Source organism: Leopardus geoffroyi, chromosome C2, assembly GCF_018350155.1.
Source record: "Leopardus geoffroyi isolate Oge1 chromosome C2, O.geoffroyi_Oge1_pat1.0, whole genome shotgun sequence".
NCBI classification, from domain to species: Eukaryota; Metazoa; Chordata; class Mammalia; order Carnivora; family Felidae; genus Leopardus; species Leopardus geoffroyi.
Genome location: NC_059333.1, coordinates 84,470,601 through 84,758,958, shown reverse-complemented (window position 1 = coordinate 84,758,958; position 288,358 = coordinate 84,470,601). Strand labels below are relative to the sequence as shown.

General features: G+C 36.8%; 1 protein-coding gene across 10 annotated transcripts; it reads left to right on the top strand.

Moving 5' to 3' along the window:
• The first annotated feature begins 150,983 nt into the window (after positions 1-150,983).
• On the top strand, positions 150,984-278,419 carry ATP11B (ATPase phospholipid transporting 11B (putative)). Of its 10 annotated transcripts, none has more exons than XM_045502856.1 (32): positions 150,984-151,332; positions 180,314-180,430; positions 185,506-185,595; positions 187,210-187,290; positions 193,505-193,612; positions 193,803-193,931; positions 195,040-195,143; positions 198,057-198,104; positions 200,295-200,359; positions 203,680-203,761; positions 216,983-217,133; positions 218,252-218,449; positions 223,265-223,507; positions 224,803-224,978; positions 225,853-225,921; positions 227,193-227,266; positions 227,340-227,443; positions 230,010-230,191; positions 231,352-231,555; positions 236,147-236,300; positions 237,501-237,603; positions 241,562-241,707; positions 243,361-243,420; positions 244,974-245,101; positions 246,158-246,296; positions 253,721-253,744; positions 256,277-256,342; positions 256,897-257,000; positions 258,532-258,697; positions 261,384-261,469; positions 272,176-272,309; positions 277,346-277,413. In XM_045502856.1, the coding sequence occupies exons 1-31, from the start codon at positions 151,306-151,308 to the stop codon at positions 272,276-272,278; spliced, it is 3,531 nt and encodes a 1,176-aa protein (XP_045358812.1). In that variant the 5' UTR covers positions 150,984-151,305; the 3' UTR covers positions 272,279-272,309; positions 277,346-277,413. The 10 variants fall into 10 exon arrangements, with proteins under 10 accessions (XP_045358812.1, XP_045358813.1, XP_045358809.1 ...); XM_045502857.1 differs by lacking the exon at positions 277,346-277,413 and adding an exon at positions 264,427-264,552 and having other exon boundaries at positions 272,176-272,286; XM_045502853.1 differs by lacking the exon at positions 261,384-261,469 and having other exon boundaries at positions 277,385-278,419.
• Positions 278,420-288,358: the final 9,939 nt, after the last annotated feature.

The window sequence follows — 288,358 nt, the reverse complement described above, 5'->3', positions numbered from 1 at the left end:
CTACAGATAAGGACCGCATTATCTTAGAGTGTGGGCCCAAGAACAAATGGGCTCCCTCACCTGTGCCTCAACTGAAGCTCAGTTCACGCTGCTTTGAAAGAGTAGGACAACATCATTTACAAAAAGATCTGGAAGGTTTGCAGTGGACTATCACATTCCATCCACTGCTACACCCATATCTCATTGCCTCTTCTATGGCACTGTGCTTTAAATCCCATCCTCGGGGCACCTGGGCAGCTCAGTTGGTTGAGCGCATCTGACTCTTGGTTTTAGTTCAGGACACAATCTCATGGTTCATGGGATCCCTCCCCTTGGGATTCTCTCTCTCCCTCTCTCTCTGCCCCTCCCCTGCTCATGTGCTCTCACTCTCTCTCTCTTTCTCTCAAAAAAAAAAAAAAAGATATAATAATAATAATGATAATAATAATAATAATGATAATAAATCCTATCCTTTCCAGGAAGTTTTGTGGCTCCACCAGGGCAGAAGTAGGTTTTCTTCTAGGTCTCTCAGAGTAAGCTTTTTCACTTCACTTATGGCACTTCATTGTGCTATATTTTAAGTATCTTTTGATGTGTCTCTCAACTCTCTCTAGTTCTAATCTGAAAGAGCACTAGCTATTGTATCCCTGCACCACACTATGGCCATTCAATAGTTACAGGTTGAAGTCTGAAATTTGAAAAGAAAGAAAGATGTTACACCTACTGGTCAAGTAGGTGCCCTCGATAGTTCCTATCCGTAGTCCGTGCCCACTCATTGCTTTCCCTGGAATGCTTCAGGTCATTCACATGGAAGGAAAATATTAGTATATGAGATTGATTACGAGCTATAATGAATGAAACATGAGCTTTGGTGTCAGGACAGATCTGGTTTTGATTTCTGGTCCTACCAACACATACAATCTGTATAAACTTGGATGATATTTTGTAACTTAACTAACTTTTTCATTTAAAAAATAGCAATAATATTAGATGGAATTCACAGAATCAATATAAAGAGCCAACGAAATCATCATGTGATAAGCAGTATGTGGAATGTCAGCCCACGCATTGCCTGCCAGTTGGCTTTCCATTCCTGTACTTTTCTCCCTGACTCTTTAAATGAGACCCTGGCCTCGACTGTACCCCAGTCTCTTCTGCAGCGTCCCACTTCTTGCCGTCTAGGGCACACGAAAGATGTAAATTCCTGATTTTATTTTTCCAAAGCCCAGCTCCTAAAAAGCAATATATTTGGGAAGACTACGGCCTGAATGGGTCTCTCTTCCAATTCTTCCACTTCTGCCTCCAAGCCCTTCAGAAACAAGAGCCATTAGCAAGCTGGGAGAAGTGAAGAGAACAAGTGAGGTGTTGATTTCGACGCCAACATCCTGCACCCTTAGGTCAAGTCCCAGTAAGGAGAGGCGCTGCTAAGGGAGGGACAGGAAAGAAAATTTGTAGCTGTGAGGATCCCTGAAGACAGGAGAGTTGAATCCCTCTTGTTGTGAGAGAGGCTATTAGTGGATCTACAAGGGATCACAAGGCCGGATTGGGGGACACTGCAGGAAGGATACAGCATGTACACTCCCTCAGGGGAGCTACTGAGAATGCAGTTATTTCTTAGGAGATTGCCAATGTGGAGAAGGACATGTCCAAAGGCCAAACCAACCAGCAAGATCTCAACAGATCAGGATCAAGAAAGATATACCATCCTTGCCTCCACATCTACAGTGACATATTTACAAATCTCTGCCACCCCAACGATCAATATCAGGATGAAAAGAAGGATGAAGAGGGAAAGTCCAGATTTGTATGGGTTAAAAATGAAATGACTAATGTAATTACCCAAGGGACTGAATTGATATAAGTGTAACTGGATTTTTACAGCAGAAAAAAAAATGAAAATTGAAGATAAAATTTAAGTTCACTTATAGAAAAAATTAAGAAAGCCATATTCTTAGTTTTTGGTGGGCCTCGAAACTCATACTCACAGTAAATATAAAGCACCTAAAATGGGATCTATTATAGAGGATGTTCTGAAGAAATTAGCTTCCCTAGCCTAAATTACCTTAACTTTTTATGCTAACACTTCTCTCTGTTTAAAGATTATGACATTTGCTGGGGCGCCTGGGTGGCTCAGTTGATCGAGCGTCCAACTTCAGCCTAGGTCATGACCTTGCGATTCCTGAGTTCAAGCTCCCCCCACCCCCTTTCGGGCTCTATGCTGACAGCTCAGAGCCTGGAACCTACTTCAGAGCCCGTGTCTCCCCTGCTCATGCTCTGTCTCTCTCTGTCTCTCAAAAATAAATAAATAAATGATAAAAAAATTTTAAGATTATGACATTTGTACCTTGGCTTAAGGAGCCAGTTGGTTTTACTTTGAGAATGCACAAAAACAAATGAACAATAATTACAACACCCAACAACTATAGAAGGGAAGTGATGCCATGGTGATTAAAACAAGATAATGTCTATCATTACCAATGGCCATTGCCCTCATGGGGGTGAAGGCAGAAAGGCAACACAGACCCATAGGCTGTATCTCCTAAGTATATGCATATTTCAACCTCTCTCATCACTTCCACAGTGCTTGATCTAGTCCCATGCTGCCTAGTCTTCCTGCTTCTGCTCTTGCCCCCTACTCTCCACACAGTGAGCCTTCCAAAGCAGAAATAGGGCTATGTCATTCCTCTGCTTAAAACACTCCAAAGAAGCTTAATTCCCATCACTCTTTCCCTGAGGGTGAGCTAGATCCCAATGAATAAAGTAAAAAAAAGAGGGGGAAAGCAGTAACTTTGTGGTGGAGAAATCTGGAAAACCTACTTTGAGTAATGAAGGTTAACATCACCAGGGAGGTCGTATTGACATCATGAAACCCTTGATATGATGTGATAAGAAGTGTGCTTCACCTGCATGGTATACTTTCCAAAAACCTATAACCCTAGTCTAATCATGAGAAAAACAACAGACAAACCCAGACTGAAGGACATTCTACAGGATACCTGACCAATAACCGCTCAAGACAGTCAAGGTCATAAAAAACAAAGAAGACTGAGAAACTGTCACAGACCAGGGGAGACTGGGAAGACATGATAACTGAATGCGATGTGGTACCAGACGGTGGATTCTGGAATAGAAAGAGGACATTAATGGAAAAACTAACAAAAGCCAAATAATATCTGGAGTTTAGTTAATAGTAATATACTAACGTTAACTTCCTAGTCTTGACAAATGTGCCATAGTGATTCAACATGTTAGCAATAGGGAAACCAGATAAAGGATATATAGTAACTTTCTATACTGTATTTGTACCTTTTCTGTAAATCTAAAATCATTCCTAAATAAAAACTTATTTTAAAAACTCATGCAGGGATGATATGCAATTTTCTTTATATTTCTGTAATCAACTTTGGTTTTTAAAACCTCGTTTCAGTAAATGATGGAAAGCTTCTTACTTAGTTTTAGCATTCTTGAGGCAAAAAAGAATAAAATTTACTCACTTTTGGTTTAAAAAAAAATAAAAGAAACAACATACTTTCCATATTCCTGATTCCAGAGTCCTCACCATGGCCTAGAATGTCCAATATGATTTAATGATTTGGCCCCTCCTTCTTCTCAAGCATCCTTGCCTCTTCCTCACCCATTCTACCACCTTGGTATTCCCGGAAGCTTCAAACATATCCTCACCTCAGGGCCTTTGCATTTGCTGTTCCCAGAAACCTACATGGTGCCATTCCTTCATTTTTCTCAGACCTCTACTCAAATATCCCTTTGTCACAGAGGCTTTCCATGATCACACTAAAATAACTCTTGCCCTCATCCCCATCACTCCCAAGCTACTTACCTTGCTTTATTTTTCTTTGCACTTCCCATTATCTAACATTATATGATTGGACTCATTTAAAGTGGGAGGTTTTTGTTCTGGGGTTTTGGGGGGGTCACATTCCTCTGTGAAAAGAGGGATTTTTTTATTTTCATCAATGCTATAACCCCAATAGTTAGCAGTTCCTGGCACATACTAAGAGTTTCATCTGTTGAATGACTAAAAATAAAATCTGTACAGTTCTTCCTTCAGTCCATGTCTCCTCAGGTGGCAGTGGTCCACTTCAACAGAAAAGTGGATATTGCTTTCTGGGCCCAAAAGATACTGATGATGGACACGTCTGATGTAAATGAAACAAAACCTCTACCTTGGACTAATTATAAGAAGTTACTATAATTAGCTCATTGTTAAATTAATCAGCAAGTTTTTGCAACCTCAGGGGTAAAGTTTTTCCCAAATGATTTTGGCACCGCTGATAAGCCAATAGCCAATGGACAATATTTAACTGCCAGCAAATGTTAAAGAAAATTACTTATTTGGTTAAGAACCTGACAAATATTTTAGTGGTACTTACCTTTTAAGGTTATTGACATGCAGATTTCTGACTGCAATCGTTTTTACAATAAAATATTTTGGGGGGACCTAGGTGACTCGGTTGGGCGTCTGACTTCGGCTCAGGTCATGTTCTCACAGTTCATGGTTCAAGCCCAGCGTTGGGCTCTGTGCTGACAGCTCAGAGCCTGGAGCTTGCTTCGGATTCTGTGCCTCCCTCTCTCTGGCCCTCCCCCGCTCATGCTCTGTCTCACTCTCTCTCTCAAAAATAAATCAACATTAAAAAAATTTTTTTAAATATTGTCTTCGTACTTCACACTCTACCCCCTACCTGAAAGAACTTTCTGGAATAATGGAAATGTTCTACACCTTGGTGGTTACCTAAGGAAATACATTTACCAAACTTCATTGAATATTATACTTAAGATGTGTATAGTTAACTGTATATAAATTTTACCTCAATTTTTTAAAATATGGCCCTAAATTGGTTATAATCCCATTGTATGCAACCAATGTTAAGAAAATGCAATTTCAGGGGTGCCCTGGTAGCTCAGTCGGTTAAGCGTCTGACTTCAGCTCAGGTCATGATCTCACAGTTTGTGGGTTCGAGCCCCACATCAGCCTCTGTGCTGACAGCTCAGAGCCTGGTGCTGCTTCAAATTCTGTGTTTCCCTCTCTCCCTGCCCCTCCCCTTCTTTCTCTCTCTCTCTCTCTCTCTCTCAAAAATAAAATACATTTAAAAAAAAGAAAATGCAATTTGAAAGAGAAATGTTTATAAATAATTATCAGTTATGGAGGGGGTGTATATGTCATAAGGACAAACCTTTGAATTGTATTTTTTGTTCAGAAGTTTCTAACTAAAAAGCCCAGCACCAATATTTCTCATGATCATCATCATCATCATCCTGTTATTTTTTTAATTTTAAATACAAATCATAATGACACTATGTCTGTTCCCCTCCTGCACAAAAATGCAAAACAAGAGGTAGTAAAAACTATCTCCCCAATCTAAATACTATCTTAGCAGCACAATCTTAAATGGAGGCAAAACTGATTTGAATACTTCCAGTTGCAGGGAGAATTTGCACGGAGAAAAGGTAAATACCTTAATTGGAATTAAGCCAGAATAAACCCCTGTTCCTTAAAAGAAGAAATAAAGACACCTGCAGGCAATTAACACGATCATTAACACAAAAGGGAATGCAAAGTCATGAGCCAGGACCGCAAACACTCAGCTCCGCTCTGGGAGTGATGCTGTGAATCTAGAATTCCAACAGAAAATTAGCATTTAAAATTATTCCTAGGCAATAACTTCAGAATATATATGTCTACGTCGAAGTTGCCAGATCATAGCCGTAAGGAATTGACATTAAATTTTCTCAAGAAGGGTACTCACATAAAAGTAGACTAAATATTTGCAAACACTTCCACCTTCAATTCCACTGAGATGTTATAATAGACTATGAATTCCAATATAAAAATGTTTTTCCATTATATTTTAGTAAGGAAGTCGTCTTCAGGTAGAGGTTGGGTGCATGAAGCTGGCATCCCTTTCCCCATCGATACTTGTTTTGACCATCAACTTTCCTAACCTTTATGTACCTCACGGCACTTCCCACCATCTGAAACGGCATCATTTAGGTGTGTTGGTTGACTTGTCTGTGGGCAGTTCTTCCGCCACCAGGTGAGCTCTGTGAGAGGAGGACTTGGATTCTCCTGTGGTTGTGTGGCGTGGCACCTGGAAGAGCAGCCAGACACATGGCAGGCACTGAACCCACCCAAATCAGCCACCCTAATGGTGCCTGTGCCAGGGGAGAGGTGACCCCGGGGTAACACTGAAGAAGCTATATTACCTTAGGCCACAAGCAGTTGGGTTGGGGCCACTCCAAAGAGACTCACATGGAGCTGGTGCAATGGCCAGAGAGCAGACAGTGTGGTGGCAAGAGGGGGAGAGGAGGCGGAGGGGGGATGATCGAGTCCCCAGCAATGAAGAGAATGCTGCAGGAAGTGAGTGTCTGGGTTGGCTGAGGCCTAAGGAATATGGTGCAGGCAGTTCTGGAATAGGAGCCTGCTCAGAGCATACAAAAGCACGGCTTGTAGGCAAATGATGTCAGCAGCACAGCAGGGTTGTGAAGCACGACCTAGAGTAGAGCAGTGGCAAAGACACAGAAGGCACTATGAGACACAGTAGACTGATTCATAGGCAAGGCCAGAGGACATTCAGGTTACACAGAAAAATTCGGGAAAAGAAGAAAAAAATTACCTATAATCCATCTGTAATGCACAATCACCATTACTGTATGGGTATTCTATTCCCAGGTTTTTTTCTAATTCACACACCACACACACACTTTACATCTCAGGGAGGCAGTATAGCTCCTTCTCATGGGCCCATGCACCACTCACACACATGTTCCCCAGACTTGGTCTCCAGACCTCAGTCTGTCTTCACTCTATTCTTTCTGCATGAAATGCCCTATCCTTTCTCCATTTCCTCGTGACTGCATTCCACCTACTTGTCAAAGGCCAGCTCAAATGTTGTACTGGAATAAATTAAATTATTTGTGTTCTTTTTTTTTTTATTTTTTTAATGTTTATTCATTTTTGAGAGAGAGAGAGAGAGAGAGAGAGAGAGAACACGCGCATGCGCACGTGAGTGGGGAGGGGTAGAGAGCAAGAGGGAGACACAGAATCCAAAGCAGGCTCCAAGCTCTGAGCTATCACCATAGAGCCAGATGCAGGGCTCAAACTCATGAACCATGAGATCATGACCTGAGCTGCAGTCAGACCCTTAACCAACTGAGCCATCCAGGTGCCCCTGTTTCTTATGTTCTTTTAGAAGATGGCTCTCTTTGAGGGTGCAAATCAGCTGTATCATCAAAAAGAGGCAACGAGGTATAGTAGAGATTTCTGGGTTTCAGAGTCCGAAACATGTGGATTTAAACCAGCAAAAATCACACCGACACAGTATCAGGTACACTATCCATTCAGTTTCATACCTGTCATTAACTCAAAGATGAAAGAGATCATCAGATTGATTGGTGGTAAGTTTAAGTTCTTCAAAGGAAGAGATCAGTTTCTGATACCTCCTTTGGATTACCATGTTCCAGTGGACTAGATAAAGCAGCTGACTCTACTATCATTGAAAGTTCAACATTTTCTATACAATACTCCTCATATCCTGTGCAAGGTTTCTGGGACAAGTCACCAGAGCCAGGTGGAAATATGGTCCTGCTGGTTCATATAATGCTCCATTTGAAGACAATGAGAGATGAGGACAAAGTCTAGTGGTCACCATCTGCCTGAAAGGCCCCAGAAGTTGTCCTCCAGCTTCTTAGTGTGTGTACAGTAGAGGAGGACCAGTCATACTTTTATTCTCAGATGATGTTGTGAAGTTCCCAGTGCTAGAGAGTGTGTCTTGGCTTTGGCAGGCCAGTAGGCATCCTGAAGATCCATAGAATATACCAGATACTGGTTAATGCAGGGCCCTGATGACACTGCAGGAATAGTGTGGAGGTGCCCAGAAGGAGCACAGGTAAATGCCATAATTGTTCCAAATTCAGATGTTCTGAGGGTTCAGTTCTTAGTTGGTGAGAATTTCCTTGTGTGTGACTTGCCCTATGGCAAGGTAGGTCTATAGAGGTATATCAAGGTGGGTCCTCTTAAAACTCCTAGTGGCAGTTTTATTCAACTGTCACTGTAGATTATACAAGATGGACAGATTGTGAGGGTCTGGACCAGTAAAAGTCATGTCACACATTAGGGCTCTGGCTGATCCATGAAGGCAGACTCATTATGATGACAATGATGATAAAATAGCTAATATTTTAGGCTTTCTATTTACCAGGCACTGTCCTATTCTCTGTAGTACCTAACGTTATTGCTGCCATTTTATAGATGTAGGAACTGAGGCATGGAAGTAAAGTGACTTGCATAATCCCACACAATGAGTAAACACTGGAGGTAGGACTTGAATCCATTCCATCTGAATCCAGAATCTGCCCTCCAAACTAGGCTGGACAGAGATGGGAGCAGGGCCTGGGCAGTGCAGGGAAATGAGTACAATCTTGGTGAGAACATCCGCTACCTCACAGGGTTCAGCCAATGTGAGAGGGGTTGGCCAGAGATTAGAGTAAGAGCAGAAGGAGAAGGACTCATTACAGTTTATCAAAAAACATTCCCCTTAGTTCTTCCTAAATCTAAGTCCTAAGACCTGATCATTCCATTCTGAAACAACATAATATGGCTGATCATTTTCCCATCCCTAGGCAAAACCATCATAGTATTGAGGCCAACTTACATGAAGCACAGCCCCAAATTTATGCTTTAATGATGCTAAAAGTTTCAGGAAGTCCTCTGATGGAGGCTAACTAATCTGGAAGAAAATTTCTATTTAACTTTCTGCTTCTTTCACCAAATACAAGACAAACCATATAATTCCCCTGGGACTATACGTCTATCTGTTCCATATGTCCTGATATAACTGAACCTACAAAATAATGTCTTTGAGTTGCATGTAAATTGCTTCCAGTGCAGCTGTTACAGGATTGGGGGAGCAGGAATGCCAGTAGGACCAAGTGTCCTAGGTTATGCCCTAGAATATGTACTCTCTCAGCTCATCATAAGCAGGAGGCAAAGGACTCACTACCAGCAGTGAATGTCCCCCTGTTGCCTCTAGAGGGTTCTGAGTCCTAGAACTGAGGCATCTGGTCAGAAAACCTAGGAACTGAGCCTTAGCTACACCTGAGTCACACCTTCTGAAGCCACTCGAGAAGAGCTCTATGCTCCCCCCACCAAATCTGCTGCTGCTGGAGGACAGAGTAAGTCCTTGAAAATATCAGGGTTTCTGGGAATAACTGTCTAACATTGCCTTCTGTGGCTTTGGGGCATTGGGTCAGTACCCAGGGGAAGATGGATCTGGAAGGCAAGGCAGATACAAAGAACCAGGTCCAGGTAAGTGGGTACAGAACAGGACAGAATCCACAATACAAAATTAACAACAAATTACAAGACTACTAAGGAAAAGTTTCAAAAGACAAAGCCAGGTGAGTCCAAAAGCTGATATAAGAACCCAAGTTGTTCATAGAATGATTTTGACTGAGCCCATGGGCAGGGAAGCCCAGGTAAGAGCAATGAGTCTATTTGGGCAAGTATTTATAAACTCTAATTCATCCTCACACTATTTCTGATAAAAATAGTATTCCATTTGCAACTACATGGATGGAACTGGAGGGTATTATGCTAAGTGAAATTAGTCAGTCAGAGAAAGACAAAAATCATATGACTTCACTCATATGAGGACTTTAAGAGACAAAACAGATGAACATAAGGGAAGGGAAACAAAAATAATATAAAAACAGGGAGGGGGACAAAACAAAAGAGATTCATAAATATGGAGAACAAACTGAGGGTTGCTGGAGGGGTTGTGGGAGGGGGATGGGGTAAATGGGTAAGGGGCATTAAGGAATCTACTGAAATCATTGCTTCACTATATACTAACTAATTTGGATATAAATTTTAAAAAATAAAAAAATAAAGTTAAAAAACTAGTATTATCTTCTCCTATAAAAGGTAAACAAAGTAATTTATGTTTGCCCATTCAATGATGGATTAAGTTGAGAGTTTCCTTTTTACTTGGGGGATATATATATCCTAAATGTTACATATTTTATGTATGTTCAGTAGTCAACCATATCTATGGGTAATATACACACAATGTTTAGGAAATATATACATAACACATCTGTATGTATAAGCATTTAGTTGACCAAAAAAAACATAAGAAGAGAGAGATAAAGACAAAGAGAAAGAGACTGACAGCAATAGAGACAGAAAAAGCATTAGAGATTGAGAAAGAGAGAGACATAGATCTAGAGTTCTATGCAGGAAGAAACCAGTCTTGTTTGTTTTTTTTTGAGAGAGCTGGTGCACTTTGGAATCGTAACGCTATGTCACAGAAACAATGTCCACATGTCTGGATTATGTTTGGGTTATCTTCAGCCTCCGATCTTAGTGCAACAGGATTTGCCAGTGGACCATGTCCCCTGGAACAAAGACGTAAAAAGGATGTACATTCCTTCACACACACACCATCACACAGTGACCTCCAGGGTCCAAGGGCACTTCTGTCTGTGGCATGTCCATCTCCTGTCATTAGTTCTCCATGCCTTCAACAATGAAGAGTTTACTAACAAGGAGAAGGATAAGAAGCTTGACACCTTCAGCAATTTAGTAAAAGCCCCCTTTACAGGTTTTCTTTAATATTGCCATTGTCCAGTTTTATTACCCAAGGCTACACTTGATTACAGGTGAGGTGGGACTACCATGATCATAGTCATTATGGTTCAGGATGTTATTGTTTGTTGATGTGTATGCAGTACTGGCTACTATCTTCCTTTGCTATATGCAATGCATTTGAGCAAAGAGTTCTATTGCTAGCTGATATCCCCACTGAATGTCAGAGTACAAGGGTATGCATGCTACTCTTTCACGTGGGTCACTTGAAATGATAAATGTTGAAGGATGTTAGAACAGATTTTCCTGAAATTCTAGCTTTCATTTGTGTAAGTAAATGTCATCTAATGCTTAGCAAAAGCATTCAACTGAAATGAATAAGAATCTTGGGTTTCAGAAAGAAATGACCAATGGAGGTAATTTGTGTCAGTGGATAAAGGTTGCTAGAGCTCTTCCATTTTGCTTTCTTTTAGAAGTCTAAGGCATGGCAAATAGTGACTATATGCCAATGTAAAAGTGACTAGTGGAAGAAAAGTCACTGCACTGCAAAAAAACTGAATTTTCATTTTAATATTTTTAAGGAAGTTAATTCCTGAGGAAATTAGTTTAAAAGACAAATGAGTTGATTTCCACAGGCTGTGCAGAATCATAAGAATCCATCACTTTTTAATTCATGAGGTCATATAAACGTAATCTGATGAAAAGTGTCTATCCTTCATCCCTATAGATATTTTCTCTCTGCCATGATTTTCTCCTCCCATTTATCTTCTCTGACTCACCAAAGTATATAATTATTCATATGGAGAGAGGATTTGTGTCCCCAAGCTGTCTTCTGAGAAATCCCATGGGAATACATAGTGCCACTGAATGTCTTTACTTTTTAAGGCTATTTCTTTAATCCAGAATCAACCTGTATATTCTTTCATTCATTCAGAAAATATTTATTAACTAACTACTGCATGCCAGGCATTATTTGTGCTGAGAATGCAATGGGGAGTAATATAAACAGGTTTCCTACCTTCATAAAATTTGTAATCTTCTGGTAGAGGAGACACTAATAAAAAAAAATCACACAAATAAATATGGGGTTACAATTATGGTAAGTGCTATGAGTGAGAATTACATAACCCAGTAAAAGTTTATAGTCAAACAGATTTGACCTAGAGATATTAGAGAATACTTCTTTAAGGAAATGACCATTGTTATCAGTATAAAGAGAACAGAAGGTAGAGTCAAGTTAAAGGTAAAAGGTTTGGGGCAAAGGGAGCTGTACATGCAAAGACCCTGTGGCAGTAGGGAATATGATGCAGTTTCAAAAATTAAAAGTAAATCAGAAACTGCATTAATCACTAGAGAAATACAAATCAAGCCCACAATGAGATACCACTTCATAACTATTAATATGGCTTTAATAAATAGATGGACAATAGCAAGTTAGCAAAAATGTGGACAAACTAGAACCTTCATATGTTGTTAGTGGGAATGTAAAGTGGTACAGTCGCTTTAAAAAAAAATTTGGCAGATCCTCAAAAATTAAACATAGAATTACCACAAGACCAAATAATTCTACCCCTAGGTACATACCCAAAAGAATACATACATACAAAACTTCTTACATAAACGTTCATGGGAGTATCATTCTTAATAGCCAAAAAGTGGAAACAACTCAAATGTCCACCAACTGATGAGTGGATAAACAAAATGTGTAATATCCATTCAATATGGCAATAAAAAGGAATAAAGTACTAGTTTGTACCACAATATGCCTGAATGCTGAAAAAAGTATGTCAAGTTTTAAAAAGCCAGACACGGGGTGTCTGGAGTAGGTGACCGACTTCAGTTCAGGTCATGATCTTGCGGTTCATGGGCTCAAGCCCTGTGTTGGGCTCTGTGCTGACAGCTCGGAGCCTGGAGCCTGCTTTGGATTCTGTGTCTCCCTCTCTCTCTGCCCCTCCCCTGCTCATGCTCTGTCTCGCTCTCTGTCTCTCAAAAAGTGAATAAAAACACTAAATTGTTTTTTAATTTAAAAAGTAAAAATAAAAAGCCAGACACAAAGACCACATTCATTTATGTGATTTCACTTGCATGAAATGTCCAGAATAGGCAAATCCATAGAGGAAGAATATAGATTAGTAGTTGCTGGTGGCTGGGGTAGACGAAAGTGAACAGTGACTACTGATTGATTTCATTTAGGGGTGATGAAAATAGTCTGAAATTTGATTTCAAGGTTGCACAACCTTGAAAAAACATGAAAATGGCTAAACTGTGCACTTTAAATGAGTAAATTTTATGGTATAATATACTATAAAAAGTGAATACCAAAAGGAGTGAATGATACCTCAATTTTTTTAAGGTAAATCAAGACCAGAGAAGCAAAGAGAGTTACAGGCAGTGTAATGCAAAATGAGACTGAAACAAGAGACAGGAGCCTGTTCTCACAGGGTTTGTGACTTAAGGGTTTGGCCTTTGTTCGAAGAGCAATTGATCTGTATTGTGGATAATGGATTAGAAAGGGCAAGAATGGGGGCACCTGGGTGGCTCAGTCGCTTAAACATCCACCTTTAGCTCAAGTCATGATCTCGTGGTTTGTGAGTTCAAGCCCCTCACTGCTCAGAACCTGGAGCCTGCTTCAGATTCTGTGTCTCCTCTCTCTGTGCCCCTCCTCTCTTCACTCTCTCTCTCTCTCTCTCTCTCTCTCTCAAAATGAATAAACATGAAAAGAAAGGAAGAAGGAAAGAAAGAAAGAAAGAAAGAAAGAAAGAAAGAAAGAAAGGAAGCGAGCAAAAGTGTATGCTACAAGCCTAGGTAATTCTTTGCAGAATCTCAGGTGTAAAAAGTTGGTAATATGAACCAAAGAAGGGGAAATGGAGTTGGGGAGAAATAGATGGATTAAGGTTCTTAGGAATTAACATCTATACAACCTGATCAGCATGATGTAGTATAGTGTCAACGATGACTCCAGTTTCCTCAATTGCATAACAGAATGCATTGTAATGCTATTTACTGAAAAGAAGGAATAGAGCAAGACTGGACAAAGTCAGAAAGACAAAGATCTTAACATTGAGTTGGCTATCCAAGTAAAGATGTCAAATGAGCTGGTAGATATATAGGACTGAGGCCCACAGAAAAGGTCTAAATTGGAGCTAGACATCTGTGAGCCATCTCCATGAAATAGTCATGAAAGCCATGGGCATGCTGAGAAAAGAGGAAAATAAGGAATGAAAAGAGAAGAAGGCTTGGGGTCAAACTTTGAGGAAATCTAATATCTTATGACCAAGCAAAGGAGACAGAGAGAGTGCTCAGAAAGATAAGAGAAAACCCAAGAGTATGATGTCATATAAGTAAAGGAAGAAAGTATTTAAGAAAGAAGATGTGTTAGTATTCTCCATATGTCAATCTTGCTTTATGAAAAACATGGCCTGTGGGAAAAAATGAGTCTATAGTCAAATCCATTGGGAAATACTAGATTAAGCAAAGTTAAATAATCATCTTTATTGTAGGACTCCTCAGATCTTCCTAGCCTGCTAATGTATATTGTGGATTTCCTGTGATGTATAACATATTCCAAATTTACTTGGCCATAGAACACTTTCTTGGGGTGGAATACCTACTAACATGGTTTGAGACACTGTTTGGGGAACCCTGTAGGGACCAATGTGTAGGTGAAGCTCAACTGTCAGCCCATCCTCCTTGAAGTAAACATCCTCCTCCTCCATAACTAATAGATTGAAATAAAGATCACTTGTCCTTTTGCTTTACCTCCCTTTGTCCTTCATAACACCAACACACAAGCCGATTCAGATACATCAGACTTAACTGAAATGGTTAACTAAAAGTAATGAAACATAGGGGGGTAGAATAGACAAAGGGTAGATTGATGGGCAGAAAATTTTATATGATTTTTCTCACATTCAAGGGTAGATCATTTGAGAAAACACTTTACGGTGGAAGGAGGACTTTCATAGTTACATGCACCCAACTCCTAACTCTGCTCCCCCATACTTACAACTGCACCTTCTCTCATGGAGCATCTGTGCTTCCATCCTTAGCAAACCCTTCTTTCCATACTTTTACTTTCTAGAGGGGATCACCTCAAGTATCTTTCCTTTTTCCCTCCAGCAATACCATTCCCTGAAACAGGTTTTCAATCTAGAGAAGAACATTCCTAGGACTCCAGGAAACAGACTAGGTAGCATTTGACACATCTGGCCCTAAAAAATAGTGTGGAGTTGAGATAGGAGTGCAGATACAGCTGTAAGTCTCAAAAATCACAAAGCAGTTCAGAGTGAGCCTGAGCAGTTCTCTTTTGATATCACATATCTAACCCATTCAGAAGATAGCTGTTAGGACACATACAAATACACACATATACACATACTTCTCCAGGACAAAAATTAATTCTCAGAGGGAGTATAACTTGCAAGGAGAAAAAAATATTTTCATAATTTCCTCCACATCTTGCAATATCAACCAATTCACAATGGAATTGGTAGTTCACATTGTAATAGTAGTTAGTTTCTTTTGCTCTTTGCACCACAGCCTATTTTAAATTGTTCCCCCAGGTCTGCCAAGAACAATAAATGGTCTCATTGTTGAGCCATACATCTTTTGATAATTACCAAAAGACTCAGCTCATAAGGGACCCATCAAGTTTTTCTTGCAATAGAAAAGGGTTTTTTTGATTCTGAGAAGAAAATATGGCTTGATTCTTCATATTCTTGCAAAAGCATTTGGCACTAGGATTTGCAATAAAAACTTTTTCAACTTTCAAGAGTTAAGATGTCAGAGTATAGGAAAACCCTATGTTTGCCTAGACCCTTGAACACTGATAAATAAATATCAAATCATTCTGAACACCCAAGAAACTGATCTGAGAACTGACAAAACAAACTGCATGACTGAAGGGAGAGAAGAGGCAACATCACGGAGAGGAGGAGGTGTGAGGACATGATTTGGGGGAGAAAAGGATCATGGGTGCTGTGGATGGGAGGGAGCCCTGATTGAAGAGAGAGGAGAGAAAGAGAGAGAGAGAGAAAGAGAGGGAGGGAGAGGTGCATAGGGGATTGAACAAAGCCATTGACTGGGAAAACAAGAGGAGCTGATTACCTTGAGTGTTTACAACAGCAGAGCTCAAAGACTGGAGTTTTAGAAGTCCGCAGCTGGTATGGAGCCTAGTGGGCATACTGGTGCTCCTGTGGAGACGGAAGGCACAGGCCCAGGAGTGGAGCGCATGATTTGAGGATCCCTGGGATGCACTGGGAGAGACATTTCTCCTTTCTTGGAATGCATCTGGAAGAGGTGGATTTGCCTCTCAGGGGACAAAAGAGCCAGCAGGCACTATTGCACTCCCCCACCCCTTAAGCATAGGAGCAAGCATCTCCTGAGGGTGGCTAACCTGGACCCAAGCATTTTGTGGTGCTTTGCTCTAAACTCCAAGCTCCTGTGCATTGGTACAACTGCCCTTATGGGACAAACCAGCACCAGCCCAAGCATGACAAGACCCTCTGGTCCCCCAGAGGACCAGCATGGGTCTGCACTGCACCAGGTTCCTAAAGTTTGGAGTTTTGCAACTCAGCTAGCATGCATGAGATAAAACAGAGGTTCACTGTGCTGCTGGCTGGCAGACAGCCTGAACAAAGACATGGTAAAGACAGGCACCATTTTTCTCCCCCACCCATCACCACAGACTGACTTTAGTGAGCAGCACAGTGCCAACAGTGGAGGCCTGAGCAGCTTACACCAAGCCCCGCCCCACTGCACTCTGCAGGTGGTTCTTTACTAGGACAAGTGTGTCAGAGTAACAGAGAGGTGGGCCCCTCCCCCTAGAAGACCAGCACAAACCCCACATGTACACACCAAGTCTACTGACCAAAGAGTGCTACAAATTTTCAGCTCTAGTGGAAATAGCATCAGGATTTTTTTTTTAATTTTTTTTAACGTTTTATTTATTTTTGAGACAGGGAGAGACAGAGCATGAACGGGGGAGGGTCAGGGAGAGAGGGAGACACAGAATTGGAAACAGGCTCCAGGCTCTGAGCCATCAGCCCAGAGCCCGACGCAGGGCTCGAACCCACGGACCGCGAGATCGTGACCTGGCTGAAGTCGGACGCTTAACCGACTGAGCCACCCAGGCGCCCCCAGGCTTTTTTTAACAAGACCAGAGCACACCTAGTTAAAAACTCATCATACTCTGGACAAGGTCCAAACACTCCCCACTGAAGGCAAGGAGAACCTCTGCAGAAGACTAACCTGAGGGAAAGAAGAGCCAAAACACAGTAGTAGCATGCACACAGCCTACAGCAGAGACACTTCCTGAAATGTCAGACCCTGGATAGTATTCCATCACTCTTGGGAACAGGAAACACATAATAGGCTTTCCTAACACACAGAGGAAGACAGAGACCTAGACAAAATTTCAAGATGGAGGAATTCATCCCAAAAGGAAGAACAAGAAAAGTCACAGCCAAAGATCTAATCAAAACAATCATAAGAAATATGCCTGATCAATGGTTTAAAGCAATAATCATGAGGATACTAGCTGTCTTGGGAAAAGCATAGAAGATGCCAGGGAATGCCTTTTCACCCAGATAAAAGCCCTGAAAACTAGTCAGGCCAAAATAAAAAATGCTATAATCAAGACTCAAAACCCACTGGATGTAATGACCACAAGGATAGAAGAAACAGAGAAATGAATAAGTGATATAGAAGATAAAATTATGGAAAATAATTAAGATGAAAAGAAAAGGGAAAGAAAAATATCAGATCACAAATGTGGACTTAGGAAACTCAGCAACTCCATAAAGCATAATAACATTCATATCATAGGAGTCCCAGAAGAAGAGAGGGAAAAGGTAGATGAAGGTTTATTTCAGCAAATTATAGTTGAAAACTTCTCTAATCTTGGGAATGAAACAGAATCCAAATCCAGGAGGTACAGAGGACTCAATAAAAGCAGACCAACACCAAGATATATTGTAGTAATATTTGCAAAATATAGAGATATGGAAAAAAAATCCTAAAAGCAGCAAGGGAAAAGAAATTCCTAACTTACAAGGGAAAACAAATAAGGTTAGCAGCAGGCCTCTCCACAGAAACTTGGCAGGCAAGAATGGAGTGGCACGATATATTCAATGTGCTGAATGGGAAAAAACATGCAGCCAAGAATATTCTATCCAACAAGGCTGACATTCAGAATACAAAGAGAGATAAAGAGTTTCCTAGACAAACAAAAACTAAAGGAGTTTGTGACCACTAAACCAGCCCTGCAAAAATTTTAAAGAGGACTCTTTGAGTGGGAAAGAAGGATGAAAAGTGACAAAGACTAGAAAGGAATAGAAAAAATCTCCAGAAGCAATGACTCAACAAGTAATACAATGGCACTAAATTCATATCTATCAATAATTACTCTGAATGTAAATGAACTAATAGCTCCAATCAAAAGAAATAGAGTAAAAAAAAAGAAAAGAATAAAAAAACCAAGATCTTTCCATATGCTGCCTACGACAGATTCATTTTAGACCTAAAGATACTTGCAGATTGAAAATGAGGGAATGGAGAACCATTTATCATGCTAATGGATGTCAAAAGAAAGTTGAGTAGCTATACTTACATCAGACAAACTAGGTTTTAAACCAAAGACTGTAACAAGAGATTAAGAAGGGCACTGTACCATAGGGGCACCTGGGTGGCTCAGTCAGTTAAGCGTCCAACTTTGGCTCAGGTCATATCTCACAGTTTGCAGATTCAAGCCCCATGTTGCGCTCTATGCTGACAGTTTAGAGCCTCGAGCTTGCTTCAGATTCCATGTCTCCCTCTCTCTCTGCCCCTCCCCCACTCACACTTTCTCTCTCTATAAAAAATAAACATTAAAAATAAACAAACAAAAAGAATTAAAAAAAAAAAAAGAAGGGCACTACATCATAATAAAGGGATCTATCCAACAAGAAGATATATCAAATGTAAATATTTATGCCCCCAACTTGAAACACCCAAATATATAAAACAATTAATAACAAACATAAAGGAATTCATTGATAATAATAAAATAATAGCAGGGAACTTTAACACCCCTGTTACATTACAACAATGGACAGATCACCTAAGCAGAAAATCAACAAAAATCAATGGCTTTGAATGATACCCTGGACCAGATGGACTTGACAGACATATTCAGAACATTTCATCCTAAAGCAGCAGAATACACATTCTTTTCAAGTGCACATGGGACATTCTCCAGAATAGATCACATACTGTGTCACAAATCAGGCCTCAACAAATACAAAAAGGTTAAGATCATACAGTGCATATTTTCTAACCACAACTCTGTGAAACTTGAAATCAACTACAAGAAAAAATTCGGAAAGGCCACAAATAATGGAGGTTAAAGAACATCCTACTAAAGAATGAATGAGTTAACCAGGAAATTAAAGAAGAAAGAAAAAATACATGGAAGCCAATGAAAATGAAAATACCACAGTTCAAAATCGTTGAGATACAACAAAGGTGGTGCTAAAAGGGAACTAGATTGCAATTCAGGCCTACCTCAAGAGCAAGAAAAGTCTCAAATACACAACCTAATCTTACACCTTGAGGAGCTAGAAAAAGAACAGCCAGTGAAGTCTAAAGCCAGCAGAAGAAGGGAAATAATAAAGATTACAGCAGAAATAAGTGACATAGAAACAACAACCAAAAAAACAAAACAAAAAAAAAAAAGCAAACAAACAAACAAAAACAGTAAAACAGATCAATGAAACCAGGAGCTGGTTCTTTGAAAGAATTAATAAAATTGATAAACTCCTAGCCAGATTTATCAAAAAGAACACAGAAAGGACCCAAATAAATAAAATCACAAATGACAGAGGAGAGATCACAATCAACACCACAGAAATACAAAAAAATTTATATATTATAAAAAAAATATAATGAAAAATTGTGTTTCAACAAATTGGGCAATCTGGAAGAAATGGATAAATTCCTAGAAACATATAAGATACAAAACCTGAAACAGGAAGAAATAAAATTTGAATAGACAACTAGCAAATAATTGAATCAGTAATCAAAAATATCCCAACAAACAGAAGCCCCAGACTAGCTGGCTTCCCAGGTGAATTCTACCAGACTTAATTTAAAGAAGAGTTAATACCTATTCTTCTCAAACTGTTTCAAAAAACAGAAATGGAAGGAAAACTTCCAAATTCATTCTATGAAGCCAGAATTACTTTGATTCCAAAACAAGACAAAGAATTATAGGCTAAACAGAATTATAGGCTAATATCCCTGATGAACATGGATGCAAAAATTCTCAACAAGATACTAACAAATTGAATCCAACAGTACATTAAAATAATTATTCACCACAATCACGTGAGATTTATTCCTGGGCTGCAGGGATGGTTCAATATTTGCAAATCAATGAATGTGATAACATTAGTTAAAGAAAGGATAACAGCGACATCATCCTCTCAGTAAATGCAGGAAAAGCATTTGACAAAATACTTTCTTGACTTTCTTGTCACCCATTCTTGACAAAAACTCTCAACAAAGTAGAGATATAGAGAACATATCTCAACATAATCAAGTCCACATATGAAAGACCCACAGCTAATATCCTCTTCAATGGGGAAAAACTGAGAGCTTTTCCTCTGATTAGGAACAACACAGGGATGTCCACTCTCACCATTGTTATTTAACATAGTATTAGAAGTCTAAGCCTCAGCAATCAGAAAACAAAAAGAAATAAAAGACATCCAAATCAGCAAGGGAAAAATCAAACTTTCACAATTCTCAAACAACATGATACTCTGTGTAGAAAACCCAAAAGACTCCACCAAAAAAAAATTGCTAGAACTAATGCACAAATTCAGTCAAGTCACAGGATAAAAAATCAATATACAGAAATCTGTTGCATTTTTATACACCAATAATGAAGCAGCAGAAAGAGAAATCAAAATATTGATCCCACTTACAACTGCAACAAAAACGTAGGAATAAACCTAACCAAAGGGGTGAAAGATCTGTACTTTGAAAACTGTAAAACACTTATGAAAGGAATTGAAGAGGACATAAAGAAATGGAAAGACATTCCATGCTCATGGTTTGGAAGAACAAGTATTGTTAAAATGTCCATACTACCCAAACCAATCTACACATTTAATGAAATCCCTATCAAAATACCACCAGTATTTTTCACAGAGCTGGAACAACCAATCCTAAAATTTGTGTGGAATCACAAAAGACCCTGTATAGCCAAAGCAATCTTGAAAAAGAAAAGCAAACCCAGAGGCATCATAATTCCAGACTTCAAGTTATATTACAAAGCTGTAGTCATCAAAACAGTATGGCACTGGCACAAAAACAGACACATAGATCAACAGAACAGAATAGGAAACCCATAAATGGACCCACAACTATATGGTCAACTAATCTTCAACAAAGTAGGAAAGAATATCCAATGGAAAAAAGAGTCTCTTCAACAAATCGTCTTGGGAAAATCAGATAGCAACATGCAGAAGAATAAAACTAACCATTTTCTTATACCACACACAAAAATAACTTCAAAATGGATGAAAGACCTAAATGTGAAACAGGAAATCATCCAAATCCTCAAAGAGAAGATAGGCAGCAACCTCTTTGACGTCAGCCATAGCAACTTACTAGACATGTCTCCAAAGGCAAGGGAAACAAAAGCAAAAATGAACTATTGGGACTTCATCAAGATAAAAACTTCTGCACAATGAAGGAAACAATCAACAAAACTAAAAGGCAGCCTTTGTAATGGGAGAAGATATTTGCAAATGACATATCAGGAAAGAGTTGGTATTTAAAATCTATAAAGAACGTCTCAAACTCAACACCCAAAAAGCAAAATATCCAGTAAAGAAATGGTCAAAAGACATGAGTAGATGCTTTTCCAAAGAAGATATCCAGATGGTTAACAGACACATGAAAAGATGTTCAACATCACTCATAATCAGGAAAAGAAATCAAAACTACAATGAGACACCACCTCACACCTGTCAAAATGGCTAAAAGTAGCAACAAAGGAAACCACAGATGTTGGTGAGGATGCGGGGAAAAGGGAACCTTCTTACACTTTTGATGGAAATATATAATGGTGTAGCCACTCTAGAAAACAGTATGGAGGTTCCTCAAAAAGTTAAAAATAGAACTACCCTGTGACCCAGCAAGTGCACTATTAGGTATTTACCCAAAGGATACAAAAATACTGATTCAAAGAGGCACATACACCCTGATGTGTATTGCAGCATTATCAACAATAGCCAAATTATGGAAAGAGCACCAAATGTCCACTGACTGATGAATGAATAAAGAGGGTGTGGTATATATATACAATAGAATATTACTCAGCCATCAAAATGAATGAAATCTTCCCATTTGCAATGATTAGATGGAACTAGAATATATTATGCTAAGCAAAATAACTCAGTTAGAGAAAGATAAATATGTATGTGGAATTTAAGAAGCAAAATAGATTAACATAGGGGAAAGAAAAAAGAGAGAGAGAGAGAGAGAGAGAAAGGCAAACCATAAAGGAGACTCAACGATAGAGAACAAACTGAAGGTTGATGGAGAGAAGTGGCAGGGGATGGGCTAGATGGGTGATGGGTATTTAGGAGGGCACTTGTTGTGACGATGTGTTATATGTAAGTGATAAATCACTAAATTCTACTCCTGAAACTAATATTACACTATATGTTAACTAGAATTTTTTTTAAAAAAATGTTTAATGTTTATTTATTTTTGAGAGAGAGAGAGAGATACAAAGTCTGAGTGGGGGAGGGGCAGAGAGAGAGGGAGACACAATGTGAAGCAGGCTCCAGGCTCGGAGCTGTCAGCACAGATTGATGTGGGTCTCGAACTCACGACCTGAGTTGAAGTCGGACGCTTAACTGACTGAGCCACCCAGGTGCCCCTACTAACTAAAATTTAAATAAAAACTTGAAACTTGAAGAAAAACTTCTTCAACTTTAAATGCATCAGACACAATTAAGTTCACACATAATTTGTATGTTCGTTGAGTTTCCTCATAAGAGATCACTGAAACTCCAGAACTTCCTAAACAGTAGCAATGGGTTTCATATGCCATTTTCAAGATTTTTAAATGTCTAAAGGAAATCACATACTTGGTTACCATATAACAGTCTAAGATATCTATAACAAATTCATTTTGGTTTGAGTGGGAATTACAGCAATTCAGTGTTGAAAATCCATTGTTTCACATTCATCGCAATAGTTAACTGGTAGCTACATTTGTCTTTGCTTCTTAAAATAGAAAAACTCATAATTACTTAATAAATACAATTGGATAGGGAAAAAGTCTTTCAAAATTTGCAGATCATGGGGCAGGTGGATAATAGGACTTTTGCTATTAACAATGTTGGAAGCCACTATTTCTATGATTTCACTTCAGTCCTGAAACAATGCATTAAGTAAAACAGCTGTTTTCTGGCTTAGTAGTCATATAAGCAGGCGGTCTTCTGCTGACAAATTTGTGTTTTGTTTTCTGTGTTTGTGTTTACATTTGAAAACATTTCTTCCCTTGCATCTACAAGGTTATAATTATTAGGTGTTCCAATTAAAGCCATGTAAGCACTCAGCTATTGTTGCATGATTTTTAAAACATGCTATCTCTTCTGATGACTATGATATTATTAATCAGCTAATTATCATCATTGGAAAAAATATGTGTCCAACTAGTTTTAAAAACACCTTCTGAAAACAAAGTAATTTAAACTCTTAAAACGTGTATGTTATTTACAGATACGATGCATTTGTGTAATTGCTCAGCTCCGAGCAATGGGAAAAATAAGTATGGAACCCCACAGGGATTGTGTCACCTTGTTGACTTCTGTTGTTTTTGTGACATTCCCTCCAAGCTCAGCACAAGGTATTTGTCTGTCAGCAATGGTCAACTAGATGATTAGCTGACACAGCTCTTCACTCTATGGGTCACTGGCAGAACAGACAGGTTCAAATATACAAGATGTTGGCTCTAGCTCTTCCTGAATGCCTTTCCTACTTCATTAAGCTTTAAGCCTAGCTGTTTGCTTAAGCATAGGAAAATAGCACACATTGGCTCTCAAAAATAGAAACCCACTCCTAAATGCAATAGATCAATCTATGTAGGAATAGTCTAACAAACTGATTCTAAAGAAAGGTTTTCTTATAAGGCTAAGATGAGAAAAGATTTCAACTGTTTTATTTTGGACTACATTTATCCATACAGCTGTATAATCATGACACAGCAGTAAGACCCAAATGAGGTCACAATATTTGTTCTCCCTCCTTAAATCACACCCATCAATGCAGGTGATATCAACCACAATTCGTCAAAACAAATTATGAACAACAAAATATATTTGGCATTGTCTCAATACACCTTAAAAGACAAGTGTTTCTTTAATTTTTTTTAATGTTTATTCACTTTATAAACAGAGCATGAGCAGGGGAAGGGCAGAGAGAGAGGGAGACACAGAATCCGAAGCAGGCTCCAGGCTCTGAGCTGTCAGCACAGAGCCTGACGTGGGGCTCGAACTCACAGACCACAAGATCATGACCTGAGCCAACATTGGACACTTAACCAACTGAGCCGCCCAGGCACCCCAAGTCAAGTGTTTGATTTAGGGCCATGGTATTGTATTCCTCTGGGAATGATTGAGGAAGACCAACAAGTAGAAAAAAGACATAAGAAGCATGACTTGAAATAAGATGGGAGCATCCAAAGGCTAATGTTAACCTAAAATCCTTATTAAATGTAATTGGCAATCTTCTTTCCAAAAACAATCTGTTAAATATGAGACTACCCCCTGAGATCTGGGATGCGGGAGACTCCATCTCCCTGGTTTATCACTTCATCCCTAGTGCCTAGAACTTAGTAAGTACTCATAAATGTTTGTTGACAAATAAGTGGAACTTGAAACAATCTTAGAAAATCTCTACACAAACACTTTATTTCACACAGGGGGAAATTGAAACCCAGAGTAGCAAAATGATTTCCCAAAATCACAAGTATCTGGTGATCTAACCACAGTGCTTCCACAACATCTTGCTGGTGTTTCTTGGAGGAAGGCCTGATTCTCCACCCTTAAAGGAAAATCTTTAATCTTTATTCCAGGATTCTAACTGCTATGGAAGCTAAAAGAGTTAAAATTGGTTACCCCTAAACTGGGACATGCTTCAATCTTATTCCGCATTCCTGTGGCACCAGAATAGTTTCTCAGAGAGACTCCTTTGTACTCAGATTATCCCAATTTATGCTCCTCTCGAAGTGATAATATTTGTTGATGAAAGCTGAGGGATGGGCTCAAGGTGATCCTGCCAACCCAAAATAAAGGAAAATGGTGTGAACATGGAAGAATTTTAAAAGCCATTGTGGTGAAATAGAAAATATACTTGAAGGCCAAGGATATATTTAGACAAAAAAGATCCTCTCCCAATGCCTAGTTTCCATGATTAAATGTAAGCTAAAATCTTTATTATATAAAGGGAGGCATTTCCTTTCTCATTTTGAATATGCTTAAGTGGTCATGGTGGCAGATTTTGTCATTAGATAGAACAGCAGAATATTACCATTTGTACAGGTGTTTGCAGTGGAATAATACGTATCCAAAATTGAATGTTAGAGACATAAACCAATGCATAAATTCCATAGACTGTAAAAAGGCAGTTGATAACCTGCTATTGTATTGGACCAAAATAGATATGCCCACAAATCTATGGGACTGGACTTCAGCCTTCTAGGACAATGCAAGTCAGACCTTAAGATAGAATGCTCTTCCTCCCATCGTTATAAAGCACCCAGCTGCATGTGGACTTAGCTGAGCAATATTCAGGCCAAGTAGAACACACATCCTGAACTCCAAGTCCTTACAATCAAAGACAACTCTAACACAACTAAGCCAGGTGGCACAGAAACAATTAGACACACATAAACCAAAGAAATTAACACATATGTCCCCATTAATTCCGTTTACACATGGCATAGTATATTTCACAAGGAAGTGGTGGAGAGGGGAGAAAAGTCATGGGGTTTATTCATACAGACAGCTTGGGGCCTGAAAGAGCCTGTGACTTGTTGCAAGTGTATTCAGGATGATATCATGCCAGTATTGGGCACTCCAGAAGACCCTGACTATGATGATTTGATGAGTAGTATAAACAGGAAACCACAGCCTAGGAGACCTCTTGAGGATGAGATTGAGATGATTTGACAGGTTGCTGGATAAATTTTCTTGAGAGGTCTGGGGGTCTGAGGCTGTAGGGAAGCAAATAAAGATGGGAAAAAGAAGAGAACGGCATACATGGAGAGGACTGAAGCCTCCAATGTAAAAAGATTAGTCCTGACCCTACAGAGAACATCTACTGGACTCCTAGTTTATGAGTAGATGTATTTGAGGATTTGAGGATATTTTGTACTTTGATAGGCTTGGTCCCCTCCTAGGTTATAAGCATTTTGGAAGTAAGAACAACAAGCTCTTGTTTCACTTGCATTTATACATATTGGAAGAAAATGGAAAATAGGAAACTTTGTCACCTGGTTAGACGTCCTGAGAACCTAGGAAAATTAAACCACTAGGCTCAGGGAGTTACAAGGTCTGAACTAGAAGGCCACTCCAGAAGCTCTAGCAGTCAGGCTTTTTTTTACATTTTTATTTAAATTCTAGTTAATTAACATACAGGGGTACTATCAGTTTCAGGTGTACAATAGAGTGATTCAACACTTCCATATAATACCCAGTGCTCATCACAGGAGTCCCTGGTCCCTTAATCTATTGTTTAGTTACAGAGTTGTAATCAAATGTATCTCCAAAGAAATTTTTACTTTCTCCAAAAATATTTGCAAAATACCAATCACAAAGACATTTGCCATCCCTGAAATGGCCAATATGCATGTTTACCTGCCTGTTCTGACTCACAGGGCTCTCCATGATTTCTCCAGTGTGTGCCTTGCCATACTGTTGGAGTAGACAGTATCATGTCTCCCTCCCCAACTCCCACCCCACCTCCCATAACTCTGTGGCTATAGAGTCCATGGTACTTCCTCTACATGTTCGGGAGTCCCCCACTGACAACCTCAAGGGCCCTATTAAGGCTCATGAGTCTATAAGTACATACTGTTAGTTATTTTTCGTTGTGTGATATTACACTATTTTACATATGAAAACTAGATTTTGACAAAAAAAAAATGTCAATGGCTGAATTATCTTCTTTCCCTTCCCTTCTTTCCCTTTTACTGCTAGTGAAAGAATATGTTTCCATTAAAAGTCCTCTGGATACCAAGCAGAACGGAGTCTCCGGAGCCAAGCGCAGACTAGAGGCCCACGGAAGAGGGTAGGAAGGGCGGCGAGGTGGTGCGCGCTCCACGGACTGGCGGGAGGGAGCCAGGGCGGAGGGGTGGCTCGCCGGCCAAGCAGAGCCCCCGAGTGTGGCTGGCAAAAGCGGAGGGGCCGGACAGACTGTGTTCCGACAGCAAGCGCGACCTAGCGTCTGGGAGGTCATAAGTTAACAGCTCTGCTCTGAAAGCGGGAAGGCTGGAGGACAGAGGGAGGGAGAGCTGCTGAGCCCCCGGACGACAGAGCTCAGCTTGGTGGGGAACAAAGGCGCTCCCCAGGGCCATCTCCCCCACCCATCCCCCAGCCAAAATCCCAAAGGAAACCAGTTCCTGCCAGGGAACTTGCTCGCTCCACGCAAACACCCAACTCTGTGCTTCTGCGGAGCCAAACCTCCGGCAGCGCATCTGACTCCCTCCCGCTGCCACAGGGCCCCTCCTGAAGTGGATCACCTAAGGAGAAGCAAGCTAAGCCTGCCCCTCCTGCCCCCGTGCACCTTGCCTACCCACCCCAGCTAATACGCCAGATCCCCAGCATCACAAGCCTGGCAGTGTGCAAGTAGCCCAGACGGGCCACGCCACCCCACAGTGAATCCCGCCCCTAGGAGAGGGGAAGAGAAGGCACACACCAGTCTGACTGTGGCCCCAGCGGTGGGCTGGGGGCAGACATCAGGTCGGACTGCGGCCCCACCCACCAACTCCAGTTATACACCACAGCACAGGGGAAGTGCCCTGCAGGTCCTCACCACTCCAGGGACTATCCAAAATGAGCAAACGGAAGAATTCCCCTCAGAAGAATCTCCAGGAAATAACAACAGCTAATGAACTGATCAAAAAGGATTTAAATAATATAACAGAAAGTGAATTTAGAATAATAGTCATAAAATTAATCGCTGGGCTTGAAAACAGTATAGAGGACAGCAGAGAATCTCTTGCTACAGAGATCAAGGGACTTAGGAACAGTCACAAGGAGCTGAAAAGCGCTTTAAACGAAATGCAAAACAAAATGGAAACGACGATGGCTCGGATTGAAGAGGCAGAGGAGAGAATAGGTGAACTAGAAGATGAAGTTATGGAAAAAGAGGAAGCTGAGAGAAAGAGAGATAAAAAAAATCCAGGAGTATGAGGGGAAAATTAGAGAACTAAGTGATACACTAAAAAGAAATAATATACGCATAATTGGTATCCCAGAGGAGGAAGAGAGAGGGAAAGGTGCTGAAGGGGTACTTGAAGAAATAATAGCTGAGAACTTCTCTGAACTGGGGAAGGAAAAAGGCATTGAAATCCAAGAGGCACAGAGAACTCCCTTCAGACGTAACTTGAATTGATCCTCTGCACGACATATCATAGTGAAACTGGTAAAATACAAGGATAAAGAGAAAATTCTGAAAGCAGCAAGGGGTAAACGTGCCCTCACATATAAAGGGAGACCTATAAGACTCGTGACTGATCTCTCTTTTGAAACTTGGCAGGCCAGAAAGGATTGGCACGAGATTTTCAGTATGCTACACAGCAAAAATATGCAGCCGAGAATCCTTTATCCAGCAAGTCTGTCATTTAGAATAGGAGAGATAAAGGTCTTCCCAAACAAACAAAAACTGAAGGAATTTGTCACCACTACACCAGCCCTACAAGAGATCCTAGATCCTGTGAGACAAAGTACCAGGGACATCACTACAAGCATAAAACATACAGACATCACAATGACTCTAAACCCGTATCTTTCTATAATAACACTGAATGTAAATGGATTAAATGCGCCAACAAAAAGACACAGGGTATCAGAATGGATAAAAAAAACAAGACCCATCTATTTGCTGTCTACAAGAGACTCATTTTAGACCTGAGGACACCTTTAGATTGAGAGTGAGGGGATGGAGAACTATTTATCATGCTACTGGAAGCCAAAAGAAAGCTGGAGTAGCCATACTTATATCAGACAAACTAGACTTTAAATTAAAGGCTGTAACAAGAGATGAAGAAGGGCATTATATAATCATTACAGGGTCTATCCATCAGGAAGAGCTAACAGTTATAAATGTCTATGCGCCGAATACTGGAGCCCCCAAATATATAAAACAATTACTCATAAACATAAGCAACCTTATTGATAAGAATGTGGTAATTTTAGGGGACTTTAACACCCCACTTACAGAAATGGATAGATCATCTAGACACACGGTCAATAAAGAAACAAGGGCCCTGAATGATACATTGGATCAGATGGACTTGACAGATATAGTTAGAACTCTGCATCCCAAAGCAACAGAATATCCTTTCTTCTCGAGTGCACATGGAACATTCTCCAAGATAGATCATATACTGGGTCACAAAACAGCCCTTCATAAGTTTACAAGAATTGAAATTATACCATGCATACTTTCAGACCACAATGCTATGAAGCTTGAAATCAACCACAGGAAAAAGTCTGGAAAACTTCCAAAAGCATGGAGGTTACAGAACACCCTACTAACGAATGAGTGGGTCAACCAGGCAATTAGAGAAGAAATTAAAAAATATATGGAAACAAACGAAAATGAAAATACAACAATCCAAACGCTTTGGGACGCAGCAAAGGCAGTCCTGAGAGGAAAATACATTGCAATCCAGGCCTATCTCAAGAAACAAGAAAAATCCCAAATACAAAATCTAACAGCACACCTAAAGGAAATAGAAGCAGAACAGCAAAAGCAGCCTAAACCCAGCAGAAGAAGAGAAATAATAAAGATCAGAGCAGAAATAAACAATATAGAATCTAAAAAAACTATAGAGCAGATCAACGAAACCAAGAGTTGGTTTTTTGAAAAAATAAACAAAATTGACAAACCTCTAGCCAGGCTTCTCAAAAAGAAAAGGGAGATGACCCAAATAGATAAAATCATGAATGAAAATGGAATTATTACAACCAATCCCTCAGAGATACAAACAATTATCAGGGAATACTATGAAAAATTATATGCCAACAAATTGGACAACCTGGAAGAAATGGACAAATTCCTAAACACCCACACTCTTCCAAAACTCAATCAGGAGGAAATAGAAAGCTTGAACAGACCCATAACCAACGAAGAAATTGAATCGGTTATCAAAAATCTCCCAACAAATAAGAGTCCGGGACCAGATGGCTTCCCAGGGGAGTTCTACCAGACGTTTAAAGCAGAGACAATACCTATCCTTCTCAAGCTATTCCAAGAAATAGAAAGGGAAGGAAAACTTCCAGACTCATTCTATGAAGCCAGTATTACTTTGATTCCTAAACCAGACAGAGACCCAGTAAAAAAAGAGAACTACAGGCCAATATCTCTGATGAATATGGATGCAAAAATTCTCAATAAGATACTAGCAAATCGAATTCAACGGCATATAAAAAGAATTATTCACCATGATCAAGTGGGATTCATTCCTGGGATGCAGGGCTGGTTCAACATTCGCAAATCAATCAACGTGATACATCACATTAACAAAAAAAAAGAGAAGAACCATATGATCCTGTCAATCGATGCAGAAAAGGCCTTTGACAAAATCCAGCACCCTTTCTTAATAAAAACCCTTGAGAAAGTCGGGATAGAAGGAACATACTTAAAGATCATAAAAGCCATTTATGAAAAGCCCACAGCTAACATCATCCTCAACGGGGAAAAACTGAGAGCTTTTTCCCTGAGATCAGGAACACGACAGGGATGCTCACTCTCACCGCTGTTGTTTAACATAGTGCTGGAAGTTCTAGCATCAGCAATCAGACAACAAAAGGAAATCAAAGGCATCAAAATTGGCAAAGATGAAGTCAAGCTTTCACTTTTTGCAGATGACATGATATTATACATGGAAAATCCGATAGACTCCACCAAAAGTCTGCTAGAACTGATAAATGAATTCAGCAAAGTTGCAGGATACAAAATCAATGTACAGAAATCAGTTGCATTCCTATACACTAACAATGAAGCAACAGAAAGACAAATAAAGAAACTGATCCCATTCACAATTGCACCAAGAAGCATAAAATACCTAGGAATAAATCTAACCAAAGATGTAAAAGATCTGTATGCTGAAAACTATAGAAAGCTTATGAAGGTAATTGAAGAAGATTTAAAGAAATGGAAAGACATTCCCTGCTCATGGATTGGAAGAATAAATATTGTCAAAATGTCAATACTACCCAAAGCTATCTACACATTCAATGCAATCCCAATCAAAATTGCACCAGCATTCTTCTCGAAACTAGAACAAGCAATCCTAAAATTCATATGGAACCACAAAAGGCCCCAAATAGCCAAAGGAATTTTGAAGAAGAAGACCAAAGCAGGAGGCATCACAATCCCAGACTTTAGCCTCTACTACAAAGCTGTCATCATCAAGACAGCATGGTATTGGCACAAAAACAGACACATAGACCAGTGGAATAGAATAGAAACCCCAGAACTAGACCCACAAACGTATGGCCAACTCATCTTTGACAAAGCAGGAAAGAGCATCCAATGGAAAAAAGACCATCTCTTTAACAAATGGTGCTGGGAGAACTGGACAGCAACATGCAGAAGGTTGAAATTAGACCACTTTCTCACACCATTCACAAAAATAAACTCAAAATGGATAAAGGACCTGAATGTGAGACAGGAAACCATCAAAACCTTAGAGGAGAAAGCAGGAAAAGACCTCTCTGACCTCAGCCGTAGCAATCTCTTACTCGACACATCCCCAAAGGCAAGGGAATTAAAAGCAAAAGTGAATTACTGGGACCTTATGAAGATAAAAAGCTTCTGCACAGCAAAGGAAACAACCAACAAAACTAAAAGGCAACCAATGGAATGGGAAAAGATATTTGCAAATGACATATCAGACAAAGGGCTAGTATCCAAAATCTATAAAGAGCTCACCAAACTCCACACCCGAAAACCAAATAACCCAGTGAAGAAATGGGCAGAAAACATGAATAGACACTTCTCTAAAGAAGACATCCGGATGGCCAACAGGCACATGAAAAGATGTTCAGCGTCGCTCCTTATCAGGGAAATACAAATCAAAACCACACTCAGGTATCACCTCACGCCAGTCAGAGTGGCCAAAATGAACAAATCAGGAGACTATAGATGCTGGAGAGGATGTGGAGAAACGGGAACCCTCTTGCACTGTTGGTGGGAATGCAAATTGGTGCAGCCGCTCTGGAAAGCAGTGTGGAGGTTCCTCAGAAAATTAAAAATAGACCTACCCTATGACCCAGCAATAGCACTGCTAGGAATTTATCCAAGGGATACAGGAGTACTGATGCATAGGGGCACTTGTACCCCAATGTTTATAGCAGCACTCTCAACGATAGCCAAATTATGGAAAGAGCCTAAACGTCCATCAACTGATGAATGGATAAAGAAATTGTGGTTTATATACACAATGGAATACTACGTGGCAATGAGAAAAAATGAAATATGGCCTTTTGTAGCAACGTGGATGGAACTGGAGAGTGTGATACTAAGTGAAATAAGCCATACAGAGAAAGACAGATACCATATGGTTTCACTCTTATGTGGATCCTGAGAAACTTAACAGAAACCCATGGGGGAGGGGAAGGAAAAAAAAAAAAAAAGAGGTTAGAGTGGGAGAGAACCAAAGCATAAGAGACTGTTAAAAGCTGAGAACAAACTGAGGGTTGATGGGGGGTGGGAGGGAGGGGAGGGTGGGTGATGGGTATTGAGGAGGGCACCTTTGGGGATGAGCACTGGGTGTTGTATGGAAACCAATTTGGCAATAAATTTCATATATTAAAAAAAATAATAAAAAAATAAAAAAATAAAATAAAATAAAAGTCCTCTGGATACCTAAAAGGTATGCTACTTTAAGCAAAGGAAAATGAATTTAGAAACTAGTAACAGGACAAAAGCCAATTTTTTTAATTAATTCAGAGATAAAACAAGTGTATGATATTTGAGATTCTAGATGTTAAACTCTATTCTTTTTTCCAGCCCCGAATTTATTTTTCTCTAGGACCAAATCTCACAAAGAGAAGGCTTTTATGTACATCTTTCCTTCATTGGGGTCTAGTTATTTCATAACACTCTATGTACTTGTGCATACCTAGCAAGTGCCCAATGAGAATAACATAAAGATAAATAAATAACAGAGTCTTGTTATTCCTATTGTGGAAACCACAGTCAGTAGAAGTAAAAATGAAAGCATTTAACTCCATATTAAATTTTAAAAGACCATGATAATTGTTTCTGTACAGGAGGGTTAGATGTGAATAATTTGGTACCAGCCCACATTTCACTTAGATAATTCACTCACAATTTTTACCTTGACCTTATCACTTGACTTCATACATATACTAGCTTTCAATTTCAAGAAAAACAGATCAACCTGAAGATTAGCCTAAATACTGGGGTAATGTCTAATGTAAGTTAAAATATAAAATTACAAAATACAGTACCACTCACTGAATAGTTTATTTTCTTTTTGAGTCTTAATTGTACCATTCTCGATTTCCTGTTAATTAACCATTTACCACTACAAAGAAAATCTTCCTGTCTTCTTAATTAAATTAAACATTGAAAACCCTCTTGAATTAGAGCTGTGCCTCTCAAACTTGACTGAGCAGCAGAATAAGCTGGCAGATTTGTTACAACACAGATTGCTGCCCCCCCCCCCGCCCCCAGTGTTTCTGATTTAAGAGTTCTAGGGTAGGACCAGAGAATGTGTATTTCTAACAAGTTCTCAGTTGATGTTGATGCTACTGGCCCAAGAATGACACATTGAAAGCCAGTGGATTAGAGGACATTATTGTTGACTATAGCTTTAATAGACAAAAGAAAATCCACCTCTCAGAACTACCATGATCTATGGTTTTATAGGGATATTCCCATAATATTCTTGGCATCTTCAGCATCAGGTTGGTAGACCAGATCTAAGCAAATGCTCAATCTGCTGTGGGGTTAGGTAGTGGCAGCTGATAATTCCAGCAGAGTAAAGAAAGGAATCTAAGAGAAATTAACAGGATCAAATCAACACTATAACTTAAGGTGTTAGAGGATCTCATAGCCAAAAGACCAGATCTAAACTATACCTAACTCTTAATGTCTGAAATACCTGACTCTGTCAAGATACAGATTGGATGTGGGTCCAGGGAGCTATAAGACAACGGGGAATGGGAATCAGGTTAGGGAGACAGTTCCTAGAGAACAGTATGGAAATACTGCAAATACCAGTCCCAGGCCAAATTGTTGCAAGAATTTCACTAGAATGAATACAGAAATGTGGCTTCTCCATGCATTGTAGGTAGTTATGATGTGATGCTCGGAGATGAATAAAACTGAATACAAAAGTATGTATCCTATACTGCCTGGATAAGTTTTCAAAAATACCACTGTCCAGGCCACACTCCAGGCCTTAAATAAAATCCCTAGTGGTGGAGCCTGAATATTAATATTTTTAAAAATCTCCCAGGCAATTCTAATTGATAGAGGATTAAAAATCACTGGGATAGAATAACAATATTGCATGCATAGTGCTATATAAGGGACCAAAACAAAAAAATAGAAACAAAAGAAAGATGGAAACAAACTCAAATATATCAATAATTAAAAAATAAAAACATCAGTAGACCAAACTTACCAACTTAAAAACAATAAAATAGATATTGATATATTGGACGAAAATACAAAAATCCAGATATACATTGTTTACAAGAGACACCCCAAAAACAAAGTAGAAATCTATTGTCCCTGGAAAACAGAAACCTGGAGTTGCTATGTTATTAACCAAAACAGAATCTGACAAACATAATTAGAGATCAGAGGTTGCTACATAGTGATACACTCAAGTGTTCAGAATAATATAACAATTTGAAACTTCTATGCACCCAATAAAATAGCTTCAAAATATACAGAAAAAATATTAATAGCACTGCATGGAGAAATTAACTATCATGGTATATTTAGAAGTACAATTGACCCTCTAACAACACAGGTTTTAAATTACACAAGTCTACATATATGAGTATTTTTTATAGTACAGTCTTATAAATGTATTTTCCATGACTTTTTTATAAGATTTTTTTAAGTAATCTCTATACTCAACATAGAGTTCAAACAAACAACCCTGAGATTGAAAGTCACATGTTTCCCTGACTGATCCAGCCAGGCACCTCCCTTATGACTTTCTCAATAACATTTTCTTTTATCTCCTTTCTTCTCTCCTTTTCTTTCTTATTGTAAGACTATAGTATATAATACGTATAACATATAAAATATGTTATAATAGTTATATATACATTATAACATATATGTTATAACAGTTAATCAACTGTTTATGCTATTGATAAGGCAACAGTAGGCTATTAGTAGTTAAATTGGGGGAAAGTCAAGTTATACATGGATTTTTGACTGTGCAGTGTACCCCTAACCCTTGTTCAAGAGTCAGCTGTAATTGCCAGTTCAAGAGATTCTGTAAAAAACAAAAATAAACAACAACAACAACAAAAACTGTCCTATACAAATGGTCAATATTATTAGTTACTCTGGAGAGGACAAGCACACTGGTTTATTATCATATAGTGGCACAGTATGTCAGAAAAGCAGTATACATTTTTCCAATATGGACACAGAATGCCAAACATATCCAAAACTGGGATGAAAATTTAAAATATAAACAACCTGGAGGAGCCAAGATGGTGGAACAGCATGGAAGTTTTTTGTGTCTCACATCCATGAAATACAGCCAGATCAACACTAAACCATCCTGTATACCCAGAAAACTGATTTTAGGATTAACACAACAATCTGTACAACCTGAACCACAGAACTCAGCAGGTACGTGGGGTGGAGAGGTGAACTGGGGGAGAGAGAAGCTGTAGAAGGCAGGGAGCTGTTTTTGTGTGCAGAGAAAGAATGGAGATGGGGGAGAGTACAGGAAAAGCACCCCCCCCCCAAAAAAAAAGGCAGGTGGAGAGAAAGTGGAAAAGTGGAAACAGCTTCAGAGACTGAACTAAAAAGGGAGAAAGGAGAAAAGAGAGGGTTTAAATTCCACTAAGACTCTATAAACAGGGGGAATGCAGAGTCTGAAACTCCACAGCTCAATACCTGGTGGTGCTCTGGTAGGAAGGGTGAATCCCCAGGAGCAGAGTGAGGTCCAGGGGTCCTTGGGGCAAACAGGGAGAGGCGGTTCCCCTGTTGGGAGGATGTTTGGTAGAGGCTGTGCAGCCACCCCACAGGCAAAGTTCCCAGTGGACCCTGGAGAACAACCACATTCACTGGTGCTGGAACAAGGTCATTAAGGGTGAAGCCTGGTGCCAGATATGTGTTGTGATTTTCCATAATCCTTGAGACACTGCTGCTACACAATCTCATGAATGCTTTCTGAGGTAGGTTGGTGCCCAGCCACAGTCTCTGGGCATCAGCAGCAGCACAGTCCCGAGAATGTTCCTGGGTGTGGCCAGCACCCAGCCATTGCTCAGTGAGAGCCTCCTGCAGAGGATCAGAACAGTTCAAAGCTGCCGTCCCTCAGGAGTGAGAGGCCAGAAAACACAGCCACATCCGAGGTAAAACTCAGCAGGGAGATGCCACCTGGCAACCTGACGGCTTGGGCACAGACAGTGTAAGTGGACGGAAGCCAGAGACACAGAATGGGTGCACAATTGCTGATCAGGGAGAACAGAGTTACAATTCTAGAGACTGGATAGCTGGGTGATGCCATTTTCACCCCTCCCACACATATGCATACACACCTACAAACGCCACAACAATCCACCCCAGTAAGCTAACCAGCACCATCTAGTGAGGAACAGAGCTGTTACACTAAGCCCGCTCAACTGAGCCAACCTCACTCTTCAGGAACACCACAAGTCTCTCTGCCTGCTTAGTCTGCAGACTATAAAGTGCTTCATAGTTTGACTTCTAGAGGAAAATGATGTAACTTCAATCGTATTTCAGTCTGTTCACTAGTCCATCTATTCAATTTCCTTTTCTTTCTTTTTCTTTTCTTTTCATTTTCTTAAATGCAGAAAAAGAAAAAATTTATTTTTATGTACAATTTTTATTAAAAATTATTTTCCTTAATTTTTTTACTATTTTTTTACTTTTTGTAAATTTTTCAAAATCTATTTTACTTCCATCATTTCACTTTATTTTATTTCATTGTATTCATTTTTTCAAATTTTCAAACCTTTTCCTTTTTTCCCCCCATTTTCTTCTCTAATGTATCAAGCTCCTTTAAATGAGACCAAAGCACACCTAGGATCTAGCATCATTTATTTGATTTGTGTGTGTGTGTGTGTGTTGTTTTTAATTTTTTAATTTTAAGATTTTTGACCTTGTTAATTCTTTCCTTCCTTCAAAATGATGAAATGAAGGAATTCACCCCAAAAGAAAGAGCAGGAAGAAATATCACCCAAGGACTTAATCAACAGAGGTACATACAAGATGTCTGAACCAGAATTTAGAATCACAATAATAAGAATACTAGCTGGGTTTGAAAATAGATGAGAATCCCTTTCTGTGGAGATAAGAGAAACAAAGATAGGATGAAATAAAAAATGCTATAACTGAGCTGCAGTCTCAAATGGTGCCATGGCGGCAAATATGGATGAGGCAGAGCAGCAAATAAGGTATATAGTGGACAAACTAAGGTACATAGAGGGAGACTAAGGCACGATTTAAGAATTAGAGAAAGCAGTGACTCATTATAAAGAAACAACATCAGAATCATAGAGGTCCCAGAAGATGAAGACAGGGAAAAAGAGGTAGAAGTGTTATGTGAGCAAATCATAGTGGAAAACTTTTCTAATCTGGGCAAAGATACAGACATCAAAATCCAGGAAGCACAGAGGACTCCCATAAGATTCAACAAAAACTGACCATCCACAAGGCATATCATAGTCAAATTCACAAAATACTCAGGCAAGGAGAAAATCATGAAAGCAGCAAGGGAAAAAAAAAGTCCTTAACCTATAAGGGAAGACAGATCAGGATTGGAGCAGACCTATCCACAGAAACTTGGCAGGCCAGAAAGGAGTGGCAGGATATATTCAAAGTGCTGAATCAGAAAACCATGCAGCCAAGAATTCTTTATCCAGCAAGGCTGTCATTCAAAATAGGAGGAAAGATTAAAAGTTTCCCAGACAAACAAAAATTAAAGGAGTTTGTGACCACTAAACCAGCTGTGTGAGAAATTTTAAGGGGGACTCTCTGAGGGGAGAAAAGATGAAAAAAAAAAAAAGACCAAAAGCAAAGACTAGAAACGACCAGAAAACACCAACAGGAACTCCAATTCTGCAAGACACATAATGGCAATAAACTCATATCTTTCAGTACTCACTCTAAACATCAATGGACTAAATGCTCTAATCAAAAGACGTAGGGTAACAGAATGGATAAGAAAACAAGATCCATCTATATGCTTTTTACAAAAGACCCTTAGGTCTTTAGACCTAAAGACACCTTCAGATTGAAAGTAAGGGGATGGAGAACAATCTATCATGCTAATGGTTGACAAAAGAAAGCCGTAGTAGCCATACTTATATCAGACAATCTAGATTTTAAAATAAAGACTGTAAAAAAATAAAAAAATTAAATAAAAAAAATTAAAAATAAATAAAATAAAGACTGTAACAAGAGATGAAAAAGGTCATTATATCATATTTAAGGGATCTATCCACCAAGAAGACCTAACAATTATAAACATTTATGTGCCAAATTTGGAAGCTCCCAAATATATAAATCAATTAATCACAAACATAAAGAAACTCACTGACAATAATACCATACTAGTAGGGGACTTCAACACCCCACTTACAACAATGGACAGATCATCTAAACAGAAAATCAACAAGGAAACAATGGCTTTGAATGACACACTGGACCAGATGGACTTAACAGATATATTCAGAACATTTCATCCTAAAGTGGTGGAATATACATTCTTCTCCAGTGCACATGGAACGTTCCCAGAATAGACCACATACTGAGACACAAATCAGCCCTCAACAAATACAAAAAGATCAAGATCATACCGTGCATATCTTCAGACCACAACACTATGAAACTCGAAATCAACCACAAGAAAAAATTTGGAAAGGTAACAAACACTTGGAGACTAAAGAACATCCTACTAAAGAATTAATGGGCTAATAAAGAAGTTAAATAGGAAATTAAAAAATACATGGGAGCCAAAGAAAATGATAACACCACAGCCAAAACCTATGGGATGCAGCAAAGGTGGTCATAAGAGGAAAGTATATAGCACTCCAGGCCTTCCTTAAAAAGGAAGAAAGGTCTCAGATACACAACCTAAACTTACACCTTAAAGAGCTGGAAAAAGAACAGCAAATAAAACTCAAAAACAGCAGAAGATGGGAAATAATAAAGATTAGAGCAGAAATTAATGCTATTGAAACCAAAAAAGCAGTGGAACAGATCAATGAAACCAGAAGGTGGTTGTTTAAAAGAATTAACAAAATTGATAAACCACTAACCAATTTGATCAAAAAGAAAAATATAAGGACCCAATAAATAAAATCAAGAATGAAAGAGGAGAGAGAGATCACAACCAATACAGCAGAAATAAAAACAATAAGAGAACATTATGAGCAATTATATGCCAATAAAATGGGCAATCTGGAAGAAATGGACAAATTCCTACAAACATATACACCACCAAAACTGAAACAGGAAGAAATAGAAAATTTGGACAGATCCATAACCAGTAAAGAAATCGAATAAGTAATCAAAAATCTGCCAAAAAACAAGAGTCCAGGGCCAGATGGCTTTCCAGGGGAATTCTACCAAACATTTAAGGAAGAGTTAACACCTATTCTCTTGAAGGTGTTCCAAAAAATAGAAATGGAAGGAAAACTTCCAAACTCTTTCTATGAGGCCAGCATTACCTTGATTCCAAAAACAGACACCCCACTAAAAAGGAGAATGATAGACCTATTTCCCTGATGAACATGGATGCAAAAATGCTGAACAAGATATTAACCAACTGTATCCAACAATACATTAAAAAATCATTCACCACAACCAAGTGGGATTTATACCTGGGATACAGGGTGGTTCAATATCCATAACAATCAGTGTGATTCATCACATCAATGCAAGAAAGGACAAGAACCATACGATCCTCTCAATAGATGCAGAGAAAGCATTTGACAAAATACAGCATTTTTTCTTGATAAAAACTCTCAAGAAAGTAGCAATAGAAGGATCATACCTCAAGCATAAAAGTCATATATGAAAGACCCAATGGTAATATCTCCTCAATAGGGAAAAACTGAGAGCTTTCTGCCTAAGGTCAGGTAAACAAGACAGGGACGTTCACTCTTGCCATTGTTATTCAACATAGTATTGGAACTCTTAGCCTCAGCAATCAGACAACACAGACATAAAAGGCATCCAAATCGGCCAGGAGGAGGTCCAACTTCCACTCTTCGCAGATGACATGATACTGCATATGGAAAACCCAAAAGATTCCAACAAAAAACTGCTAGAACTGATTCATGAATTTAGCAAAGTCGCAAAATATAAAATCAATGTACAGGAATCGGTTGCATTCCTATACACCAAGAATGAAGCAACAGAGAAAGAAATCAAGGAATCGATCCCATTTACAATTGCACCAGAAACCATAAAATACCTAGGAATAAATCTAACCAAAGAGGTGAAAAATCTATACACTGAAAACTGTAGAAAGCTTATGAAAGAAATTGAGGAAAACACAAAAAAATAGAAAAAGATTCCATGCTCCTGGATAGGAAGAACAAATGTTGTTAAAATGTCGATACTACCCAAAGCAATCTACATATTCAATGCAATTCCTATCAAAATAATACCAGCATTCTTCACAGAGCTAGAACAGACAATCCTAAAATTTGTATGGAACCACAAAAGACTCCGAATAGCCAAAGCGATCTTAAAAAAGAAAACCAAAGCAGGAGGCATCACAATCCCGGACTTCAAGCTGTATTACAAAGCTGTAATCATCAAGACAGTATGATACTGGCACAAGAACAGACACTCAGATCAATGGAACAGAATAGAGAACCCAGAAATGGACCCACAAACGTATGGCCAACTAATCTTTGACAAAGCAGGAGACAATATCCAATGGAATAAAGACAGTCTCTTCAGCAAGTGGTGCTGGGAAAACTGGACAGCAACATACAGAAGAATGAACCTGGACCACTTTCTTACACCAGACACAAAAATAAACTCAAAATGGATGAAAGACCTAATTGTAAGTCAGGAAGCCATCAAAATCCTTGAGGAGAAAACAGGTTAAAACCTCTTTGACCTTGGCCACAGCAACTTCTTACTCAACACGTCTCCAGAGGCAAGGGAAACAAAAGCAAAAATGAACTATTGGGACCTCATCAAAATAAAAATCTTCTGCACAGTGAAGGAAACAATCAGCAAAACTAAAAGGCCATCAACAGAATGGGAGAAGATATTTGCAAACAATATATCAGAAATGGTTAGTATCCAAAATCTATAAAGAACTTATCAAACTCAACACTCAAAAAACAAATAATCTAGTGAAGAAATGGGAAAAAGATATGAACGCTTCTCCAAAGAAGACATCCAGGTGGCCAACCGACACATGAAAAAATGCTCAACATCACTCATCATCAGGGAAATACAAATCAAAACCACCATGAGATACCACCTCACACCTGTCAGAATGGCTAATATTAACAACTCAGGCAACAACAGATGTTGGTGAGGATGCTGAGAAAGAGTATCTCTTTTACACTGCTGGTGGGAATGCAAACTGGTGCAGCCATTCTGGAAAACACTGTGAAGGTTCCTCAAAAAATTAAAACTAGAACTACCCTACTACCCAGCAATTGCATCACTAGAAATTTATCCAAGGGATATAGGTATGCTGTTTCGAAGGGACATATGCACCCCCATTTTTATAGCAGCACTATCAACAATAGCAAAGTATGGAAAAAGCCCAAATGTCCATCGATGGTTGAATGGATAAAGAAGATGTGGTATAAATATACATACATATATATATATATATATATATATATATGTATATATATATACATATATATACACACACACACATACATACACAATGGAGTATTACTCGGCAATCAAAAAGAATGAAATCTTGCCATTTGCAACTACGTGGATGGAACTAGAGGGTATTATGCTAAGCAAAATTAGTCAGTCAGAGAAAGACAAATATCATATGACTTCACTCATACAAGGACTTTTAAGACACAGAACAAACACAAGGGAAGGGAAGCAAGAATAATATAAAAACTTGGAGGGGGACAAATCATAAGAGACTCTTAAGTATGGAGAACTAACAGAGGGTTGCTGGAGGGGTTGAAAGATGGGGGATGAGTAAATGGGTAAGGGGCATTAAGGAATCTACTCCTGAAATCATTGTTGCACTATATGCTAACTAACTTGGATGTAAATTAAAAAATAAAAATACCAAATAAATAAATAAATAAATAAAATGTAAATAACCTACTCCATCTTGCAACAGCAGTTTAGATTACTAACCTGAAATGTTGCCATACCATCCTAACTGAACTTTCCGTGTCTCTCACTGTTGATCTATGATTCAGGGCTTTAGATTGGACCTTGTTTTCTTTCATATACTTTATATAATTGTGTATATGATTTATAGTATTCATAATTCTTTATAATTGTATGTTAATTTCTGTACCCCTTAACCTACTATCTCTCTCTCCCGTAAACTATAAGTCCATGAAGACCAGGACCAAGTCCATTTTTTTTAATGCCACATGCCTAGCCCTTAACAGAGTATCTGGCACATGGAAATCATCCAATAAATGTTTCTTAATGGATACATTCAGAGCATTCAGAGCAAGTGAGAGACAAAGAAGCTAGCCCCTACTAACTAACTAAAAGTTTACACTGCACCAGAAAACAATCATCAACTCAGACAGGTTTTGTTTCAAAACCATGAAACTAAATGACAGTACAGTCAATTTCAATAATGGACAAAGGGAAAAAAAAACTCTTTTTTTATTCTTTGCCAGATCAAAATACACTTTTGAAACACACTAGAATGAAAACACAGAGATCTCTTCAACTAGCTCAGCAGGTGAAAGCTCTGGAGAGGATAGAGATCATGTATTTCAGCGAAGCCATCACCCACTCTTTGACTCCAACTTAGTCCTTCAAAACAAACAGGTCTTAGTGAACAGGCAAATCTATTTATAAGCTTTGTCGTGGCAACCAAACAATCATAGTAACAACACAACTGTGATTCAGTAAGGTGATTCTATGAGCTATAAGATAACTAACGAGAATATTTAAAATTGTTCTTCTTTCTTTCTTCCGGAGAAAGCATTTATATTTTGTTAAAAAAAAATACAGGAGTAAAAAGAAAGAAAAAGAAAATCAAGACAGCCTTGCACAAGATGGGGTCAACTGAGTTACATGAAGGAAGAGTAAACTGAAATTTGCATTATTCCACTTGGGAAGCTTTGGAAACAGATGGACCAGTTTTGTAATTCTGTTCTTGGTTGGGAAAGGTCTTCCTAACTGGATACATTATATTAAAAAAGATACTTATTCTTCCATTCACAAACAAAAAGGGATCATCACACTAATATATGTTCCTTATGTAATGATTAAGTAATGATTGCATAAAGGAAGGGCAAAAAAATAGAATGAGTATAAAATTATAAGGGAGATGAAATCTCAACTATTTTTCTTCAATTTTTCTGCTGGGAGCTATTTACAAAAATAATGTTTCTGTGTGGAAAATATAAAATAGTACTCTGGCTATCTCTATATTGTTCTCATAATTTTGGTTAATATACTATAATAAGATACAAAATGTCAATAATGGAAATAGTTTTGTGTTCAAAAGTGAATTGTCAACTTCCCTTCAAAACCAGTTATTTGGAATTTCTATGTTGGAGTTCATTCTTGAAATTTAGAAACATAAGGACCATTTTTTATTTGTCTTAGTTGTGTGTGTGTGTGTGTGTGTGTGTGTGTGTGTGTGCGTGTGTGTGTAATGAATCCTATTACCGATCCTTGAAAATGTTTCTTTATCTAAAATGCATCTATATAATTTACTCAGTAATTCCTTTCTGCTAGAAGAAAATCAGAAATAAAGGCAACAGTATGGACAAAGACATTTATAGCAGCATTAGAAGAAGGAGCAGCATAGAGAAGAGTAAAGAAAGGGGGGTAGAGTATTGGAGATTTCTTCCTCTCTCCTCTTACTTGGACCACTGAAGTTCAGTAGCTTTCATGGCACCTCTGCATTGATACACGTCTCCAGCATCTCCTCTCCTCCCTCCGCCACCTACTATTGCCAGATTGTTCTTCTGACCAAGAACTCCACTAAGGCTAAATTTCTCTACCAAGAATGGAATGAAATTCATGCCCTCATATTCTGCTAGTGAAAATAATATACTGGCACAAGCTTTCAGTAATTTAACAATATATATCAGTAATGTAAAAATATTCATGTATGTTTTTCCAAGAAACCTCCCTTGCAGTAATTCCTCTTAAGGAGAAAAAAAAAATCAGAGTATTTTTAAAGTCATTCTCATGGCAGTATTACATATTAGCAGAGAACAAAATACAGCAACCTACAAGTCTAACAATAATCGACTGATAAAGCTACAGTAAGATCACAAAATGTGGTATTATTTGGCCATCATCAGAAATCATTCTTCAAAAAAATATGTAATGCCATGCAAAAGTGCGGATAATGTAATGTTAAAAGCAAGTTACAAAAGTTACAATAGTATTAAATGTTTTAATTACAGAAGAAAATTTTTACACAGGGAAAATTATTAGAAGGGAATATTGCAAAGTAGTTATCTCTGGGTGGTAGGATATTGTTATTTTCTCTCCCCTGGGCATGTCTATCGCCCTCTTTGAAGAAGTATATTTGCTTAGACAACCTTGTCTTTTATGACCCACACCTGCAGTCAGATGGTCTCCTCGCTGTCCCTCCAAACTACCATGATAGTTCTCTCCTCCACACCTTTGCCTATGCTGATCCTCCTACTTCAAATTTTCATCTCTTTTTCCTCCAAGAGTAAGTTTCAATCTCTCCATCTCTATAAAGGCTTCCCTGAATGTAATGTGTTGATCTTTAGCCATCACATCTTCCTCTGGTCACTTCTCAGTTAGTGGCATTCTATGCCACTTATCAAGGGTGTGAATTATCCCCTTTAATCCTCAAACCTCCCTGGGAGTCTTACATTATTATATCCACCTCATTGATGAGGATACTGTGTGATCCAGAGTGATTATGTAACTTGTACAAGAGCACTGTTTCATTACTCTTTAATTATTTCCTGTCTCTACATGCTTTGTCTCTTCACCAGGATTATAAGCACTTTGTGTTCAAGGATCTTATTTTATGCAATAGTACCTTACTTATCTGGTATCCAGGAATTAGTTTTTGCCATAATTGCATTTTCCAAACAATTGTTTGCTTTAATTATCAAAGAGTATTTTGTGTTAAACATGTTTAGTTATTTTAACAATTCCCTGCCTTTTAAAATGAAGATTATGAGCATAATTAACTTTTTCTCTAATGTGTATTATCAGTTGAATATCAGGTGTGATACAGGGCTGTAACATAGTCTTGTTCTCAGAGAATATTGCGGAATAGAAGAATTTTCCCTCAAACCCAATGTCAGCCACAGAATACTAGTGTGTCTTACACTAAGTATTACAGTGAGACTCGGGTATCTAATTTCTTTTCTGTCCTCCCCCATATTAAAATGGACAGGTGAGTTCATTTTAATGAGTATCATGTCTATGCATTTCCAGCTGTATCTGTTGTTTGATGACAGGAGCTGGGTACTGAAACCCTGCAACTGAGCTTACTATAGTTGAAACTGTAATAAAAATTTAGTAATTTAATGAATGGGTCAGATAACAAAAATATGTTCTATTTCAAGAATCCTTACATAGGATTTATACTGAAAATTTCCAGTTAAACTCTCAGGGAGGCACAGATAGATGATAGATAGATAGATAGATAGATAGATAGATAGATAGATAGATAATGCATTGCATTTTTATATACACTCAGACACATAAACTGCAAAGTTTACTGCTACTAAGAGTCTATTTACATTCATTTATTGTAAGATCAGACTCACTGAGTTTTCCAAACTTGTCTTATTTTTTTTAATGTTTATTTATTTTGAGAGGAGAGCATGCACACACATGTGCACAAGCAGGAGAGGGGAAGAGAGAGAATCCCAAGCAGGCTCCATGCTGTTAATGCGGAACCTTACGTGGGGCTCTATCTCATGACCATTAGATCACTACTCAAGCTGATATCGAGAGTTAGTCACTTAATGACTGAGCCACCCAGGTGGCCCCAAACTTGTCTTATTATAATAATTACATAAGGCCCTTCAGAAATATTTAATAGTTTGAAATATTCAGATTCCAGGTCTTTCCCCCAGGAAATAGTGATTCTGTTGATCTGGGTTGGGGCCTGAGAATCTACTTTTTTTTACTGTTATATTTATTTTATTTATTTATTTATTTTATTTATTCATTTATTTATTTATTTATTTATTTATTTATTTATTTATTTAGAGAGACAGAGAAAGAGAGCAGGGGAGAGGTAATGAGAGAGGGGAAGAGAGAGAGAATCCCAAGCAGGCTCTGTACTGTCAGCACAGGGCCTGACACAGGGCTCAAACTCACAAACCGGACAGAGATATGACCTGAGCCAAAACCAAGAGTCAGACACTTAACCAACTGAGCCACCCACATGCCCAGAGAATCTACTCTTTTTTACCAGGCATGCTAAGTGATTCCAAGGTCTCTTTCAAGAATTGGTGTTTGCTAGCAATCTGGTCCCTGAGTCCCTGCATATCAACAAATGTCTCTTTCTTCTTCATGAAGGAGAATATGTTGGCTGGGTATAGGACCCTTTCCCTTCATAACACAAATAGAGCTTATAAGGTGGCAACAGTGACATACAAATCCTCTCTCCTTGTGGTGCGCATAGTGGGAGAAAAGATACAATAAACAAATACACAGCAAAGCAGATAACGATGAGTGCTATGTAGGAAATAAAGCACAGTAAGAAAGACAGAGAATGATGGAAGGGGGGAGGGTCTATTTCATTAAAATACAGGAATCAGAGAAGGTTTCCTCAATAGGAGAATAATTGAACAAAGGCCTGAAGGAAGGGAGGGAGACATGTGGGAGTTTGGTGAAGTGAATTCCAGGCCAACTCCAAGGAGGCCATTGTGGCCAGTGAGGTGTGGGCAAGGGGAAAGGGGTCATAGATGAAATGAGAGAAGGACAGGGCTGTTACATTGGGAACCATTAAAAAGTTTGAGCACAAAAGTGATGCAGGGGCACCTGGGTGGCCCAGTCAGCTGACCTTCCGGCTCAGGTCATGATCTTGCAGTTGGTGATTTCAAGCCCTGCATCAGGCTCACTGCTGTCAGCACAGATCCTGCTTTAGATCCTCTGTCCCCCTCTCTCTCTGCCCCTCCCCTGCTCGTGCTCTCTATCAAAAAGAAATAAACATTAAAAAAAAAAAAAGTGATGCAATCTGACCAATCTTTTAAAAAGGATCATTCTGGCTGTTGTGTGGAGAGTAACTTGTTAGCAAGCTATTGGCAATAATCCAGGTGGGAGACCTGAGTGGCTGAAACCAGTTGTTTGGGACAAACTTTCACCGATTTGTTTCTTTTTTCTCTCATATAAATTAGATTACAGTAATGTAACTCAGTCTTCTGTAAATGCTATATTATACTGTCTTTTAGCTTTTGTGTTTCAAAGGGAAAGAACAAGGCCAGTGGGAGTCTGTTTACTCTTTTACATAACTTGTTCTATTTGGAAGTTTGTAAGACTTTCCTGTTTATCCTTGAACTAAGATTTCCAATGAAGCAGACAAAAGACATATTAAGTGGTGTACCAAAGGATAGAGTTGAGCTGTCAAATCAAGGTTGGAAAAACACAAAATTGAGGACAAGGAAACTATTGGTAGGCCTGGGCCTTAGCACATAGGCAAATGGGTTAAGAGCAGAAAGTCAGCTTTCAGAGAAAGTCCTCCCTGGGGCCTTCCTTACCTGGGTGCAGGGTGGAGGCCCTTCTCCCACCAGCCTCCGCTCAAACCAATTAACCTTGGATTCCTGTGGCCAAGCTGAACTAACATCCATTCCCATGCTTTTACTATCACTTTCCTTTGCCGAAAGAAAAAAACATGGTCAGAATTATATTCAGAAATATTTTGTTGGCCACATATGTTGCCAACATTTAATTTCTATATGTCTACTTTCATCTCTATTCATAAGCATCTGCTCTAGATACTTACTTAGTACTTAGATAGATCTAAGTATCTATTCACACATATCTGTGGCCTTAAAAGAACTGGGATATTTATTCAAATGTATAAGTAGAAATTCTGCTTTATTTAGATGCATTTCTTGATTTTTTTTAATTTCATATTTGGCTAAAAGCTGAGTTCATATCTATAAAAAGCTAGTCTCATTTTGGATGTAGGCAGGGAAGAGCCTTGAAGAAAGTATTTCTGCCTTGGGCTATTTGGTGGGAGGAGTGGAGCAGATGAGCAGGGAAGCCTGATTGAATACAGGGTGAGACAAGGCTCCTCCATCTACTCTGCAGGGTGAGTTCAATTTTAGGAACAATACCAAGAAATGGGAAGAAATGTACCTAAGGGGAGATCACTGCAGGGAAGCAAATAATAACATTTGATATTTGCTAATGACTCACAGAAAAATTAAAAGTGCGATAAAGACAAAGAACTTCTTAGTTTATTCTCTGTGTCCTTCCCTCCTCTGTCTCCTCAGCTATTGAGATCTGCCTTGCTCCCACTCCTTCCTTGTCACCCACAATCACCACATTTTCTCTCTCATTCGTTCTACAAACATCTTCATCTGCTATTTCTGTGTTTTCAGATGAAGAAACGCTTTGGTGCATGTGATGTGCAGCCTAGAGGATGCGTGTGCAATTGTGGATGAAGCTAACTGACCAAGAGACATCAGGAGGGACACAAAGACCTAGACAACTAAGTAGGCAAGATGCCCAGACGGTGGACAGAAGACGAAGATGAACAAAATCCAAAGAGCCACCTGGAGAACAGATGGGAACCAGGGACCAGAGTGCTCTTCCCAAATCACAGGGAAAACAGGAAGGCTGTCCAAAGATTGGGGGGGCGGGGGGGGGAGGGGCAGGGAGAGTAAACAATGCAGAGGGAATCATGATCAATGAGTTCCTTTCCTAGAGAATGTATCTAAAGCAAGTTCAGACACAAAGGGGGGTTCCCATTAAATGGTAATAGTATGCTCAACCACTTCCAGTGGGAAATCTCAAAGGAAGCCACAGTTCTCAACCTTAAAATAACCCTTTTTCTTCAATGGGTGTATTTGTTTTTAAGAAGCTAAGTATAATAAAATATTCATCATGGAGTTTGGTTTTTTTTATGGTAAAAGGGTATCCCAGGGGATATCTTCTGGTGCTGCATTGTCACTTTGTGTGGAACTTTCTCTCCCTCGCTTCATTCTTCATTAGGTTGGAATTGGGATAAAAGAGCAGAATGGGTCATAAGGTCCTGTTCCAAGTAATTAGAGAGTTTCTTCTTTTATCTAAATGTGCCTTGTTAAAGTATATCAGTGTCAGCCAGGTTAATTGGAACTTTAATACATAATTGATGTTAATTTATGGCCCTTTTTGTTCCAGGATGCTACTGCAGACCTTAAAGTCAGGATACAGTTTTCTTGTTATTAATTATATACAGAGAGCCAATATCCCCTTTGAGAAGAGACCCAATCATCTGTAGCTTATTAAAGATACAGTGTGTCAGCCATAGGTCACCTTTACTCCATAAGTCCTCCCTGAATTCCATGTCACTCCATAATAACATCATACACTAATCACAGTGAGTGAAAATTAAAGTTTTAAGCTGGGTCTCATGCATACTGTATGTTAAAATGTTTAATGTACAATGTTAAATGTATTATAGTCCCATGGAGTCACCATATTCCACAGGGCCATGGAATCCTTATTTCATTTTGGAAATCAGTGCACCATCTTGGAACCAGAAATGTCCCCCAAAATACAAAGGTGATAATACTGCCATGACTGAGGCTGCCATGAATAAAGAATGCCAAATGAAGACTATGAACTTTTTATTTTCTTGCAGTTTCCATTTCCATTCTAGTTCTTGTTAATCAGTTTTCTTTTTTCAAGAAAGAGAAGGGAAAATGGTGTGTGCTAAATCTAACAAAAAGTTCTGTGTTCTAAATATCTTCTTCTGTGAAAACTAATGCTGACTTAAGAATTTGGTAGACAAAAGTATAGGATTATTCAAGGACTGTAAACTACATAAGCCCACATGTTGTCCAAAGTGCCTTAACCAAAATCTCAAGGTAGAAATTGAGGGAAGGGCTAAGTTCAGTGTACTTACCTGATGAACAGAGCCCTAAATTGGTTGATGGTTAAAAGATGCCATTTGCCAGTTTTGCCCAGTGACTATACCATTTTGTAAGAGTGAAGACTGGATGGCTTTATATAAACTTAATGTACTGGAATTTTTTTCTAATATGTCAGCATGTTTTTTTTCAACTTATTACCACCACATGATCAGATATGACATAATGTGATTAACAGCAGTGGAGTCTCACAATGGAACATGACACAACATGATGTGTCAAGTTTCTTTTGAACTTTTCTTGGGATCCAATATCAGCCAAAAGGAGGTCATTTTAATTATCAGATGATTAATTAATTAGATAGTTAATTGTCAGAGGTAGATGAATCCAAAGACAATGAGGTTCTGTACATGCATGTTTGTATACAGAGGGAAATGTGACATTTTAAAATGTACCTACTAAATGAAAAGAAATTCAAGGATTTCAATTATTTTTTATTCGAGTAACATTCATGAATAGCTACTATGTATTATGTTGTGTGAAGCATGCTTAGAAGTAGAGAATCTTTCCTGCCCTCAAAGGTCTGACACTCAAATTGCAAACACAAAACCTTCCTAGAAACAATCTGGACATTTAGAAAATGCTTAATTTTAAGTAAACAGCGAAGGAACAAGCTCTAAGGCAATGAATAAAAAAAAATATGAACCATACTATACTATAGTACTTTGCTACTGTTTGCCTTTTACAGGAAGCCACCATATTTCAGAACAAGGGTGACTGGCATAGCAAAAGTTTTTGGATTTTTTTTTTAAAAATTTTTAGTTTTTTTTTTTTATTTTTGAGAGGTAGAGAGAGACAGAGCACATGTGGGGGAGGGGCAGAGAGAGAGGGAGACACAGAATAGGAAGCAGGCTCCAGGCTCTGAGCTGTCCGCACAGAGCCCAATGTGGGCCCAAACCCACAAACCGCGAGATCATGACCTGAGCCAAAGTTGGATGCTCAACCAACTGAGCCACCCAGGCGCCCCTTGGTTTTTTCTTTTAACATCATAATGAAATCCTTGTATTAAACACTCTTAGGTATAAACTAAAAACAAGAAACAAAAACAAAAATAAGATCCTATGTAAAACTTTAATAAATCAGTGTTTTAAAGTTCTTGCCTCCTTTTTCTGCTAAATGCAGAGATTCAGGATATGACAAATATCAGTTTCACATTTTTTAAAAAAATTTTTAATGTTTATTTATATTTGAGAAAGAGAGAGTGAGAGAGAACATGAGCAGGGAAGGGCAGAGAGGGAGGGAGACACAGAATCCAAAGCAGGCTCCAGGCTCTGAGCTGTCAGCACAGAGTCCAATGGGCAGCTCGAACCCATGAACTGTGAGATCATGACCTGAGCCAAAGTCAGATGCTTAACCGGCTGAGCCACCCAAATGCCCCTAGTTTCACATTTTTATCTAATGAAGAATATTTTATCTATAGGACCTAAGTTCCCATCTCTTGCTTCCAGAAGACCTGGAGTATCATAACCCTAATGTAAGAGGCTACTGATATTTTGAGTTCCTTTATACATATTTAGAAGGGTCTTTTAGCAATTGATGGCAATTAATGCATCATGCAGAATCATTGTCAAATTCATTTCTTAAACATTTATTTGCATGAGATTCTGTCCTAGGCCTTATACAAAACAAAATAAGGATGTAGTTAATGATCTGCAATCTTAGATGTAAAGTACTTCTCATTATTTTAAATTAACAAAGGTTTTGCTTGATATTTTTCCCCCAACATCTGTAAATACCTCCATTGACCTTTCTGGGCCTTGGTCTCATCATCTGCAAAGTGAGGATATATTACCCACTCACAGAGCCCAATGATTGCCAACAACTTCTCTAAATCACATGTGCTGATTTTTAACCATACTTTGTTAAAAATCAAAGATTACCAGAATGTCAGGACAAGTTTTTAGACAAGAAAGAAGCTCTGGTGTACTCCATTTGTGTCAGCCAAAATAGTAAGAGTTCCCAGGCCCTCATTTCCATATAGCTGAAGCCATTGTAATTTATTACCTTTTTAGGGTATTTTTCAAAACTGTATTATGTTTGATCCCTCCTCCTTTTCCCTCACACCTACTCCCAATCCATCAGCAATTTCTGCATGCCCTATCTCCAAAACATATGTAATATTTATGCTTTCTCTCCATATCTAGGATCACCTCCCTATCCAGGTTCTTGGCATCTCTTGCTGAGAATGACTGCAACAGTCTCCTCAGATAGGCATTGCCCCATCCCACCTGTCTCCCACACTGCCACAAGAATGATATGCATTAAATACACCACAGTGAGTCTGTCCAACACCCTTCATTCTCAGGGGATAAACTTCTTATTTCCCTGAGAAAATAGAAGCAAACCAAAGAGAACTTCCACAAAGTTCTGTCATCACATCTAGCCACATACCTGTGTCCACACTCACCCATTCTGGCTTTTTTTCTTGCTATTTCACATGAATTTCTTCTGTTCCTATGTAAAGCCAGCCCTCCCACTTGTCTCCCAGATTCCATTCCTTCTTACGTATTTGATGACATTGTTCCAATGACTCCTCTCCAACATCATCAGTTTTTCCTTTTCTACTGGGTCATCCCCATCAACAATACACTGTAATCTATCACACAATGAAAATAAAATTCTCTTTAAACCTCACCCATCCACTCACTATTCTCTCCACTACTCCCTCCACACTGAACTTCTCCCTGAACTTCAGATTCATGTATTTGACGCCCCATGTAACTCCTCTACATGGATGTGGAGTCTGAAAACCACCTCAAACTGAGCTCCAACTCTTTCCCCAAACCAGTGCTTTGTGGTGTCTTCTTCATCTTGGTGAATGATAACTCCATCCTTCCAGCTTCTCAGATCAAAAACCTTGATTCCTCCCTTTCTCTCATCAGCAAATCCTGTTATTGCACTGAACTTACTTTTGGACTTCTTTTCACCAACTATACTGCTGGTTTAAGCTACCATCTCTCATCTTATAAATTATTGCAATAGTCTCCTAATCAGCCTCTCCTACTCCTTCTGCCCTTGCCTCCTTTCAGTCTTCTCAACACAGAAGCTGGAGTAATCCTTTTAAACATGAGCTTAGATGATACCTCTCCTCTGCTCAAAACTTTTCATGACTCCCCATCTCATGCAGAGTGAAAGTTGAAGTCCTTACAATGGTGTAATATTCCCTACACGATCTGAGAGCATTTATCTCTCTGACCCCGTTACCTTCTGTTCTCCTTTGTATCCATCTCATTCCAGCTATACTGGTCTCCCTGGTATTTCTTAAACATGCCCAGAATGCTTCTGCCTCAGGATTTTTACACTTACTCTTCCCTCAGCATGGAAATTTCACCCCTAGATATCTTCAAGGATCACTTTCTCACCTCTTAAGTTCTGCCAAAATTCATCTTCTCAGTGGGACCTTCCATGATGCCCTATATTAAAATGTATTTCTCGAGCATGGAAATTTTTTGTGTATCTCGCATGCATGAAATACTGCCAAACCAACACTAAACCATCCTACACACCTAGAAAACTGATTGGAGGATTAACGCAAAAATCTGCACAACCTGAACCACAGAATTCAGCAGGTACGTGGCGCGGAGAGGTGAACTTGGGGAGACAGAAGCCGGCGCTGTGCAGAGAGCCACTTTTGCAGGTGGAGAGAGGACAGAGACTCGGGGTGGGGGGGGGGAGGAGAATTCTCCTGCAGAGAATACGGGAAAAGCACCCTTCCCAAAAGCAGCTGGAGAGAAAGTGGAAAATCGGAAACAGCCGCAGGGACTAAACTAAAAAGGGAGAAAGGAGAAAGGAGAGGGTTTAAATTCCATTAAGACTGTAAACAAGGGGAGCGCAGAGGCTGCAACTCTGCAGCTCCATACCTGGCGGTGCTCTGGTGGGAAGGGCGAATCCCCAGGAACAGAGTGGGGTCCAGGAGGTTCTCGGGCCACGCAGGGAAAAGCGGTTCCACTGCTGGAAGGACATTTGGTAGAGACTGTTGAAGCCACCTGGCCCAGCAGACCCCAGAAGGCGGCCACATTCGCTGGTGCTGGAACAAGGTCATTAAGGGTGAAGCCTGGTGCCAGATGTGTGTTGTGATTTTCCACAGTCCCTGAAAAGCTGCTGCTACACTATCTCGCAAACTTTTTCTGGGGTGGGCTGGCACCTGGCTGCAGTCTCGGGGCACCGGCAGCAGCAGGGTCCAGCAGGCATTCCTGGGTGCAGCCGGCATTCGGCCATTGCTCGGTGAGACCCTCCCGCAGAGGGGCAAAACGGGTCAAAGCTGCAGTCCTTCAGAAGTATGGGGCCGGGAAAAACAGCCGCATCTGAGACAAAACTCGGGAGAGAGGTACTGCCTGGGGCTTGGTCACGGACAGTGAAGAAGCGAGGAGCGGACGAAAGCTGAAGACAGAGGATGGGTGTGCGATTGCTGATCCAAGAGAAAAATTCCCATACTAGAGACTGGGTATCTGGATGACGCCATTTCACCGCTCCCGCGCATGCACATACATATCTACGAGCCCTGCAACAATCCACCCCACTAGGCTAGCAGCGCCATCTAGTGGAGAACGGAGCTGTTTCACTGAGCCCCGCCCAACTGGGCCAACCTCGCTCTTCAAGAACACAAGTCTCACCACCGGCTTAGTTTATGGACTATAAAGCGCTACATAGACTGACTTCTAGGGGAAAACAAAGTATTTTCAGTCCTATTTCAATCTGTTAGCAGGTCCATCTATTCAATTTTCTTTCTTTTTTTTTCTTTTTTCTTCTTGTCTCTTTTACACTATTCTTTTTTTTTGAATACAGAAAGAAAAAATTCATTTTTAGTTTCAATTTTAATTAAAAATATTTTTGTTTAATTTTTTTACTATATTTTTTACTTCTGTGTAAATTTTTTCAAATTCTATCTTACTTCCATTATTTTATTTTAGTCTACTTCAGTGTATTCACCTTTTCAAATTTTCAAACGATTTCCGTTTTTTCTTTTTCTTTTTTCTTTTTTGTTCCTTTTCTTTTTCTTGAATGCGGAAAGAGAAAAACTTCATTTTTACTTTCAATTACTATTAAAAATATTTTTCTTTAATTTCTTTTACTATATTTTTTGCTTTTATGTAAATTTTTTCAGATTCTATTTTACTTCCATCATCTTATTTTAGTCTACTACAGTGTATTCACTTTTTCAAATTTTCAAAAGATTTCTTTTTCTTTTTTCTCTTTTTCATTTTTTTCTTTCTCCTGAATACAGAAAGAGAAAAAACTCATTTTTATTTTTAATTTTTATTAAAAATATTTTCTTTAATTTCTTTTCTACTATATTCTTTACTTTCGTGTAATTTTTTTCAAATTCTATTTTACTCCCATAATCTCATTTTAGCCTAATTCAGTGTATTCATTTTTTCAAATTCTCCAACAATTTCCCTCCCCGCCCCTTTTTTTTCTATAATCTGTAAAACCACTTTCAACACCCAGACCAAAACACACCTAGGATCCAGCATCATTTATTAGATTGTGTGTGTGTGTGTTTAATTTTTAATTTTAATTTGTTTAATTTTAGTTTTTTTAATTTTAATTTCTCTACCTCATTAATTCATTTTCTCCCTTCAAAATGATAAAACGAAGGACTTCACCTCAAAAGAAAGAGCATGAAGAAACGACAGCCAGGGATTTAACCAACACAGATACAAGCAAGATGTCTGAACCAGAATTTAGAATCACGATAATAAGAATACTAGCTGGAGTCAAAAATAGATTAGAATCCCTTTCTGCAGAGATAAAAGAAGTAAAAAATAGTCAGAATGAAATTTAAAATGATGTAACTGACCTGCAATCACGGACGGATGCAGCGGTGGCAAGGATGGATGAGGCAGAACAGAGGATCAGCAATATAGAGGACAAACTTATAGAGAATAATGAAGCATACAAAAAGAGGCAGATTAAGGCAAAAGAGCACGATTTAAGACTTAGAGAAAGCAGTGACTTATTATAAAGGAACAAGATAAGAATCATAGGGGTCCCAGAAGAGGAAGAGAGAGAAATAGCGGTAGAAGAGTTATGTGAGCAAATCATAGCAGAAAACTCTCCTAACCTGGGGAAAGACACCGACATCAAAATCCAGGAAGCACAGAGGACCCCCATTAGATTCAACAAACACCGACCATCAACAAGGCATATCATAGTCAAATTCACAAAATACTCAGACAAGGAGAGAATCATGAAAGCAGCAAGGGAAAAAAGTCCCTAACCTACAAGGGAAGACAGATCAAGTTTGTAACAGACCTATCCACAGAAACTTGGCAAGCCAGAAAGGACTGGCAGGATATACTCAATGTGGTGAATCAGAAAAATATGCAGCCAAGAATTCTTTATCCAGCAAGGCTGTCATTGAAAATAGAAGGAGAAATAAAAAGTTTCCCAGACAAACAAAAATTAAAGGAGTTTGTGACCACTAAACCAGCCCTGCAAGAAATTTTAAGGGGGACTCTCTGAGGGGAGAAAAGATGAAAAAAAATTTATATATATATATATATATATATATATATATATATATATATATAAATATATATGTATATATATATATATTTATATATATATCTCAAAAGCAACAAAGATTAGAAATTTTAAGGGGGACTCTCTGAGGGGAGAAAAGATGAAAAAAAATTTATATATATATATATATATATATATATATATATATATATATCTCAAAAGCAACAAAGATTAGAAAGGACCAGAGAACACCACCAGAAAATCCAACTCTACAAGCATCATCATGGCTATAAATTCATATGTTTCAGTACTCACTTTAAAAGTCAATGCACTCAATGCTCCAATCAAAAGACATAGGGTAACAGAATGGATAAGAAAACAAGATGCATCTATAAGCTGTTTTCAAGAGACCCACTTTAGACCTAAAGACACCCTCAGATTGAAAAGTAAGGGGATGGAGAACAATCTATCACAAAGGAAAGCTGGAGTAGCCATACTTATATCAGACAATCTAGACTTTAAAATAAAGACTGTATCAAGAGATGAAGAAGGGCATTATATCATAAATAAGAGGTCTATCCACCAAGAAGACCTAACAATTGTAAACATTTATGCACCAAATGTGGAGCACCCAAATATATAAATCAATTAATCACAAACATAAAGAAACTCATCGATAGTAATACCATAATAGTAGGAGACTTCAACACCCCACTCACAGCAACGGACAGATCATCTAATCAAAAACTCAATAAGGAAACAATGGCTTTGAATGACACACTGGACCAGATGGACTTAACAGATATATTCAGAACATTTCATCCTAAAGCAGCAGAATATACATTCTTCTTCAGTGCACATGGAATGTTCTCCAAAATACACCATATACTGGGACACAAATCAGCACTCAACAAGTACAGAAAGATCGAGACCATACCGTGCATATTTTCAGACCACAACACTATGAAACTCGAAATCAACCACAAGAAAAAATTTGGAAAGGTAACAAATACTTGGAGACTGAAGAACATCCGACTAAAGAATGAATAAGCTGGGGCGCCTGGGTGGCGCAGTCAGTTAAGCGTCCGACTTCAGCTAGGTCATGATCTCGCGGTCCGTGAGTTCGAGCCCCGCGTCAGGCTCTGTGCTGATGGCTCAGAGCCTGGAGCCTGTTTCCGATTCTGTGTCTCCCTCTCTCTCTGCCCCTCCCCCGTTCATGCTCTGTCTCTCTCTGTCCCAAAAATAAATAAACGTTGGCAAAAAAAAAAAAAAAAAAAAGAATGAATGAGCTAACCAAGAAGTTAAAGTGGAAATTAAAAAGTATATAGAAGTCAATGAAAATGATAACACCACAACCCAAATCCTCTGGACGCAGCAAAGGTGGTCATAAGAGGAAAGTATATAGCACTCCAGGCCTTCCTTAAAAAGGAAGAAAGGTCTCAGATACACAACCTAAACTTACACCTTAAAGAGCTGGAAAAAGAACCATCAGAAGACAGGAAATAATAAAGATTAGAGCAGGAATTAATGCTGTCTAAACCAAATAAAACAGTAAAACAGATTAATGAAACCAGAAGCTGATTCTTTGAAAGAATTAACAAAATTGATAAACCACTAGCCGGTTCGATCAAAAAGAAAAAGGAAAGGACCCAAATAAATAAAATCAAGAATGAAAGAGGAAAGATCACAACCAATACAGCAGAAGTAAAAACAATAATAAGAGAATATTATGAGGAATTATATGCCAATAAAATGGGCAATCTGGAAGAAATGGACAAATTCCTACAAACATATACACCACCAAAACTAAAACAGGAAGAAACAGAAAATTTGGACAGATCCATAACCAGTAAAGAAATTGAATTAGTAATCAAAAATCTGCCAAAAAACAAGAGTCCAGGGCCAGATGGCTTTCCAGGGGAATTCTACCAAACATTTAAGGAAGAGTTAACACCTATTCTCTTGAAGGTGTTCCAAAAAATAGAAATGGAAGGAAAACTTCCAAACTCTTTCTATGAGGCCAGCATTACCTTGATTCCAAAAACAGACACCCCACTAAAAAGGAGAATGATAGACCTATTTCCCTGATGAACATGGATGCAAAAATGCTGAACAAGATATTAACCAACTGTATCCAACAATACATTAAAAAATCATTCACCACAACCAAGTGGGATTTATACCTGGGATACAGGGTGGTTCAATATCCATAACAATCAGTGTTGATTCATCACATCAATGCAAGAAAGGACAAGAACCATACGATCCTCTCAATAGATGCAGAGAAAGCATTTGACAAAGTACAGCATCCTTTCTTGACAAAAACCCTCAAGAAAGTAGCAATAGAAGGAGCATACATCGAGATCATAAAAGCCATATATGAATGACCCAACCCTAGTATCATCCTCAATCAGGAAAAACTGAGAGCTTTCCCCCTAAGGTCAGGAACAAGATGGGGATGTCCACTCTTGCCCACTGTTATTCAACGTAGTATTGCAAGTCTTAGCCTCAGCCATCAGACAACACAAAGACATAAAAGGCATCCAAATCAGCCAGAAGGAGGTCAAACTTTCACTCTTCACAGATGACATGTTACTGCATATGGAAAACCCAAAAGATTCCACCAAAACACTGCTAGAACTGATTCATGAGTCAGCAAAGTTGCAAGATATAAAATCAATGCACAGAAATCAGTTGCATTCCTATACACCAAGAATGAAGCAACAGAGAAAGAAATCAAGGAATCGATCCCATTTACAATTGCACCAGAAACCTTAAAATACCTAGGAATAAATCTTACCAAAGAGGTGAAAAATCTATACACTGAAAAGTGTAGAAAGCTTATGAAAGAAATTGAAGAAGACACAAATAAATAGAAAAAGATTCCATGCTCCTGGAAAGGAAGAACAAATGTTGTTAAAATGTCGATACTATCCAAAGCAATCTGCATATTCAGTCAATCCCTATCAAAATAACACCAGCATTCTTCACAGAGCTAGAACAAACAATCCTGAAATTTGTATGGAACCAGAAAAGACCCCAAATAGCCAAAGTGATCTTGAAAAAGAAAACCAAAGCAGGAGGCATCACAATCCCAGACTTCAAGCTATACTACAAAGTTGTAATCATCAAGACAATATGGTATTGGCATAAGAACAGACACTCAGATCAATAGAACAGAATAGAGAACCCAGAAACGTTTGGCCTACTAGTATTTGACAAAGCAGGAAAGAATATCCAATGGAATAAGGATAGTCTCTTCAGGAAGTGGTTATGGGAAAACTGGACAGCGACATGCAGAAAAATGAACTTGGACCACTTTCTTACACCATACACAAAAATAAACTCAAAATGGATGAAAGACCTAAATGTAAGACAGGAAGCCATCAAAATCCTGGAGGAGAAAGCAGGCAAAAACTTCTTTGACCTCAGCCGCAGCAACTTCTTACTCAACATATCTCCAGAGGCAAGGGAAACAAAAGCAAAATGAACTATTGGGATCTCATCAAAATAAAAAGCTTCTGCACAGTGAAGGAAACAATCAGCAAAACTAAAAGGCAACCGACAGAATGGGAAAAGGTATTTGTAAATGACCTATCAAATAAAGGGTTAGTATCCAAAATCTATAAAGAACTTATCAAACTCAACACCCAAAAAACGAAGAATCCAGCGAAGAAATGGGCAAAAGACATGAATGGACACTTCTCCAAAGAAGACATCTAGATGGCCAACTGACACATGAAAAAATGCTGAACATCACTCATCATCAGGGAAATACAAATCAAAGCCACAATGAGATACCACCTTACACAAGTCAGAATGGCTAACATTAACAACTCGCAACAACACATGTTGTTGAGGATGCGGAGAAAAAGGATCTCTTTTGCATTTTTGGTGGGAATGCAAGCTGGTTCAGCCACTCTGGAAAACAGTATGGAGGTTCCTCAAAAAATTAAAACTAGAACTGCCCTACGTCCCAGCAATTGCACTACTAGGCATTTATCCACAGGATACAGGTGTGCTGTTTCAAAGGGACACATGCACCCCCATGTTTATAGCAGCACTATCAACAATAGCCAAAGTATGGAAAGAGCCCAAATGTCCATCAATGGATGAATGGATAAAGAAGATGTGGTATATATACACAATGGAGTATTACTCGGCAATCAAAAAGAATGAAATCTTGCCATTTGCAACTACGTGGATGGAACTGGAGGGTATTATGCTAAGTGAAATTAGTCAGTCAGAGAAAGACAAAAAACATATGACCTCACTCATATAAGGACTTTAAGAGACAAAACAGATGAACATAAGCAAAGGGAAACAAAAATAATATAAAAACAGGGAGGGCGACAAAACAGAAGAGACTCATAAATATGGAGAACAAACTGAGGGTTACTGAAGGGATTGTGGGAGTGGGGGGGGTGGGCTAAATGGGTAAGGGGCACTAAGCAATCTACTCTTGAAATCATTGTTGCACTCTATGCTAACTAATTTGGATGTAAATTTTAAAAAATAAAAAATAAAACAAGTTTAAAAAAATGTACTTCTCCCTACCCCACAAACCAGACACCCTGTATCTTCCTGCCCTGCTTTATTTTCCTCCATAGCAACTGCATCATTTAGCATACTCTATTTTAGCTCTATAAGCAGGGAGATTTTTATCTGTTTTGTTTATTGTTATATCCTCATGCCTAGAATAGTGCCTGATCTACAGTATGCACTCAAAAAATTTTAGGGGAATTAGTGAAAATTTTCTTCAAAAGCTAATGTCTGGTGTCAGTGAGGGGAAAGGGGAAAGGTTACTCTCATATTCTGCTGATTAAAATACAAATGTTAACAACTTTCTGGTGGTTAATTGGTCAGTAAGTATCCAAAACTCCAAAAACATTGCTATTATTCAATCCAGTAACTATACTTTTATAACTGAGCCAAAGAAAATGTTTGTATAAAAATGTTTATTGCAGCACTCACTGCAATAGCAAAAAGTTGTAAACAATAATGTCAAACAAAAAAGGTTTGGTAGGATAATCTATAGTATAGTACACCTATACAATGGAATTACATTTATCTTGTCATGATAATATTTTAGAAGATTATATAATGATGTACAAAGCTATTAATAGATATTATATAATAAAATTAAATTTGTAAGATAAGATATGCAGAGAAAATGATTGGGAGTAGATATCTCTGTTTATCTCTGGATGAAGGAATTGTGCATGATTTTATTTCCTTTTGTTTGACTTTATTTTCTTAATTGCTTGTAAAGAATGGGTATCACTGCTATAGTAAGAAAGTGTTGCTAATGACAATAGTTAACATCTACTGAGCATTTACACTATGCCAAATGCTTTGTATGCATCATCTTATATAATTCTCAAAGAGGCACTAAGAGGTCTTAGTCAGTTTTGGTTACTATAACAAAAATACCATAGACTGGGTGGCTTATAAATGAAATTTATTTCTCACAGGTCTGGAGGTTGCAAAGTCCAAGATTAAGGTGGCAGCAGATTTTGTGTCTGTGAGAACATGCTTCCTGCTTAATAGACACCATATTCTCACTGTATTGTCACATAAATGAAGGGCAGAGGGAGCTCTCTGGGGTCCCTTTTATAAGAACATGAACCCTATTCATGAGCTGCATCCTCATGACCTAATCACCTCCCCAAGGCCCCACCTCCAAATGCCAACACATTGGAGGTCAGGTTTCAACATATGTATTTTGAGGGAACACAAACATTCAATCCATAGTAGGTATGTACTATGATTAACCCATATTTATGCTTTGGAAATTGAGGCTTAATGAGCTTAAGAATTTGTTCAAAGTCCCACAGTAAATGGCAAAGCCCTGACTGTAATCCAGTTATCTCTAAGACCAAAACCTGTGTTCTTAGTTATTATAGGTAGGATAGATAAGAGGTGAAATATTTTCCTTTCTTTTATGACCCAAAGAAGACACTCAAAGCCAACCAGAACAGGTATGAGAAATTTCTGATTCTGATTTCCATGTGACTGCTCTCCTTCAACTCTGTTAGTAGCTACTATAAGTCCCTAATCTCCCTCTTTCATCCCCTTCCAAAGCAACAGCTTCTTCCATTATCCTTGGCCTTCACTTACTATTAGCTGGGGCCAAATATCATAAGCAATTACTTTGAACATCTCAAGATCTACCCAAGCACCTCTGTGTTTGAGGCTAATGAATTAGGAGACTCCAGAATTACAACCATATAATTATAATATGCAAAAATGGAGGTTATTTATAGTGTACCAACTAAAGATACATTTTCTTTATGGAGAGCTCTGTCATCGCCCAGTAGAAACTTAACAAAAGTGTGTAATTGGTTTGAGTAAGCAAATCTACTGAAGAGTGAAGGAAAGTTCACAAAATGAAATGACTAATCTGTTTTTATATAACTACAAAAGGTCTCCAACATTTCAATTACTATATTAAGTAAGCAACAATGACTAGTTTCAAAAAGGACAAAATATCCATTGTAGTGAATTCATGTTAAGAAAACTTTGAGGGAGGAACCAAGATAGTGACATAGGAGGCTCCTGAACTTCCCTCCTCCCACAGACACCTTCAATATACAGTCATACACAGAGCACTTCTCTGAGAGAATTCCAGAAACTAATAGACTCTGACACATCATGTGAATAAAACAATTAACTACATCAAAATAAGTAAGAAATACTGAGATATACTCTTATCATAAATCTCACTCCCAGTACAGCACCATACAATCAGAAGGGAACTCACAACTCCCAGATTCTCCCTGAAGAGCAAAGGGATTGGACTGCACATCCAGCACCCTATCTTTTAAGGATCCTGCCTGAGGGATGGACCATCAAAGTGCCTAGCTCTGAAACCCAACAGGGCTTGGGTTCATGAGACCTATAGGACTATAGCAAACAAAGAAACAGTTCTTAACAAGATCACAAGCACTCACCACATGTACACCACCCCTCACCACAGCCCAGACCTCAGTGCAGAGGAAGTAGGAAAAATGCTTTTTTCTGTTTTTTTCCTGGAATTTTTCCCTTGGCTTAAATACATTTTTTCCCAGCTGCTGCTTTGGGGTCTGGCATCTAATCGGCCTGCTTCTAGGCATTGACTACAATCATCTCCTTTGGGACACTGATGGATCTTGGCACATCCTCAAATATTGGGTACCACAAAAAACAAAGATGGTGACTGGACAATCACAAAAGTTTCAGAAACAGCCAGGAGCTTAGGCTAGGCTAATTGAAAAGGCTTATCTCCTACATGAGACCAGTCTGCTAAGAATGGGAGAGGTGATGGTTTATATAATGCAGAGAAACCAACACAGAGAGTCAAGGAAAATAAAGAAACAGGGGAATGTGTTCCAAACAAAAGAACAAGATAATTCTTTAAAACTGATCTTAATGAAATGAAGGTAAGTGATTTACCCAATAGAGAGTTCAAATAATGGTCATAAATATGTTCATGGTCAGGAGAGAAATGCATGAACAAAGAGAGAATTTCAATAAAGAAATAGAAAATATTTTAAAGTGCCAAATAGAAATCACAGAGCTGAAGAAAGTAATAGCTAAACTGTAAAATTCAATCAAAGGGTTCAACAACAAACTAGATCAGTTGGAAGAAAGGATTAGTGAATTCAAAGACAGGGCAATAGAATTCATCCAATTAGAGGAACAAAAAGAAAAAGAATAAAAAACTATGGAGATAGTACAAGGGACCTATAAGACAACATCAAACAGATCTATATATCCATTATAGAAGTCTCAGAAGGAAGAGAGAGAGAGAGAAAGAGGCAGTAAGTTTATTGTGAAAAATAATAGCTGAAAATTTTTCTAATGTGAGGAAAGAAACAGAAATCCAGATTCAGGAAGCATGAAGAGTACTAAAGAAAATAAACCTATAGAGATCCACACTTACTACTTAAAAGGGACCCCCCCACATAAGACTATGAGCAGATTTTCAGCAGAAACTATGCAGGCTAGAAGGAAGTGATGATACATTTAAAGTGCTGAAATTAAAAAGCTACCAACCAAGAATACCTTAACTGGCAAAGTTGTCCTTCACCTCAGAATTAAAGGAATGATAAAGAATTTTCCAGACAAACAAAAGCTGAAGAAGTTCATCAACACTAGACCATCTTTACAAGAAATGTAAAAGGGAGCTCTTAAAGCTGAAATGAAAGCATGTTAATTAGTAACATGAAAACATGTGAAAGTATAAAACTAACTGGTAAAGGTAAATACATAGTTAAATCCAGAATACACTAACATTATCATGGTTATGGGTAAATTACTTTGTAATCAAGTATAAAAATTAAAATATAAAAGCATTAAAAGTAACTATAACTATAATAACTGGTAATGGAAACACAACACTAAAAGATGTAAATTGTAACCTTAAAAACATAAAATGGGGAGTGGGGGTGAGTGTAAAAATCTAGAGCTTTCTTATGCATTTGAAGTTAAGTTGTTATTAGTTTAAAATAGACTGTTATAACTATAAATGTTTTGTGTAAGCCTCATGGTACCCACAAAGCAAAACCTATAACAGAAATACAAAATAAAGAGAAAGGAATCAAAACATACTATTACAGAAATACATTTTTTTTCAATATATGAAACTTATTGTCAAATTGGTTTCCATACAACACCCAGTGCTCATCCCAAAAGTGCCCTCCTCAATACCCATCACCCACCCTCCCCTCCCTCCCACCCCCTGTCTACAGAAATACATTAAATCATAAAGGAAGAGAACAAGAGAGGGGGAAAATGAACAAAGAAATTACAAAATAGCCAGAAAATACTTCACCAAATGTCAATAGTAAGTCTATACTTATCAATATTTATGTTAAACGTAAATGGACTAAATTCTCCAATTAAAAGATATAGAGTAGCTAAAGTGATTTCATAAATTTTTTTTCAAAAAGTGATTTTAAAAACAACAAGAAAAAAGACCCAATTATATGTTGCCTACAAGAGACTCACTTCAGCTTTAAAGACACACACACACTGAAAATGAAGAGATAGGAAAAGATATTCTATGCAAATTGAAATTAAAAAAAGAGAAAAGGTAGCAGCTATACTTACATCACATAGAATAGATTTTAAGTCAAAAACTAACAAGAGGCAGGGCACCTGGGTGGTTCAGTCAGTTAAGCCTCCGACTTTGGCTCAGGTCATGATCTCACAGTCCGTGGGTTTGAGCTCCACATCAGGTTCTGTGCTGACAGCTCAGAGCCTGGAGCCTGCTTCGGATCTGTGTCTCCCTCTCTCTCTGCCCCTCCCCCACTTATACTTTGTTTCTCTCTCTCCTTCAAAAAAAAAATAAATATTAAAAAACAAAATTTTTTTTAAAACTATAATAAGAGGCAAAGAAGATCATTATATAATTATAAAGAAGTTGATTCTTTGAGAGGATATAACAGTTATATTTATGCCCCTAAATATATAAAGTAAATATTAACAGATCTGAAGGGAGAAATAGACAGCAATACAATAATAATAGGAAATGTCAATACCCCATTTTCATCAATGGATAGATAATCCAGACAGAAAATGAATAAGGAAACATTGGACTTAAACAGCACATAGCCAAATGGACCTAAATGACACACACAGAACATTTCATCCAACAGCAACAAAATACACATTCTTCTCCAATATACATGGAAGATTCTTCAGGATAGATGATGTGCTAAGACACAAACTAAGTCTTAATATACTTAAGTTTGAAATCACAACAAGCATCTTTTTCAACCACAGTAGTATAAAACCAGAAATCAAGAAGAAAAATTAGAAAAAGAAGAAAGATTTTCTTCTACAAGAAGAAAATTAGAAAATTCACAAATATGTGGAGATTAAACAACTTGCTCCTGAACAACTATGGGTCAAAGAAGAAATAAAAATGGAAATCAGTGGGATGCCTGGGTGACTCAGTCGGTTAAGTGTCCAACTTCCACTCAGGTCATGACCTCACAGTTTGTGGGTTCAAGCCCTGCATCAGGTTCTGTGCTGACAGCTCAGAGCCTGGAACCTGCTTCAGATTCTGTGTTTCCCTCTCTTTCTGCCCTTCGCTACTCACACTCTGTCTCTCTTTGTCTCTCAAAAATGAATAAACATTTTAAAAAAGATTTTAATGGATATCAGTAAATATCTTGGGGCATCTGGGTGGTTTGGTCGCTTAAGCGTCTGACTTCGGCTCAAGTTATACTTTCACGGTCCATGAGTCCAAGCCCTACATCGGGCTTTGTGCTGGCAACTCAGATCCTGGAGCCTGCTTCAGATTCTGTGTTTCCCTCTCTCTCTGACTATTCCCCACTCACACTCTGTCTCTGTCTCTCTCTCTCAAAATAAATAAATATTTTTTTAAAAACATTTAAAAAAAAGAAAGAAAATATCTTGAAACAAATAAAAGTGGGAACATAACATACCAAAACTCATGGCATGCAGCAAAAAAGTAGTTCTAAGAGGGACGTTTATAATGAAAAGTGCCTATATTAAGAAAAAAGAATGATCTCAAATAAACAACTTAATTTTACAGCTCAAAGAACTAGAAAAAGAACAAACTAACCCCACAGTTAGTAGAAGTAGATAATAAAAAAGATCATAGTGGAAATAAATGAAAAAGAAAATAAAAAGATAAGAGGAAAGAGTGATGCCTGGATGCTTCAATTGGTTAAGCATCCAACTCTTGATTTGGGCTTGGGTCATGATCTAATGGTTCATGAGATTGAGCTCCACATCAAGCTCTGTGCTGACAGCATGGAACCAGCTTGGGATTGTCTCTCTCCCTCTCGCTCTGCCCCTCCCCTGCTTACTCTCTCTCAAAATAAATAAACAAATATTTTTTTTGTAAAAAGAGGAAAGACAATAAAACTAAGAACTGGTTCTTTGAAAAGATAAACAAAATGGACAAACCTTTAGCTAGACTAAGCAGAAAAGGCTCAAATGGGTAAAATCAGAAATGAGAGGAAACATTACAACTGAAAACACAGAAATAGTAAGGATCATAAGAAACTACTATGAACAATCAGATGCCAAAAAATTAGATAACCTATAAAATGAATAAATTCCTACAAACATACAATTTACCAAGACTACATCATAAAGAAATAGAACATCTAAACAGACCAATTACTAGTAAGGAGATTGAATAAGTAATCAAAAATCTCCCAATACAGAAAGGTCTAAGACCAGATGGCTTCAGTGGTGAATTCCACCAAACATTTAAAGAATTACTATCAATCCTTCTCAAACTCCAAAAAATAGAAGATCAGAGAACATTCACAAACTGATTTTATGAGGCCAGAATTACCCTGAAAATAAAGCCAGAGAAGGACAGTACACAGAAAGAAAATTACAGGCCAAGGGCGCCTGGGTGGCTCAGTGGGTTAAGAATCCGACTTCATTTCAGCTCATGATCTCATAGTTTGTGAGTTCAAGCCCTGAGTAGGGCTCTGTGCTGACAGCTCAGAGCCTGGAGCCTGCTTTGGTTTCTGTGTCTCCCTCTCTTTCTGCCCCTCCTCTGCTCACACCCAGTCTGTCCTTCTTTCTCAAAAATAAATAAAAGTTTAAAAAGAAATGAAAGAAGATTACAGGCCAATAACTCTGGTGAACATAGATGCAAAATATAAGCAAAATGAATTCAATAGTACATTAAAAAGATCTTACACTATGATCAAATGGGATTTATTCTAGGGATGCAAGCATGGTTCAACATTCAAAAATCAATAAACGTGATATACCACATTAACAAAATGAAGGATAAAAATCATATGATCATCTCAACAGATGCATAAGAAGCATTTGACAAAATTAACATTTTTTATGATAAAAACTTTTAATAAACTGGGTACAGAAAAAAAGCATATCAACAAAATAAAGGCTCTATATGACAAGCCCATAGCTAACATCATACCCAATGATGAAAACTGAAAGCTTTTCCTCTAAGAGCAAGAATAAGATAAGGATGCCTACTCTTGCCATTTTTATTGAGCATAGTGTTGGAAGTCCTAGCCAGAACAATTAAGTAAGAAAAAAGAAATAAAAAGTATCCAAATCAGAAGGGAAGGAGTAAAATTGGCTCATGTCTGTAATATCATGAAGACATGATATTACATATAGAAAATTCTAAAGACTATCAAAAAACTGCTAGAACTAATAAACAAATTCAGTAAAGTTGCAGGATACAAACTCAATATACAAAAATCAGTTACATTTCTATACACTAACAACAAACTATCAGAAAGAGAAATTAAGAACGTAATCCTATTTATGATTGCATCAAAAGGAATAAAATGCCTAGGAATAAATTTAACCAAAGAGATGAAAGGCACTGAAAACTATTAAGACATTAATGAAACAGTTTGAAGACAACACAAATAAATGGAGAGATATATCATACTCATAGATTGGAAGAATTAATACTGCTAAAATGTCCATACTACCCAAAGCAATCTACAGATTTGATACAATCCCTATCAAAAGTCCAATGACAGTTTTCACAGAAATAGAATATCCTAACATTTGTATGGAACCACAAAAACCCACAAATAGCCAAAGCAATCTTAAGAAGAACAAAGTTGGATGCATCACATTTCCTATTTTCAAATGATATTACAAAGCTATAGTAATCAAAACAGTATATGCATAGATCATTAAAACAGAATAGATCAATGTAACAGAATAGGAAACCAGAAATAAATTCATGCATATATAGCCAATTAATTTTTGACAAAGGAAGCAAGAATATACAAGGGGGGAAAAGATAGTCTCTTCAATAAGTGGTGCTGAGAAAACTGAACATTCACATAAAAAATAATGAAACTGGACTCCTGTCTTATACCATATACACAAAAATCAACCAAAAATATATTAAAGACTTAAAAATAAGACCTGAAACCATAAAAGTCCTAGAAGAAAACATAGGGAATAAGATCCTTAACATCAGTCTTGGCAATGATTTCTTGGGATTTGATACCAAAAACAAAAGCAATAAAAGCGAAATAAACAAGTAGGATTACCTCAGACTAAAAAGCTTTTGCACAGCAAAGGAAGCCATCAACAAAATGAAAAAGCAACCTATGGAACGGGAGACAATATTTTCAAACTACATATCCTACACAACTACATATCATACAATATTTCTAATTGTAATACTACTACAAATTACATTTTTATTAATTTACAAAATACAGAAGGACTTCATATGACTCAATAGCAAAAAAGCAAATAACCCAATTTAAAAGTGGCCAAAAGACTTGAACAGGCATTTTTCCAAAGAAGATATACAAATGGCCCACAGGTATAGGGTAAGGTGCTCAGCACCACAATCATCAGGGAAATGTATAGCAAAACCACAGTGAGATATCACCTAACACTTGTTAGGATATCTATTATCAAAAAGACAAGATAACAAATGCCGGCAAGGATATGCAGAAAAGGAAACCTTTGTACACTGTTGGGAATGTAAACTGGTACAGCCACTATGTAAAACAATATAGAGTTTCCTCAGGAAACTAAAAATATAACTACCATACGATTCAGCAATCCTGCATCTGGGTATATAGTCAAAGGAAATGAAATCACTAGCTAGAAAAAATGTCTGCTCATTGCAGCATTATTGACAATAGCCAAGCTATGGAAACAATTTAAGTTTCCATCAACAAATGAATGGATAAAGAAAATGTGACACACACACACACACACACACACACACACATACACACAAATGGAATATTTGTTCGGCCTTTTAAAAAAGAAGGAAATTCTGCTATTTGCGACAACACAGATTAACTTAGAGGGCATTATGCTAAGTAAAATAAGCCAGACAGAGAAAGGCAAATATTGCATGGTATCACTTATATGAGGAATTAAAAATAAGTTGAATTCATAGAAACAGAGAGTAGATAGGTGCTTGCCAGGGGTTGGAAAGTGGAGGAAATAGGGAGAGGCTGGTAAAAGGGTACAAACTTTCAGAAAAGTTCTGAGAATCTAATGTATTACATGATAACTATAGTTGATAATACTGTATTGTAAAATTGAAATTTGTAAAGAGACTAGAATTTAAATGTTCTCACCAAAAAAGAAAAAAGGTAATATGTAAGGTAGGAATCCTTTCACAGTGTATACTCATATCAAATCACCATGTTGTACACTTTAAATATATTACAATTTTGGGGCGCCTGGGTGGCGCAGTCGGTTAAGCGTCCGACTTCAGCCAGGTCACGATCTCGCGGTCCGTGAGTTCGAGCCCCGCGTCGGGCTCTGGGCTGATGGCTCAGAGCCTGGAGCCTGTTTCCGATTCTGTGTCTCCCTGTCTCTCTGCCCCTCCCCCGTTCATGCTCTGTCTCTCTCTGTCCCAAAAATAAATAAATGTTGAAAAAAAATTTAAATATATTACAATTTTGTGTCAATTATACCTCAATAAAACTGAAGAAAAAGTAAAAGAAAACACCACCTCTTCATTATGGAGTAACCTTCTCCCAAGGAAGTGAAATCACTAAAAGAAGTTGATTCCATATATTCAAAGCAAATGGCAAATATGCTGGGCCAATTCTACATCCAAAAATTTGCAGAGGGTTCTCCAAGTAACTGCAAGTTTTAATTGAGCCCACTATGATGCCAACAGCGTTAGAGCCTGTAGGAGTGTAACAGAGAAAACAAAGGAAGAGAGGAAGGACAGGAGAAAGTAGAGGAGAAGACAGCACGTTCCTGTCCTAAAGGTGCTTGTAACCCAGAGCCTCAGAGCCTTAGTTTGGAAATGAGCAAGTGCCAAGGTCTTAATTGGTCCCTCTGTCTCCAGCCCTCACTGTTCTCTGTCCATTCTTCAGATAGCAATCTCAGTGATTGCTTGCAAACACAAATCAGAGCTTGTGTTGTGAAGTTTAAAATCTTCTCATGGCTTCTTGTTTCACTTACCAAGGAAAAAAAAAGCACACTCCTCGCCAAAGTTCCACAGAAGCTTAAATGTCCTAGACCCTGCCGACCTCTGAGACCCCATCTCATACCCCCCACATCTTCACTCTGATCAGCATCAGACACACTGCCAAGTTGCCACCTGCCATAGGGCCTCTGTACCGGCTAGTCCCTCCCCTGATACAGCTGATTGTTTGTTTTCAGTAGCATCTCGGGTCCTGTGTTAACTCCTGAGAAAAGTCTTCCCTAACCATCCAGCGTCAGCCAGCACCTCACCCCACCTGCAACACTCCCGAGCATGCTTTTTCTTCACAGCACTTTTCACCATCTGAAATTGTCCTATTGACTTATGCCCTTACTTATTTATCTGTTTCCTCCTACTAGAAAGTCAACTCCATGAAAGCACAAACTATGCCTGTATTGTCCACTACTCGGCTTCAATAAATAGTTATGGAATGTGTAAATGAATGAAAGGTAGGCAGAAGGAGCATGCCAGTGTTGACTAGAGTTATCTAAGAAGACTCCAGAAATTCAATGGGCCTTGAAAGACAAATAGTGGTAATCCACAGAATCTGAATGGGCTAACTCTCCTTCACTGTTTTTCTCACCGGTAACACCTACCTCCCTCAGCTTCTGCAAAAGTCAAGCAAGTAACCAGAAAGCAATGCTAAAGGCTTATTGAACTGAATGATTTTGTTTTTAAACAAGTCCATGTGATGTGTTTCACTTCTTAACAGAAGCAGTAAGGGCCGGTGTAGAGTTCACAGAGGCTTTTCTAGTTCAGACCATCAGTGTCCCAGTTAGAGGCTGTTCTATGTCTAGAGTAAAGACAAAATGAAGCAGGGCTGCAGGTAACCCAAACTGGTGTTGAGGTAAGAAGAAAAAAATAAGCTACTCCACACAGGCTCCTTTTCCATCTCTGAGCCTCAAGCCTAACCTAACAAAAGTACATGGAATGTGGCATCTTTTCAGCTTTCGGGACTTAAAACGCTCTAGTGTTTGCCTCAGACAAGTTTTTGGCTTCTGTATCATGCTTTTATTTCTGGGAATACTTACACAAAGAAAAGAAATTTAAGGCTTACTCTCTCTCTCCATTAGATATCCATGCTCCCAAACTTTTAAAGCATTACTAGTTGAAATAATGGCACTCCATTTCCATCCCATGGTCCCTAACACCATGTCATTTCAACCAGGTGGGATACTAAAAGGGGATTATATGTTCAGTGGGGATGAGATACCTGTGGAAAACCCTTTAAGAAGCAAAGATCCTTCTTCTATTCATGTCTTTAATAATAATGAACAAGAAAAGAAAAAGACAAATAAAAGAGCAGCAAGAAGCATTTACTGGATAGTTGTTTGGGAACTAAGGAGTTGACAGATCTTTCCCTAGTATGACAACACGTCTTGAGCCTGGTGTTTGTCAGGCTAAGACTAAGATTGTGATACCTTTTTACCTGGCACATTATGTCCTGAAAAAAAACTTCAAGGCCAAGAAAAAAACGTGGTGAATAGGAAGGAAAATGAGCTGTCTAAAATATGTAAAACTACCTCAAATCTTATATTGCATAGTAATTAGCTATAGCAAATTAATTTGTGTGTGTGATAGAGTCACAAATGCATACTTATGAAATGATTTTTTTAACTTCTGGAAATCAAAAAGTACTCACACACACATCAACACACACACTTATACGTAAAGGGGGGTTTGCCACATGTGACAAAAAGTTTAAGTCCTTATTATGTAAAGCAGTTTACAAATTAATAGGAAAGACAACTGTCACAATAATAGATAAATGAACAGTGCAAAAAACCAACTGGTGAAACAAGAAATTCAAATATCTTACTAACATTTATTCATTCTTTTATTCATTCAATCAGCAAATATATATTGAGGGCCTGGCGTTATACAAAAGGTATAGATGGTGATGAGCTAAAAATGGCCCTGCTCTGGAAGAGCTCTTAGTGTAATGTTAAACACAGCTCATAATCAAAGAAATTCAAGTGAAAATAATGTTTTACCTATTGAATGCCTTCAATTTACATTCTATAAATTTGGCAAGATACACTAAGAACCTTAAAATTTTTCACAGGCTTTGTCCTGGCAATTCCACACCTGGGAATTTTGTATCAGAAACATGTAAAAAGGTTTTTGCACAAGGATGTTAAGTATGCTTTTCATAATAGTGGAAGCTGAAAATCACCTCAATCCTCCACAACTGAAAACTTTTTCTGAAAATATTTAATACCATTGGAAAATGTTCACCAAAAAAGTGTGATTGAAAAAAAAAATCATGATACAGAACTGGAGATAGTGAGAGCATGATATGGGTGTGTAGATATATACATATTCTACATTTTCTACAGTAAACTGTCTAATGATTAAGAAAAAAGCTTTTTCAATAACCAACGTTAATGCTTTTGACAACCATGCCATCATGTAATTTAACTGCCCAATAACCCGTCTCAATATGCTCCTTGGAAGGCTCACAATTTGGATACATTTTGGAGCATACTCAGGCTAAGAAAATCTTCCTGAAGTTCCAAGCAACACGAATCAGTCCTCTTTATTACTTGAGAAATAAAATGCTACGTTATTGTTTAAAATCTTTTTAAAGTCAGGTTCAAAGTTTAGCGTGACGTTCACCTCGGCCTTCGCAAGGGAAACACAGCCTATAAAATCACTTAAAACCCCAGACCACGGAGTCTGACTCAGGCCTGGGATGTTCTCGGTTTTGCCCAGATTCACAAAGGTCCCCAGCCGACCTGCTGTCTGCAGAAGGCAGCCTCCGGCGGGAAGCCCCGCAACTCCACTTCCTGCCTGGGGGAGGCACTTCGGGCCCTCGCCGGGATTTCAGAAACCTGTTCGAGCCATTTCTTTATGGCTGAACGTTCTTATTTAGTAAATATTTATTTAGTTCTCTGAGGATTCAGAACTAATCACAGCCACTTCTCTTTAATAATAAATGGTGAACTTCAAGTGCGGCACAAGTCAACCGACTAATCAGTGCTCGCCTGGAGGTGCAAAACCAACATGAAAGACCGAACATTTCCTGTTCCAGCTCGCAGCGGCCGGGAATAAACTTGAACCAGGTGGGAAGATGTTGCTGCGGCCGCCCCCCGCGAGCCGGCTGCGGGAGCCCGCATCCATCTGTCCACCGCCGGCCGGGCGGCCCTTTCCCCTCTCGCCCCGGGGACCCTCAAAGCTCTGCCTGCTCCACAATCTGGGCTGTGATCCCTTGGGCTTTCCGTGCTTCCTTTTAAACTCGCTGCTCAGTTGCAAAGCAATTAGCCCTTTCCGTACACCCGGGCGACTGGTGGAGAGCGGCAAGCCGCCCGCGCGCCCCTCGCCCGCGGAAGCGCTTGGGCCCCCAGCGCTGCGCTCCCCGCCGCCGCGCCTCTGCTAGGCGGACGGGGGGGCCAGAGCGCTTGGCGGCACCTGCGCCGGCGTTCCCGGCTTTGGTCTTCAAAGTCTTTCTTTTTCTTACTAGGAAAGGTAAGCGTCGCCCCTTTGAAGGTTCCATTTAAGAAAGTGAAAAACAAATATAAGGGCCACCCCCATCCACTTGTATCTGCATCATCAGAGCCACCAGTCCCACCCTCATCCACTGCTGATTTGGAAATGCTACGGGCCTTTGGAAATGTTAAAAGATTTTTGTCCCAGACACAGGGTTAAAGGTATTGAATATGTGTTGGGACTTAAGTTATATCTAAAATTCGGTTTATTCAAGATGTGATTTGAATTCTGTGTTGCCCATTCTGATGAAGGGTGAGCATTTGAGGTAGAGTTGCCTAGAGTTTTCTGATAAGCCATGCTGTAGCTTTAACTGAGAATTCTATTGCCCCCCAAATGATACCATCTTTTGTATAATTATTTCATCTGTGTATAGTGGAGACCAAAACAGATCTTAAATGAAATTTAGCACACTTCTGTTCCATTTTTCATTGTGACTCAATTTAGAGTAGGTTAGGTTCCTAACACCATAAGGATTGAAACTCAAATAGCTTTGCCTCATTCACACAGCTCTGCCACTGCATTTTTAATTCCACTCACTAGTAATCCCTAGGTGTGGAGAAAAGCTCGCCAGCGCTGGTTCTCCAACCGCTCTCTGAAACAGCGCAGCGGGCGTTTTCAGTGATGAGCTTGGAGTGCCCCTCTGTGGAAGAAGATGAATGCTACAGTTGCTTCCTTACAGGTGAGTACGTGCTTGCTGCTGCTTGCTGTCTCGGGAACCTCGTGGTCCTTTACCTCTCTCTGCACACCATGAGGTCTGATGCTACTTTGCCATTAACAAACATCCGTGAGATGAATCTCATCCCTTTTCTTCCATGGAAACAAATATTTATTGAAAATAATGAATGAATGAATTAATGAATGAATGAATTCTTTTGTCTCCTCACAAAGCTTTCCAGCTGATAAAACTCGAGATCATTTGTTTTCTCGCAAAACCCATAGCTGTATTAGTCCCCACTCTGACATTCAGGAGCAGATAGAATGACGTGACAAGCACAAATAAGTGTTATCTCATGTGCCAGCTCTCACAGTTGGCAGCGGCTGCCACAGAAGGATATGGGGCCAGGTTGGGGTTCAGAAGGTGAGGTTGATGTGACGAGTGAGCAAGATGCAGAAAGGAAGCTAATCACTCAGTACCGGAGGAGCAGAAACCTGTATTATTGATATATAACAGCACTAGCCATTGGCTAGTTGTCACTGAGTTTGTTTAATTTATTTCAGTCTTTGTTTTCATCTCAAAAGTCAAAACAGTGTACTCATCCTATCCCATTCACTGGGCCTAACAATAAATCCCATTCTTATCTATGTGATAATAAATTATTGCTGTAGCCTCTGCCCTGTTTCTCTAAATGCTGACCCATTCCATCCTTAGGCTGTCCTATTCCTCAAACTTCCTTTTGATCTGTGTACCTCTATCTGCTCGTGCTCCCCCAATATGCAGCTTATAAGTAGAAACTAACAAAGGGGGGTGTTAATAATTATGGTGGCATAAACTGGGGTTCTCCTGAGCCAACTGGGACATGTGGTCACCCTACTTGTAAACCCTAAAGTTTAAGGGCAGGGTCACTGTGCACTCCTAGAATATAATGAGCAACTGAGTAACCACATACCTGCTAAACTCACATCTCCCTGAATTCCCCTCAACAAACGTTCTTCACAAACAGTGTGTGTTCAATTCACTCTTGTTTGCTTGACAACAGATATGTCTAACTACAAATCCCAGACTGTGCAAGCTTCCCACTAACTCCTGGAGGAAACTTAGATAACTGCTACATTAGGTTGCCTACCACTGGACCCTCTGAAGTTGAGCACAGAGGGACATTTAAGTACCCAGGAGCCCAGAATAGGTGTGCTTCCATTTTATGTAAATGATATGTCCCTGAAAAAGTATATATATCTCATGAGCCACATTTTGGATTCATTGGAGAAACTGGCTAAATAATGAAACCTTGTAGTAAAACCTCCATAAAATTTTTTAAACTCCTTTTAAGATGCAAGTAATATACTGTTTCATAAATCTGGGTTTTTGTAGAATTGGTTTTCTTAAAGCAGGAAGTGTGACCTAGAACATTGGTTTCCCTCAAGTTATACTCTAAATGGAGGTATTTTCATTGGGATACCTCTAACTGCTAGTAACCAAAATCTGTTATCTGTCTTATACAGACAGTCCCCAGCTTATGATGGCTCAAAATGACTTTTCAACTTTATGATGGTGTGAAAGTGATATATGTTCAATAGGAACAAAACTTAAGATTTTGAATTTTGATTTTGATCTTTTCCTGGACTAGCAACAGTTGGTATGATACTCTCACGATGCTAAACGATGGCAGCAAACCACAGTTTTGAGGGCCAGCCACACTGTCATGACGGTGAACTGATATGCTCACACCCATTCTGTACCCTTACAGCCTTCCTGTTTTTCAACCCGCGGCACAGTATTCAATAAATTACATGAGATATTCAACACTTTATTACAAAATAGGCTTTGTGTTGCCGAACTGTAAGCTAATGTAACTGTTCTGGGCACATTTAAGGTAGGCTAGGCTAATCTATGATATTTGGTAGGTTAGGTGTATTAAATGCATTATCAAGTTATGATATTTTCAACTTTCATTGGGTTTATCAGGACGTAACATCATCGTAAATCAAGGAAGGCTATACAATGAAGATACTGCAGTGCCTTATATAACTGAAGATTCCGACTAAAGCTTCAAGCAGAGGTTGATCTAGAGGCTCCAATAGAGTTACCAAAAGTGTTAGTTTCTTCCCATTTCTCTACTCTATCTTTCCAGGCATTGGCTTCACCCTAGGGGTGAATGAATAAAATCACCAAGACTATCTTAGCTCTATGAAGAAGCTGTATGAACTGAATGTTCTCTAAGAAGGAATAACAGATGAAAGTGACTGAGTCATTTGAATCAAGATATTTCTTCATGAAATCATCTGTAGATTAAGCAGTCTTTAAAGAAAAAAATACTTTCCTTATTGGGAGCCTGTTGAGGTTCACAGTGGAGGGACCTGTTTTCTCTTTTGGTTTGTTACAGTAATTAGCGTGGTAGTAAGAAGAGGCCGTGGTGAATGCCAACACATCGCCCAGGACTCACATATTGCACAAGACTAATGTGTTCAGAGAAACCTTAAAGACGAGTTGATCCTGCCTCTGTGGGGTACTGAGAAGTAACCAAGGCCAAAGATGGGAGTGAACATAAACTTCATTTCTTGAGAACCAAAGAGACACTTTAAAATGTGAAGGGGACTCAAGACTCTGCCTGCACAGACTTGTTTATTTGTCAAAAAACAATACCTGCCAATCAGCGTCTTGCACAGAACTTCAATCACTCCAGACCAGCCAGGCCCCCCAGTAAGGACTCTGTGGTGCAATTTCAGAAAGTAAGCTCACTTTGTTCTGATACCCACAGCTTCCCCTTGCCTGAATATGGTATTTTCTGAACTGAGATACACTATGGCAAAGGATACATGGAATATTGTAGGAAAAAATAACTAGTATATCAAGCTTATGGTTTCACAAAGATTATTGTTTAGGATGAGACTACAGCTGATGTATCCATGCTATTCCACCTTATACTATCCGTTTTTAACTTTAAGTATAGGATTCAGAAATGCCTATGAATCTTCTACAGTCAACCTTACACTTGAAAACAAATTTACACATTGCTGCATTCACAGAAAATCTTTGAATACACAGGATATGTATGATGGTTTAGGAGAAAATTTTTATAAATTAAAAAAAAAATGTAGTGCTTGTTTTTGGAGAAAGAGAGAGAGAGCAAACAGGTAGGGGCAGAGAGAGAGGAGACAGAGAATCTGAAGCAGGCTCCACGCTCAGAGCTCTCAGCACAGAGCCTGACGCAGGGCTCTAACTCATGAACCACAAGATCATGACCTGAGCTGAAGTCGGACGCTTAAGCGACTGAGCCACCCAGGCACCCCGAAAATTTTTATAAATTTTTAAAGACTGTCAATCTCATTAATGTCAAGCTAATGAATTGTAAAAATAAATAAATAAATAAAAAGTTTTATTTAACTTTTCAAAGAGATGGAACTCATTGACTTTCACTTAATGTTCTCACTCCTCTATTTGTTTTGAAAGAAACTTCAAGTCTCTTCTGTATGTAATCTTCAATCTGCCAAATTGTATGCATGACTGGTGTTGGTGTTAAAAGATAATTGCTCATTTGAACATTCTAAATCTAGCCTTCTGTGGCAAGTTTACATTCCACATGCAAGATAAAGTAAGTGGGAAGATCATAAAACTGGAACTCTGAGGAACACGGCTTGATCGTGATGAGTAAGATAGGTTTTGTTGTCTGACACCTTTTTAAAACTCAGCTGAAGAACTAGTTGTAAATATTTTAAACCTTATTAAAGAGGCACTTGAACAAAAAAGGCCTCAGAGTTCCACTTCTGGCAGCAAAAAGAACTAAATATTCTGTGATGTCTTCTGACAATAAATAAATTAGACCCTAGACAAACCATCCTGTATTGCACTTCTGTATTTGTAAACAAGAGGAAAAATCTTCGAGATACCCTCTCCAAAAGTAATTTTTTTTTCCAAAAATAAATTTTAAAAATGCAGGGTGGTAAGCAGTAGTAGAAAGAGAAAGGCAGACTGTCCTGAAGGCAAAAGCCAGTATTGAAGCTTTTAGAAAGAAGACACTGCTATTACAAATTGTCAGTAGTTACAGATTCAAGTCCCCAAGGAACTCATACTTTGGAATTGTCAGATACAGAATATAAAATTGCTGTGTATACACTTTTTAAATAAAGATATTCAAAAATCGAATAAGGGACTGTCAAAACTATTCTGCAGATTTGAAAAATAAAAACAAAAACCTCTTGGTAATAAAAATGTATGACTATTGAGAAAGAAAACGGATACTTTAAATTGAAGATTAGAAAAAAATGATTGCAGGTTAGATGTTAATAAAGGAAGAATTGGTGAATTGGACAATATATCTGAAAGATATAACTGAAAGAAATAGCTAGGATCCAGTATAAAGAAAAAAAAAAAGATGGACATTAAGATAGATATTGAAAAATGTGGAAAATAAAATAAAAGACTTTAATATACACCCAGAGTCCTAGAGAAGAGAATAGAGAGAATGGAGGAACTGCAGTATTTGAGGACAAAAGGACCAAGAACTTTCCAGGATTGACAAGATACATAAAATCACAGGTGAAGGAAGTCAATATATAATAAGAAAGATAAAAAGAAATCCACAAAGACACACATTGCCATGAAATTGCAGGCCACAAAAGACACAAAAATATTTTAAAAGCAACGTAAGAGAAAAGGAATGATGTTTAGACTCTCAACAGTGAAAATAGAGAGCAAAAGAAGGGCAATAATAACTTCCAAATGTTGAGAGAAATTAACTATCAAAATTATATATTTATCAAAACTATCTTTTCAAAAATAATAAAAATATAAAGACATTTTTAGTTGAGCAAAAGCCTAGAGAGTTTGCCACCAACAGATCTTCACCATAGGAACTTCTAAAGAATGTGCTTCAGTAAAAAAAAGAATGATTGCTAAGGGAAAATTTGAAATGCAAAAAGAGTAGTGAATGAATTGGTTAAGATATAGATAAATTTAAAATGATATCATATGTATGAAAAAAAGAATGAAAAGCACAAGAAGAGGAAAAGGAGAAAGAAAGGGAGGAGAGGAGATCTAATTTACAGTGTTTAGAAAATAGAGCATAAAACCAAAATTCTAGGTTCCAGTAATATCTAAATCAGAAGTGAGTAGCTGATGGAAAGTGTTCTAAGATCCTTGTATTTTTCAGGAGCACATTTAATATATTAGTTTCAAGTAAGCTTACTTAAATTTAATATATATGATAGAATTTCAGTGTTAGTTACTAAAAGAAAGTAATGTGTTATTTTAACTAGTAGAGGAGGAAGTTTGGTTTTTAAAAAACTAAAAAACTGAATTAACTTTAGACAGGCAAGGGGAGCGGAGGGCTTCTGGGTGGCTCAGTCAGTTAAGCATCCAATCTTCGTTTCTGCTCAGATCCTGATCTCACAGTTCATGGGTTTGAGCCCTGCATCTGACTCTGCATTGGCTGTGCAGAGCTGACTTGGGATTCTCTCTCTCTCTCTCTCTCTCTCTCTCTCTCTCTCTCTCTGCCCCTCCCCTGCTCATGCACGCTCACACACTTTCTGTCAACATAAATAAGCATTTTTTAAAAATAAACAAAAATTAAGAAGGCAAGGGAAGGAAATAAGCAAGAGTGAAGTGGGAAATTTCACATTGATAGAAACAAGTTCAAATATAACAATAATAACAGTAAATATAAATGAATTAAGCACAAGTTAAAAGAAAAATATTGTTTATACTATTTATAATAGTCACATCTAAAATACAAAGATATAGAATGTATAAAAATATAAAGATTAAAAATAAATACCAGACAAATACCTAAATAATGCAGAGATCACTATGTTAATATTAGTTAAATAGAATGTAATACAAAAAACCATTACTGGGAATAGAAAAAGTCACTACATAATGATAAAAGTTTTCAATTCAAAAAAAAAAAGTTTTCAATTCACTATGTGATTATAACAACTTTAAACTTGGAGGCACGTAATAAAATTGCCTCAGAATCATCATAGGATATTTTAGCACACCTCCAGTAGTTATTGATGTTCTAAAAGAAAACAAAATTAATATAGATAAAGAATATTTAAAGAATATATGTCACAAAATTGCAATAATTAACATATTTAAAATTACATACCTAACAACTCATCTCAAGCCCACAAGCAACATTTTTAAAACTCAACCACTTAGCCATAAATCAAGTATCAACACATCTCAAAGAATCAGTATCATAAAGACTGTATTCTTTGGCGACAGTACAGTGGAGAAGTCAAGGGACAATGATAGAAACTTGATGGAAGACTTCAAGCCACACATTTAAGGAGTCCTATGACTCCTAATCAGGATAAATACAAAGAAAAGCATAACCAGCACATCAGAGTAAAAGAGCTGAAAACCAAAGACAAGGGGCAAATTTTAAAAGCAGCCAGAAAGAAAAGATATCTTCAAAGGGACAAGAGTAAGATGAATAGCCATCTTCTCAACAGGAATTTATGAACGTCAGAAGATAATGTGCTGAAAGAGAATAATTGGAATCCAAAGTATCATATCCATCAAAAATATTCTCCAAAGATATAAGCAAAATAACAATAGATTCAGACAAAAAAAGTGGGTGAATTCATCCCTAGCAGACCTGCATTAAAGGAAATACTGAAGGATGTTCTTCAGGCAGAAAGGCAGATAATCCCAGACAAAAGCTCAAAGGTGCAAGAAAAAATGAGGAACAATAGAGAGGATAATATGGGGGTAAATATAAATGAATATTTATTATATAAACAAGAAGACTATTGCCTTACGGGGTGTTAAATATATACATTATAGTGATGACCCAGAAGTCAAGAGAGAAATAAGTAGATCAAAGTGTCCCAAAACCAAGACAGTGACTCTCCAGGTGTCGTCCCCAGGTCAGCATCATTAGCATCACTTAATAAATTGTTAGAAATGCAAATTCTCAGGCCTGGCCTCAAAACTCCTAAGTAAAAACCTAGGACCTAACAATCTGTGTTTTGACAAACCCTCAAGGTAATTCTTATGTATGCTTAAATTTGAGAATCAATTTTAAATAGGAAATAGCAAAAATCCTAATTTACATAGAAACTTAATGATTCAAGTAACACACTGTTACCTCTTGAGTAAGCACTGTGAGCTTGGTAGTTATATTCCCTTTTCACCCCTGACGTTGGTAACTTATGTCTTGTCTCTTCTCTTCTTGGTCTAACTGGAGGTGTATCAATTTTACAAATCTCTCCAAATAGCCAGTTTTTTTTTTATTTCATTGACTTTTCTCTATTGTTTTCTGTTTCCTACTTCACTGATTTCTGCTATCTTTATTTTCCCCCCTATTCTGCTCACTTTCGGCTTGACTCTTTTTCTTCTTTTTCTAGTTTCTTAAGGTAGAAATCAATAAAGGACATCTACGACAAAACTTACGTTTAAGGGGCGCCTGGGTGGCTCAGTCAGTTGGGTGTCCGACTTCAGCTCAGGTCATGATCTCGCAGTCTGTGAATTCGAGCCCCGCGTCCGCTCTGTGCTGACAGCTCAGACCCTGGAGCCTGCTTTGGATTCTGTGTCTCCCCTCTCTCTGCCCCTTCCCTGCTCAGGCTCTGTGTCTCTCTGTCTCTCAATAATAAATAAATGTTAAAAAAAAAAAAAACAAAAAACTTACATTTAATATCATACTTAATAATAAAAGACTAAATGCTTTCCGCCTAAGATTAGGAACACGACAAAGATGTCCATTCTCAGTGCTATTCTACATCATCATGGAGATCCAACAGAATCAAATAAGAAAAAAAAATAAAAGGAATACATATTGGAAATAGAGAAATAAGCCTGCTTCTATTTGTAGAAGACCTAATTTTCTATGTAGAAAATCCCAAAGAATATCTTTTTAAAAAGACTAACCTGTAAGTTTAGCAAGATTGCAGAATGTAAGATCAATATAAAAATATCAGTTGTAATTCTATATAGTATTAGTGAATAATTAGAAATTGAAATTGAAAAGCAGACTTATTTACAATAGCATCAAAAAACATGAAAGGCTCAGGGATAAGTCTAACAAAATAATGCAAAAAGCTGTACACTGAAAAGTATAAAGCAGTGCTAAGAAAAACTAAAGAATTAAATAAATGTACTGAATTCCAAAGAGTCAGAATATTCAATATCGTGAGATATCAGTTCTTGCCAAAGAGAGCTACAGATTCAATACGTTCCCAATCAATATCTCAGCATACTTTTTTATAGGAATAATCAAGCTGATTCCAAAATTTATATGGAAAAGAAAAAGACCTAGAAAAACCTATTTCCCCTTTTTTCCCACCATCAGAGTTCCTATACCCATCTTATGGGTTAGAGTTTTTCCCTAGCCAAATCTGTTTGTCCTATATACCGAGTGCTATGTCTGTTGCATGTTGAATGGCTGTCCATTCCTTAAACCATATACAATCACATTTTATTAGGAGCAATGGTCAACATAAATGCATTCTATTAAAATAAGTTTCCCATTTTGATTGACTTTTTGGAAAGAATCAAGAAATTCATATATCAATGTGTGAATTTACCATATAACCCTTTTTCTAGAAAATCAAAGGATGCATCTATACTTTCTCACTCATAAGCAATGGAAGTAATGAGTGTATTCTTTTCTATATTTTTCCCAGCAGTTTCTATCACTGACATTTGCTGCTTGTCATATGATGTTTCCATGAAGATAGATACATCAGTTATTGTAAGCTCTATCAAAAAGGAAGATAGGTGTGAAAAAAACCTTAAAGTATGAATAGCAAGATGTTTTAAAAGCACTGTCTATGTCATTTTCTGTTATGGACTGAACTGCATTCCCCCAAAATTCACATATTGAAACCTCAGTGTGACTATTCTGAAAGATAGATAGGTAAGGTTAAATTTAACTGAGGTCATAAGGTGGGGTTGAAATTTAATATGACTGGTGTCATAAGAAGAAGAAAAGACACCAAGGGGTCTGGTGAGAAAAGTCCATGTAAGGACAGAGTGAGGAGGTGTCCATCTGTGAGCCGAGGAGAGAGGTTGACCTGCTGAAACCAAGCCTGGTGACACCTTGATCTTGGACTTCCAACCTCCAGAACTGTGAGGTAATAAACTTCTGTTGTTTAAGTCCAGCGGGTCTGTGGTATTTTGTTATGGCAGCACTGGTGGACTGAGACATGATCCATCAAGCATTTGCCTCTAGTTCTTGCTTACCCTATTTCTTTAAAAAAAAATTTTTTTTAATGTTTATTTATTTTTGAGAGAGAGAGACAGAGCGTGAGCAGAGAAGCGGCAGAGAGAGAGGGAGACGCATAATCCGAAGCAGGTTCCAGGCTCTGAGCTGTCAGCACAGAGCCTGTCGCAGGGCTCAAACCCACAAACTGCAAGATCTTGACCTGAGCTGAAGCCAGACACTTAACCCACTGAACCACCCAGGTGCCCGTTGCTTACCCTATTTCTATGAATGTTTCTGTAAAATAATTAACCAAAATTCCTGTTGGTTGGCCTCCTCATCCCTTACATGTCTACCACCATTTATTTGACACAATATTATCTCCATCTCCTATGTATGGCACCTGTCCGAAGCATCCTAGAAATTCAGGGTTGGTTTCTGCTGCCCCTATTTGATTAGCTCATTTTGCAAGTTTCTGGGTCGGTGCAGACTATCACACAGCCCGCTTGGCCAAGGGACAGAAATCAATAAGGAGGGAGACAGCAGGAACAACAGGGGTTGGGTTCAGAAACCTCGCCACACAGTGCGCTGGCTTTGTTGAGCTTCATGGCACAGGCCCATGTGCTGTAAACTTTTCATCTGCGCACAAATTGCATTTCACAGCAATCCTAAAAGGGTGGGCTACTGATGCTGCATGTGGGAGGTATGTGCACAAATCCTGTTATCAGATAATAGGATTACCATGCATGCCTCCTGAGCATGCTTTGAAAGTTTACTCCTAACTCTACATATACAGCCACAGGCCAGCCATTTTATTGCACAACAAATAAAATTGCTGCCAAATCATTTTTAAAGCCACTCTTATTTTCCTCATGATTTCTATCACTTTTTCTGAGTTGAGCTGCGGCAACATCCGTGTCAAGGCGAGCACTTTCTTCTTTGCTTTCACGTCTACACCATCCACCACCATCCACCCACCCAGGTAACACCAAATTATTTCTTACTGTCCTTTTGAGGCCCACAGCAAAGTATAGACCTTGAGGAAACTAAGGAGAAAAATCATCAGAAAACAAAATGCCAGGCGTTTTAGCAACACTGATGAGGTGTCCTCCACAAAACTTACAACCAAAAGGTTCTTTGAGATGGTCATTTACCATACATGTCATTGGTTTTAGGTTTAACCCTTTCACTTAATCTTAGGTTATAAACAGCACAGTTGCAGGTTCCAAAATTTCGTGTGCATGAACTTCCGCCCCTTTGCGGCTGTGAAGATCTGACTTACCCCAGCTTCACCACCCATGCTGAGGAAATTGCTCTGTATGAGGAGACCAGAGTCTTGATACTCAGGGCTGTGGTGACAGTTAATCAAAGTCCCTGCACCATCAGATTCCTGGTCTCTGAAAAAAAAACTTCCTCGGGGGGCACCTGGGTGGCTCAGTCGGTTAAGCGTCTGGCTCTCAGTTTCAGCTCAGGCCATGATCTCACAGGTTTGTGAGTTTGAGCCCCGCATCAGGCTCTGTGCTGACAGTGCGGAGCCTGTTTGGCATTCTCTCTCTTCTCCCTGTCTCTCTCCCACTCCCCGCTCATGCTGTCTCTGTCTCTCTGTAAATAAATGAATAAACTTAAAAAAAAATTTCCTCTCAAGTGCAAATTGATTTATTTGGAAACTATTTAAAAGATACACATAAATCTCATTTATGTACACATTTCATGAATCATTTTTTATTATACATCGTATGAAGACAAATACAAAATATGTATAAACAAAATAAATACAGTTAAACCTTGAGCAACAGGGCATTAGGGGTGCCAAACTGCTACCCACTAGTGCAATCGAAAATTCCCATGTAACTTTTGACTCTTCAAAAATTTAGCCTACTGTTGACCAGAGGCCTCACCATTAACACAAACCGTTGATTAATACGTTTTGTATGCTATCTGTATTATATAATGTACTCTTACAATAAAGCAAGCAAGAGAAGAAAATGCAATTAGGAAAATCCTAAGAGAAAATATACTTACTGCACTGTACTATATTTATCGGTAAAAAAAAATCCATGTATAAGTGGACCCCCACAGTTCAAACCCACGTTGTCGAGGGTCACGTGTACATAATTCAGTGAGCAATATATCTGTTACGGGTAACACATGAGCATTTGGAATGTAGAGTATCCTGAAATATCTAGGTTGTACAACTAACTCCTGTGCAAGATGAGTCTGAGAACAAATTGTGAAATGTTTTACTCAGTACCAACACAGTAACCCCCATTCTTGTTATCCGTTCAAGACCCTCATGGGATTCTTTGATTGGACAGGGCCTCTTCAGCTGCCCTCTGCCCTTCCAAGAGGAATCCTGCCTGTGCCACATTATTCCTATTCATCCTTCTTGCCTCACCTGTCCGGAATCTCATTGCCTCAGAGTTTTACTTCAAATCTACATAGCAAAAGAGAATTCCATCCCACACCATTTAGAGATGTTGAATTGTTTGGATTCAGCTCACTACCCTCTTGACCTGGGACAAACCCTAAGAATGCCCCCAGCCCTCCCCAAACAATTCGCTGCCTGCTTTACTTTATAGTTTACTACCTAAGTACAGTTTCCTAACCAATATAATTTAGTTTTGACCACTTCTGAACCTTGTTTAAATAGAATATTTATGAAGTATGTATTGTTTCCCATCTAGCTTCTTTTACTCAAAATTGTGTGCATAAAATTCATCCAGGTGCTTGTGTGTTGTTGTTCCTTCATGTTTTTCTTACTGTATGGTATTTCATTTTGTGATACTATGATTTATTTAACCCTTCTGTTGTTAATGGGTTTTGAGTTGTTTCCAGTTTAAAGCTATTTCAATGAATGCTGCTATGATTAGGGAAAGGTAGAATAAATAGGCAGAGAGGGAAAGATTAGGACATGAGGTCTCTGGGCGGGGAAACACATATTTTAAAACAATGCTGAGAGCATCTGACCAGGAGCAAACTCCCTCAGGCATAAGGCTCCTTTCAAGAATGTAACAGACAACTAAATAAACTTTTTTTTTTTTTTTTTTTTAATGTGGCTCAGTTGGTTCAGCATCTGACTTCAGCTCAGGTCATGTTCTCTTGGTTTGTGAGTTGGAGCCCCTGTCAGGCTATGTCAGGCTCAGTGCCTGGAGCCTGCTTTGGATTCTGTGTCTCCTCTCTCTGCCCCTCACCTGCTCATGCTCTGTTTCTCTCTCTCTCAAAAATAGACATTAAAAAGAAAAAAAAAATTGTAATGTAACAGACACAGATGAGGTTTTGGGATGATGGGGGGGGGGGGGGTTGTGGGGTCTGGAACGGACCGCCAAGAAAGAATTCTTGAAGATGTCTTTGGTGCAAAAAAGTGGTTTTATTAAAGCACAGGGACAGGACCCGTGGGCAGAAATTGCTGCAGTGTGGTTGTGAAGAATGGCTGGTTTTATACTATGGAGTTGAGGGAGGTAGAGTCATAAGGGAGGCCTCCAGAAGGACTTTGATATGCTAAAGAGGACTCCTAAGATGCCTGAGACCTTGCTATTGTCAAGCTAAGGTTGTTTTCCCTCTAGTAAGGCATTAACATTAGGAAGGTAGGGAGTTCCTGGAGAAATGTTATACTCTATATTTGCCTCAAGTATTTGTCGCTGGGCTGCAGGTTAGGAGGAAATTTAATTTTACCTGCCATTTCCTTCTTGCCTTTGTTCCCCATATCATTGTGGAGGAGTGATGTTGGGGCTCCAGGAAATGGAGTCTTTTGGTTTCTGGAGATTAGGCTATTGATAAGATTGCCTTTTTCTTGTAATTTACTAAGATATTTGTAAACTGAAGGAGACCCAAGTCCTGTATTACTGTGATCTCTATCAGTTGGCCATTTGTGTTCTTTCCTTTCCTTTGTCCTTGGGCAGCCAGGAGTGCCTGAGGAATATCACACACATCCCCCCTGGGGAGGGGGGTGGTGCGCTAGCTTGCACTTTGTTCACAGCCCACCCCAAGCTCCCCCAGACACCACCTCCTCTCACCACCTCAGGTTCCCCTCAGGAATTTGACAATCAAGATACCTAACTAAAACAAGTAAGTCATAAAACTCATGTCATATGAGGGAGAGTATGACATAGTCTGACTCCAACTGAGCCAATCAAGAATGAACAACCCAACACCTAGAGTTATCAAGCCAATAAGGGTAGAATCTAAGAAGGACCGAGGGGGAAAAGATAGGGCCTGACCAAACCCTATAAAACAAAGTCCCTCCTATAGTCATGGGCATTCACTTTTAAATGCCCCCTCTCTCTTTAGAGAGCTTTCATACTATTCTTACTTTCTGATCTTACACTAGTAAACTTTGCCTGCTGCTCATTTGATTCCGTGTCCACCTCTTCATTCTTCGAAGCGGTGAGACAACAAACCCCAGGCGTTGAGGTAAAAAATCCTGCAACACTGCTGCGCTGCTATAAACATTCATGGGCATGTATCCTGATGAACATCAGCACACATTTCTTTAGCATATATACTTAGGAGAGGAATTTTTGGGTTATAAGCTATGCAAATCTACAACTTTACAGAATGGTGTCTAATAGTTTTCCGGAATGGTTGAGTCAGTTTACTACCCTCCATAATACCAACAGGGTCTGAAAGTTGCTATTGTTCCACATCTTTGCCAACATTTCTTAGGGTTAGAATTTTAATTTCACGTAATCTGATGGGTATGTAGTTGCACCTCACTGTAGTTTTAACTTGCATGATCTCATTTGTGAGTCTCAATGCCTTTACATAATATTTATTGGCCATTTGGACATCCTCTTTTGCGAATTGTCTGTTCAAGTCTTTTATATTTTTCTGTTGGGCTGTTTGGGTTTTTTCCTTAGAAGGAAATTGAAGGAATTGTAGATGATTTTTATGGATACATGTGAACCCTCTGTCTGTTAGGTGTGTTGCAAGTGTTTTCTCTTCTCAGTGACTTTCCTTTTCCTTCTCTTAATGTGTCTTCTGACACATGTAGTAAAATTTAGTAATCCTTTTCCATGCCTTATTTAAAAATATCTTTTCCGGGGCGCCTGGGTGGCGCAGTCGGTTAAGTGTCCGACTTCAGCCAGGTCACGATCTCGCGGTCCGTGAGTTCGAGCCCCGCGTCAGGCTCTGGGCTGATGGCTCAGAGCCTGGAGCCTGCTTCCGATTCTGTGTCTCCCTCTCTCTGCCCCTCCCCCATTCATGCTCTGTCTCTCTGTCTCAAAAATAAATAAAACATTAAAAAAATAATAATAATAAATTAAAAAAAAATAAAAGTATCTTTTCCTAGCCCATTAAGCATGAACATATTCTCCTAGATTACCTTCAAAACACTTTGTTTTGCATTTGACATTGAGATCTACTGTCCACCTAAAAGTTACTTTTGTTGCGGTGTTAATTATGAGTCCAGTTTCTTTCTTTTCTCATTCTTTTTGCATTTATGGCTCATTTGTCCCAGCACCTTTTGTTGACAAGATATTCCTTTCTCTACTATTCTGTATTGCCTTCCTTGAAATAAATAATGTAACCAATCCATAAACATATGTATGGGTTTTAAATTATTATGTTTATTCTATCATTTGTCTATTTGTCTATCCTTGAACCAAAATGATGCTTCTTAATTACTAATGGTTTTAAGTCTTACTATCAGGTAAAGCAAGTTTACTCATGTTGGTTTTCTTCTTCTAGATTTTCCTATTTTTTACCGTCTGCATTTCCATATAAATTTTGGAATTAGCCTATCAAGTTTTACACACACACACACACACACACACACGCGCGCGCGCACACGAGAACAATGTTGATTGGGATGATACTAAATCTGTAAATTAATTTGAAAAACTTAACATTTTTTAAAATTTGAGTCATCAAATTTGTAAACATGGTACATTTATTTAAGTTGCATTTATTTTCTTTTCTTAAGTTTTGTAGTTTTCTTCACAAAAGTCTTGCACACTTTTTTTCAGAGTTATACCTAGGTACACAACCACTTATGCTATTTTGAATGGCATTTTTTATTTCCTCTCTATCGATTACTGGTATATAGAAATGCAATTAATTTTTATAATGATTGTATACACACTGCTCAATTTGGTAATAAATTTAATAATGTATATTTATTATTAATAATAAATCATAGTTTTGCAATAAGTATAATTTTAATAATGTATTCATAGGTCCTTTTGGATTTTCTATGTCATAATCATATCATCTTTGAATAATGACGATTTGTTTCTTCCTTTCCAATCCGTATAATTCTTATTCCCTTTTCTCATCTACCTGCTCTAACTGGGACTGAGCTAAAATTCTAAATGGAAATAGTAATAGCAGGAGTCCTTTTACTTTTCCTACCTGCAGGATATGAATTTATGGAGGTACCAAGTGATGACACAAAGAGGTTAATGCCATCGAAAAAAGAACTTAGTACAGTAAACCTTGGATTGTGAGTAACTTGTTCTGCGAGTGTTCCACAAGATGAGCAAACATTTCTTTGACTTGATAAACGAGCTATGTCGTGCAAAACAAGGCCAAACGTCACAGTGATCACAACTGAGCCAATGGTTCTTCTCTCTCTCGTCTCTGCGGGATTGTGGGTGATCATCTCCCATTGCTCAGATACTCAGTCTCAGGCCATGGTGTTTGGCAGAAATGTGTGATTTTTCAGAACAGTGAAAGGTCCCCACAACTGACATCTGACTGTTGCGTCGCAAGCAAAGACAAGAGGTTATGGAGGAGATCTTGGCTGCAGAGGAGGAGGAGAAAAAGGCAGAGGAATCCCTCACTTCAAATGAGATTAGGGAGATGTGTAAAATGTGGGAAACAGTGCAAAATTTTGTAGAAAAGCACCACCCCAATAAGGCTTGTAGCGAGCAATGAATCTATTTAATGACAATGCAATGTCACATTTCTGTGAAATCCTCAAAAGAAGGCAAAAGCAAGCATCATTGGATAAGTTCCTTGTTAAAGCTGCAGGAAAAGAAAAGGATTCCACTGAGCCAATAGATATCAGTGATTCCATTGGTGATACTGAAAGTGGTCCTGCACAGTAACCCTCCTCTCTCGTCTCTCTCACACCAGCCATAAAGGTTTTCAAAGGTAAGTGCAGGTTAATTTGTTTATTTTTCTTTATATTTTGAATTTTCTTTATTATTTTGTATTATGTCGCAATATTGTAATATTTTTATATGAATATTTTTGGAATGAATCATCTGAGTTTCCATTATTTCTTATGGAGAAATTTGCTTTGATATACAAGTGCTTTGGATTACAAGCATGTTTCTGGAACAAATTATATTCACAAATCAAGGTTTTACCATACTTACACTTCCTACATGGGGACCACAAGGGACCCCATGGGGACCACCAGGTATGGTCAGGAGGCAGATAGAAAGGAGGGAAAAGCCTAGGCTCAGAACCTTTATTGGAGTTCCCGGTGAAAAAGACAGGGCAGAAAAAACAGTTTAGGATTGGCTAGTTTGAATACTAAACAGTGGGCTTTGGGATCCAGGGGTAGTCTCTAGCTTCCTGGTACTTGGCCCAGGGATGGTTTCAGCCAGGAGGAATATTGGCTTAGTGTTAGGTAAAGGAGGTGGTTAGCTTGCATGTAAATTATTTACTAATTTTAGGAATCAGCTGGCTCTGGGAGGCCAGCCTCTCTTTGACCAGAAAGATGTCAAAACATCATAAGATATAGAAAATTTTAAACATGATCAATACACTGGTCTTAAAGAGAAAAATCCCAACATTTGACTAGTTCTGTCTTTGTTTTGTTTTAGATATTCTTTATCCTTTATACTTAAAAAGTTCTTTTCTATTCCTGGTTTGCCAACACGACTTTTTCCTAATTGTAAATAGACATTGAATTTTATCAAATGTTTTTCTTAAATCAATTGAGATGGTTGTATGACTTCCCTCGTATAATCTGCCAATATAAACATTTACATTTATTGAACTTTTGATGTTAAGCTACATTGTATTTCCTAGAATAAACCCAATTTGGTCATGATGTATTCTTTTTTATGCATTTTTGGATTTGGTGTTTTAACACTTGGCTAAAATTTTTGCAACTATATTCATAAGTGAAATTGGTCTATATTTTGTTCTTTTTGTGTGTGCAGGCTCTATTAGATATTAGCATAGGATTATGTTAGCTAGCTTCCTGAAATTAGCTGAAAAGTATAACTTTTTCTTCTATACCAAGAAACTATCCATGGAATGTTGACATTTTTCCCTTTGTTAGGTAGAACTCTCCAGTTAAGCCAATCAGACATAGGATCTTCTTTGCAGGATGAACTTTAATTAGAGACTTTATTTCCTTACTAATTATAGAAGTATTTCAGTTTTCTATGTTTTCTTGTGTCAGTTTTAGTAAGTTGGTAAGCTTATGTCAGTTTTGTTAAGTTTGCTGCTTTTCTAGGAATCAACATTTTAATCTGAATTTTCTTTTTTTTGGCATAAGGTTGTTCATACCCTCATATAATCTTTTTATATATTAATCATTGATGGATTTATTCCTTCTCTCTTTCTTTCTTGATCAGTTCCACCAGAAGTTAATAGATTTTATTAGTCTTTTCAATATTTCAATATTTCAATATTTGTTTTCTATTTCATTAGTTCATATTCTCATCTGTTTTATTTCCTACCTTCTAATTCCTGTGGATTTACTTTTCTGTTATTTTCTAACTTCTTGAGATTGATGTATGGCTAAGTAGTTTTCAGCCCTTTTTTATCCTTCTTAGTATATACATTTAAGGCCATAAGTTTTCTGCTGAGTACTGATCTAACCCTATCTTAAAATATTGAACATGTACAGGCACCTGGGTGGCTTGGATCATGATCTCATGATTTCATGCCTCGTGAGTTTGAACCCCTCATCAGTCTCTGCCTGGGATTCTCTCTCCCTCTCTCTGCCCCTTTTCTACTTGTGTACACGTCCACTCTCTCTCTAAATATAAAAATAAGTAAACTTGAAAAAATATTGAATTTGTAGCACCTTCACTATTATTCAGGTAAAAAATATGTTCTAATCTCCTTTGTGATTTCTTTTCAGACCTGTGGGTTGTTTAGATGCACAATGATGGAATTCTGAACATATGAGGATTTTTATTTCTATTTGTTATTGATTTCTAGCATAAATACACTGTGTTAGAGAACATGTTTTGCATGATTTCAGTTATTTTGTTTCATTTTATTAGTGTTTATTGATTTTTGAGAGGGAGAGAGAGAGCACAAGAGCGAGCACAAGCAGGGTAGGGGCAGGGGGGACACAGAATTCAAAGCAGGCTCCAGACTCTGATCTGTCAGTACAGACCCTGACGTGGCGTTCAAACCTATGAACTGTGAGATCCTGACCTGAGCTGAAGTCAGACACTTAACTGACTGAGTCACCCAGGTGCCCCCAGATTTCAGCTCTTTTAACTATGGTAAGACTTTCTTTACAGCTCAGTATAGTGTCAGTTTTTGTAAATATCCTGTTATGACTTTGGAAAGTGTGCAGCATGCAGTTATTGTTGCAATGCTCTCGGAATATATTTGGTCAAATGTGTTTATCATATTGTTCAAGTCATTTATATCCTTCCTGATTTTTTTTATCTCCCTGCTTTATCAATAAGTGAAAAAGATAATCTTCAAATCTTTGCTGTGATGGTGAATTTGTTTCTCCTTGTAGTTATACCTGGATTTGCTCCAAATATGTTGATGTTATCATATTCAGAGCATGCAAATATAGAATTGCTGTATCTCCCTCACGAGGTGGAACTTTCATCATTATGAAGCAATGCCCTTTAATTCTAGTAATGCTTTTTCCCTAACTTCAACCTCGGTTTTGTCTGATATTTATGTAGTTGTTTCCGTTTTGAAATAAACTGGGCAAGGGGGTTGACTATTTGACTTCCTGTCTTACTTTATCTTTATCATCTTTATCATTGAGTTATATCGTTTGAAAAAAAGTTTGTCATACACATAATTCTTTAACTGGAGCATTTAGTTGATTTACATTCAGCGTAATTCCTGTTGTCTTTGGGGTCATATTTACTGTCTCACTGTGTGTGTTCTGTTTGTCTACCAGCAATATGTTCCTTTTTCTTTCTCTCCTCTCTTACCTTCTTGTGTAGTGGTTTTTCTGTGTGTGCTATTTTCCCTATTAGTTTCAATTTTGCTTTGTTTTTTACTTTGTTTTTTAGTCATTTTATAGTCATTTTACTTTGTTTTTTAGTGAGTCCCCTAGAACTTACAAAGATTAAACTTATAAAGATAGGTGTACTTTGAAAAATCATCTGTAGAAATAATTTTAAGGCCAAAAGTAAGATTATAATCTTCCAGGTTGTGGGAAATAAGTTTAAGAATTCTTTACGCCTGCACCAATGGGTTAACAAGGCTTAGGGCGGAAAACTGCCACAGGGTGAAAGCACCCAAGGTTAGTCATTAAGTAAAACAAGTCTTTGGGCAGAAAGCCACCTCCACAGGAGGAAAGCATCTGAGAACAGTTAGAGGCAGAAAGCCGCTACAGGGCAAAAGCGCCCAAGGTTAGCTAGTGAAAAGGGTGCCTTGTTAGCCTTGAGGCAGCATGCTCCAGCAATCTTAGACTTTGGAGATAACAGCTACTTGGCTGTATCCCCCACAGAGAAACACTGTCCACCTGGCATCTGGTGCCAATATATCACTGTGCTTCAATCTCAACTTCTAAAGCCCCTCATCCCCCAAACCTTTTGCTTCTTACACACACAAATTAATGGTCACTATATTATTGTATTATTCTGCACGTTCACCACATATGTAAAACCTTGAGAGCTCAATAAATAGACAAAACCCCTGTTTGGGGCTCTTGTCTCCTCCCAGACATTAGCCTCTGTCATATTCAATTCTACATCCACTCTCTTGCTGGACAAGAAAGAACTCCAGACTCAAAGTCTGCTATAGCAGGTGTTGTTTTTATTCGCTTCATTCACATACCTGGAGGCAGTAGCAGTTAGGATCACCTTGCCGGGGGTCATCTGGGCTGCCTATGTGACTGGAGGGGTGTAGACCATACAAGATCTGACTTATTCCAGTTCATTTTTACTGTTATCTTCCCAGTCCAAGGAGAGAGGGGAGGGTGTTATTTATCAGGACACACACTCTGCATGCCCTGGATTATAGTTCCACAAGTCCTGGCTCAGTGAGACCTTGGCTCAGCCCCATGGCTGCCTCTTCTGAATCAGCAGCAAAAGTGATCAAGTAATGTATTCACATTCTGAGCTCCCAACTTCTGCTATACTGCATTACTCAGTCAAGTAGTGGTTCACACTATATTGTTTGCTCCTCAATGCTTTTTAGAAAAAAGTTTAGTGTATTCCATTCAGTTCTTTCATTCCTGTGCCTCAGAGATTACCCCTTCAATTCTTGCCACAGAGGGTCCTAGAGCTATTTACAACCTGGTTACCCATTTAACCAGTACTTATTGAGAGCCTCCTATGTGACTGAAAATTCAAGAGTAAAGCCTTGCTCTGGAAATTTAGCAGTAAAGACTTGTTCTCATAGAGTTGACATTCTAATTGGGGAAAGAAACAATAAACAAGTAAATATAATTGAATACAGTGAAGAGGTGAAATATATAAAATCCTGGGGAAGTTTCTTCAGCAGTTGAAACAAGTTCAAAGGCCCTGAAGCAGAAGAGAGCTTGATACTCAGAACAGCAGGGGGTGGGGTGGGGGGGATACCTAGAGCAAACTGAGTAACATGAGGGTAGCAGAGATGATGTCAGGGTAGCCAAAGCAAGATGGCATAGGGCCTGGTAAGGTTTTATTCTAGATGTCATGAAAAGCTCTTGGTGTGTTTTGAGTAAGAGAGAAACTTGAAATGACTTGTATTTGTATTAAATTGCTCTGGAAGCTTTATGGAAAAGCCATAGATCTTTTTCTCTGATTCTGATTTAACACACTCCAATAAATTCCTTTTCCCTCTGAAATTTGCTACAGTCATAAAACAAAACCAAACCTAAGTAACATAACTAGAGAGGGACTGCAGAGCAACGTGAGCTATTTCATTAGACTTAGCAAAAGATGGGGGAAGACCCGTATTCAGTTCCAGGCTAGGAATCTAACTATGCTTGGTAGGTAGGACTCAAGTCCAGCTCTCCCGGGTCTGGCCTCCCCAGGGGACTGCTTCTTCCATGATACAGCCACACCTACTGCAAGAGAGCTGAGAAAAGTGCTGCAGCCCCAGCCCCATGCTGTTCTAGGAACCACCCCCTCCCCTGAAACAATCAAGGTCCTGTTTTCAATCTAGATCACCAATCCTGATTTCTCCCTGCTTCATCCTCTTAGGGGGAGGCCACCCACTGCTTCACTTGAGGTCACCTCTGTCACTCGAGGTGTTCACAGAATGGAAAGGGATCAAGCAACGATAAAACAGTTACAGATCGCACAAAATAGGTAACCACTGGATAGTAGCTGGATACCTGGTCAATCCTTCTGCCATGGAGACAGCAAACTAATAGATGGCACAAATCTCACAGAGAAGTTTTCTGGCCACTTTTGAAAAATGAAGTAGGAGGAAAGCAACTATGGCATAGATAGGTAGGAAAGCAAATGCTCACGGTAACAATTCTAAAGAAAATGGTTTCCCATTCCCAGATTATGTGCATGAACAAGTATTAAATATAGCATATCCAAATGGACCATGAAGTCAAACTAGCCATTTTATTCTCATGTCGGGTAACATTTCATCTCTTCAGATTCCAGCTATCTAGCTACATCAGCTATCCAGCATGCAGATAAGAAAGGTAGTAGACCAAAATGACCCAAAGAACTCAAATAGATTTGGGGAGCCTGGGTGGCTCAGTCGGCTAAGCATCTGACTTCAGCTCAGGTCATGATCTCACGGTTCTTAACTTTCAGCCCTGCGTCGGGCTGTGTGCTGACAGCTCAGAGCCTGGAGGCTGCTTCAGATTCTGTGTCTCCCTCTCTCTTTGCCCCTCCCCTGCTCACACTTTTTCTGTCTCTCAAAAATAAGTAAACATTAAAACAAAATTAAAAAAAAAAGAACTCAAATAGATTTAACAGGGTCTTTTCACTAAGAGCCACATCTTTTCTTCATGGGCAAGCCCCAGCACCCTCTATTAGTGTTTCTTTTCTCCTAGTTTGTTCATATTTCTCTTGATTCTCTTTTCTCTTTATTCTTTTTATTTCATAGTTACATACAACATACTGACATTAGGAGTGAAAAATGGACTACCATATGAAATACATAGGAAATAACCAGAAACAACAGTCTGACATCAAGAGACCAGAGTGGGGCGCCTGGGTGGCGCAGTCGGTTAAGCGTCCGACTTCAGCCAGGTCACGATCTCGCGGTCCGTGAGTTCGAGCCCCGTGTCAGGCTCTGGGCTGATGGCTCAGAGCCTGCAGCCTGTTTCCGATTCTGTGTCTCCCTCTCTCTCTGCGCCTCCCCCGTTCATGCTGTGTCTCTCTCTGTCCCAAAAATAAATAAACGTTGAAAAAAAAAAAATTAAAAAAAAAAAAAGAGACCAGAGTAAAAATTTGAAAATACAGATGTAATATCTCAAAAAAATATGGCAGCTTGGTTTCATGTTGTTTATGGGCAAATGGCACTACGGTTTTCAATTATGCCATGACCACGATATACAACAGCTGAAGTGCATAATGGTTTCCCTTAAAGATGAAGAAAAATTAAATTGTTTTCTTAAAAAGGGCAGGAAACGTGTAGCACACTATAAAAAGAGTCCCACTAAAATATAGTCAAGATTCATGTTGAAAACTGAGGGCATGAGGGAGTGTATCTCACCTCTTCCAAACCACTATTTTATTGTAGTAATTTTTTTCATCTCTGCACATTGTGATTAGATAGCTAGCACTCTAAGAAGCCATGTGGTTGTGTAGTTAAGAACTGGAGCTCTAAATCAGATGGATTTGGACTCATTTAAGAGCTGGATGACTTTGGACGAGTTACTTAGCTAGGCCAGGCTTAGGTCCCAAATCTCTAAAATGAGATGAGAAGTACCTCATAGGGTTAGCACAAGGATGAAATAAGTTTAAGCAGGTGGGGCACTTAGCCACACAGTAATTGTTCAGTAAATAGAAACTGTTACTTCTGCTATCTTAATGCTGGAGGCAGTATTGCTTAATGACTATGGACTCTGGAGCCAAAATGCATAGGTTCAAACTTCAAATCTTGGTTTGGCTACTTACTGTCTGAGTTACCTTGAGTAAATTACTAAATCTCCCTGTGCCTCCATTTCCAGGTCTTTAAAATGGAGATAGTGATTGTTATCTCCTTCATAGTGTTGTTGAGAGGATTAAATACATTAGTGCATAAAAAGTGCTTAGATCAGGCCTGGCACATAATAAGCACCATATAAATGTCAACTGTCGTTGTTATTAATGACTGGTCATACCATTATTATAAAGCACTTTCCGGGGCTCCTTGGTGGCTCATTTGGTTGATTGCCTGACTCTTGGTTTCTGCTTAGGTCATGATTCCAGCATCAGACTCCACACCCCGCTTCAGGCGCCACACTAAGCATGGGCCTGCTTAAGATTCTGTCTCTCTCTCCCTCTGCCCCTCTCCTCCACTCACTCTTTCTTTCTCTAAAATACATAGAATGAAAAAATTTCTTAACAAATAAAAATAAAGCACTTTCTTCCTTCAATTTGGCCATGACTCCCTAGCTCTGTCTTCTGGCGATCATGCCATATTCAAAGTGTTGTCATGTACATCATCCCAAGCAAGTCTTTAGGACATCCTTGTGGCACAAGAACAACAACAACAAAAAAAACCTGATACAAATATATATGAATTCCACACAAATGTTTGTCCAAACAAGTGTTTAACTGAATCATGATTCTCTATAATCAAACAATTCAAGTATAACATTATGTAATAGTAAATTTTTTAAAAGGAAAGAAATTAACAGTGTATAATTACAAACATATGTTCCTTACCTCTCTAATCCATGGAGAATTATAACTAAATCTAACTGGAATGAAACCACACGACGTAGGTGCAATTCATTTGATTAGCATAAGGTGGCGCCAAAGGATATTTTAATCTGTGGTTCTACACATGGGACATGGTGTTCCAGACCAGCTAGAAAGTCGAGCTATATAGCTGTATAGCTAGTCTAGTATATAGAAAGAGCTTCCAAGTTAATTTGGGCATCCCCCAAAGGAAACTCAGCTTTCAGCAGCTTCCTTGAATTTTCTGTGCCCAAAGTTCTGAAATTGCTTAATCTTGGGTGAGACCAGGAAAGTTCCTCTACAAGTTTGCCTAAAAGCAACCTTTGGTTGTACTGATAGTATTAAACTAGGGCACACATGTTTGACACCTGCTAGGAAGCTGTGCTGTTTTCCCTTTGTTTCTTTGGTTTCATTTCTAGTAAACAAAAATAGTACATACACAGTGTAGGGAAGCCATCAAATTTTAAATACTAAAAGAAGATGATCATGCATAATACCACAACCCAGAGATAACCATTAACCCCTCCCAATACGTCAATCTCCCAAATTCCCTCTTTCTGTCAGAAGTACCAATATTGTACCAATATTGGCAGAAGTACCAATGTTGGCAACATTCACAGCATTTGGGTATTTTATTCTTCTCTAACAAAACAATGATATCCACCAGAGCTTCATTTTTTCAACAGTGTTTAGCTATTGGAGATATGTTGCATAACAATGTGAATATACTTAACAGTACTAAACTATACATTTAAAAAATGGTTAAAATGGTAAATTTTATGTTTTGTGTATTTTTTTAATATGAAATTTATTGTCAAATTGGTTGCCATACAACACCCAAGGCTCACCCAACAGGTGCCCTCCTCAAAGCCCATCACCCACTTTCCCCTCCCTCCCACCACCCCATCAACCCTCAGTTTATTCTCAGTTTTTAAAAGTCTCTCATGGCTTGCCTCCTTCCCTCTCTATAAATACTCTTTTTTCCCCCTTCCCCTCCCCCATGGTCTTCGGTTAAGTTTCTCGGGATCCACATAAGAGTGAAAACATATGGTATCTGTCTTTCTCTGTATGACTTATTTCACTTAGCATAACACTCTCCAGTTCCATCCACGTTGCTACAAAAGGCCATATTGCATTCTTTCTCATTGCCACATAGTATTACATTGTGTATATAAACCACAATTTCTTTATCCATTCATCAGTTGATGGACATTTAGGCTCTTTCCATAATTTGGCTATTGTTGAGAGTGCTGCTATTAACATTGGGGTACAAGTGCCCCTATGCATCAGCACTCCTGTATCCCTTGGGTAAATTCCTAGCAGTGCTATTGCTGAGTCATAGGGTAAATCTATTTTTAATTTTTTGAGGAACCTCCACACTGTTTTCCAGAGCGGCTGCACCAGTTTGCATTCCCACCAACAGTGCAAGAGGGTTCCCATTTCTCCACATCCTCGCCAGCATCTGTAGTCTCCTGATTTGTTCATTTTAGCCACCCTGACTGGCGTGAGGTGATATCTGAGTGTGGTTTTGATTTGTATTTCTCCGATGAGGAGTGACATTGAGCATCTTTTCATGTGTCTGTTGGTCATCTGGATGTCTTCTTCATAGAAGTGTCTATTCATGTCTCCTGCCCATTTCTTCACTGGATTATTTGTTTTTCAGGTGTGGGGTTTGGTGAGTTCTTTACAAATTTTGGATACTAGCCCTTTGTCCAATATGTCATTTGCAAAAATCTTTTCCCATTCCTTCGGTTGCCTTATAGTTTTGTTGATTGTTTCCTTTGCAGTGCAGAAGCTTTTTATCTTCATGAGGTCCCAATAGTTCATTTTTTCTTTTATTCCCTTGTCTTTGGAGATGTGTCAAGTAATAAATTGCTGCAGCCGAGGTCAGAGAGGTCTTTTCCTGCTTTCTCCTCTAGGGTTTTGATAGTTTCCTGTCTCACATTCAGATCCTTCATCCATTTTGAGTTTATTTTTGTGAATGGTGTAAGAAAGTGGTCCAGTTTCATTCTTCTGCATGTTGCTGTCCAGTTCTCCCAGCACCATTTGCTAAAGAGACTGTCTTTTTTCCATTGGATATTCTTTCCTGCTTTGTCAAAGATTAGTTGGTCATACTTTTGTGGGTTCAATTCTGGAGTCTCTATTCTATTCCATTGGTCTATGTGTCTGTTTTTGTGCCAATACCAAGCTGTCTTGATGATGACAGCTTTGTAGTAGAGGCTAAAGTCTGGGATTGTGATGCCTCCCGCTTTGGTCTTCTTCAATATTAGTTTGGCTATTCGGGGTCTTTTGTGGTTCCATACAAATTTTAGGATTGCTTATTCTAGCTTTGAGAAGAATGCTGGTGCAATTTTGATTGGGATTGCAAGGAATGTGTAGATAGTTTTCGGTAGTATTGACATTTTAACAATATTTATTCTTCCAGTCCTTGAGCATGGAATGTTTTTCCATTTCTTTATATCTTCTTCAATTTCCTTCATAAGCTTTCTATAGTTTTCAGCATACAGATCTTTTGCATCTTTGGCTAGGTTTATTCCTAGGTATTTTATAATCCTTAATGCAATTGTGAATGGGATCAGTTTCTTTATTTGTCTTTTTGTTGCTTCATTATTAGTGTATAAGGATGCAACTGATTTCTGTACATTAAATTTGTATCCCGCGACTTTGCTGAATTCATGTATCAGTTCTAGCAGACTTTTGGTGGATTCTGTTGGGTTTTCTATGTATAATATCATGTCATCTGCAAAAAGTGAAAGCTTAACTTCATCTTTGCCTATTTTGATGCCTTTGATTTCCTTTTGTTGTCTGATTGCTGATGCTAGCACTTCCAACACTATGTTAAACAACAACGGTGAGAGTGGACATCCCTGTCGTGTTCCTGATCTCAGGGGGAAAGCTCTCAGTTTTTCCCCATTGAGGATGATATTAGCTGTGGGCTTTTCATAAATGGCTTTTATGATGTTTAAGTATGTTCCTTCTATCCCTACTTTCTCGAGGTCTTTTATTAAGAAAGGATGCTGAATTTTGTCAAATGCTTTTTCTGCATCGATTGACAGGATCATATGGTTCTTATCTTTTCTTTTATTAATGTGATGTATCACATTGATTGATTTGTGAATATTGAACCAGCCCTGCAGCCCAGGAATGAATCCCACTCAATCATGGTGAATCATTCTTTTTATATGCTGTTGAATTCGATTTGCTAGAATCTTGTTGAGAATTTTTGCATCCATATTCATCAGAGATATTGGCCTGTAGTTCTCTTTTTTTTTTTTGCTGGGTTTCTGTCTGGTTTGGGAATCAAAGTAATGCTTGCTTCATAGAATGAGTCTGGAAGTTTTCCTTCCCTTTCTATGTTTTGGAACAGCTTGAGAAGGGTAGGTATTATCTCTGCTCTAAATACCTGGTAGAATTCCCCAGGGAAGCCATCTGGTCCTGGACTCTTATTTGTTGGGAGATTTTTGATAACTGATTCAATTTCTTCGCTGGTTATGGGTGTGTTCAAATTTTCTATTTCTTCCTGTTTGAGTTTGAGAAGTGTGTGGGTGCTTAGGAATTTGTCCATTTCTTCCAGGTTGTCCAGTTTGTTGGCAAATAATTTTTCATAGTATTTCCTGATAATTGCTTGTATTTCTGAGGGATTGGTTGTAATAATTCCATTGTCATTCATGATTTTATCTCTTTGTGTCCTCTCCCTTTTCTTTTTGAGAAGCCTAGCTAAAGGTTTATCAATTTTGTTTATTTTTTCAAAAAACCAACTCTTGGTTTCATTGATCTGCTCTACTGTTTTTTTAGATTCTATATTGTTTATTTCTGCTCTGATCTTTATTATTTCTCTTCTGCTGGCCTTAGGGTGTCTTTGCTGTTCTGCTTCTATTTCCTTTAGGTCTGCTGTTAGATTTCATATTTGGGATTTTTCTTGTTTCTTGAGATAGGCCTGGATTGCAATGTATTTTCCTCTCAGGACTGCCTTTGCTGCATCCCAAAGCGTTTGGATGGTTGTATTTTCATTTTCATTTGTTTCCATATATTTTTTAATTTCTTCTCTGATTGCCTGGTTGACCCATTCATTCTTTAGTAGGGTGTTCTTTAACCTCCATGCTTTTGGAGGTTTTCCAGACTTTTTTCTGTGGGTGATTTTAAGTTTCATAGCATTGTGGTCTGAAAGTGTGCATGGTTTTATCTCAATTCTTTTATACTTATTAAAGGCTGTTTTGTGACCCAGTATGTGATCTATCCTGGAGAATGTTCCATGTGCACTCGAGAAGAAAGTATATTCTGTTGCTTTGGGATGCAGAGTTCTAACTATATCTGTCAAGTCCATCTGATCCAATGTATCATTCAGGGCCCTTGTTTCTTTATTGATTCTGTGTCTAGATGATCTATCTATTGTTGTAAATGGAGTATTAAAGTCCCCTGCAATTACCACATTCTTATCAACAAGATTGCTTATGTTTGTGATTGTTTTATATATTTGGGGGCTTCCGTATTCAGTGCATAGACATTTATAATTGTTAGCTCTTCCAGATGGATAGACCCTGTAATTATTATATAATGCCCTTCTTCATCTCTTGTTACAATCTTTAAAGTCTAGTTTGTCTGATGTAAGTATGGCTACTCCAGCTTTCTTTTGACTTCCAGTAGCATGACAGATATTTCTTCATCCCCTCACTTTCAATCTGAAGGTGTCCTCAGGTCTAAAATGAGTCTCATGTAGACAGCAAATAGATGGGTCTTGTTTTTTTGTTTTTTGTTTTTTTTTTTTATCTATTCTGATACCCTATGCCTTTTGGTTGGCACATTTAGTCCATTTACGTTCAGTGTTATTATTGAAAGATATGGGTTTGGAGTCATTGTGATATCTATAGGTTTCATGCTTGTAGTGATGTCTCTGGTACTTTGTGGTCCTTGCAACATTTCACTCACAGAGTCCCCTTAGGATCTCTTGCAGGCCTGGTTTAGTGGTGATGAATTCCTTCAGTTTTTGTTTGTTTGGGAAAACCTTTATCTCTCTTTCTATTCTGAATGACCGACTTGCTGGATAAAGGATTCTTGACTGCACATTTTTTCTGTTCATCACATTGAAGATTTCCTGTCATTCCTTTCTAGCCTGCCAAGTTTCAATAGATAGGTCTGCTACTACCCTTATGTGTCTACCTTTGTTTGTTATGGCCCGTTTATCCCTAGCTGCTTTCAGAATTTTTTCTTTATCCTTGTATTTTGCCAGTTTCACTATGATATGTCGTGCAGATCAATTCAAGTTACATTTGAAGGGAGTTCTGTGCCTCTTGGATTTCAATGCCTGTTTCCTTCCCCAGATCAGGGAAGTTCTCAGCTATGATTTGTTCAAGTACACCTTCAGCCCCTTTCTCTCTCTCTTCTTTTTCTGGAATTCCTATGATACGGCTATTGTTCCATTTGATTGCATCACTTAGTTCTCTAATTCTCCCCTCATACTCCTGGATTTCTTTTATCTCTCTTTTTCTCAGCTTCCTTTTTCCATAATTTTATCTTCTAATTCACCTATTCTCTCCTCTGCCTCTTCAATCCATGCTATGGCCACCTCCATTTTGTTTTGCACCTCATCTATAGCATTTTTTAAGTCCTCATGACTATTTTTTAGTCCCTTGATCTCTGTAGCAATACATTCTCTGCTGTCCTCTAAGCTTTTTTCAAGCCCAGCAATTAATTTTATGACTATTATTCTAAACTCTTGTTCCATTATATTGCTTAAGTTGGTTTTGATCAATCCATTAGCTGTTGCTACTTCCTGGAGTTTCTCTTGAGGAGAATTCTTCCGTTTCATCGTTTTGGCTAATCTCTGCAGTAGCTCCAAACTGCAGGACACTTCCCCTGTGCTGTCTGGAGTAACTTGTGTTGGTGGGCAGGGCCACAGTCAGACTTGATGTCTGCCCCCAGCCCACCCCTGGGGCCATAGTCAGACTGGTGTGTACCTTATCTTCCCCTCTCCCAGGGGCAGGACTCACTGTGGAGTGGTGTGGCCCATCTGGGCTGCTTGCACACTGCCAGGCTTGTGGTGCTGCTTCGATGGGATCTGGCCAAGGGCGTATTAGCCGGGTTGGATCCACAAGGTGCACAGGGGTGGGAGGGGTAGGCTTAGCTCGCTTTGCCATTGGTGATCCCCTGCAGGAGGGACCCTGCAGCACTGGGAGGGAGGCAGACCCGTCAGAGGGATGGATCCACAGGAGCACAGTGCTGGGCGTTTGCATGGTGCAAGCAAGTTCAGTGACAGGAACTTGTTCCCTTTGGAATTTCACCTGGGGGATGGGAGAGAGAGATGGCACTTGCCAGCACCTTTGTTCCCCCAATGAGCTGAGCCCTGTCTTCCCAGGTTCAACAACTCTCCCTCCCAGCATCCTCTCACCCAACAGATGTGAGCAGAGCTGTTGACTTTTAACATTCCAGGTGTTAAGTCCCACTGGCTGTCAGAACTCACGCAGTCTGGCCCCTCCACTTTTGCAAGCCAGACTCGGGGGCTCTCCCTTGCCCAGCAGGCTGCCCCTCCACTGCCCAGCTCCCTCCCACCAGTCCGCAGAGCATGCACCGCCTCTCCACCCTTCCTACCCTCTTCCATGGGCCTCTTGTCTACACTTGGCTCTGGAGAATCCATTCTGCTAGTCTTCCGGCAGTTTTATGGGTTATTTAGGCTGATGTGAGTGGAATCTAAGTGATCAGCAGGATGTGGTGAGCCCTGCGTCCTCCTACACCGCCATCTTCTTTGGCTATTCTGTTATGTGTAATTTTATTGTTAGGGAAAAATCTGTTATATGATGGCCAACTGGACTGAGAAGGGAATTTCAGTCCCTGCCTGAAGACTTCCCTTCCAAATTTTTGTTCCCACCCTGCTTGCCTCAGGCGCCAAATTACTACTGTTGGGAAAATAAGTAAAGTTCTGCACCATAAGATGGCCAACGGGACTAAAACAAGCTCTAGTTCCCAGCGTAGAGACTCCTCTTCCAGGTTCTTCCTGCCCTTTTTGCCATGCACGCGAAAGCTGTCACGAATGCGGAAGATGACGCTATAAATTACCCCTCCCACCTGCATTCGGCACTCAGATCTCTGGAGAATGATCTCCTCTGAGCCCACCAGTGTAAAACAAACCTCCTTCCTTCCAAGATCTCTGAGTGCTGCTTGGTTCTTCTGGCAGGTGATCCAGACCAGTTTTCGTAATATTATCACAATTTAAAGTTTTTTAATTTTTAAAAACGAAAAGAAAAGAAACCCTCCAAAATTTAACCATTAGCATTTTGTTGCATTTAGTTCAAGTTAATTTAAGAAGTCTTGTCCATTGTGTAGAAAGGCAGTACAGAATAGGCCAATAAGCAAGCTCATGCTAAGGAAATAAATAAAAGCCTTGTGACTTGGGGACTCACTGGGCATGTGTTCCAAGGAGAATATACCGTGCCTTGTACCATGGGTAACAACAGGGCAAGAGAGATGTGGAGACTAGGAGTAGACCTTCAGCTTCAATGTCAACTTCTCCAGTGACTTGGCCACAAGGTCTAAGTGATCCTAAGCACTTCTTTAGGAGGCCAGATGGTGAGAAAAAAACTGAAAATGTCCTACATTTGTCTTTGGCACACACACAAATTATTGGATGTCTAAGATGTAGGCAAGTAATGAGAGAAAAACCAAGCTAGTTGCTTCTTTGTGATTCCATCTGGATTTTAGGATGGGGTGGAGATGGTGGTGGGTGTTGTATGATGGATTTTAACAGGTAGAGTCATACCAACATGAGATTATGGAACCTGCAAAGTTCCAGAGGCAGACTGCATGGGTTCACACCCTGGCTCTGCCACTCACTAGGTATGTGGCTAGCTTTGCATCTGTTCCCCTTTATAAAGTGGGACTGATCACAGTAATAGTAGTGTGTATAGAGTTGGTAAGTATATTAAATGAATTAATAGGTATAAAGCTCTTGCTATGGCACTTGACAAACAGAAAGTACCTGCTAAACTGTAGCTGTTAGTATAGATTTTGGAGGGTTTGAAAGTCATTCCAAAAAGTTTAAGTAGTTAGCAGCAAGGAGACATAGTCTGGAAGGTAGGATGAAACAAAAGCATGATTGAAGATCAATGTGTGGACTGGAGTAAAACAGGAGAAACAGACACGCTCAGCAAATTGGGCTTAAGGTTTCAAATGTTTGGCCTTCAGTGGTGTGGCAGGGAGCAATGTGTGTGAGAAATTAATTTTTTATCATGAGGAACAGATGTTAGAGGGTTTAGAAGTGGAAAGAGCACTCTATTAGGAGCTGAGTGACAGGTATTGGCTGTGGATCTCCAAAAGAGGTTTTAATGTTTTCTTTCCATATTCAGATGGGTCAGTTTGCAATTATTGCATCATTGTAGGAACTCAAGTACACCTAGAAAACTACTGTCATGCACATTACTATTGAGATACAAAGCCACTGCTATAGACCAAGACTTATTCATTGACATCTAAGAAACCACAGCAATGGTTAGAAATGCCTTAAGGTAGTTAAAGATTACTACTTCTGTAGCTAGGAATCTCAGGTGACTCTATAAAATCTTCCAGGTGGCTAAACGGAACCCTCCCAGATCCCATGCCCATGCCACTCCCTGGTCCCAGGGCACATTTGCCTAGCTCCTTCCTAAATGTTATGATTTCCATAGTTAATATGTGTTTAAAAAGATCCTGAACTGAGGAATAAACTATAGAATAAACTTTGGTCATGAAGAACATGCCCTGAAGCTGGGATGGGGATTAGGTCAAATCTTTATTTCTATATTGTATAGAATTATTCAGTCACAAAATAGCATCCACTGTCTACCCTCATTGAGTTTAATTGATGTTTTCTGTCAGGAACAAGCAGCTCCTGGGTTTGTCTGGCTTTTGGGATGTCCCAAGCCCTCCTCCCTGAGTGAGAAGGTTCTCTGTAATGTCTTTGCAAGTTACCCCTTCTCCACGGCTTGTCTGAGCTAAAGAGAGAAGCTGGTTCTCACAGCATGACCCCACTAACAAGATTATTTTTTCTCCTGGACCACAAATGGGTCAGAAGTTGTAACAACCAAGAAAATTTAAAGACTTGAAAACAAAACAAGAAGCATTGAGTTGATAGTGAACACACTATTTGATTTAACTGCGCACATGACCATGATATTGGCATTCCTTCCCACCCAATGCCCCTGTATTTTGTGGTAGTTATTATTGAGATATTTGTTTGGCTATTTATATGTGTTGTGACTCCTTTATAGAAGTTTATTGAAATGTGTGTTATGTTGTTATTTGCTTTGTGCCCATTTTTATTGAAATATTTAATCTGTATAAACTATGCAGGAAGTTATTATAATGTATTTTGTATCGTAATTCTCTTTTTAGTACTAGGATTTACTAAATTTAATAAAATATAGCCTCATTATTTGCTTTTACAATACGACACATGGGGTAGGGGACTTAATTTACTAGTTTGTGATGTTTTATTCACTTCTAGGTACCAATATTCAATGATAATTAATATATTTATTTAGAACTGTGTATTTTACATTTTTACAAGTTTATCAGAATATTATATATTGTACATTGTCTTATATTTAAAAAGCATATTTCCCCTATATTTCATATTTACAAAAGCTACTTTAGATTTTTTTTTAATGTTTATTTATTTTTGAGAGAGACAGACAGAAAGACAAACAGAGTACGAATAGGGGAGAGGCAGAGAGAGAGGGAGACACAGAATCCAAAGCAGGCTCCAGGCTCTGAGCTGTCAGCACAGAGCCTGACACGGGGCTGGAACTCACAAACTGTGAGATCATGACCTGAGCCAAAGTTGGACGCTTAACCTTCTGAGCCGCCCAGGTGCCCCTTACAAAAGCCACTTTAAAACCACTTTTTGGGGAGCACCTGGATGGCTCAGTTCGTTAAGCAACTGACTTTGGCTCAGGTCATGATCTCAGGGTTCATGAGTTCGAGCCCCAGATCAGACTCTGCTGACAGCTCAGAGCCTGGAGCCTGCTTCAGATTCTGTGTCTCCCTCTCTCTCTGCCCCTCCCCTGATCGCACTCTGTCTCTCTTAGAAATAAATAAACGTTAAAAAGGGGCGCCTGGGTGGCTCAATTGGTTAAGCATCAGACTTTAGCCTAGGTCATGATCTCGTTCCCGAGTTGGGCCCCCACATTGGGCCTTGTGCTGACAGCTCAGAGCCTGGAACCTGTTTCAGATTCTGTCTGTCTGTCTGTCTCTCTCTCTCTGCCCCTCCCCCACTCATGCTCTGTCTCTGTCTCTCTCTCAAAAATAAATGAAACATTAAAAAAAATTTTTAAAGAGATTTTTATTCACTTTTTTAATGTTTGAGTGTACTTGACACAAAATGTTACATTTGTTTCAGGTGTAAGACATAGTGATTTGATAAGTTTGTATATTATGCTATGCTACTATTTGTCACCATACAATGTAGCTACCATTTGTCACCATACAATGCTATCATAATATCATTGACCATATTCTTTATGTTTGCCTTTTACTCCCATGACTTATTCATTCCATCATTGGAAACATGTATCTTTCACTCCCCTTCAACCATTTTGCCCATCCTCCCACCTCCTTCCCCTCTGAAAACCACCAGTTTGTTCTCTATTTATATGTCTGGTTCTGTGTTTTGACTCCACCCTGGCTCCACCACTGATGTGACCTTGGCAAGTACAGATACTCTGTAAAATATACTCGTAAAATAAGATTGAGAATATTTTCTTTGCCTGTCTCACAGAACTGTTAGGAAAATCAAATTTATTCATCCATTTGTTTTACCATTGAACAAATACTTGTGGAATGTCTAATGTGTGAAAAGGAATGTTCTGAATGCCAGTAATAAAATGGTGAACAAAATAGGTAAGACCCTGCCTTCACAAAGCTTATATTCTAATGGAAGAAAACAAACAACAAAAATGTGAACAAATAAACAGGATAATTTCAGGTTGAGATAAGTATTGTGTCTGCAGTAAACAAGAGTAAGCGACTCAAGGAAGGAGGCTATTTTAGATGAGAGTGGGGGGCGGGAGGACCAGGAAGGAATCTGGAAAAGGTGACATTCAATCAGAGACTTAAAGTATGAGAAGCAGGCATCCATTTAAGCATTCCAGGAAAAGGGAACAGTAAGTGCAAAGGTCCCAAGGTAGAAACGAGCTGAGCATGTCCAAGGAAGCAAAGGAAGGTCAGTGTGGCTGGAGAACAGTGAGCAAGCGTCAAGAGATAGAAATGAGGAAGGAGTGATGCATGTAAAGTGGAGGGGGGTATTAGAGGGTTTCAAGCTAAGGTTGACATGATCTGAATAATTTTTAAAAGTCTTTATGGCTGGTTTGTGGAGAATGGATCAGGGTGGAGGAAAGAGGCAGCAGGAACCCAGGAGACTAGACTGAAGGCTCTTGCTGACTTCAACAGAGAGATAATGATGGCTGAGCCTTGGCTGAGGCTGGATGGTGAAGGACAGGTCATGCACGAAGGGAAGGGAGGAATCAAAGATGATGAATGAGACAGTAGAAGTGCAAAGGATTGCTCTGCTATAACACACTGTACCAGACTAAGAATTATGACAGAGAAGATTCCTCCTGGTAAAGAGGCTGATGCTCAGGACCCTAAATACAAACTTCTCCTACTCCTTGACTTGCCTGCATCTCACCCTTCTAGATGGAAGTTTTGTCTCAAAGGTTTAAAATGGGGGGTCTGAGAAATTCCCAAGCCATTTATATCTTTTTCCTTACTATTTTGCTGATGTTCTTTTTTATGGTAAAAAAATAATAACATTAAATTTACCATCTTAACCTTTTTTAAGTTCAGTAGTGCTAAGTATATTCATGCTGTTATGCCACAGGTCTCTAGAACTTTTTATCTTACAAAATTGAACTCTATACCCAATTAACACTAATTCCCCACCCCTTGCTCCATTTATAGCTTATTTTGAAGATGCAAACAACTTTATTCATTCTCCATCAACTGAGGGTCCATCCCTTGGTACCCATCCTTTATATTTGAAAATGCCATTGAAATTAATCAATGTCTAAAACACCCAACTTAATTGGGTTCTGTTTTCAAAGAACTGATCCATTAAATTAAAAGCCGTGAAGTCTAATGCCATGAATGAGCATTCTCTGGTATCTATGACTCAGTGTTTCAACAGGGTGATATCAGAATGTTTGGTGAGATCATTTTTTGTGCTTTGCGATCTGTATAGTCAGTACAGGACATCGGTATCCCTGCCCCCTACCCCCACTAAACACCAGGGGAACCCCCAATAATTGTGACAACCAAAAACACCCCCTCACATTTTCAAACACCCATTTGAAAATGTTGTCTCATCCTACCAAAGAGCCACAAGTTGTACACTTATTAGGTTCCCTTGACTCTGGGGAATCTCATCTGTCATAGTCATATAATCTAACTCCATTATGTCATCAATAGTCTATAATACTGACATGGTTCCAGCTACTTATTTTGCAAGAAAAAAATGTGTTCCCACACCCTTTTGCCCTACAAGCATCGGCTTGGACTTTCTAGCCAATTTCCTTGGGCTCACACTTCTTTGAATTAAGTGTCATTAAGTAAGCAAGTCTTAATAAGAGAGTCCTGTCCCACTTCACTCACCTGCCCTCCCAGTTCTGCCACCAACTTGTGCTTTTTATATTCTTACATAGCCAGAAGAAGGGATGTGTCCAGGAGCACAGTGCCAGGAAGGGAGAGGGTTAGAGGGGTTTGTATGACAAATGATTGGTTCTAAAAAAGGAGAATTTGGGTAGGGGCTATCACCACCATTACATTATCGGCACAAGCTACTTTTTCAGGGCAGAGGGCGTTGGCTTGAAGAAAAGCCTGGTTTTGTCAGGGAGAGATGGGGTGGGGGTGGGGGGTATGGGAATGCAGTAACTTTTATCAGACAAGGCATGATGACTGGCTCCTGCCCAGCAGGTTTCACCAGCTCTTCTGGTGTTGGGTAGTTTGATCTGATAGTAAGAACCAAGGATGGATTACCTCCTGGCTCTGCCTCTGATTCATAGCAAGTCTTCCGTCTTGTTGTCATGAATTATTACTCACCGAAGTAAGCCATAGCCACCAAACTTGATAATTGGCTTCTCTGGGATCCTCCCAGAAAAAGGAGTCCATATTTCACAGCACACAGTTATGAAATGTATGTCACCTCCAATTACATCTGTGCTTTTGCTTTACATAAGTGACGACAAGTGGTTATGTATCATGGCATGATGAGATTGCATTGTCTGCTTCTTGTCATGACAAGACAGACAATTGCCCCATTTTCACTGAAAGCTACAAAGCTAAAGTATGTGGCAGACTGTGTTTCCTTTTTTTTTTTTTTTTTTTTCCTAGCTCAAACATCGGTTTACAGTAACATAATCTTCTGTGAAGTCTCATGGGGAGAGAAACAATTTGGACATCCCCACTGTAACTCGACTCACAGCCCCTGTTGAATGCAGCAGACACCTCATGTTACTGTCTTATCGATCCTGGAAACACAGGATAGATGCCTCGTCTCCTCTCCATTCTGCCTGCAAGCATCTCTCTTTACACCCTTTCTTTCATCCTCTCCACCAGGCTCAGATGGGGGACATCTTGCTTCCTTTCCCATTTGTTCTTTCTGCCACTGTCATTCTTGACTCCTTCTTATTCAGCAGAACCCTCTCTCTCTGGCATCTTCACTCCCCTCCAATTCCCTGGCCCTTCACTTCCATCTACCCTCTGAAACAAGCCTCCTCTGTCCTAGTCATAAAACAAAGCAAACAAAAGACCTTGACTAAACTGCTCCATTAGTAAACTACCCTGTTCCTGATCTTCCTTTCTCTGCCAAACTTCTGGTTTCCAGCTGCTGTTTCCACTTGGGTATCAACCACTCAATTTAATCTAGTTCCACCTCCGGAGTTCCGTGAATCTACATTCTCCAGTGATGTTCACCTTGTCTCTGCCATTCTCCACTGCTAACTATCCCCTTTTTCAAAGGTTCTCTTTGAATTCCAAGACAGTTTTCTAATCAGTGCTCTTGTCTCTGTTTTCCTTGTACTCACCATTTTCTTACCCCACCCCCAGAAATCTCCTCCATAACCTCAGGTCTTCAACTGCTTGATTCTAGCCTTGCGGGGCACTCGTAAGCAGCTGTGCCTACCCAAGTGGCATGTCCCTGTTTCACAAACCTCACTTCTTCAACAGCTGCAGGTGGAGACTAGATGTCCAGCAGGGAGAAAAGGCATCATTTGTTCCTAGGGCTGTTGCCCTTGACATCGCTGTCCATCAGCCCATCGCTGATTCCACTGTTTCAGACTTCCCTATCCCTGCAGCTCGTCACATGGTTCCACTTTAGCAGCACATTCACTTTTTATACCGTGGATCCTGAGGTTTCTCCCTAGGTTTAATTCTACATTTTAACTATCTCCTAAATATTTCCACTTGATTTTCCTATCATCAGCTCAAACTTAAAGCTAAGAATAAGTGTATTTACCCCTGAGGGAATATGGTATTCTTTCTGACTCACAAATTTTTGCCCATGGTACCCTTATTCACTTAGTCTCAAATTTCCAGTCATTTTTGCTTCCTCTTCCTGTCCTAGTTATCAAGCCCTCTTCTTATTTATTTATTTATTTATTTATGTATTTATTTTAAGAGAAAGAGAGTGCGTGCAAGCAGGGGAGAGGCACAGAGAGAGGGAGAAAGAGAATCCCAGGAAACTCCACACTGTGAGCACAGAGCCTGACACAGGGCTCAATCCCACAAACCAGGAGATCTCATAACCTGAGCCAAAACCAAGAGTCAGATGTTTAAATGACTGAGCCACCTTTTATTCCTCCATACTTTTCTTTTCTTCCCTTTCTATTTCTACTGCCAGCATCTTTGATTTCTGTACCCTGTCTGCTACTAATCTTCATAAACCCTGCTCACAAACATTTGTTGCCTTTCAATTGCAAGTTAAAAACTCAGTTCAAACTGACAAATTAAAAAGAAATGTATTGGAAAAAAGAAAAAAGAAATGTATTGTCACACATCCAACCAAAAAAGGCCAAGGGTGCCTACTTTCAAACATGCTTGGATCTAAGATACTCAAGCATCGTCATTAGGAATCTTTCTACCTCCATGTCTTGGCTATAGGTTGGCTGTGTTGTCAAGCACACTCTTCCTAAGTTGGACAAAATAGCCACCTTCTGCAGGTTTCTACTGAAGAAATGTAGAATGACTAGCAGAAAGGGAATATGCTTTCTCAGTTCTTCAACAGAAGTCCTAACACTGAGAGCAACCTTAGAGCCCAGGGTGTTGTCAATCCAGCCAGCCTCCATAGATTCAGAACGGGAAAAGCATGGTTCCTTTAGAAAATAAGGTACTATGCACGATGAGGGGGTGGGCAAAGGCAACAGATGTGCAATACACTCTCTCATGACTGTAATACGGTAAAATTCCCTTAGTCTGACATTCTAGACTCTTGTCCCCTAATGTGGTCTAAAACTTCCTTTCCTATTTTTTCATCTCTTATTCAGTACAAGGCTTTCCCTTGAGCCAATCTTTTTTCCCAGCTTTACTGAGATATAATTGACATATAATAAATACTGTTTAAGTTTAAGATGTACAGCATAGTGATTTTATACAGGTATGTAGTGCAAAATGATTACCGCAAAAGGTTAGTTAACATATCTGTTACCTCATATAGTTATGATTTTTTGAACCTATCTTAGGTATTTGTTATCCTCTGATAACTCCATAGTCTTCCTGTGTCTCCATTTTTGCTAATGCCACTACCCCATCACTCTTTCACATTCTATCTGTCTTCCAAAACCAAGATTAGCCCAACCTTTTTTTGATCCACTTAACCATCCAGATTGCAGCCATTTATTATTTTATTCACTTAATTAACACTTATTGACTATAAGCCTGACCAAATAGATAGCACTCAAAAATCAGAGGTAGGAGATAATGTCTATTGTCAGATTATGGGCATTACCCAAAAGATTGGTGAAGACAGAAAAACTAGGTACAAATATAAATATATATTTAGAATGAGAAGATAAATTACAACTAATTACAAATTTTGGAAAGTTGACATGTTGCAACATCACAAGATCCAATAAATTACGACTAATTACAAATTTTGAAAAGTTGACATGTCACAAAATCACAAGATCCAAAAAGCAACAATATTTTAATTAATTAACTGCCTGGAACCTCTCTATAATACCTGCGTGGTACATTTTGGGCCGTGTACTCTTTGGTCAGCTCTTCATTTGATGATTATTTTGTAGTACTTTTACTAAAAAACAGAAAGATAATGTAGTATTTCTTCTATCCTGAGGCTTTTTGCTTTTTATCACGGATACATTACAAGACTTATTTCAGCTTCACAGCTTATATTTGGTAATGTCATATAAATATTTCAGATGCTGCCAAATTTGGGGAAAGCCCTATCATCAAACGTTTTTCTATTTATGACGTATAGTATTTAGAAATTTTTTTCCACAGACTAGCTTCTGGCTTTTTATATTTTAAAACTTGTTGGTCCTCCACAACACACAGCCTATGGTACTGTTGTCTGTGGAGCACACACATCTCATGATAAGAATCTGGCCTTGGACTTCTGGGTGGAGAGTTCAGGGAGTGAGTCATCACAGAGGTTGATAGGAATATTCTTAGAAGCTACTTCATTTCCTAAACTGGTATGGCTAGCAATAACTTTACCCATGGAAGTGACAGTGAACCATCTAAATACATCTTATATCTTCACTAAATACATTTCCAGCTCTGCTTCTGGCTCTGACATTTTGTGAACAGAGGTAAACTTGTGTGCCTTGGAAGGCAGCTGAATGCACTCTATGTCAGGCTGAAGTTTTAAGGTGGAAGCCAAAGAGAAAAGCAGGAGTTGGGGAACTGACACGGTCATATTCAGGGTAAGAAAACTTCCAACTCCTCTTGAGATTGGGGTGGGGCAGGCAGTGTGACACCCAGAAACCAAATCCTACATCTCCTTCTAGCTGGTTTCTTCTTATACTCCCTAAATCTGCCCAGGCACTCTTCACTGCAGAGCACCTCCCTTCCCAAAGGGGAGAATTCCAGATCAGCAGCCACAGGTGTCCCAACTGCCAAGGTTTGTCTAACCACCTACACCAGTTCCATGAGCCCTTCCCAGTTCAAAGAAGTGCGAATCCAAGGAGATTGGCCAGAATATCCGAGCTGTTGCTTGTAGAGCAAAAGAGTAATGGTGTGTTAAAATATAGTATCCTATGCTTACATTAACCAGTTCTCAGGCTATGATGACAGCTGACACCAGCCACCCCACACCTGATCACCAAGGGCATCAACTCCCCTTCTGGTTCACTGAGCTGAAAAAAGGAGGGGGGGGCTTTTTTCCCAAAATGAATTTTAATATATGAAAAGGAAACACAGCTATGTTTCTAGTGTTCTCCTATGAGAGCTGAAACTCAACTTTTAGGTGCCTTTCTCCTTGTGTGTGAGAGTGTGCTCCTCCTACAGAAGAAACAGAACTCAATTGTGTAAATGAAATCCTGGCCCAGAATAACCTGAAGTTTTTGAAAACTGCAGACTTCCATCCTTGATCCTTGATCATCCTTTTGAACAACTTTAAGAACCAAACTATGTGGTTAATACAAAGCTGGGAGAAATAGTGAACTAATAAAAGGAGCCAAAATGCTTCCTCAGGTTGATTCTTTCAGGTTTAAATGCAAAAAAAAAAAAAAAAAAAAGGAAAAAAGATAAATGTAGAACACTGTAGTTGAGTCAAAAGTTCTCCAGATGCTTGCAGAAGTACAAGAAGATAAAAACAGGTAACATTTATAGAATGTTACTATGTGTCAACCACTATTATAAGGGCTTGTGTCTATCATACCTAGATGAGTTGATGATAAAGGCTGTGTGAGTATTAGCTATCATTAACTCACCTGACAAGGTTGTAAGGATTAGAAATGTGTTGTACCTGGCACATAGTAGGCACTCAATAAATTTTAGCTAAAATTGGCTTCTAAAGAATGCTTGAAGGGATCTATCCACTTTAATATAAAGAATTATATTAAATTAAATTAATTTAATTATATTAATTAAATTCTTTAATTTGGGTGGAGGGATGTGAATAAAGGTAATCATTGCCTCTAGTTAGTTGTATGACTATCGGTCTGAGGGGATGGATTTGTTTTGAGTGTCCCTGAAGGAAGAATAAAAAAACAGTGGATATGGGGCACCTGGGTGGCTCAGTCCATTAAGCATCCAACTCTTGATCTCTGCTCAGGTCATGACCTCATGGTTTTTGAGATGGAGCCCCATGGGATTCTCTCTCCCTCTCTCTGCTCCTCCCCTGCTCAAGAGCTCACTCACTCTCTCTCTCTCTCTCCCCCCCCTTCAAAATAAAAACAACAACAACAACAACAACAACAATGGGTGGACATTATAAGGCACTAGTAAAAAGAAAGAGGGAAGAAATGAGGAGGAAAGGGAGAAAGAGAAGAACAGAGGAAGGATTTAGGGGCTGCCTTGAGAAGCAATGAGCATCCACGTGTCAGTGGAGCTATTCTAGAAAGGACAGGACAGGAGTACAGATCTCTGATAAGGATAATTGAAAGAGGAATTCAAGCATCAAAGAAAGAGATGTTTTAACCATTTTGAGTCTACATAGATGGCTTGAGATATCAAAGTGAGCACCTTAAAGACTTTTCAACAGGGCTCAGCTTCACAGGACAAAGTTTTCCACCAAATGGAGCTCTGATTAATGAAACAAAGGATAAGACTAATCCCAGTAAGTAACACCTACACCATTGGTTTTTAAAAACTCCTTGAAATTAACAAGAGAATAAACTCTTCCCTATCAGCCCACCATTCCTGAAGCCAGTAACAGTGACATATTTTTTTCCCCTTTTACTGCTAGAGGAGAGTGCATAGTATTTGTGAAACTTTTGGGAATTCATTAGTTAAATGAATGTGATAATGTAATTCTTAGAAAATGCTGGATCTTTTTGCAAAGTAAAGAATTGCTCCTCCTATAATAGCAAATCCAACACCTATGAACATTTTAAAAATAAAACACTAGACAAATATAAAGTGCCATTTTTATTATTTTCACAGTCTCATTCAGCACATTCCTTGACAAAGTAAACTTCATTATAGAACCTTTTTTTTTTTTCATTTTAAATAAGCAACTTAGAACTTAAAGAACAAAATCTATGCTAACTGGATAAGGTATATTGCTATATAAAATATTCTGTTAAAATGTTATAAAAGTTCATTATAACATCGTCTCAGAGTAACATTTACGATTTTCACTTGATTTAAAGTCAACCCCATGGCAAATGCAAACCCTACTCCAGCATTTTGTAGAATGTTATACATTTAATTCGCAAATACATACCTTAGTGTGTTTACAGTATGGGATAGCGGTAAAGTGTGTTGGTGCTAGAGCCAACTGTATGGTTCAAGTCCTGGCTCCCCCACTTGCTAGCTGTTAACTTTATGCAAGTTAGTTACTCAAACTTTTGTGCCTCATCTCTAAAATAGGAATGATGAGGGGGCACCTGGGTGGCTCAGTTGGTTAAGCGGTGGACTCTTGGTTTTGGCTCAGGTCATAATCTCACAGTTCATGAGTTCAAGCCCCTCAGTGGGCTCTGTGCTTCCAGGGCAGAGCCTGCTTGGGATTCTCTCTCTCTCTGCCCCTCCCTCACTCATTTTCTCTCCCTCTCAAAATAAATAAACTTAAAAAATAGGAATAACGAGTATCCAGCTCATCGGGTTGTTGCCGGTTAAAACAAAGAAAGCACAGGCATGTGGTAGTCAGTCAAATAGTACTTAATTAGCAGTTAGGTACCATTGTTACTAGTACAAATATTAAAGAAGGAAGAAAATACATCACAAAGATTGATGCAGAGTTAAAATATAGTACCTTCAGTAACCAATTGTAAAATTCTAATGCCTGCTTACCAAATGATGTTCCCCAAAACAGTAAGTACCTATATTGGCATAAAAAGTTAACATTTTATTGTAGAGACACAGATTTCTTGTTCTTGCATGCAATCATTTGGGCAAGTAGTAACTTTGCCACGTATATGTGAGTGTGTACGTGTTTAGGAGGTAGATGTGTGTCAGAAAGTCTCGTAGCGGAGTTCCATGTGATTTGTAGTAAAGCTTTTCCACTCTGATGACGGAGATCACACTTAATAGCTCTTCAAGGCAATCACATTGGATAACACGTGGGGAATTTTACAAGAAACAAAGATGTCAACTATATCATATACAATACTTTTTTAACTAAAGAATAAGTAACAGTGACCCATCAGTAATTGGTGGGATTGATTACATACCATAATCATTTACAGTGGTACCTCCTCATTCTATATAAAATAGTAATAATAGCTAATGTTTACAAAGTACTAAATATGGCAGGCATAGTTCTAAGTACTTTACTTGTATTTTTTCACTTTTTCATTCTTAACCCTGTTAAGTAGATACTATTATTACTGACTTTTTATGGAGGTTCATGGAGGTTCTGAGAGATTGAGTAATTTGCTCAACTCCCCATAGAAGTTGTGAAGGCAGGATACAAAACACTGCAGTATGATTTCTGATCCCATATTATTAACCATCTCAGCATGGTGCAAAGAGATAAATTCTCAGTCAACTCTTCACTCCAAAATGAGTTTCCAAGGATGGTTTTACCAACATATCCTAATATTTTTAAAATAAGATATAACTTATAAAATCCTTTATCACACATCTCAGGAGCACATAATTTGCATAAAATTGTTATTTATTTGTTCACTCTGGAAAAATAACATATTATTCTCCTTTTAAAACGATTTTTACCTTTAAGTTATCTAGTTAAATACCTTTAAATCAATCTATATGTTGATATTTAGTTAATATACCTGAAACACAAAACTAAAATATAATTTAAAATATAATCACCTATTTGGAGATGCATATATGTAAAACATAGTTTCCTGTGCTAGAGAATGCTACAGGGTAAAAATAAATTTCAAAAAGACTACGATTTGTACCTTCAAAGGAAAAAGATAAACTATTGACTCCATGAAACAAAAAACAAGATGACATATGTATGTGTACATATAAAGTTTGAAATGCCTCCATGAGATGAAGTAAAAGAGAAATGCCACAAAGGAACACATAGCAGACCTAAATCCGGTCTACAAATAGCTCCAGGAGGCACTGGAAATCTATACCAGAATTGTATATTATCTTTAATGGACTTTACGATAAAGTATATAGAGTTTTCATTCCAGAGTAGATTTAATCAAACATAAATACCTTTATTGTCTTCATGGAATCACCAAGGTAAAAACATCTTTGAGGGACTGGTATAGATCTGTGTCATGATAATTTTGTTTTTCTAGTTTTCCCCATTGCTCCTGTTTTCTCTTCTTCCAGTCTCACGTAAGAAGGAAAATCCTTTGTAACTTGCTGCTCAGGAATTTTTACCAGGCTGAAAACACGTACATAGAGAGTCAGAAGGTCTTCTGGTCTTTTGAAAAAAACCTAAGTCCACAGAAGACATATCCCTGGATGTCTTGGAGGGGAAGAAGAGAGAGGAAAGCATTTTTAAAATCAGAAAAGAGAGTGAGCTGAGATTCTGGGAGATTAGATAGGGGACAGAAGTCAGTGGTTTCTGTGGAGCTCCTGAGACCTGTGGCACAGCTTGATAGCTGGGTCCACAGGACTAGGCAAGACCTCCGAAGGAAAGATTTATAGTGCTCCTAAGGAGGACAGGCCCTGTGCCCAGAGGAAAAGACTCCCCCAAGATTCTGCTTCTCCGGGAATGGTCCAGAAGCAGCTAAGCCCTCAGACCAGGCTGATGGGACACAGGCATGCCAACAGAAACCAGGGTGGGCCATTATCACTGATCAGACCAGTCAGTATCTCCCCAGAACCTTTGCACAGTCCTGTAGCCAGAGACAATCAAGACAGTGAGTGAATTCTCTGCCTGTTCTACAGGATGTGGGCTAAGAGTCAGATTTCAGTTGGTTGAGGGAAAATAAAGAAATGTGATATTTCCTGCATAGCTGTTTGTGACTTGAAATTCATTCTCACAATAGATAAGTATCTGGAGTGGATGGATAGCATCACCTGACTTTCACAGACACAGTTTTGGTGACCAAAGGAAATAAATTCAGATAATCATTCCCTCTTACAGAATTATATTTCAACAAGTTTAAATAAATAAGTGGAGTGGAGAGGTTTTTTAAAATTACTGGGAGCAGTTATCATCCCACTTCTGAATGGTTAGGGAATGCTCTCTAGTGAATTAAAATTCAAAGTATGGAAAAATTGGTAATTTGATACAGTTTAGATAGCTCAAATATGGAATATGTCTATATTTACAGTATGTATCATGGGCTCTTCAAGAGACTTGTTTAAGAACGTTATAAAGGTAAAATATTGGCTTCTAAGAAAGATCCTTCCAAAAGATTAAAAATCCAGTTTGTGTTTTCACCATACCTCTTATTGCTAAATAACATTACAAAGGAATGTAAGGTATAGGCTACATCAGTCAAGTTTTATTTTTTTATTTTATTTTTTTAATTTTTTTTAATGTTTATTTACTCTTCAGAGAGAGGGAGAGACAGAGGCATGAGCAGGGGAGGGGCAGGGAGAGGGAGACACAGAACCTGAAGCAGGCTCCAGGCTCTGAGCTGTCAGCACAGAGCCTGAAACAGGGCTTGAACTCACAAACAGTGAGATCATGACCTGAGCCAAAGCCAGACGCTTAACCGACTGAGCCACCCAGGCGCCCCTATTTTTTTATTTTTGTTGAGAGAAGGGGGGAGAAGGGGCAGAAGGAGAGAGAGAGAATCTCAAGTGGCTCCGTGCTCAATGCAGAGCCTGATGCAGAGCTCGATCCCACAACCCTGGGATGATGACCTGAGCTGTAAGCAAGAGTCAGACACTCAACCAACTGAGCCATCAGGCACCTTCATGGGTCAATTTTTATATTTTATTTATTTTGATCCATATGGATTCATTGGTGTAATTATTAAAATCTATATTGGAAAATAAAATATTTCAATTAGTTAATTTTTTCATGCCTTTTTATTTTCAGAAATCATAGTAAGGGAGTTTATTACCATAACAAGAAATTTAAGATATTGAGATTAGTGCAAAAGACAAGACATGAGATACCATCTCTTGGTCTAAAATGATACTGATCAGCATGGATTCCTTGCTCAAATCAGGAGAATCATTAATAATAACATGTAATCTGTTAATTGCAGATGAACTAAAATTATTTAAACACCTGAAATTGAATTTCATCTCACATTCTGGAAACATAAATACTATGGTATTTTCTCCATTAAGAATAAAGAAAGAAAGGAAAGAAGGAAAGATGGAAGAGAGGGAGGGAAGGGTAAAAGGAGGGAAGGGTAAAAAGAGGGAAGGGAGGGAGAAAGGAAGGAAGGGGCAGCTTGTCTTACCTTCACAATCTTATAATCTATTTGAGATAAAAAAACACACCTGAAAATAAAAATCAGGAACAAAGCAACACAGTCACATGCCACAATTAGCTGATATGTTATTTCACTAAACAGGCTGAAAAGTAAATAACCACTTCGTGTTTGTGGAATAGTTTATCAGCTCTTATCAGGTGCCAAAATGTATGTCAATATCAAATAAAGAGCAAGGAACCTGGAGAAAGAATTGAGGACAGCTGGAACCAGTCATCAGAAAGTGGTTCTCTACTGATTTCAATGAAACTCAAGGTTATCTTTAATGTCTTCAGGTCTCTCTTTTTGTTTTGTTTTGTTTTGTGTACCTTTTCTACTTTTTTCCCACTTTTGTCTTCTTCTCCAGCAATAAAATCCAGTAGGCCTGTGTGGTTTTGATGTAGCACAAAGAAAGACAAAAAAATTTGAGTTTGAATCTCACCTGTGCCATTCCTAGTTGCTCTTGGGCTGGACAGTTAACTTCCTTTCATCTCCATTTCCTCACAGGTCAGAGGACATGACAGTGCCAACCTCACAGAGTGACAATGAGGGAAACAGCAGTCAAGAAACCAGCACCGGACACAGGGTAGGCACGAAACCAGTGGTGCCCACTGTTCTTTCCCTTTACAAAAAGGATAAAGACAGCAGCCTTTGCTTTAAAGCAGTGCTGCTCAAACTTTGACATGTATACAAAGCATCTAAGGATGTTGTTAAAATGCAGATTCTGATTCAGTATGTCTGGGGTGGGGCCTGAGATTTGGCATTTCCAATATTGCTGGTCCTGGGACTGCGTTTTTGAGAAGTAAAGTTTTAGAGGTAAAAACATGGTCACGGTCAAAGGAGAAAGATTAATGTGTAACCAACATTTACAAAATCCCTACCATATGCTTAGAAATGTATCCAGTAGTGGGGCACCTGGGTGGCTCAGTCGGTCAAGCATCTGACTTTGGCTCAGGTCCTGATCTCCTGGTTTGTGAGTTTGAGCCCCGCATCGAGCTCTCTGCTGTCAGTGCAGAGCCCACCTCAGATCCTCTGTCTCTCTCTTTCTGCCTCTCCCAAACTCCCTCTCTGTCTCTCTCTCTCTCTCTCTCTCTCTCTCTCTCTCTCTCTCAAAAATAAATAAATAAACTTAAAAAAAACTAAAAAAAAAGAAATATATGCAGTGGATATATATGTTTAATCCTCAAAATAACTCTGAGAAGTAGGTTTTATTACTATTTGACAGAGCCGGAAGTTGAGGATCAGGTACACTAGCTCATAGGAGATCTTTGTAATTCTAAAGCTCACATTGACTATACACTTTGAGAGAGGACAGAAGATCAGACAGATCAACAGAAGGAGGTAAGGACACATGAGTCTAAGTGGGAGAGAACAGCCAAACAGGGGTGGGCAGCAGTGACCTGTAGAGGGAAAAATGAAGGGACTTCTGGGATTTGTGAGTGTATTTAATGGTGAGAGCAGAGATCAGAGTGCAAGTTCAGTACCCTTTACTGTCCCTCTGTCTCCCATACTCCTTCAAAAGCCAGGGGCGCCTGGGTGGCGCAGTCGGTTAAGCGTCCGACTTCAGCCAGGTCACGATCTCGCGGTCCGTGAGTTCGAGCCCCGCGTCGGGCTCTGGGCTGATGGCTCAGAGCCTGGAGCCTGCTTCCGATTCTGTGTCTCCCTCTCTCTCTGACCCCCCCCCCCCCCGTTCATGCTCTGTCTCTCTCTGTCTCAAAAATAAATTAAAAAAAAAAACATTAAAAAAAAAAAAAAAGCCAGCATAGCTGCTGTTCAAGATTCAACCCTTCACCTTTTCTGTCAAATCATCATTGACAAAACACTAGTGCAACGATCACCTTCCACGTGGTGCAGGGGTGGATCTGGACCAACTTCACCTCTCCTAGTTCTTTCTTTCTTTTTTTTTTTTTTTTAACACTTTTTTTCTTTTTAAAATATTTATTTTTGGGTAAAGCACAAGTGGGGGAGGGGCAGAGAGGGGGGAAAGAGGATCTGAAGCGGGCTTTGCGCTGACAGGCTGACAGCAGCGAGCCTGGTGTGGGGCTGGAACTCAAGAACAGTGAGATCATGACGGGAGCTGAAGTCGGAAGTTCAACCGACTGGGCCACCCAGGTGCCCCTCTCCTAGTTATTTCTATGGTTACCAAGATAAGAAAGAAAATTCAAAGAGAAGGTCAAAAGGAGGACAATCAAGTACTGCACTTCTGAAGGGACCTTTCCAACCACCAAGTTTAGCGAACAGTTCATATCTAATCTAAAGTTCAACATTGCCCTAGCAAACACAAGCTGGAGCCAGAGGAATGAGTCTATGAATATTGCGAGGTCTAGCAGGTGACATTCATATGACAAGAAAAACGTACTGCCATAAATGTCTTATTGTAAGGCAGCAAGTGTTGAAGTGTTTAGGTTCCATAAACTGTGGACTCTATCTAGGGCAGACCCCCAAAATAGAACTATTTCAATAAACTCTAACCTAAACTGACCCAAACTGGTAAATTTCTTTAAAAGTTTTCATGACACCTATAATCATTAAATGCCAAGAACTAAAATGTGTTTTAGTATAGTACCAGCTCCTTTCATTGAGGGTGTTGGACTGGAGAGGAATTGCATTGGATGAGTCTGCAGCCTTGTCTTCAATAGATAAGATCTGGGTAAATGATCCCCAGGCCAATCTTGATCAAGAGACCGAAATAATACCAGGAAAATGGTAAAAGGAAATGGTCGAGAGAAAAGCAGAACCAGCTTTCTGACAAGGGAAACTAACATGTATTTAGTACCATCTACATATGTTAACTTTATTTCATCTTCACAAACCTGTGAACTAGGTAGTGATATGCCCATTTTATAGATACTAGGATTGAGATGGAGATAAATTCACTAACTTGCTCTTGGTCATACTACTGGCAAGTGGTATAGTCCAGATTTTAAAAGAAAAAAGACAGTGCTCTCACAGAGGGTATGGAGATTGTGGTAGAAAGTGGTGATTTGCCTCCCTATATCAATTCTCTTCTCCCTTCACAGAATCCCAATTTTTACCTGAGAGCACTGTTACTTGGAATAAAAGACTGTTTCCGAACCTTTTGCAGCTAATTGTGGCTGTATGTCTAAATTCTGGACAGTGAGAGGTAAGTGGAAAGGTTACATGGGACTTTGGGAAGTATTAACAGCCATCTCTCCAGTGTGGTCAGCCTGACTCATTGGCCTCCCTTCCGAGTCCCTGATTCATAGTGGTCAGGACACTCCCAGTTGGACTGAACTCCAGCTGTGAACTCCATCATCACTAGCTGAAACCTTTACCCTTCCACAGCCCCAACTTAATTCTTGCCTGCCCACCCCTCCCACCACCACCCACCCTGCTGGGGATAATGCTCATCTGCTCCTCTGAGCTCCCCACTGTGAAAAGCCAGTAGTGGATGCCACATGCATACCAAGGACCCTTATTCCTATCTAGCTTCACTGAAACTCACCAGGGTTCACAGCTGGTCCTTGATGCCTGATCACACCTCCCTCCTAAACCTCTATAGGATTGGAGCCCAGCTCTGGATCCCAATGAGCTGGCTTGGGTGTTCATTGTCTCCTGGCTGCTGCGGGCTCTGTTTCCAGGGCCAGCCCATGGTATGCCTCACCTCATCACAAACACACCTCTCTGCTTTACAGTCTTAGGCCTGAGAACATCTAGAACTAGTGATTCCTGCTTTTCCCCTTCAAATCAGATCCCCTTTAGCCACTGATGCTTGCATGAAATAAACTGAACTTTGTTTCATGCCACCAATCCACCCTCAACAAGATATTATCAAGCCATATGCCTTCCACTGAGCAAAACACCACATATGCTTCCTAGTTGGTATATTCCCGGCCAGGAAGTCAAAATCCGTCTCAGCTCAAAATGTTTCCTCGTTTCTTAGTATTATCATTCAGAATGCCATTCTGTGAGGGAAGGAGAGGGAGCAGGGGCAGAAACCCTTCTATGATAATTAAATATACCTAGCCTCTCTATATTTTATATTATATATATGTATGTAATATATACTTACAACTGACTTAATTATGTAATAACTATTATATTATATAATTATGTTAATATATAATATATTACAATTAATTACATATAATTATATCTATAATTAACATATGTAATAATAATACTAAAGTCAGTTTTAAATAATAGAAGTATGCCTAAAATCTGACCATTATTTTCTAGTCTCTTGTCAATGGATGTGAAAATGTATTCTAATGTCAAGATTCCAATTAGATCAAGAAAGTCACTAGGAGACACAAGCTGGCAAAAGATCTAATTTAAGAGCATTGTCTAAGTTGCAGCATGCAATGCCATACTTAAATTTGTTTTCGATTAAACAAGGAGACATAAAGGGCGGCTTGAAAGGTAATCTTTGTCTCATCACCGTCAATGAAGATCTGGCTCTCAAGTACAAGTTTCCAGGGATGGCTCACAAGGAAGACTAATGCAGGGAAGGAAGGATATTAGTAGAGTTTACTGTTAATTATTTTAAACAATTTCAAAATCCTTAATTGCATTTGAGAGTAGAAAACCAATGGGGAAATGAATCTTTCTTTCCACTGGTCTGCTAGTGGAGTCAAAGAGTGACATTATTGATCTGGAGTATACAAGAGAAAAAGGGTTGCAACTCCATTTTGGACATGCATAATTTCATTTAGCATAATGTTGCTCTGAAACTCATCTTCCAGGACTCTCTAGAAGACAGAAAGAGAAAAAAATGAAATTGACTAGGGACACATAACTCCCCTGTGGATATTTTTTTTTTTAAGATTTTTTTTTCAACGTTTATTATTTATTTTTGGGACAGAGAGAGACAGAGCATGAACGGGGGAGAGGCAGAGAGACAGGGAGACACAGAATCGGAAACAGGCTCCAGGATCTGAGCCATCAGCCCAGAGCCTGACGCGGGGCTCGAACTCACGGACCGCGAGATCGTGACCTGGCTGAAGTCGGACACTTAACCGACTGCGCCACCCAGGCGCCCCTCCCCTGTGGATATTAAGGTAGACCCTTATTAACTGTAGAACTAGGTACAGAAGGACATTCTGTAAGAAATTTTCAGCAAGAAAAAAGCAGGACCAGGATTTCTTTTATGTTGATATAATACAGATCTTGCCTTAAATGAGGATCTTAAAGGAGAATCAGTCTGTGATGACCTAACAAAATACATTTTTTAGTTACTAAAATGATTTCTCTGGGATATTTTCTTGAGTCTCTTGAACATTTAGGCACTGCTTCATTGCAGCCATTGCTGTTGGGACGCACCTCTGATACAGCAGGTTTCTTCACAGTGTAATGATTTTAGCTTATCTGGCTCCTAACTAAGATTATAAACTACTTGGGATCAGGGACTATTTTATCTTTGGATTTTCAGTATGTGGAATGGGGCCTGCCAGTGTGTATTGAATTAATTAGTAAGTTTATTCCATAAATTAGTAGTACAAGACAAATATAAGGTCAACACTTCTACCAATGGGATGATTTGGAAAGAAATGGTGATGAGAAAACTAAAACCTGTCTCCTTTAGTATTTTCTCTAAGAGAGAATCAAACATAGCAAGTGGGATCATCTGTTCATGACTTTTAAAGGCACATTTTCAGGAACATAATTCACTGGAAGAAAAGACCACTTTCATATATAATCATGGTGTCAGTTTTGCAAAGTCTGTTGGTAATTTAAACACTGCTTCTTGCTATTTGGGTTTTTTGAAATACATTGGTAATAGGACTCTCCAGAGAGAAAGAGACTTATAAGGAAATGGCTCATGTGATTATGGAGACTGGCAAGTCCAAATCTGCAGTGTGGACTGACAGGCAGAGAAACCTAGGAGGACTTTCTGTGCAGATAAAGTCCAAAGACAGTCTGCTGAAGAATTCCCTCTTATTTGGGGAAGGGTCAGTCTTTTTGCTCTATTCAGGTCTTCAACAAATTGGATGAGGCCCACTCACATTACAAAGAACAATCTTCTTTACTGATTAAAAATATTAATCTCATCCAAAAACACCTTCAAGAAACACCCAGAATAATGTTTGACCAAGTATCTGGTCATCCCACAGCCCAGTCAATTTGACAGAGAAGATTTACCATCATAACAGGAATGTGGCAGTGTTCACTGTTTATTAGTCTGCATATTGTAGGTTTAGCGTAAATGTCAACTGAATAGACTATTGCTAGTTTTGTGTAATTGTGCATAGCATAGGCTTTTGCTTCATAGAGACCTGAGTTTCAGCCCCTTTTACGCTAATCTATCTGGGTGACACTTAGTATGTTATCTCAAGATTGCACACTTCAATTTCCTCGTTTGTATTTTAGAAATAAAAAAAGAAATAATAATAGTAATAATTAGTACCTACTTCATGAAGTCATTATAAGGATTAAAATTAAATGCATGTAAAGCACTTAGTTCAGTACTAAGCATAGAGTAAGAAGTCAATAAATGTTCACTATTGTTCCAGTTATTTCCACATGATTTTCTCCCCTAATTGAATGATCAATTTCTCTAGACAGAGAATTTAGTTTTAATCTCTCTCAATCACCCTCCATGCTTAATCCATCATATACATCTGATAAGTATTAATGGGTTTAATTGGTCTCAGATTCTATGACTTGTCTTTTATGAAGAGAATGCTAGGGGCAACACTACATTTTAATAACAGAATTTGTGTTCCTGTTTTTTTAAAGAAACAAATGTGGAAAATATTTCATATGCTATTGAAGTAGCAGGGGAAGCTAGACAAAATCCATGAAGCAGAAATAAGCTCTCAACAGGCTCTGGTGAAAAAAGATAAGGTCCTTCAAAGGAATAAATGTATTTATAAATGGAAAGTTCTGGAGCACACGTGTAGCATTCCACAGGCTTCAGGCACATAACTAAATTGGTGTGAGTTCTATTTGAAAAAACTCCAGATTATTTTGAAGCAAATTCAAGATATCATATCATTTCTTCTACATATATTTCAATATACATCTTTGGGGGGAAAAAAAGGACTTCCTGTTTAAAATCACCTAAGTACTATCAGTCCCTCCCAAATCAGGAAAAATTCCCTAATACTATAAATACTTAGTGCTCACATTTTCCTTTTTTAAAACATTTTAAAAAATGGTTTGTTCACATCTAGATGCAGACAAGGTCCATATATTGTTATTAATTGCATTTTATTGGGTTTTTTTTCTTTTATTTTATGTTGAAGAAAAATGTCACAGTCCCACAAACGGCCTCACTGTCTCAATTTTGCTGATTGAATATCCATGGACTCATTGAACACATTCCTTTAGCCTGTGTATTTTCTGTAAATTAAAGTAAGATGATCATTTTTTAAGATTTTTTTCATCTTTCTTTCTTTCTTCTTTCTTTCTTTCTTTCTTTCTTTCTTTCTTTCTTTCTTTCTTTCTTTCTTTCTTTTTGCTAGGGGATAAACTACCTCCTAGATACTAGTATACTTCCATCAGAATGTATACATCTGGTTGTCTCCCTGGGATGCGAGCGGGCATTATTGAGGTATGCCTCTATAATGATATTCTCATTCTATCATTTCTTCCTAACTTTTTGGCTATAATATTATAAAAGAGAAACCTTCCTTCATTACTATTAAGTCATTGTGAGGTACAGGTCATAATTGGGCCATCAATGATTGAAACTATAGTTTCATTACAATTTTAATAATTAAATGTTATAAGTTTGACATTATATTGCAGAATCAATCATTTCTCACCACTGTCAGCTGCTGGATTGTGTCTGTAGTCTGTGTAGTACACATTTATATCATGAAATAAACATTTATATCATAATTTTCAATTAAGGTTGATGAAAAAATGTGGTACCTCGTTTTTAAAGATGATCCACAAAATTTAATCTATACCCCTAAAATTGATTATTTACTTTATAATAATGTTTTACTGTGAATAAAGACATAATGAATGTACTCATCTTTTTATTTCTCAAAGGAACAAAGGACTTGATTATGTCTATTGTTCTTTATTGCCACATTCCTTTCTAAAGATTGTAGTAACTTACAGTGCCATTAAGAATGAGTTCATAATTTCACTTCAATGTTGACAATTGTAATAATAAAAAGTTAAACTTTTTGGGGGTGTTAACTTTATAATAAAATTAACTTTATAATAAAAAGTTAAACTTTCTGGGTAGCTCAGTCCATTAAGCGTCAGACCCTTGATTTTAGCTCAAGTCATGATCTCAGTTTGTGAATTCAAGCCCCGCATCCAGCTCCGTACTGGCATTGCAGAGCCTGCTGGGATTGCCTCTCTCTCCCTCTCTCTCTGATCCTCCCCCACTCATGCTCCTGCTCTCTCTCTCTCCCTCTCTCTCTCAAAAATAAATAAATAAGCTTAAAAAATGTTTTAAGTTAAACTTTTTTGCTATATTAGTTGATATAAAATGCTATCTTAAAGTTGCTTTCACTGGCATTTTCTTTTATTACTATCAAGGATGAATGTTAGTTCCCATGTGTTTGTTTACTAACTATAGTTCCTCTTAGGTAGAAGGGATATTTTTCTCGAATTTTTAAAAGACATGTCTGAATAACATAACTATACAATAGGAGCAGGGAATTGCAGAATCTGGTGAATTCTTTTCACAATTTGGCTTCCTAGGAATAGATATAAATATTTCTGATTTTTACTTTTTTGGAAAGTTGAGCTGATTATACTTTAACTGCAAAAGAAGGTTGTTCAGTGAGTTTATATACTTCAAATGTTATGAAAAAGAGAGTATCGGGGTGCCTGGGTGGCTCAGTCAGTAAAGCGTCCAACTTCGGCTCAGGTCATGATCTCACGGTTTGTGATTTCAAGCCCCGCATTGGGCTCTGTGGTGACAGCTCAGAGCCTGAAGCCTGCTTTGGATTCTGTATCTTCTCCTCTCTCTGCCCCTCCCATGCTCCTGCTCTGTGTCTGTCTCTCAATAATAAATAAACGTTAAAAAAATTTTTTTTAAAGTAGAGTATCCAGTCATTATTTTAAATATTTTTTAAAGTATGACTTTAAAATATAAAGGTAGCATTACAAAAAGAAACGTTACTCCAAAAGCAATCCTGAATCTTATTACACTCAGTTATATCACTGAACTTGGGATCAGGAATTGTCTCTGAATAACAGAACTATTTGCCTCTTATATTCCTATTGGCGCAGGGGGTGGGGGGGGGTGGAAGAGAATAGATATAAGTTAAAAGTTCCTTAAAAACCAGTTCTTATGAAAAAAATCTATTTATTTAGCAAATAGTAATTAGTATATTGGGTTTCTTGAGGATGGAAGCAGGGAGTACTGTTTTGAGAAAGAAGCTTCCCTGAGGGTTTGAATAAATGATGACATATTCTCCTGTTTTTTTGTTTTTTGTTTTGTTTTTTTGTTTTGTTTCTTTGTTATTGTTGTTTGATTTTTGTTTGTTTGTTTGTTTTTTCCATCAGAAAACCCAGAGGATTTAACAACCAATCGTGTGAACACCCAGATACAAGTCAGCGTGGTGTCTGCTTTCCTGAGAAACTGACTTTCCAAGCTGGACCCTGGTCCCGGCCTAATTCAGAGAAGCAAGAAGAGGAGAAGGCTCTGAAGAAGACGTGCACAGAGTAGCTGGCTGGACTTGGCTGCAGGTTAGATAGACCTCGTGTACTCAAATTAACTATTTAAATTATTTAACTTAACTATTAAATTATATTAAATATTAAATTAAACTATAAATTATAAACTTAACTAATTTAAATTATTTAAATTAACTATTAAATTATTTAAAACTGACAGGGATTTTTGCGTAAACATTTTGGTTTCGCAATCTTCTTGAACCGGAGACAAAATCACAGTGAGAGAATGCCCAGGTGACAATGATTTTGCAGAATATTTTATATCTCTAATGGATTTTACTTCTAGGAAATTTACGTCAATTGTTTTCCCTAGTTTACGGTGGACTTTTCTTCTTTTAATTGGCACCTTAGTGCCCGATTAAATAATGAGCAATTAGAATAGCAATAACATATAATTAACTTTTGAAAACTAGTGAATGTAGCAAAGGGTTAGGCATTAGGAAATCCTAATTTTAAACCTAGCTTGTCAATGATGCGCTCTGTCTCCATGCTTACTCTTTCTTCCATTTCTGAAACTAATGTAAACCTGGAAATTATGTCAAAATAAATAGTAGCCAGAAGTTCCATAATCACTCTTTTAAGTAGCACATGGATAAGCAGATATTCTCAAAGAATGGGAAATAAATTTGTCCTCTGGGTGTTAAACCGAAAATTAACCCTGAGATGCACCTTTCAGAAACGAAATAGCCTGCCACATAATCAACATAGTAAAGGTAAGAAAGGTAGAGAAACATGGTCTGCCACAAAATACAGGAAAACGAGATTCACCGTGTAATGTTTGCAGAGCCCAGTTAATTTGTCTTGAAAAAAAGAAACCAAGCCAGCTTCTAAGTATCGGGTCTGCCTGGTAGGTTTTTCCTTAGAGCAGAGATGCGTGCTTGGGCTCTCTTAACGTAATGCCATTAAATTTAAGTCTCTCACAAGTACCTCATCTTCTAAGCTTATGCCCCTCAAGGTATAAGCTAATAGTTTAGATTCTTCTGGGGTTTCAGTTCAGAGAATAAACGGAAAAAAAATTAAACAGTAGGTTCCCTGATCCCTAAAGGTTTGATTTCTCATTGTAAATTAATAAAGTACCTTTCTGGTTTCATATGTCAGTCCTCTGGGAGGTTTGCAAAATTGAGCATCCCCATTTTGATCAATTTCAAAATTAAAACTGTATATATTTCTTTCTTTTTGAGAGGGTACAAGCGGGAGAAGGGCAGAAGGAGAGGGGGACAGAAGATCCCAAGGGGGCTCTGCCCTGATAGCAGTCAGCCTGACTGGGGCTTGAACTCATGAACTGTGAGATCATGACCTGAGCTGAAACCAAGAGTCGGTCACCTAACCCACTGAGCCACCCAGGCTGATCAATTTCAACTATTGATGAAACATTTTCCAATCTGTGGTATTTGGAGCAGGCTCTATAGTAAGTTAGTTCTCTAAGTCTTCACCAAGTAATCCCCTCCACATCGATGAATATCAAGCAAACCTTTTCTTTTCCAAAATGTCTACACCCCTGCTAGTGAGCATGGTGCACTCCAGGTCACACTTCAGCTACAGAATGTAAACATAATGGCGGATGCACAGGGATGACATCCAGAAGTTAGCTTTTCTTTCTCCTTCAGGTGAAACAGATCTCACTTGCTCCATCTCCTTTGAACTATACAGTGGCAAATAGAGCTCCTTCCACATCTGAGGACCTCCATAACAGGTGTTAAAATGATGGCTACTCTTGTGCATGGTTGATTCTCTCACAAAGGATAAGAGAAAGCTTGCCATTCTTGGAGTATTTTCATGACTATGTGTGCATGGAACATTTAGTCTCAGAGTATGGCCCTAAAGATAGTAGAACTGCCCACAACTTGGGTGACTTGTTTCTTAATAGACACTCCTCAGATTCCGGCGGGGGTGGGGTGGGGGAATCAAAGCAAAGAAATGAAGATAACACCATCATCACCAGTTAAGGCCCTCTCCAGGGTACCCACTAGAGATTCGGCCCTCCCCTTCCAGGTCCCTTCTGTCTTCCATCAGGGTCCCAGGGGATCCCCACGGCCTCCTTTCTCTGGCCCTCGGCAACCACGATAGCTCCTCCCTTAGCTGCTCCCCACCAATCCCAATCTCCCTGCGTAGCGAAGAATAACTCCAGGTTTAGGTGTGTTCCTACAACTCCTGAGCTCAGATTCTGCCCACAGCCACCTTAAACCTGTGGAAAGGAGACCATGTGGTCGGCTGCATCCCTTCCTAAATGCTACTGAAAGTCCCAGAATTAACCATCACTGTAGAGCTGTGTGTCCACAGCCTTAAGGCTCCAGGTGTTGCTCAGTGCCCAGGAGAGATAATATCTTATTCCTGCTGCTGCTTTGGGGTGAGGTTGTTTGGTGCTGCTACAGGATACTTCTCTATTGGTCCCAGGGGTTTCAAATAGAGCCAGAGCCCCACTGTGAACTTGAACGTTACAGCAAGAGATAGGCACAGGCTGCTGTCCCAAAAAGCCAGAGTGAGACCTCCATTGAGAAAACTTCTTGGCCCTGCCCCTGGTGCCGAACATACCTGCCAGAGTTCTTCCTGCTTATTCCCTGAGTGCCACATAGGGATGAAATGTACTATTTCTCCACGTCATTTCTGCTTTCCTCTAGTCAGATTTTCTTGTTTGGGTGTGTGGATGTGGCATATCCAATTCTGCAAGGCTTGTCACGTTTTGTTAAATAAAAGTGAACTTTGTAGTTGGCAGATTTGTTGATTCATGTGTCGGTGCTGAGTAACTGCCTTTAAAAGATACATAGCGCTGTTATAACAGCATTCAACTTTTCTTTAATACTAAGGATGGGGGTTGTATAAGTGACATGGACATTTTTGTATGCTAAATTGGAGGCTACATTTTTATCAGAAATGGAGAAAGACACATGACACAGAAGTAGAGAAGCAGAGTCTAACGCCAGTGGTTTTCAGCCTTTGGTATTAGGACTTTAGACACTAAAATAATATCAGAATAAAGTATACAGTTTAAAAGTTTATAAAAATGTTACTTTTGTAACTTTCAATTTTTGGTTATGCTGAATACCAAGGTTGCTATAATTGGGAAGCCAGTAATAAAATGAATAAAATAACTTTTACCTATAGAGAGATGACTGCAAATACAACATTGGCTAAATCAGTGAATATATTCACTTGTTTGCAGAATGATGCAAAGTAATACCCATCATCCTGGTACTTACATGCTTATTATTATTGCTGGGACTCAGGAGAACAATATTCTCACAGCTTCAAGGTAAATATTAAAAATATTGTGAAATTTAAAATTCACCATACAAGTTGTCAGACACAGGGCACAGAATTCCAAAGCTATTCACACTGGAAAGTTAACATCAAAAGTCAGCTGGAGGGGCACTTGGGTGGCTCAGTTGGTTAAACTGACTTAAAGTGTCCAACTCTTGATTTTGTCTCAGGTCAGGATCTTGCAGTTTGTGGGATCAAGCCCCGTGTTGGGCTGTGTGCTCACAGCACAGAGTCTGCTTGGGATTCTCTCTCTCTCTCTCTCTCTCTCTCTCTCTCTTTCTCTCTCTGCCCTCACCCTGCTCACACTCTCTGTCTTTCAAAATAAATAAATAAACTTAAAAAAATCAGCTGGATTTCTCCATTTGTGTGTGTGTGTACACTGTAGAAATTAAGAACAGGGCTTTTAGCTTGAGGGGGACCTGGGTTTGAATCCTGACTCTGATACTCCCTAGGTGGGTGATTTTGGGCCAGTTGCTTAACTTTCATGGACTTATGTGAATTTTCCAACCTACAAAATGAGAACGATAATACATACATGCCTGCTAAGAGTCAAAATATTTAACTAACTGGTACAGCTTGGGAACAACTGGTACAGCTTGAGCACCAACTGGTCAGATAGACTTTGGCCTTGGCCCTGGAGCAAGGTCCTGAAGAGTTCCTACTGTGCCCAGTGTTACCTCTTCAGTTTCTACATTTAAAAAGGGCAAGGCTGAGTGACCCCAGAAGAGCTGGGCAACCACAGAAACATGGTTGAGAGGGCATTTGGGGAATTTAGGGCACAGCTCTTCACAGTCTACTATGGAAGTGTTTCATATGTCTGTATGAAATATGTTTTAAGGACCAGTTAAAGGACAAGTTTGGCCATCTGGCTGTATATCCTCATTATGCAGAATTAATGTGAGGATTAAATGATATAATATAGGTAAAGTACTCAGCATGTATTAAGTTCAATAAATGGTAGCTATAAAATAATAATAATAATAATAATAATAATAATAATGATGATGATAATAATAGTGCCATAATGGGAATAAAATAATACCAAACTCAGGATTACAGTGAGAATTAAATAAGAAAACATGTTATTTAGTTCAAGGCTTGGCTGTTAGTAAGTTCTTAACATATAGTAGGCATTGTTACTGTTGTTCTTATTTCTTTTACTATTAGTGTTATTATGTAATGTGTGGTGTGGGGGCTAAATTGGGTGCAGTGGATTAAAAGACCCATAGGATCAAGCAAATATTGCACATATCAAAGCTTTAAATGATGACTGCACTCAGGTTATAAGGTTGTGGGAAATAATATGAAAAAACTGGTGAGTAATTTTAGGAAAAAAAAAGAGTAACTCTTACAAAACGTCTTCTGAAAATATATGTAGTTTGTCAAACAGGACAAAAGAAAATTAAATTCATAAACATAATTGCATTTGACAAATTGTTTACTATAAACCCAGACACAGCAACATGTAAAAGGAAGTGACAAAATGATTGAATCAATTCTAACATACTAGAAGCAACTTAAATTTTAATTTTTATTGGTAATTTAAAATTTGATGGTATATTGTTTCCATTTCTGGAAGTTTATATCAAACATAAATCATATTTTTGGCTAAATTAGCAAAGAGGTAATGATTTTTTCCTTAAATACACCAGCTCAAATCTTGAGAGCCTTCCGAAAGCTTTCTCAGACTATGTGATTTAACAGTTTCTCAGACGGTGGTTATGCAAAATGAAATAGCTACTTTAAAATCATCTGCCTGTTCTTCCTAAAATCGACATTCAAAACAGGATAATTTAATAGATTTTGGGTTTGTGGGTTTTGAGCCTCAATTGTGTCTTGGCACTCAATAGTAAATCAATTAATTACCAAATTGCTATCTCATTTTACAATGATCTTAAAGACTCCAGTGAACAGTTAGTGGTCTAGCGGTTTGGAAAATGTGGGTGAGATGAAGTGAAACTCTATTGAACTTACTGACAACTGAAATTAACAGTATTTTCTTCTTAGTGACTTTATTTCAGGATGATATAAAGGTCAACCAAATTATTTTTTGTTACTCCATAAGGTAACAATATTCACCATTGTTCTACAGGAGGTTTGTCTGAGAACATCAACCACCTAGTGAAGCCCAGAGCCGAACTGAGGGTCTTACTCTCAATTGTGATTCAAAGTTATGTTTTTCTCATTTTGATGGTAAGCTCAAAGCTAATTATTATTAGTCAATATCATACCACAAGTTCTGCTACAGCCTTAAAGGGATTTTTCCACTCAAACAATCTTTTTAAAAAAAGCTTTTTAATGTTTATTTATTTTTATAAAGAGACAGAGTGTGAGTGGGGGAGGGGCAGAGAGAGGGAGACACAGAATCTGAAACAGGCTCCAGGCTCTGAGCTGTCAGCATAGAGCCCGAGGCAGGGCTCGAACTCATGAACCGTGAGATCATGACCTGAGCCAAAGTCAGACGATTGACTGACCCACCCAGGCACCCCTCAAGCAATCTTGAGAGAACAGAGGTTGCTACCACCTAAACTCTGTTTAAACAGAATTTTTTTTTTAATTGTACTCGCAGTAATCAGACTGTACTTCATTATTAAACAAACAGTGTACATATGTAATTTTCTGGCTTCTGCTGATTCACTAGCTTTCAAAAGGTTCACTCTATCTGGAGGATGAAATAAAGGCAATTGCTTGCAGAGAAGGATGCTGAAACCAATTGGGGCTATAGAGAAAAAAAGGTAAGAGCAAGATATTGAAGACCTACTCATCCACAGAGATGATATTGTTGAAGACAAAAGTATAGAGAAGTAACACTGACTTTGAACACTCCCCCACACACACTGTGTATCCACAAAGGATATATCTTTTACGCCATAATTATTTTCTCTGCTTGTTGGGGGGAAAACCTGCTATTTATTAATAATTAATTGGTTATGAAGAAAACTTCTATATTAGTTGCAAGAATGTATAATGTTTAATAGTGTGATTATTGCATCACAGGTAAATTGCATATTTCTGTAAATAGCCAAATGTAATTTAATTAAATATACTTTAACTCTTCGTCTAACATTTAATCAATAGAAATTCAAGCCAGGTAAATAAAGAGGAATTAAAGAGCAGGCTATACTTGCTCAGCTCTGATAATTATTCTTAATAATGTTAAATAAAATATTAATATTTAAAAATCATCCAAGTTATATTAGAACAGGTGACTGATAGCAGCAAATGCCCCACTTTGAAGAATGCAAGTACTTTTTGACATTCTCCCAGGTTGGATTCAATGATGCATCTCCTTCGACTCTGATCTGAGGGCCAGGGAGAAGTTGGGAACTAGGTTTCTGAGGAAGGGCTGAGGGACAAGAGGAAGAATGGAAATCCAGGAAGAAGAGAATTCCAGGTTTCAACTGGAGACAAATCCCATCTATATGTTCTACAAAGAGCCCCAATGAGAACTGTTAAGATTCTGAGACACTCGTATGTCCATGATCTGGCCTCAAATAAGAACAGGTTCTTTTTGGTACTGACCCAGTGCACCTACTCTGCTGCTGAGAAGCATAAGATCTTGTTTAGGAGTTGGTAACAGAGTAATCATTTTAGGGAAGCTATAGGACAATATTAAAACTACAACCTAAGTACCGCATCAGAGTTTAAATAGCAACTTGATAAAACCCAAGAGATGGAGCAAAATTGAATGCAACCTAAAAACTGGCATTTCTCCCAGTATACCATTTAATTAATTAACATGGAGAAAATTTTGCATTTTCTTGTCTGACATATCAAAACAACTCAATAAAGTAAAAACAAGATGCTATTCAGAATTCTAATGCAATTTTGTGGAGCTCTCACGTTCATTAATTACGGAGTTGGATGAAGGCCCATTAATTAGAATTCAGATTCACATTTTCAAGGTTAAGTTGTATTTGCATCTTCCTATACAGGTACATAAATAAAAACAACATATAAAAAATAATAATGAGGGGTGCCTGGGTGGCTCAGTCAGTTAAGCCTCTGACTTTGGCTCAGGTCATGATCTCACAGATGGTGGGTTTGAGCCCTGCATTGGGCTCTGTGCTGACAGCTCAGAGCCTGGAGCCTGCTTCAGATTCTGTGTTTCCCTCTCTCTCTGCACCTCCCCTGCTCATACTCTGTCTCTCTCTCAAAAACAAATAAACATTAAAAATAAAATAAAAAATTAATAATACTGAGTAGGGGCACCTGGGTGGCTCAGTCAGTTGAGCATCTGACTTCGGCTCAGATCATGATCTCACAGTTCATGGGTTCGAACCCAATGTCAGGCTTTTCACTGACAGCTCAGAGCCTGGAGCCTGCCTCGGATCCTCTGTCCCCCTCTCTCTCTGCCCATTAGTTCATGCTCTCTCTCCCTCTTTCTCTGCCCCTCCCCTGCACATGCTTGCCCACTCTTAAAAATAAATAAACATTTAAAAAATAATATAAGTAAAATCTGCACATATATGTATGTGTTTGAAAAGTTGTTCATCTTCCCTGTTTTGATTGTGAGGGTTTTTTTCCTCTTTTTTCCCACACTACAGTGGAAAGTCACAGACTGGTGTATTTAACAGTAATCTCCTCTTTGTTTACAGTGATAATATTGACCCACCATTAGATGTGTGAATTGAATTTCTGGTCATTTCATGCTCATGATTCCACTGAGTTACCTGCTCTTTCTTGTCCTACTTTGGAGCTGAAAGTGCAAGCTATGGTCATGGGACAAGTTTTCCTGTGTGTAAAGCTAACAACCACTTCTGAGGGTTGAGACTACAATTTTACATTCATTAATAATTCTGGATAAAAATCAAGTGAGCTAGTAGAACATACACACATCACCTTCCCATGTCTTCATATGCATGCATAAATACACACACACACACACACACACACACACACACGGACAACAACATTACTCCTGCTTTGTACAGATAAACTGCAATCTTCTTTTCTGCAGACAGGATGTTTCTTCATGCAAGGTCACTAAGTGTACATATGTTGATTGGCAAGAAATATTGCTCCATCTAGAAAAGTGACCACTGACTCAGAGGATCTGGTCAGTGAACAAGCAGGTCTTAAGTTGGAGGTGACAGAACTAAGAAATTTCTAAACTTTAACTTCCTATGGACCTTCTTTACTCTATTTACCTGTAATGTCCTACATAGGTACAGTCAGTAAATCTCTGAATACTCTCAACATATATTATTTTCATATTATATTCAAGATGACAAATATATAAGTGTGCCACTTTTAACAACTTAATTCTAAGACAGTACCCCGGGTCTTAAACTATGAACTCCTTGAGGGCGAGTATGTGGAACTGTTAGCCCACAGGCACCTTGTGCAACAGCTAACATTCCCTGAATGCTCAACAAGTATTTGTTGAATAACTGAATGGTGACAGAAGAGGTGAGGGTAGAGGAAGAGAGCCAGAATCTAGCCTCTGGATCAGAATAGCAAAGCCATTGGTATAATTTTGTGAATGGACCTTCTAAAACTGTCAACAGACTGATTGTAATGACAGATTTACAATATCTTAGTCTAGGAATTCTCTAGAGGAAATCAATTTATTTCACTGGAATAGCAACAATAGTCTGTGAAGTCTTTGATTAAATCAATATTGTGCAGGATAACACCACTTAATTCATTTGTCCTTCTCTCCTAGTGAGTCATCTTAGTTTATCTCCCTTGAACTCATAAAAGTTCAATTTACTATTCTAGAACATTCCCTGATTTCTTCACTGGTCACTTAAAAGTTAACATTTTACAGGTTAGGTGGTCAGGAAAATGAATATTTGAGTTCTTCAACTTCACAAACTGAGTCCCTGCCCTACAGAAGAATACTGTGTCACAGGGAGGACAGACATTAAGCAGATTGCAGTAAAAACTTACATGGTTACCAGCGTGCAAAGTATTTGCACAGGTATGGGACACTGTGGGAATATTTAATGAGGACTGTGCAGAATTAGCTGGACAGCTGACTCGGCACTTGTTTGAGGCACCAGCAAAGGCTCAAGAAAGAGAGAGGGAGAGAGAGAAAGAGAGGGAGCACAAGCACATATAAGGCCGCATGTGTGAGGGAAAGAGGGAGATAATCTGAATCAGAAGAAAATCTAGAAAGAAGTTATTCTGAATATGTATACATTGTGTTGTATGTCATTTCAAAAAAAATACATGTTTCACACTTTTATTTTGTGTTTGAATTCATATTTAGGTGTTTTGGGGGAGGAGTCAACAAAATTTTTTAAGTGCTTAGCGTTTATAAATGTCCCCGCTCTGCAAGGGGACCTAACCTCTGAAGGATAACTTTTAAGCTGAGACTTAAACAATGAAGAATTAGCCAAGTAAGAAGAAAGTAGAGGATATCAGAAGAGATTTCCAAATAGAAGGTACGTGCAGAATGTGAAATGATCCAGGGTGCCTGAGACCACAGTCTTGGCTGCATTCATCTATCTCCTCTCTTCTGTAGGGAGCCATTGGAAGGCCTCCTTGCCATGAGAGCCATGTTGGGACATTAACCACAGGTAAATGTGCAATCACAGTAACATAGATACAGGGTTTAATTTGTCCAGCTTTATTTATATGACAAAACATTTTTTTAATGTTTATTTATTTATTTTGAGAGAGAGAGAGAGAGAATGCACGCACAAGCAGGGGAGGGGCAGAGAGACAGGAAGAGAGAGAATCCCAAGCGGGCTCTGAGCTGAGCATGAAGCTCGATCTGGGCCCGATTTCACAACCATCAGATTATGACCTGAGCCAAAACCAAGAGTTGGACGCTCAACTGACTGAGCCACCCAGGTGCCCCTACAAAAAAAAAATTTGAATACGTATTATGTCCCAGGCCTTAGGTTAAATGCTGGGGACACCCAAGGATTTCTGCTGCTCTAGGTTATTGTGGATCCATTGCCAGACTTCAGTTATTTCCAGCTGAGATCTTCCTCTCACCTGACTCCCTGAGAAGTGTGGCTTCTGCTGGTTATGTTTTGTTTCTGCCCCAGCAGCCTATCTTCTATAATCCCAAACCAACGCAGCCCCTGTCTTAGTTCATCCCAGAGTCCTTCTCCACTAAGGAAGCAAGAGGCTTTTTGCCTTTGTGTGAATCTCTTATACCCTTCCTTAGTGGTAAGCTATTACCAAAATCAGATGGTCAAGCTAGCCCCTCAACAAGTAGCTACTCTCATCCTGTTTCCCATACAGATGTCTCTTTGAACTAGCATTTCTCAATACTCAACTTCCAACCCATTCTAGTTGTTGCAATCTTAACAAACATTGTTCTTAATTTCTCTTTGACTCAAAATGTTTTATTCTCGCTCACATTTTTTTTTCTCCTTTCATATATTGCCTTACCTAGCTTCAGCTTTTACTCACTGAATGTTTACTCATTGCTTCCAGTCAACCTGCTACACACACAAGTTAGCATTGATAGTCACTTGTAAAGTAGTGAAAATACATATGTAATTGCTGTAGAGGTAAAGGAAATCACATAATCTTCAGATTAGATTACAGTAAAACCTTGGATTTTGAGTAATTTGTTCTGCAAGTGTTCTGCAAGACAAGAAAACATTTCTAATAAATTTTAACGTAATAAATAAGTGATGTCTTGCAATAGGAGTAGTATGTGATGCTGAACATCACATGATCACACCTGAGCCAATGGTTCTCTCTTACTCAGTGCAGGATTGTGGGTGATCGTCTCCCATGTTCAGATGCTAAGTCTCAGGCCATGGTATTTGGCAGAAATCAGTGATTTTTCAGAAGGCTGGAAGGTGCCCACAAATGACACTAGTGTATTTTTTTGTCACTTCAAAGCACCTACGGACAGTCCTTTGCTTTTCCATATGAGAGTAAGCTTAGGAATGCTTTGCTTCATTCTAGGTCAGGCTGACTGCAGACATAGACCCCTTCTTCTGCTTCCTTATTTCCAGTTACATTAAATACAGTATATGACAAGAGCTTATTAATACTATAGTGAACATCCGTGCAAATGTATACAATGACTCCTGTGCAGAAAAAGATTCCATTGAGCCAATAGACAGCAGTAATTCTGTTGGTGATAGTGAAAGTCATCCTACACAATAATCCTCCTCTCTCTCTTGTCTCCCTCACACCAACCATGAAGATTTTCAAAGGTAAGTGCAGGTTAATTTGTTTATTTTTCTTTATATTTTGTATTTTCTTTATTATTTTGTATTATAGTACTGTAATCATTTTTATATGAGTATTTTGGGGCTGTGGAATGAATCATCTAAGTTTCCATTATTTCTTTTTTTTTTTTTTTAACATTTATTTATTTTTGAGACAGAGAGAGCATGAACAGGGGATGGTCAGAGAAAGAGGGAGACACAGAATCTGAAACAGGCTCCAGGCTCTGAGCTGTCAGCACAGAGCCTGACGTGGGGCTCGAACCCACAGACCGCGAGATCATGACCTGAGCCGAAGTCGGACGCTCAACCGACTGAGCCACCCAGGCGCCCCTCCATTATTTCTTATGGAGAAATTTGCTTTGATATACAAGTGCTTTGGATTACAAGCACGTTTCTGGAAAGAAATTTGCTTGCAAATAAAGGTTTTACTGTATCTGGGATTCATTGTCTCATCTTAAAACTAATCTTTATGAAAACAAAAAGCAAAAAAACAATCTAATCTTTATAATGAATGGTTATGTCATACTTTCCTTTATTCCTTTTATTCAGAAAAGATTGAAATTACAATCTTTTGTCTTATGAAATACATGTATTACAGTAAGATGTTAGGGAAGTGAACTAACCAACCAACGGGAAACTAAGAGTAGACAAGTAAAAACTCTGGATAAAAGTAATTCACAAAATGTATAGTGTAGTCTGGGTACTTGCCATAAGGAAGCCTCTGAATTTTTAAAGTATGAATACATGATGGAAGGAAACACATTCATTACATAAATGCCCAGAAGATTATAAAACAAACTGTTGCTCAAGAGAAGCACAGTCATTTGTGTAATGAATTTCTGCTGGTTCTTGTTAAGAGAACATGATGAACAGCATTCTCACCTGCACCTCCACAGTAAAAACAGTTGTGGGATTCCTCAGGCTGCTTCTCCATGGTCCCCAGACTCCAGCTGTTCATATCTCCCTAAACTTCAGTTCAGTAAAAATAATCACTGGACAAGCTAAAACAAGACTTTCCAAACACTTTTCTTTAATCTAAAGATAAAATTTAGATCACCCAAATAGAGTGAATGGTCTTCAGGAAATCTTGCATTAACACTATTGCTCCCAACTGAGCATTTCTGATATCCGCAAAGCAGACAGATATGTTGGCAATTTAGGGCATATTCATTTCCATTAGTGCTCAGCAGAACTGGGGCTAGGGCTAATATTGTTTTATAAAAGTTTAAGGAAACAGAGGGGACCTAAGGAAATATTTGTGAACTAAGCCAAGACTTTCCTCAGAAAACAATTGTGGATCCATTCTAATACAGATAATGCAGTCACTTACCCCCATTTTTCAATTGTGGTAAAACAGACATAAAATTTATGGTCTTAACCATTTTTAAGTGTATATTTCAGTGGTAGTAAATATATTCATAATGTTGGGCAACCATCACCAACATCCATCTCCATAACTCTTTTCACCTCTTTGAAAATTTATTTTATTATTATTATTTTTTTTTACTCCTTTCATCTTGTAACAGTAAAACTCTGTACCCATTAAGCTCCCTATTTCCCCCTCTCTCCAGCCCCTGGCAACCACCATTCTATCTTCTCTGAATTCAACCTAATGCAGTCATTTAAAAATAATTTTTTAAAAATATTTGTTTTTGAGAGAGAGAGAGATACAGAGACAGAGACAGAGCCGCGGAAGGGCAGAGAAAGAGGGAGATGCAGAATTCGAAGCAGGCTCCAACTCTGAGCTGTCAGCACAGAGCCCAACACAGGACTCGAACTCAGGTACCATGAGATGGTCACCTGAGCTGAAGTTAGAAGCTTAACCAACTGAGCCACCCAGGTGCCCCTAATGCAGTCATCTTAATCAGAAAGAAAAACACTCATAAAATATCTTACATCAAGCAGTGAAATTTCCTCATGAAGCTCACAACTTAAAATATGACAAAACTAATGCCTCTAGATGGCTAAATAATTTAATCTATTGTGTAGCGCAACTAACCAAAACTTGGCTAGGTTTAGAGACTGTCAATTAACAACAGTGGCTTTGGTTTTGCTGCAGCTGATCTGAGGCTATCACTCTTTCTGTTGGTAATTCAATCACAGACTCTTGTCTATTTGAGTGTCTCCCCTCTTATGACAAGTAAAACTAAGTGAAAAAAAGTATACAGGTTCATTTTTCTATGTTTTACAAGAGAGGTGATAGAATGCTGCATGTGGTTCATGCAAAAGTAGTATTGAGTTATTAAAGGGCAACTTAAAAATAAGCAAGAAGGAAGGTGCTGACCATATTTATGTTCGCATACTTTAGCTCTTCAAGAAAGAGGTCAATTTTTTTTTAAATTTTAGAGAGAGAATGGAGGAGAGCAGCAGAGAGGGAGGGTAGAGAGGGAGAGAGAGAGAGAGAGAGAGAGAGAGGGAGAGAGAGAATCTTAAGCAGGTCTCACACTCAGCACAGAGGCCCACACAGAGCTCCATCCCACAATTCTGGGATCATGACCTGAGCCAAAATCAAGAGTAAAACACTCAACTGACCGAGTCACCCAGGTGCCCCAAGAAAGAGTTGTTTTTCTGTATTCTAACCTTCATAGTGGTTTTAAGTTTCAGTTCTATGTAAGCATAAATAGCCAAAAATTAAAACTGTTTATGTAACTTAGTCCACAATTGATACTTGTTTGGGAAATTTTCAAGAAAATCTGCAAATATGTAATGTGATATTGTTCTTAATGAATTTCTTCACAAGGTGATAAATATATAATCCTGGTCAGTGCTGGAAAAGGTTGCTTGAAGTCTGTTTTCTCTCTGCCTGAAAGCTGATCTAGAAATTCTGGAATGATAATTAATCAGAAAATTACCAGAAGTGATAATTAATCACTTTTTAAGTGGAATAATGTATAATCTACTAGATTTATGATTTTGAGAAGGTAGAAAGTTGTCCTTTTAAAAAATGAAAAAGAGCAGATTCTAGGGAGCATCTAATGGCTCCCATTGCTGAAGAAATAATTAAGTCATTAAGGCAAAAGACTGGTAAGACTCTGTGTCCTCCAATCAGACTGACCCTTGAAGAGTTCTAAGAGGCACACAACAGAGAGTGGCCTGAGTCCAATGGATGATGCCCACTGGTCTTACTGCATAGCCTGGGATCTACTGAAATCATTCAGTATGCTTTGCTTTATATTACTTTGATATTCCTGCACTAGGTATTTTTTCCTTAACTACTCATTTATATATAAGTAAACTGATATGTAAGTGATATCAGAATAACTGATTTATTTAACGAACATTTATTGAGTACCCTATAGACATTATGGGTACCAAAATGAATGAGCCAGAAATTTTGACCTTGACAAGCACATAGCCTGTACTTTCTGTTGATCGTCCAAGACAATCAAGAAAAATATCCTTCTTCATTTTGTTCTTTGTTATACCTGTCACACTAAACCAAGAGATGTATTTTTTTCCCCTGGGATTAAACACACCTCACAAGTGTAACTAGCACAGAATTATATTAACAAGTTTACTCAAGAAAAAGAACCATTTCTCATGAATTCAGAGGCTGTTATGATGCTGGTAAACTTATTCTCTTGGAAGGTCTGTCACCTCACTAGGAATGGCTTAAGTTTCAGGTTTCCTTGTCTGTCACCAAACACAGCTTTCTACAACATGCTTTATTTACTTCTGGCCCTTTGCCAGTCTAGCACTTTTGAACTCAGTGCTTCACTCTAGCAGTAATTTCATATCTGCCCTTTCTTCTCTCTCCTACTTATCACGTATAGTGTCTATGGAATAGCATTCTGATTTCATCCCATCATTTCCTTGTTCAGAAAATTCCAGGGATTGCCCATCTCCTGTAAACTCTTGTGACTAGCTGGAAACTCCCCCAGCGCTATGCTTATCCTTACCCAACCCCACCTCTTATTACTATTTATTACTCTTATTAGTTGTAACTCAAACACCTTGAGCTTTCTCCACTCTTTGAGTATTTGTGCCTGCAGTTATTTAACTGATACCTCTCTGTAACTTCTCTTTCCAACTAGGTTGTGAACTCCACCCTGAAAGAAGGGGTCACCTTAAAAGTTGCATTTGTGTCTTCTCCTAGTTTTAGGCCATTGTTATGCATACATTTGGTGCTCACTACTTAAGAAATAGCTGTGAAATGAATAAATTACTACTGACTCCAAACAAATTTTTGATTTTTTTTTTTTTTTTATTTTTGGGAAAGAGAGAGAGACAGACAGAGCATGAGTGGGGGAGGTGCAGAGAGAGAGGGAGAAAGAATCTGAAGCAGGCTCCAGGCTCCAAGCTGTCAGCACACAGCCCTACTCGAGGCTCAAACTCATGAACCATAAGATCATGACCTGAGCCCAAGTCGGACGCTTAACCAACTGAGCCACCCAGGCGCCCCTCTTTCTTTTACAGTTGGTTCCTGCCTTACGTCCTGTGTATTCCCCTGTCACTGCTTTTTAAACCTTTCCAACTAAACCAATGGGAAGAAATTCTTTTTATATTGTGGCCTTAGTATTATGCATGTGTCTACAAGCACACACACAGACCTGAAACAAAAGTTTCACAAAACAATACATATTACACTAGGCAATATATTCTGATTTTTCTGTTTCTATTTTTTTTAATGCCGATCATGACATATTAAATTGATTTCATTACCACTAATGGGTTATACTCTACAGTATAAAAATACTCTATGCTTTTTCGATTAATATGAGGTATATAATATTGCTCTTGAAAAGTGCTTTGAGAACAAAATACTGCTTTGAGGGTTCATTCTATTCCTGACAGTCTGAGCTACAATTATGATCTTTATAGTTATCTTAAGATCACTCCTCACCACATCCCACCATAGCATTTAGAATCAAGTCCTCTTCCCACTTCTACCTTTTGAAATTTAGGACACTGTTAAATAATGCACAAAGTATCCTCTAGATTTCTACTTCTAACATAAGAAGAATCAATACAACATTGTCTTGATCAATGTTAGTGGCATATATATAAAAATTTCCAGGCCTAATTTTAATCAGACCACTTGCAGGTTTTGAAAAGTAGGTATGCTAAGTAGGTATGGTCATATTTTTGTTTCTCTACATATCTTTAGCGCACAAGTTTTGTTGCTTGACCATTCAGAGTCTGAATCCCAGCTTTGCCAAGTTCCTTACTCTGAGCAAATTTTTAACCTGAGCCTCCATTTCTGCATCCATACAATGGAAATAATAATATCAACTTCAAAGGATAGAGGGGTGTTAAATTAGACCATGCAAGTAAAGAGCATAGTATAGGGCCTGTGACACACAAGTGCACCATGCATGGTAGTAATATTTTATTACTATAACAACAAGTAAATGTATCTCAAACTTCCTTTTAGGGTCAAAAAGCAAGGTTCAATCATAAGAACAAAAGTGAGATTATTTTTTCCTTTAAATATCTAGCTAATTTCTATAGTTGGATTACTTATAATATTCCGCTGCTGGTTTTATAGGTCATAAACATCCCTAAGGAAAGGCTCTATCTGTGGCACGGGATACTCATTATATAGTAAGGAATGTTTATAGAAAGGAAAATATTATGTACATACGCAATAGCTTGCCTAGTCATTTACTCTCATTTCTGTTTTCTCTCAAAAAGAAAAGGAAAGAATTGTTTTAACCGCAAACACCTGTACGTTCGTGAAGTGTGCTTTAATTCAGCAAAAATACTGCACACAATAAATGTATATAACACTCAAGATGTATATGTGGCTACTTTTGAAGAAAACGAGACCTGGCGCTTCATTTCAGTCTTCCAAGTCAAAGCCTTGGCTTTTCCAGTGGCTTTTATATTCTTCCTTACCTTTATTTATCCATACCCTTATCTTACCTGGGTCTTGCTACTTCTGAGTGTTTTTGATTACAGGAGTTATAGGAAAAAAACTACCTTCCCATAGAAAATATTCTTCCCCTAACCTGTTCAATTTAGTAAGGCAAAACAGAGTCTCTCTTCCATTCTCCCGGAAACAGTGGTCTAGAGTGGACCAGGCACAGGGGAGTTGCAACTCTTCTCAACATTACTTAAAGGCAGTGATCAAGATTCCCCTAGCCCAGCTCAGTCATTTGTTTAAGAAGGGAGCTGCGTTATGCATTAAGACAAAGACTTTGACAATTTAATTAAACCTAAACTTGAGACCTCTGGAAATTAACCTTCAGTTGTTACACCCGAGATTGTGCGTATGCGTTTTGGGGGACGGGGGTACCAGAGAAGGCAGACAGCCACAGGAGGTAGAAAGAGGAGTCGGCAAGAAACTGCAGACTCTGGGGAGAGACAAGCGAGATTTAATCCTACCCCTGGGATGGGGGCCAGGGAGACAGAGGGCAGAAGCTGCACCTGGCCACACTCGCGGCTGGCCCCGCCCACCGGCTGACTCTGGTTCCCGAACGCTGCCGGGCGCGCCGGGCCCCAGGGTCCGCACAGCCGCTTTCGTCACGTCCGGGGGCGGGCCCGGGAGCCGGGGGCGGGCCCGGGTGCGGCTGAGGGGCCGGGCAGGGAGGGTGGGGTGGTGGTGGTGCTCCGGGTGACAGCGGTCAATAATGAAGGTGGCTGCGGCGTGGCGGCCGGCTCAGCTGCGCCGGGCGGGGGCGGCGCCGGGGCCGCGCCTGTAGGACCTCAGGGCCGGCGCGGCGAGATGGGGACCCGGCGCGGGGAGTGAGGTGGCGGCGGCGGCGAGCGGAACTTCAGCCAGAGGGGCACTCCCGCTTCCCCCTCTGGCTCGTCAGCTTCCACCTGCAGCCCCTCGGCCCCCGCGTGCCGCGGGACCGGGACGGCGACGGCGGGGGCATGTGGCGCTGGGTTCGGCAGCAGCTGGTAAGTGCCTCTTCCCCTCCCGGACGTCCGCCGCCGCGCGGCCTCTTGGGCCCTGATGGCGGGGTAGGGCTGGCGGCGCGGAGCCGCGAGGCCGGGGCTCGGGCGCCGGGCTAGGCCGCGACGGAGACGCGCGCGGGGCCGGAGCCGGAAAGCCCCTCACGGCCCCCGCACGCGTCTCGCCTCCGAGCCCCGGACTTCGCGGCCGGCCGGAGGCGGCTGCTTCCTCCCCGTGCTTCTGATTTCCTCCCTTCTCGCCGCTCCTGGCGCCGCGGCCGCGAGCCGGGGTCCGGAGCGGGTTCTGCGTTCCCCCTGAGGAAACGGGGCGAGGGTACGGAAAGAGACTGAGTGTTGGGGAGAGCCAAGAGGCTTGTGTTTCCTGCCCTTAACGATTTGGGACACATTTGAGCGAAGGGGAGGGGAAGGACTTAATCGCCCCGTCTTGTCACTGTTTGCAGTTGGGGTGTCACGATTCAGTGTTGGAGTTGGTTATCGAGGAGGGTACCGTATCTCATGTAACCACTCGCCTCGAAAGAAATTTTACTCAAGGCCTGGGTGAGGGAAAGAAAATATTCCAACACCCCGTCTACTTTCGGAAAAGATTTGGACGAAAGTTAAGAACTATGTTTTCCTTCTTACTCAAGTCAAACTTTTGGAATGTGAACCTTACTTTTTTCCATTCTGTCAAGGCAGTTTGAACGAGACAGGTTTGGAACCAATGGTTAACTTTGCAGTTTTACTGCAACATCTGGAGAAAAAAAAAAAAAATCTTAGAAAAGGGTGATTTAAAGCATATAAAAAGCGCCACCTTTCTCAGAATTAATTCAGAGAGAAAAATCTTTCCTGCCTCTTGGCAACTACAGCCCAGAAAATACAGCACTAAGGCAACAGTGACAATGAGGACAGAAATTGGTCCTGGCTGAAGAAGTCTAATCTTATCTCTATGATGAGGCCTTTTGCTGGCTGCTGCCTAATTTCTAAATCGCATTAATTAATGCTGCTACAACTCAGTATTTTCATTTACTACTTCAAAAGGCAGTGCAGCAAAAACGATTTTTGTGGCACTATAAAGATTTTGTGGGACTAAAGCATTGATACCTCTTTTTCCCTGCTCTAGAACAGCATTTTAATATTAAATCTGTTTTCAGAGCCAGCCTTCTCTTAATTCATTTTGCAAAAGGCATCGTGAAATATATTACTAGAAAAATATCTTATAAATTAACTGGAACTGCCAGCCACTTAAGTGTTGGCTTCCTATTTTTAGCTAATTGTAGATTCATATATATGCCTTGTTAGGAAACTAAGCTAATGATGTCATTATAACACGGTATTGTTGTAATACCCTGGCTTTATTGCAATAAGCCATAGCACAACTTGACTCTGGAAGTTAATGATTACAGATCTGATCTCATGCTTTTGATTTGCCAATCTTTATATTTAGAAGATTTATTTAGCTGATGCTGTTTTTGTGTGGTAGGAAGATCATTATAAAGTGGTTTTCTTAAAGCTTTTCTAATAGATTAAGACACTGCACCTAAGTGTTAGGTATTTCTGTTAACCCGAATAAAATCTTGGTTGTATAACCACTCTCATCTTCAAGATAGGCAATCTGGTAATGTTTTTTAAAATGGCTTCAAAGGAACACAACTAGAAGGAAGGACAGGAAGTTGTGTAGCTAATCTACAAGACAACTGCCTTACTGGGTAGTTAACAAGTTGAACAAGTTGCTGTGCATAAAAAATGCTATCTCTGACATCTAGTTGCACACCTCACTGGTTTTACTCTTAAGTTATCAGATCTAAGTTTGTAATCAGATCTGTTCCAGTGTGGGAGTTTATGTCTCTGATTAAGTGTGTACGGTCACTTAAATTATACATAATGGATAGTAGATGCACAGAGTCATGAAAGTTCATTTTACTATCCCAGGCCTAAACAGCTATTTTAGTTATTATGCCAGAAATTATTCAACTCAAAGTCTAGTTTAGATTATACTTCCATTCACTCTGTGGATTGAATGTCTTTTAGCAGTAGGTTCACTTTAAAAATTCAGGTAAGTGGGACAAACTTGGGGACATTAATAAGCAAATCACAAGAATGGGTTTTTTTGAGTTATAAACAATTCATTATATGAATCCTGATCTTAACAACTTACGTTGTCTTGCCAAAAAAGTTTCTTGTTATTTCATTACAAAAATAATTCCTTTGCTCTAATAATTCCTAATTTAAGAAATATTTGACTCTTTGTCTCCACACAGTATTTTCACTACTTGACACAATGAGAAAACTCAAGTTGATGTTTTCCCCTTGAGGAAGTAGAGTGAAAAGAAAAAATTGGCATATCTTTTTTCTTTTTCTTTTGTTCTTTTCTGGCTCACAGTGCTGAAGTTATTTTATACAAAGAGAATTCTAAGTAGAATTTCTTATGATATTTTTCTGATACAATTAGTATTATAGTATACTCATTTCTAACAGCATATTATGTGTATTAACCCTTTAGAGATGACAGCACCTTGATTACAATGGTGAAAATGCCATTAGCTATTCACTGTATTCTAATATTTGGATTTGGATGGTAGCCATTAACCACATACGCTATTAAAATTAAAATCCAATTAATTAAATTAAAAACTCATGTGCTTATTAGCTACCATATTGGACATTTCGGAGTAGAACATTTCATTATCACAGAAAATTCTATTGAACAGCGCTTCCTTAGACTTTTAAGTTAAAGTCTTTGCTAATACATATTTTAGTTGACATGTAATATTTCTTTACAGAACAATATAATGCCATGTTTTTAAAGCACTTACTGTGTGCAGACATTATAATCTAAATATTGGGGATGCAAATGTAAGTCTTATTCATCTTTGTATGTTCAGTGACTCACTGTACTTGACATGAAGTAGACATTGGGTACATGTATGCTGAGTAATGAATAGGTAAGGAAAGAATGAGTCCAGAGTTATTGCTTCCGTGTTTAGAAATAAAATGACAAAATTCAAGATTGACCACTCCAGAAGAAAACTAGAAAACTGTAATTTTACAAAAATCCAACTTAATCTTGTCATGCCAGGATACTATTTCTTAAATTGTTCTGCCTTCAGATTTTGGCTGTAGTAAAAGGCCTGGTGAGATGGTCTTCTGATTTGCTGAGAAAAATGGGAAGCTAAACTAAACTCTTTCAACTTTCTGTTCTCTCACACTTACCAAACTTGTTTATACCTGTATTTAATTCTTCCCTTTCCACCTGTCACAAAGAAAGGTGTGACTGTCCTCCTTTCCAAACTAACTGATCTACTTGTGCTCTAGATCCTGTCTTTGATCTTGCTCTCCACATGCCCTATCAATTATCTATACTATGTTTAGTCTTCTTTTCCTTTAACCTGTAAACATGTTGAAGTCTCCCTCTATTTTACTTTGTCGTGTACTTGTGGCTGTCAAATTATTTCCAATTTTCTAGAAAATAGATCTATATAATTGTGCTGTCCAGTACACTTGAAATGTAGCTAGACTTGAGATATTCTTAAGTATAAATACAGGATTTTGAAAACAGTAAAAAAAAAAAAAAAGGTAAAATGTCCCAATTTTTTATGTTTGTTACATGTTGAAATGATGGTATTTTTGATATATTGGGTGAAGTAAAATATATTATTTCAGTTAATTTTACCTGTTTCTTTTTATTTATTTTTCTAATGTGGTTACTAGAAATTTAAAAATTGTATATGTAGCTTGCATTTGTGGCTTATGTTATAGTGTTTCTGTTAGTGTTGCTGTATAACATGAAAAGTGTGTTTGTGTTTCTGTATAGCACATGATATAAGCCTGGATAACTCACTAGACTGTAAATATCTTAGGGTAGGGGCATATCTTATTCATCTTTATATCCCTTGTACTCAAGACAGCAGCTGGTCCATTCATAATAGATACTCACCAACCAAATGTTGGTTGAATAAATGATTATCAAATTTATTTCAGCATCAGTTTAGAAGTAGCTGTGTTCTTTGCCTTTCTCTTAAGAGTAGAAAAGGAGGCACAGGCCTATGGTAGTATCATTTTGGTATGGCTAAGTAAGTTTTATTTTTTTTTTTTTTAATTTTTTTTTTTCAACGTTTATTTATTTTTGGGACAGAGAGAGACAGAGCATGAACGGGGGAGGGGCAGAGAGAGAGGGAGACACAGAATCGGAAACAGGCTCCAGGCTCTGAGCCATCAGCCCAGAGCCCGACGCGGGGCTCGAACTCACGGACGGCGAGATCGTGACCTGGCTGAAGTCGGACGCTTAACCGACTGCGCCACCCAGGCGCCCCCTAAGTAAGTTTTAATCTCAGGAATTAGTGTTTAAGAACCTAGATCTTTGAATATTTGCTTCTTCTTTTTTTTTTTTTTTTAATTTTTTTTTTTCAACGTTTATTTATTTTTGGAACAGAGAGAGACAGAGCATGAACGGGGGAGGGGCAGAGAGAGAGGGAGACACAGAATCGGAAACAGGCTCCAGGCTCTGAGCCATCAGCCCAGAGCCCGACGCGGGGCTCGAACTCACGGACGGCGAGATCTTGACCTGGCTGAAGTCGGACGCTTAACCGACTGCGCCACCCAGGCGCCCCCTTTTTTTTTTTTTTTTGAATATTTGCTTCTTTTATCTCTGTGTTTAGACATATATTCTTAGACACCCAGCTTTTCATTTGATTAGGGAGGTCAAGCATTAGAGGAATACGAAATATCCCAGCAGCACTGAAGTAGGGACCTTGTTTAGATCCTCCAAAAGAACGTTATGATTGCCGTTATTGTCATTAAATATCCCTTCAATCCCTGCAGTCTGTTTTCAACCTAGCAGCCGGAATGATTTTATTAAAACACACATTAGATCATGTAATTCAGTGTTTAAACCCTTATAAGGACTTGCTTTCTTATAAGGACTTACAAGGTCCTTATAAGGTTTAAAACCATATAAGGACTGCTTGATCTGTATCCCTCTGTGCAACCTCCCTCTTCTTTGACCCCCCCCAAACTGCTTCTCAAATCCCATGTCACTTTTCCCTCACTTTGCTTTATCCACACTGGCTGCCTTGCAATTTATCGGAAGGGTCAGACATACTTCAATCTCAAGATCATTGTCCTGGCTATTACCTCTTCTAGGAATGTCAATCCCCCACATTGCCATCCGCTGGCTCCCTTATTCCCTTCAAGTCTTTATTCAATTGTTACTTATCAGTGAGGCTTTTTCTGGACATTGACTATAAAACTGTAAACCTTCCCAATACTTCCCTATTCCCCAGCCCTTTTTTTATTTCTCTAAGCACTTAACACTATTTAACATACTCTGTAATTTATTTATTTGTCTCATTTATCTCATGAAGGCAAGGATTTTTGTCTATTTTTAGTTCTCCATATAGCAAAAATTTTCTCAACTCTTTATCTACTTTTCAGTAACACCATTTCTTTCTCATTTAGTTATTTATTCACTTGAACATTTTCTGAACACCTAATCTGTGATAGCATGTTGCTAGGCTCTCATAATACAAAATAAAGCAACCTTGGCCCTACCCAGTCTTTTAGGAGGCTTTTCTTCTGAAATGGATATTTGGATTGTTGTCATTTTTTCCTATTACAAAAATGTTGCATTGATCATATTTATGTTTTTGTGGTTTTTTTTTTAATTGGAATACTTAGAACTGGAATTGTTGGGTAATGGGGTGTATACATTATAACTATTAGCATGTATTGCCAAATTATTTTCCAAAACATGTGAGTTCCTCTTTCCCTATATCTTCATCAACACTTTGTACTGTCAGACCTGAAAAAATTTACCAATTTGATGGATGTGAATTGTATTTTATTTTGTTCTAATTTGCATTTCCCTGATTGCTAGTGAGATTCAAGTGTCCTGTATTTCATTCATATGAATATATTTCTTGTTTTTCTATTGGATAGTTTGTCTTTTCCTTATTAGTTCTTTCAATAATCTGTATTCTAATTCTTTGTTGTGTTTTTTGTAAATATTTTCTTCCAGTTCATCCTCCCTTGTATGTATTTAACTTTGTCGATGGTGTCTTTTTTTTGACACAAATTTTAAAGCTATTTGTAGGTAAATGTATTAGGACTAATGATTTTATTTATAATAAACAAGTTTATTACTTGTTTAGATATTCCTTTCATACACCAGGATCATAAAGCTGTTTTTCTAGTGTTTTCTTCAAATTGTCTTAAAATTTAGTTTTTCAACATTTAGGAATTGATTTTTGTGTATGAAATAGAGAATTTATTTTCTCCCGTATGGAATTATTTGTCCCAGTACTTTTTATTGAATGAGCCATCTTTTCCCCCACTAATCAGTGTTGTTTGACTTCTCTGTCATATACTAGCATTCTCTTTCATGCATCTTGTTCTCTTCCTAAGTTCTGTCTTCAGTTTAATTCATCTGTTGATCTGGTGCGCCAGAAATGCACTTTTTTATTGTTTTTCATTTAATTCCAGTGTAGTTAACATGCAGTGTTATATTAGTTTCAGGTGTACAATCTAGTGAGTCAGTGATTCTATACATTACTCAGTGCTCATCATTATAAGTGTACTCTTAATCCCCTTTACTTATTTCACCCATCCCCACTCTGGTAACCATCAGTTTGTTGTCTATAGATAAGAGTCTGTTTCTTGGTTAATTTTTCTCTCCTCTTTTTCCCTTTGCTTATTTGTTTTGTTTCTTAAATTCCACACATAAGTGAAATCATATGGTATTTGTCTTTCTGTGACTGGCTTATTTTGCTTAGCATTATATGCGCTAATACTATATTTTCATTATACTTGTGAATGGCAAGATTTCATTCCTTTTTATGGCTGAGTAACATTCCATATATACATTTTCCTATCCATTTATCTATTGATAAAATGAGTTGCTTCCATAATTTGGCTATTGTAAATAATGCTGCTCTAAACATGAGGGTGTATGTATCCCTTTGAATTAGTGTTTTTGTATTTTTGGAATAAGTACCCAGTAGTGTGATTACTGAATCATAGGTTAGTTCCATTTTTAACTTTTTGAACCGCTTTTATCCACAGCGGCTACACCAGTTTGCTCTCCCACCAGCAGGACACAAAGGTTCCTACTTTTCCACATCCTAACACCTTTTGTTTCTTGTGTTTTTTAAAAAAAAATTTTTTAACGTTTATTTATTATTAAGAGACAGAGCATGAGCGTGGGAGGGGCAGAGAGAGGGGGAGACACAGAATCTAAAGCAGGCTCCAGGCTCTCAGCTGTCAGCACAGAGCCTGATGCGGGGCTCAAACTCATGAACTGCGAGATCATGGCCGGAGCCAAAGTCGGATGCTTAACTGACAGAGCCACCCAGGTATCCCTCTTGTGTTTTTTATTTTAGCCATTCTGATAGGTGTGGGGTAATGTCTCATTGTAGTTTTGATTTGCAGTTCTTTGATGATGAATTATGTTGAGCATCTGTAATTCTTCTTTGGAGAAATGTCTACTCATGTCTTCTGCCCATTTTTAATTGGATCATTTGTTTTACGGGTGTTGAGACGTATAAGTTCTTTATTTTGGATACTAACCTTTTATGGATATGTCACTTGCAAGTATCTTCTCCCATTCAGCAGGTTGTCTTTTAGTTTTGTCAATTGTTTCCTTCACTGTGCAGAAGCTTTATATTTTGATGTAGTCCCAATAGTTTATTTTTGCTTTTATTTCCCTTGCCTTCAGAGACATACCTAGAAAAAAGTTGCTATGTCCAAAGTCAGAGAAATACTGCCTGTGCTCTCCTCTAGGATTTTTATAGTTTCAGGGGTCACATTTAGGTCCTTAATCCTTTTGACTTTATCTTTTTGTATGGTGTAAGCCAGCGGTCCAGTTTCATTCTTTTGCATGTAGCCATCCAGTTCTCACAGCACCATTTGTTGAAGAAGCTATCTTTTCCTTATTACATATTCTTTCCTCCTTTGTCAAAGATTGACCATATAAATGTGGGTTTATTTCTGGGCTTCTGTTCCATTGAACAATGGGCCTATTTTTGTGCCAATATGATAGATAGCATTTTGATTACTGCAGCTTTGTAGTGCAACTTGAAGTCTGGGATTGTTATACCTCCAGCTTTGTTTTTCTTTTCCAGATTGTTTTGGGTATTTGGGGTCTTCTGTGGTTCCATACAAATTTTAGGATTGCTTGTTCTAGTTCTGTGAAAAATGTTGGTATTTTGATGGGAGTGCATTAAATCTGTAGATTTATATATGGCCTTTATTATGTTGAGGTATGTTCCTTCTGATCCTACTTTGTTGAGGGCTTTTATCATGAATGGATGTCGTACTGTGTCAAATGCTTTTTCTGCATCTATTGAAATGATCATATGGTTTTTATCTCTTTTATTGATGTGATGTATCACATTGATTGACTTGCAAATATTGAGCCACGCTTGCATCTTAGGGATAAATCCCACTGATCATGATGAATGGTTTTTTTTTAATGTATCATTAGATTCAGTTTGCTAATATTTTGTTGAGGATTTTTGCATCGGTGTTCATCAGAGATATGGCCTGTAGTTTTCTTTTTTTCTTTCTTTCTATCTTTTTTTTTTTTTTTTTTTTTTTTTGTAGTTTCTTTATCTGGTTTTGGTATCAAGGTAATGCTGGCTTCATAGAATGAATCAGGAAGTTTTCCATCCTCTTCTATTTGTTGGAATAGTTTGAGAAGAATGGATATCATGTCTTCTTTAATGTTTATTTATTTATTTATTTTGAGAGAGAGAGAGAAGGAGGGCAAGAGGATGTGTGAAGGGGAGGGACAGAGAGAAAACACAGAGGATCCCTGGCAGGCTGTGTTGTCAGCGTGGAACTGGACATGGGGCTCGATCTCACAAACCATGAGATCATGACCTGAGCCAAAACCAAAAGGTGGATGCTTAACTGACTGATTCACCAAGGTGCCCCTTTATCTTCTTTAGGTCATTTTGTTCAGTAGAATTTACCTATGAAGCCATCTGGTCCTGGACTTGTTTGTTAAGAGTTTTTTGATTATTGATTCAGTTTCATCACTGGTAATCAGTCTGTTCAAATTTTGTATTTCTTCCAGATTCAGTTTCGGGAGGTTGTGTGTTTCTATGAATTTATCTATTTCTTCTAGGTTATCCCAATTTGTTGGCATATAATTTTTCATAATATTCTGTTACAATCTTTTGTAGTTTGTGGTGTCAGTTGTTATTTCTCTCCTTTCCTTTTTCTTTCTGATTTTATTTGAGTGTGTTCCCTCCCTCCCTCTCCCTTTAATGAGTCTGGCTAAAGGTTTATCAATTTTGTTGATATTTTCAAAGAACCAACTCCTGGTTTTATTATCTGTTCTATTTTTTAGTTTCTATTTTATTTATTTCCGCTGTAATCTTTATTATTTCCTTCTACTAGTTTTGGGTTTCATTTGTTTTTCTTTTTCCGGATGCTTTAGGTAGAAGGTTAGGCTGTTTATTTGGGTTTTTTCTTCTTTAGGTAGGCCTGTATTGCTATAAACTTCCCTCTTAGAACAACTTTTGCTGTATCCTAAAGATTTTGGACTGATGTGTTTTCATTTTCATTTGTCTCTGTGTATTTTTTTTTATTTTGTCTTTGATTTCTTGGTTGACCCGTTCATTGTCTGGTAGCATTTATTTAACCTCCATGTATTTGTGAGCTTTCCAGGCTTTTTCTTGTGGTTGATTTCTAGTTTCATAGCATGTGGTCAGAAAAGATGGTATGACTTTGATCTTTTTGAATTTGTTGAGACTTATTTTGTGGCCTGATATGTGATTGTTGATTTTCTGTTTAGATCATCTATTCATTAATGTAACTGGGGTGTTATGCACTGTCTTAATTATAGTATTTTTTATAAAGTCTTGATGTCTGGCTGAACAGAACCCCCAATCCTTTTTTTCTTTCAGAATTGCATTGATCTTTACCCTTACATATGCTGTTTTTAATCAGTTTACCTACTTCTGTGGAGAATCATTCTAGGATTTTGATTGACTTTGCATTTAATTTGTTAAGTTTCTTTTCATATTTTTCTCTTTGATGAGGTAGACGCTATGGATTGTATTTTATTATTTTCTAGCTATACCTATATATTGAGTATCTCTATCTGCCTACAAATAATATAGGGATTTACATTTTATCTCAAGTATTTCCACTCTCACTTTTCACATTACTATTACATAATAGTTTAGCTCTACTTTTTTCCCTTTTACCAGCTTTATTGAGATTTAACTCACATACCATACAATTTACCCATTTAAAGTTTCAATTTTTTTAGTATATTCATAGAATTGTGCAGCCAACACCATACTCCAATGTTAGGACATTTTTATACCCCTAAAAGAGACTATGTTCCCAGTAATTCTCACTTTCCATTCCTCCAAACCTGTAGCCCCCAGCCCTAATCAGTCACTAATCTACTTTCTGTCTCTATCGATTTGCCTGCTGTGGACATTTCATATAAATAGCATCATACAGTATTTGGTATTTTGTGACTGTTTTCTTTCACCTGGCATAATATTTTCAAGGTTCATTGATGTCATAGCACATATCAGTAATTCATTCCTTTCTTTGTCAAATAATATTTCATTGTATGGATATAGTACATTTTGTTTATTCATCAGTTGGTGGATATTTAGTTTGTTTCCACCTTTTGGCTAGAAATAACACTACTTTGACCTCTAATGGACAGGTCTTTGCATCCATATATATTTTCATTTCTCTTGGGTATATACCTAAAGTGTGGAGTTACTGGATCATATGGTAACTCTATTTTTAACTTTGTGAGGAATTGCCAAACTATTTTCCAAAGTGGCTGCACCATTTTACATTCCCACCAGCAGTTTTTAAGTGTTCTGGTGTCTTCATATCCTTGTCAACTCTTGGTTTTGTCTTTTTAATTATAGCCATCATGGTGGGAATGATACCTCATTGTGGTTTTGATTTACATTTTGCTAATAACTAATGATTTCAAACATCTTCTCATGTCCCTATTAGCCATTTGCACCTTTTCTGGAGAAATGCCTATTCAAATCTTTTTGTCCATTAAAAAATTTTTGAAGGGGGCACCTGGGTAGCTCAGTTGGTTGATCATCTGACCCTTGACTTCAGCCCAGGTCATAATCCTAGGGTCATAAGATCGAGCCCCACATTGGGCTCTGTACTGAGTTGAGCCTACTTAAAATTCTTTCTCTCTCTGCCTCTCTCCCCCATTTGTGAGTGCGCTCTCTCTCTCTCTCTCTCTCTCTCTCTCTCGTTCTCTCTCTCGAATAAAATTAGAATACTTTTAATTGAGTTCTAAGAGTTTTTTTTACTCTAGATACAAGACCCTTAGCAAATAAATAATTTGCAAATATTTTCCCCCATAATGTGTGTTCTAGTTCTGCTTGTTTTTAAACTCAAACATTTTCCAACTTTTTAGCAGTTACTCATTTTTATTTTCTACTAAAATTTAATGATTTCTTTTACTTACCATTGTTTCTTGCGTACCACCTCTTCCCTTTGGATTTACTTTTATTTTTAATGAAATACATTCTTTTGTAGGGGTGATCTGTTTCAGTTTTTATGTCTTTATTTCATAATTATTATTGAACACTAATTTAGGTACAGAATTCTAGATTAACATTTACTTTCACTCAATATTGAAGATACTACTTATTCCATTGCTTTCTGACATTTATAATTGCTGGTATAAAATATGTTTTTAATCTAATTGCCATTACTTTGTTAGTAATCTGTGTTACATGGATTTTAGGGTTATCTCTTTGTCCTTGATATTTTGTAATTTTGTGCTGTATCTATAATATTTTTTCATGTTTTTCCTACTCTGCACTTGTGTGTGCTTTCAGGCTGAAGGCTCTTATTAATATGGTTCAGAAAAATTTTCAGCTATTTTTTTTCTTTAAATATTGCTTCTCAAAGAATAAAATCATTCCATTTGCAGTAACATGGATGGAACTGGAGGGTATTATGCTAAGTGAAATAAGTCAGTCAGAGAAAGATAGATATCATATGTTTTCACTCATATGTAGATCTTGAGAAACTTAACGGAAGACCATGGGAGAAGGGAAGGGGAAAAATAGTTACAGAGAGGGAGGCAAACCATAAGAGACTCTTAAATACAGAGAACAGAGGGTTGATGAGGGGTGGGGGAGAGGGGAAAGTGGGTGATGGGCATCGAGGAGGGCACTTGTTGGGATGAGTACTGGGTGTTGTGTGTAAGCCAATTTGACAATAAATTATATTAAAAATACATATATACACACATACATACATACATACATACATACATACTGCTTCTCAGCCTCTAATATTCTCAGTCTAGAACTCTTGCTTGATACTACTCTGTCTTCTATGGCTTTTAAACTTCTTTTTCATATTTCTCATGTATTTTCTCTCTGTGTTGCTTTCACTGTGAATACCTTAGTTCTAGCTTCCAGTTCACTAATTCTCACACCTGTGTCCAATCTAGAGTTCATGCTGTCTTCTGAATATTTAAGTGATTTTTTTATTTCCATATTTATTGGACCTCTTTCAGTTTTGTCTGTTTTTGATGCATATCTGTGTGGTTTTTCTCATAATATTTTCTTTTAAAAAAAGAGATATTATTGTTATCTCTTTGGAGGTTTTATACATATTTAAAGGTACACAAATTTTTTTCAGCTTCCTTTAAGTTGAACCTGACTCTAGGACCCAGATACAAAGGGATGCTATTAATCCTTATCGTGTCAAAGGATTTGAACTTCAGACTGCCTGTTTCTAGACATGGAGTCCCAAAGGCTCAACCCCTGATTACAGAAATGATTATCTTATTTTAAACTTAGCTAAGTCTTTTCTTTTTAATTTTTAAATGTTTTTATTTTCGAGAGAGACCGAGCACAAGTAGGGGAGGGGCAGAGAGAGAGAGGGAGACAGAATTGGAAGCAGGCTTCAAGCTCAGAGCTGTCAGCACAGAGCCTGATGCAGGACTTGAACCCGTGAACCTGGAGATCATGACCTGAGCTGAAGTTGGATGCTTGACTGACTGAATCACCTGGGCAGCCCAAATCTTCTTAATTAAAGAAAAACAGGTATTTTATACATCTTTGCTTTTGTGAAGCAAAGGGAAGAGCTCACAGTATGGACTTTTCCAAGGCCAATAACTAATATCAGCAGCAAGACTTGAACCTAGAGAGTTTTTCCAGAGAGTTTAGCAGTGTAGGAGAGAATTAGCAGTAGCAGCAGTTTTCCCTGTATCTCTCTTTCCCAATCCTGCCACCTTAAATCTGCTCAAGAGTGAGGCAACACTAGGGAATGAGTTAGGAGAAGAAATTTCTAGGCAACAGTTGTACTCTGGAGACACAAGTGACAGGTTTGTAGAGGAAGAGGAGAGAAGTGGTGGAGAGTTCCTGTAGTTATTCAGCTATAGCCATTCTCAAGTTGACACAATATTTTAGGTACCAGAAGTTGTTAGAACTTGCTTGTACCTTAGTGTATACCCTCTTGAAAATGTTATCTACTATAAAATGCAATATATGTAAATTGATTTTGAACAGCATGGCAAGTTTTTTTGTTTTTTTTTTTTTGTTTGTTTTTGTTTTTTTTACAGTTTTCATGTTTTTAGTTTCCTTTTTGTCTTGAACCGTGGGAGATCAAAAATTTATTTTGAAGTTTGACAAGTTTGTGATGTTGAAATAGATATTAGAAATGATGAAAAGAGATAGGATGGTTGTCCATTTTAATTAATAACTCTTATTACACCTGTAATGGAATTATGTCACATTTAACTCTATTAAGAAGGATGTATTTGATAATCTTCTAAAGGGAAAAAAGTGAGTCATCTAAGGAGTTACTGCTATTTCAGTTAAAATTTTACTCATTTTACTTGATATTTTGTTTCTTTTTTTGTGTGTTTAAGAGGCCTTATTTTTTCTAAATGAAGTTTTATATAGAACAGAGGCCCTTGGGGTGTCTGGGTGGCTCAGTCAGTTGGGTGTCTGACTTCGGCTCAGGTCATGATATCACAGCTCGTGAGTTCAAGCCCCGCATCGGGCTCTGTGCTGACAGCTCAGAGCCCGGAGACTGCTTGGGATTCTGTGTCTCCCTCTCTGCCCCTCCCCTGCTCATACTCTGTCTCTCTCTCTCTCTCTCTCAAAAGTAAATAAACATTAAAAAAATAAATAAATAAAAAGAACAGAGGCCCTGACTTCTCATTTTGGTATTTCCACAGTACCAAGCATACTACCTAGTATATAGTCAGTGCTCATAATATTTATAAATTTTATTTTTTAAAAATTAATAGGATAATTTAATAAAGGACATACTAAGTAGTTTGATATTTCAGAATGCTCAGATGTCTTTACTCACATTTGGTACACTGCGTCACATTGTATCAAGCACATCTTTTCCAATAAATACTTGTGTTACTTATTGGTATTCTAAGATTTTGCTTTGAAGAAAGAGTCCTTTGCAATGAGTGCAGTTGGCAGATAAAGCGTAAGTAGTTGTAGTCAGTTCATCTTAATCATATGTACATAGGAAATTGTTTCTTCAGTCTTATATCTCCTGAGTTACAAAGGGAATATAGATATATTTGCTTATCTCAGTTCTCCACTGTGCTCTTTAATATACAAGTTTGAAAAATGCTAACAAAGGTATAAGGGTGGACTTGATTCTTTACTATTGAAAAACTGGCAAATGGTTCTCCAATGTGTGTTTTCCTGTTGAAATTTAAATGTGAAGGCACAGGCCTCTAACTTAGATATGCAGGAGACTCCTTCCCTCCCGCCCTTTGTGGTTCCAATTCTTTATGCAACTTTAAAGGAAATTGGTACATTGCTTACCTGCTAGTGCTGTCAACCTTTTTTCCAGCATATATTTGCAGAATTTGAAAACAAAACAAAAAAATTTAAAAACTTAGGTATTTATTAGGGGACAGTGAAAGTCAAAATTCTTAAAAATTTTTTTAATGTTTATTCTATTTTTTTTAATGTTTCTTTTTTTTTTTTTTAATTTTTTTTTTTTTTCAACGTTTATTTTATTTTTGGGACAGAGAGAGACAGAGCATGAACGGGGGAGGGGCAGAGAGAGAGGGAGACACAGAATCGGAAACAGGCTCCAGGCTCTGAGCCATCAGCCCAGAGCCTGACGCGGGGCTCGAACTCACGGACCGCGAGATCGTGACCTGGCTGAAGTCGGACGCTTAACCGACTGCGCCACCCAGGCGCCCCTAATGTTTCTTTTTTGAGAGAGAGAGAGAGAATGAGCTGGGGAAGGGCAGAGAGAGAGGGAGACAGAATCTGAAGCAAGCACCAGGCTCTGAGCTGTCAGCACAGAGCCCAACATGGGACTCGAACTCATGAACTGTGAGATCATGACCTGAGCTGAAGTTGGAGGCTTAACTGACCGAGCTACCCAGATGCCCCTAAAATGTTTATTCTTAGAGGGGTGGGTGCAGACAGACAGAGAGAGAGAGAGAGAGAGAGAGAGAGAGACAGAACCTGAAGCAGGCTCCACACTTCAAGCTGTCAGCATAGAGCCCAATGCAGGGCTTGAACTCATGAACCCCGAGATCATGACCTGAGCTGAAGTCGGACACTTAACTGACTGAGTCACCCAGGTGCCCCTGAAAGTCAAAATTCTTAAGTAATCATAGATGGTTTTGATAATCTTTATACTGTCTCCTATACCATGAGTTCGCTAATGATGATGTTTCCCATAGATTGAGATAAAGTTTTCAGTTACTCTATGCAAAATAAGAAAAACTAGGTCAATGTAATGCCCGTGTGTGTGTGTGTGTGTGTGTGTGTGTGTGTGTGTGTGTTTGCTTCAGTTTGTAGATGTGCTTGTTTTTAAGGACTATTTTTTTAACTTTTAAAAAATAAACTTTTTATCTTAGAATAGTTTCAGATTTACAGAGAAGTTGGAAAGATAATACAAAGAATTTGTGTATATTCCCTTCACCCAGTTTCTCTTACTAATATTTTACATTACTAGGTTAAACTTGTTACACTGTGAACTAATATTAATACATTATTATTAGTTAAACACTATACTTTATTCAGATGTTAGTTTTTCACCAGTGTTCTTTCTTCTGCTTCAAAACTCCATCTGGCATAACACATTACATTTAATGATTCCTTGATCCTTCAATAATTTTGTCTTTCTCATAACTTGATTTTTCTCCCTGTTTACCAGGTGCTTCATTTCAAACCTAAAAATATTTGCTTACACTAAAAAATACATATATTTTATTTGATTCAGCTGTAATTACTATCCCTACTTCCCCACTCTCTTCTTTACCCCTATTTAATCAATCCATTATAGCCTTTTTAATTTTATTCAAACTGTGTTGATCAAAGTCACCAGTGATTTCCTAATTATTAAATTGGGTACTCTTTTTTTCAGTTTTCATCTTTCTCTACAGCATATGAAATAATTCTTTTTTGCAACTTCTTCCTGTGTTTCTGCCACACCTCTCCTCTCTTTTCCTTCTCTCTGGTGATCTTTCTCCTTTGCTTATTCCTTTTCTCCCACGTGTATCTTAAATGATAGCCTTGAGAATTCCATCTCTTGCCCTTTTTCTCTTCTTCCACTGTGCACTCATAACAGGCAGTTTCATACATTCTTTGATTTTAACTATCATCTTTATGCTTGCTGGGTTCCTATCCCAAGTCCAACCCTCTTTCCTAACATCTAAACAAAAATATCCAGTTGCTTTCTAAATATCTATGCTGGGTGTCCCACATTGAAATGAGAAAATAATTGTAGTTTGATCTTAAATATGTGAGTAGAAATAGGAAATTAGGTGATATGTAAGGTAAATAAGGCCTAAATCACTGAAGTTTTATCAACTCCAGGTGGGCAGGGATTAAGTCATCTATTTCTTTATATCACCACTAGTCCTTAGCTTATTACAAAGCACGTAGAAAGTACTCAGTAAATACCCTTTGATTGATTGCTAAAGGAAATTCTTTTCATTACATGTAGAAGTCAAGAACTAGATCAGCAGTACAATTTTAATAGTCATTATGCAGTGTAAATGAACTACTTGCTTCCTGGAAGAAGTGAAAATAGTCGTCTGTGTCTTTTAAAAATACATTTTTAGAATTATGTCAGTTTGACCCAATGTTGCTAAATAATAATTTTTCTGCTTGAGGTTTAATTTTCAATTTTTTGTACCAGTAGTTTAGGATTTGCTGGGTCCTATTTGTTTAACCTTGTACATATATGTTTTATTTTCTTCCGAAGCATGTTTTTTAGGTTCCCAGTGCATAAAATTTATAAGACAATTATCATTTATCCACCCTGCTGTTTTCTACTTTTTGTTTCAGTTCTTGCCTAAATAACTAAATAGGATTCACTCAGCATGTCTGTTCTTTAATTTCAATATATTTTTATGTTGTTTTTATAATTTTTTACCTAATACATTAGCTTGTTTAAATCTATACTTGAAAATATTTGTTGTGGTTTCCTGGTTTGAATACTGGCAGTACTGCTTATGGTAAAAGCAGCAGCTTCTTCCTTGAGGGATTCTGTTATAGACCCAAGACAGTGAGTATTTGTAACTTATATTTTGGTCTTCCAGGTATCTAGTTGCTTTTCAACCCTGTCAGACCCTAACAAATATTTTATGAATGCTACATCCCTTCTTATCCAGTGATAAAATTTAAATCTGTAACCTGCCTACACTAATAACTTCTTTAAAAAAATCAACATCAAAACTGAAGTTGTTACATGAAGAATAGAGAAATACAGTTATATTAAGTAATTTCTATTTCAGAAGGTAAGTGTGCAGTCATAACTTCAGTAGACATAAAGATCAGATATTATAATCATTGTGAATCCATGGCCACTAATGCAGACTGCTGAAAGTATAGTGTATACTTCCAAGGCATACCTTGGAAATATTGTGGGTTCAGTTCCAGAGTGCTGCATGCAATAAAGTGAGTAACACAACAAAGCAAGTCAAATGAATTTTTTGATTTCCTAGGGCATATAAAATTTATGTTTACACTATATTAAATGTGCAACATTATTATGTCTAAAAAAGCAATGTACATACCTCAGTTTAAAAACACTTTATTGCTAAAAAATGCTGACCATACTGTCAGCTTTCAGCAAGTCATAATCTTTTCCTGGTGGAGGGTCTTGCCTGGATATTGATGGCTGCTTACTGATCAGGGTGATGGTTACTAAAAGTTAGGGTGGCTGTGCCAGTTTCTTAAAATAAGGCATCAATGAACTTTGCTCCATCAGTTGACTCTTTCTTTCATGAAGGTATAGTTTCTCTGTAGCACGTGATACTGCTTGATGACATTTTACTCATACTAAAACTTCTTTCAAAATTGGAGTCAATCCTCTCAAACTCTGCCACTGCTTTATCAACTACGTTTATGTAATAGTCTAAATCCTTTGTTGTCATTTCAACAGTCTCCACAGCATCTTCACTAGGAGTAGATTCTCTTTCAAGAAACCACTTTCTTTGTTCATCCTTAAGAAGCAACTCCTCATCCATTAGAGTTTTATCATAAGATTGCAGCAATCCAGCCACATCTTCAGGCTTCACTTTCTAATTCTATCTAGTTTTCTTGCTATTTCCACCTCGTCTGCAGTTGTTTTCTCCACTGAAATCTTAAACCCCTCAAAGTCATCCAGGAGTGTTGGAATCAGTGTCTTCCAAACTCCTGCAAATACTGAGATTTTGACCTCTTCCCATGGATCACAGATGTTCTTAATGGTATCTAGAATAGTGAATTCTTTCCAGAAGGTTTTCAGTTTACTTTTCTCAGATGCATCAGAGGAATCCCTCTCTATGGCAGCAATAGCTTTATGAAAAGTTTTTTTTTTTTTCTTCTCACTGATTCAAGTTTTTATTTAAAGTTTAGTTAACATATGGTAAAATTGGTTTCAGGTGTAGAATTTAGTGATTCATCACTTACATATAACACCAAGTGCTCATCACGACAAGTACCCTCCTTAATGCCCACCACCCATTTAGCCCATCCCCTGCCCACCTCTCTCCATCAACCCTATTTGTTCTCTATAGTTAAGAGTCTCTTATGGTTTGTTTCCCTGTCTCTTTTTCCCCTTCCCTATGTTCATCCACTTTGTTTCTTAAATTCCACATATGAGTGAAATCATATGGTATTTGTCTTTCTGTGATTTATTTTGCTCTAACTCCATCCATGCCATTGCAATAGCACAATTTCATTCTTTTTGATGGCTTGAGTAATACTCTATTGTATATATATACCACATCTTCTTTATCCACTCATCAATTGAAGCACTCTTTCCGTAGTTTGGTTGTTTGTTGTTGGTGCTGCTATAAACACCGGGGTGCATGTGCTGCATTGAATCAGTAGTTTTGTATCCTTTGGGTAAATACCTCATAGTGCAATTGCTAGGTCATAGAGTAGTACACTTTTTAACTTTTTGAGGAATGTCCATACTGTTTTCTAGAGTAGCTATACCAGTTGCATTCCTACCAACAGTGTAATAGCATTCCCCTTTTTCCACACCGTCACCAATATCTGTTGTTTCCTGTGTTGTTAATTTTAGCCATTCTGACAGGTGTGAGGTGGTATATCATTGTGGTTTTGATTTGTATTTCCCTGATGATGAGTCATGTTGAGCATCTTTTCATGTGTCTGTTGGCCATCTGGATGTCTTCTTTGGAAAAATGTCTATTCGTGTCTTCTGCCCATTTCTTAACTGGATTATTTATTTTGGGAGTGGTGAGTTTGAGAAGTTCTTTATAGTTTATGGATACTAACCCTTTATAAGATACATCACTTGCAAATATCATCTCCCATTCCAAAGATTGTCTTTTAGTTTTGTTGATTGTTTGCTGTACAGAAGCTTTTTATCCTGATCAAGTCCCAGGGTTCATTTTTGCTTTTGTTTCCCTTGCCTCTAATGACATGTCTAGAAAGAAGTTGCTATGGCCAATATCAAAGAGGTTGTTGCCTGTGTTCTCCTCTAGGATTTTGATGGTTTTCTGTTTCACATTTAGGTCTTGAATCCATTTGGAATTTTGTGTGTGTGTGTGTATGGTGTAAGAAAGTGGTCCAGTTTCATTCTTCTGCATGTTGCTGTCTAGTTTTCCCAACAGCATTTGTCTTGAAGGTCAAAATTACTCCTTTATCTGTGGGCTACAGAATGGATGTTGTGTTAGCAGACATGAAAATAACATTAATCTTGTTGTACATCTCCATCAGAGCTCTAGTTGCATTGTCAATAAGCAGCAGTATTTTATAAGAAAGCTTTTTGTCTGAACAGTAAAGTTTCAACAGTGGGCTTTAAAAAAATTCAATAAACCATTTTTGTAAACAGATGTGCCATCATCCAGGCCTTGTTTTATTTCTAGAGCACAGGCAGAGTAGATTTAGCATAATTCTTAAAGGACTTAGGGTTTTTGGAATGGTAAATTAGCATATTGGCTTCAACTTAAAGCGGCTACAGCTGCATTAGCCCCCTACTAACAAGAGAGCCAGCCTGTCCTTTGAAACTTTGAAGCCAGGTATTGACTTCTCCTCTCTAGCTATGAAAGTCCTAGATGGCATTTTCTTCTAATACAAGACTGTTTAGTCTATATGGAAGATCTGTTGTTTAGTGTGGCCACCATGATTAATTATCCTAGCTCTGTCTTCTGGATAATTTGCTGCAGCTTGTACATCAGTACTTGCTGCTTCATCTTGAACACTTGTGTTATGGAGGTGGCTTTTTTTCCCCCTAAACCTCATGAACCAATCTGCTCTAGGTTCAGACTATTCTTTTGCAGCTTCCTTTCCTCTCAGTCTTCATGGATTAAAGAGGGTGAGGACCTTGTTCTGGCTAAGGCTTTGGTTGAAGGGAATGTTATAACTGGTTTGATTTTCTGTCTAAGCCATTCTAAAACTTTCTCTATGTAAGAAATAAGGCTGTTTTGTTTTCTTATCATTGGTGTGTTCACTGGAGCAACACTTTTAATTTCCTTCAAGAAAAAAGGAAAAAAAAATTTTTTTTCATTCACAGCTTGAATAACTGGTACAAGAGGCCTAGCTGTTGGCCCATATCAGCTTTTGACATGCCTTCACTAAGCTTAACCATTTCTAGATTTGATTTAAAGTAAGAGACACGTGACCCTTTCTTTCACTTGAACACTTAGAGGTCCTTGTGGGGTTATTAATTTCAATATTGTTGTGTCTCAGGGAATAGGGAGGCCTAAGGAGAGAAAGAGATGGGGAATGAAGCAGTCAGAGCACACATAGCATTTATTGATGAAGTTCGCCATCTTTAGGTAGAGTTCATGGTGCCCCGTAAAATTACACTAGTAACATCAAAGATCACTGATCACAGATCATTATAACAAATACAACAATAATGAAGATGTTTGAAATAGTGCAAGAATTACCAAAATGTGACACAGAGATGTGAAGTAAGCAAGTGCTGTTGGAAGAATGGTACCAACAGACTTATTGACACAGGGTTGCCACAAACTCCATTTGTGAAGAACACAGTATCTACAAAATGCAATAAAATAGGTATGCCTGTATTGGTGACTCAAATTCAAGTGACATTTCCTTTGGTGATGTAATTTCCTGAAACAGTGAACCAACTGTTTACAAAGTTCTGACAAATCAAACTATTATCTTTCTTCAGTATATGTGGTAGTTGCATTCTTGAAAAATTAATAAATCCATGCAAGGTATTTTATAAATAGAGATTCATATTATCCTAAAGAGATTTTCTATCAGTGCAGATATCAGGCAGGGCATTTGAAAGTTGTCTCACGGGACATTCCTTTGTTAGCAGGACTCTATAATGGGCTGTAGAATGTCTGATATCTCTGCCCCACCCACTCATCCGTCCATCCACCTACTAATTGTCAGTAGACCCTCCCCCAATCATTGTGAAAATCAATACCAATACTTACTTCTGAAATGCTTCCTAGAAGTCTTCCTTCCTTTTCTTAGGCTCATTCCCCAAGAGGAGTTTTGACTTTGAGTCATATAATCTTTTAGCAGTAATAGAGAGCTACTACATATAGTTCTTTGAGTAAGAATAAGAAGCACACTTAAACAGTCAATCAGAAAAAAATAGATGAGTATGGTCATTCAGAAACATTATTTCAGTAACAGTATTATTTTGGTTGATTTACTAAATGTTAATGCTTGGTATTACATTGTATCTATCTGATAACAGGGACAGCATATGCTTTCATTCTGTGTAAGAGCAAGAGTGTTACAGATTTTGAGCAATATTAAAATTTTTTGTAATTATGGCAAGTGAAAGGTAAATTATCTAGATTAAGGAAAGTGGGACTGGTAGGAAGTACAGGATTGTTGGGTTTTCTTATTGTTGCTTCTGCTCTTGTTGTTTATTTGGTAGCAGTTTCTTGGTTCTGGCATTCCTGAAATCAGGTTTCTATATATAAAATTAATGAGGCAATTGTGTATCTTTCGTCCACGCTACTTTTTTTTCCGACTTTTTGTGTCAGTTTTTGCCAAAGTAACTAAATAGGATTCACCCTCTGTCTCTGTCCTTTGACTTGAAGATGCTTTTTCATGCTATTATTTAGAATTTTGTGGTTGTGTCTTTGTTCTTGGTATTTTTAAATATTAAACCTTGTATATACTGTGTAAAAGATATGGTTTTTGATTGACTACATGTCTCTAGCCTTTCTCAGAGTTGTAATCCATTGCTTCTGTTATTCTAATTACGACCTACAAAACCATCTTCATTGCCATTGCTGTGTACGATTGTGAGGGGAGAAGGTAAAGGTTCAAAAGTATTTGAAAAACTGGGTAGAAAATTTTTACTTAGTTACCTCTAATTTGGATACCACAGTTAGAAGATTTACCAGTTTCACTTCTTGTCCAGCCAGTGTTCAACCTGATAGGCAGAACAACAGCAAAAAATAAATAAATAAATAAATAAATAAATAAATAAATAAATAAATTTAAAAAAAAATCAAATTTAGCGTTCTTTGTGATTTTTAAATTTGATCTAAACTAAAACAGCCTCACACATTTATTTTTTTATCATAAATGTCTCTGTTGCCATACATGGAAAACACCAGCGTGACAAACAAAAGAAATTAAATATTATGGTTGAATTGTGATCGAATAGGACTCTTCTAATCCAGAAAACCCATGGGAAATTTTCAAATGGCTAAAATTGATATTTTTAATTGTGGTAAAATATATGTAACATAAAATTTACCATTTTAACCATTTTCAAGTTTACTGTTCTGTGGCATTAAGTACATTCACATTGTTGTGCATATCACCACCGTCCATCTCCTGAACTTTTTCATCTTCCAAAACTGAAACTTTGTACCCATTAAACACAAACTCCCTGTTCCCCTGTTCACTAAACATCTGGCAAACTGAATTTGGCTATCTCTTACATAAAGAATCATACAGCATTTGTTCTTGGCATAATGTCTTCCGGGTATATCCATATTGTAGCATGTGTTAGAATTTCCTTTTTTAAGGCTGAGTAATAGCTCATTGTGTGTATATACCATATTTTGCTTATCCATTCATCTGTCGATGAACATTTGTGTTGCTTCCACCTTTTGGCTATTGTGAATAATACTCGTATTATTCGATATATCTGTGTACAAATATCTGTTCAAGTCTCTGCTTTTACATTTTTTGTATGTACCCAGAGGTGGAATTGATGGATCATATGATCATTGTGTTTACTTCTTTTGAAGAGTCTCCATAATGTTTCCACAGAGGCTGTACCACTTTACATTTCCACTGGCAGTATACAAGGATTCCAGTTTCTCCATATCCTTGCCAATACTAATTACTTTGTTTTGGTTTGTTTTGATAGTAGCCATCCCAGTGGGTGGCTAAGTGGTACCTCATGGTTTTGATTTGCATATCCCTAATAGAACTTGGTTTCTTTGACATCCAGAAATGAACCCCAACCAACTGTAAAGTTATAATAAATGGTTTTGATGAGAATAAGATAAATCTAAGAATAGCAGAATGAAAAGCTTCTTATTAGCCTCTCTTTCATTAGTAACAATGGGTTTCACTCTACAGGATCACTTTTAAAGTTTTTCCTTTTTCTTTTAAATATCATTGAATTTAAACTCAATTTGGTAGAAAAGTTATTGTTAAAAATATTTAAAAACTAAACTTAGAACCTCAAAACTACATAATTTATTGTATCCAGTAAATCATTAATTTCAGTAATTATTAGATAATTAGCACATACTATCTTTAAGGATCTTGTAGTCTGGGGACACCTGGGTGGCTCAGTTAATTAAGCATCTGACTTTTGATTTTGGCTCGGGTCATGATCTCACTGGTTCCTGAGTTTAAGCCCCACATCGGGCTCCATGCTGACAGTGCAGAGCCTGCTTGGGATTCTCTCTCCCCCTCCCCTGCTTGCACAATCTTTCTCTCAAAATAAATAAATAAACTTAAAAAAAAAATCTTATAGTCTGGAGGGGGAGCTGGATATACAGACAAGTAATTACTAATCTGTGTAATAAAATCTATAATGAGAGTATATAAAAGGTTTGTTGGGCATAATAACAAATGCCTTCCTTTGTTTCTGGGGAAAAAGAAGTGTCAGGGAAAGCTCCATTGAGAAGGAACCTCTTAAGCTGAAACTTGAAGGATGAAGAGGCTTTTGCTGGAGGTAAATGTTGGCACAGAAAAATCAAGTTTGGGAAGTAATATAATCTATCAGACATGAGCTTCCTGTAATAAAGCATTGACAGATGATTTAAGAATTTTGGAGTCAAAGGTCACTCTAAATTTTATATCCTGTAGTTAGTCAGTCCTAACCTACCCCTGCATTTAAGCCAACTTCCTGGAAGCCCAGACTGGTTTGATAGATGGAGAACAACCTTAAGTCCTAAAATGAAAATTATGTAAGAGGAAACAAAAATGTTTAATTATTGTGTTTGTTTACATCACAAGTATTTTAAGTTATTCTCTATCACCTTCCTTTGTTAACAGTGTAAAATTATCTTGCCCTTACAGTACCTTCATATAGGTATATTTTATTTAAAGTCTATGTCCAGGAAATAATAATTCACAATTAAGTTTATAGATTTGGTAAAATACACTAAATCATTCTTCCCCAGAATCATCATATTTTTACTAGGCCATTTTCATGTGCCTGTGTACATTGGAGCATACAGCCAACAAAAATTACTTTCTGTCATATAAAGCATATGATTAAAGCTTTTGTTTATTTATTTTAATAACAGTGGTATTGCAGTGTTGACTCTGCAGCTTTTTGGGTTTTTTTGAGTTTGGATGGGTTTTTTGGTGTATGGTTTGTCTTGAAGCTTTTTCTTTATATTTTAGAGGGAATAGATCACATATAAGAATAAGAAGCACAGATTTACTTTGATCACTGTGAACTCTAAAGATGATATTTTCTTAGTTATTGTAAAGAAGCATAACAGTTTTAATTATAGGACTACAGTTTTAGCCATTGTTAGCGTTTTATTTGTAATATTTGTAATTTTCCTAAAATCTTTGAGATTTTAAGATTACGGAGAGGCTGGTATATTTGGTATGAAAATGTAAAACGTAGTGATTCATTTCCAAGTACTGCTGTGTGCCAGAGACCAACTTCTAAAAATTATAAAGCTATTTAGTGGTTTGGTTTCCCTAGATCTCATCAATTTTTGGTTACAAAAGGAATCTCTTTTAAAACCATTCCTATGTGTTGTCAGTTTGTTCCCAAGATGCTGTCATGAGATTTTTTCTACCTTACCTGCTTTTTCTTTTTAAATACCTATGAATTTAACGTATGCTCACAAATCCAGACTGAAAAGAGGTTTTGAATTTCATACTTTTATAGAATATGAGAGTTTTTTATTTTTAAATTATTTACAGTTGTGTGTTTCCAAAGCTTGTATCCTACTTTTTAGCAGGAATTAAAATAAAATTAGGGTGGCTAGAATAGTATTAATCTATCTAAATTCCTTTCCCTAGGGCAAGGTGAATCAGAGGAAAAAGGAGCAGGCTAGCATCAAGGGGTTGAAGGTGTGAATGGGTAGTTTGAGATGACAGCAGAAAATGTGATGTGTGCCAACCTTGGCATGTAGCCTTGACCAAGTGATTAGGAAGTTCAGACTGTATTTCTTTCTTAGTGCCATGACTTGCTATTAATGCTTGCTAGAAAAGTGTGAAACTGTACTTGAACTTCACACTAACAGTATAGTTATACACTTAATTTTGGTCACATGTTTGTTTTGGCTCCTGTTAAAGAGTAGAGGTGTTATTGAAACATAAAGATTCTCTTGTGTTGTTTTTAAAATCTGCAATATTGAGATGGAGAACTGATTACAAAAGCAAGACTTTAGATAAGTGGTTTTAAGCTTCTTTACATCATGAGAAACCGATGAAACCTATGCTCACTCTCATTGGAAAAATACACATGTTAAGTGAATCAGCATACAGTTTCAGAGATTCACAGACCTGAAGTCCATTTATGGATCCTGCCCTAAGTCATTTCTTTATTTTTAGACAGTGTTATTCTTTTTTTTAGTTGTGGCTGGCTTAATTTGTTGCAGAGAAGGCGATGCTAATGAACTGAAGTTAGAGGTTTGATTTCGATAAGGGACAGCTAGGTGTACTTATACTGCAGTCACAAATATAAAATTTAACCGTTTTTGTGGAAAAAATAACATCCACACATATATACATGCCATTGATTATAAAATGATTGAATGAGATCATGTGAATTAATTACAACTGAAAAAAACTCAAAATACGTAGGTGGATTTTGTAGCATCTTTGGGAATTAAGGAAAAACTCCTCAATCTCCTTTTGGAATTATCTAATGTTAAATTACTATGTTTTGGAATATACTGATTTTGCACTTAAAATTCAGTTTAAAATTGGTTTTATTTTTGGAACATTTCAATATATCCCCTTGAAATAATTGTAGGAATCTAAGGAGTTTCAAACTTTAGTATGTGATTACTGGTACAGTCAGTAGAGATGAATGGAGAAGGATGTTTGCATCCTGGGAAGTCATGAATGAGATGTTGCAAGAGTAACATATATAAATAACATACATATTTTAGGGGAGTCTTTGTTTTGCACTTTGTTTCTTAACTTTAGATGTACTTAGTAATAAATTCCAGTCTTGGTGGAATTTAGTGAAAAATAAAATTCTGTATCAGTGGTTCTTAGTCTCAATTGTCTTGACATCTTCCTAAAGATTTATATATTCTTTCAGACCCACAAATGTACTTTGTTTTTTCTTTAATTTATTCCAGAAGCTTACATACGTGGTATGTAATTTACTGTTATTTTTACATGGTTTCAAAGTGGATGTGGAATAAATATGCTTCATGTAGTCTAATGTTTCAGTTACCAGTGTGTCCCTCTTATATAACTTTATGAACTTTATTGGCAAACTTCCTGTGAACCCCCTTTGAGAAATACAGGCATGGACTATAGCAGTAGCATGCAAACTCTTTATTCATTTATTTGTTGAGTTAGGGCATATTATGATTTGCTTGAGTAATTAACAAATCACTTAATCCTACATGGATTAGCATAGTACTTAACCTCAATACATATTTGTTGAATGAATAAATAGCACATATCTTTAAGGTGATTGCAGTATTCTAGATAGAGCAGTAAGTTCCAACTCTGATTATGAGGCCTGCCTTTCCCCCCCTCCATAAGTTATTATAGGGAAGAATTGTGAAATGTTTAAAGGAAAATTTAGGAAGAAGATAAATATGCATGCCATATTTTATCCTTGAAGAAACTGATTTTGAAATCAGACACATAATGGCACATTCACATCCACAAAATGTGGTCATCACTATAAATAGCATAAGCAAATAAAATGAAACTTCATGGTTTTTTTATGGAGCATACAAATGCATTTAATTTTCACAGTCTTGTAGTAGCTGTTTCTAAGATCACAGAATAAAAATTTTTAAACCAAGAATGACAGCAGTTGAAATCTATACATAGCACTGTTAATATTCTGATGTGCTAAACAAAATATACCTCTAGGTAATATGGGAATTTCCACTATCTGTGTATGTATGTACTTAATGGAAATTTTACAAGGATGCCAAGCATCAAATGGCAGCCACATTACTTACTTAGTAGATTACTAAATTAGAGTCCTTAATGGCTACAAGTAGATCATTGTAATTACAAATACCAGCTTTAGTTAACTTTTTCATAACTTAGTAGCAATAGTAGAGCCACAAACAAAGGTCTTGCTTTTGTTGGTTGCTTTCATCCTGTCATAGGATCGCCAAGATCTGCCATAAGAGCATTGAAGACTCACTTGCCACCTAGGAAAATAGTAAAATACTGTGGGAATGAAGTATCAGCATTCTTGTCCCAGTGAAAACTTTTACATTGGAGATCATTGATAAATGTACCTTGAGAAATGGTTTCCTAAATTTGAGGCCAGAATTACATCTCCACATTTCAGGGATTCAATTGATAATATGACCACCACAAAGAGATGATTATGTGGAGTGAATCTGGGCAGGACCGTACCCAGTGCACTGTGAGTCTCGTGGGATCAAAGTTCTTTGAAACCAAGTTGATCTGGGTGTGGAAGAAGTAAAATATAAACCTCTGTCATCAGATGTAGTAGGTGCTGATTAGGCTATAGGTACACAGAATTTCCACATCACTGAGTAGGATTCCATCTTAAGAGAAAGGCAAGGAACCCCTAGGAATGAAAGGGAAGGAAAGAAATACTGTCCTCAAATGCTTCTGTAGATCTTCTACATGATTTTCCCCCCTTACAGTAGCATTTCTAACAGTATGGATTATTTTTCATTACCAGAGGTATTACCTAAGTGTTTATTTGAAGATAATATGTTAGTTTACCTGGGAAAGAAAAATATATATGCCTTAACTCTGCTAGTAATTAGATTGAGCCTATATGCAGTTCAAGGCCAGTAATAATATGTGCAATCTGGTCAGTTAAATAAAACCAGCAATAAAGAATCATAACAACTAACCTTCTTAGTCATTATTTTTCTTTTGCTTGGTCTTAGGGTTTTGACCCACCACATCAAAGTGACACAAGGACTATTTACATAGCCAACAGGTTTCCTCAGAATGGCCTTTACACACCTCAGAAATTTATAGATAACCGGATCATTTCATCTAAGGTAAGGATTAACACTTATTAAAACTATAAATATGTTCCATTTTGTTTTGAAAAGTAATTTATTTATTCCAGTATACATTTATATCCTTAAAAATTCAAGGAAATGGTGTTTGGTAAATATATCTTACCCAAAATTGTGAACTGTAAAATAAAAGGAGTTGCCAGTTGCTAATACCAGGTAACTAACATGCCAAAAATTATCCCTAGTTGGAATTAAACTGAGGAACTAAATATTTATACAGTGTGCCAGGTACTATGTTAGGTACATCTCATATCATTTAATTCATACAGCAACTCTGAGATCGCTTTTACAAAGTGTTATACTCATTTTATATTTGTGTCTTTAATTAAAGTGTTGGGAAATAATTTACCCAGGGTTGCACACTAAATGACAAGATTGGAGTTTGAACTCAGTTCTGTGTGACTTTAAAGCCTGACTTCCTCTAATTTTATCACTCTTCTGTAAACAAGAAATTTACATATATAGTACCAAGGTACTGCTTCACTCACGTATTCTTCCTTGTTTCATTTTTTTCTATAACATTTTTAAGATGTCTTTGTTTATTTTGAAACTGAAGATTATAGGTTAATGCTGTCCCAGTAAACTTTTCTCATGATGAAGGAAACGTTTTCTGTGCTACTATGATAACCAGTAGCTGTTTAGGGCTAATTAGGCCTTATAATATGGCTAATGCCACTGAAAAACATAATTTTTAATTAAATCTTAATTTATTTTCGATTAAGTGTCAGGAGCCATATGCAATTACTGGTTACCTATTGGAAAGTGCAGTTAGGATGTGAATCAGACTAAGAGTAAAGTTTTCCTTAGATCATTGCTATTGTTTGATAGACTACTTTAAGAAGCATCTTTGTACTGCTCCTTCTCTGCCTTCCAGAGTAACTAATTGTATCTCTGTCATCCTGATCTCCTCTTTCCCAAGAGTATTGTCTTAGGTCAGTGGTTTCTTTGTTCTGCCCCTTTTCTCATCCTTCACATTATTTACAGATGCAACATACCCATTAGTGAGATCTGTCATTTTGGACAGTGGTTCTAAAGCAGGGGGCAGGAAGGGAAAATGTTAGAATCTAGGGTAATAGAAGAGCTTTAGATTAATGACACAGTTCTTAGTAAATCATGCAAGAAATAAAAGTCCTTGAAAATTTTAAGTTTTTTTTTAACTTTGTGTATAATTTATATATAGTAAAATTTCACCAATTTTAAGTGTGCAATTTGATGAGTTTTGACAAATGTATAGCATCATGGGACCACCACAATGAAGATAAAGAGTATATCCAGAAGTAAAAAGTTAGCAGCCAGTCCCCCTCCTCCTCATCTCTAGCACTAGCAACCACTGATCTGTGTTCTATAACTATAGTTTCACCTTTTCTAGAATATCACATAAATATAGTCATGTAATATGAGTCTTCTCTGTCTGACTTCATTTCATGTAACAGTAATCTTGAGATTGATCTTTGTTGTTGCATATATCAGTAGTTCACTCCTTTTTGTGTAGAGTTTAGCTATCATCCTGGGTTTGGATAGTTTACATTCTGAATTTGGGTCATTTTCCTTGCCTGGTTCTTTCACTACCAGTATTTTCTTCCCCTTAAATTTCCATCTAGTTTTCCAGCCCTGAATTCAAATCTATCATATTTTGTGATAAGGGTATAATTTTTCTCCCTACTGTTTGCTGCCATAGCTGTGAGAGTTTGATAGTGTCTCCAGGTTAAGAAGCCATAGTTTATAATTCATATTCATATTCCTTTCATTTGCACTTTTTAAAAATTAAACTCTCTTCTAGTTTCTATCTATATTTTGGATACTTTCCAGGATCCATTTTAAAATCTAGTTTTTATAATCTCATCTGCTGTAACAGGACCACTTTAGTCCTCTGCCAGTATTGAAAGCTGAGTGTCCTGGAAAATTTGAGAGATTAAATATCTTTATATGATCGTATTCACATGCAGCAGTGTTACGGTTCATGTTTTTGACCACAGTTCTAAAAATACAGATATTTAAATAAACATTGCTTTTTTAAAAGCATATAAGGACTGTCTCTCTCATTATTCCCTTATTTATTCTACTAGTAATTTCTCACATCCCTTCCAAACCAGATTACCTGCTATTCCATAAACCCATGTTGAACTTCCCTACTACTGTGCCTTTGCTGTGATTTCATGTGATTAACCACTTCTTTTTAAATGTAGATTATATTTTTTGCAGAGGTTATAAATTTCATGTTTTTATGGAAATAGAAAATTCATGTTCTTGACCACAGATTCAGGAATGTGGGTATTTATATACAATGTCCATTTTTTTCTTGACCATAAATGAGGCTTTTAAAAAAATTCCCTTTGTACTACCTTTCTGCTCCCTTTTTATTCCCTGAAACTCTTCTGGACTGTATTATTTTCTGTCCCACAAAGTCATGATGAACTTTGCTCTTCTCTGCCTGTGTTCATGCTGTCCTTTTTTCCTGAAATGGTCTCCCTCTCTTTGCCCCCTACTTTCAGCCTGTTGAATGTTGCCCTATTAAAGCCCATGTTGAATATGACCTTCCTCATTAAATTTTTCTCTCACTGATTGCTTTTCATTTTAATTCTTTGTATATTCCTTCATTTACTTTACCTTTCAATATAGCTATTGATATTTATTCTGAATTTCTTCTAATATGAAAGCTTCTTTGTTCCTCTTACAGCACAAGAGTCTCACACATTGTAGGTGCATGATGCATCTTTGTTTAATTTACCATAGTAACTACCTTATTTAAACTTTACGAAAGATGTAGTTTCATAATTATGTTTTGGTTTCTTACTAATATCAGAACTTGAAGAAAAAAGATCAGTTGTATAGTCATATACATAGCTAAAAAAGAAGTTATACTTCTAATTTAATTTTATTGACCATTATTACATAATAATAAAATAACTTTAAAGCATAATTATTATTTTTCTTAAAATATTTTTATATTATTTAACATTTATCCTATAGTTTCTCTTCTACATATGATAGGATAAGCACAGACTATAGACTTGTTCAGTCTATTAATGTATTTTGTATTTTAGAAAACCTGGAAAAAACAATTCCTAATATTTGTAAGCTGGTTGTCATAAGAAATTTTTATTCTGAGTTTTTTTTTTTTTTTTTTCCCAACGTTTATTTATTTTTGGGACAGAGAGAGACAGAGCATGAACGGGGGAGGGGCAGAGAGAGAGGGAGACACAGAATCGGAAACAGGCTCCAGGCTCTGAGCCATCAGCCCAGAGCCTGACGCAGGGCTCGAACTCACGGACCGCGAGATCGTGACCTGGCTGAAGTCAGACGCTTAACCGACTGCGCCACCCAGGCGCCCCTATTCTGAGTTTTTCCATGTATTATTGAACTAGCCAAAGAAAATATCCTGAAACCAGTTACCTTATTGCCAATTTATGTAATTGTTCTTTTCAAGATTTTGGAAGACAAAAATACATTCTGTTATGATTTTAAAAGATTGATGTGAAGTTAGGACATTGCCAACTTGATTCTTAAAAAGTTTTACACATTTGATTTGGTAACTAAGGGACTCCAGTTAAGATCACCTGAGGATGATATGACCCAAAGTTACCATCTCAGAGATACACATTGAGCAGTGACTGGAAAGCATCTACCTCTCTTCTCTCCAGAGCCCTGAACATAGTCCCCAGTCCCAGATTCTGGAGCCACTAGTGCTACCACTACCACAAGAAAATGTGTTTCAGGTATCAGATTAGAACTGAAATTATAATTTGACCTGAAAGAAATGTTGTTAGGTATTGTACTATTTATATATCCTTGGGTCATAGAGACTGTTGTGGACTTTCCTGGGAACTTAACCCTAATTGTTTATGTGGGGAAGGACATTTCAGATCTCAGCTGATTAAGAAGTGAATTTTTGAAGTAAGAAAATTCAGAAATTAGAACCATCTTACATTGACCAGAGAAAATTAAGTAAACTGCCTCTTTAGAAATTTTGAATAGGATCAGTAACCACTAAGGCTTCATTTGCCTGACATCCGAATAGTCATCTGAAAAAAATTCATTTCTACCTAATGTATGTATGTATGTATGTATTTCTGTATTTATTCATCTATTCTTCTAAAGTTTTGATCTCCACCTATGTGCTGAGTAGTAGTGGTAAGTGCTGGAGATTGAGCAGTAAATAAAACAATGTCCCTAGCCTTAGGGATCTTACATTCTACTGAGAAGTATATAGGGTGAAGTAACAGTGCTATAATGTTTGGCATATTATTACCCTTATAGCATTATAGGCTTATATGCTGATTAATAATATAACAGACACATGGCAATTAGTATGAGCCAGTTTCTGTCCTAAGCGCATCATAAATATATTAGCTTATTTAAGCCTTATAACAACCCTGTAAAACAGGGCTATTATTGTCTTCATTTTATAGAGGCACAAAGTAGGGTGCAGAGAGATTAGTCCAAGGTCATTTAGTGACGGTCTTACTTTAAAAATTGACATTGTGACAGATTTTCGTGTCCTTTATGAGATTGTCTTGGTGGTTATACCACCACTTATGTAAAGTGTCTTTTAATCTTTTTCACATTCTTGGTTATTTTTCCATATTTTGTACTTAACAAAGAATAATAAAATAGTTATACCATTTCCTTTGTTTCTGATACTGAGCTAAATAAAATGGAAAATAAATTGTATCTGGAATCAGCATTTTTATCACCTCTTGTTTATTTTTACACTTAGTTTTGTGTAACCAAAGACCAAAATAAATTATTAAATGTTGTTTTAGATTTGCCTTCTCCAGCTTCTAAAAAATCAAGAATTTAATAGCAAAATTGGTAGATTCCAATTTATCTCATCTTTTTAAATTACACTAAAATTGCCAATAAATAGTATAAGAAAAAAAAGAATAGAATAAAAGTTCTGAAACTCTTAAAAACGAGATAGTTTTTATAGCATCAAGAGTTACATAAATTTGTCTAAGGACTTCATAAATCTTATTTTGCTTTCCTTATTATTACATTGATATCGTATATATTATTTTAAATGTTAATTTATCCTTCTCTCTCTGTTTTTTTAGTATACTGTGTGGAATTTTGTTCCAAAAAATTTATTTGAACAATTCAGAAGAGTGGCAAACTTTTATTTTCTTATTATATTTTTGGTTCAGGTAAGCTTTATCACTCAATGGATTAAGTTTATATAATGACTTCTATCTTTAGGGAAAAGTTATATTGCATTCTAAATCATTTGACTATGGGATCAGTTTTTTCCTGCATAGCTTCCCCATTGTAATCAGTAAATGTAGTTATTTAAACCACATGCAGATTTCTAAAAAATAGCTTGTGAATTTTAAGATTAATTTTATATTGTTTCATTACTGATGTGCTATGGTGCTGATAATTGTAATCAAAGCCAATTTTACATTTCACTTGCTCTGCATCAGAACATAAATATTTTGACCTATATAGCACATGTTTTTGGCACATTTCTGCCTACGGAATGATCTTTGTCCAAGTAAATCTTTCTTTGACTTTTCCTTTGTTTTGAATTTAAATTTTACTTTTATTTAAAAATTTTTTCTAATTTTAAGAATCCCCATGAATATAGATTTTTATTATGGGAACCATTTTCTTAAGTCTGTTCATGATAAACTCTTTGATAGTTTCTTAATTTTCACATTGTGCTTTTTTTTTCTCTAATATCAAAGTATCAAGAGAATAGCTTATAAAATTTGAGTATAAGTCAAGATTTAAAAATAGTGACTGCCATTTTCTTTTAAAGGGGTTATCTTCTTCTGATAATACACGAGCAGTATCTTTCAGTGTGGCATTGGGTTTTTGTATAAACTCTGAACTTTACTCTCATAGAACCGGGAATTCCAGTGAAAAAAAAACTTATTAAGTAGTCACTTTAAAGCTTGAAGAAACACTTATATTTTAAAGAAATTGCTTTCTTTCATGAACAGAGAAGAAACTTCTGAGTTTTTATCAATAGAACATCAGCTTGGTTTTCTTGGAAAAGTGAGAAATTTATACTAACCATGTCCACATCACATGCATTTGTGAAATTACTAGCTAAGGTCAGGAATTCAGCTGGTCTGTGGAATAAAACAAATTTAATTGGCCTATCCAGGGTAAAGGAACATTAATAAACCATTGGGTCCATGTTTTAACTAACCAAACATAATTACTGCAAAAATTACTTCCCCAATTTGTTGAAACCTCAGTTGTATGATTTAGATCATAATTACAGCATCGTTTTCTAAGCTGTACCCCTCTGGCTCTGTAGATGTAACAAAATCCCTGTAGAAAAAAAAATCCTTTTCCTAGCCCTATTCCTTATTCTCTTTTCTTAAGTGATGAAATTATTCCGAATTCTAGGGTTAAAATTGCTGACAGACTTTTCAGCATTTACCAGGATGGGCAAAGAAATGTAAAATGAGATTCTGAGCAGCTGTAGGTCTGCTTCTAACAAATACTGAGGAGGAAGACCTTATGTACGCTGTGTTAAAAAGGTGAAGTGACTGAGTTCACTCCAGCAATATTTGTGGATATGCAATAGATTTAGATATTCTACTCACTTCATATAATGGCCAACAAAATGAACTTGGTGAAACTGTGAACTAAACTACATGCATGATTATTTTTTACTCTGGACAATCATATGCACTTTATATAGTGTTCTCAGAATTCCCAATAAATATGAGATTTTAGATGTTAATAGTGTGACGTGTACAATATAAAAATATAATACTCTGTTCTTTTTGTTGTTGTAAATCTAGCTTATGATTGATACACCTACCAGTCCAATTACCAGTGGACTTCCATTATTCTTTGTGATAACAGTAACCGCCATAAAGCAGGTATGAAAATACTTTCTATTGTTTTCTCCCCAGGTCATTTAGAAGTTGCTAAATATTTACACTTCACACTAACATTTATTGTTGTGAAAGTAATTTCCATAAGAAATCAGCAAATTTGTTTGATACTGCATATGGTAAAATTAAACTGAGTTAAGTCACTCTATTATATTTCAGGTACCTAGGGACTCACAGAATATAGTTAAAATATGTTGTTCTCTTGACACTCCTAGGAAGCATCCAAAAACAAGCATTTTAGATCTACAAACTAATTTATGTATGAAGTACATTATTATAATCATCTTTGTAGGTTTGACAATATTTAAAGGAAATATAATTCAAAAGGGGTATATTTATAGGGAGTGGAACACATACTTCTGACATTACCATTTTGAATAAGAATTGTATGGTCTTTTCTTACTTTCTACAACTTTCTCTGGTGATGTTGATTTTTATATAAAGTAATACCATAGGGGAAATAGCTTCAACCAAATCTTGAATTGATATTAAAATGTAGGTATAGAAAAGTAAGATTATTACTAGATACACATGCTGGGTAAGAAATAAAAGAAATTCATAGAAATGTCATGTCTGTATAGCTATCATTTCTCAAAAAATCTTGCCAGGGGCCCAGTTAAATAGATAATTCCTTCTACCTGAAAGAGAGTTAATTGAATTTTCTTGTGTAAATATGATAAATTTCCACTTTATAAGATTTAGGGATAAGATTCAAATTGACATGGAAATAAAATTGACAAATGTTCTGTAATTCTGAGATGTAGTATATTATTTATTACAGAGAAGGATAAGAGGAAACTATAGTAGTTACATTATATATCTAGGGTGTCAGAATATCATGGTGCTACTTTCACTATGTGTGAGTTCCTTTCACTGTTCTATTGGAGGCTAGAATTTGTGCAACTCATTAAGCATCCAAATCACTTCATACAGTTACATATTTACTTGGTTTTGCAGATGCCATTTATTTCATCAAAGTAACATGTATTTGTCCCTAGGACATCTTTTCTATATATATTTTCCTTTTAGGTGATTTCTTTTGGTCTAGTGGTTTATAGTACCATTTATATGTTGATGGTTCTCAAATTGATACGTATCCTGAAACTATTCCCTGAAGTCCAGCTACACATATACAAATGCTCATGCAACATTTCCACTTGGATATCTTAGGCTTTTCATGACCACCATGTCACTCTCTCATTTTCTGGTCTGGTCTTTTTTCTTCATATCATTTGTTGCTACCTGTTGTTCTGTTGAATAAATATTTATTACTTTATCTGTTGGCCCTCATTTGAATGTTTAGCTCTGTGAGTGCATAGACTTTGTTTTATATACCAGATTATTTCCAAAGACCAGAACAAAGTCATGTACATATTAGACCTTCAAAAAGCGTTTGTTTGATAGATGAATAAATGAATGAATAAACCTATTGAATTTTTTTAATGTTTATTTTGAGAGAGAGAGAGAGAGAGCACGCATGTGTACACACACAAGCTGGTGGAGGGACAGTGAGAATCCTAAGCAGGCTCCATGCTAACAGCATGGAGCCTGACACGAGGCTCAATCTCTTGAGCCAAAATCAAGAGTCAGATGCCTAACAGACTGAGCCATCCAGACTCCCCCCCACTCATTGAACATTTTTTAAAGCAGTGTAAAATGTTGTGATACTTATTGCCCTGATTTTCCAAGATATGTGACCAAATAGAGACTGGGTTTAATTGAAATGTGATACCACTAACTGAGTTGAGAATGCTGGTGAATTTATATCTGCAAATTAAGAGAGTTTACTATAATAATAACAATTGACAACCAGCCTTCTTCCAAAAATGAGTTAACTAAAAACACATGAAATCTAAAGATCGAAAGTAGGAAGACTACCTCAAACCTGTGTGAGTATGGTTATTGCAGTTAAGTTCTTGACACATCTTGACAACTAAGGCAAAAGAAGAAATATGAAAGGTCATAATTTTCAAAGAGAAAATTTGATCTGTAAAGATTTTCTCCGTTTTTCAGAAACGATTTCAGAACTCAAGAGTTTTTTCTGTTCCTAAGTTTTGTTCATTTAAGAAACACACTCATACCAGAGTGTATCGTTCAGGTTTATATATCCATCACTATAGATTAGTAGAACAAATTTTGGAAAAATTATAAAAGTGAAAGCTACTATGTTCTTACCTTCCTTACTTCTCCCCCTTTTAGTCTGCGTTTGTACTTTTATCAAAATAGGAAAAGCTTTATCAGTTATTTACACTTTAATATGAATTAAATTGTTACTTTGTTTTTTTAACTTCTTCCAAACATATTTACATATTAAGTCTTCTCTCTAGTTGTATAATGCAAGATATAGTGCTATGGTAGGTGTCATAGTCTTTGCCCTCTATGAACTTAAAATCTATGAAGTAGGGAAGGCAGGACCAAACACAACAACAATTACAGTTTAATAAGGTACTAGTAAGAGCTAATGAGCGGTAGGTGTTCAGAGAAAGGATGGAACCCTTCATTTAGATAATCAAGGAAAGTTTTGTGGAATAAATAATAGAAATGAGACTTGGAATATTAGTAAAATAACAGTTGGTGAAGGAGGTGAAATAGAAACAAACAATTTAAACAAAGGCCCAAATGGAAGAAAAGCCAAGACCTATTTTGGGGAATGACGTGTCTGAATAAATGTTTGACCCTGTAGAGGAAAGTATTAAAAGATAATACTGGAAATGTAGGCTGGAAGATTCTTTCCTGTAAGCATTGAGAGTTATTGAGGGGGTTTTGAACAAGGTAGTGAATTAAAATGATGTTTTGGAAACAATCTGGCTGTAATATGTGGGATGAATTAGAATTTGTGAACTTGTGTTTTAAAAGATAATGTTTTTATCATTGTTGCCCAGCTATTAATGTCATCTGACTGTAAAAGGAATTTTGCTTTTTGACAGTTTCAGAAAAGATATTTTGACCCTCAGTTAAATTTCCCTGTAATTGACATACCACATCTTAACTGGGGTCAGTGTAATTTGAGTAGCTTAAAAATGCTTTTCCAAAAGGTTTCTTCCTGGGAAAAAAAATAGACCTTCAAAGCAATCTTTAATTTGCTTTATATTTTATACTGTTATAATATTTTTAGGTAATAGATGTGTATATATTTTTAAAAAATGGAAACAGTACAAAATAGCATATAGTAAAAGCCTCTTATATTCCTAACCCCCCACCCTCCTAGTTTTCCTCCCTTGATGTATTTGTACATTAGTCCCAATATCCATGCAGAGTGTTCACATAGGCATTTTTTAAAACAAATAATAGCATAGAACACAACACATTCTATATCTTATTTTGATCACTTAATCCTATCTCTTGGATATCATTCCATTATCTGTACTTATGCTACACCGTTGAGTTCTTAAATTTTCTCCAAAATAGCACAAGAAGTCTTTTCCACTTAAAAAAAAAAATTACCACTCCTGGCACAAAAAATGGACACTCAGATCAATGGAGTAGAATAGAGAACCCAGAAATGGACCCACAAATGTATGGCCAACTAATCTTTAACAAAGCAGGAGACAATATCCAATGGAATAAAGACAGTCTCTTCAGCAAGTAGTGCTGGGAAAACTGGACAACAACATGCAGAAAAATGAACCTGGGCCACTTCCTTTTACCATACACAAAAATAAACTCAAAATGGATGAAAGACCTAAATGTAAGACAGGAAGCCATCAAAGTCCTTGAGGAGAAAGCAGGCAAAAACCTCTTTGATCTTGGCCACAGCAGCTTCTTACTCAACATGTCTCCAGAGGCAAGGGAAACAAAAGCAAAAATGAACTATTAGGACCTCATCAAAATAAAAAGCTTCTGCACAGCAAAGGAAACAATCAGCAAAAGTAAAAGGCAACCAACGGAATGGGAGAAGACATTTGCAAATGACCTATCAGATAAAGGGTTAGTATCCAAAATCTATAAAGAACTTATCAGACTCAACACCCAAAAAACAAATAACCAATGAAGAAATGGGCAAAAGACCTAAATAGATACTTCTCCAAAGAAGACATCCAGATGGCCAACGAACACATGAAAACATGCTCCACATCAGTTGTCACCAGGGAAATACAAATCAAAACCACAATGAGATACGACCTCACACCTGTCAGAATGGCTAACATTAACAACTCAGGCAACAACAGATGTTGGTGAGGATGCGAAGAAAGAGGATATCTTTGGCACTGCTGGTGGGAATGCAAACTGGTGCAGCCACTCTGGAAAACAGTATGGAGGTTCCTTAAAAAATTAAAACTAGAACTACCCTACAACCCAGCAATTGCACTACTAGGTATTTATCCAAGGGATACAGGTATGCTGTTTTGAAGGGGCACACACCCCCAATGTTTATAGCAGTACTATCAACAATAGCCAGAGTATGGAGAGAGCCCAAATGTCCATCGATGGATGAATAGATAAAGAAGATGTGTGTGTAAAATACACACACACACACACACACACACACACACACACACACACAATGGAGTATTACTTGGCAATCTAAAAGAGTGAAATCTTGCCATTTGCAACTACGTGGATGGAACTAGAGGGCATTATGCTAAGTGAAATTAGAGAAAGACAAATACCATATGACTTCACTCATATGAGGACTTTAAGACACAGATCAGATGACCCAACGGAAGGGAAGCAATAATAATATAAAAACAGGGAGGGGGACAAAACATTAGAGACTCTTAAATATGGAGAACAAACAGAGGGTTACTGGAGGGGCTGTGGGAGAGGGGATGGGCTAAATGGGTAAGGGGCATTAAGGAATCTACTCCTGAAATCATTGTTGCACTATTTGCTAAGTAACTTGGATATAAATTAAAAAAATAAAGTAAAAAAAAAAATACCACTCCTTAAATATTTAATCAAAGGATTCTTTCTGAAATGCTTATGTCTGTGTCCCTTTTTAATGATGATGCATGTAGCCTACCATATTTTTTTTTGAGAGAGAGCAAGCACATGAGCATGCACATGTTTCTGTGGGAGAGGGGAGAGAGGGAGAGAGAGAGAGAGAGAGAGTCTTAATCAGGCTCCAAACCCAGCACAAAGCCCACAGGGCTCAATCTCACAACAGTGAGATCACAACCTTGAGTAAAAATCAAGAGTTGGACGCTCTACCAACTGAGCCACCCAGGTACCCCTAGCCTACCATATTTTTTTTGAAATACATATTATAATTCTGTTGGCTTGTTGGTTAAGAAGGTGAAAGAACTCAACCTCAGTTTCAAAATCTATTCATTTTTTTTTTTGCTGTTGTATATAGTAATGCTCTGTGAATTTATATTTTATGATTTAAAAATATCATTTTTAGGGGTGCCTGGGTGGCTCAGTCAGTTAAGTGACTCTTGATTTCGGCTCAGGTCATTATCTCATGGTTTATGGGTTTGAGCCCCATGTCGGGCTCCATGCTGACATCGCAGAACCTGCCTGGGATTCTCTCTCTTGCTCTCTCTCCCTGCCCTTTCCCCGCTTACACCCACACTTTCTTTCCCCAAATAAATAAATAAATAAATAAATAAATAAATAAATAAATAAATTTTAAAATATCATTTTTACATAGAAGCCATGGAACCTCTAAACTGAATAGGTGTTAGGAAAAGGTAAGAATCAAGAATTACTCCTCAGATTTCTTCTAAGAGCAACTTGGTAGATGGTGATGCCATTTATCAAGATTGGAAACATTGGAAATGCAACAGATTTGGGGGATAACATCAATTTAGTTTCGAAATGCTTATTATGACATCAAAATGGAGATACTAGGAATGCAGATATTCAAGTTTAGAGTCCAGAAAAGAGATATAGGCTAGACAGACAAATTTCAGGATTTTTTGGAAGACACAGAGATAGAAGAAATCTTGTAGTAGAAAGAGAAGGGTGAAAAAGGGATCCATAAAGGTGACATAGAAGGAGCCTCCTGTAAGGAAATTGAGGAGTAACTAGAGAGGTACTATGAAAACCAGGAATATGTGTAATGGCACCAAGGAAAAAGAATGTTTCTAGTAAGAATGAGTGTCAAATACCTATGAGTATATGCATCAGATTAGCCTAATATAATTCTGGTGAATAAAATGTTTTGGATAAGTTTTTATGTTTTGTTTTCTCATTTGATAAAATATCTTCTAATTATATTAAAAAGGGTATTTTTTTGTTCTTTAATATTTAATAGGGATATGAAGATTGGTTACGACATAACTCAGATAATGAAGTAAATGGAGCTCCTGTTTATGTTGTTCGAAGTGGTGGCCTTGTAAAAACTAGATCAAAAAACATTCGGGTATGCCTTTAGTAAATAATAGAAATCAATTATATATATTGGTATCACACATTCTAATCTATTATATTTTAGTTAAAAGCTTGCTTTCCTGTATTAAAATATTGATAGGCCATCTGTTTAGAAATCAGTAAAAATAAGTCTTTGCCTTTTAAAATCTATATATTCACTTTTCCCCCATAATTCCTTATAGGTGGGTGATATTGTTCGAATAGCCAAAGATGAAATTTTCCCTGCAGATTTGGTGCTTCTGTCCTCAGATCGGCTTGATGGTTCTTGTCACGTTACAACTGCTAGTTTGGATGGAGAAACTAACCTGAAGGTTTGTACATGCATATGTTTGAGTGTTGCCCTGGGTGAACAGAATGTTTTTGGGTTATAGTGATATTTTCCTTTGTTTAACCTGCTAAGGGAAAAATTTTTTAAATCACTGAAACTTTGGGGCGCCTGGGTGGCGCAGTCGGTTAAGCGTCCGACTTCAGCCAGGTCACGATCTTGCGGTCCGTGAGTTCGAGCCCCGCGTCAGGCTCTGGGCTGATGGCTCAGAGCCTGGAGCCTGTTTCCGATTCTGTGTCTCCCTCTCTCTCTGCCCCTCCCCCGTTCATGCTCTGTCTCTCTCTGTCCCAAAAAAATAAATAAACGTTGAAAAAAAAATTAAAAAAAAAAATAAAATAAATAAATCACTGAAACTTTAAAAATGGTAACTTTTTAAAAAAGAAATAATAGTATGTATTTATTTCAAGGGTAGCCTCATTTGGTTTTAGGCAAGTTAAAGAAAAGTGGAAAGTGTTTTTAGGAAAAATGTAATCCTTTAATATTCTGGTACTTTTTTAGATAAGGGATGTGCTCACTTTGGCAGCACATATACTAAAATTAGATAAGGGACACATTTCAACTTTTCTGTTTTCAGAGTATAAAAGTGAAAATTCCCATTTTTCCCTATTAAATTGCTTCATAATAAACTTTGAGTGATAGTGACTTAACACATTTAATTTTTTTTTAATTTTTTTAAAATGTTTATTCATTTTTAAGAGCAAGAGAGAGAGCGTAAGCAGGGGAGGGGCAGAGAAGGAGGGAGACAGAGGATCCAAAGCAGGCTCTGTCTGTGCTGACAGTAGAGATCCCAACGCAGGGCTCAAACCCATGAACCATGAGATCATGGCCCAAGCTGCAGTTGTATGCTTAACCAACTGAGCCACCCAGGCACCCCCACACTTAATTTTTTTATATCCAAATGGCTTCTGTAGATAGGTAATCTCAGTAGCTCCTTTTGCTACTTACTATTTTACAATCCTCTTTCTCCTAAGTGATCTCAAGTACAGTATGCTACAATTTCATCTGAAAAGAGATTTGACATAGATGATATCTAAGTTCCCATTTGGATCCTGAAACTGCAATGTAATCCTTTTTGGTTTTTTTTATTTTCCCAGACACACGTGGCAGTTCCAGAAACAGCAGTATTACAAACAGTTGCCAGTTTGGACACTCTTGTAGCTGTGATAGAATGTCAGCAACCAGAAGCAGACTTGTACAGGTATGGCATAGTACTGGATTATTCCCTAAGAAAAGACAGAGCTGCAAAAGTAGAATTATTGGATTAAAGCCCTAATAGGATTTGGCCTTTCAGACATTACAAAAGCATTGGACTAATTTTTATTGTCATGAGCAAAGTAGACATTTATGACTGGACCACTGTTATACCATACACAAAAATAAACTCAAAATGGATTAAAGACCTAACTGTGAGACTTGAAGCCATAAAACTCCTAAAAGAATACTTAAGCAGTAATCTCTTGGACATCCTCTCTATCAACATATTTATGGATATGTCTCCTCAGGCAAGGGAAATAAAAAGGCAAGGATAAACTATTGGGACTACACCAAAATAAAGAGCTTTTGCACAACAAAGGAAGCCATCAACAAAACAAAAAGGCAGTCTAATGAATGGGAGAAGATATTTGCAAATAATATATACAGTAAGCAGTTGTGTATAAATATGCACAATATATCCAAATATATAAAGAACTTAAAAAATGGGCAGAGGACCTGAATAGACCTTTTTCCAGAGAAGACCTATAGATGGTCAACAGGCACATGAAAAAAATGTTCAGCATCACTGATCATTAGGGAAATGCAAACCAAAACCATAATGAGGTATCACCTCACACCAGGCAGAATGGCTAGTATCAAAAAGGCAAGAAGTAACAAATGTTGGGAAGGATATAAAGAGAAGAGAACCCCTTCATGTACTGTTGGTAGGAATGGATATTGGTACAACCACTGTGGAAAGACAGTATAGAAATTCCTCAGAAAGTTAAAAATATAAATACTGTATGATCCAGTAATTCCACTCCTGGGTATTTAAAGAAAATGAAAACACTAATTTGGAAAAATGTATGCACCCCTATGTTTATGGCAGCATTATTTACAGTGGCCAAGACATGGAAGCAACCCAAGTATCTGTTGATAGATCAATGAATAAATAAGATGTGGTGTGTATACACACACACACACACACGGGAATATTACTCAGCTATCAGAAAGATTGAAATCTTGCCGTTTGCAATGACATGAATGGAACTAGAGTGTATTATGCTAAGCAAAATAAGTCAGTCAGAGAAAGACAAATACCATATGATTTCACTCATATGTGGGATTTCAGAAACAAAACAGGTGAACATATGAGGAGGGCAAAAAAAAGAAAGGGAAGCAAACCATAAGAGACTCTTAATGATAGAGAACAAACTGAGAGTTGATGGATGGAAGATGAGCTAAATGGGTGATGAGTGTTAAGGAGGGTACTTGTTACAATGAGCACTGGGTATTGTGTGTAAGTGATGAATCACTAAATTCTACTCCTGAAACCAATATTACATTATATGTTAACTAACTACAATTTAAATACAAAATTGGAAGAAATGAAAATCATAATGTAGATCTATGTTTTTGACAGGACGTATTAAGTGGTAGGAAATGTTACCAGCAGTACTTATGGCATGATACCATTTTGTTTTTAAAATATATATGTGTCTATATACGGATGAAAAAAAAGTGGAAAACATACTCCAAAACATTAACAGTGTTTATATTTGAGTAGTGGGATTACCAGTCATTGTTGTTTCCCTATTGATGTCTTTTTAAATTGTCTGAATCATTTTATAAAATGTGTGTGTTTCAATGTATGTAGTCTTTATAATCAGAAAAGAGAGTAATGCAGCTATTTCTGTGTTGAATCAAATTTAAGGGTGGGTTTGGAGAAATGGCTAAGGAAAGTGCAAAATGAGTTAATCCAGTATGTAACTGGCATAAATAGATAGGAGTACCTTAGAATCAAGGATAACAGGACAAATGAAATCAAGGAAAATAGGTCTGTTGTTGGAATTTAACGCAGCAAAATTGAGCTGATCACACATCATCTCTGAAAGATGCCCAGGGAAATGGCAGCTGAATTGATTCTTTGAATCTAAACCCAAAATTAAGGCTGAAATCAGGACTACATAAAATTCCAGTAAGTGGAGATTAAAAAAAAAAAAAAAACAAAAAAAACAAAACTCCCTGATACAGGGTGCTGAAGGAAGTAGATAGAAGTAGGAGATTAGCAAGAAACAATAAAGCCAAAGTCTGCAAGCATCTGTGACTTGGAAACAGGTGTGGGGGGGGGGGGGTGGAGGCAGTAATAATAGGGACATTTAGAAAGGACTGCCAATTTCTTTGTTTAAACGATTAACATGAAAGCTCTGTCTACAGTTTGTTTCAACTTAGAATTTGCCTCACTATAGTAGAAAGTGATTGCATCCTTGAATTGACTATGCTGTGGAGCTTTTCTGGTTGTGGAAGTTGGAACTGAAAAGCCAAGCTGTGAAAATCCATTATGATAACAGACCAGGCCACTCACTCTAGATTTCAGGCAACCAAAAGTTAAAGAAGGTCTGGAGTTTACGGATAGGTTTTTGCTTACTACTCTATCCCCACCACTTAACTCACACAGTGTCATTGTTCAGTGACTATTCAGTGATGCATGAGTCAGTGAGTGAGTGAATGAATGATTCTAGTCACAGTAGACTTTATTTAATAAACTGTGATAAAATGTGTGAGCATTCATTGTGGGCTAGATAATACATTCATCTTTGTATAGAAATTATAAATTCTCATGATGACTAAACTAGTAATATGTGAAATTTGCATTATCATTTTGAAAACAGTTTTTCATTTACCTTATTCATAGCTGGAGTAGAGATGGCAAGATATTCAGTTTTTTAAAGCTTGATGACTGATAAGTATTTACTTATGTAATCTCTAACAGAAATAATGGACCATTCCTATATACAAAAGGTTAGTTTTGTTTTACGTGTAAGAATAGTGCCAAAACTGTCAAAAACGCTTCACCCATTGGTGTCATAGGTAATATATCATTGGCTTTTTTGTAACATGTTGAATTCTTTGATAGATTCATGGGAAGAATGATAATAACTCAGCAAATGGAAGAAATTGTAAGGTAAGAATACATTTGCATTATCCAGTTACTTTTATGTGACAGTGTGTTGGGAGGGACTAAAATCAAATTAAAAGGAGAATAGGTAATTGAGCAGCATATCATGGAAAAGGATTAATTTAGAAGCCTGACTGGCTCAGTCCGAACAGCGCGCAACTCGTGTTCTCAGCTTCATGAATTCAAACCTCACATTAGGTGTAGAGATTACTTAAATAAATTTTTTTTAATTAAAAATAAAAATAAATAAAAACATTTAGCATTTCATCTAATAATTTGTAGCAGAAGAAGCAAGGATAAAACAAATCCCATGAAATGATATAAAAATAGTTTAGCAAGATTATTTGTGTACTTGTATTTCTTTTTCTTACAGTGTTAGGTAGTAACATAAAAGGAAATAGCCGTTCTTATTCAAATTTTTACACCTTTAAACCCACCACACTGGAAGTCTAGAGTACAAAAAATGTTTTATATGATGTTTCACAAGTATAAATATTATTGTCTTCTCCACTTCAGAATTATTCAGCAAGAACTACAGTATTTAGTGGCCAATATAAATCCTCTTATTTACTCTTTTGATTGGTATTTTTTTTAGTTGGTTGTGTTGGTGTGTTTGCCCTCAATATTCAGGTTAATTTCTGGCCCCTACATGAAAGGCTTTTAAGTTATTTCAGAAATGTGCTGATACATTGAGATTACATTGTTACTCATGACCACAAAGCCAAATTTAGAATAAATCTTGGAATCAGCCCTTGAACTTCTAATCCAATTAGCATTGTACCTCTTTTCTAAAGACATGTTCAGTTAATACTGGCTGCATGAAATAAGTTGCTGACATGAAAAGGTAAGCATTTTTTAAATGAAATCCTCAAGACAAGCCACCAAAAAATATCTTGATGCCTCGGCACCAGTTCACATTTTAATAAACATTAACATAGTAGCACATTCAGTAAACTCCTTAACAAGGTCTTTGTAAATGTAGGATCCCCTGCTGGATAACTATAACTAGCTTTTATTTTGATTTATAGAGTGACATAGTGGGATATATATGTGGATACATATCTGAATTGCATTAAGATATTGTGGCTGGTAAAGCAAAAGATCAGTTATATTACCCAGCCCTTAAAATGGTTAAAAAGATTAGCCATGTTCTTTGCTGAAGCAGCCTGAGTGAGCTGATGGAATTATCTTTTAATTTGAAGCTTTTTATCATTATATACCAATTTTATATGCCAGTGTGAGCTCAAAGTTTTTCTGTTCATTGTTGGAACCAGTACCAAGTGGGAAAAGGCTATTTTATGCCTCCTTAATAATTGATTTTGGAATATCCATGGAGTGTGCTCCAAATATGACTATCTAATAAAATCATGCTTGTTAACCATGTCCCAAAATGTGAGTCTCTTTGGTTCATTAGATTTTTTAGAGTGTTTGGATTTGCAGACATCTTCAGAATTGGTTCAGATTCTGTTTGATTTGGGTAACTGGATATGTATGTTTCAGAAAAACATAAGGAATATCAACGAAATTAAGGCTTTTTTACTTATCCATAACAGTCTTATCATTTTTCTATCACTAAGAAAATACAATTTCCTTTCTAGTTATTCCTTCTCGTTTTATTTCTCCTTTATGGAGAGAAATTCAAACAGCAAGAAGACCTGTGCTCCAAGAAGTATGCAATGCAAGTAGTCAAGTTATAGTTGATCTTGCCTAGAAAAAGTACTAACTCACTTACTACTTTGTTTTATAATCCAGTATAATTTTAATTATGCAGAATTGATGCATTTATACACAAATCATACTATAATTCATGTTTATATTGCCTTTTAGAACCTTTAATTTTGTTCATAAATTTAAAATTTCATCATGTTAAACATTTTTAATCATTGGTTAATCTTTTGCTGTGTTTTATGTTTAAAAATCTTGAAACTGATGGCTTTGTGAGTTTATTTACAGGGGTAATCTTATTTCTGAGCCACTGATCTTAAAGTGACTGAAATGCTAAAGCAGGTATTTGTTGTTATGGTCACTAACATCATAATTGACCTAAACTGCTTTATAGTAACTGAGATTTTGGTTTTATATGAAAGCAGAGTTATAACTATGTTCAGGTATTTTCTGCTAAAGATGGCCATTTTAGAATGTAATTGAATTTTTAATATATTCAACTTTTTTTTTTTTTTTTTTAATCCCCCTTAGGCCTCTGGGGCCAGAGAGTCTCTTGCTTCGTGGAGCCAGGTTAAAAAATACAAAGGAAATTTTTGGTTTGTATATATTGAAAATTTGTAATTATGGATTCGTGTTGATGCTTTATATAAAATATTTTTTAAAACATAGCTTTTGTGGTCTTTTGGTTGGATAATTTACTTAATCAAATATTGTCTATGATAATTTTCTTACAAAGATTGTGTAAAAATAATTTTGTATATTTTTGTTGTTGATTCCTATTTTTGAATAATAGACTAGAACCTGTTTCTGTTGTTTGTGGATACTTGTGAAACACTGCTAAGAAGATAATTCTGGCAGTTCTGTTAATGGTGGTTGAGAACCAATGTAATCTGACATCATGGTTCAGTAAACCACCTGTATAATTCCATTATTATTCTTAGATTGTATTCAACTGCTGACTCATTCTTTCATCCATTCAACAAATTTTTATTGACCTGTGACCATATGGCAGGTATTATTGGAATGTATACTGACTGAATCAAAAGGCCGAATAAATAGTGCTCTGGTGTTGGAGATCTAAATTAATTCACATGTTCTGAGTCAACTCTAGGCAAATCGTGAAGTCTTGATAATCTTTAGCTGTCAACTATCTCTTCCCATTTTGGGAATGGCCCTTCATATACTGCCCAGCCTGTGTTATTCACTGAGTGTTTACAGCTTTTGAGGTTCTCTTCTTCACTCCCTTCTTTCCTATTAACTGTGTTATATCGTATCACTCAGTATGAGGCTCTCTGATAAAGAAATGCATATGCTTATGAAAACAGAAAATAGGGGCCCCTGGGTGGCTCAGTCGGTTAAGCATCCAACTCTTGATTTCAGCTCAGGTCATGATTTCACAGTTCAAGAGTTCAAACTGCACGTTGGGCTCTGTGCTGACAGTGCAGAGCCTGCTTGGGATTCTTTCCCTCTTCCTCTCTCTCTGTCCCTCTCTGCCTGTCTCTCTAAAATAAGTAAGCTTTAAAAATTAAAAAGAAAAGAAAAGAAAACAGAAAATAGAAAGTGTTGGTGAGGATGTAGAATACTTGGAACTCTCATTTGAGTGCTGGTGGGAATATAAAATGTCACAGCCAGTGAACAACAGTGTGGCAGTTCCTCAGTAAACTGTTAAACTTAGAATTATCATATGACCCAGCAATTCTACATATAACCCAGCAGTTCTACTCCTAGATATGTATCCAAAAGAATTGAAAGTAATTGTTCAGACAAAGACTTGTCCAAGATATTCATAGCAGCAATATTCAATAGCCAAAGGGTAGAAACCGCACAAATATCCATCAACTAATGAATGGATAAACAAAGTGTAGGATACTCCTATAATGAAATATTATTCACTCATAAAAAATGAATTCTACTGATGAATGCTATAATATGGATAAACCTTGAAAACATGCTTAGTAAAAGTAGCCAGACACAAAAGGCGTGTATGATTCCATTTACTTGAAATAATCAGAATAGGCAAATTCACAGACACAGAGAATAGATTTGTGGTTCCCAGGGGCTGAGGAGTGGAGGGGAATGGGGCATGATTGCTTAATGGGTACAGGGTTTTCTTTGAGGGTAATAAAAGTGTTTTCAAGTTAGGGTTGCACAACATTGTGATTGTACTGAGTGCCACCGAATGGTACACTTTAAGATGATTAAAACGGTAAACTGTATGTTATGTATATTTTTAGCACAGTTAAAAACAAACAAACAAACACCATAATGATGTTCTGATGGCCAAAGCCAGAGAAAACCTTCAGGGCTTTTAGACCCTCTCATGTAATGCTGTATTTTAACACATCTCCCTGGCAGGAACGCCTTTCACATTCTTAAAATGTGTGTTTGCCTTTAGTTGGGTCTACTGGTATCTGCTGCAGCACCACCTCTCTCTCTTACATCATTCTGGCTGATTTCTCACATTTCTGTAATTTCAGTACCCTTTGCCATCTGCGTTATAATCCCTGCCTTTAAAGAATGGTGAAAATTCCAGGACAAATTTTTAGGAAAAAGGCATGATGAATCCTATACTACTTCTCAGCTTTCACTATATAAGGATGGGTGTGAATATTTATTGATCATCTCTCTGCTTCTAGGCATTTTCCTATTTTGTCATACAAATATCACAACAATTCTGTGGGGTATATTTTCCTATTTAAAGATGGGGAGGGAAACAGACTCAGATTAAATAACTTGCCCAAGGACACAGAGCTAGTAAGTGGCAGAGGCAGCACTCAAATCAAGGTCTAACTACAAAGTTTGTTATAAAGCTGGTCTTACCTAATTTCATCTACTTCCCAATTTTTGCCTGTTAATACAATCATTTTTGCTCATCCCAGTCATTCACATAGGCACACATTTTTATTTTATTTTATTTTATTTTAAACATTTATTTATTTTTGAGAGACACAGAGTGCGAGTGGGGCAAGGCAGAGAGAGAGGGAGACACAGAATCCAAAATAGGCTCCAGGCTCTGAGCTGTCATTACAGAGCCCGACGTGGGGCTCGAACTCGGTAACCGTGAGATCGTGACCTGAGCCAACGTCAGCTGCTTAACCGACCAAGCCACCCAGGTGCCCCAGTAGGCACACGTTTTTAAAATAGTACTTTCCTTTTGTTTACTTAATTTCTTCTGACAGATTTCCATATTATTTCTCTAGTGGTAGAAAATTATGTCTAGACTTCACAGATTCCGGCATTCAGAGCCTTTCGAACTCTGACCTCATTCCATTGTTCATGAAAACCTAACAGAAAGCGCTTTTCCATTTTTGTCTTTGTTAACACTTTTTGCTCTATCTATAATGGCCTTTCCTGCCATCTTTACGTTTTCAAATCCTTTTCTTCCATCAGTTCCAGCTCTAATAATATCTCTCATTCAGATATATTAATTATAACTCAGAAACGGAATCCCCGTGCCTTCCCCTTCCAGCAGGTTAAGTGACTGGAGTTCTTCAAAATTGGACTTGGAAAGCCTTTTTTTTTTTTTTTTTTTAATTTTTTTTTTAATTTTTTTTTTTTAATTTTTTTTTTTCAACGTTTATTTATTTTTGGGACAGAGAGAGACAGAGCATGAATGGGGGAGGGGCAGAGACAGAGGGAGACACAGAATCGGAAACAGGCTCTAGGCTCTGAGCCATCAGCCCAGAGCCTGACGCGGGGCTCGAACTCACGGACTGCGAGATCGTGACCTGGCTGAAGTCGGACGCTTAACCGACTGCGCCACCCAGGCGCCCCTTGGAAAGCCTTTTAAAAACTCCAGAAAGACTTAAAGAAAGCCAAATTGTAACAACAATCAGTACACTCCCTTTCATGCTAGTGAGTACATCTGTTTGGTGAAATATGCTAGTTTATTTTTAAAGAGTGTTTTGTTTTGCAGGTGTTGCTATATACACTGGAATGGAAACAAAGATGGCATTAAATTACAAGAGCAAGTCACAGAAACGATCTGCAGTAGAAAAGTAAGAAAGTTGTCTATTTTCATTTATTTACACATGAATATGTCTATGTATTCATATATGTATAAAATACTATGTATATAAAAATACATGTCAGTCAACAAAAGATGGTATTCTTGAGGATAGGGATGTATACATGTAGCATTTTGCACAATGTTTGGCATATAGTAGGTGCTAGATTATGACTTTAAATTAACAGCTTTAAAATAATACTATTGGATAATAATGGAATCACTTGATCAGACTAATCCTCCTGCAGATAGCAATTATGAAATCTGGACAAAAATTTTTTTTACATAAACAAGTATCTGAAAATACAGGAGAGTATTTTCGTAACTTCTTGCCTGAAGGCACTCCCTAATTCATGTGCTGCATGGGGCATCAGAGAGCCTGAACTTTACAAGATTTAAGTGTTGGAGGACAAGGTTTAAAGCTAGAAAAATAACTAGACAGAGGTAAAACTGTGTAGGGGAGGGAGCCACAGAAGGGAATGAACTCTGTACATAAATTATGCCCAAATCTTTGACTATTAGACCTATACATGTGCAAGAGAGACCCTGGTGGGCTTAGCAGAAAAACAGTATCAGGAGGCGGGAAGAACAGAACATAGAATTTTGCTGTTGTCTATTGCAGTGGAAACAGAGTTTGATATTTGAGCCTAGCCAAGTTAACTTCCTGCTGGAATGAAAATCAGCACTCTTGTGAAGAACATAAAAGAGTACAGTCTTTACAACCTGTTATTTATAAAATTTAGTATGTAATCAAAAATAAGTAGACATATGAAGAAAATGTAATTTGTATTCAAGAGAAGAAGCATTCAATAGAAATTGTCTCCATAATGTTCTGTATCTTGCAGTTAACAGACAAGGTCTTTAGAGCAGATATTATAAGTATTTTTAAGGGCCTAAAAAAAGATGTGACTAAACACATGTAAAATATCAGCAAAGAAATGGAAACTACAGAAAACAGTATGGAGGTTCCTCAAAAAGTTAAAAGTAGAACTGTCCTGTGATTCAGCAATTACACTACTAGGTGTTTACCCAAATGATACAAAAACACTGATTTGAAGGGATACATGCCCCCTGATATTTATACCGGCACTAACACCAATAACCAAATTATGGAAAGAGCCCAAATGTGCACCAACTGATGATTGGATAAAGATATGGAGTGTGTATGTATGTATGTGTGGTATATATACACACTGGAATATTACTCAGCCATCAAAAAGAATGAACCTTGCCATTTGTAACATGGATGGAGCTATGGAGTATTATGCTAAGTGAAATAAGTCAGAGAAAGACAAATACCATATCATATTATTTCACTCACGTGTAGAATTTAAGAAACAAGTGAACATAGGGGGGAACAAAAAGAGGCAGACCAAGAAACAGATTCTTAACTATGGAGAACAAACTGATGGTTGTCAGAGGGGAAGTGAGGTGGGGGATGGGTTAAAAGGCGATGGTTATTAAAGAGAGCACTTGTGAAGAGCACCAGGTGTTGTATGTGATTGATGAATCACTAAATTCTATACCTGAAACTAGTGTGGCACTGTATGTTAACTAACTGGAATTTAAATAAAAATTTGAGGGGAAAAAAAAAGAAATGGAAACTATAAAGAGAATTCAGCAGATATTCTTGAGTTGAAAATCTAATTACTGAAATGTAAATGTCATTAGATGGGCTCAATACCAGATTGAGGAAGGCAGCAGAAATTGTCGGTGAATTTTAAAAAGCAATAGAAATTATTCAGTCTGAAGAACAGGGAGAAAAAAGATTGAAGAAAAAATGAACAGAATTTCAGAACCATGTGAATACACAATATTAAGCTGTTTAGCATAATTCTACTTGAGTCCTTCCCCAAAGAGGAGAGAACAGTAGGGGCAGAATAAAAATATCTGAAAAAATAATAATGGCAAATTTCTTGAATTTGAAAAAACACAGAGTGGTAATTTAAATCCAGCAAATCAAAATTTGTGGACTCAAGGCAAAGCCTAAATTAAAGAGAAATTTCGAGCTATAAGTGTTTACATAAGAGAGGAAGAAAAGCTTAAAATAGTCATCTAAGTTTCTACCTTAGGAAGCAAGATAAAGAGAGTAATTATACCCAATCAGAGAAGAAAGAGAACAGATATTAAAGATGTGAGCTGGGGCGCCTGGGTGGCTCAGTTGGTTAAGCGTCCGACTTTAGCTCAGGTCACGATCTCGCGGTCTGTGAGTTTGAGCCCTGTGTCGGGCTCTGGGCTGATGGCTCAGAGCCTGGTGCCTGCTTCCAATTCTGTGTCTCCCTCTGTCTCTGACCCTCCCCCGTTCATGCTCTGTCTCTCTCTGTCCCAAAAATAAATAAAAACGTTAAAAAAATTTTTTTTTTTAAATTTTTTTTTTTTTCAACGTTTATTTATTTTTGGGACAGAGAGAGACAGAGCATGAACGGGGGAGGGGCAGAGAGAGAGGGAGACACAGAATCAGAAACAGGCTCCAGGCTCTGAGCCATCAGCCCAGAGCCTGATGCGGGGCTCGAACTCACCGCGAGATTGTGACCTGGCTGAAGTCGGACGCTTAACCGACTGCGCCACCCAGGCGCCCCAAAAAAATTTTTTTTTTTTAAAAGATATGAGCTAAAACCAATAGAAGAGAAAACAAATAATAGACAAAATTAACAAAGCTGAAACTGGTTCTTTGGAAATAATAACAAAATTAATAAATCTCTACTTTCTCAATCTAGATTGAGGGATTAAAGGGGAAAAAAAGAGAAGTATTAGGAGAGAGAAAACTAAAAAATTACCAACATCAAAAATGAAAAACAAGATAGTACAGATCCTACCTACTGTGGTCACTTTATCCACAGATAAAGAAATATGATGAAACACTTTATTTAACTACATTTTTTTAACTTAAATGAAGTGGACAAATTCTTTGAAAACACAACATATAAAAATTAACACAGGAAGAGACAGAAAATCTAAATAACCCTATCAAAGAGATTTAATTTATTATATATAAAATATATATTTTTATATAAATATATATTATATATATTATATATTATATATAAAATATTATATAAAAATATAAAAAAATTAAAAAAAATATGTCCACACAAAGGGATAGTCTTTTCAACACACAATGCTGGAACAGTTAGACATCCATATGCCAGAAACCAAATTTTCACGCTTCTCTTCACCACATACAAAAACTAACTCAAAATAAAACCTATACATAAGAACTTAATCTGTAAAACATGGGAGAAAATACTTGTGACTTTGGGTTAAGGAAACATTTGTTTGATGGGAAACATACAAAAAAGGAACCAAAAACCAAACCAAAAATTGATAAATTTCATCAAAATTAAAAACTTCAGCATACCTGAAGCTGATATGACATTGTATGTCAATGTTAAAAGAAATTAATGCTTGTATTTCAAAAGACACTGCTGAAAAAATGAAAACACAAGCCACAGACTAGGAAAAATACTTACAAAGCACATATTTTGTAAAGGACTCCTATCCAAAATATGCATTTTCACAACTTCTTTTCAACATTATTCTAGAAGCCTTATTCAGTGTCACCAGACAAAGAAATAAAAGGCATAAGTATTAGAAAGTAAGAACTAAAATTGTCCTTACTGGAGGACACATGATTTGTCACATAGCTGTACACATTCAAAATTAAAACTATTGGAACTAATAAGTGAGTTTTAGCAAGGTCAAAACATGGTGAGAGATATTAAAGATTTATCCATTAAATAAATGATGAAATCACACTAATAGATTGGCAGGCTGAGTATTGTTAAGCTGTCAGGTGATGTTTTGATTGTTTCAATCCTAGTTAAAATCCCTGCAAACTTTTTTGTGGTAATTGACAAGATGATTCTAAAATGAATATTGAAATGCACTGGCTAAAATGCATACATAGAATACATAAAGAAAATAGTCGCTTGAAAGAAAGCTGTAGGGGATGCCTAGGTGCCTCAGTCAGTTGAATGTCTGGCTCTTGACTTTGTCTCAGGTCATGGTCTCAAAGTTGGTGAATTCAAGTCCCATATTGTGCTCTGTGCTGACAGCATGGAGCCTGCTTGGGATTCCCTCTCTCCCCCTCTCTCTCTGCCCCTGCCCTGCTCGTGTGCTCTATTTCTCTCTCTCTCTCAAAATAAATAAACTTTAAAAATTGAAAAGAAAAGAAAGCTGTAGGATTCATATTCCCTGACTTTAAGACTTATTATAAAGCTGGTGAAGGGACCAGGGTTGAAGGGGTGGAAGGCAGATGGGATATGGAAAATGAGTTCAGATTAAGGGAACTAATACCTTACCGGAAGACAGGCACAGTAGATGTCTATCTGTCTGGAGTGAGAGCTCAATGGGAATTAGAGGATGTCGAGAAGGAGGATCCAGGTTTTAGTAAAGAAGATTTTGGCGTTTAGTCTGAAAAACTGTTGATTGAAAGTATACAGTAGAGGGGGATATCCAACATGGCAGAGAAGTAGGGGAACCTGAAGTTCCCTCTCAAACACAGCAGTGTTGAGGGCAAGGGACTTTGAATTCCAAGAGTCTGGGCTGTAGAGTGACAGAGACATGTCCATGGGGACAACCTGGCAGGCCATACGTGCGTGATTGCAAACTGGGAGAGATAAAATGTGCAGTGTAGGCACGGAGGGGAGAGATCCCCTTCTGCAGACAAAGGGAAGAAAAAGAGAGGCTGTGGAAGTGCAGGACTGTATTTGGACAAGAGAAAAAAACAATGGACTGGGGACGGAGAAAGAGCCAGTCTCTAACTGTGGGGCTTTCTTTGGACTGGGGCTGGCTGCCCAGTTCACACACCTGGGGAGGAAGGGAGCTAGCCCCAGGCTCAGTAACTAGTTCAGAGGCGCAGTCTGCAGTGGGAGAAAGCGATTCCCTCCCTCGAGTGCTGTGGGAAGAAGGTATATAACCATTCAAAGGACAAGAGACCCTGCCTGTGCTCACCAGCCAGAGGCCATTTATCAGCGGTGTGGAGCGGCACTTCCCTGGAACCAGGACACACGGAGTGGGACCCTTTAAGACATTGGGGTTTAAATCCCAGCTGAGCACCAGGGAGGTGCAGGAGTTGGCAGAGCAGGACACACCACCTAGTTCATGCCAGTGCGTCACTGGGAGGAGGCCCTCCAACCATGGAGTGGAGTGGCACTTCCCTGGAACTGGGGTGTGCAGAGCGGGACCCTTTAAGACATCTGGGTTTGAATCCCAGACAAGCCCCAGGGAGGCGTGGGAGACTGTGGAGTGGAAAAAAAACAAGGCCCACTTGCGCCAGCACAGTACTGTGAGGCACTCTGAACAGAGTGGTTTGAGACACCCAGTTTTTGCATTTTCTGATTTAATTCATGGGCAATTTTCTTCCTTTTCTCCTTCTTATTTTGTCCCTCCTCTAGTCTGGTTGTTCTGGTTGTTGGTTTGTTTAAGCAGACATATTTACTCTATTCTACTTATACCTGTTCTATATCTCTTTCTTTATTTTCCTTTCTCTCTCTAGATTAAGCCATATAGTTTTTCTGCCTGGTCAATTTTTTTTCCCTGCCCGTCATTTTTCTCTTTGTATGGGATAAGGCCTTCCACCAACACTGCCCTATCCCCCAACACTGTTGTTTGTTGTTGTGATGGTGGTAGGTTTGTTTTTTGTTTTTCTTTCCCAGAGCTACTTCAACGAACAAATCAAAGCGCATCTGGTGGAGGGTCCAAAACATCACTACGAGTAGGGAGGTAAAACAACCAGAGTCACAACAACAGAGAGCAAGTAACACACTCCAAAAAACACTTCCTGAAGGGCCAGGTCCTGGACAGTGCTCACAGGTGCAGGACACATAATAGCTTTTAAAACACATAAGAGACAGAAAACTAGCCAAAATGATGAAACAGAAGAATTCTTCTCAAAAAAAAAAATTCCAGGAAGAAATGACAACTAAAGACTTGATCAAAACGGATATAAACAATATATCTGATCAAGAATTTAGAATAATAGTCATAAGATTAATCGCTCGGCTTGACAAAAGCATAGAAGACAGCAGAGAATCTATTGCTGCGAGATCAAGGAATAAAAAATAGTCATGACAAATTTAAAAAATGCTGTAAATGAGGTGCAAAATAAACTGGATGTGCTGACAGGATTGAAGAGGCAAAGGGGAGAATAAGTGAAATAGAAGATAAAATTATGGAAAAAGATGAAGCTGAGAAAAAGAAAAAAAATTCTAGACCACGAGGGGAGAATTTGAGAACTAAATGATGAAATGAAATGTAATAATATCCATATCATAGGAGGTCCAGAAGAAGAAGAGAGAGAGAGAGAAAGAGAGAAGGTGTACTTGGACAGCTGAGAACTTCACAATTTGGGGAAGGAAACAGATATTGAAATCCAGGAGGCACACAACTCTCTTCAGACGTAATAGGAATCTATCTTCTACATGATATATCATAGTGAAACTGGCAAAACACAAAGATGAAAAGAGAATTCTGAAAGCAGGTAGGGACAAACGGGCCTTAACCTACAAGGGTAGACACATAAGAGTAGTAGCAGACCTATCTACTGAAACATGGCAGGACAGAAGGAAGTGGCAGGAAATATCAATGTGCTGAATGGGAAAAATATGCAACCAAGAATCCTTTATCCAACAAGGCTGCTGTTGTTCAGAATAGAAGGAGGGATAAAGGTTTTCCCAGCCAAACAAAAACTGAAGGAATTCATCACCACTAAACCAGCCTTCTAAGAGATCCTAAGGGAGACTGTTGGAATGTTGCAAAGGACCAGAGACATCATTATAAGCATGAAACCTACAGATAATACAATGACACTAAGTCCATATCTTTCAATAATAACACTGAATGTAAATGGACTAAATGCTCCAATCAAAAGACATACGGTATCAGAATGGATTAAAAAACAGAAGACCCATCTATTTGCTGTCTACAAGAGACCCGTTTTAAACCTGAGGACACCTTCAGATTGAAAGTGAGGGGATGGAGAACCATCTATCATGCTACTGGAAGTCAAAACAAAGCTGGAGTACCCATACTTACATCAGATAAACTAGATTTTAAACTAAAGGTTGTAATGAGATGAAGGGCTTTATATATCATAATTGTGGGGTCTATCCATCAAGAAGAGCTAACAATTACAAATGTTTATGCACCCAGTTTGGAAGCACCCAAATATATAAAATAATTCACAAACATTAGCAACCTTATTGATAAAAATGTGGTAATTGCAGGAGACTTTAATACTCCACTTACAGCAGAGGACAGATTTTGTAGACAGAAAATCAATAAAGAAACAATGGCCCTGAATGATACACTGGACCAGATGGACTTGACAGATGTATTCAGAACTTTTCATCCAAAAGCAGCAGAATACACATTCTTCTCAAATGCACATGGAATATTCTCCAAGATCACATACTAGGTCACAAAACAGCTCTCAATAAATATAAAAGAATTGAGATCATACTGTACACATTTTCAGATCACAATGCTATGAAACTTGAAATCAACCACAGGAAAAAGTTTGGAAAACCTCCAAATGCATGGAAGTTAAAGAACATCCTACTAAATAATGAATGGGTCAACCAGGCAATTAAAGAAGAAATTTAAAAATATATGGAAACAAATGAAAATGAAAACATGACAGTCCAAACCTTTTGGGATGCAGCAAAGGCAGTCCTAAGAGGAAAATACATTGCAATCCAGACCTATCTCAAGAAATAAGAAAAATCCCAAATACAAAATCTAACAGCACACCTAAAGGAACTAGAAGCAGAACAGCAAAGAAACCCCAAGGCCAGGAGAAGAAGAGAAATAATAAAGATTAGAGCAGAAATAAACAATATAGAATCCAAAAAAAAAAAAAAGAGTAGAACAGATCAATGAAACTAAGAGTTGTTTTTTTGAAAAAATAAAATTGATAAACCCCTAGCCAGACTTCTCAAAAAGAAAAGATATTGTACCCAAATAGATAAAATCACGAATCAAATTGGACGTATCACAACCAACCCCTCAGAAATACAAACAATTATCTGAGAATACTATGAAAAATTATGTAACAGCAAACTGGACAACCTGGAAGAAATGGACAAATTCCTAGACACCCACACACTACCAAAACTCAAATTGGAAGAGATAGAAAATTTGAACAGACCCATAACTAGTGAAGAAATTGAATCAGTTATCAAAAATCTCCCAACAAATTAGAGTCCTGGGCTGGATGGCTTCCCAGGGGAATTCTACCAGCCATTTAAAGCAGAGTTCATACCTATCTTTCTCAAGCTGTTCCAAAAAACAGAAACGAAAGCGGACTCATTTTATGAAACCAGCATTACCTTTGTTCCCAAACCAGACAGAAACCCAGCAAAAAAAAAGAATTATAGGCCAATGTCCCTGATGAACATGGATACAAAAATTCTCAACAAGATACTAGCAAATTGAATTCAACAGCATATAAAAAGAATTATTCACTATGATCAAGTGGGATTCATTCCTGGGCTGCAGGGCTGGTTCAGTATTCACAAATCAATCAATGTGATACATCACATTAATAAAAGAAAAGATAAAAACCACATGATCCTGTCAATAGATGCAGAAAAAGCATTTGACAAAATAACAGCATCCTTTCTTAATAAAACCCTCAAGAAAGTCGGGATAGAAGGAACATACCTAAACATCATAAAAGCAATATATGAAAAGCCCACAGCTAATATCCTCAATGGGGAAAAACTGAGAGCTTTCCCCCTGAGATCAGGAACACAACAGGAATGTCCACTGTCATGACTGTTGTTTAACATAGTGTTGGAAGACCTAGCATCAGCAGTCAGACAGCAAAATGAAATAAAAGGCATCAAAATTGGCAAAGAAGAAGTCAGACTTTCACTTTTTGCAGATGACATGATACTCTACATGAAAAACCTGAAAGACTCTACCAAAAAGCTGCTAGAACTGAAACGTTAATCCAGCAAAGTCACAGGATACAAAATCAATGTACAGAAGTTGGTTGCACTTCTATACACCAATAATGAAGCAACAGAAAGAGAAAAAAAAAGACGTCGATCCCAATTACAGTTGCACCAAGAACCATAAAATACCTAGGAATAAACCTAACCAAAGATGTAAAAGACCTGTATGCTGAAAACTACAGAAAACTTACGAAGGAAATTGAAGAAGACACAAAGAAATGGAAAAACATTCCATGCTCATGGATTGGAAGAATAATATTGTTAAAATGTCATTACTACCCAAAGCAATCTACATATTCAATGCAATCCCAAGCAAAATTGCACTAGCATTCTTCTCAAAGCTAGAAAAAACAATCCTAAAATTTGTATGGAACCACAAAAGACCCGGAATAACGAAAGTAATGTTGAAAAAGGAAACTAAAGCAGGAGGCATCACAATCCCAGACTGTAGCCTCTATTACAAAGCTTAATCATCAAGACAGTATGGTATTGGCCCCAAAACAGACACACAGACCAATGAAATAGAATACATAACCCAGAATTGGACCCACAAATGCATGGCCAACTAATCTTTGACAAAGCTAGAAAGAGTATCCAATGGAAAAACAGTCTCTTTAGCAAATGGTGCTGGGAGAACTGGACAGCAACATGCAGAAGAATGAAACTAGATACCTTTGTTACACCATGAACAAAAATAAACCTCAAATGGATGAAAGACCTGCATGTGAGACAGGACACCATCAAAGCCCTAGAGGAGAAAACAGGAAACAACCTCTTTGACCTCAGCCACAGCAATTTCTTGGTCAACACGTCTCTAAAGGCAATGGAATTAAAAGCAAAAATGAATTATTGGGACCTCATCAAGATAAAAAGCTTCTGCACTACAAAGGAAACAGTCAATAAAACTAAAAGGCAACTGACGGAATGGGAAAAGATATTTGCAAATGACAGATAAAGGGTTAGCATCCAAAATCTATAAAGAACTTATCAAACTCAACACCCAAAAAACAAATAATCCAGTGAAGAAATGGGCAGAAGACATGAATAGACAGTATTCCAAAGAAGACATCCAGATGGCCAACAGACACATGAAAAGATGCTCAACGTAACTCATCATCAGGGAAAGACAAATCAAAACCAAACTGAGATACCACCTCATACCTGTCAGAGTGGCTAAAATTAACAAATCAGGAAACCACAGATGCTGGTGCGGATGTGGAGAAACGGGAGCCCTCTTGCACTGTTGGTGGGATGCAAACTGGTGCAGCTGCTCTGGAAAACAGTGTGGAGGTTCCTCAAAAAATTAAAAATAGAATTACCCTATAGCCCAGCAATAGCACTACTAGGAACTTATCCAAGGGATACAGGAGTGCTGATTCATGGGGGCACATGTACCCCAATGTTTATAGCAGCGCTTTCAAGAATAGCTAAATTATGGAAAGAACCTAAATGTCTGTCAACTGATGAATGGATAAAGGTGTGGTTTATATATACAATGGAATACTACGTGGCAATGAGAAAGAATGAAATCCTGCCATTTGCAGCAACGTGGATGGAACGTTTATGCTAAGTGAAATAAGTCAGAGAAAGGCAGAGATCATATGTTTTCATTCATATGTGAATCTTGAGAAAATTAACAGAAGACCATGGAGGAAGAGAAGGGTAAAAAAAATAGTTACAAACAGAGAGGGAGGGAGGCAAACCATAAGAGACTCTTAAATACAAAGAACAAACTGAGGGTTGATGGGGGGGGGTAGAGGGGAAAATGAGTGATGGGCATTGAGGAGGGCAGTTGGAATGAGCACTGGATGTTGTATGTAAGTGATGAATCACGGGAATCTGCCCACAAAAGCAAGAGCACACTGTACACACTGTATGTTAGCCAATTTGACAACAAATTATATTTAAAAAATAATAATAATAAAGAATTTCAGGTTGTAAAAAAAAAAGTATACAATAGAGAGTGGGTGCAAAGCTGTAGTAAATATAATATGGTAGTAGCAAAAAAAGACATTTCATTGGAATAAACTAGAGTTGAGAAATAGACCCATTCATATATGGTCAATTGATTTTCAACCAAAGCATCAAGTAAATTCAGTGAGGAAAATGATAGTCTTTTCATTAAAAGATGCCACAATAATTGGATATCCATATGGGAAAAAAATAATAAACCTCAATTCCTATATTACCTCATACTCCAAAAAGTTTTTGAAGGTGGGTCATATACCTAAATGGAAAGGCTAAAACTATAAAACTTTTAATTTTTTTTAATGTTTGTTTATTTTTGAGAGAGAGACAGCTCAAGCCGGGGAGGGACAGAAAGAGAGGGAGACAGAATCCAAAGCAGGCTCCAGGCTCCAAGCTGTCCGAACAGAGCCCTATGCAGGGCTCGAACTTGCAAACTGTGAGATCATGATCTGAGCCAAAATCGGATGCTTAGTGACTAAGCCACCCTGGCACCCGAACTATAAAACTTTTAGAAGAAAACTTAGGAAGATTTCTTCACAACCTGGGGATAGGTAAATATTTTGTAGGATAAATAAACAATAACCACAAAAGAAAAAATTGGCTAGCTCTACTTCCGCAAAATTAAAAACTTCTTAGACTACACAATTAAGGAAATGATCAAGGAAGCCACAAACTGGGTGATGGTATCATAAAACATTTATCTGACAAAGGATTTGTATCCAGAATATATAATGATACATTAAAAGCTCCTCTAAGTCTATAATAAAAACAATGCAATGAAAAAAAATGGATGTAAGACTGGAGCAGAGAAATTTTTACAAAGAAATGTACAAAAGGCTAGTAAACATACAAAAAAGCGTACAATGTTATTAGTCATGAGAAAGATGCAAATTAAAACTGTAAAGAGATACATACCAATATACGCTTAGAGGAATGACAAAAATTAAAAATCTAAAGGCTCCAAATATTGGCTAGGACATGGAGCAGCTAGAATTCTTACTTTTAAATATTCTATGAGTCACAGAGAAAATTTGAAAGAACATTTTTTTTTTAATATCCAGAAGTTAATGAAAATACAGTGTATCAAATTTTGAAGGATGAAGCTAAAGCAGTGCTGAGAGAGAAATTTATAGCACTTGTATTAGTGTTCTCCGGAGAAACAGAACCAGTAGGAATATACATAGATGTATGTAAGAGATTTATTATAGGAGTTGGCTCATGTGGTTGTGAAGGCCACAAAATCCCACAGTCTGCAGTCTGCAAACTGGAGAAACAGGAAAGCCGATGGTATGATGCAGTCAGTATCCAAAGGCCTGAGGATGGCCCCTGATACGAACCTGGAGCTCTGACATCCCAACTTAAGAAAAGAAAAAAATTCGTCCTTTGCCTTTTTTATTTCATTTGGGCCCTCAGTTATGATACCCACCTACGTTGGTAAGGGCATATTTCTGTACTAAGACTGTTTTATCAAATACTAATCTCTGGAAGATATATTATTTATAGTATCAAATGGTAGTATCAAATACTAATCTCTGGAAGAGATAGAGAAATACCCTCACAGACACACCCCAAAGTAATGTTTTACCAGCTGTCATCTCTTAGCCCAGTCAAGTTTAGATTAACCATCGCAGCACTAGATAGTTAACATTAGTAAAGAAACACCGACAGAAACTGAAATTAGTGCTGATTGAAGAATCAAAGATGTGATATTAAGCTTGCTTTGTGAAATATTGTAATGTCAATCTTGCCTGGAGAAAAGGACAGGGATTCTAAAGTTAATTCCTGACTTATGTGATTTTTGTAAATTCACAGGATAATTTTTATTTAGGCTTTGGTCTTAATCCTTAAAAAGGGTGTGATCTCCTCCCAGAGGTTTTACGAAGATTTGACAAGCTAGTGGATGTGACAAAGTTTTATAAAACTTTTAATGCTATATAAATGTTAGTTATATTTATACTTAACACTAGATGCTAAAAATGTAAAAAAAAACTTAGAACAGCTACTTATGGTGAGAGTAATTGGCCAAAACTGTCATTTACTGTAAGCATTTTGAACAGTAATATAACCAATTCAAATAGGCTTATAATCTTCTGTATTAGCTATTTTATCCCTTGGTAAACAGATTCTATTGAATGGTCATTTCTTAAAATACAAAGATTGTTTCCTTTAAATAGCTACATGATATCTTATATATTTTTATATTTAATACCAGTATAAAATTTTCAGGCATTTGAATATAGTAACACATAATTGATATGTTTCATATGCTTTTTTTCTCATTCCAGGTCAATGAATACATTTTTGATAATTTATCTAATAATCCTTATTTCTGAAGCCATCATCAGTACTATCTTGAAATATACATGGCAAGCTGAAGAAAAATGGGATGAACCTTGGTATAACCAAAAAACAGAACATCAAAGAAATAGTAGTAAGGTATTTTATGGTGTTCTTGACTCTGCTATAAAGGAAACTATTCTTTGGCACAGTTGATGATTTGGTAGTGACTTCTGATAGTAGTGACCACTGTGATCTCCTAAAACCATTACTATTGAAGGGTGACAGAAAGACGCTGCAAGTCAGAGTGGCCATTATGTTTATACTGGTATACTTTTTGCATTTTAAGGCATAAGCAATTGTATTTCCTAAGACATGACTTGAATAATTATAAGAGATCACAAAAATTTAAATCATCTGTGTTGGCATTCCCCTTCACTACTACAAATTCAGTTTTTTTTATTTTATTTACTGTATGCTGTAAGTGAATTAAAGAGTTAGTTGACTTATTTTCAATTCTGTCAGAATAATTCAAGGAGTCTTACTGTCAGTCCATTGATAAGATGAAGTATTGACACAAAATTTGTCATATAATGTTTTAAACAATAAATATGGACTACCAAGACAATTTAATCTGCAATTTTGGTAACTTTGTCTCCAGATTTCACATTAGATTAAAATACAACTATTGCAAGACAGATGTGGATCTCAAGAAACCACAAAGCAGATCACAGGAACATATTTTCCATGTCATTCATAATTAGTATTTCACCTTTCACAGAATGCATGTCAAAATGTGATACTGCTGTGCCATTGAAGTAGGCTATTACTATATCATCTGTAAGTAAGAGTTTTAATTTACAGCAGTTCTAGTCTACCAATTTTTAAATAAATTTTAAATTATAGTCAATTTTTAGTTATCTTTGATTTTGAAAGGTAGAAGTAGAAGAGTAAGTATACTGCAGGGATTATTAATTAAATATTTTGCTAAAGGTTATTTGAGTCACATCAGGCCTTTTGGTAGCTTCTAAAAAGTAACAAGTAGTTTGAATTTAACCTTTTCTTTTTTCGTTTTGTTCAAGATTCTAATAAGCAATAAAACAACCAAAAGAAATGTATTAAAAAAATGATTCAACAAATGAATTTCAATTCATGAAACTTCTGCTTTAGAATATAGTTGATGGTCTGTTTAGACATGAAACGTTCTGATAATTTTTCTCCGGTCATACTGAGGAAATTCTCATATGTATTCTTGTATCAATCATTTTTTTGCCTAGATTCTGAGATTCATTTCAGACTTCCTTGCCTTTTTGGTACTCTACAATTTCATCATTCCAATTTCATTATATGTGACAGTCGAAATGCAAAAATTTCTTGGATCATTTTTTATTGGCTGGGATCTTGATCTCTATCATGAAGAATCAGGCCAGAAAGCTCAAGTCAATACTTCTGATCTGAATGAAGAGCTTGGACAGGTAAAAAAGATCATTTTATTTTGTTTTGCTAATTTTTTATTTTTATCAAAACAATACATATACAAAGAAAAATACTATGAGGCTTATACCAAAAAATAGCCCTACTTTGCTCCACACCTAACTCTTGTTTCTCATTTTTAAATCTGAAATCGTTTTTCCCATTATTTAGCACTACTGTATATAGTGTTCTTTCTTGATTTTTAAATTTTAGACATTATTTATTACGGAATATAAAGATATACTCTTATGCTGCTGTTTATACACACATACTCAGATACATACCCACTTTGCCTCCCTATAGCCCTCTAATATTGTTATATCACAATTAGGGATTCAGTAAATGTTATTGACATTATGTTGACTCTTAGTATTGCTCACTAATTCCTAGTTCTTTATGTGTATCCTATGATACTATAATTACACTTTCTTTTTTATGTTATTTTCCCTAGAGTTCATTGCTCTGTTTTTTCATTTGCTTAATTTCTGTATGCCACAAACAAGTCTCTGATTAATATTTGAAATATCTCTCTACATACTCAAACATATCAAGTAATCTAGGATTTCCTTTCTCTTTCTTTTTATGCCTGCTTCAAAAAAGCAGGCAGCTTTTTTGAAGACTTTTGTCTTTCTGCTTCAATTTGGACTTATTTCTGGGCCTGCTTCTTAGCTGTCACCTAGGACTTCCCTTTACCATTACTCTAGAAATTCCTTTGCCTCTCTCCTGTTTTGGATCTCCTGTCTCCTGGATCCCGTGTCACCCCACGTGTGTCTTTTTCTCTCATTTTGGTAGAACACATCTTCTAATAACTTCCTGAAAAAGGATGCATGAGAGGAGAATATTTTGAGACTTTGGATGTGTGAAAATTCTTTATTCCTTTTTTACACTTGATTAGTAATTTAGTTGTATAATGGCATCCCAGGTTGGAAATTATCATTCTTCCATATTTTAAAAGCATTTCTCCATTTTTTTCTGGCTTCCAATGTTGCTGTTAAGAAATGCAGTGCCATTCTGATTCCGAGTTCTTTGTGTGTGATCTGTTATTTTATCTCTGGAAGTCTTTAGGTTCTTCTCTTAATGTGATGATTCTGAAATTTCATGATGAGGTACCTTGGTGTCAGTCTTTTTTTTTTTTTTTTTTTATGCTTTCATTGGACAGTGAGTTCTGTGAGCCCTTTCAGTCTGGAAATACATGTACTTCAATTCTAGAATTTTTCTTACATAATTTCTTTGATAACATGTCTTTTTTAATTTAGTATTTAGATATCAGACCATTTATCTTGATTCTCTAATTCTCTTTCTTTGACTTTCAGTTTTCCTTTACTTGTTTGTTTTTATAATTCTGGAAGAATTTGTCAACTTTATCTTTCTACCTATCTTTTAATTTCTTTTATTTCTGTTATAATATTTTTAATTTCTAATATTCTAGTATATTTGAATAATCTTTTTTAATTGCATCATATTCCTTTTCTTGAATATAATCTATTCTTTTAGCTCTCTGAAGATATTAATGATGGCTATTTAGTCTTGTGCTCCTTGCATTTTCTCTTTGCCCCTAGCTCCTTTCTCAGTAGTCTGTTCTACTACAATATGGCATATGCATTCCTAAAACTTATTGTGCTACTTAAAATTACTTAGTAAAAGCCACAGGACTAATGGGATTAGGAGTACAACAAAAACTTTGTCAATGACACATTTAAAATAAATTGTTAAGAAATGCATAAGTACTGTAATATATGTGGCATTTTATCTTGAAATAGACCAGAAGGTTTCTTGTAGAAGTGACCATCATTGAAGTATTGCTACCTGTGTGTCATTGTAAAGTATAGAAAGGAAGGTTATCTGAAAACAGAAGCGGATGGGTGTGGCTTATAACACCCATGGTGACCTGAGGTAACTGGTACCTGTTTGAGGCTTGCACATTTCACGTGTTCCTTCTGGGCTTGGCAGTTTGCTGGTGTTTCTCACCAAGGAAATTGTGCATAACCAAATGCAAAGTGCACGTTATGTTCAAATTGTTCCCTTATATATCAGCCATATTGTTATAAGTTCATGTTTTCATGACCTTGTTGTAGCAAACTGTCTAATTTGTCTTAGACTCTACCTTTCTTTTAAGGAGTGATCCTCAAATGAATGCTAATCTTTGGTTTTCTTTACAAGCTTAAAAGTTTTCCATAGAAAACCCTAGCAGCCCAGCTATTTTTTGGCACATCCCCAGACTTCAGTGTTGGTCTTTTCTCAGTTTCCCCAGAGAGAATTACTCCAGTTAGTATTTCTGCTGCTTGTGATTGTTAGGGCCATCCAGTAGAAATCTCCGTTTTTAGTGTACTGCCGCACTCCTGTTTTTAGCTGCCTCACACCTGTTTTCAGCTTTCCACAGGGTTCAGATTCTCTCTGGTTAAAGCTCCTCCTTAGACAATAAACCTTCCAGCTGTTGCTCGGATAGATGTAAGGCAATCTCAGGTTTGCAAATTATGAGGTGATTTCAGGTTCCAGACTGTTCCTGATACCTCCATTTTCTGCGAGTTTCTGGGAAAGGATTGCCCCCATTGCTTAGGTTTCATATTCTATGTTCTCTTAAGTCACTTGCCACTCATTCAGCTCCTTTCCATCTTCCAAACTTGTTATATCTCCCTTCTCATGTTGTCTCAATTACCATTATTTTTGTTCTTTTTTTATTCCTCTATTCTTACTTAAGTGAAGTTTCAAGAGGAGCAGAGATAATTGTACTTGCTCAGCCTGCCATTTTTAACCAGAAGTTGATCCATTTATTTTTAACATTTAGGAGGCTGTAGTAACTTATGCTAAATATTAATTCATGTCACATTTCTTTAATTATGTATCACATATTCAGGACCTAAAAACAGAGCCTGCTTTTACTTCTCCAACCACATTTTTTCCCATTTTTTCTTTCCTTTGACCTTTTCTATCCCAATTTTCTTCTCTTCCTCTTTCCTTCATGTTAGAATGTTGTTTTTCTGAAACTTCACACTGTGCATATCCATATCTGTTTTCTTTTTAATAAACTTTAAGTGATAACTTTGTAAAATTTCTAATTCATCTCAGCCTTTCTTTTTACTTTTAAGCCTGCAAGTATTTCATAATATGTTTATTCCCTATATTCCTTTACCTATTTTTATACCAGTGAAATCTACTTTATTTCACACTCTCCTATGTCCTTAAATTTCCATACTGTTAAAGAAACTACTCTTAGGGTGGTGTACAGTGCCCTCTTTATCACTAAAGTTAAAACTTCTTGATTTTAAACAAATTTTTAAAAATCGAAATTGATTTCTTTTATTCATCTCTATCTAATCTTTTAATTCTAAAAAGTCCTCCATGACTGACAGATCTCTGTCTATTCTAATCACTTTTGGAGTATTAGTTCTGTTTGCTGATATATTTTGTATCATAAAATAAAAGTGGCAAGAACAGACATTTTTGCTTTATTCCTGAACTTAGTTTAAGGGAAAGCATTCAGTCTTTCTTCATCAAATGCTAATTATGGGGTTTTGTAGACGTATTTTATCAGGTTGAGGAAATAGCCTGTCCCTAATTTGTTGAATGTTTTTATCATGAAAGGGTATTGGATTCTGTCAAATGCTTTTTCTGCATCTGTTGAGATGATCATTTTAATAATAGAATAAAGAACAAGTGCCAACTTATTATTATGGTGGGTTTCATTGATTAATTGATGTTGAACCAGTTTTGCATTCCAGGGATGAATCCCACATGTTCATGGTGTGTATTTTTTATATTGTTCTAGATTTGGTTTGTGTTTATGTTCATAAGGGATACTGGTCTGTGGTTATTGTTTTTCCTTATGATGTCTACCTCGCTTTTTAAATGATGACTTTCTCAAATCATCATTGCATTAATTAAATCCTCACCGTGATCCTAGTTTGTATCAAGACTTAACTATTTCAATCTTCTCTTTTTGGACCTACCTTCTTTTAGGGTTAATTTTCCAAAATTAGTCTCCAAGAGTAATACAACTATTTGTCTTACCTTTTTAAAATATTTTCATTTAGGGGCACCTGGGTGGCTCAGTCGGTTGAGCGTCCGGCTTCGGCTCAGGTCATGATCTCGCGGTTTGTGAGTTTGAGCCCCGCATCGGACCCTGTGCTGACAGCTGAGAGCCTGGAGCCTGTTTCGGATTCTGTGTCTCCCTCTCTCTCTGTTCCTTCCCAGCTCTGTCTCTCTCTCTCAAAAATAAACATTAAAAATTTTTTTTGAAATAAATAAAAATTAAAAAATAAAAAAATAAAATATTTTCACTTAAACATTTTCCTTTTCCCTGAGTTTGTCTCCTACCCTTGGTTTCAATTTCCCCCATCTATCTATTTTAGATAACTTTCTATCTCTGACTTCTTGTGTTGCTATGACTTTGTGTTCCTGTTCCCAGCTCTGTACCATTTCTTCTGGACCACATACCCTTTCACATTCTAGGTTATTAAGCATCCCTTCCACCCTTGCTCAAAGATCATTCTTAATCCTACTACTTCAAAATACCTTATCCAGGAGAGGAAAAAGAACTATTAATACCACATTATCAGTCAGCTCTACAGATGAACATGCATGTAAAAATGCCACAAACTTCAAAGTGTATGTGTATATAGACTGAAATTATTTTATGTTACCCTGTTTTGTTTCTGGGTATCTTTAATTATTGTGCTTGGATTAAAGGAATCTCAGCATCAGTATGCCAATGTTAATAGGTAAGCTTGACTTTAGGAGGTGGGCGACAAGGTTTTTTTGCTTAACATAGGACCATAAACACAAAAGTTTTTTTTTTTTCTTTTATCTTTCATCTCTAGGTGGAATATGTGTTTACAGATAAAACTGGCACATTGACAGAAAATGAGATGCAGTTTCGGGAGTGTTCAATTAATGGCATAAAATACCAAGAAATCAATGGTAGACTTGTCTCTGAAGGACCAACACCAGACTCTTCAGACGGAAACTTATCTTATCTTAATAGTTTATCCCATCTTAACAACTTATCCCATCTTACAACTAGTTCTTCTTTTAGGACCAGTCCTGAAAATGAAACTGAGCTAGTAAGTAACTTTTAAATTAATAAATTGGAATTTCGTTTGAAATAATTCTCTCTGGTAGTTGCTCGATTGATTGAAGGAGAAAAAGTTTAAGTGTTAGTGGGACAAAAAATATGTATTTGAAATGTATATCCTTTGATTCAACACTGAGAATTTGTGGTGATAACCCAGTTTAACTTGTCAATTAATGTGTGTCTGCCTTAGTTCTCTGGGTAAATGAGACTAAGTTAAGAAGAACCCTATGCCTTGAAGTAAAGAAGTAAAGAGACTTTGCTAAGAAATAGAGCTTACATTTACTTAATGCTTCTTGAGACCTCACTTTTTAAGAGGTCTTACAATTTGGCGGTGCCTCCCAAAAGATACTCTTATGTTGAAAGGTCATAAGCAAATGTAATATTTTCCTTTTTGGAGTCAGAAGCAACCAGCTAGTATTCAGGCAGTTCAAGATTATAGCACTCTTCCTAAATGTCCATCAACTGATGAATGGATAAAGAAATTGTGGTTTATATACACAATGGAATACTACGTGGCAATGAGAAAAAATGAAATATGGCCTTTTGTAGCAACGTGGATGGAACTGGAGAGTGTGATGCTAAGTGAAATAAGCCATACAGAGAAAGACAGATACCATATGGTTTCACTCTTATGTGGATCCTGAGAAACTTAACAGAAACCCATGGGGGAGGGGAAGGAAAAAAAAAAAAAAAAAAAAGAGGTTAGAGTGGGAGAGAGCCAAAGCATAAGAGACTGTTAAAAACTGAGAACAGGGGCGCCTGGGTGGCGCAGTCGGTTAAGCGTCCGACTTCAGCCAGGTCACGATCTCGCGCTCCGTGAGTTCGAGCCCCGCATCAGGCTCTGGGCTGATGGCTCAGAGCCTGGAGCCTGTTTCCGAGAGCCTGTTTCCGATTCTGTGTCTTCCTCTCTCTCTGCCCCTCCCCCGTTCATGCTCTGTCTCTCTCTGTCCCAAAAATAAATAAAAAAGTTGGAAAAAAAAATTAAAAAAAAAAACAAAAAACAAAAAACTGAGAACAAACTGAGGGTTGATGGGGGGTGGGAGGGAGGGGAGGGTGGGTGATGGGTATTGAGGAGGGCACCTTTTGGGATGAGCACTGGATGTTGTATGGAAACCAATTTGACAATAAATTTCATATATAAAAAAAAAAAGATTATAGCACTCTTGTTGTAAATCTAAGATAACCAATTATTAACAGTATTTATTGACATTTTTTAGAATTCTGCTTATGGTTTTCTAAATGTTTGGGGATGGTATTTTTATTGTGAATATTATTTTTCTACAGATTAAAGAACATGATCTCTTCTTTAAAGCAGTCAGTCTCTGTCACACTGTACAGATTAGCAACGTTCAGACTGATGGCATTGGTGATGGTCCCTGGCAATCCAACCTTGCACCCTCCCAGTTGGAGTACTATGCATCTTCACCAGATGAAAAAGCTCTAGTGGAAGCTGCTGCAAGGTATAGTTTAGTCTAATTTTCAAATCTTCAGAAAAACATCTTTTAAATAAACAACTACAAATACTAGAAAATTATTTTAAATTGTCAGACAAAATTCATAAATGCATAAAGGTAGAATTCATAAACACATAAAGGAGAATTTTATATGTGTCATTAATTTTGCTGACAAGCTTGCATTGAATCATATTTTGAAGAGATTTTTAAAAATCTGGTTGCTGTGAAATATGAATAATATAATTTGTGAGAAATACTTGTGAATGTATTGTTTTGGACCTACTCTGATCCTTCAAGTTCTTAAAAATAATGCCATATTCAAATTAACTTTTTTTATTTATTTTTCGGAGAGAAAGAGAGCACATGCAAGCAGGGAAGGGGCAGAGAGAGGAAGAGAGAGAATCCCAAGCAGGCTCCATGCTGTCAGTGCAGAGCCCAACTGGGGCTCCATCTCACAAAGAACCATGAGATCATGACCTGAGCCGAAATCAAGAGTTAGACACTTAACTGAGCCACCCAGGTGCCCCTCAAAGAAATATTTTTAAATGCATCTTAAATGTGTATTTTAAATGTTTTTATTCAGGCTAAGTTATAATGACATATTGTGAAACATGAAATAGCGTCTTTAAATCTTACATTTCTTAGGGTTCCTGGGTGGCTCAGTCAGTTAAGCATCTGACTTAGGCTCAGGTTATGGTCTCATGGTTCATGAATTCAAGCCCCCCACATTGGGCTCTGCTGTCAGCACAGAGCCCACTTCAGATATTCTGTCCCCCTCTCTCTGCCCCCACCCTGCTCTCATGTGCTCTTTCACTCAAAAATAAATAAACATTTGAAAAAAATTTTTTTAATCCTATATTTCTTCTCTTTTAATCCCTAGAATTGGCATTGTATTTATTGGCAATTCTGAAGAAACTATGGAAGTTAAAACACTTGGAAAACTGGAACGGTAATTTTTTTCTGTATTGTAATCTTCTGTGTGTTTAGTATAGAATAGGAATCTGTAAACTGTGGCCCATAGGCCATATCTGGTCTATGGCTTGGTTTGTACAGTCCACAAGCTATATTACACTTTTAAAGGATTGTTGTTTTTAAAAAAAAAAATGCAACAGAAACCATATATAGCCTGCAAAGCCTAAAATATGTACTGTCTGGACCTTTACAGAAAAAGTTTACTGACCCCTGCTCTAGAATGATGTTAATACTCCATTGTACTTTTTCACAGTAATAATAACATTCTACTGTGAATCTTTCATTTGTATTTTAGCTTAATGGTTCTTGAATTTACTCATATGTTTATTTTTATACACTCCTGGGGTAATGAGTTCCATAAGTTCTTACTGAATAAAGAAAACCTTCCTTATATTTACACTGTTTTATAAATTAGTCCATTCCTGTTCTAGTCATATCTTTCATTGTTTTATCAATTCCAGTTATATCTCAACTGTAGCTGTCCCTTGCCAAACTATGGTTTTCCAAACTAAAATAGAGCCATTTTTTGGCTAATTACATGTAGAAGCCTATGTAGCTCATTTCATCAACTTACAAACCATCATCCCACTCAGTGTTTTTCTTTGAGATGTACAAAACATTTCACATAAACATCATTATATAAACCCATCCCAAAAACTTCAAGCCACACCTGACCCATCCACACAAATTCTTTTACTGCTCCCTATAAAGGCATTTGTTTCCCTACCTGTACACACGTACACTGTTCTAGGTTCAGAATCACTGCTGTAATGATCCTCTGTTACTAATGTCAGTGTGTTGTATTTCTCAGGTGTGTTTGGGCAGAGAAAAGGGTTGAGAATCAATTACCTTTTTTAGAAAAACGTGGAGCTGGGCAGATCTGGATTCCAATCCTTGCTGTGCCACTCACAAACTTATTTGACTTTAGGAAAATTACTTAATCTTTCTGAGTTTAATAGTCCTCATCTGTAAAATGAGATAAGACCTACCTTCTTTGGTTCTCATGGGTATTAAATGACATAAGGTAGGTAAAGTACATGGCATTTGGTAAGTACTCAATAAATGTCAGTTCCTTCTATTTCTATCTTGTGTTATTATTAGTGATTTATAACCCATCATCTTGAAAATGTACTTGAGATTAATTTCTTATTCTAAATCAACCATTTTATCTTTTATAGGGGTTCTTGTCAAAGATTCACTTACTATTCAAAAAAAGTAGACTTTTTATCTTATTTTTTTTTTCCTTAGGTACAAACTGCTTCATATTCTCGAATTTGACTCAGATCGTAGGAGAATGAGTGTGATTGTTCAGGCACCTTCAGGTAACCTGTCTAAATTTTTATGAATTTTTATTTATCTAATATTAAGAGTTTGATAACTGATTTTTCTCTTTAGGTGAGAAGTTTTTATTTGCTAAAGGAGCTGAATCATCAATTCTTCCTAATTGTGTAGGTGGAGAAATAGAAAAAACCAGAATTCATGTAGATGAATTTGCTTTGGTGAGTGGAGATTTCTAAAATATATAAAACTAGAAGATATACATATGAAAGATTTAAGGCTTCATTTTTGCATTAGTAATTTATAAAAAAAAATTATAGACATTCTGCAGTTCTGTTACAGTATGTGTTATCTTCCACATTCTTTGGTTATAAAATGACTTTTAACCTGCTAAAATTCAAGTCTTCTCTTTGAACCTATTACAATCAGGGTATTTCTGGCTACAAAGACCATTCAAATTAATACATTAAAAAGAGGAGTTTACTAAAAGAATATAGGGGAATCCCAAGGATGTGGAGAAACTGGCACCTTCATTGCTGGTGAGAATATAAATGGTACAAACACTTTAGAAAATAGTTTGACAGTTTCTCACAGAACATAGAGTAATAAAGGTAACTGTATAACCCATTCACTGCTAGTTATACACCCAAGAGAACTGAACACATGTTCACACAAAAACTTAGTAGCATTTTTGCTAAATAGCCAAAAGGTGGAAACATTCAAATTCCATCAGCTGATGCATGGATTAAACAATGCGTCATCTCCATATAATGGAATGTTATTTGGCCATTAAAAGGAATAAAATACTTATATGCTACAACATGGATGAATCTTGGAAAGGTTATGCCTAGTAAAAGAAGCTAGTCATAAATGGTCACATGTTCCATTTATATGAAATATCCAGATTAATGGAATTCATAGAGACAAAAAGCACATTAGTGGTTGCCAGGGTCTGGAAGAAGGGGTAAAAAGGAAGTGTCTGCTAATGAATATGGGATTCCTTTTAGGGATGATGAAAACGTTCTGTAATTAGATAGTAGTCATGATTGTACAACTCTGTGAATACACTAAAAACCACTAAATTGTACTCTTTAAAGGAATGAATTTTTTGGTTTGTGAATTAGGTCTCTTTTACTAGAAGAATGTAGGAGAATCTTACAAAAACAAAGTGCCGCACTTCATCTGAAGAGGAAGATTTTTAAGCAGCTCACTTTCAGTCTTAGGAACTCATGATCTCTTATTTCTGCATTTCTGTAAATGTATGCTCCATACTCATCTCTGCTCACCTGCCTCCCTTTTATGGTTTATTTTCTCCCATTGCTTGTTTCCTAATTGTTTATGATGTAGTTCACCTACCACACTGTAACATCCATGAGAACAAAGACATTCTTCTACTTAACATTCATTTTAATATCCAGAACAATGCTGGCACATAGTTAGCATTTCAATAAGTATTTGTTGTAAAGTGAATTACTTTCATATACTAGTAACTCTCATGGCCTCTTAACTATTATTTAAGAAAAACATTTATAGGTGTGGGTCATTTGGTTTTTTGGTTGTTGTCTTTTTTAATGCTTGTTTATTTTTGAGAGAGAGAGAGAGAGGAAATCCCAAGCAGGCTCTGCACTGTCAGCACAGAGCCTTGATGCAGGGCTTGAACTCACAAACCATGAGATCATGACCTGAGCCGAAATCAAGAGTTGGATGACTGAGCCACCCAGGCACCCCTAAGTGTTGGTCATTTGTAAATCAAGAACATCAATATTTAGAAATCTAAATAATGTCATATAGTATTTTAAAATGTACCCTTTCCAAGTTCTGTTATTAGAATATTTGGGTTTTTCTGAGGAAAATGTACAGCAAGAACTTTTATAAGCTTTTGGATATAGGTACCAACTTTTAAATAGTAACACCATAGGAAAAATTTGTGCCCAGGAGAATCGGATAATCAAATATATATTCCTAAGTATTGTGTAACTCCGTTTCACCAATGAAGATGTATAATGATTCAGTTTAAAATCATTCGGTGGCTCTAGAAAGAATTGTTTATTGGATGAGGGCCACCTTACCGACTTCGTTATTTGAACTGTAAATTAGTTCTGTGCACCTTCAGGAAATTATGGTCTTCTTTGCTTAAAAAGAATTCTTATAAAATGGATTTGTAATGGTTAAAACAGGAGAATAGAACCTGGGCTGCCTGTCTCTTGACAGCCTGAAGATACCCTTATAGAAGTGTCTGGCTTTCCAGGTAAAACAGTTTTAAAACCACAGTAAGATCATCTTTATGATCCTGTCTAGGCTCTGATATTAAAAACCTTAAGTATTTTGAGCAACTTTTTAAGAACTCATCAAAAATTATAAAAGCTCTGGGGCGCCTGGGTGGCGCAGTCGGTTGAGCGTCCGACTTCAGCCAGGTCACGATCTCGCGGTCCGTGAGTTCGAGCCCCGCGTCGGGCTCTGGGCTGATGGCTCAGAGTCTGGAGCCTGTTTCCGATTCTGTGTCTCCCTCTCTCTCTGCCCCTCCCCCGTTCATGCTCTGTCTCTCTCTGTCCCAAAAATAAATAAACGTTGAAAAAAAAAAATTATAAAAGCTCTGATAATGTGTGTCCCATAACTCAGATCACGAGGGCTTTGTGACACTTCATGTATATCCTGTTACTAGATGATAGTACTTTTAAGTTGTTTGTAATTGACTTTTGGTAAGGCATCCTCAGTTTATTTCAATGACTTCTTGATTTCCCATTAGTTATTTTGGTTCAATTTTTGTCTTTAATTTTTCTGTTTTAGAAAGGGCTAAGAACCCTGTGTATGGCCTATAAACAGTTGACATCTAAAGAGTATGAGGAAATAGATAGACGTCTCTTTGAAGCCAGAACTGCCTTGCAACAACGGGAAGAGAAATTGGCAGATGTCTTCCAATTCATAGAGAAAAATCTGATATTACTTGGAGCTACAGCAGTGGAAGACAGGTAAATATCAGACAAATAGGCAATATCCGTTTTTTCTCATAAGAATTTTCCTAGCCAATTGTTTCTAATTTATGACATAAATTCCATTTATTAACATCCTATAATAATATATTTAAAATCAAAATAAATGGGTAATTTTTCCCATTCAGCGGATACAACACTTATTCTAGTCAGATACCTTAAATAGATGAATGAACTCAGCTATGTAGCTTTCCCTGTAGGCTTGAATTTGTAGAGTACTACTCAGTATGGCGTACAAAAGCTTTAAGCACCTGTTTAATGCTCCAGCTTCACTTCCCACCACTGCCTGCTTCCACATTATGCTTCAACAGTACCAAACTGTCTGTAGTTCTCTGAACAACAGCTCTAGTTAAAACTATTCTATTTTGTGCCTTTGTTCTGTGGCAAGGCTGTACGTTGTGCCTGGATAATTTCCCCCTTACCCATTTGTGAATATCTTTATAAAATATAGCTCAGATAGTACCCCCACTCCAGTAAGACCTTTCTTTACCCCTAACTGGATTAAAAACCTCTCCTTTGTGAAGTATCCATGTTTTATAGGTAGTTCTGTGTTGTTCTTGTGGCAGTATAATTATTTCTTTAAAGACTTTCTCCTCTATTAGTTTGTGAATTCCTTGAGGCCTATTTAGTTTGGCCTTGAGTTTGTTCCTCATCACTTGTCTCTGTAAGTGTTTGCATTTTTTTTAATTTAGGTTTTCATTTACTTTTCAGTTGTCCTCATGAGATTTCTAAGACTCACCTGCGGTTATGTCATCCTTTGTTGTCCACAATTTGATTTTTGAACTACTGATGTGAGAAATTTTCTTATAAAAAAGAGAAAAATCTTCTAATTTCAAATTTAATATTTTCTAATAAAATAGGAGTTTATGAAGACTGTATACTTAGTTTAGTTCTATAAAAATCAACTTTGAAGATATACTCGTAAGATATAAAGTTGTGGATGTTATGTTAACCAGATGATGGCTAATTTGGTTATTCCTGTTTCTTCCCAAATGGGGGAAAAAATCAATTATATCACTGTACTATAACATTTTTAAGTCAGGGAGTCTAGAATTTACCTTATATGTACTAGGTGGTTTATAATTGAAATAGTCAAAAAGTATTCTTCTCACTACTAATGTTGTTTCTTTTATTTTCAGGCTACAAGATAGAGTTCGAGAAACTATTGAGGGATTAAGAATGGCTGGTATCAAAGTATGGGTACTAACCGGAGATAAACATGAAACAGCTGTTAGTGTGAGTTTATCATGTGGACATTTTCACAGAACCATGAACATCCTTGAACTTATAAACCAGAAATCAGACAGTCAATGTGCTGAACAATTGAGGCAGCTTGCCCGAAGGTAAGAATGTAATTATCTGGATCATGAGTTCAGGGGTCAGCAAACTATGGCTTCTGGGTCCAAGATGGCCCACTGCCTGTTTTTTATAGCCTGTGAGCTCAAAATAATTTTTATATTTTTAATGGGTGAAAAAGAATCCAAAGAAGAGAAATATTTTGATGTAAAAATTTATGAAATTCAAATTTAAATCCTATAAATAAAGTTTTATTGTAACAGTTCCACAGTCATTCATTTACATATCATCAATAAAAAGTTTTTGCACTTCAGGACAGTTGGGTAGTTGCGACAGAGCCATTAGGAAACACTTTTATCATTTCTCACTGCTGCTTGATTTACTACAGATCACAGTGACACCATTGTAACTCAGTAGTGTTTTGAGTGCCACACATACTGCCCTATGATATTTTACTATATTTTTATTAGTAGTATTTATCCATCGTGTCCAAACAAGAAAAGAAAAATGGACTTTTAATATCAAACTTTTCATGCACAATGTAGTGTTGATTATTTTATTACCAAATTAGGAGTCACAGCACTGTGTTTATTACTCAGTGACACTTTAATATGCTACCTGTTTGAAAAGACATATTCAAAGATAAAATATAAAATCTCAATACAGATAGTTCTGTTGTGTTAAAATATAAAATCTCATTGCAGATCAGCATTAAAAGGTAGACTTTTGCAATTGATTTTGATGACGGGGAACATTAAACCTGAATTAAGCAAAATGTTATCTCCCCTGCCTCCTCCCCCGAAAGAAAAGATTTCCATTTCTTCTCACTGGTAGACTTGTATTACTTGAAAAATTATACTCAATTACTATTATCAAGTTTTTTTACTTAGTCCATAAAAATTTTTGTCAAAATCTGTCTCCTCTATTTTAATAAAGTACCTGCATTATATTCTCAGTTTAGCCTCTTGGCCCACAAAATCTAAAATCTAAAATTGAAGTATTTACTTCTGTCTCTTTACAGAAAACACTTGCCAAATCCAGATCTAGTTCATATGACTAAACCAGGAAATTAATATACGTTTTATTGTTCAGAGATAATTTCATAAGTATTTATACTCTAAATTCATTCTTTTTTTTTCTAAATCTGTTTTTTATAGACAGATCAACTTTATTTAGGAGCCCCTTTAACAATCTCATTTTTCACAGTGATTTAAGGATTGCTTCAGTGTAAGCATTAGGGTTGTTCTGGTCTCCCACAGGTACCTGTCATTTGCAGCCTTCTGCTAATACAGAAAAACAGATGTGAAAAGATAGTGCCACAGTTTTCAGTGTACTTTCAGAGCTTTATTCATATTTGTTATACAGGCATTGATATAGTACTGAACTCTGGATTTCATCAAAGAAAAACTTAAGGGATGTTTTAAAGAGACAGTGCAACTCTCAGAAGGTTCTTTGCTTGAGTTCAAAAAAGCAATTGATCTAGGTAATTATACTATAATTTGGGAGTAGTGACAACACCATTGTGGCTGCTTAAACATTTAAGTACCATAATATCAACGAGAACTCCTTAACACGTAGAAATTAATTATTCAGAATCGTTTACTTTATATATACTTTCTAAAATATTAATCCTGTATAAAAGTAACAAGTGTCCATTTAAAAAATACTGAAAATGATGAATATATAATAGAATATACCATAATACAGCCATCTAAAGATAATTATTATTTGTATTTTATTCTTCAAGTCTTCTATATATGTGCTCTTAGTGAATCTGTTAAGATTATGGATATTGTTTATCTTCCTTTTGTACAAAAGCTGTATTACAAAGTGAACATTCTGGTCTTTTTCAAGGCTTGCTATGTGAAATTTATATTTTATTTTAGAGATACCATCTTTTTGGTAGAATATGTTTTCTGAGATAACCATATAAGTCAATAGGGTTTCGATTTACAGACTTCCAGTTCATGTCTATTCTAAAAATTTTTGGTGGAGCAAAGAATTCCATTCCTTTGAAAGCTTTACTTTGTATACCCATTCCTTCACAAACCTACCATTCCTTCACATATTGGTGGTCTGCTATCTAGAATTTGGAACACAAGTAATGTAAGGTGTATTGTTTACTCTCAGAATACTTTATTTTCTATGGGAAAAACAGAAATAAATATATTGTGATAGACCTATCACAACTGGATTGTAACAGGTAAGAACAGAAAGTTGTCGGTGGACACAAGAGGGAAGCTTAGCCTAGCCAACAGAGCTCTGTAGAAAAACTCAAGATTGTTGTCTCCTAAAAGAAATGTTAACTGGTCAGAGAGTAACCCCAGCAAACAAAAGGGGCAACATATGCAAATTTCCACAACTGAGAGATGGATTCATTCAAGGAGTTGACAGTAGTGAAGTATGGCCATAGAATGCAGTAGATGGGAAGAGGGTATAGGCGGTATTAAGACATGAGGCTACAGAGATGAGCAGATGTTATGTGCCAGATCTGTGAGGCGCTTTCCCATATTCCATAAATATTATCTCATGGATTGTGAGATAATATGGTGACTTATAAAGAGGAAACTTAATTTAGTGTGCTTAAGAAGTTTCCAGAGGAAAACTGATCTCTCCCACTCTTGGCTGCTACCCTTTGTTCTGAGTCATGGGCTCAGGCGGTACTTAGACTGAACACATTGGAAGCCGCAAAGGTTGCTAAATAAAGTTTGGCCAATAGGGAGGAAAAACAGTCAGTGTGGTGTTGTTTTCAGGTACATGACAATTAATAAAGAAAAATACATTTTTGAAAAGTTTATGTTGTAAAAGATAATTGTTTACCACTTATTAGTTACAATGCAACACAGTAGTGATTAGGCATACTGTGAAAGACATCATTTTGACTTATAAAAGCTTTTTTTGTAAGACTAAAATCTATCAATATATATTTAGTTTTTATAGTTTACTGCTCATTTGATAGTTTTCTCACTTCTCACTTAAAAAGGGAGAGTACAGGGGCACCTGGGTGGCTCAGTCAGTTAAGCATCTGACTTCTGATCTCAGCTCAGGTGATGATATCACAGTTAGTGAGCTCTAGCCCCGTGTCCCTTGTGATAGTGTCTGCACTGATAGTGAGGAGCCTGCTTGGGATTTTCTCCCTGCCCCTCCCCCACTTGCACTTGTGTGCCCACTCTCTCTCAAAATAAATGAACTAAAAAAAAAAAAAAAAGAGGTAAAAATGGAGGGTTCAGTTACTGTGGAAAACAATATGGAGGTTCCTCAAAAACTAAAAATAGAACTACTGTGTGATCCAGCAATCCCACTTCTGGATATATTCAAGGAAAATGCAGTCACTATCTGAAATTTGCACCGCCCCCCCCCCATGTTCATTGCAGCATTATTCACAATAGCCAAGAATGGAAACAACCTAAATGTCTGTTGTCGGATGAATGGATAAAGAAAATGTGTGTCTATATAAACTCATGTAAATACACACACAGGAATATTATTCAGCTATAAAAAAGAAGGAAATATTTTTGTGACACATGGATGGACCTTGAGAGCAGTATGCTAAGTGAAATAAGTCAGACAGAGACAGACAAATACAAATGGAATCTAAAAAAGGTGAACTCATAGAAACAGAGTAGAATGGTGGTTTCCAAAACTAGGGTGTAGGGAAAATGGGTAGATGATGGTCAAAGGGTACAAACTTCTAGCTTACATATAAGATGAATGAGTTCTGGAATTCTAATATAAGGCATGGTGACTATAATTAACAGTACTGTATTATATACTTAAGAATTGTTAAGAGAGTAGATCTTAAATTTGTCACCACACAAAAAGATGATAATTAGGGGCGCCTGGGTGGCTCAGTCGGTTAAGCGGCCGACTCCGGCTCAGGTCATGATCTCGCGGTCTGTGAGTTCGAGCCCGCGTCGGGCTCTGTGCTGACAGCTCAGAGCCTGGAGCCTGTTTCAGATTCTGTGTCTCCCTCTCTCTGACCCTCCCCCGTTCATGCTCTGTCTCTCTCTGTCTCAAAAATAAATAAACGTTAAAAAAAATTTTTTTTAACAAAAAAACAAAAAGATGATAATTACATGAGGGGATGGAGATGTACTCATACAGCATATGCTCACAGGGCGATGCTATCCATGTTCCACCATAGTACTATCTGGCATTACATAGAATCCAATGTAGGGGTTAATATCAAAAGACAGTTATGATTCCTTTATTCCTTCTTGCTCACATGGTAAATCTATCCCATGAATTTTCCTGAACATTGTTGATTTCATTTACTTTTTTAAATTAGGACTTCCTAAATATATAACTAATAATTTTATGTTTTTGTAAGATTTTTCTACACTTCAGGAAAATATCCTAAGAATTATATGCTTTATAATTCCCATTTTAGAAAATATACTCTATCAGGTCATTGTAAAATTGAGTATCATATGTTTTATTCATCATATCAGTCACTCTCAGTTTTGCTTAATCTCAGCTTTCAGGTAACATAACTCCATTTCTTCCCTGACATATCAGTTTTGTAACAAGTCTGCGGGTAAATGGTCCATCTTTTCGTAAGAATTTTTTGTTTACTAGATGTGTATAAATAATATGGTTTCAAAGTATTTTACAGAGAATATAATTATTTTCTCGTAGAATTAAAGAGGATCATGTGATTCAGCATGGGCTGGTGGTAGATGGGACTAGCCTGTCTCTTGCACTCAGGGAGCATGAAAAACTATTTATGGAAGTTTGCAGAAATTGTTCAGCTGTACTGTGCTGTCGTATGGCACCACTGCAAAAAGCAAAGGTATGTTTGTATGATAAAACGTTCCATAAAGATACTGAGATCTAAAAGTACTCTTTAAGGTTAATGCCTTATCTAGTCCTATTTGGTAGTATGCAGCATATGACTCTTAGTCACTTCTCACATTATGAATTTTAACCATGTACATTAGACCTTTGAAATTTTCAAAATGCATATTAGTTTCAGCTATTCATAATGACCTACAAAGTCTTCTATGGGTGGCAGTTTGTGATTTTGCTGAGACACAAACTGAACTTTGATAACTACAGTTTCATAAGTTAGTTACTTAACTGGTGAGGAGGTCTGGAAGACTTCTGTTCTTCTGCAACTTCAGGTTGTTCTATGGAGCGCGGCTTATTTTTGCACTCTCCCAAAGTGATAATTTTCTGTTCAAAGTGGCTATTAAGTGATAAAACTTTAGTGAAAAGTTTAAAAGCCAATTATCTTATGATTTGAAGCTATATACAGGAAATATTAAAATGTTAGCTAACAAATGAAAGGCTATACAAATATTTTTTATAACTTGATTCAAAATTTGGGTCTTATACTATATCTTTCACAAATATCTTTTGAATTGCACACCTACACACTGATTGTTTCTCATATGGGTCTAATGACATCCAGCATTGTTTTACTTCATGGAATTTTATTAAAATGCCTATATTATTGTAATTCACGTACACAGTCTGTGGAGACTACGGTTGGAGACCAAATAGAGCTAATGCCTAGGTTCTTTATAAATGTGTGTTCAAGAATTCCAAAGAAACCTTTCTTTTAATTTTATTGAATTTAATCTTGATTGCTTTTTTAAATTTCTTAAATTTTATGACAAGAGAAAATAATTACCTTCCCTCTATCAAATAAAAAGAATAGTTACTTGAGAAAGAGAAAATTTTGCCTGACAAAGTTCAATTAAGTGTAATTATTTTTTAACACAAGTTTTTTACACTTTTAAGCTGTATTTAAAAGAGACTTGCTTCCCATCAAAAAATCCAAAGATAATATTCTCTTTTGCTATGTAATTTCTAAAAGACATTCCTAACATCTCCTCAAAAAATGAACTCCATTGAAAATTACTGTCTAATACAAAATTGACTTTTTTCATTATTCAACTGTTCTTGTAACAGTCATTTCAGATAAATGACTATATAAATACAAGAAAATTGAAATTTTATAATAACTAATTAGTTATATGTCTTCCAGGTAATAAGACTGATAAAAATCTCACCTGAGAAACCTATAACATTGGCTGTTGGTGATGGTGCTAATGATGTAAGCATGATACAAGAAGCACATGTTGGCATAGGTGATTGATTTTTTTTTCCTGAATTTTTAAAATTGGTATAATTATTTGGTGATTTTGAATTTTCCTTTTGTAGGCTAAAATGCAGTATCAAATATATGAATGCAATGTGGTAATATATCACTGTATCTGCATCAGAAGAAGCCCATTATAATTAAGCCCAATATTTAGGATATTTTAATTACAAAGTTTCAAGGACATAAATACCACGTTGGTGAATTTTATCTTTGCCAGTTCTCCTTCATAATAAAGTAGCTTTATTTTGCCGTGTTGCACCTTTTAAAGTACTTTCTCACATTATTCTATAATTTTTAAACTCTAAATTTGTAATTTATGTAGTTGCCCTCATGGTTGCAATTCTTTTAGAGTGTTGTTATTATTTCCTGTCTCTTTCAGTCTAAAGATTCTGTAACTCATTCTAATGACAATTTTAGAAATAATAAATTATATCAAACCATTATAATATATATTTTCAAGTAGTTTTCCTTTTTGTTTAAATGTTTATTTATTTTTGAGAGAGAGGACGGGTAAGGGAGGGACAGAGAGAGGGAGACAGGATCCAAAGCAGGCTCCGCACTGACAGCAGAGAGGCCCATGTGGGGCTCAAATTCACAAACTGTGAGATCATGACCTGAGCCAAAGTTGGACCTTAACTGACTGAGCCACCTAGGCACCCCTCAAATAATTTTCTAAATTAATAAACTTTGTTCTAATTTCTTTTCTATTTTTGCCTAAAATTTTTGTTTTATTTAGACTAATACCATTTTGTTATATTTAAATTATCAGTCATTTACTGTTTAAACCATATTCTGAGCTGCCTTCCTAAATAACTTTATTATGCAAATACAGAAGCAAAGGAGAAAAGTATGGAGGTTTTTTTAATGAAGGATAAAATTTTAGAGTTAGAAAAAAGGCTAATTCCTCTTCTGGAATAACCTCTGTAATGTCCTGTGATAGGTAGTTCTCAGGTCTAATATTTCCAGTGTAGCTCTCAAATCAATTCTTCACTTTTCATTTTGAAAACTTAATTTTCTTTCTAGTTTGTGTACTGTTGTTTACCATAAATTTCCATAACAATTTGATGATAACTTCCTATACCTTCCTATTAAAGGCATAAAAAGCTACAGTAGTTACAACAATTTGATTCTAGTATGATAACAGAAAGACCAGTGAGTAGGATAGATGCAAACATCTGGAAATTTAGTTTTTAAAAAAAGGAGATGTTTCAAATAAGTAGGGAAACAAGTTATTTGATAAATAAAATACTAATATAACTGATTTGGTTATTTGGGAGGAAAAAAAAGTTGGGTCTCTTTCTGTTGCTTAGAGCCAAACAAATACCAGAATGATTATATATTTAAAAAATTTTAAAGACCACAAAAAGGAATGGAAGAAAAAAATTTAACGAATAATCTTGTAATTTGAGGTATGGAAGGATCTAATTTTTAGAAAAGAAAGAAAGAAAGAAAACAAAAGAGAAAGAAAGAAAGAAAGAAAACAAAAGAGAAAGAAAGAAAGAAAAGAAAGTGAGAAAGAAAAGAAAGAAAGAAAAAGAAAGAAGGATCTAATTGTTAGGAAAGAAAGAAAAAGAAAGAAAGAACAAAAAAAAGAAAGAAAGAAAGAAAAAGAAAAAAAAAGAAAGGCATCGTAAAGGGAATGATCAGTATGTCTGGCAGAAGTAAATATACCCAAATTCAAATTTTAAACATGAAACTAATAAAGAACATTTGCATGGGTGCCTGGGTAGCTCAGTCAGTTAAGCTTCTGACTCTTGATTTCGACTCAGGTTACGATCCCATGGTTTGTGGGATCTAGACCTGCATCAGACCTTGTGCTAACAGTGCAGAGCCTGCTTGGGATTTGATTTCTCTCTCTCTCCTTCTTTCTCTCTCTCTCTCTCTCTCTCTCTCTTTCTTTCTCTCCCTCCCCAACTCTCATGCACACGTGCTCTCTCTCTCTCAAAATAAAATAAACATTTTTTTTAAAATTAAGATGAGTATTAAATGCATGAAAAAAAGTGTTCAGCTCACTCAAAAAAAAATCCAAGTTTTAAAATTACCTATCAGATTGGCAAAATTACAGAGTTGGGTAAAACTTGGAATTGGCAAAGGTTAGAATTAGCAAATCCTCATGTACAGTTTTAGGGGGAGTGTAAATTGGTATACCCTGCATTATTATGTATAATAGAATTTTAAATGTGTGCCTGTTGACCTAGCAGTTATGCATCTAGGAATTTCTTTTAAGAAAATGAATAAAGGGACGCCTGGGTGGCTCAATTGGTTAAGCGTCCAACTCTTGATTTCAGTTCAGGTCATGATCTTGAGGTTCTTGAGATCAAAGCCCCACGTGGGGCTCCACACTGTGTGGAGCCTGCTTGGTTTTCTCTCTGCCCTTCACCCACACACACATAAACTCTCTCTCTCAAAATAAGTTAAAAACATTTTTAACAAATGAATAGTTAACATAGTTAGATGTTTTAAAAACAATGTCCATAATGTATTAAGTGACAATAACAGATTATAAAACAAATAATCTCGTTTTGTACATTTGTTTGTGTATATATTACATACACGCAAAAAATGCAGAAAGAAAAATTCTTAAAGGATATAGACCAAAAATAGTAGTCTTCTCTAGATGTTATAAATGTGATTATCTATACCTAGCCATTTTGGAAATTTTTTTTTATTACAAAAATAAAAAATTATAATTTTGAAAAATGATTTTTCAAAGCTGTTTCCAGATTGAAAAAACAAACTTGGCAAGAACTCTTTTGAAACCTAAAGGATTACTGTAACCTTAAAAATGTACTCATATTTATCAGATAAAATTATGTACTGATTTCAAGTGATATTGTGGACACTTATTTTAAAAAGCATATTTTATCCAGCCTAGATTTGATAAATTAACAAAGGGAGCAAGATTGTCACATTAAACATTTAAAATATTTATATACTTGGCATTTGTTCAAAATGTGCACATAGATAATCTGGCGAATTGCTATTTCATGTGTAACTTTTATCTAGATGCAGTTGTAGAAAGGTAAGAAGTTGTGAGTGTGCTAGCTTTTCTCACTATTAATTACCTTTGCAAGAATTTTCAGCAAACAGTGCATACAGTTTGTTTTTTTTTTAAGTTTATTTTGAGAGAGAGAGAAAGACAGCGTGTATGTGGGGAAGGGGCAGAGAGAGGGAAAGAAAGAATCCCAAGTAGGCTGTGTTGTATCAGCATGGAGCCTGACAAGGGGCTTGATTCCAGGAACTGGGAGATCATGACCTGAGCCAAAATCAGGAGTCTGATGCTTACTCACTGAGCCTACCAGATGCCCTCAATGCATACAACTTTTTTAAGTCTTCATTTGCTCTGTGTAATGTATGTTAGTTATATTTATTGAAATATTTCATGCCATTTGAATCCAGTAATAAAATCAGGGCTTCCATTTTAAATAATCAACTTCAATCAATAAGTAAAGAGCACATTTTGTTTGACTTATGTGCAAAAGTTTTAAAACCATTAAACTTAATGCTCATTTTTGCTAGGTTCTAATCATTCAATTTGGATTTTTTTTATGTTCATTGGAAATTAACAAAGTTAAAGCTGTTTTATAGCACTTTCTCCATTAGAAATCTGTTAACTAGTACTTTGTGTCTATTAGTGTAAAACTTGATGTTCTTATTAGATCCTTAACTTTTAATATTATTTTTATATTCATTGTATTTTATTATATTTTGAGTCTTTGACACTTGATGTTACATACCTGGTATGTATTGTAGATTTGTTTTAATTATGTATTTGATTTAAGTGGAGCAACCTTTAGGGAATCTTCTATCCACTCTATATTGGGAAATAGTGCTCCCAAGCCCAGGTTCAACTGCTATAGATAATTAAGATATTTGTAGTTAAATTATCAAAATCACACTTCTCAGTTATCAATGAACTTGCCTTTTTGTCTTCTTTATTACAGGAATCATGGGTAAAGAAGGAAGACAAGCTGCAAGAAACAGTGACTATGCAATAGCTAGATTTAAATTCCTCTCCAAATTGCTTTTTGTTCATGGTCATTTTTATTATATTAGAATAGCTACCCTTGTACAGTATTTTTTTTATAAGGTGAGTTTCATGGAGATATATATAACCATTTACTGACAGTAATTTGAGGTTTTAATTTAAGGTATGTGATTGCCATTCAAATTATTCTTAAAAATTGTTTCTATAAGTAGAAATAACAGTTTATGGGATATACTTTGATTATTTTGTCATAAGTCTAATGTGTACTACAGAAAGAAAATCAGCGGTTGCCTGAGGCCAGGGGTGCAGGTGACAGCACTGACTGGAAAGGGATATAAGAGAACTTTGCATGATAGAAAAAGCTCTCTAATTTGATTGTGGTGGTGGTTACTTGGGTGCGTAAATTTGTTAGCATCAAAATTCACACTTAAAATTGATACATTTTATCCTATGCAAATTAAAACATACTTAATTTGATTTCTTTCATGTTATTTTTTCCTGAGCAAGTAATAAGTTTTAATTTAGGTCCAGTACAGTGGTTTCAAGCAGAGGTTCTTCATCCTTTTTGTGGCAAGAATGACCTTTTGGTAGTCTAATAAGATGTATAAACTACTCATTAGAGGGGTTTTATATGCATAAAATAAGATACATTTTAGGATTACAAGGAAACTAATTATGTTGAAATACCATTCTCTCTCTTAACCCTTTTTGGGAAGGTATACTTCAAGGGAACCCATGTTAGGAGCTCCTGAATACCAAGATATTTAATACAATATATAGTGTTCTATATTGCATATGTTCTATAAATAATATCTATAAGCCAATGAAAGAACACACATAGGTTGCATATTGCTAATAAATGATGGCTACCTTATTATAGCTTTTCTATCTTATAGCTTTTGCTATGATATAAGTACAATAAAACCTTGGTTTGTGAGCATAATTCATTCCAGAAACAGGCTTGTAATCCAGAGCACTTTATCAAAGCAAATTTCAAAAACCATTGGCAGAGTTGTGATCATATGACATTCAGTATCTCATACTACTCATATTGCAAGACATTGCTCATTTATCAAGTTAAAATTTATTAGAAATGTTTGCTCATCTTGCAGAACACTCGCAGACCAAGTACTCACAATCCAAGGTTTTATACTGTATATTGACATGGAAAGATGTTTTCATAATTCCATTTATTATTTCAAATATTTTTATTTTAAAGCTATTAAGCCCTAAGGTTTAAATGTTTATTTTATTTATTTTTGAGAGAGAGTGTGTGAGCAGGGAAGGGGCAGAGAGAGAGAGAGGGAGAGAGAATCCGAAGCAGGCTCCGTGCTGTCAGCGCAGAGCCTGATATGGGGTTGGAACTCCCAAACCGTTGAGATCATGACCTGGGACGAAATCAAGAGTCACATGCTTAACTGACTGAGCCACCAAGGTGCCCCATAACCCTATAGTTTAAATAAACTGTACTTATTGTATTATATATGAAAAGTATTGAATAATAGCTGGAAGTCTGTAAATTCAAAATTATGGCATTGTTTAGCAATAAGAGCCCAAGGGATTTTCATTCTGACATTTGAAGTACTGCTTAGAATTCTTTTAGAAATTTTAAATAAGGGAACAAGTTCCTATGAGTAGATCTTCTACTTACCATATCAGAAATTGTGTTCTGGACTCTTTAATAACCATTCTTAGAAATCATTTCCCTTTTAGACCCAAATATTTTAATTATTTCCATTTAATCTTGTGTTTCAGAATGTGTGCTTTATCACACCCCAATTTTTATATCAGTTCTACTGTTTGTTTTCTCAACAAGTAAGTAAATCGAAGCTTTTGATTTATCCTTTTAGAATAAGGTGTGTGTATTCAGTTTTTGATAGTTGGAGGGACTTTTTACATTTTTCCTAGTCCTACAAATAAATAGACAAAACTTCCCTAATTAGTGTATTTGATCAGTATAAAATTGATATTTATTCTGATTTTCAGTTTGAAGTGAATGTTAATACCAAAATATATTTTAATTCTAGATGTTTTCTAAAAAATAAGTATTAACTCTTAACAGCTTATGAGAGAATTTTGGTAACTTTTTCAACTTACATGTAATATTTCTGTAAGCTCTATATTAGGCCATGTTAGAGTAACTATTGGGGGATTACCTCATTATTTATTTTTTGACTCACAGAGTTTTTTTGGATTGGGAAGGAAGTTTAGTGATTGAGTCCAGGAATAACATATAGACTTTATCTCAGTAATGAACTGTAAATAATTGATAGAGCCACCAGGAATGCTACTTTGAAAAGTGTTCTGAAGCTATAGGCTCAGAGAGAAACCCTGTAATCAGGTAGTAGTAGCTATAATGAGCACATGTGGGTCTTTGGTTGTACACACATCACATATTTGCCATCTACTCTGTTTTATTTTATGGAAATGAAATTGAAATCCACAGAAATTAAGTAACTTGCCATGATCACATAGCTATGAAGTTAATAACTAAACCATACTAGGATCTACTGCTTTTGACTAATTGAGCACCCTTTTTACATACCACATTATACATCTCTAATTAAGATATTTGTTCTAATTTATTGAAATAATAAGAGCCTGATTATCTTAGGTTTTTCTTTAGCTGTCTCTATCCTTAATCCTGTTTTTGCTTCCATTTACAACCTGTAGCTCTAAATTTCAAATATCTGCTTGGGCATCGATTGCCAGTAATAATGTTTGCTTACTTGAATAAATTAGAGAATGCTATAAGAGCATATGATAAGTAGACCTAATCTATTTTGATTAGGTTTTCAGGGAATTTACAGTATAACTTGAGACAGTATTAATAACAATAAAAACAATAAATGAAGTGTAGGCAAAGTGCGAGGCATTTAGTACCAATAGTAGCACAGACAGCTGTTTAGAAGAGGACATTTGATCATCAAGAACTTGAGCCAATGTTTAAAGTTTCATGGATCATACCTTAAAGGAAATGTAGGACTTAGATGGGAAGACAGAGTCATAAAAGCAAAACTGTATGTTTTCCCTACCAAAGGAATAGTAAAAAGCCTAAGATGCATGCAGGAGAATTAACATCTCAATGACCAAGTTGTGGAGAATCTTGAAGTGTAGCTCCAATTCACTGTAATTCCAGATCACTTGACATAACAAAATGTTCCAATTCCCACAAAGAATATAAATCTAGGAATATTATGTGTTTGTGTCTATATAAGAAACAAATTGGAATTACTAAATTGGATTTTTGTGTAAATTGAGAAAGCTATATAATTTTTATGCTTATTTCTAGTAGGCTTCTTTGTGATCATGTACATAACTAATACACAGTTTAGAATCTCAAAATTCCCACCAATTTCTCTTTCTAGACACTGTATGACAGCGTGTACCTGACTTTATACAATATTTGTTTTACTTCCCTACCTATACTGGTATATAGTCTGTTGGAACAGCATATAGACCCTCACGTACTACAGAGCAAGCCTACCCTCTATCGGTAAGTATTTTCCGGTATTAAATGTCCATAACACTTCTGAGTATAAAAAGTGTGTTACATAGTTACCAATTTTTGAAAGCATCCTATAAATTAGCAAATATATTAGGCAGTATCTCGGTGATTAATATTTTACTAAGGAAGTATTTTAGTTTATGGTTTATAGTTATTGGATATCAAAGAAAAATTTAATAACTTTTCCAGTGTTTTTAGAAATGAACACTTTTGTACTAGGAATGCGTTGGGCAGTTGTTTAATTTGCATTTACTGTTGCAAACCAGTAATACTCCATTTTATGTGCACAAAAGAAGTTATTTAGTAATTGGTTGTCTCCAGAGTTTCTAAAAAATTAGTTTATTTTCTAGCATTGACAAATTAATAAGTCATAATCGATGCAAAATGCAGGGTTGAGGACATTAATTCCTATTCCAGATCTTCTGGGTTATCCCTGTTTCTCCAGAACCAAGTAAGTAATCACAGAGATGTGGAACTATTCCTGAAGACCAGTTTATGGTTCCCAAGTTAACCTGATGTCCACTCTTACAGAGGTATTCAGTCATCCAGAAATGGCAATAACTCACTTTGATTTCTCAGGATATCTAGGACTGGGCTTTACCTAAGATTACCACAAACTGCTCTTCCTTCCAGCCTTTGGTGGATATGAAATCGATTAGGAGCCTCAATGGTGAACCAAACTCAAATGACTCCACTAAAAACAGATAGTCATAGCAGAGTGACTGTTCACAACAGAATATACTGCAGATAGATCAACTTTTAACAATTAAGCTGAATTATTATGCCTATATCATGTTTTTTTTTCTAAATGAGAAAATGTTTTTAAATATATTACATGAACTATAAGCTGCTACACAGATGTGTATTATAAACCGTGATCTGTAAATTCAGGTGTATACTTTCTGCTAATATTTTTAAGCAATTTTAAATTAAATATCCATCTTGTTTTTTCATTGTGAATTTGTAACAATAATTTAGTATGGAAATAATAAACATGACTCCTACCATGTTCCTTTTTCTCTCTTTTTTTTTTTTAATATACAGAGACATTAGTAAAAACCGTCAACTAAGCATTAAAACATTTCTTTATTGGACCATCCTGGGTTTCAGTCATGCCTTTATTTTCTTTTTTGGATCCTATTTTCTAATTGGAAAAGATATATCTCTGCTTGGAAATGGCCAGGTAAAATATATCATTTTTTAAAGAATATTTGTTAATAATTTCATTTAGTCTGATCTCTGATAACTTTCTCTCATAAAAAATAAAAGTAAAATTGAATTCAAATTATAAAATTGTAGGTATTAAGTTAAAATGCAATTGTATAAAGATTTCAAAAGTTAAAAGCATTACACTATAGTCTTAATATGAAACTCAAGTTACTAGGCAGTTTTGCTATTAAATTAATTCACACAAGGGGATATATCCTTGCATGCTGTTCACTTTAGGATTGTGTCTTAATAATAATTGCTGTCTATTTAGTGCTTACTATTTTGCTAAGAGTTTAACATGTTCCATCTCCATTAATTGTCACGATAATCCTATTGGAGAGATACTGTGACCTGCATTTTCATATGAGAAATGAGGACTTGGTGTTTAGTTTTTTGCTTTTAATCATGTAAATTTTTCTTTTTCTTTTTTTTCTTTTTCTTTTTTTTTTTTTTTTTTTTTTTTTTTGGTATGCTTAGAAAGTGGCCATTGTTACTGTGTCCTAATTGGAGAGCTTATTTGACTTCTGGCTGAATTAGGCCTCTCTTTCTAGGCTTAACTAAATGAGTTACGAGGAAAGGAAGTGACAGCAGTGGTACTGTGGTAAATTGGAAATGCTTGTCGCCTTAGTTTCCCTTTCCCACTGGCAGTACTTAAGCATTGCAGAATATATTTTGAGACACAGAAATACAAGATTCGCAGTTGGGAGAATATGAAGTTTTATCTGTTTGGCAAATATTTATTAAGGACCAAGCATACTGTGTACTATACTAGGTTCTGGATATGTGAGATTAACTAAACATGCTTGGTCATGGAGCATAGAGTCGTGTGAGATACAAAAAATAAGCAAATAAAATATCCAAGTGCAATGAAGGAAATGGATTTCAATTGTAGAGAGGTTTTTTAGCCATTCCTTTAAGATGTAGTGCAGGAACATACATACGTTCACTTTTGAGGACATGTTTAGCCTGATTTGGACAAAAATATGATCTTATTTTGTACAGTATAAAGATTACAGCACTTCCCAAATACTACCTTTTGTTGAGTTATTTCTTTGTGCCAACTGTGTGTGGTAGCTTATTAAATTATAATAACTCTGTGAGGAAAATATCATTACTTTTTGCATATTAGAAAATTAACCTTGGAGAGGTTAAGAAATTTGCCTCAGGTCACACCATAGATAAATTACAAGAACAGAATTCAGACTCAGATCTCTGTGACTTCAAAGCCTGTGTGCTTAGCCATGATCCTAAGTTCCTTTGAGAAACAAGTTATTAGCCCAGTGCCTTTGTGCACAATAGTGCCACCTGTGCAAGGACCATCAAACTTACAGATAGTATGCCCATTGCTACCTGAAATATTAGGGTGAAAACTGGACAGAAGGTTTGAAAAATAGAAGGAACATGTCATCCATAAAAGGAAATTAATTTTTTTGTTGCTGGTTAGTACTTTGTTCCTGATTTTAAAAGTTGTATGTGTCCATTAAATTTGAAATACATAGGAAAAAATATAAAGAAAATAAATCACCAGGGCCCCTGGCTGAGTCTGTCAGAGGATGTGCTAGTCTTGATATTGGGGTTGTAAGTTTGAGCCCCACAGTAGGTGTAGAGGTTACTAAAATAATTGTTTTAATTTAAAAAAAAAAAAAGAAATCACCTGTTGTCCTTTTACCTAAGTATAATTACTTCAATGATTTTAACATGTTTTCACCCATTCCTTTTTATTTTTTGCTATTTTCCATTAACCTCATAATTTATATCCCCCTATGTCTCAATGATAGCTTTTTTTTTTTAACGTTTATTTATTTTTGAGACAGAGAGAGACAGAGCATGAACAGGGGAGGGGCAGAGAGAGAGGGAGACACAGAATCGGAAACAGGCTCCAGGCTCTGAGCTGTCAGCACAGAGCCCGACGCGGGGCTCGAACTCACGGACCGTGAGATCATGACCTGAGCCGAAGTCGGACGCTTAACCGACCAAGCCACCCAGGCGCCCCAATGATAGCTTTATTATAGTTCTCCCCTTATTATAGCCTAAGTGATTTTCCATGTTATTAAAAATGCTTCAAAAATATTTTTTCGTGACTACATAGTATTTTATTATATGTCAGAATTTAAGTATTCCCTTGATAATTTAAATTTGTTTCTTATGTTTAGTGACTTTTAAAATTAAATTTTAAGCATGCTGTATACAAAGATAAAATCTTAATGAAGATTTTTTTTCATTACCATGTATGAATTGTTGGTTTCCCTTTTTTTGGTAATTCAATTTGTAAATCATTAACTTCTTTCCCCTTTTAGCCTAATTGTTCTAGATATATACCATTAGAAACTAATCTACTACTCCCTGCCACCAATACTAGGTATAGTGGGAAAGAAACACACATTGGGATCAGGTGAAATGACTCCACAACCTGACACCTGAAGTTACCATTTGAGTGATTTGGGATGAGTTAGTTAATCTCTGTAAGACTCAGTTTCCTCACCCACAAAATTATATATAGGAGCAGAATCCCTGCCTTCTAGGTTTGCAGTGAGGATTATTATATATAAAGAGCATTAGGCATAGTGGCTAGCATGTACAAGTACTCAATCAGTCTTAGCAGAGTTAGTTGTTATTTTTACCATCCAATAAGTATTTTGAAGACCCTGCCTTCCCAATCCCATCTGATCAACTTCTCCTGGAATCTCTCTCCTCTTTAAATGTGTATGTTAAACTGTCCTTGCTGACTCTCTCAGAATGTGCTCATTTTAGTTCCAAGCCATTGTTATATTTCATCTCTTGACTCTTTTTTCCCCAAAGTCTTAGAACCATCTGTTCCTTAGGGTTAAGCCCACAGACCTCTGTCCTTTTGCTCCAGCCCTCTCTTACGTCTTCCTATACTGAAAATCTTTTTAGACATCTAGGTCATGTCCCATTGTTCAACACTGGATATGTTGAATGGTTTCTGTTTTCCAGTTAGTTATTCTTGTGTGCCCAACAAATCTACCAACAGTTGAAAGCCTGAAGTAGAAAACATTATTAGGGGAAAGTACTGGGAAGAGGAATAGCTGGAGATAAAGATGAAGTTGATGCAAATCAGTGACCCTGAGAGAGGAGCAGGAGAAAGAGTTGAAATAGTTTGGGGTCCAGGTAGAGCAGAACAGTTCAGGAGAAGTTAAGATTCCACTCCCATTTTTTGTATAAGGGTCTAGCAGTATCATGAATATTGTAAGTATGAATTTTTGACAAATATTTTTGAAGTATTCACTCATTCTTAATTTCTCTTTAACTTAGGAAAGAATTACGCATTTTTCATATATTCTCAGATCTTTTTAACAGGACTTCCTTTCTTTAGTAAAATACAAGCACCCTGATAAAATATTCTCTGAGATTTGGAAAGAGTAAAGTATATAACATGGCTGAATGCTTGTTTGTGTGTGTGTGTCTAAAAACTGCTTTCCTGTGGGCAGATCTTTACCTTCACAGCACCATTTAAAAATGACATAGTGACTAATTTTTAATTATTTTTCTCCAAAATAGTAGAAGAATTAAATTCATGTAAAATTTGCCTAGCCTTATGCAGGCTTAAGATACTCCTAGTGCTTGGAGTTACAACCTGGAGCTTATCTTACAGTGCAGTGGTATCATCACAAACATTTGTCCAGAAGTCACAGATTAGTAATTTGGTGGCTGTATTGCATGGGTAATCTTTTCATTTTATTTTCAAAGCTAAAAAATGAGCTTAACATAAAACTTTAATATTTTTTTTTTTTTTTTTTTTTGGGACAGAGAGAGACAGAGCATGAACGGGGGAGGGGCAGAGAGAGAGGGAGACACAGAATCTAAAACTTTAAAGTATTTCTGTAATCCAACAGAATCAACTTTTTTGGTGTTTTTAAACATGCTTCATGGAAAAGCACAATCACCATTTCTTTTATGTTTAAAGAGTTTTGACAAAAGTTAAAATGGTTATAGAATGTTTGTTAGAGATCTTGATGTAACTTTATGTTTGACAAAAACTTTAGTTTTATTTAAGATTTTGTTTTGATTCCAGTTAGTTAACATGCAGTGTTATATTAGTTTCTAGTGTACAATATAGTGATTCACCAATTCCATACATCACCCAGTACTCGTCACAACAAGTGCCCTCCTTAATCCCCATCATCTATTCAGCCCATCTCCCCACTCCCCTCTCTTCTGGTAATCATCAGTTTGTCCTCTATAGAGTTAAGCATCCATTTCTTAATTTGTCTCCCTCTCTTTTTCCCTTTGCTTGTTTGTTTTCTTTCTTAAATTACATGTATGAGTGAAATTACAATGCTAAGCAAAATAAGTCAGTCAGATCTTAATATAACTTAAAATTTTTTTAAGCCCTCCAGGGGAACCTGGCTGGCTTATTAGTCAGTAAAGCATGCAACTCTGGATCTCAGTGTTGTGAGTCTGAGCCTCACGTTGGGTGTACAGGTTACTTAGAAATATAAAAAAATGAATTAAAAAAATTTTTAAGTCCTCCAAAAATAATGAAAACTGATTTCCATTAAATCATTTTTTAAAAACACCTTGAGTTGTATTTGATATACAGTAAACTGCACATATTTAAAAATAGGTAATTTGATACTTTTTAGAAAGTCTTTTTTTAATTCCAGTTAGTTGACATACAGTGTTCTATTAGTTTCAGGTGTGCCATACAGTGATTCAATTCCTTATGTCACCCAGTGCTCATCACAAGTGTATTCCTTAATCTTCATCACCTATTTAACCCATCCTTCCACCCACCTCCCCTCTGGTAATCATCACTTTGTTCTCTGTAATTAAGAGTCTGTTTCTTGGTTTCTCTCTCTCTCTCTCTCTCTCTCTCTCTCTCCCCTTTGCTGGTTTGTTTTGTTTCTTAAATTCCCCATGAGTGAAATCATATGGTATTTGTCTTTCCCTAACTTATTTCACTTAGCATTATACTCTCTAGCTCCATCTGTATCGTTGCAAATGACAAAATTTCATTCTCTTTTAATGGCTGACTAATATTTCATTGTGTATATATACCACCTCTTGTTTATTTTTCAATCAGTGGACATTCGGGCTGCTTCCATACTTTGTAAGTAATGCTGCTGTAAACATAGAGATACATGTATCCATTTGAATTAGTGTTTTTGTACTCTTTGTAAATATCCAGTAGTGCAAATTGCTGGATTATAGGGTGGTTCTGTTTTTAACCTTTTGAGGAACCTCCATACTGTTTTTCACGGTGGCTGCACCAGTTTACATTCCCACCAACAGTGCTCAAGTGTTCTCTTCTGCACATACCCGCCAACACCTGTTGTTTCTTGTGTTGTTGATTTTAGCCATTCTGATAGGTGTGAGGTGATACTTTACTGTAGTTTTGATTTGCATTTCCCTGATGGTAAGTGATGGTGAGCATCTTTTCTTGAGTCAGCCCTCAGGATGTCTTCTTTGGAGAAATGTCTGTCCATGTCTTCTGCCCAATTTTTAATTGGATTATTTGTTTTTGGGGTGTTGAGTTTTACAAGTTCTTTATATGTTTTGGATACTGACCGTTTATTGGCTTTGTCATTTGCAAATATTTTCTCCCATACCATAGATTGCCTTTTTGTTTTGTTGATTGTTTCCTTCATTGTGCAGAAGTTTTATTTTGATGCAGCCCCAGTAGTTTATTTTTGCATTTGTTTTCCCTTGCCTCAGGAGACACATGTAGAAAAAAAGCTCCTGAGGCTGTTGTCAAAGAAGTTCTTGACTGTGTTCTCTTCTAGGATTTTTATGGTTTCAGGTTTCACATTTAGGTCTTAATCCATTTTGAATTTATTTTTGTGTATGGTGTAAGAAAGCGGTCCAGTTTCTTTTGCATGTTGCTGTCCATTTTTCCCAACACCATTTGTTGAAGAGATAGTCTTTTTCCCATTGGATATTCTTTCCTGCTTTGTAAAAGAATGTGATACTTTTTTTTTAACCACCTTAACATTTTTAAGAGTGCAGTTCAGTATATTCATATTGTTGTACAATAAAATCGTCAGAACTTTTTCAACTTGGAAAACCAAAACTCTATAAACTACTACCCATTTCTCCCTCTTCTCAGCCCTTGGAAATCAATTCTGCTTTCTGTTTCTAAGAACATGACTATCTATGAAATCATTTTTTTTTTTTTTGAAAAGCTAAATAATTGGGAGGTAAACACCAATGAAGAATGTTTATTTCAGTAAAGTAAGAGGTACTAAAAACAAATGACTGTCTTTTTAAAAAAAGAAGAATTTATCTCCCCCTCTCTTGATCTCTGCAGAGTAAGTAATCTCATCTTAGAACACACTTATTCTGACAATGTTGCTGTTTGGAATATTTTTGGAAATAGCTTGTATTGTCTTCCTATGATCTCAGCAAGGTAACTTTCTCAGGGAAAAAGCTATTTAAAATCATAGATGGGGAAGATGCTACTTAAGGTTATAGATAAGAAAGAAGGTAGAAAAGCAATTCAGATTCAAAGAGTTCACCTCCAATAAAGTGGACTTCTGTAGGATGCAAAGGCAAAGGCATGTCAGCTTGGGTAAGAGTACATTAGAAGACTAAAACACTACAATGAAGGAAACAGAAAGGAGGGAATTTTAGTCATATGGTGAGAATGGAAAACCAAGATGATATAGGGAGGAAAATAATCAGGAGAAGAGTTTTAGAGGTAGCTGAGTTCCCATCATAAGCCTACATGACATTTTGCTTGTTGGGTGGTTTCAGCCAAAGGCTTCATAAGAAAGAAGATAAAAGAAAAACAGCTCCTGTTAACTCAGGAATTCAAATACTAATACCTACTCCACTCATTCTCAGTGGTCTGATATGAAAATGACAAACTAGGCAACTACTATTTAAAATGAGATCTGGCCCAAATAAGGGTTTTTTTAAATTTGCTTGTTTTGGTTTTGTTCTATTGAAGTGTGCAAGAACTAAAAGGAAAATGTCTACCATTAATGATTTGTGTCCTTATGAAATTGTACCCAGTTTTAAAAACTAAAATAACTGAAATTACAAAAATATATATAGGATTGGGAGAAAAAGGGAAGTTTTTAGAGTATTCTAATTCTAGTTAGTTAGTTACAGTGGAGATGTTGGAATTATCAGAGCCACAGTACCATTCTAAAATACATTTTGTACACTATTCCACCACATTAAAAATTTAATGAGATATAACATATTAAGGAAGAAAAAGTAATTCACCCTCATCAAACCTTCTAGGTCTGGACCATTTGCCAGATTAATTAGCAACTCAAGGTAGACTAAAGAGATGAAATTTCAGGTTGTAATTCTGAAAGAGAAAAATAAACTTTTTTATACTGTTCACTATTTTTTCTTGAAATTATAATGATTTCTCCCCTTATTTCCTATCCTTAATTAATTTCTCTTTCATGCTATACATGTCATCAGCTGTTGAAACCTAACCACCAAATGGTAAGAGCTCTGTGTTAAGACTAGAAATATGTCATTTTGTATCTGTATTCCACAGTGAATACAGTATCTTTTATTTCAATTTAAATGATTTAACCACTGTAATTACCAGTCAGGTCATTCAAGAACACATATGCAATTAATTCCTATAAGTAGATACAGATTTCTTTGAATAAAGCATTTTATGATTAATACAACTTTGATTATCTAGTTCATTAAAGAATTTCCCTGTATGTTCACTTATTCATGAGACAAATATTTAAAGCACTGGTAATACTCCAGGCAATTGATAGCAAATGAAATTTAGTGTACATTAGAAGAGAACAGAAAAATACACTTTGCAGGGCACCTGGGTGACTCAGTCAGTTAAGCATCCGACTTCAGCTCAGGTCATGATCTCACAGTTCATGTGTTAGAGCCCTGCATCGGACTGTGTGGGTTCAAACCCCAGGACGGGGTCTGTGCTGACAGCTCAGAGCCTGGAGCCTGCTTCAGATTCTGTGTCTCCCTCTCTCTCTCTGACGCTCTGCTGCTTGCACTCTGTCTCTCAAAGATAAATAAACATTAAAAAAAATTTTTTTTAAGAAAAATATACTTCGCTTCTTATCGTATCACCCAACAATTGATCAAATGTTTAAAATTTATAATAAAGAGAGTTTGTATTGGAGAACTAAACAACTGATTAGGGAAGGTAATTCATTTATAGATCTCTGTATAGTTAAGTTAAACCTAATACAAAAAGTTTTCATCTTTTGTTTATTCTTAAACCCCTTCTTGCCTAACCTGGGACTTTACTCCTGCAATTATCTTTTCACCTTCCTTCTCATCAATCTGTCATCCTCTATTAGATCATACTAGTCACCATACAAACATGTTCTAATATTTCCCATCTTCTAATGAAAACCACAGTTCCTTGAGCTACAGATTGCGTTTGCTGTATTTTTTGTGTATTTTCAGAGCAAAATTTGAAGAAGTTATCTTTTTTTGCTGTTTCTACTTCCTGTTTCCTCTTCTCCCTTGAACATACTCCTGTGGGGCTTTTGCTCCCAGCACTCTGTCAAAACCATGTTCTTTATGGTCACCAGCCACCCCTACATTGTTAAATCCAAGAGCATTTCCCAGCCCTTATGAACTCAACCACTGGGCACAATTTACAAAGCCTTCCTACCTGCCGTTATCTTCTCTCAGCTTCTATAACTTACTTTGGCTTCTTTACTGACTATTCCTCTTCAGTCTTCTCTTCCTACCCTCAGAATCAGGGCTTCCCACCTTCTGTACTAATGATATTTTGAGCCAGATAATTTTAATTGTAGGGGTTCATCCTAGGAGTTGTAGGATGTTAAGCAGCATGCCTAGCCTCTACCCACTAGATACCAGTAGCATACTGGTAACATATCTAGCATACTAGATCCCTTTCTTACACCACACACAAAAATAAACCCAAAATGGATGAAAGACCTAAATGTGAGACAGGAAACCATCAAAACCCTAGAGGAGAAAACAGGAAACAACCTCTTTGACCTCAGCCACTGCAATTTCTTGTTCAATGCGTCTCTAAAGGCAATGGGATTAAAAGCAAAAATGAACTATTGGGACCTCATCAAGATAAAAAGCTACTGCACCACAAAGGAAACAATCAACAAAACTAAAAGGCAACTGACGGAATGGGAGAAGATATTTGTAAATGACATATCGGATAAAGAGTGTCCAAAAACTGTAAAGAACTTGCCAAACTCAATACCCAAAAAACAAATAATCCAATGAAGAAATGGGCAGAAGACATAAATAGACACTTTTCCAAAGACATACAGATGGCTAAAAGACACATGAAAAGATGTTCAACATTGCTCATCATCAGGGAAAGACAAATCAAAACCCCATTGAGATACCACCTCACACCAGTCAGAGTGGCTAAAATTAACAACCCCGGAAACTACAGATGTGCGGATGTGGAGAAACGGGAACCCTCTTGCACTGTTAGTGGGAAGGCAAACTGGTGCAGCCACTCTGGAAAACAATGTGGAGTTTCCTCAAAAACTTAAAATTAGAATTACCCTATGAGCCTGCTCACCTACGCTGTGTCCAGAAATACAGTGTCAAGTGATCTGCCATAACCTCTGGTTGGAATGGTTTCAGAAGACAGTTGTGATTGAAGAGTTATCATTTTTATTGTGTGACATGAATAAAGTAGTCACTAATAACTATCATTCTAACTAAAAACATCCTGTGTCACACAATCTCAAAGCCATCTTTGGGTTTCTAATCTGATAATGTTATCCAAAGGATCATTTTTACATGACGGTAATAAACATAATGCTTTATGTTTTTTTCATAACCTTTAACCTTTCATAACCTGCTTTAACCGTACAAATGTAGTCACAGATTTCAAATGTACCTGGCCTTCATAATGCAAGTGATTTTTAGTAAAGAACGAAGTTATGTGGCTTTTTTCTTTTTCCTTATATCTGATTTAGCATCCTATTAATACTTAATGGAGTAATGGTTCTGGTTTTTGTTTTTTTGTTTTCTGTTTAGATGTTTGGAAACTGGACATTTGGCACCTTGGTTTTCACAGTCATGGTTATTACAGTCACAGTCAAGGTATGGTGCAGAAATTAGAAACATGGACACATTTTGTATCTGTATAATTCAAAGTTAATTTTCTTTGTTTTTTTTTTTTAGCTGTAGGTTGATATGTTTCCCTTTTAACTTCTCCTTTTTTTAGTCATGAATAATTTCACTGATTGCTATTTTAATATTTCATTTTAATTTTTATTAAAAAACATTTAAGTTTGTTATTTTGGAAAGCCTCAGCTGATTTTTATGGTCAAATAAAGGTTAACCTCACAATATTCATCTCTGAAATTTCACTTCCCTATATATAATGTTAAATAACCCAGGTTGTTTTAGTCCATGGAGTAGAGAATAAAGTATTCAATAAATTTCAGTGCTACTTCCTCATAGAAGGAAAACATTATAAACTTGAAATTATTCAATTTCATATGGACCCTTTCATTAATATTTATCTTCTGAGGGACTTGCCATAGGAACCTTAGGCACTTAAAATTACTACATTTTATTCTTGAATTTCATCTATGAGGCTTAACTTAAGTAAGTATTATTTTGTATTAAAGATTTAAAAAAATTTTTTTTAGATGGCTTTGGAAACTCATTTTTGGACCTGGATCAACCATCTTGTTACCTGGGGATCTATTATATTCTATTTTGTATTTTCTTTGTTTTATGGAGGGATTCTCTGGTAAGTAACTATATTATATTTTAATTATATTGCTTCAACTCTATTTATTATGATAGGTTATATTATGAACAAATTCTGCTCAGAATAATTTTGAGACCCTATTCGGTAATAAATTTGCTTCTTTCAGTTGATCTTACTGATAGGGAGAAGCAAAATTAACAATTACTGAATATATACTATGTTCTAGTGGTTTTAACTTAAGATATTATTATCTCTATTCTTTCAATATGGAAACTGAAAACCAAGATAACAAAGGTTAAGAAGTAGCAAAGCTAGGGTTTAAACCACAGTTGTTTTACTGTACACTTAGTGTTCAAATTACACTAACCATATTACCTCTAAATTATCAGTGTACATAATATAAGTCACATAGAACCATTATTTTTATGAATGAGTTAACTTCTTTTTCAAAAGTAAATAATATGCTTCGTCTTTATTGGTAAAATCAGATATTCTGTCACTCTGATAGATTGAAAATTAATGCCTCTCCCAAGATTCTTTAGTGAGTGAGAATCTAAAATCTCTCCTTTGGAGAAAATTAATGCCTCTCCTAAGACTCTTTAGTGAGTGAGAATCTAAAATCTCTCCTTTGGAGAATTACATTTGCCCACTGTGTCTTTGATGCCAGTGTCAGGCAGAAAACTACACAAAGTAGCCAAAACATCTTGGATTAAATATTAACCTCCATTTAGGATCATACAAGGATACCCTTATTATCATCTAGAATGTTTAATTTTAATCCTCTTTATTTTTACATTTCTTTCTGTATTTCCCCATATTCTTTTGAAGTGATCTATACAAAAATTCCAAAAAGAGTATGTTGACTATACCTGTTACTATGTAGAATTTGTAATTGTGAGTGTATTTATTGTAAAATACATTTTTAGAGAAGAACTTCTAAGAAGAGCTTTTCAGCCTAGGATTTGAGTAATCAGTATTTAGTTGCTTAGTGGAAAGTATTTTGTTACATACTTTTCCTTGCTATTCTTGGTCTCATAAGTCTGTATTACTGCATAATTCTTTTGATATCCTACTGCTCAGGTAGAGTTACCTAGTCAGCTACTTGTCACCCTCCTAATAATAAAAACTATAGTTGTCATTGAAAGTAATTAAATTGGATTTCATTTTTAACAATTTAAGTCTCTCGTTTTATTAGATATGCAGTTAATTATACTAATTCCAAATTTTGACCATTTTCCTGGAGTAATCTTAAAATTATGATGTTCACATATAGCGGATTTACATGATGCTTTGATTTAAGAAATTGTCTTACCAGTTTTCTACTTAAATGTTTATGTTTATTTTTGAAAGAGAGAGAGAGGCAGAGTACGAACAGGGGAGGGGCAGAGAGAGAGACACACAGAATCTGAAGCAGGCTCCAGGGTCTGAGCTGTCAGAACAGAGCCTGACACAGCGTATGAACTCATGAACTATGAGATCATGACCTGAACTGAAGTTGGATGCTTAACCAACTGAGCCACCCAGGTACCCAGTTTTCTATTTCTATTAAGCCTACCTTCTTTCTTTGCAGGCCATTTTTGGGCTCCCAGAATATGTACTTTGTATTTATTCAGCTCCTATCAAGTGGTTCTGCTTGGTTTGCCATAATACTTATGGTTGTTACATGTCTACTACTTGATATTGTGAAGAAAGTATTTGAACGACAGCTCCATCCTACAAATACTGAAAAGGCACAGGTAACCACTTTTTATATACAATACCTTTTTAATTAGAGGTCTGTAATGATGAATAGCTGTCATTATAATTTGCTTATATCACAGAATAGGAAATTATCCATTCTTGTGTCAAGTATTTCGCAAAATAAATATTATTATATGTGATATTTTTTAGTTGTTTCTTATTTCTATTAATTTTGACTCCTGGCAAATTAAAATTTTCTTAAATTATACTGTTTATTAACAGAGCTCTAGATTTTTTTTTTTTTTTAATTTTTTTTTTTTTTCAATGTTTATTTATTTTTGGGACAGAGAGAGACAGAGCATGAACGGGGGAGGGGCAGAGAGAGAGGGAGACACAGAATCGGAAACAGGCTCCAGGCTCTGAGCCATCAGCCCAGAGCCCGACGCGGGGCTCGAACTCACAGACCGCGAGATCGTGACCTGGCTGAAGTCGGACGCTTAACCGACTGCGCCACCCAGGCGCCCCAACAGAGCTCTAGATTTAAATAGAAGACTATCAAGTTATGTCCAGATAAACATAATAAATATGTTTTAAATAACATTACGGCATTCTATCAGAGATCTGTAATTGGGATAAATCCATGTCTTTAGATACACATTAGAATTCTAGTATCAGTTTTTCACATTGTTTTCAACAAGAGTCTGAAATAAGTTCTTTAACCTAAATAATTTTTACAGAATGGATTTTTATAAAATATATTTTCTTACTAAATGCATATTAATAAATATTAACAATGTGTTACATGGTGTTTAAGAATATAGTCTTTAGAGCCTGATAATTCTCAGTTCAGAACCCAGTTCTACCACTTGGTAGCTCCGTAACTTTAAGTCTCCCTTTCCTCATGAGTAGTAAAATTATGATAGAACTATCTATTTCATTACCTTTATAATGAGGATTAAGTGAAATAATGTTCAATAACATAGTAGATGCTCAGGAAATAATAGCTATTTAGTTGAATGTGCCATTTTGTATATTTGACTTGTACATGGTTGAGACTTTTTCTGCATATTTGCTACACACTAAGCAAATTTTGTTTAAATTTTGAAAATTTAGTTGTGTATTCAAAAATAGAATAATTGCTCCCTAAGTATGTAGTGATCTGAGGTGGGTTCCTAAATGATGTATTAGCTTTAATTTCAGTTGATCATATCAACATTTCTTTAGCATTTCTTTGCTTTGGTAACTAAGTCGTAGCCAATATACATTTTAACTCCATTGAAACAGCATAGGCCTCTGAAGCCTGACAGACTTAATTCAAATACCATCTTAACCATTTATAAAATGTGTGTCCCTAATCAAGTCACATCCCTAAGCCTCAATTTCCTCCTCTGTAAAATCAGAATAATAATTACTACCTTACATGATTGTCGAGATAATGAATATAAAACACCTAACCCTGGGCCTGTACATAGTGAGTCCTCAGTAAAAGCATCACAATTATCAGGACAGTGAGGATGTTGCTCTGTGATACTAATTTCCAAATGGGGCTGGAGAAATTTGCATAATTGATTACTCTGTGCTCACATAGTTACATCAGCATGGAGAAACTTTTCTATTCTGCAGTATATTCCTTAAATATATATCAAAAAGGTTTGTGTATCTTTTTTCTAATCTTCAAACATAAATATTTATAGTAAGGAAGTATTAAATGTATTAAGTGTATTAAATACATTGTCTATTACACTTTTTCTAGACCTTTATGGATAACACATTTGTCTTCCTCTCTTGGCCTGTATAAAGTTATATTTCACCAAAATATATTAACGACACCACTTTTAAAACTTAATTCTTTATAAAAGTAATCAGATTTATTTACATTTATCTTTAGATACATGAGAATATGTGTATTTATAGAGATTTCTTATGATAATAAAAAGTGATATTAGTTCTTGCTACCTTTTCTATGGCCTCTTTTCAAAGGATTACATAGGAAATATTTGTCACCTAAAAGTAGACCTTTACACCAGAAAAAGCTAGAAGTATTTTATATATATTTTGGTTCTTTTACCATAGGTTAAAATCGATTAAAAATGGAATGTAGGGTAAACTAAACTTATTTTAAATGGGTGTGTAATCTAGTACAATCTCCCTTTTGCACCGCTAAACTTAATTTTAAATGACTTGACCCGATGTTCTATTGTGGTCCAACCCAAAGAGGAAATGTTTACTTCCATTCAGAGATCTTCTAACCTGCTGGGGGTTTTTGTGTTTTTTTTGTTTTGTTTTGTTTTTGCTGAAACAGTATATGGTTATTCACATCCTATGTGTGACATTATTCCTTTGCTACAAGCAGTAATCTTTATTATTTCAGACTTATACCATTACCACTGATTTCAAATGATGAAGAAATGGTTAGAAAATTGTCAGACACTTCATTGTTTGCCAAAAGTAGCAAGAAGAAAAAAACCTTAAAAAAAAAAAAAAAAAAAAAGAGTTGTCAGCATTTATTTTGAGCTTTGTTTTTCTCCAGAATAACCATGTGGTATTAAGAATGAAGAATAAATTCTCTTGATTGCAGAGCCAACAGCCCTACAAATGTCAGTCATGTATGTGTACCATGTATATTTCCTATTCTTGGAGGAACAGATGTCTTTACAAAGTTTGTCCTGTGTCTGTCTCTTAGGTGATGATTACAGCTCACTGACTTGTTGTATGTACCATCCCTTTTCTGTCCACTTATAGATGTACTCCAACACAGTTGCTTTAAGTGACGAGTTCATCGCACTGCAGCCATTGTCGAGGGCCAGGAATCAGCTGAGCAAACTTAGGTAGAGTAGGAGGAGTAGAACCTTGTTAACTCTTCTGCATGCTAAAGGTCAATTAAACAATATTCAAAAGATGGGCAGAGGCATGAAATAAGAGTGGGGCATTTTTGTTAGCACAGCTCTGTCTCTAATTTGACCTTTATTAATATGTATATTAAAACTTAAAATATATATCCATTTCTTCTTTGAACTGAAAATTCAGATGAAAATTCAGCATAACAGGACAGAGATCTGTACCTTGTTATCTATTGTACACCTTAACTACCTTTTATAGTACAATTCTGATGCTTCTGCTTGTCATATTATTTTCATAATTAAGGATGCTCCTGCATGTTGAGTAATTTAAGCTACAGAAATTCATCATAAAGTTTAAAGTTTTTTTAAGTTTCAGTTACTTGGAACTGAGAGTTGCCCATTTTTTATCTTGCCTTAATTTGTGCTGTAAATACATGTGTGTGTTTGTCTTTGTACACTGTAATGGCTGCTGAAACATTTCATATCCTTGCTACTGTTTAGTGCATCTATAAATTGCACAATATATTTTGTATCTCATATATATATATGAGATACATATATTTATCTCCACAGACAGATCCATTCTGTCCGTTACCACAAAAATAATAATATAGATGTCTTTTTATAGAAGAGAAGGAAAGTTTTAAATCCTGAAACTTTTGATAATTAAGTCACCAGAACTGTTTATTAACTTTAACTCCAGTCTGATTTGAAGAGAAAAAGTAATATAACTAATAACTAAAACAAAAATTTTTTTTTTACTTTTGGCACTTTTCAGTTTCTCGCCGTCAGTATCTTGTGTATTCTTAATATGTTTTTTTAATTGTTTCTTATTCTCAAAGTTTCTAATCTATGTTCATTTGATCAAGCAAATGGCTTTGACAAAGCAATGCTTAAGTAATGGCTTTTATAACTCTTGAGTTCATAATTTTGAGCTGTTCTAAAGTTTTATCAAACTTTTTGATTTTATTTTTATTATCTTCCAGATTTTTGATATATTCTACTTTGAATTACAAAGGTGTAATAATTGTACATGAATATAAAAATGGGTGTTTAAGTGGTAGTCACCTAAATTTTATGTTTAAAACAAGAACTAAAATCAAAACAAACTTGAAGATTTGCCTTCACCTTTGGTTGAGTCAAATATGTATAACACATGTTATCCATATGTGCCTTTCTGAAAACAGTGGGTATTTATCACATTTTTGAACATCTAATTATTTAACTCTAAGGCAGTAGGAGAGCTTGTTACTTAAAAGAACACTCTGACAAACTCTTTTGTTAAGTAAAGATAAGTTTTGTTTTGTAAATAATCTTGCCATTTTTATGAAATCGTATTTTCACATATCATGTTGGCTTAAATCAAGCCATGTTTTTTTTGTTTGTTTGTTTTTGAGCAATAATAGACTTAAAAACAATTGGGTAAGGATATCATAAATTAGAGAGATCCCAGGTTCTGTAACAATGTGCTAGGGCAGTCAACTTAACATTCATCTATGAAAAGAACACAGTGAGAGCAGGTATATGATCAGGTAGCCTTTGCTGCAAGCCACTCTCCAGTCAGATGGTGTAGCAAAAGGAAGAGCCCTGTTGGGAAGACAGCAGCCCTTGGATGTTAGTGATGCCCTTGGCACTGCGGCTTATGTGTCCTAACCTAATTAGTTCATCTCTGAGTCTCCAGGTCCTTTACCTGTCAGATGATCATTTTATGTACTGTGGTCTGTTTACTTATTGTCAGCATCAGAAAACAAAAAGAAATACTATGCTCAACCAAAGGCCAGGCAGAAATACCAGGTGTTTAAATGAGCAGTGAGTGACCACTACGTGGGCATTTGCTCCTAGCTGCATGAAGAACAAGTGTTCATATACATCTTTCTGCTGCTGCATCCTGTGAATTTTGAATACATCTTGTTCTTGAACTGCATTAAATAGTTTTCCTGGGTGTGATCCATGGTAGCTTGTTTACTGTTGTGACAGAAAAGTTGTGCAGATATAAAATATCTTTAAGAGCCTTCAAATCTTTAATCAAGTTAGTACTTCTTAAGAACCATTAAAACGAAACTATTAACTTTTTTAATGAAAGAAAACTCATTTTGAGTATTTTCCCATCCCTTATATTATAGCCAAAGCTATAATAATAATAATAATAAGCCGTCTTTACATAAGCTTATTGTACTCTTGAAACCAAGGACTTCTACTTCATTGTTTATATATGTAAGACATTCACCATAGCATTTTTTTTTTCACAGAAATAATTATTGGTCAGTCCTAAGACTGAGAAAACACATAGAAATAAGGAAAATTTTGTTTTTTATTCATTGAGGACATCTTCTTGTAATTTAAAAAAGATTAAAATTAGCGTGGCTATAGGCACATACTCCTGAGAAGAATATAGAAACAGCAAAGAATAAAAATTTGTGTAAATTAGTTAGCACTCACTAAAAAATATATATTTCAAATTAAAGATTAAATTAATTTTGTTAAAAAATTAAATCAAGCCCCCTGCCCCTTACCCACATGTCTGACATTTGAAGGCCATGTGAATGAGCCTTCTACTCTGCTGACGTTCACTTGGAGTAGAAAAGTCTTTTAAGAAGGGAGCATAAAGGTTGTGAAAGTGGGCATACATACCTTTGCAATAAGAACCCTAAATCTTGGTGACAAGGAATTTAATAGACGGAGTTGAATTTCAGTGAAGGAAATCTGGTTTTAAATTAATTTTGTGCACTGGAAAATCATGGCTTAATTTTGTGTGCTTTGTTGTATTCCCCTAAAGAAGCTGCCATTAGCTCTCTTTTGTGACGATAAATGAATGCGGTGTTGTATGAACATTCATTTGTGCCTCGCAGATTGCAGACCCCAACTTGCTGTTTTGATTCTAAACCTATTATACAGTGAGAGTATTGTTCTGTAATATGAGACTTGTTGCTTTTCTGTCCTTCCAGATGGAAGAAGATAAGGGTTCAGTCAGCTCAGCATATGAATTTGCTGAAAGCAAGCACAGAGGGGAGGACAGTAGGCACCTGCTAGCTGAGGCTTGCAGCCAGCAGGACAGTTCTTGCGTGCACTAGGTAGTACTGCGCTGGACCTGCCTGGGGACATATCCGCTAAGTTCTCATGCTTGGGGCATGCTGTGGGAGAACTAGCCTGACTCCTAGTTTTTATTTCACTAATCCTTCATTGTTCCTCATGTGTTTACTGTTTTTGTTGACTTGTCTTCCTTTTTTGTGATCTTTACATTTTTTTATGTCCATCTCTGAATATTTTACTAGTCTCTCTTTGGAGTTACAGTGTTAAATCCTACTTCACCTCAGATTCTAACCTAGTAAGGTATTCTCACAACCTATTCAATAAACTATTCCTTTTTACTTCTTTTGAAAGTATGTCATGCTATTTCTGTTATTTCTGAAATCAGTTTTCCCATTTGAAGTGGTAGTTGTGCACCATTTTATGCATCTTAATATAGTTAGACACCAGATTACTTGTCTAGGTCTGGAGTTAAATGATCAGATGAGTGAGTGCTTAGAGGTACTGAATAATTTTCTGTTGACCGATAGTCCTCAGATTCTCACTTCTTTTCATAAACTTTCCTGGTTATATCTTTGTCCTAAAAAAGTATGAATTGATGAGGACTTGATTCATTCACCTCTTGAGGAGTAAATCCTGACAACCACTTCTAGACCTAATTAGGGTATGCAGAATATTTTGATTGGTAGTAATTATGGAGGATAAAAATTCTCACTACTAATAATTATATTTTTACTTGGGTTATTTGCCTTTTATATATTATAATTATTGGTCAAGAAGGTACTATTGTCTCATTTGGGATAAAACCTCATAAATGGTGAAACTTTAAAACAAAGCTACTTGAAAATTATAAATCTTAACTGTACCATGGAATCAGACCATAGAACAAGTACGTAATTTCAAAAATCTGAATTATTCTGGGAGACATATTTTTAAAGTTAGATTACTTTAGTGAACTGCTCTAAATGAAAAATGTTGATTAATTATTTCATTGTTATTATTACTATTAATTGAAAAGAAATTCAAAACAATTCTCAACTTTTGTTTTGGGACGCTCTATATAATCTGGTATTCTGCTTTGATAAATATAGAAAAATTCTTAACTTTTAAAATATGCCCTGATTGAGCCACAAGGAAAACTCAGCTGACGAGGTCTCTGGGTAAAAAGGGAGAGCTGGCCTGGATTTATATTATGTCCTAGATAATCTACAAAACAGATAATCCACGTGGGACCTGATTAGACTAAAACTATAAAATTATTCCTGTCCTTTGTGATAAAAGTTCCCCAAAGGTTCAAGTTCAAGTGGATATTTCATGAGACATGGATCTAGTCTGCTTTGCTTTCATATGTCCATTAAAATGTATGATACAGTTGAGAGTTGAGTTCTTAGAATGCCCTAATAACAGGGGCCTTGTTATGATTTCTTTTACAAAGGGGTGATAAGTGAGTTTTCTCATCATCCTGTGATAGTTGGTCTTTCTTCCTGTAAACAAGATGATAGAAGAACCCTGAAACTGTGAATATGATTTTAGTAAAATTGCTGGGGGTATTACCCTGATCTGCAATTTTTTTTTTTTTTTTGCATATCACTTTCATTGTTGAGTAAAATATACCTTGAATATTTTTCTTATATAGTTTTCTGCCTTTGGCATGTATTTTGAGATAAAAATCACTTCAAAAAAATAAGTATTATATAATATCCCTCTTCTGTTTTTTCTGCCTTGAAATAGCAGTTGTTTTCCTCTAATCAAAATTTGGTCAGCTTTGTCAGATCAGGCAGAGGATGATGCTGAGCCCTAAATGTTGTCATGGGCTAGGGCTTTCTAATCATCTCCCTCCCTTCCACTGTCACCTGCCTCCTTGGCTTCCATTGTTTTGTCATTTCTCTGTCACTGGATTCCTGGCCTGTTCTGGATGCTCTCTTTCCAGCTGTGCTGTAAGGATGTCAACAGGATGTTAGGACTATTGACCTTTCTCATTGTGCACCTGGATGCTTAAGCCCCTGCCTGAAACCTGCCACCACCCCAAACAAAAAAACATTTTAAATAGTTTCAGCCAACAAGTCACCTTCCTCTTCTGTGACAAAGATGCTTCTAGCACTGTCTCATTTAATTAACAAAGAAGTGAACTACAAAGGAACAGAAAACCTTAATGGCCTGTATTCAGTTGTTTGCCACTAAAAGCTACACTTTTCTGAGTAAAATTTCTGTGAGGAAATAGAATTGAACATTTTAAAAAACAAATAATACTAAGGCTGCCATGAGTAGCAGGACCTGGCTGCATACCTGATAAGTACAACACTTTACAAAATTAATGTTATTTTCAAATCTGTGCTGACTTATTTGAGCAACTTTTTCATCTGGAGGTTGAAATGAAGAAAAATATTAGCGTTGACGTTATTTCTACCAAACAGTTATCCTCTGACATTCTCTGGATGATTGATACTTAGAAAACTGAATCCTTAACATCAGCTGTACCATGGCTTAGTTCATTAATTAGTGCTATTCTGATTTACCCTTTCCATGAAAATTGGTGATTTTTCCATTTTTTACAGATACGGATACTCTTCTTCCCTTAAATTTCAAATTCCTAGTCAGATACTGTTATTTATGTTGCAGCCACCTCATTAAAATAAAGGGGACTCAGTCTTTTTGAAACTAGAATAAACCAAATTATTAAAATAAGCATACCTGATAGATGTAATTCTTACCGTATGCTTATTTTAATAGTTAAATTTAGGCAATACATACATACAGATGTAAATCTCCTTTCTGGAGATACCTAAAGGACAGTATGGAGGTATTTAAATTTATAACCACCCAAAGCTGTTTGTTTTACTTGAGGAAAACGAAAAGAGGGAAGGGAGCATAGAGGAGTGAACGGGAGCTTGAGGCATGTTATGGAGAAATAGGCCTTGAGTAAGAGACAGCAGTCTTCCAAGTGCCATCACCAAACAGCTCTTGCAATTCTGAATAATGAGATGAAGCCATTATTTGTTTTAGGGGTTTTATTATTCTTAACCAAATTTGGAAATTAGTAATATTGGATGATTTTTGATTTCACATTAAAAAGAAAAACATTTCCTTGAACACAACCTTTTTTCTTTTCATAGTTAGTTTCCAAGTATCTCCTTTAAGACTTTACAAGATTCTCACTTTGATTATATATTTATTATAAAACTGTTTTAAAGGCAACAGAACATATACGGTTAATAGTTTACTAATTCTTATTTAAACTTTAAAAAACTATTTGACTTGATAGGTAAGATAGCATAGAAATGACTAATTTAGAGATGTATGACAATTTTCTAACATTTAGAAGAGTCCAGAAAGAAAGAAGATATATAGAAACAGAAGCACTAAGAGAAACTTTTAAATGTTTACTATCACTGACATGAAAATAATGGAATAAGAGCAGTGAGTCAGAATTTATCTCAAAAGGCAAGTTCTGTAAAGATGAAAATTTTTCTTAATCATACATAGTCATATTGAATGCCCATAGTTTTTTGCTGGGCAGCCCTTCTAGCTCTAAGGTATGTGGCCATTCCTGGGAAGCAAGTGCAATAGAGAGTGTCTTACCAATAAATCAAAATTTCTGGTAAAATAAAATGCCACCAGGTAGAGTCTCACTCCCATTACTTTGCTTTTTTTTCTTTTCTTGTATTTATAAGCCGTCCGAAAAAAGAAATAATTGCCTATCCTTACTTTGAATGAAATGAGATTTAAATGCTCCATCCTTTTCCTACCCCCCGTTAGTTATACTGGCAGCTGTGGCTGCATGTACTCTGGCTGGGCTCCCAGATTCTGAATATGAGATCAAAGATATATATATATATATGGGAAAGTGGTAGAGCTTGGGAGTTTGCTAGAGAACAGTGTAGTTTTTTTATATAGATAGCAGCTTTACACAACTGACCAGCATTCAGCATTTTTAAAGCAGCCAGGGTTTGTATATATTATACATATTATAATATATATTATATATGTAATGTATATAAAATATATATATTTTAGCTTAGTTCAAAAGGTGATCTGAAGACGTCATTTCTTTATAACATTTTTGATATTTCAAGATGTTTACTCTCTCTGGGGTTGTCCATGTATTAATACCTTTTCTTAGATTTTAAAGTGAAAGGTTATGAGTACAAAATAAGATTATTACCTAAAGTTAGATCCGGGCTTAAGCAGTGTTCTACACATATGGAGCACTCAAATGCTGCTGACATTATGGATGTCCTCTTCAGTGAATCCTTGTCAGTTGAATATCAGCTATATAAGCAAAACACAAGTTGTTATATTAAGAAATACCAGGCAGACTCCTCGTTTCTCTCTAGTTTCTAGTCTAGTTTGGTGTTCCCTAGCCAAATGTGAAAGACCGGTTTGTTTTCTTGCTTTGTTGTTTTTAATTTCCAGTCTATCACGGACCAATACTTTCGTAAAATGCAATAAAAATTAGTTACAGTTGACCATTGAATAATGTGAGGGTTAGAGGCTTACTGACCCCTCATGCAGTAAAAAATCCACATATAACTTTTGACTCCTCAAAAACCTAACTAATAGCAAACTGTTGACTGGAAGTCTTATCAACAACATGAAGTGCCAATTAACATATATTGTATGTTGTAGATATTATGTATCACAATAATGTTTTCACAGTAAAGTAAGCTAGAGAAAAAAATCACAAGGAAGAGAAAATAACATTTGCAGTACTGTACATGTACTTATTGAAAAAAAATTTATGTGTAAGTGGACCATGCAGTTCTAACCCATGTCGTTCAAGGTCAACTGTACTAGGAAATGAAATTTAAAAGATAAATAAAATAAGCCTTGATTTTAAAATTATTATTAGATTCAGCAGTTATAAAAGTATTCTGTCAAATTGCCATAAAAATTTTTAACCTCTTATTCTTACAGATCTGAAACACTTACCTCCTCATAGGCCAGTAAAAAATGTTTTCCCCAATCAACACTGATCCATGGATCACACTTTGAGTGGCACTGGTCTCTTTGCAAGGAAGCAGGCATAACAGCTACTTTCTTACACTGAGACTAAACATGTGCTGAATACACATCATACTTTTCTACCCACACATAGTTACTCATTCTCTTCACCTAACAGCTACTGAAATCCCGCCCAGTTTTCAAAATGTGTTCCAGATGCTATCTTTTCCATCAAATCTTTCATGCCCTCCCACCAATACCAGCAATGACAGCTTTCCTCCTCTTTTTTAGTATTTGTAGTTTGCCTCATACCATAATTATAAGAAGGCAGCATAAGAGCATGATAAAGAGTTGTGGGCTGTGGAATTAAAGAAACCAAGACTCAAGCCTCAGCAGGGTGGTCTTGAACAAATTCTTAGCTTCTCTGTTTCCTCATCTGTAAAATGTTTCTGAATATGGTGCTTATCCAAAGTTTCTTACAAGTTTTAAATGAGAATAATCCATGAGAAGCATCTTAATAGTGATTGGCACATGCACAGTAAGTATTCCATTAATGGAACTGCCATTATTATTTTTTCCTGACTTATCTCCCACCTTTTTCCCTTATTAACTTATTAACTCACTAGATTGCTGTCTCCTATAAGAACCAGTACAGTGCCTTGTTCAATAAGTAAAAGTTTAATTTAAGTGCTTATACTATTTAAATTACACAAGCAAGCAGTGGAATAGAATCCAGAAAGAGACTACTGATAGCTGGAGAGGTGAGGGAGGTTTCATGGAGATGATAATATTTAAACTGAACTGGGTGTAGGAGTCAGCATTCTGACTCTTTGGTGACCAGCCCTGACATACGCCCAGAGGCAAGGAACACTGCATGGGTTGGCTGTGTGAAGACTGTACAGGAGCATTGGCAAGTTGAGCAGGAAAGGTAGCCTGAGGTCAGGTTACAAAGGGCCTTAAGGCCTCCTTCTTGTATTGTAATTTTTTGAGCATGTGGGGGCTTTAGAATCATGTTTCCTGTAGAGGGTGATTTTGAGATGGAGGAAAACAGAGCCCAAGGAGGAAACTGAGAGACTAATGAAATCTTATTACTTAAACCAACATTTCCTAAACTGTTCCTCTGAATATTAATATTCTTCCTAGTGTTGACTGATTCCCAGGGGCGGTGGGTGTGGGGGAAAGGTTTTACTTAAAAAAAAACAAGTTTGAGAATTCGCGCTATGTCTGCCTCTCCCCCTGGAGATTGACCACACATCCTGACTTATTGACAACGCTTTGCTCAATAAGTCTATTTAGACCATCACTGAACTGTTTCCCAAACTTAATTAATAGGCCATGGAACTTTTTTTTCATGAAACATTTGTAAAACATCTCTCAAAACACAGGTTAAGAAACAATACCATAAACAGTCCTAAACCAAGGGTATTGTGATGAAAGAACAAGTAAAACTTGGCTACTTCTCAGTGCTTAGCAGATCCTAGGACATTGGTGCAATCAGGTAATTGCCAAACAGGAACTGTGTTGTCTCACAATGCCTGCTATCTGGCAGGATTACTCTGAGCAGCGAGTTTGCAGACCTCACCCACTGCTTATGGTCAGAGTGCCAGGTTATTTATGTTCCATCATATTTGTCTTCTGTCCATCGTGAGTGTCTGTCCCCTGTCTGTCCCCTGTTGCCATGCCTACCCTCAACACTTGGTGATTCCCAACCTTTGTGAATTGCAACACTCTAATAAATGTATTTTCATTGTTCTCCCTCCTCTATACTTTCCAAAGATTTGTTGTACAGTATGTTATATATGTAAAGGAAAGTGAATGAAAATAAGTTTGTTTAAAATAATAACCCCTGAGAAATTTAGGAGTGTCCTTGTCTGTGTCAAAACCAGGGTTGGGATTCATTGGGCTATGTGGTCATACCATTTTTTCCCCTCATTTTAACAGGATTAAAATTAGTAGTAGTAATGGCTTTAAGTTATTTTGCTGGGTTATTTATGCCTGAATCAGTATAAATCTTGCATACCTTCAGAAATTAATAAAAGTCCTAGTAGTAGTAAGTCACTTGTTTAAGAGATTTTAGTACATCTACCATTAATTTTTTTAAAGCAAGATAAGCTGATTAGGGGCATGATTGGCTCTTATTAGTTGCTTAGCAAATTTAAGGTAAATGATGCTTTTTTCAAGGATAATTATGGAGTGCATATATATAGAGTGCTTAGAATTTGGCACATAGTAAACACTACGTATTTTCTACTATTGTTGTTGTTGAAGATTGGGGTTAGGTCCTGCCTGGTTGTTATTTCCCAGTCTTCAAAATGATTCACACTCCACTTTTCTCAATTGGTAGACATTTGTAATTGAAATTACAGGAGCATTTCACATAAACAAAAACTCAAAGAAGAATTCGAATTCATTCAATTTGAATGAGTGATGTAAATCATTTTGACTAAAATAAATAAGATATAAAATCCAAAATCTTTGCATATTTAAATAATATCCAGCCACTTATTTTTATATAATTATTTTGTTTGACTTCTAATTTAGATCACAGTGCCTTTTAAGCATTTTTGAATATTACTCTTAGAGCCCTTCATCCATTTCCATGTTATAGAAAACATATATGTATATACATTACATTTGGTTTTAAAGTGCTTGTTGTAATTTTTTAATGCTTTTTGGAAATCCAAATCTGTATATAACTTAATTTTTTTCTGCTTCAACTCCTCCAGCTTATTAAAGCAAATTCAAGTATCAAGTGCTTGGACTCCATGTGCTGTTTCTCAGAAGGAGAAACAGCGTGCGCATCTGTTGGAAGAATGCTGGAACGAGTAGTAGGAAGATGTAGTCCGACCCATGTCAGCAGGTGTGAAATTTCTTTAAGTAGCCTTTGCTGCAGATGAGTATCCCATAAACTGGAACAGGATGAACCTGCATCTCTAGATACCTAATAAATCAGCCGCTGGTTTTACCAGCTGAAGCGGGGAAGTGTGCTATTTATTAGCATTCTTTGATGGTAGATTTCACTTTGTGGCCTTGGGGTAGGGGGCTCTTTCGCTAACAAAGGAAGAGAAAGCACCTTTGAAGAGACTTCATCTAATGAACGAAACATTTTGCTTTACAATCTTTTTAAAATGTGCTGAATAGGTATGGTACTCTTATTTGGTTTTTATAACTTTCTTTTTTTGATTATACCTTATATTACTGTTTTATTTCCTGTATTTGTTTTTTGTTTGTTTTTTGTATTTACAAAATAGTCTACATATAATAGTGAAATCGAAGGATTTTGCTTCTCTTACTCTTCATGTATATTTTCTGGTCAGTCATTTGAGACTTTGAGGTGTTTATAAACACAAAGGCTGTATTACTGCTCTCCTATACCATTCTATTTCTGTGATGAGGTTTTTTAAATGAGCTGTATTTTGTTTTTGCTTTTTTTTTTTTTTTTTTTTTGCTTGGTATTCATGGTCTAACTAAAAGTTTAGGTAAGTTAGGGATGCCGGGTAGCTCAGTTGGTTAAGCATCTGACTCTTAGTTTTGGCTCCGCTCATGATCTCACAGTTTATGCAATTGAGCCTTCAGCACAGAGCCTGCTTAGAATTCTCTCATTCACTCTCTCTCTCTCTGCCCCTCTCCCACTCATGCTCGCTCTCTCACATGCTTTCTCTCTCTCTCAAAATAAATAAATAAATGTTAAAGAAAATTTTTTTAAGTTGATAAGTTAGACACTTTAAATTATGGTGTAGAAGAATCTTAGCATTTCTGTCCCCTCCCAAATCTGTTTCTTCAATTAGATTTATCAGTGCTCGCTTTTGTGGATCATAACAAAAAATGCCATTTTTTTGGTAAATGCCACTTAAATTTATTTAAAAGTGAAATGGATTCATAAATTTTCTTCATAAATTTTCCTGAGAGACACACTATTTAGGTGATATTAAAAAGTAGAAGTGGGGCGCCTGGGTGGCGCAGTCGGTTAAGCGTCCGACTTCAGCCAGGTCATGATCTCGCGGTCCGTGAGTTCGAGCCCCGCGTCGGGCTCTGGGCTGATGGCTCAGAGCCTGGAGCCTGTTTCCGATTCTGTGTCTCCCTCTCTCTCTGCCCCTCCCCCGTTCATGTTGTGTCTCTCTCTGTCCCCAAAATAAATAAACGTTGAAAAAAAAAAAAAATTAAAAAAAAAAAAAAGTAGAAGTAACTTTTTTCACACTTAGGTATTCTTAATGTGAATTATATCATAGTCCTAAAATGAGAGTAGTAATGCACTTGTACGCATGAAGAGTTATAGATGGGCAGGGGTAGACAGACGGTGATTTCCATTGTCCAGCGTGTACCACACGAATAATCACTTTCTACATGTGCCATGGCATGGAAAAGGTTGGAAAGTACCGCAGGAGCAGGGAATAAAGGATGGAGGAGGCCCTATAATCTAATAAAATAATTTTTCATATTTGCTTAGCTTTGTGTTTTAAAAATGAATAAATACCATTCATATATCATAAAATTCAGGTAACATTTACTAGTGAACTTATTAGTTCCCATTTTGCCTTTAGTTATGGCCATGTCTTTATGGTAGAGTTGCATTTATAAATAGCATTCTTATGTTAATATAATGTCTGTGGTTTCAGTCTCCATTTATTGATTATAACATGTGATCAAAAATATTTCCACAATGCTGTGGTATCATTCTGTAGTAATTTTATTCCACATAAAAGAATTACTACGAAGAGTTAAATTTACTGGCACTTCTGTATTATGACTTCCACAATTGTATTGTAAAGTGCATTACAAGAAAGAAGCTCTGTTATGTACCCAAGCCACCAAGTTTTCCAAAAGAAGTTCCCGAAAGACCCACTTTACAATATTATTTTACTTATTAAGACAGCTTTACTATACAGAACTAAGGTGGGAGTTAGACTAAGAGACAACTATAGAACTTCCACATAATTTTTTAAATTTCTATTTCAGCAGGAAGTTCTCTTTAATGACAGTATACATCTTCACTATTGAAAAACTAAAATCAGGGGTGCCTGGATGGCTCAGTCAGTTAAGTGTCTGACTTTGGCTCAGGTCATGATCTCACAGTTTGTTGGGAGCCCCGCATCAGACTCTGTGCTGATGGCTCAGAGCCTGGAGCCTGCTTCAGATTCTGTGTTTCCCTCTCTCTCTCTCTCTGCCCCTCCTCCACTTGTGCTATCTGTCAGAAATAAATACATATTTTAAAACTATAATTCATTTTAAATAAGCCAAAAATATTTTTTTGCTCTATGTACTGACTTTTTTGTATGCCAATAATTCAGGTAATATGCCCCCATTTTTCTTTACGTAGCCATTTTTATACTGCATTATCCCTTTGAACCTGCCCTTGGAATTATGGGACTTATTGTGGCACATGAAGGTGACTGTTATCATCTGTACTTTTTCTCACTTAAAATTGTATCTTAATATTTTCTTTTGTAAGACTAGTTTTTTTACTTTCCTAATAAAATGTTTAACAGTAATATCTTATTTGACAAGACTATAAATACTTTTCCAAATACTTCCAAAATACTTTTGTCTAACATCTCAGGTTATGTTATTGGTTAGTACTGTCATTATCCCCCTTTTTTCTTCAAACAAATAATCTAAAAAGTCTTTTGAAATCTGTTTGTATTTTCTAGTGGATAAAAATCGATACAATATGAGAAAACCACTTGGTGCTTTTCAAAGGACTATATGAAAATTGCCTTAGATCCATTAACATTAGATTTAAACTTTGAAAGTCATTTTGATATGTAGAGTTTTGTTTTTGTTTTACATAATTGTGTTAGTGAAGTATGTTCGACATTTCTGTTTTGATTTTGGAATAGCCTCTATTCTACATTTCTATTTCATGTCTAACTTAAAAGGTAAAGCAAGGCTGATACTTCTGTTACAAATTGTAGAATCCCTTGGATATTTGTTCCATTAACCTATTAAACATAAAAGGTAATGAGCATCACTTAAGAAATACAACTAGTGCTTTCATATGACATGTTATTCAGCTGATTAAACTTCTACCATCCAGGCACAGAAATTCTTACATCTTATTAGTTAATGTTTTCAAAGGAATATGCCATATTGCAAGCTTGGTTTCAAATGTAGCATCATGGTGCTCTACAAAGGATATACCATCTTGTACACTAAAGGGCTGTACTTCAGCAATAAATGATTTTCTGTATGCATTTTACCAAGTTACTTTATCCTAATCAAAACTATTTTCGGGGCGCCTGGGTGGCTCAGTCAGTTGAGCGTCCAACTTTGGCTCAGGTCATGATCTCACAGTCCGTGAGTTTGAGCTCCGTGTTGGGCTCTGTGCTGACAGCCTGGAGCCTGCTTTGGATTCTGTCTCCCTCTCTCTCTGCCCCTCCCCTGCTCATGCTCTGTCTCTCTCTGTCTCAAAAATAAATAAAAACATTTTAAAAAATAATTTTTAAACTATTTTCTGAATAGAAAGGAGTTAATATGTAGCTCCAGTATTTAATGTTCTGTCAAATAGGATATTTAACATCTGAATGCACATGTGTGCTTTGAAAAGATCAAACAAAGGAAGCCTTACCTAATAAAATTCTTCTATGTAAGCAATGGTTGGGAAAGAGGAAAGCCTGATATAAAGTACTGGCAATTTGGGAATGGAATCTTGACTCCCGATAATTAGGGTGTTGGCAGTTATGTTTTGTCTTGTGTGTCTAAGTGTGCCTTTTCTTGGATAAATACTTACTCTAAGAAATGTTAATAATCTCATTTCATTCATTTATTTTACAAATACTGAGTGTCTACTATGTGCCAGGTGCAGTTTAGGTACTAGACAGAGGGTGGTGAACAAGCCCTTCCTTAAACTAAGGTGTTTAAGGTTTTCTGGAAACTAATAAAATTAGAGAACCTGTAAATTACCAGTATGGTTTTGTTGCTTATTTGTGTTCCTCTTTGGCAACTTTGTAAAATTTCTAGGTTCCAAACTTCATTATGACTGTACTTGCTTAATTGATTTAAATAACAGAATCTGTAGGAAACAGTGGATATTTGACAAGAGTGAGTTTAAGAGCCACTTTAAATGTTGGTCTCTTCCTCTAACATATTTTTTTAAGGAAAGTGGGAACCCTGAAAAAAGTTACATAAAATGTATTGATTTATTGTTTAGTGCTTTTAGTCTTCTAAGAAGAGCCACCTTTGGCTTGGTAATCCTGATACTGAACTTGAAATATAGGTTAGGCTATTTTAAGCCTAGAAGGCTAGTTTGGGTCTAGAGTTATTTTAGCTTAAATTAATAGAGCTGCAAATAAAGTATTAGGTAATTAATTGCTTTTAGGTTTTATCATTCAGACAGTAGTTAACTTTTCCAGACCACTACAGGTTTATTCTCAGTTAAGTGAAAACCCTACTGAGTTACAGCTGTCTTTGATATCTATTGAATAAACCATTTACTGCGTTCAAGCTAATTACACTAAAATCTTTAGAATAGAATTTATAGCTGAAAAGAAATTATGTAATATGAACATATTACTATTTCATTCCAAAGCTTTTGGTAAGTGGGATGTTTGTTTGCTTCTGTAATGTCAAAATATAACCTAGTTGCTTTTTAGTAAAACTGAATGTGCATAACTCTTAGTAACATACTTATTTCTTATTGAATTGTGAAGATTTTAAGAGCATCTCATGCTTTACTACCTGTAGGAATTGTTTTAAGGCTAATGAATGTCTGAATTTTGGCTAATATTTTATATAATGACTAGAGCATTATTTTTTCCAAGTTTTTGTACAATATAAATAGACTGATTCGGTGCTAGTATGAATAATTTCTCTTTAACATTTAAAAACAAATCAATAAGTGATTATTTTAATATTCAAATTGCATTTTAGAGTAAATTTTTTTTCTCACTTAAAACATAGGTCCTGGTGAGCCAAACTTTTCTCTTATTGTTACTTTAGATCATGGAGTGCATCGGATCCTTTCTATACCAACGACAGGAGCATCTTGACTCTCTCCACAATGGACTCCTCTACTTGTTAAAGGGGCAGTATTACTTTGTGGGAACCATTTCAACTCCTTTCCTAAAATTCAGTGTGATCACCGTGATAATGGCCACACTAGTTCTGCAGAATTACTTTCTGAAATTTCAAATATTTCATACTCATTCAGAGTTATAATGGCAAACAAAAAGCATTAACACAAACCCCTTTCAGCTCCCCTAACTTAAATCTGAACATGTCACAATTCGTGAAACAGATATTTTCCATCTCTTTGGGTTGTTCCTCGTGCTTATGGGACTCCTAATGGCATTTCAGCCTCTTGCTAAGGCCACTATATTTTAATATCAAGGTAGAAAAGGGAGGTAATTCCTAGTCAATTGTATTTTTTAGTATTAGCTTGGTTATTGAGTCTTCTATTCAGATCTGCTTCTGTAAATTATGCTGAAAAGTTTGCCTTGAAAACTCTATTTTTTTATTAGAGTTATATTTGAAGCTTTTCATGCGAAAAGTTAATGTGAATAGAAAGGAATTTTGGTCGCTCAGTGACCCATGTTGTTAATTCATTAGTGCTTTCTAAGTTCACAGAGCAAATTAGGAGAATGCATTTCCCACCATTATTTACTGCATTATGGGTAGTAACTATATACCAGTACCAAACTTCTCTAAATACTGTAACACAACCAGTAAAATTAACCACATACATGCAAAGGGTATATTATATATATATAAATCAGGAATCAAGTCCATTCACCAAATTTCAAATTGATGTTTACTATATTTTTGTGACAGAATACGAAGAACCTGTAGTGGGTAAATTACATACCATTAGCATATTATTTAATGTGTTTATCATTGGATCTTTTGCATGCTTTAATCTGGTTAATATATTTAAATTTGCTTTTTTTCCCCTCTCTGAAGAAGGCTCTGTTTATAGTATTTTCTGACACTGTTGTAAAGTTCAACTATATCAATAAAAAACAAGTTTGGACAGTATTTAAATATTGCAACTATTTTTAATTATATAAATAAAAATATTAGGGTAATTAAATCAACAAAAAGATAAGAGCCTCTTTCTATGGCTAATTTAAAATTGCTCTTGACTTTCAGTAAGCTAGATTATAGAATAAAGGATTTCAGATAAGAATCCTGTTATTTGTAGGATAGTATACGTTATCTAAGTTACGGTAGACTACCATGTAAAGTGAAATCTGTCCAGTGCCCCATTACAAGGCAAATTTTCAGGCATGGCTACAGAATGTAAGTAAAACAAAGTTTAAAATGCTAAATCTTAGGATGTAATGGCAGCGATAAATTAAAATACTAAGAATGGTTAATCAGGTACATACTGCTGAATTAACTCACTGTACTTCAGTACTTAATTTCCATCCAAGTTTATCATATGATCAGTGTTGTCATTTGTTTTGATAAAAAGTAATGTCATTTTAAAATTTGGAAATGATTATTGGTTAAAGAACTTAGCTGTGAGCGCATGATGTGTACATACACATTTAAAATTGTATGGAAATGGCTAAATAAGGTTTTCCAAAATTTTCTTTTGAGAATATAATAATTCCTTTTTGTAGATTTATTCTGCAACCTTCCACCACTTTCCCATTTCATGAATATCAGATTTCTGGAATTGGGCTGGTAGGGAAAGAATGGTAGAGTCAAGAATTAAGACTTTACCATGTTTGCTGGTGAACTATTTTTTTTTGAGTTTTTATTTTCTTGCTAATATAATGTTTGTTTCAGTAGTGCAAGATACTAGGTTATGAATTTCAGCTTAAATATTAATTTTCATAAATAGCCATTCTTTAAGTCAGATATTCCAAAACCGAGTTTAGCAATATACCGTTATTCCAAAAATACATTAAAGGGATAATACAGTGTACAGTATATACACTTTCCAATTCATGTTCCAGAAGAGGAAATATTAAGAAATATTCAGTGAGGGTAGTTTAGTGGAAGATAACACAGAATTTGCTTTTTCTTAGAATGCCTTATAAAATATTTATATAACAAAATGACATTTAATAGTCCTGCATCGCATCTACCTTACAGTTTACAGTGTCTGTTTGCCGTCAGCCAAACTGCCGACACTAAACTGCCGACACTCGAGGACTACAAAGCCATCAAGCAGTCTGACCAACTGCAGCAATGCTGGAGGTCAGCTAGCCTATGTGGTGCTTAAGGTGTGAGTGAAGTAACTGTCTGCATTCCCCATTTGAAGTTACTTAAGAACTGTACATCAAAGAAACATAAATGGTATCCACTGATATGTTCATCCTACTCTGTTCAAAACCTCTGTTTAAAAGAAAATTATCTTGCAATTGTAAGAAAAGTTTTCTTTAAGAAAGTAACAGTGTTGGGGCGCCTGGGTGGCGCAGTCTGTTAAGCGTCCGACTTCAGCCAGGCCACGATCTCGCGGTCTGTGAGTTCGAGCCCCGCATCGGGCTCTGGGCTGATGGCTCAGAGCCTGGAGCCTGTTTCCGATTCTGTGTCTCCCTCTCTCTCTGCCCCTCCCCCGTTCATGCTCTGTCTCTCTCTGTCCCAAAAATAAATAAACGTTGAAAAAAAAAAAAAGAAAGTAACAGTGTTGCCTACAAGCTTTAAATAGTTTTCTAGTGCTATTACTCATATTTTAAAACAGTACATAGCTGGTAATCACAAAAAATTCCCCTTTGCATATTTCTTTAAAATTGTTTGGAAAGTACGATGTTGGCAATTAACTTCCTCTTAAACCTGCCAAAACCAGAATAAGATTCTGTGCGTGTTTTTGCTACTTGATGATCTCAGATCTGTTTGCCTCACTTTCTTACCTTTGCCTACCTAGTCTGAAGGCCATATCCCTAAAGATAGTAGCAGGCACCAAGACAGTTTTCAGAATTGCCCACCAGCTGCTCTAAAAGGTGACTCAGCACCCTGCTTCAGCTTTAGCAAGCGGTAGGTTCGTGGTAGGAATAGAGAATGGGCCAGGAGAACTACAGCTACCAAGCTTGCCGTGGAGTTGAGAAGAAAGAAGGGGAGAATTTACAGTCTGAATTTCTCTTAACTACCCTCCTCCTTGCGTCTCAGTCTCCATGATACCCAAAGGCTTCCCAGACGTAATCGAAACTGGCACTGTCCTGAATAGGAGATTAAACTTAGGCAAATCACCATGTTAGGAAACTGCTTTGCTCTAACCAGATTTTTTCTGCTGTAAGATTGTGAAATTGGGCTTCTCAGAAAAACTTAAGATTCCTATTTGATAGGCAGGAGTCAAGGCTTCTAAAAAAATGTACAGTTAATACCAAAAAAAATTTAAATATGCTACTCTGAAAAGTTATCAGGAGCAGGGGAAATGGGAAAATCATCCATGTTTGTATTTTCCTGTAAAGATCATTTTGGGGGATGATATAAGCAGGTATTAATAAAACAAACACACCAAAGAGTTGTGTAAAACATGTTTCGTTAATTTTGGTCCCCCTTCAGAGACATTTTTATTTCTACCTTGAAATGAGTCATCTATTTTCATAAAAATAGAACATTATTAAAGTGCTGTTTATGTGAGAACACTTGAATGATTTTCCTACAAAAAAAATAGATCACAACTAATGATACGTTTGTAGTAATGGCGATTGTTAGATTTTTATGGGGAATTAGTAGCTGGAAATACTGTAGCCACACTTTAGTTTAAAATTGAGGACCTCAGACACTGGCTGTCTAATAAAATCCTTTAAAATTTCTCTGCATTGCTAGGAAATGTAGTTACTTATTGTATAAGCTCTCAGTAATTTTTTAAAGTTCATGAAATTATATTTATTGAATAAAATTTTCCTACATAATTAAAAGTTTTTCCATTATTTGTGCATTTTAAGCCTCTCTCTGCTTATTACAACCAGCCAAAAATTTTTTCGATGAAATTTTATTACATTTACCCTCCATTATAGTACAGTAATGCTTTTATGCCTTTCACTGACTCCAGTTTTCAAAAATCCAGAAGTTTTTGGTTATACCCAGATTTTATAGATCATCACTACAGCTCCTGAAAAGTGGTGTGATAGAAATGTACCAGCTGTAAAGACCAACACACTTCGAACTAGAAATTGCACCACTCATGAAAAGCCAGCCAATATGAATTTGGAAATGAAATATGTGTTTTTTAAAAATATATAACTGATGTAATGTGTATATATATATACATATATATATGTATGTATATATATTATATATGTGTATGTATATTGTATATGTATGTATGTATATTATATATGTATATATATTATATATGTATGTGTATGTGTATATATATATATATATAATCTAACCTAATGACAATAATTATTCCTTATGCTTTCTCAGTTGCCAGTTAAAGCACATGTAAAGGTTTAATCTACATTTATTAAAAAGGTATGCTGTTGTATTTGCCCAAGTGTTAGCATGTGCAGAGAGTGACAATGTGTGATCTATGTATTTTTATTTCTGAAATGAAATGAGAATACGACCCAGGACAAGTCAAGTTATCTAGGCATGCATCTGTTTTTATTTAAAAAGTAGTTGAGGGTTTGGACTATCTTTAGGGTAACTTCAGACTGTAACTTCTGTGGTACAATATGAGTAATGTTCTTACTGAACTGGAAATTTTGGATAAAAAAATAAATGAGCAGCATTTCACCAAAAAAATTAGTGAATCCAGAAACAATTCAAGTTTTCTTCTGAAGAGCTGACTCAAAGGACAAAGCTATTCTAAATGGAGATAAGTAAACATGTCTCTGTGGTGGATGGCCCTCTGATGAGTCCGATTTTTTACTCTAAATTTTAAGGGAAAATGATTTGTCTTCAAGTAAAATTTGTGGACAGTGAAGTGCATAGATTTTAGAGTTAACATGCTGTCACCTTTGACAAATCTATACATGTGTAATCCTTACCCCAACCCAGATAAAGAACATTTCCACCATCTTAGAAAGTTCCCTCGTGCCACTTTCCAATGAATTTATTCCTCCCTTTCTGCCCTTGTAACCATTTTTCTATTTTCTATTGCCATAGATGAATTTTACTTGTTCTTAAGTTTTATATAAATGAAATTTTACATGTTCACTTTTGCATCTGGCTTTGTTCCTCAAAAGACTGAGATTCATCAATGTTGTTGCATATATCCACAGTTTGTTTCTGTTAGCTACTCAGTAGTGTTCCATTTCACAAACATCTCACAATTTATCCTTTCTCTTGTTTATGGACCTTTGAGTTACTTACAGTTTGGTGTGATTATAAATAAAGCTACTATGAGCATTCTTTGTGAACATGTTTTCATTTCTCTTATGCAATAGTTGTAATTGCCAGATCACAAGGTAGGTTTATGTTTAATTTTATATGAAACTGCTAAAAAGTTTCCCAAAATTATTGTATATGCCATTTCATGAGCACTTGTATGCAATTATGAGAGTTCCAGTTCTATTATATCTCATTTTAATTTGCATGATGACTAATGATGTTTAACTCCTCATATGCTTATTGGCAGTTTTTTGTTTTGGGGTTTTTTTTCATGAAATGTCTGTTCAAGTAGCCATTTTTTCATTAGACTGTCTCATTACAGAATGGTTGGAATCCTTTATAGAAGAATGTAAGTCCTTTGCCAGGTGAATGTATTACTAACATTTCCCCCCAGTCTGTAGCTTGCTTGTATAAAGTCGAACCTTGAAAAACATGGGTTTGAAATACATGAGTCAGCTTATATATGGATGTTTCACAGTACTATAAATGTATTTTCTCTTATGATTTTCTTAACATTGTAAGAATACAACATATTATATAACATATAAAATATGTGTTAATCAACTTTATGTTATCAGTAAGGCTATCCTATCCAACAGTTAGGCTGTTAGTAGTTACGTTTTAGGGAATCAAAAGTTATAAGTGGATTTTCAACTGTATAGGGGGCCAGTACCCCTAACCCCTATGTTTTTTCATGGATATTTTCTAAGTGGTGATTTGGGGTTCCAAAAGTGCTTTATTTTGATGAAGTCCAATTTTTTTTCTTTTTATGGTTTTGTGTTTTTTGTGTCTTATCTAAAATAGCCTATCAAACCCAAAGTCATGAAGATATTTTCCTGTGTTTTCTTCTGAAAGCATTATAGCTTTCACTTTTATGTTTGGGTTTGCGATCTGTCTCAAATTCATTTATGTGTATGGTGTGAGGCAAGGATTAAGCATCTTCCTCCTAACTCCCATAAGGCTGTTTGGTTTAGCTCCATTTGTTGAAAATATTCTGTCTTTATTAAATTCATTTGGTGCCCCTTTTTAAAATTAATGGACTCCATAAATGTGGATCTACTTCTGGACTCTCTGTTCTATTCATTTATCCTTAACACTAGTAACACACTATCTTGATTACTATAGTTTTATACTGTACTTTGAAATTAGGTAATGTAAGTTCTCCAACTTTGTTATCAAGATTATTATGGCTATCATAGGTCTTTTAATCTCCATATAAATTTTGAATCAGCTGCTGATCAGTTTCTAGAAACAAAAAATCATGATATAATTTTGAGGTGCCTGGGTGGCTCAGTTGGTTAGGCATCTGACTCTTGATTTCAGCTCAAGTCATGCATGATCTCAGGGTCATGAGATCGAGCCCTGCATCAGGCTCCGTGCTGACAGAGTGGAGCCTACGTGGGATTCTCTCCCTTTCTCTCTGCTGTCCCTCCCCTGCCACACACACACACACACACACACACAAACACACACCCTCCCTCCCTGCCTCTCTCTCTCTCTCTCTGAAGAAATAAACATTTTTAAAATGTTTATTTTAAAAATGATATGATTTTGATTTGGACTGTGCTGAATCTATAGATCATTTTGAAGACAAGTGACATCTTAATAATATTGGGTCTTCTAATCCATAAACATGATCTATCTCCATTTATTTTAGGTCTTTAATTTCTCTCAAGAACGTTCTATAGTCTTTGATGTAAACATCTGGCAAATCTTTGTTACATTAAAATTTGTATGTTATTTGATGTTATGGTAAGTGGAATTGTTTTTTCATTTTCAAATTATTCATTATTAAAATCCAAAAATGCAATTTTTGTACTTTCGACCTTGTAACCTACAACCTTGCTCAACATTCTAGTTTATTTTTTTAATTTTGTGTAGAATCTTTTAGTTTTCACATACACAGTCATATCGTCTGAGAATAGAAACAGTTTCAGTATTTTTTTTCCCAATCTTCATGCTTTATGTCTCTTGTTATTGCCTTACTGCACTGTCTAGAACTTCCTACACAATGTTAATTGAATAGGCATGGTGGGAACTGTGAATAGGTGTTGAATTTTTAAAATGCTTTTTCTCCATTTATCATGATCATTTTTTAAAATGTTTTAGTTTGGTAATATGGTAAGTTACCTCAGTTTGTTTTCAAATAAAAGTTAAGCCAATTTTACATCCCTGAAATAAATCTATTTATGAAATGTTACTCTTTATATATTGCTGTTTGGTATGGTAATCTTGTGTTAGGGACTTTTGTATCTGTGCTTATAAAGGATATAGGATATGTAATTTCATTTTTTTATGATGTCTTTATCAGGTTTTGGTGTTAGGGTTATACTGGCCTCATAAAACAATTTACGAAGTATTCCCTCTTGGCCTCTTTTTTGAAAGAGTTTATGTAAGGTTTATATCATTTCTTTCACTATTTTAAAGTCCCCATTCAAGTCATCCTGGTCTAGAATTTTTTTATTTGTGGGAATGTTCTGAATAGGCATTACCTTTTAGTATTGCTGCAACAGATTACCACAAACTTAGTAGCTTAAAATAACACAAATTTAGGCACACCTAGGTGGTCCAGTAGGTTGGGCTCAGGTCATGGTCTTGCAGTTTGTGGGTTCAAGCCTCGCATCAGGCTCTATGCTGACAACTCAGAGTCTGGAGCCTGCTTCGGATTCTGTATCCCCATCTGCCTGCCCCTCCACTGCTTGTGCTTCTCTTTCTCCCTCAAAAATAAATAAACATTTTTTAATAAAAACCCACAAATTTATTCCAAATTCTGTAGGTTGGAAGTCTGACACAAGTCTCACTGGAGTAAAATTAAGGTGTGAGAGTTTTTTGTGGTTTTTTTTTTTTTTTTTTTTTTAGTAGACACATTAGTTTCAGGTGTACAACTTAGTGATTTGACAAGTTTATATGTTGTGCTATATTCACAAGTATAGCTACCATCTGTTCCATTACATTGTATTCCTTATGCTGTCCCTTTCATTCACAAAATTTATGCATTCCATACCTGGAAGCCTGTTTCTGCCACTCCCCTTCACCACTTGCCCTCTCACTCACCTCCCTCCTGGCATCCATCAGTTGTCTGTATTTATAGGTCTGCTTGTGCTTTTGTTTTTTCCTCTTTCTTTTTGTAGATTCCACTTATGAATGGAATCATATGGTATTTGACTTATTACTTTTAACATAATATCCTCCAGAGCCATCCATGTGGTCTCAATTGGGACAAATTCTTTTTATGGCTGCATATATTCCGTGTGTGTGTGTGTGTGTGTGTGTGTATCAATCACATTTTTCTTATCCATTTGTCTATTGATGGACACTTAGGTTGTTTCAGTATCTTTGTTTTAGTAAATAATGGTTCAGTAAATACAGGGGATGCTATTCTTTTTCAAATTAGTTGATTTTGTTTTCTTTGGGTAAATAGTAAAATTGTTGGATATATTATTTCTATTTTTAATTTTTTGAGGAACCTCCATATTGTTTTCCATAGTGTATTCACCAATTTAAATTCCCACCAACAGTGCACAGGTTTTCCTTTTTCTCCACATCCTTGCTAACACTTGTTATTTCTTGTCATTTTTATTTTAGCCATTCTAACTGGTGTAAGGTGGTGTAATGTAGGCATTGTGGTTTTGATTTGAATTTCCCTGACGACTAGGGATGTTGAGCATCTTTTCGTGTGTCTTTGGCCATTTGTATGTCTTCTTTGGAAAAATGTTTATTCTTGCCATCTGCCCACTTTTTAATTGGATTGTTTGGGAGTTTTTTGTTTTCTTTGGTGGTTTTTGTTTTTATTTTTTATTTTTTGGTATTGTATAAGTTCTTGATATATTTTGGATATTAACCCCTTTTCAGATATATCATTTGCAAATATCTTTTCCCATTCAGTAGGTTGTCTTTTAGTTTTATTGATTATTTTCTTTGCCATACAGGAGCTTTTTTGTTTTGATGTAGTCCCAATAATTTATTTTTGCCTTTGTTACTCTTGCCTCAGGAGACGTATCTAGAAAAATGTTATAGCCAATGTCAGAGAAATTACTGCCTGTGCTCACTTCTAGGATTTTTATGGTTTCAGGTCTCACATGTAGTTCTTTATTTCGAGTTTATTTTGTGTAGAATGTTAGAAAGTGATCCAGTTTCATTCTTCTGTATGTAGCTGTTCAGTATTCCCAGCATTATTTATTGAAGAAATTGTCTTTTTCCATTGTATATTCTTTCCTCCGTTGTCAAAGATTAATTGACCATGTAATCATCGGTTTATTCCTGGGCTCTGTATTCTGTTCCATTGATTTATGTGTCTATTTTTGTGCCAGTACCATACTGTTTTGATTACTACAGATTTGTAGTATATCTTGAAGTCTGGTATTATGAGAGACCCAGCTTTGTTCTTTCTCAAGGGTGCTTTGGCTCTTTGAGGGCTGTTTTTGTCCTGTGAAAAATGCTGTTGGTATCAAAATCTTAAAATTTTGATACCAACAGCATTTTATACTAACAGCAATCTTATTGGTGGAATTGTAAATGGTGGGCTTTTTTTTTAATTCCTTTTTCTGATACTTCATTATTAGTATATGGAAATGCTATTAATTTCTGAGTATTAATTTTGTATTCTGCCACTACTGAATTTGGTTATTACTTCATGGTTATTTGGTAGAGTGTTTAGGATTTTCTGTGTGTAGTATTGTCCATAATATCATTTTGAGTAAAAGTGGTAAGAGTAAACATCTCTGCCTTTCTCCTGACCTTAGAGGGAAACCTCTCAGTTTTTCACCATTGAGTATAATGTTAGCTGTGGGTTTTTTATATTACAGTCTTTATTATGTTGAGGGACATTCAGTCTAGTCTCACTTTGGTGGGATTTTAATCATGAATGAATGTTGAACTTGTCAAATACTTTTTCTGCATCTATTGAGATGATTATATGATCATTATCCTTCATTTTGTTGATGTGGTATATATGATGGTCATTGATTTAGGAATATCAAAATGTCTGTGCATCCCCAGAATGAATCCCATCTGATCGAGGTGAATGATCTTTTTAATGTATTGTTGGATTCAGTTTGCTAATATTTTGTTGATTTTTGCATCTATGTTCATCAAAGATATTGGCCTGTAGTTTTCTTTTTGGTGGTATCTTTGGTTTTGGTATAATGGTAATGCTGGCCTTGTAGGATGTATTTGAAGCTTTCCTTCATCTTCTATTTTCTGGAATAGTTTGAGGAGAATAGACATGAACTCTTCTTTAAATGTCTGGTAAAATACCCCTGTGAATCCATTTGGTCCTGGATTTTTATTTTTTGGTAGTTTTTTGATTGCCGATTCAAATTCGTTGCTTGTAATCTGTTCAGATTTTCTATTTCTTTCTGGTTCAGTTTGGGAAAATAGTATGTTTGTAGAAAATTATCCATTTCGGGGCGCCTGGGTGGCGCAGTCGGTTGAGCGTCCGACTTCAGCCAGGTCACCATCTCGCGGTCCGTGAGTTCGAGCCCCGCGTCGGGCTCTGGGCTGATGGCTCAGAGCCTGGAGCCTGTTTCCGATTCTGTGTCTCCCTCTCTCTCTGCCCCTCCCCCGTTCATGCTCTCTCTCTGTCCCAAAAATAAATAAACATTGAAAAAAAAATTTGAAAATTATCCATTTCTTCTAGGTTGTCCAGTTTGTTGTGGCTCAGCCAGTTTTTCTTCAGCCATC

Coding starts and splice junctions, on each gene's coding strand:
- ATP11B (XM_045502853.1), top strand. CDS start 151,306: ATGTGGCGCTGGGTTCGGCAGCAGCTG. Junction 198,105..200,294: donor CAAATGGAAGAAATTGTAAG/GTAAGAATACAT, acceptor AATCCCCCTTAG/GCCTCTGGGGCCAGAGAGTC. Junction 272,310..277,384: donor AGTCCGACCCATGTCAGCAG/GTGTGAAATTTC, acceptor TTGTTACTTTAG/ATCATGGAGTGCATCGGATC.